This window comes from Leuciscus leuciscus (assembly GCF_965113295.1).
Source record: "Leuciscus leuciscus genome assembly, chromosome: 24".
Taxonomy (NCBI): domain Eukaryota; kingdom Metazoa; phylum Chordata; class Actinopteri; order Cypriniformes; family Leuciscidae; genus Leuciscus; species Leuciscus leuciscus.
Genome location: NC_138723.1, coordinates 14,453,173 through 14,710,854, shown reverse-complemented (window position 1 = coordinate 14,710,854; position 257,682 = coordinate 14,453,173). Strand labels below are relative to the sequence as shown.

At 39.0% G+C, this 257,682-nt stretch overlaps 19 protein-coding genes, 1 long non-coding RNA gene and 3 pseudogenes across 25 annotated transcripts in view; 1 reads left to right on the top strand and 22 right to left on the bottom strand.

Annotated features, from left to right (window-relative positions):
• The window catches only part of cbln17 (cerebellin 17), a 1,997-nt gene extending 202 nt beyond the window's left edge, over positions 1-1,795 (bottom strand). Inside the window, exons 1-5 of the mRNA XM_082157087.1 lie at positions 1,591-1,795; positions 1,423-1,464; positions 1,130-1,192; positions 871-999; positions 1-791 (exon numbers count right to left, since the gene is read on the bottom strand). The exon at positions 1-791 is cut by the window's left edge and continues 202 nt beyond it. Coding sequence (XP_082013213.1) covers positions 508-791; positions 871-999; positions 1,130-1,192; positions 1,423-1,464; positions 1,591-1,762 — 690 coding nt within the window. The 5' untranslated portion in view covers positions 1,763-1,795 and the 3' untranslated portion in view covers positions 1-507. The remainder of the gene's footprint in view (positions 792-870; positions 1,000-1,129; positions 1,193-1,422; positions 1,465-1,590) is intronic.
• Positions 1,796-32,182: 30,387 nt separating this feature from the next.
• LOC309488896 (uncharacterized protein) lies at positions 32,183-205,810 on the bottom strand. The gene is made up of 9 exons (XM_082157314.1): positions 202,533-205,810; positions 199,789-199,847; positions 193,768-193,856; positions 186,578-186,884; positions 180,334-182,743; positions 37,881-37,939; positions 37,135-37,188; positions 35,972-36,090; positions 32,183-33,966 (listed from the first exon to the last, which is right to left on the bottom strand). Exons 1-9 carry the CDS (start codon positions 205,044-205,046, stop codon positions 33,737-33,739), a joined length of 5,841 nt encoding a protein of 1,946 aa, XP_082013440.1. The 5' UTR covers positions 205,047-205,810; the 3' UTR covers positions 32,183-33,736.
• pcdh1g32 (protocadherin 1 gamma 32) lies at positions 37,949-42,059 on the bottom strand. The gene has a single exon (XM_082158184.1). The coding sequence runs from the start codon at positions 41,696-41,698 to the stop codon at positions 39,239-39,241; it is 2,460 nt and encodes an 819-aa protein (XP_082014310.1). The 5' UTR covers positions 41,699-42,059; the 3' UTR covers positions 37,949-39,238.
• Positions 42,180-44,840, bottom strand: pcdh1g31 (protocadherin 1 gamma 31). Its single transcript, XM_082158194.1, is given in 2 exon segments — positions 42,180-42,358; positions 42,361-44,840. Coding segments are annotated over 2 exon segments (2,196 nt in total). The 5' UTR covers positions 44,522-44,840; the 3' UTR covers positions 42,180-42,323.
• LOC309489417 (protocadherin gamma-C5-like) lies at positions 46,255-50,355 on the bottom strand (annotated as a pseudogene). Its single transcript has one exon. The product of its transcript is annotated as a protocadherin gamma-C5-like (transcript).
• Positions 50,487-54,599, bottom strand: LOC309489414 (protocadherin gamma-C5-like; annotated as a pseudogene). The gene has a single exon. The product of its transcript is annotated as a protocadherin gamma-C5-like (transcript).
• Positions 61,777-65,509, bottom strand: LOC309489415 (protocadherin gamma-C5-like; annotated as a pseudogene). Its single transcript has one exon. The product of its transcript is annotated as a protocadherin gamma-C5-like (transcript).
• LOC309489419 (protocadherin gamma-C5-like) lies at positions 65,641-68,792 on the bottom strand. Its single transcript, XM_082158195.1, is given in 2 exon segments — positions 65,641-65,806; positions 65,809-68,792. Coding segments are annotated over 2 exon segments (2,187 nt in total). The 5' UTR covers positions 67,961-68,792; the 3' UTR covers positions 65,641-65,771.
• LOC309488842 (protocadherin gamma-C5-like) lies at positions 68,862-71,390 on the bottom strand (the record flags this gene model as incomplete). Its single annotated transcript, XM_082157258.1, has 1 exon — positions 68,862-71,390. One exon carries the CDS (start codon positions 71,388-71,390, stop codon positions 68,895-68,897), a length of 2,496 nt encoding a protein of 831 aa, XP_082013384.1. The 3' UTR covers positions 68,862-68,894.
• LOC309489406 (protocadherin gamma-C5-like) lies at positions 76,217-78,677 on the bottom strand (the record flags this gene model as incomplete). Its single annotated transcript, XM_082158183.1, has 1 exon — positions 76,217-78,677. Exon 1 carries the CDS (start codon positions 78,674-78,676, stop codon positions 76,217-76,219), a length of 2,460 nt encoding a protein of 819 aa, XP_082014309.1. The 5' UTR covers position 78,677.
• Positions 79,882-82,642, bottom strand: LOC309489409 (protocadherin gamma-C5-like). Its single transcript, XM_082158186.1, has one exon. The coding sequence runs from the start codon at positions 82,323-82,325 to the stop codon at positions 79,884-79,886; it is 2,442 nt and encodes an 813-aa protein (XP_082014312.1). The 5' UTR covers positions 82,326-82,642; the 3' UTR covers positions 79,882-79,883.
• Positions 84,155-171,905, bottom strand: LOC309489405 (protocadherin beta-7-like). 3 transcript variants are annotated; one of them, XM_082158180.1, is made up of 2 exons: positions 157,984-160,670; positions 84,155-84,452 (listed from the first exon to the last, which is right to left on the bottom strand). In XM_082158180.1, the coding sequence occupies exons 1-2, from the start codon at positions 160,393-160,395 to the stop codon at positions 84,369-84,371; spliced, it is 2,496 nt and encodes an 831-aa protein (XP_082014306.1). In that variant the 5' UTR covers positions 160,396-160,670; the 3' UTR covers positions 84,155-84,368. The 3 variants fall into 3 exon arrangements, with proteins under 3 accessions (XP_082014306.1, XP_082014307.1, XP_082014308.1); XM_082158181.1 differs by lacking the exon at positions 84,155-84,452 and adding an exon at positions 152,257-152,396 and having other exon boundaries at positions 157,984-160,669; XM_082158182.1 differs by lacking the exons at positions 84,155-84,452; positions 157,984-160,670 and adding exons at positions 152,264-152,396; positions 169,252-171,905.
• Positions 89,676-94,642, bottom strand: pcdh1g18 (protocadherin 1 gamma 18). Its single transcript, XM_082158185.1, has one exon. The coding sequence runs from the start codon at positions 93,510-93,512 to the stop codon at positions 91,065-91,067; it is 2,448 nt and encodes an 815-aa protein (XP_082014311.1). The 5' UTR covers positions 93,513-94,642; the 3' UTR covers positions 89,676-91,064.
• LOC309489412 (protocadherin gamma-A11-like) lies at positions 94,651-98,130 on the bottom strand. The gene has a single exon (XM_082158189.1). It carries the CDS (start codon positions 97,612-97,614, stop codon positions 95,215-95,217), a length of 2,400 nt encoding a protein of 799 aa, XP_082014315.1. The 5' UTR covers positions 97,615-98,130; the 3' UTR covers positions 94,651-95,214.
• Positions 108,753-119,830, bottom strand: LOC309488841 (uncharacterized protein). The gene is made up of 3 exons (XM_082157257.1): positions 116,465-119,830; positions 116,269-116,272; positions 108,753-111,776 (listed from the first exon to the last, which is right to left on the bottom strand). The coding sequence occupies exons 1-3, from the start codon at positions 118,916-118,918 to the stop codon at positions 109,324-109,326; spliced, it is 4,911 nt and encodes a 1,636-aa protein (XP_082013383.1). The 5' UTR covers positions 118,919-119,830; the 3' UTR covers positions 108,753-109,323.
• Positions 112,861-116,457, bottom strand: LOC309489410 (protocadherin gamma-A8-like). Its single transcript, XM_082158187.1, has one exon. It carries the CDS (start codon positions 115,869-115,871, stop codon positions 113,433-113,435), a length of 2,439 nt encoding a protein of 812 aa, XP_082014313.1. The 5' UTR covers positions 115,872-116,457; the 3' UTR covers positions 112,861-113,432.
• Positions 136,252-138,879, bottom strand: LOC309488840 (protocadherin gamma-A3-like; the record flags this gene model as incomplete). The annotated part of the gene is made up of 1 exon (XM_082157256.1): positions 136,252-138,879. Exon 1 carries the CDS (start codon positions 137,887-137,889, stop codon positions 136,252-136,254), a length of 1,638 nt encoding a protein of 545 aa, XP_082013382.1. The 5' UTR covers positions 137,890-138,879.
• Positions 148,392-151,801, bottom strand: pcdh1gb2 (protocadherin 1 gamma b 2; the record flags this gene model as incomplete). The annotated part of the gene is made up of 1 exon (XM_082158179.1): positions 148,392-151,801. One exon carries the CDS (start codon positions 151,799-151,801, stop codon positions 149,258-149,260), a length of 2,544 nt encoding a protein of 847 aa, XP_082014305.1. The 3' UTR covers positions 148,392-149,257.
• Positions 160,649-172,327, top strand: LOC309489427. Its single transcript, XR_014202412.1, has 2 exons — positions 160,649-160,753; positions 171,997-172,327. It is a non-coding gene; the product is annotated as an uncharacterized lncRNA (long non-coding RNA).
• Positions 205,811-220,177: 14,367 nt separating the features above from the next.
• LOC309489413 (protocadherin alpha-2-like) lies at positions 220,178-223,411 on the bottom strand (the record flags this gene model as incomplete). Its single annotated transcript, XM_082158190.1, has 1 exon — positions 220,178-223,411. Exon 1 carries the CDS (start codon positions 222,551-222,553, stop codon positions 220,178-220,180), a length of 2,376 nt encoding a protein of 791 aa, XP_082014316.1. The 5' UTR covers positions 222,554-223,411.
• A 9,796-nt stretch (positions 223,412-233,207) lies between these two features.
• On the bottom strand, positions 233,208-237,690 carry LOC309489411 (protocadherin alpha-2-like). Its single transcript, XM_082158188.1, has one exon. The coding sequence runs from the start codon at positions 236,422-236,424 to the stop codon at positions 234,010-234,012; it is 2,415 nt and encodes an 804-aa protein (XP_082014314.1). The 5' UTR covers positions 236,425-237,690; the 3' UTR covers positions 233,208-234,009.
• A 3,411-nt stretch (positions 237,691-241,101) lies between these two features.
• On the bottom strand, positions 241,102-248,779 carry LOC309488895 (uncharacterized protein). Its single transcript, XM_082157313.1, has 2 exons — positions 246,308-248,779; positions 241,102-245,287 (listed from the first exon to the last, which is right to left on the bottom strand). Exons 1-2 carry the CDS (start codon positions 248,669-248,671, stop codon positions 242,885-242,887), a joined length of 4,767 nt encoding a protein of 1,588 aa, XP_082013439.1. The 5' UTR covers positions 248,672-248,779; the 3' UTR covers positions 241,102-242,884.
• Positions 248,780-248,833: 54 nt separating this feature from the next.
• The window catches only part of LOC309488894 (protocadherin Fat 4-like), a gene marked incomplete at both ends in the record, with an annotated part of 15,620 nt that continues 6,771 nt past the window's right edge, over positions 248,834-257,682 (bottom strand). The window contains 6 exons of the mRNA XM_082157312.1: positions 248,834-248,857; positions 249,518-250,995; positions 251,599-251,812; positions 252,710-254,690; positions 254,880-255,007; positions 256,476-257,682. The exon at positions 256,476-257,682 is cut by the window's right edge and continues 1,088 nt beyond it. Coding sequence (XP_082013438.1) covers positions 248,834-248,857; positions 249,518-250,995; positions 251,599-251,812; positions 252,710-254,690; positions 254,880-255,007; positions 256,476-257,682 — 5,032 coding nt within the window. The remainder of the gene's footprint in view (positions 248,858-249,517; positions 250,996-251,598; positions 251,813-252,709; positions 254,691-254,879; positions 255,008-256,475) is intronic.

Genomic DNA, 257,682 nt, shown 5'->3' with positions numbered 1-257,682 from the left:
CAAGCATAAGTAATCATAGACAGCACATTCTCATATAACCTGTTGTATTTGTGCACTGCAGTATTATACTATATTATTATTTGTACTAAAACATTACATGATTTATTTACTGTTTTAGCAGTTCTACAACACAACAATACTGTTATTTAATAATACAAATCATATTGATATATTTATAAAGAGTATAATAATAATATTAAATAATTATTATTATATTTTTAAGCAGATACAGAGGTTTTTAGGCATGTAAAATTTAGTTAATACAAACAAAAGCATGCAAAATCATTATAGTTACTGACTTTTCCATGGTACAGTATCAGATTAATACAGCATGAGTGTAATTGTGAATTTTCTGAGCGCAATCAGTTAAGATTGTAGTTATATAATTGAACATTCAAAACGAATGTAGAAAGAGCACAGATAAGTGAATTTGTGTTTTGTTAGAGAATGAACATCCAGAAGACCAATAAAAGCGTCCATGTTTTTTCAGTGTTCAGTGGTCGATCACTATAATGGGTAAATGAGGAATCCACTGAAAGTGCTGAGGTTATCTGGACTGTCATAGATGGTGTAACCTGGGAGGAGCTTCATGCAAACTACATCACCCACTTCCAGCTGCAGGACAGCTCCATTTGATGCATATCGGTGCTGATTGTGTTGAAGATATTGACCCACTGACACAATTTTCTGCCCATTTTTATATAAACTTGCACCCGTTGACTGTCTGTTTTGAATACCACATATAGTGTATCTGAAGTAGTAGACTCCTTTAACTGGTGCCGTGAAGAGACCTGCCGTTGACAAAACCGTCAGATCAAATGTAAAATGGATCTGATGAAAAGGAAAGACATTGGCTATAACTTAAAGTACCTGTTGTTGGGTTGTAGTTGTTACCAATATTTGTGAAGACGTTGTTGAATGCCAATGTGATCTCAGTAGTCTGGGGACCTAAATGGCCACGGATCCCCAAGTCAGCTGAAAATGCCACTTTAGGTTGTTCTGTGGACAGAAAATAATTTCAAGCCCAAATTAAAAAAAAACGCGTTCAGAGTTATATTTACTGTGCATTAAATGCTGACCGTAAATACCTTAAATGTTTAAATAAAAAAGGGACATTTTATTAGTTTACCTGCATTTTCTCTCTTTAATTCTTCCAGCTGGGTTTCACTGACCTTCATGCGCTCATTCAGCCCTAAGATTATTCAAATCATTAATTCTAGCTGAAAATATTTATATATAATATTATTTAAAGGAGCATAGGATGCATTTCCTTCGTGAAATAAAGCTCTGCATTACTTTTTCCTCCCACATCGGAACATATCAAGCTTCCTTATAAGGCATTTTAATTTTAATTTTCACCGATTTTGTTAAATTATTCCATTTTGAAAACTGGGCGGCATCTAAATACACTTTTGAGTATACCTGCATTCTCTTTCTTCAGCTCCAGTATTTGTTCTGCCATTTCTATAAAACAGTATAAGTCTATTTATTTAAATGACTTATTTAATGTTGCTTTGTATAGTGTTTTTTGAATCCGTTATTTTAAAGACAAATATTTAAAGGGTGACAGAAAAAGCAACGACTACTAACTTGAATTGTCGTTCATCGCCATATCCAACTTGACTCTGAGCTCCACCATCATGTCTCTTACATCTCTCACCTCAGTCCAGATGTTTGGCTGGTTGTTTTCTTCTTCCACATCAGTTTGTCCATCAGTGAGTGACAGACAGCACAGCATCAGCAGAGCAATACTCACCTTCATCCTGGTAGTCAGAGACAGAAACTCTTGGGTTTATGAAAATAACACATATAGCTTTTGGACTTTGAGGTAGTTAATCATTACAATGTATTATTGCCATAGATATTTCGCAATCAATTAAATTGCAGAAAGTAACAGGAAGGGTAAAGTTCTATTTCTCAAAAGGTTTTTGAGTTTGTAACTGCATGGCTAAAAAGCATATAGAATAATTTCTCTAAATCTACAAAAAGAACAATCTAAATAAATATAATATTTCTCTTTTCCTTTTTGTTTCCTTCCTATTTAAATTTCATAAAAAGTGTGCATAAGACTGACATGTCTTGAATATGAAGGAAGTTTTATGCATGTTTATGAAAACTGTCATTAAGTGTCATTTGCTCAATTATGACATTTCTTATGCAAATATGACATTGTTTGAGATGTCTTTGTTATGACAACTTGACATAAACCAATACATCATGACCTGTCAGTGTATTTGTCATGACAACTTGACATAAACCAATACATCATAAACTGCCATAAATGTGTCATAAACATGACATAGCAGATTAATTATCAAACTTAAGAAACTACTTAGCTTTATGGGTTAACATTACATTAAACTGTCATGTGGTTGGTTTTGACATTGGATGTCATGAGGCCATTATAACTGTGTCATGAATATATTTCTGACCACTTTTTTCCCCCAGTATTCCAGTATTAGTTATAAAATAATTTGACAGTATTAACACTTAGTGACATTTTAATGACAAATTAATTTTGTACCACTGGAAAAAAAATTGGTCAGAAATATAATGTAATGTTAACCCAAAAGCTAAGTAGTTTAGTTTGATGATTAATCTGCTATGTCATGTTAATGACATATTTATGACAGGTTATGATGTATTGGTTTATGTCAAGTTGTCATAAAGACATCTCAAACAATGTCATCTTTGCATTAAAAATGACATAATTTAGTGAATGACACTTAATGACAATTGTCATTAACTTGCATAAAACCTCCTTCATATTCATGACATGTGTTGTGAAGGTGTCATGTCAGTCTTATGCGTGTACACCCCTTCAAGTAAAGTGTTACCAAAAAGGTAGACCTTTTGTAAATCGCTTTTCAGAATTGAACTGTATATGCATAGTAAAACTGAAAGCATATCCCTCTCCAGCTCATTTCTCTCACAACCCAATTGTATTTCCATAAGTTTTGCTGTAATTTTGGCACCACAGAGAAGCAGAGCGAGCAAAAAAACTCTAAAGTTTATGTAAATAACACACAGTATATATATATATATATATATATATATATATATATATATATATATATATATATATATATATATATATATATGAAGAGTTCAGATGCAAAAGCCTCTAAATGCCAATTGAAATTTTCTTATAGAATGATCATTTTTATCAAGCTTGTACATTTAAGTTCAGTAATTTCACTTAAATGATAATTAATAGATAATCTTCATTGCCATTTAAGTGAAATTATTGATTTTAAGTATACGAGCTTGATAAAAATTATCATTCTATAAGAAAATTTCAAATGGCATTTAGAGGCTTTTGCATCTGAACTCTTCATATATATATATATATATATATATATATATATATATATATATATATATATATATATATATTTTTTTTTTTTTTTATTATTCTGAATGTTAATCATTAGCCTACTATTCAATATTGACAAACGTGTTTCTCATCTGTATCAATACAAATGAAGAGTTCATTTGCATTGCCATTTAAGTGAAATTATTCAACATAAATATACAAGCTTGATAAAAATTATCATTCTAGAAGTAAATTTCAGATGGCACTTTTTGCATCTGAACTCTTCAAATACAGAATTTGTAAGTCTAGAAGTTCTGTTTGTTTCTTGAGTTTCTGTCTGGATAAATTCAAATAAATTATGAAATTATTTTAAGTAAAACAATGATATAGTGTAACATGAGAAGCAGATAGAATCACAGTCATTATACAATGAAAATAAAATGTAAAGGGGTGGTATAATGCCCTTTTCACAAGATGTAAATATAAGTCTGGCACCTCAGAGCACCAGAGCGAGACTGATTTTCAGAGAGACAAAAAAACTCTAAACTTATTATGTAAATAAGTCTGTGATGTCCCCAGAGTGTGTATGTGAAGTTTTAGCTCAAAATACCCAACAGCTTTTTTTTATATAGCATGTTAAAATCGTTTTTGTGTCTGTCCCTTTAAATGCAAATGAGCTGCTGCTCGCGTTACAGAGGGCGGAGCTTCAAGAGCTCATGTCCATAGCAGCTTCGATTACCTTACACAGACATGCACTGAATTTCAAAAACTTTGTTCAGACCAGAGTCAGAAATATATATATATTCTGTAGTCCCTATCAACCGTTTTTTGTAGTCATTAAAAAGCAATTTCTTTAAAAGAAAACATCTCCCTTTGCTTTGAACTTTGAGTGTTGTAACTTTGCAGATGTTGTTTATGATCAAACAGCAACATTACACACTAACTAAAGTTAGAAAAGTAAAATCATAATCAACCACCCCTTTAAAACGACCCTGCAGTGAGCAGAAACAATCTGGTTTAATGTCACTAGATGTCGCCCTTTTACTACAAATGATAGTCAGCCTGTACTCTTGGGAGCTTGGGATTGGCAGAAGACGATGTATCAGATGCTCTTAACACTTATCTTGTATTTAATTATGGATATTATTTGTTTGAGTTACACGTGTGCTACTAGGGATTCAACACAATAATTTTTTTTTATGAAAAAGAATTGTGTTAAATAACAACTTGCTATTAACTTGGAATGTAAACTAGATGCCTTAATGCAAACTGTATTTTAAAATATAATATTACTATTATATTTTAAATTATATGAAACATATCTTAATATAAAATATTAATTTAAAACCTTTAGTTATACACTTCATGTGAAATAAATAATTTTAAGAAAGAAAGAAAGAAAGAAAGTAAGAAAGACATTTTAATTTATATTTCAGGGTTAAAGTACCTCAGTAAAATTAAAGGGTGAGTTCACCCAAAAATAAATAAATTCTGTCATTTTTACTCACCCACATGTCGTTCCAAAATTCGTAAGACTTTCGTTCATCTTCGGAACACAAATTATCTTTTTAATCAAATCCGTGTTTTTTTATATCTTTCCATTTATATATTTGTGGTAAATGGAAGCGCAAGCATGTTCGCTTAACGTGCAAGAACCAATGAGGTTTATTCTCATTTTACGCAGCACGTTTGAGCTTCAGCACGAACCAATGTGGTTTGTTCTCGCACGTCAAGCAGGTTCACTGATCAATGTTTATATGTGAATAAAAGCCTAAATAAATCTGTTCATATAAAGTGATCAAGTCTCTTCAGAAAATGTGGACTAAACCACTCAACTCATATGGATTAGTTTTACAATCTTTTTACAAGTGGAAGTTGCGTAGCTGTCAACTGAGGGTCAAAAAGCTCTCAGATTTCATCAAAAAGATTTTAATTTGTGTTCCGAAGATGATCGAAAGACTTACTGGTTTGGAAGGACATGAGGGTGAGTAATGACATAATTTTTATTTTTGGGTGAACTATCCCTTTAAGCTCCAAAAGTCATTAAAACACTAATTCTGCAGAGAGGTTTTAGTTGCAGGCCATTTCATGAAAATGGGAATAGCTCTAGGCCACCCTTGCCTGTTTAGCTATTTTCAGTTCTGTCAAATGTAAATAAAAAGAGTTTGCCTAATGCTGTGCCAGTGTCATCATAGTGCTGCAGTCAAGTGCACTTTTTTGCCTGCCGGATGCCCGTGAGACTCAAGCACAGCTCTTTAAAATGCAGCGAGTGTTGCCATGACTGGACTGCAGCAAAATACTCGAAAACTCTTTATGTTTCTTCATTATGTGTCCCATTTTATCAGCCAATTGTGCAAAAACCTGTTCTTCATGGGCCCAAGAGCTCAGGTTTATTTCTCTGGAATGGAAAGGACTGCTTTTTTGTTTGTTTACCTTTTTTAAATTAGAAAAATAACTTCATCATATTCTTTCTACTTAAACCACTTGCAGCATCCGGAAAGACAGTAGAGAGAGAGAGAGAGAGAGAGAGAGAGAGAGAGAGAGAGAGAGAGAGAGAGAGAGAGAGAGAGAGAGAGAGAGAAATAAGAGGTGATTGTAAGCATAAACAGGTTCTGAGGGGAAAGACAAATAATAATTCCACAACCTCTGGATTTCCAATGAAATTCTTTTGATGTGTTCCTCTAACGGTTAGATTCTGTGATAACCCTGATCATTTTGGTCACTATAATCATGAAATGAAATTTTCATGCCATTTCATCTCTAGTTATCATGCACTATAAAATCAACTATAATTGTGTTTTTACAGTATAATATGCAAAGTACAATTTTCTATCATTTTTTTTTAAAATCTCTGATTCTGTTCATTTCTCTGAAATTTAAGGGTGACATACATATGCCTACAAAAAATATTTTAGGTCTAAAACAGTTTGGATAGTTGTTAATATGAGAGTTATGAGACATTATTTAAGAGATTTAAGTACTGTATTACATGAGTAGCTCTCGTCCACTTTCATTTTTAAAAAGTAGCTCTCAAATGAAAAAAGGTTGGAGACCCCTGAACCTGATCAAAACCAAACTGGCAGATATTATTGAAGCTTTAACCTTCTGTTAAATCACAAAGTAGCAATGCCCCTTTTTTTATATATATAAAGAAAGATTTACCATTGGTTTCACAGATGTGATTATATATGTAAATAATTACTGAAACAAACATTTAAGTTACATTTATAGAACAAAAATTGACAACATATTAGGGTGGCATCTAAAAGTACACAAATTTGGGTAACACTTTATTTTACAGTGTCCTTGTTACATGTTGCATGTACTTACTATAGTAATAACAGTAAATTATGCATAACTACATGCGACTAACCCTCAACCAAACCCTAGTCCTACCCTAACCCTATAGTAAGTACATGTATTTGCTTAATATTACTCAGTACTTAAATATATAATTACACTGTGTATGATACCTTAAAATAACGTGTAACCCAAATTTGTTTCCAGGACTTTAGGATACTGATCATAGAAAATGATCGGATACTCCATATTCAGTATGGCTGTCTAATCTTGTGAAAAGTTTGGAAAACTTTCTGCTTGATATTTGTAATTGTAATGTTACAGACTTTAGTACCATGTTTTAAAGATGTTGGGTTTAAGATATTCTTCATGTTGTTAGGTGAATGAAAAATAATAAAATAATTGTATTTATTATTATTATTATTATTAGGAGGAGAAGAAGATAATGTGATCATATCAAAGTTGTATCGATATAAAGAGCAAAGTCATTTGGGAAGGCTAGTAGTTATTATTGAAAGATTTTATATAGGAATGGAACATAAATATATTGGAATAAATAAATACATGTGACGGGGTTGCATTTTTTTGTGTGAATATTTCATTAACTTAATTTATATTTTGCGCTGTTTTTAACACAAAAAACTAAAATTCTATTCAAAATAAAATATCCACTTGTAGTTACACAACTCAAACAGCAGATGTGCGCAAGTGAGCCACTCTGAAACCCCTCCTCCTGGGCGGATCTCCCCGGTTAGACCCTCCCGCTTCCCGTCAGACATCCTCCCATTTCCTCCCCCTTCTCCAGGCCCACCCGACCATCTGCCACAGGCCCGACATTTCCTGCGCTCCAGCTGCCAGCCCCGAGTTTATTCTCTTCCTGCTTTTCTGCAGCTAACAGGATGAACGGATCCCATTCATCCATCGCCCCCCTCCCTCCTTTTTCCCTTTATTCAATCTCCCGGGAAACAAGTAACTTTGAGGCAAAAGAGAATGGGGCATAAACACGCATGCTGTTCTCGCGCCAAGCGTAAAGGTATTGTTTGAGGTTTAAAGTTTAAAGAGACACAATGCAAACACTTTTGACTCATGGAAAACAGAGTTTTTTCTAACTACAACAACAACATGACAAATGATAAACTCTATCTATCTATCTATCTATCTATCTATCTATCTATCTATCTATCTATCTATCTATCTATCTATCTATCTATCTATCTTCTTTTATGTTATTTATTTATTTAAGAGAGAAAGTTTGGTTATTTGAGAGTTAACACAAGATGGATCAGGTTTTCTTCACATTATGTTGAAATTCCAGGTCAGTCCCACCCCCTCACTTTTGGCATTCAGAGTAAGTCCACTGCTCAATGCCTTTTAAGGGAAGAAAAGAGTCAGAGAGAAACTTGAGCAGAGACAGAACTAATAATGTTACACATTAACTCTGTGTGGATGAAAACACAGAAGTGAATGTAACAAGATAATGTGGCACTTTCGTGTCATCATACAAATGGAACGTCCATGTTATCTGCTGTTACGTGTCCTTGAGAAAGACAAAAGTGAAAAACTGTCCCTTTTGTGCACATACACTGCTTTACATTCTTTTCTTGTTTTGAGTGTACATGTGATGATTATTATAGAGTCTGCTGATGTCTGGAATTATCATGTGGTTCTAGTTTATACCACTGAGTGTTGAAATTCAATTAGTTTGGGATTTTTCTTGTTTGTCTTTCCCTCCACCTTTTTAGCAGTCAGTAGGGGGAGCTATTGAACTATGGATGAGGTTCTGTTTGTGTCACCCCCCCAGGAAAGTTTCAGCAATTTCACAGATGTTTTATAACTTAAAACTCTTATCATCCATGTTAATAATATACCACAGTACTTGCATCAAGTGAGAGATATTTTATTCTAAATCATTCATTATTCTGTCCAACCCCTCCCCCCATTTGAATCATGCTTAGTCACTCACTAACAGGCACACTGACACATATTTGGCTTGGAAGAATGAAAGAAGGGAGGTTAAGGGGGGTTCTAAAAAGGACAGACATGTTGACTACCAAGGCACTTTGTACAGCAGTTGTGGATTAGTAAATTCAGCCATCTGTCTCATTCTCTCTTTCAACTGTTTTGTGTGTGTGTATCAAAAACAGAAAAAGAGCCCATGTATCTCTCACTTTCTGTTATATCAAAAAAAAGAAAAAGAAAAAAGACTACCAAATCAGATTTTCTAAAAAAAGAAAAGAAAAAAGAAACATTATAACAATGATAATATTATTAAAAGTTTGGGGTCGGAAATATTTTTGAAAGAAGTCTCTTATGCTCACCAAGGCTGCCTTTGTTTAATCGAAAACAGTACAGTAAACAGTAATATTGTGAAATATTATTACAATTTAAAATAACTGATTTATATTTGATTTTTTTTTTTTTTTTTATGTAGCGAAATTTATTTCTGTGATGGCAAAACTGATTTTTTAGCAGCCATTACTCCAGTTTACAGTGTCACACAATCCCTCAGAAATCATTTAATATGCAAAGTCTCTTTTTCTTATATATATATATATATATATATATATATATATATATATATATATATATATATATATATATTTTTTTTTTATTTTTTTTATTTTTTTTATTCATGTGGGTAAATGAGAGAGAAAACCCATTGCCTATGACCTCATTCGGTCCATAGACCTTACAGAGAGAGAGAGAGATTACAGAGCATGATAATCATAAGCATTGCATTTTATTTTTAAAAATAATTGCTGTCTTGTTCCTCACAGGACATGCATTCCAGTGGTCTCCCATTCATTCTCTCTCTCTCTCTCTCTCTCTCTCTCTCTCTCTCTCTCTCTCTCTCTCTCTCTCTCTCTCTCTCTCTCTCTCTCTCTCTCTCTCTCTGTGTGTGTGTGTGTGAGAGAGAAAAAGAGATAGAGTGGTGGGGTCCCCCTTAGTAAGAATGCCAATGGATGCAGCTGCTTGTTTGACCCCTGTAGTGTCAGGTTATTCCTGGAACAGCTGTCAGATTGTGTCTGGGTGAGTGTGGGTGAATTGTCAAAAGGAAACTACTGGAATAGATTAAAAAGTGCTGGTCTTTTGTGCTTTTATGCAAAGTAGCGTTTTGCTTTTGGTAAACAAGCCATGTGTAGGCCTCGCCACATGTCTTAAATGGATAGTTCGTCATCGTGAGGAGGAAGGAAAAATCATTTCCTCCAAATGCTGTTCCAAAACTGTATGACTTAGTTTTATTTCTGTGGAATACAAAGGAGATATTTTTGGAAATGTCTTCCGTTTTCTTTTTCTTTTTTTTATCCATACTATGTTATTTGGGTCTCCAACGTTCTTCAAAATATCTTCTTTTGTGTATCTTAATTTTTTTGTGAACTATACCTTTAAAAAATATTCAAAATATGGATGTGGCTAGTACTTACATCTAGTGTTGTGAGTTGGACTAAACAAAACCTAACCATTTTGGTCTCATGTAAATCAGCCTCCATTTGTTATCCATCAGGCTTCGAATACGTTTTTGCATTCAGGGTCACATATTTTGAAAATTTGCAAATAAAAGACAGTATTTGCATTCACAATGGTGCGCCCAGCTGTGTTAGAAGAGGTTTAGGCCAGTACGTGATTTTGTTCATTATCGTACGTTCTGTGTAAAACATTTTACTGTGTAAAAATGTGGCCTTTTATATGACTAGTAACATTGTTTGGCTTGAAATAAATAATTTTAAAAATAGGACTCTGAATATCTGAGAGTACACCACAATCTGCTCTTTCATTCCTTTGCAGTTTTATTGTAAGGACAGTTGGGGGCACTCCAACATCATAGTATGCCTATGGCTGATAAAGGTGTGTGTTTGTCTTGTGTCTCTTGTTTTTCAGTAAAGACCTTGGAAAAAGAGTCCTGCTGTTTAGAGACTGTAAACCCTCTTATCAGTGTAGGCCACTGCCATGTGGGATGTGGGAGGATGGGAGCAAGATTAGGACAACCATACTGGGATTGATGGAAGTGTTTTGGGTACGAGGTGAAGGCTACTTGTTTAGTTTATCGGCTTAGGCCCAAAAGAAAGAAACCACATATCTCAAAGCTTCTTAGAGCAAGTTGCAACTCAAACTGGCAAAGACTGATTGTGTGTGAGAGGAGAGAGCAGGAAAGGGGGGGAAAAAGCATGAAAGCATCTAATCCACTTATTCTGCTGGAGATGTGGGACTACACTGGTAATCTGGGACTCTGTATGAGAGCTTTGTCTGAGCGTGAAGAACAAGAGGGTCTCATGTTTCTCTGCTGAGGCACTGGAATGTCCTTTATGTAATACTGCATGTCCTTTTTATCTCTCTTTGCTTCCATTCAGTTCCCTCATAGAAAGTGTGTGTACACTTAAACCACATTTAAACTGCCATTCAGTAGATAACAGAAATACAAACTAAGTGACACGTAAACAGAGTGATACTTTGTTCTTGTTTTTTATAAACTTTAAAAAATATATATTTAAAGCCTGCTGGTCTCAAAGTTTTACTTGTTTATCTATTTATTTATTTATTCTAATAAAACGCCTGTTATGCTCAAGTTCATGCAGGTGAAAGTTTATCACATTAAAACAATAATAACATTAATAATATAAGTGAACTGTTTTTCTTGACATGAAAAAAAAATTCAACTTTCTGTCTGATGCAATGGCATTCTTGAAATACTTTTTGAGCCTATTTTATTTGATATTAAGATATTAACTAATGCATGCATGTTTGTGTATGTTTAATAACAGTTTTGCACACAAACTACACAGCCTTTCTGCTACTGCAGTCCACATTTTTCTTCCAGCTCTGCGTTCTAAAGCCCTGTGAGTGTTTATCTGAGTGACTGAGCACATCTGTTTCTAATCAAGCCGTCGTACCCCACATTCCTGTGAGAGAGTTATGACTTCTAGTCTCCCACACTTTCATAAACAAAAAATGGCATGCAACCTGACTTTGTATGATGAATTCAAGTTGCTTATAATTTAACCCGAAGAATGTTTCCTTTGTTTTTTATTTTTTTCATTGTTCAGGATGTTTTGTAATGCATGAAAATCCTTGGGTGAACTTTTTCCCGGTTGATGAGTCAGAGTTTTTCCTTCCTCCTCACGATTACTGGCCAGTTGAGAAAGCAGAAAAGAGAAGGAGAAAGAGAAGTTCTGTTGACTAACCTGTGTTGTTGTTGGTTTTTAAGCGTTTAACATTATAGACCATTTATGTGTAGTTTCCTGTCTTGACCAGTAGAGGTTAGTGTTGTTTTGTGAAGCATTTTTAAGCGATTATTATAGTGTGTGTGCGCATGTGTGTTAGTAGGTTAGCTGTAGTAATGCGGTGTGTCCTGTAGTAGTCACTATTGCTGGGAAAATTTGCACTAGGAGCTGTGTCATTGTGAATGAAGATTTCCACGATTTTAGCCAGATGGTGCTCTTGTTGCTTGATGTTAAAACGGAATCAGTCAGGTTTAAAGCATCTAACCGGTTCAGATATCAGATATTATTTTCCTTCCTTTCAGAAGTTAAGTAGACACATGGTGGATGCTGTTTAACACGATTTGTTTTGTTCTTCTTTGTTTACTTTTGGTTTATACAAATACTTAAGGCTAGATTCCTCGACTTGAAACACAATTCAATTATCTTAATTGTAAGATATAGGCTATTTTCAACTTTTTTATACGTTTACAAGATTCAATAATCATTATTATTTGTTTAAATTTTTTTTTACTCAGTTTAATGTAATTTAAGTTGAAATGAATTAAACATCCAAGTTGATTGTACTTCAATTTAAGGCAGCATTTTTTTTTCAATGTATTTGTGCTTATCATGGAGCCTCATTCTTGAATCTGGGGAATATGCCCACTAGATGGGGTATAGGACCTATACTGTAAGAAAGTGCCGATGTCATGTGGAAGAGACCATCAGAGAAATGCAGTGGGGGAGTTTTGCATGAAAGTGTGTCAGTAGGGGAATTATGTCAGTGTAGAACAGCCATAGAAAGTGAGCTTGAGAGAAAAGGTGAGAGGGAGTGCTTGCTTCAAATTTGATTGTGATTTGTAAAGGAGGGCGGGAACATTGTTTGTCCTGTTTCCAGGTTATGAGGCCAAAGCATAAATCTATTGCTATTTAAGTCATGGCTTTAAGCACATGGGATATGCATGTACTATAATAATTGTATGTGTATGGCTCCATAAAAGCTTTTAAATATTAATCATTTTGGTGAAGATTTCTTCTCTAATTCATTGAGGAAGATTTGTGTAACCTATTTATGATCAAAAGCTAGATCACTGTGACTCTGTGAGGGTTTATTGTTGTCTGTTCTGAAACATTCATAATCCTGTGACTGTGGTTCTATAGGGATTTACATTTTATTGTATATGTTGAACTATAATGTTGTTTATTGTTATTATATATAATTGTCCTAACATTGTCCGGGACCTAGCATACACATGACACATTATAAACTTCTAACTTCTATAAACTTCTATAACTCAATGTTAGGCTGCATAGATTAGGTCAGCTGGAACTGGGAACACTCCCCATAAATCCTGATATACTCGTTACATCATAAGAAGAATGGTGTCTATCCTAATATTAGTCTCTCTGTTTATCCCGAGGTTTACTGTAGTCTGCCGGATCCAGGCCGTATCCAGATCTGATTAAGGACCTGTGCCTGGACACACACACACACACACACACACACACACACACACACACACACACACACACACACACACACACACACACACACACACACACACACAGACACACACACACACACACACACACACACACACACACACACACACACACACACACACACACACACACACACACACACACACACACACACACACACACACACACACACTCACACACTCCAGATCTGATGAAGGACCTGAAAAAAAAGACTACACGCCTGCGCACATTCAAACGTGCATACCTGACTAAACACGTAATACACATGTGCACGCCGTCAGCGTTTTCACAGGTTTGCGTTTTTAAAGCTTGCGCAGATACATATAAATAAAAAATAAAAAAATCTTTTTTTTTTTTTTCTTCAAGGCTTGCACCTTGGAACCTATTTCAGGTTTGCATTCTCGAGCCACCAGGCACTGTTGTTGTGCGAATGAGCGGGCCGGAGCGCGTTAAGGGTCTTCTATTAGAACGGTATCGTGTAAGCGGCCCCTAAGTTAATAACTAATGATCTTTGCAACGGAAGTGAATCAATCAAAACTAACTTTAGCTGGACAATAATCTCTGTTACTTTAATTTCCTATTATCACTGTAAAGCTGCTTTGAAACAGTCCATATTGTTAAAAGCGCTATATAAATGAAGGTGACTTGACTATATATTGTTTTTACAATGGACTATCTATATACATTTATTCATTTAGCTGACGCTTTTATACAAAGCGACTTACAATTGCTATATATGTCAGAGGTCGCACGCCTCTGGAGCAACTAGGGGTTAAGTGTCTTGCTCAGGGACACATTGGTGTCTCACAGTGGATTCGAACCCGGGTCTTTCACACCAAAGGCATGTGTCTTATCCATTGCGCCACCACAATATATATACAGTATAGTATATAGTATAGTATAGTATAGTATAGTATAGTATAGTATAGTATAGTATAGTATAGTATAGTATAGTATAGTATAGTATAGTATAGTATAGTATAGTATAGTAGCCTATAGTATGGATGAAGGCCATCAGGTAAAGGAGGATAGGGATGTGCCATCTGTTTTCATTACAGTATTAGAGTAGCTTTTAGTCTCCTTGCAGTCACATGATCACTAATCATCATGTTTGTGTTTGTGGTTTCCCTAAGATATCTGGATGGCAGACATGATGGGGTGAATGGGCCTGATGAGCCAGATTGAAGTCTTTATCAGATTACAGACCCTATTAAACGATCTGCACAGCAGCAGTGCCGGATGCAGCATTAGCTGTGATCGTATCTCAGTCTTGTGAGAGGTCAGTGTATTAGTGTCACGGTTCACAGATTCATTGTTTCCTTCTTGTCTCGTGCATCTGTTGTTGTGTGTGTGTGTGTGGGCGTGACCGGATCGTTACCACTGATCAGCAGCACAGCTGATCGTCAGTAGCAGCACCAGCTGAAGCTCATCAACTCATCCTTAAATACTCACTGGTTTCTTCTCTCCACTGTCAGATCGTTGTTGTATTTCCTGTGATGTGTTGTGTCCTCTGCTCCTGTGTTGGCGTTCCTGTTCCGTGCCTTGGTGTCGTGAGTTGGTGTTCCTGTTCCGTGCCTTGGTGTCGTGAGTTGGTGTTCCTGGTTGATGTCTCCATTGTTCTTCGTTCCTCGTCTGGATTCACCATCTTCATCAGCGCACTCCACCACTCACCACCTGCTTTCTGTGTTTGGCCATCGAGGTCCCTGCGCCACTCATCATCACCTGACTCAAGTCTTATGTACTTTACATTTTATAATAAAGAGCTGTTTGATTACACTCGCACTTGCTTCCTCACCTTCTGTCGTGATAGAACGATCTGACCTTCAATGGAAGCAGTGAGTGGTTCGCCGATTTCCCTGGAGGCGTTCTTCAACAGCAGCATTCATCGGATGAATTCCCAGGAGGAGAGTTTGAACGACACGGGCTGTGCAGTTCAGACTCTCGTGGCGCAGGTGTCCGAGCTCACCCAGCAATTCCAACTTCTGCGAGCTCCCACTGCGCCACCCGCACCGCCCGTTCCCCCCACACCACCTGAGACCCTCTTCCAGTCAGAACCCCACCTACCAGTTCCTAAATCGTACTCCGGAGATCCAAGTTATTGCAGAGCTTTTCTGACACAATGCTCCATGCATTTTTTACTTCAACCAAGAACCTTCTGTACAGAGCGAACAAAGATCGCTTTTGTTCTGATCCTGCTGACTGGGAGAGCGGCGTTATGGGGAACGGCGGTGTGGGAGAACCAAGACCCCTGCTGTGACTCGTTCCAGGCACTCTCCGCTGAGATGAGGCGAGTATTCGACCGTGCCGTTGCCGGGAGAGAGGCCGCTAGAATACTCGCCGACCTTCATCAAGGGGAGAGATCAGTGTCAGACTATTCCATCGAGTTCCGTACCTTAGCGGCAGAGTGTCACTGGAACGAGGAGGCGCAGTGGGACATGTTCCTGCATGGGCTGGCTGACCGCGTCCAGAAGGAGATCTACGCCCTGGACCTCCCTACGACGCTCAATGGACTCATCGAGCTGGCTCTAAGAGTAGATGCACGGCTGTCCAGAGTCGAGCGACGCATCTCTCATAGTCGAGTCCCTGGAGAAGCTGAGAGCCAGCGGTTCAGTGGCGGGGACGCGGTCAGCCCTACCTACGATCACGAGCCCATGCAGGTGGGGCGAGCTCGGCTTTCCCGGGAGGAGAGGGAAAGGCGGAGATCCCAGGGGCTCTGTCTCTACTGCGGCACGGCAGGCCATTATTTAAACACCTGCCCAGTGAAGGGACCTAACCCGAAGAGGCTACTGTCGGGTGGGATCTCCGCAGAGAAGCTCTCGTCTACATCTACACTCCTCCCGGTAAGACTGAGATGGTCAACACATTCACACGACTGTCAAGCACTACTGGACTCAGGGGCTGAGGGTAATTTCATGGACTACACTTTCGCGCACAGGTTCCAAGTCCCTATCAAACCACTCACCCACAGGATTTCCGTCCACGCCCTCAACGGTCAAGAACTCCCCACCATTTCATTCACCACTGGACCGGTCACTCTTGTTACATCTGGCAACCACACTGAAACCCTCTCATTCTACATCATGGACTCCCCCCTTGCACCTGTGGTTCTCGGTCACCCCTGGCTTATCCGGCATAACCCCAAAGTGGACTGGCTCCAGAGGTCTATTGTGGCGTGGAGCAATAAGTGTCATGAGTCCTGTTTAGTGTCTGCCTGTCCGTCTGTTTCTGTTTCTGTGTTTCAGGAGGAGGCAGTGGATTTGTCTAACGTGCCCGCGGAGTACCATGACCTGAAGGAGGTGTTCAGTAAGTCTCGGGCTGCTTCTCTTCCTCCGCATCGTCCCTATGACTGTGCTATAGATTTACTGCCAGGTAAGTCTCCGCCTAAAGGCAAGTTATATTCGCTTTCTGCTCCAGAAAGGGAGGCTATGGAGAAATATATTTCTGATTCTCTGGCAACGAAGTTCATCCGCCCTTCCTCTTCTCCAGCGGGGGCGGGGTTCTTTTTTGTGGGGAAGAAGGATGGTTCTCTGCGACCTTGTATTGATTACCGAGGGCTGAACAGCATCACGGTAAAGAATACGTATCCTTTGCCGTTGATGTCTTCAGCCTTCGAGAGGTTGCAGGGAGCGTCTATCTTCACTAAATTGGACTTGCGTAATGCTTATCATTTGGTCCGCATCAGGAAGGGGGATGAGTGGAAGACTGCTTTTAACACCCCCAGGGGGCACTTTGAATACTTGGTCATGCCTTTCGGTTTGTCCAACTCCCCAGCAGTCTTCCAGGCACTCGTTAACGACGTGCTGCGAGATATGGTCGACCAGTTCATATATGTCTACCTGGATGACATATTGATTTTTTCATCTTCTCTCCAGGAACACGTGCAGCACGTCCGACGAGTGCTTCAGAGGTTGCTAGAGAATGGGCTTTTTGTCAAGGCGGAGAAATGTTCGTTTCATGCACAGTCTGTTCCTTTCCTAGGGTACATTGTGTCGACTGAGGGAATACGCATGGATCCTGAGAAGATTAGGGCTGTGGTGGAATGGCCAAGTCCAGATTCCCGTAAGGCCCTACAGAGGTTTCTGGGGTTCGCCAATTTCTACCGGCGGTTTATTCGCAACTTCAGCCAACTAGCCTCACCTCTGACTGCCTTGACCTCCCCCAGAACTACGTTCAGGTGGTCAGACGCAGCCGAGGCTGCGTTTACCAAACTGAAAGGCCGCTTTGTTTCAGCCCCCATCCTCATTGCCCCTGATACATCACGTCAGTTCGTGGTGGAGGTCGATGCGTCAGAGGTGGGGGTAGGTGCAGTGATTTCCCAGCGTTCTCCCACAGACGACAGAATGCATCCGTGCGCGTTTTTGTCTCATCGTTTGTCCCCTGCCGAACGCAATTATGACATTGGTAACAGAGAATTGTTGGCAGTCAAGTTAGCGTTGGAGGAATGGCGCCACTGGTTAGAAGGGTCGGGGGTACCTTTTATCGTCTGGACAGACCACAAGAATCTGGAATACATTAAAACCGCCAAAAGATTGAACTCCAGGCAGGCTCGGTGGGCACTTTTTTTCGGACGTTTTGATTTTACACTCTCGTACCGCCCGGGTTCTAAAAACATCAAACCCGATTCTTTATCGCGCATTTTTGACCGTTCCGAACGCCTGTCTACTCCCGAGTGCATTTTACCCGAGAATCTATTTGTCTCCACACTCGTATGGGAGGTCGAATCGAAGGTCAAGAAGGCCTTAGAAGGGGTAACGCCTCCGGCCGGTTGCCCATCGAACCGCTTATTTGTACCGGAGGGATTACGGTCCGACGTTATTCAGTGGGGGCATTGTTCCAACGTGGCTTGTCATCCAGGAGTTAGTCGTACCAAGTTTTTGGTCAAGCAACGATTCTGGTGGCCACTCATGGCTCGTGATGTTCACAGTTTTGTTTTGGCTTGCTCAGTTTGTGCCACTGGTAAGACTTCCAATCGATCCCCAGATGGGTTACTTCAACCGCTGCCTGTCCCTTCGAGACCCTGGTCCCACATTTCGCTAGATTTTGTCACCGCCCTCCCACCCTCCCAGGGTAACACGGTAGTTTTGACCGTGGTGGACCGGTTCTCGAAGGCGGCACATTTCATTCCCTTGCCCAAATTACCCTCAGCCAAGGAGACAGCGTTGACCGTCGTTAATCACGTCTTTCGCTTACATGGCCTCCCGACAGACGTGGTTTCCGACAGAGGACCCCAATTTGTGTCCAAATTTTGGCAAGAGTTTTGTAAACTATTGGGGGCGACTGTCAGTCTGTCCTCTGGGTTTCATCCCCAGAGCAATGGTCAAACTGAGAGAGCCAACCAAGATTTGGAGAGAACCTTGCGATGTCTGGTCTCCAAGAATCCTTCCTCATGGAGCCAGCAATTGTCTATGGTGGAGTACGCACACAATACGTTGCCAGTGTCATCCACGGGCCTATCTCCGTTTGAGTGTAGTGTAGGTTACCAGCCACCAATTTTTCCTAGTCTGGAGTCCGAAGTCGCGGTCCCCTCCGCTCACGCCTTCGTCCAGAGGTGTCATCGCACTTGGACTAGAGCCCGTGAGACTCTACTCCAGGTGGGAGCGCGCACCAAGGCCAAAGCCGATCGCCACCGGTCTAAGCCTCCCGTATACGTCGTTGGTCAAAAAGTGTGGCTTTCTACCAAGAACATTCCTCTCCGCTCCGTCTCTAATAAACTTGCTCCTAAATTTATCGGCCCGTTCACTGTCACCAAGATCATTAGTCCGGTGGCAGTCCGCCTCAACCTCCCTCCAGTGTACAGGAGGATTCATCCCGTGTTCCATGTATCCAAAATCAAACCCGTGTTTTATTCTCGCATTAATCCGCCAGCCCCGGTTCCCCCACCGCCGCGACTCGTAGAAGGAGAACCCACATATTCGGTTAATCGTATTCTGGACTCAAGGCGGAGGGGACGCGGAGTCCAGTACTGGGTGGACTGGGAGGGATACGGTCCGGAGGAGAGAAGTTGGGTACCTGCCAGAGACATCCTGGATCACTCCCTTATCGATGATTACAATCGACAGGTAAAGGAGTCTGGGAACGCCAGGAGGCGTTCCTAGGAGGGGGGGTACTGTCACGGTTCACAGATTCATTGTTTCCTTCTTGTCTCGTGCATCTGTTGTTGTGTGTGTGTGTGTGGGCGTGACCGGATCGTTACCACTGATCAGCAGCACAGCTGATCGTCAGTAGCAGCACCAGCTGAAGCTCATCAACTCATCCTTAAATACTCACTGGTTTCTTCTCTCCACTGTCAGATCGTTGTTGTATTTCCTGTGATGTGTTGTGTCCTCTGCTCCTGTGTTGGCGTTCCTGTTCCGTGCCTTGGTGTCGTGAGTTGGTGTTCCTGTTCCGTGCCTTGGTGTCGTGAGTTGGTGTTCCTGGTTGATGTCTCCATTGTTCTTCGTTCCTCGTCTGGATTCACCATCTTCATCAGCGCACTCCACCACTCACCACCTGCTTTCTGTGTTTGGCCATCGAGGTCCCTGCGCCACTCATCATCACCTGACTCAAGTCTTATGTACTTTACATTTTATAATAAAGAGCTGTTTGATTACACTCGCACTTGCTTCCTCACCTTCTGTCGTGATAATTAGAGACTTCGGTAACACTTTACAATAAGGTCTCATTTGTTAACATTAGTTAATTCATTAACCAATATGAACTAACAACAAGCAATATATTCTTACAGCAATTTTTAACCTTTATTAATGTTACTTAATAAAAAAAAATGTCATGTTCAGTGAATTCATTAATATTAACAGATAGAACTGTTGATCTTAAAAATGTATGATTAAATGCAGAGATTAACATGAATTTAGATAATACATTCTTGAAGTATTTTTCAGTGGTAGTTCATGTTAACTATAGCTATATCTAACTTATGTTAACAAATGAAACCTTTCTGAAAAGTGTTACTGAGATTTCTTCAAATTGAAACAGCTTTAAATTAAAAATGATTATAATAATTAATAATAATAATAATAATAATAGTAGTAGTAGTAGTAGCAATTTTCAGTGCATACACTCTTAGTATTTAATCGAGTTAGGGGAGATTTTGTTCAAAAACCACATATTGACCCGGTTTCACAGACAGAGTTTAGATTAAGACAGAATAAGGCTTTAGTTCAATTAGGGCATTTAAGTAGCTTTTATAAACGTGCCGTAGGAAGAAGAAAAAAAACATTACTGATGTGCATTTTGAGACAAAACAATGGCACTGACAAATTTTAAGATAAGCCAGTGCAATTTGCTTTCAGTTCAAACAGTTCAAACATGCATATTAGTCTGGGACTAGGTTTAAGTCTTGTCTGTGAAACAAGGGGATTGATATATATAGATAACATATAGTCTCTCCATAGATATTCATTTAAAATGTTTGGCAGTGTTCCTGTGCTTTCTTTATCAGCCAGCATTTGTGGACGCTGGCTTGTTTTGCACAAACAAAGTGCTATTCTTGGGTTAAATAGATGTCATCTTAGGCAGGATCTGAATCTTAACCCCTTTTCTATGAGAGAGCGTGCGTTTTGCTGCAATAATGGTCACATTAAAGCTACAGGCTAATTACTAATGTATTCCTAACTGCATCCTCCTCCTGGACACACTTCCCTTCTCTCACAAAATCCGGATGCCTTTCTGTCTCTTTGTATCAGAGAACAAAGGCTGAGCGTGTGCCACTGTAAAGAGCCTGGCCTGCTGTGCTCTGTGTTGGCATAGAGCCTGTGTGTGTGTGTATGTGTGTTCCTGGTAAGAAAATGTCCCCACAAAAAGATGGCAATATCCAAAATCCTTGTCCTTGTGGGGACACTTTTTGGTCCACTTGAGGAAAACATCTAGAGGATTGAATTTACAGTTTGTACAGTATAAAAATCATCATGCCTATGGGATGTTCCCATAAAACATGAAAACCCAACACGGAAAACAAACAAATGTCCCCATAAGGTAAAACATTACTGGTACTGCAACACATTCTCACCCCAAATCGTCACTTTTTCGTCACTTTCAACCATGCTTCAATATCCGACGCACAAAGCACCCTTTAGCGTCCATATGTGACGCTTCGGTTATGGGTAGGTTTAGGTATGTGGTAGGGTTATGCGTCTCATATGGACGCTAAAGGGTGCTTTGTGTGTCGGATATTGAAGCATGGTCGAAAGTGACGAAAAAGTGACGTTTTGGACTAGGGGATATTTGGTCGCTGTGATATAGTGAATACCAGCACACACAAACACCATCATAATAGCATTGTGTTCACACAAGTACTCAATTCAACATTTTGCATTTTACATTTTACTCCAGTACTGAGCTGAAGAGTAACACTTTAGAGTTTAATCTCAAACTTCAATATATTGTTCCCATATTTAGTATTGTGTTTAAAATGTCTCTTTAACTTTGTGACCTAATTTTATATGTCTATCTTCAGGGCAGAGTGATTTAAGTTTTATTCCCCAGGTATCCAGGCATTATACCAGGGCGTTTGTGCAAAATTCAATTAGTGTTTTGCTTTTTTTCTGCTCGCGCCCTAACACACTGTTCCTCACAGGGACGGAGTGTAAATGGAACTTGAACGCAGTCAGATCCCAGAATAGAAACTCTAGAGGCGACTCAGACTAGTTTACAGACATTATATTTACTCTCTTCTCCTTCTGCGATATAGATAGGGTACATAGTGCCATAGGCAAGTCAGTTTCACTAAAGAACAGCGGATAGAGGTACAGAGAGAATTAATGTTCGGGATCGCAGTGTCTTTGTCCTGGATCACTCAGACTGTGTTTAGGAACAGATGGACCATTAGTGCACTCTGGCTTTACATCTGCACACATCAAACCTGGACTAAATATAGTCAGGGGATTGAAGGTGACGTCACATATCTCTTATATGACCAGTGTGACCTTTAAAATCGGCATGAGACCACACGCATGTGCACTGTCACCATAAACACATACAGGCAAGCCTTATGCAGATACATTTTTAATGGCTTATTGAAACTGCAATACTGCCATGCACCACTAGTTGGCAGCACTAGTGATCACTTTTTTTATTCTCCCCTCCACCTCTTTTTCCTTTTGTTCTTTGATTCTATTCTATTCTCTCCTCTCCTCATCTGACATGTTTTTTCATCTGTAGCCCTTTTTCCTTTTCTCACGCTTTGTCTCCTTAACTGACGTCTCTGTATTTTCTTTTCTTTTTTTTTGTTATACTGTAATATTTTTTTTTTATGATTTTAATGTTTGATGCTGTTATGTGACTGTTGTTCTCCACATATATCTGACCTAAATCAGACATCTGCTCCATCAGCTTTGGCTGCGTGACAGATTCTCGTCACACATACAGCCAGCAAACTGTTCACCTTGGCAGTCAGGCGAGTCACTGCGGTTTTCCTTTCGAATGTCTCCACTGAACACTGTGTTATAGCTTTAATGGCATCAGCCGGGCTGTCAATCATCGTCTCTTTTACCCTACCTAACCACCCCACCATCCAATTCACACATGGACCCGTAGGATGGCATATCAAGGGTTAAAGACACCAACCCCACCCTTTCAGAATCTCACTGTGACCTATATAATCCAAAATGGCTGCTATAGAGCTTCATATATGAAAATGTATCTCACCCCTCCCTTTCTTGTTTTCCATCCTCCTTCTCTTTCTCTTCTTATTCTCTTTCTGCATTCATTCATTTCTGGGATTTGACTTGAAATCATTTTAATGTGCTTTACATGTCCTTTCATATTTTCAAGTGGTCAAGAACAGGTTTTTTTTTTCAGTGTAGCTGAAGGGTGAGCGTTTTGCAGGGTGAGCGTTTTGATTTAAATGGATATATGAGGATGCTGTCAGCTGATCCGAAGTCCCGTGGTCTCCGTCAGGAGCATGGTGTTAACAGCAGGCGCATTCGCTTAATGTGGGTGTGTGGTTCTGGACTGGTGTGTGATGATCAGTGTGTCTCACCGTGTGTTTCTCTGCAGGGATGAGCTCCGTTAATCCTTCGTCTCTGAGCTTAACACAGATCAGATCGGCAGCTTGGGTTATTTGTTTCTTTTTCTGGCACGTGCCGTAGGAAGTTCACCTCACAATGGCACAAATGTGTGTCAGGGAGTTTTTAGCATCTTAACTCCCCCTGTCAACCTCCATCGTTTGAACGAATGTTGTATTTATTTATGAAGTGGTTGTGTTTGCTTTGTGTTTGCATGAAAGTCACTGGACAAATGTCATTTTATTCCTTATGAAACTTAAGTCAATCTCAGTCTAACAACTAGAAAGTAAGCCTCATTGCTGTCATTTTTTTTATACTTTTTTTTTTATTGGTAATATAAGATTATCTCATATTAGTTTTACAGCAAACTTCAAGAGTTGAGTGACTTCTGAGAAATGGTTAGTTATGGCTGTGCTTTGACAATAATGATGTATTTTATTAAAACATGAGAGGAAGATGAACTTATGACTGTTGGCATCTTAAGATATTTATTTATTTTCATATAGTTAATGTCTCATTTCTTTTTTTTCTTTTTTTTGCTACTGGTGGTAAAGCTGCAAACTCTTCAGCAGAACTGAACAGTGTAGGTATGGCATGTCAGATCAATGTGATAATATTTGAATTTGTTGTAGCTTAGAAATGGGTCAATCAGATTATTTGGTCTTCACAGGTTCAAAGAGACTGACATGTCAACTTAAAGTACTTTGTTAGCTAGTTCTGTGATCCTAAAATATGACATAAATGTAGATGATTGATTCTCAATGAAATCATATTGGTACAAACCCCATTTTCAGACAATGGAATCCCTTCTATTTGCTTCAGGTTGGCTTATAGCTGTTGAATATTAAGATTTTATATTTGAATGGCTACCAAAAAAAGGTAGCCATTTTTCTTTTTCTTTTTTTCATTTAGCACCCCCTTAGAAAACAAAACGGTAATTACATGCTTGAGGTCACAGCCAGATCAGACTGTCTCCCTTAAACTGCCGGCCCACTGCTTCAGTCATCACTTCAAAGTATTATTCTGCCTGAGGGCACAGACAGCCAATCAGCTTTGAGAACTAGATGTAGCTGCTAGCTGATTGGAAGAGGTTTGTGGGAGTCTCCAGGTAAAACTCTTTGCTCACCCTTGTGAAAAAAATAAAAACATCCCTATCACTGTTGTTTTCCCCTCTTGTTGAAGTCAGCAACATAGACAATTTAACTAGATAGATAGATAGATACATAGGTACATATATAGTTACATAGATAGGTACATAGATAGTTACATAGATAGATAGATACATAGATAGATAGATACATACATATTATTTAATCTTTTCTGATAAGCATAGAAAGTCTGGTCGTCTAAGTGACGTCTTCATCCCTGTTAAATTACAGTCACCCTCATTAGCCCTTATGAGAGCAATCTCAAACATACGCTGCAGATTACATGGCTGTGTGTAAAACGTGTACAGTGTGGAATCACACTTCCATGGCTGTTTAGAGCAGAACCAGAGAGAGAGAGGCGTCTTATCTCCTCACCCTGCCCTTCATCTGTCAGTCTGTCACAACTCAATTAGCTTCAGGCTAACCCCACAAAATGGCTTCCGTCACCTCGTCACCACCTCATGTTCACATTCGAATATGGAGAAATGGATGGGATAACAGTGGTAGAACGACTACAAAAATACTTACCAGGTGCTTTTTTCAGGTCTGCTAAAGATGTTTAGCCTGTGAGCAAAACCCTTGTGAAAAGAAGTACACTTTAGTATAATTTTTAAAACGGGTACATATAAAAAAAATAAATAAAAAAAACGCTTTAAAATAATATTAACATGTAGGCTACTCTCTTTAAGTAGACCGTTCTATCATCATAATTAATGCATTATCTGCAAGTACATTTAAAAAAATATTCTTTTAAGATTTAAAGTACACTATGGGTACAACATATAAATGTTATTGCATTATATATCAAACCCTGTGGCATTTAGAAAGAAAGTTAGCACATTCAAGCATAATATTTTACTGAAATATTAACATTTTATGTTCAAAATTAAGTCAGAGTATTTGGACACTGGTTAGCAAACGTTTATGTGATGAACTACACCTGTGGTTACTCTGCTATAGGACAACATCTTAAATTAACTATGAGACCAGTTGGGTAGTTGCAGAAATAGTTATAAATATGATGTTATATGATTCATAAGTATAGTGCAAGTGTCCAGATACTTTTGGGGCAAGTGTATTGAGGCTGAAAATGAATCACTGGTTATGTGGGCAGCGGATTTCCAATAATAGGTGACATTATACGGTTTCTGTTTGATGTTTGTTGTGTAAGTATTCACCACCTTACTTCCTACACATAATTCAAGTAAATCTCTCCAGGAAAAAAGAAACACCCACTTTCTGCTTATTGAATGTGAAGGAGGTGTGTGGTTTGGTGTGTGAATCTGGGGCAGTTGTCCTGGTCATAGGCAGTGCTGATGTGATTGGTATGATGGTGGGGTGGGCCGCTGTGTGAAGTCACATCCTCATGAAGCCTTCAGGCCGTGTGTATCTGAATGATCATCTGTATCTGTTACGATACTTCTGTCTGACCCAGATGTATGTATTAGACCGACTCGCTGACTGACAGAACTAGATTACACTATATTGTCTCTCCCTTTTTCTATGCCAGCATGTATCGACTGTGACATCAGACCAGTCAGTGGCTCGACCCACTATCAGATGGCAGGGGGGGGGCATAATCAGGCTAAAAAAAAAAAAAAAAAAATTGTGGAGGGTGGTCCTGCACAAACAACAACACATTTGACCGACTGAACGGTCATCTGCCTCTTAAGCCCTTCCCACACTCGCCCCCTCACACTCTCACAGCTGTTTATGCCACCATTATAAAAAAAACACTATAGCACACATATCCAAAACAGCCAGAGAATTAAACACTAGATAGCATTTAGATAACACATTTAACTGAAAAGGAACAATTGGGGAAAAAATTTGCACTTGCATTCGTGTTATACATGATGCAGATAAAAATAACATGCGGTCTTATTGCAAACCATTTCCTTCCACTGTTCACCCTACAAAATGTCGTCATCCCTTCTTTGTCCGTTGCCATAGTTACCTTGCTCCTTGTTCATGATGAGGTTCCTCTCCCCCATCCTGTGTGCATGTGTGTGTGTGGTTGTGTGTTCTTGCTGCAGGCATCTCTCCATGTGTGCTATCATACATACTTTGATACCTGCCAGAAAGACGAACAAAAGAATGAAAATAAAAGCATGCAAGGAACCAGGCGGGATTGATTCATAAGGAATGCGAACGGAAGGACTAAAAGGGGGATGGGGGAGGATGACAGTAATCTTCTTACATTGATGCCACTCTGTGTTCTGCTTTAAACATGATATAGTTTTGGCACGAAGCTAAAAGAAAAGACGATACTCTGAACGGATGATAGACTCAGTGGGTTGCGTACAATTATTTTCAGTACATTTCCTACTCCACTGACCTGCGAAATGCTCACAGCTGCTGCTCAGGTGGGTTAAGGTCGGGCTGTAAGCCTGCGGTATAGAGAAATGCAGACTGGCATGTAGGTTTAGGGATGCGAGGTTGCTATGGATACGGCCACGGTGGATGGAAGTGGGGGGACAGACTGGTTTTATGAACCCACGCTCTGCGGAGCCTCTGCGGTCTATGAATATTATATAGGACAAGGACTCACTCCACTGACGAGAATCTATAAATACAGTCAGCCTTTGAAAGAAACGATGTATAGCAGAAAAAGGAAGGTGTTTGGCAGTAGGGAGAGAAAAAAAAAAAGATGGTGGGGGTTTAGTGGGAAAAGCTGACGTCATGTTGCATCCCTTTGGTAAGCGTTAAGTGGGGCAATGAAGCATTGCTTTTCTTAGAAGACTTCATAAATCTTTCACACTTGCAATCTGCTGCAGGGCCTAAAGCAAGGAATGGATTGTTTTTTTGAGGGTTCTTGTTATTTTAGTTACAATATTGGGGATTTTGGGGGGATTTTCTATGTGGTTGTGTTTGACTCTATTTTTCTCAAGAATTAACACTTTGGATTTGATTTATTTGTCACTATCATGTTTGCTTTTACATTACACATACATGCACAAAGCTGAGATGAAGAGAAAGACAATCACACCGTCTGCCTCCTTTTAGGGTCTCAAAATGTCGTTTTTGGATGCTCAAAATCCCTGTGTTGGTGGGAGGGCTCGGCTGACGGCCTTGTTTCCATGACAACAGCAGCTGCAGAGGGTTTTTTGTGGCTGTCGACTCTATATTCAGTGTGTCTGAGCAGGGTGGAGGGGAGGAGGAAAGGAATGGAGGGGTGGGGTGCGGGCAGTGATGGGAATAACGGCGTTATAAATAAACGGCGTTACTAACGGCGTTATTTTTTTCAGTAACGAGTAATCTAACTAATTACTGCTTCCTCCATTACAACGCCGTTACCGTTACTGTCAATAAAAATGCGGCGTTACTATAATTGAGCTCACTGAAGCGGTTTTCATCCGAGTAGGCTCTCTCTCAGCCATAGGAGCTGCAATGTTTTTTCTCTGGTGTGTGAGTGTTTATGAGGCGCGGGACTCGACAAAAGCGAGGCGAATGCCGCGAGCGTGCTCGACAGTGCGCGAGAGAGACCGAGTGTGTCCGAGAACGCGCTCGACAGTGCGCGAGAGAGACCGAGTGTGTCCGAGAACGCGCTCGACAGTGCGCGACAGAGACCGAATGTGTCCGAGCATAAATACTTTATTTATAAATAAATTACACATATCAGCATTTGAATAATCTCTGTAGCATATTGGTATCATATGCAATGTTTTAATTAGTTTATATAACATAAACTCCAAAATAACCTGCAGGGAACGTTCAAACATATTTGTTTGACGGTTGTGAGCACGTGCGGCAAACACGACTAGAATTTGGCTAAAATAACCTCTGATGATGACGTTCTCTGTAGATTATGAAAATAAACCCCCAAAAGATTATATTGTATTATTATTATTTATGTTGATACATTGTTCAGTATTATATTGAAAACACTTTTTGTTAAACTTACTATTGTGAGGAAGAAAATACTTCAAGTAGGCTATAGGCTACAGAATGTCTACCAGTTGTTAAGGTGTGTGAGTTTTATCATTTTAATTATATGCACTAGTGTAGGCCTATGTGTATGTATATTTTTATTAGGCTACTATTTATTTATTTTTGGTACATTTCTTAAGAAGCATAATTTATTTTTAGACTTAATTGTTGGCCAGTTGTGGTCTGTGCAATAAATATTAAAAGTTCTAAACCATCTATTGTTTTATTGTTGCACTATAGTAATGATAATATTTTAATATTTAAGTTAATAGGTGTCTCTCACATTGTCCCACAGCAACATTAAAATAGTGTAGATTAGTGTACAATGTTTTATGATAATAAGATGTTCTATTTAGTGTCAATTTCATTCATTTAACATTTCATATTGGGGGTATCCAAGAAATTTCTTATATTTAAACTTTTTTTTTTTTTTAAGTAACGCAATAGTTACTTTCCCTGGTAATTAGTTACTTTTGTAATGATGTAATTCAGTTACTAACGCAGTTACTTTTTGTGAGAAGTAACTAGTAACTATAACTAATTACTTTTTTTAAGTAACTTGCCCAACACTGGGTGCGGGTGCTCGTTCGCCTGGCAGATGGAGTTCTTTTATTCCTTGCTTGCGTTTTCTCACTGAATGACTTCAGTGCTGTCTCACAAAGCAAAGAGAAGTGTCCAGAAACACCTAACCCATCCGGTTTTGTGAGCAAATTAGTGCACGAAAAAGCCAGTTCTTTTGTGGAATGCGTTAGAGCCATCTGACAGTGATGAGGAAGATGGTTTTGATGTGTGCATGATTTGGAAGAACCAACCTGCTGGGTATGAAGGACGTTACTGGTCAGCTGACATTTTACCAGATAATTGTCTGCAGTGTTTTAAGAGGAAATGACCTTTCCCTGATGGAATGACCAGTGGCACTGTGTAATGGCAGCTGAAAAGACCATCTGCCCTGCTAGTGTGTAGCGATGCTTCTGTTCGTGTGGGGCATTTACTGGCAATCCACGTGGTCTGGGCTCTGATCAATGACCTTGTTTATGCTGGTTAACAGGCAGCTCTGATTGAACCGCCTAAACAGAGCCATTCAGTGTTGCTAGATAGTACAATCAGAGATGAGAGAGTTTTTTTATTGTCATGTGATATAATTTTATTTTTGTGATGTAAAATGAAAAGCAAGTTAAAATAGGTATAATATTTCTGTAATTATTTTGGGGTCAGTGAGATTAAAAAACATTTTTATTTTTATTTGAATTATCCTCTGGTTTCACAGATGAGGCTTAAGCCAAGTCCCAGACTAACACATTTGAGCTGTTTTAAATGAAAGCAACTTGCACTGACATATCTTAAAATATGTCAGTGCCATTTTTTTGTCTTATAAGATAAACACCACATTTATTGGGCATATTTATAACAGCTACTTAAATGTCCTATTTGAACCAAGGCCTAATCCTAGCTTAATCAAAGCCCTGTCTGTCAAACCAGGCCTTATACTTTTATTCAACAAGGATGCATTAAGTTGATCAAATTTATATTTATTGTAGGTTTTTATGTTTACATTATGTTTATAGCAGACTTTAATAAATGCTGTTCTTTTGAACTTTCTATTCATCAAAGAATCATGAAAAGCCAAATGTATCACTGTTTCCACAAATATATTAAGCATCACCACTGTTTTCAAAATTGATAGTAATAACACATTTCTTGAGCATCGAATCAGCATATTAAAATGATTTCTGAAGGATCATGTGACACTGAAGACTGGAGTAATGATGCTGAAAATTCAGCTTTGCCATCTCAGGAATAAATTAAATATTATAATATATTAAAAATTAATCATATTTCACAGTATTACTGTTTTTACTGTATTTTCAAACATTTTGAGAAATATATATATATATATATATATATATATACATACATAAATATACACGCATACATACACATATGTATGTTTATTTATTTATTTATTAAATTAAGTTTTCTGTGTAGAATATATTTGCTCTGTGACCGCAGCAGTGATTGGTCTTTCATGCTGCACTGAGTGTGATGTTGTGGACTTTGCTGATTGGCTGCATAATCTCCGTGGCAGAGAGGAAATGGAGAGTTTAGCTCTGAAGAAGCAGCTGCTGTCTTGGAGAGTTGCCCGTCTGAAGCAGTGCGTTAATGCTTTCATGTCCCAATACAGCGTCTTAGACAGATCATATAGGGACAGCTTCCTATATCTATAATGCCTTCAATTGGATAGCACATAAAATGATGCTAGATAGACTGTACTTAGAACTTAGTTATAGGAAGTCATATAAATGACCTCTAATCCAGCCATAGTCTCTCTTCCCTGCAGCGTTTTCAAGCTTCTTTTTTTGCAGTGGTCATTTCATTTGAGGTTCAAATTGTGTCCTCTGATGCAACATAAAAAAATATTTTTAAAGAGAACCCACATAATTATTTTGTGTATTTCACAGTTGGACACTTCAGTATGAGGTCAGGGTTTTGTATCGTTTGCTGTGTGTATGGATGCTGTATTGTGCACATTTCACCTGACTGATTCTGATTCTGCTGTTTCTCAGAATATTGGAGTCCTTGTCTCATCACCAAGGCAACCGCTGCAGTTGTGCGAGGTATCGGCCATTTTGTGGGGGAGAGGAAACTGCTTTGCTGAGAGCAGGTCTGCTTTAATAAAATGGAGGTTTAAGCCTTTAAAGTAACTCATCTAATTTGACCATGTTCTCGGCTGTGCTCGATACAATCTATAATGTGATTGTGTAAGTGAATCCAAGAACACATGACCTTCAGTTTAAAATGCTCTATGGACTGCAGTCAGCTTTTCTAGTTACATCAATACAATCACTTTAACATAGAAACTAACAGGTTTGTAAGTGACGGACACTTTGTCTTTGCCCATGACATTTCGATGCTGTTATATAATAGCTGGTGAGTCAGTGAATACATGTCTGTGATTTCTGAAGCTGACAATGAGAGCGGTAATTCTTCCCACAATTAATTTAGACAAAACAGCAATTAAACTAAATGTCCCCTGAACGTACGAATAGCAGATTGGGTTAATGGTTTTTAAAGTAATTACATATTTCAAATGTTTTGTGCTTGAGCAGGTGTTTTGGATCTTGCATAAGCTTCAGAATATATCAAGCTGTTTGATTCATCTTTTGTTTATCCAATTTTCTGGACTTTTTCCAGCGATTCCTTCGTAGTATACGGGCACGGTGAGGAGTCGTGTTTCTCTGCCATTTGGAGTGCCTCCGCACACGTATGTCTCTGCTATATATGGATACACGAGAACAGAGCTGATGTCCTACTTCGGAAATCTCTGCAGAGCTCGCTCCTCCTGACGCCAGCAATCTTATTCTTCTTTCTGAACTGAATCAATAATGATACTTAAATTGGGTCATGTGCATTGAAGTTGCAGATATGAACATTTGGAATTCTTTTTGGCCATCAGTGAGGCACATCCTGGGAAAATGGGGTCGGTAATGTTTTAAAAATGTTTTAGAAAGAAATCTCAAAAAGCAAGGCTGCATTTATTTTATAAAAACACAATAAAAAACAGTTATAGAGTGAAATATTATTAGAATGTAAAAAAGCATTTATTTGATATAGAAATCTTTTGTAACATTATAAAAGTCAACTTTTGATCAATTTAAAGCATCCTTGCTGAATAAAAGTATTAATTTCTTTCAAAAACTCTTACCGACCCCAAACTTTTGAACTCTATACCTTGTTTACATGTCCACAGACCAAGAAACTTAAAAAATACAGCTCAGCCATGACTGTGAGTTCTGACAAAATTTTATTTCAAATGTAAGTGTTCCAATAATAAAGTAAAACATAAATCAACAGCGATATAAATATTAGCTTGTAAAATAAAAAGGGTAACATGAGGTGCTAAGCATTTCTTAAAAGGAATCACAGTCAAATACAGAAAGGTAGCCAAGCAGCAGACAGACATTTATATATATAGATAAGATATTCATAGTCAAACAGACAGGATTGGCATTCCAGTATCATTACCGACTGATTGGAATTACAAGCACAGAAAGGTACAGTCAGATGTGGGGAGGGGAGGTACTCTAATGACAGTAAGTATCGTCTGTTATCTTTCAAGGTGATTGGAGAAAAGGAAAGAAAGTGTAATCGAAGGGGAAAAACACAAAAATATGCACATAGTCCACAAGCCTTAAGCTACGATTGCGTGTCTTCAGAAGTTTCGTAGTATGTACAGTTTGGTTAGTCAATGATCTTGAACACTACACTGGATCTTTTTTTCTTTTCTTTTTTTTTTCTATCGTCTTTTTCGTTGCTTTTTTAAAAAATACTGAAACATTCCTGTAACAGCCAGCCCTTGTGGCTCTAATGTTTGTACAGACAGGTTACACATTTTATATACACTGTGGTGGTGGTGGTTGGTGCAGAATCCTTCCATCTAAGATCCATTCAAGTACAGTGTTGCGCTGAAGTTAGTCATTAGTCTTTCCACATATTCATTGTTTTCTTTCATTTTGGTTGACTTCATGTTTTCCACCGACTCAAACTCTTAGCACATTCACTTTGACACCAATCAATCTCTGATCTTGACCTTACAAAGGCTGAGATTATCTTTTCTGATCTTTAAAAAACACTGTTTACATTACTTGCAATTCCAAAGGATTTTTATATACCACGCTAACCGGAAATAATAGCAAAGAATAGTCAAACGGTGTTAACCTAACATTCAGCTCTGCTTAACTGGCTATTAATGAGAAGACTGAATCTATTTTTAAATACCATGCCAACAGTCCAGTGTCTCACCATCTGGTTTTAGACAAATATGAATGTATTCTCTTACTCCGAAAACAACATCCTCTTTGCACTGCATAGTTCAGCTCAAAACTAATTTCAGTCAAGGTAAGAGTTGTGGCACATTATGTTAAAAAGCCTAACAGCGTTTCATTTTGTAACCACAAGAAGCATCTACTTTGCTTTGAAAAGAACACAAAAAAGCCTAAAACATGACATTTGAGGGGGAAAAAAATAAGAGAAGAAATGCATGTTTTCTTCTTGTTTTAGTAATGCTATTTACAGGACAGAGTTTTCTGTCGAAGAACGAGCTTCAGGAATCTGAACACATCTCCTTTCGTTCAGTCATTTTTCAGTGACAGGAAATGCTCGATTTTTTTGCGGGGTTATTGAGTAATATATTGTAAAAAAAAGAAAACCTCACAGACATAAACACTGAATCTTAATCTTTTGATTCTTTGACCAAACCTGTGGACACGTTTTGTGAGGAGAGATGCTCAGATCCCGGCAACATATTTCTGCAGCTCTGATAGTGCTTCCACGTGTGCCTTACTTCTTGTCTTTCTTGGTGGGCTTCTTCTTGCTGGCGGGCGTCTGAGCTGCTTTGGGGACCTCGGCGGGGGGCAGGGCCTGAGGAGGGGGAAGGGCCTGCTGGGGTACCTGTTGCTGAGGGTTGGCCGTGAGGGTGGCGGTACTGCCCGGGATGTACACGTTCTGGCGGTACTCTGGGCCGTACTGTAGATTGTAGCGAGGGCCGAGAGTTGCAGTGGCTTCACTTGCTTCTGAGAGCAACGGTAGGGTGAGAAAGATAGAAAAATGGCAAGAAGAAATAGGAGGAGGTATAGAAGAACAGGAGAGAGAGAGATGGGAAAGGTTAGAGATGGGTTGGTTCAGCACAGAGCTCATAATTCAGTCACTCAGGAACCGCATTGCAGCTCCTTCAATGACCTGCTTCTGCCTGCCCATCCCCCATGCATTATGAATGCCGTAACATCGACATGCATCTCATACTCAGCAACACTCTTACAGGGACAGAATACATGTGTACTGTATATACAAGAATAGAACGCACTATTTTCACAGTTCTTGTGAAATGCATTGCAAAGGGAAGTGGCATTGTCCTCTAATGGCAGTGAGGCAGGTCTGCCTTTGTTTTCACGCAATAAATCTGATTCCCACCCCCCAAATTCACAACAAGTCAAAGCTTTGGTCAGTTTAACATGGACCCACCCTTGTGAAAAAACAAGTGCACTTAATGGTCTTGAATGTGCATTTGTAGTGTACTCTTAAAGGTGTATATATATGTATATATATATATATATATATATATATATATATATAAAACTTGCAGATAATATCAATGAAATTAAAGGCCACTTAAATGTACTTAGAGATTAAACGTTAATGTTTCTTAACACACTTAGTATGCTTTAAAAAAGTCCACTTTGCAATAATGTCAAATTAAACTTACATTTTAATACATACATTGCGCTTTAAAGAAGGACACTTATTTTGTGTTGACAAACATACTAAAGCACACGTGAAGTATTTGATTATAATTGTAACGCTATTGTGCTTTTCGAACATACTTTAACTTTAAATTTGATATATTTTATAATGTGTAAATGCAAATGTTTCAATGGAAATGGCACTTTAAGTGTATTGTAGTTTACCATCAATGCTTGTCATTACATTCAACAGTACACTTTAACCATATTTCAAAGACAATAGAAGTAATTACAAAATTACATATAATGTTGTACTTAATTCTTAAGTGGGACAAAAAAGGAACTCTAAAATTCAGCTAATTGCATTTAATATAAATTATAATATATTTTCATTTCATTGCCATTTACAATCCAATTAAGTGTCCGAAAACACTGCATTCAGTTCGTACTTAAGTAAATTCTTTTTGAAAGTACAGTGAACTGTTATTGTGTTACTAAATATACATTTATCTCTAAATAAACGTACAAAGTACATTTACATGGCCTTACAAGTTTAATTTAATCAGACTAAAACAATTAGTCTTTTAAATATCTTGAATTTTTTTTATTCTGACTAAAATCATACCAGCCCAGTGTGAATTTGAACTAACAGATCTAGATAATGTGATTGTATAGCTCGGCTTCATCTAGCATGTATATATGTGAACATACTCTTGAGATTCAGTTTCTTAGAAAGACTGCATTCATCTTGGCTAGAGAAGAACATCAGCACATTGTTGTTGTGTTGACTGCAGCTGCTGAAAGGGAGAAAGTCTCCTTTGTCTCTTTACACTCAATTAGTTTGACTCTATAACAGTCAATAAATTGTGAAATCCATTGTACCCTAGAAGTTGCACTCTCTCTCTCTCTCTCTCTCTCTTTCTCTCTCTCTCTCTCTCTCTCTCTCTCTCTCTCTCTCTCTCTCTCTCTCTCTTTCCTTACATCACCCATTTACTAACGCTCTTCAGAATCTGATCTAGAGGACTGGTGGATCAAACACAGTATGTGTATAGGCTTTCCTCCTTTACAGACCAGCATATGTTGTGTTTTGGATGCCGGTGGGCTGATTTGCCCCCGGCGGGTTGCTTAATTAGCTTAACCAGCAAGATTAAAATGAAAATTTAGCTTGTAAAGCTGATCAGCCAGAAGGACATTTTAGTTTTGCTGACTCAAAAGTTAAATTGCATATAAGTGAAATATAGTAAAGGCTAAATGTGCTTTCTCCCCATGTTCTTATTCGCTCTCTTTCTGATGCAGTTTTCTAAGAGAAGGAGTTATAAGCGAGATTGAGATTCACCGTTCGCTGCCGCCATCAGAGCCTGGAGCTGTTCAGCTTCGGTAGGGGGGTTGGGCCACGGTCCTGTTCCCGCTATCACACCAGCGCCGGCACCTGCCTCGTCAGGACGCACTCCAGCCCTACACAAGAGAGAACGGGGTTAGTGACTCGACATGTGCTCACACACATTCATGGTGCTTTTTTCTCACATTTTATCTCTCGCACACACATATGAGAACAGCAGCCACCAAGTTTGCTAGCATAAATGTACCCGGTTCATTAGCTGAGACAGCCATTTTGTGTGACAGGGCAGGACAGTGCAGTTCAGTCAGAAAATGGAGGCTAAAGTCGACAGAGCCGGGGTAAGCATGATGTCAACAGACAGATGAGCTGATCAGAATACAGTTTTTTGTCTGTTTACACCATGTGGCATGACAGCACATACACTTTGCCCTTTGATTAAATCACAACAAAGCTTTATTTAAAGGGATAGTTCACCCCGAAATTAAACTTTTCTCATTTACTCAACCTCATGTTTTTCCAAACCTGTAGGACTTTCTTTTTCTTTTGTGAAACTCAGTGGAATTCAATGAGGTCCAGTGTTTGAAATATCTTGTTTAAGGTCATACAGGCTTGGAACGACATGAGGGTGAGTAAATGATGACAGATTTTTCATTTTTGGGTGAACTATACCTTTAAGTATATTTCTTATTATTACAGGCTGCTCAGTTTCAAAATGTCACATGAATAAAAAGCAGTTTTTTTTTTTTTACTCTCTCTACCCACACAAACAGAGAGCGTGGTCTGTACATGAGGACAGAAATATTTCTCTACTCTTTAGGGACATACTTCACAGACTTGGCTCTACAAAGCCAAAATAAACCAAATTGGAACAAACAAGTTTACTAAGCACAGGTAAACACAGTGCGACGACAACCCGCAGAGCAAGATGCAACGAACAGCTATCAGCGATACACATACATCCAAAAGCCTTATCCTTGAATGAACCGAACTGCATGTAATTTGCGTTTACATATATATATGTGTTGGAACAGACTGGACAGCATGTCGCTGGAAGCTGCAGGACACATAATCTGAACGACCTAAACACAGCACTAGAAGGCCACACACCAGGTGAAGCCAAACGCTACCACACACTAGCCTTCTCTTCGCCTTCACTCTACCTGGACTTCTCGTATGGAGTCCATCTCTGCTGCAGGGTGTGGAACCTGTGTTGACTGAAAGATAAGCACAGGAGCATGCAGCTGTCACTCAATCGCCCCACGTCCAGTGAGGACGAGACTGATCAGAGCACATGGATGGGTGTTCCCTTGAAGTTAAAACCTTGTATACGGTACTATAAAGACGTTGTCTCTCACAGGTAGTTGGTTAGCCTTTGTATGTTTTAATCTGATGATTGCTGTCATAAATAATAAATTTGGTGTTTTTGCAATTTTTTTTCATCATGATTTCTTTTGCAGGGTTTTATTTTTACAGGATTTTCTACACAGGATTCTTTTGCAGGGTTTCCTTTGCAGGATTTCGTTACAGGATTATGGAACAGTGGTGACTTGTCATTGGGATTCATAATATTAATAATGGCAATAATGACAGTATTTTGGACTAAATGTAGAGATGAAAACAAAAATCTTTTTGGTTCTAATCTACATGTTTTTGTCTATGAGTATTATCTCCTTAACTCTTCTTGCTGACCAACTTCAGAAGATAGCGACCACTGAAAGTCTGCATGGGCACTCAAATGTTTACGGGTTATCCCTGATTTTGTTCTGTTATTATGCTCTGTTATCTCATTCCAATCAGACAGATTAAATTAAAATTATTACTAAAAATAGAGGGTAATACCACATGGATAATCTCAAATGTTATTTATAGGTTTTTGCGAGACAAGTAAATTGAATCCAACACTCACCCGCTTGGTCCGGGCCTCTGGTTTGGAGGAAATCGCCAATCAGAGTTAGGTGGCTTTTGCTGAAAATAAGGAGAAAAGATTTTTGTCAAAATCTTGTTTTGCACAGAGATTCATATGCACTAGTTGTATGTTCTGGAGAGCAGGTCCCTCCATCCCGTCATAGGAGGTTGTAGTTCTGAAACACAAATTTGTATTATTGACATCAAAGTACACTTTGAAACACATCCTCTGTTTCTAGTCAGGACTGTTTGAAACTGCACCTTCGCCAGAACATGAAAAAAATTTAGGGCAGTAGTGAGAAACAGAGCAACAAAGAAGAACATAGGGTTGGAAATAGGTTGAGGGAGAGTGTGTGTGAATAATTGAAACTTCGATCATGTCGCCGTCACGCATGAGTGCGTGTGCATGAGGAAAATACACACAAGTCTGTATTAAACAAAATATGAGCTCACCTGTGGGTGGATTGTGGATAAATCCCCCCCACCATATTTCATCATTTTGCCTTTCATTTCCTTTGTATCCCTCACAATTATGCTGCATGTCCCCACACCGGGTTGAGCCATTATATTGCAAGAGGCTATTCAAGGCATGTGCAATGTCACAATGATCCTCTAAACTCTAGTGCAGAATTCACAAAAGACAGGCTGCTGTTTTGGACTGCATAGCATGCATACAGCTTTATCCAACTGCTTCTATTACTAAATTATAATGATTACAAAAGTCAGCTTCACCTCACGGCAGAACATTTGACTATTTTTTAATCATAACTCTTCTCAGATTCATATTGTTGAATTATCCGCTGTGTCATTGGGCCTGGAAATAGCTCTGAACATGGCCTGATTATTAATACACTTGGCATTACAGAGTGCTTTGTCCAAAAAGTGAGTCATAGAGACTGAAGCCTGCGTCAGTAATATATGGACATATACTGTACAGCATGATTTTCATGTTTCCACAAACACATGACGCGTATAAGTCAAATTAGTCAAAGACAACAGTAAAAACATTTATAATTTTACAAAAGATTTCTATTTCAAATAAATGCAGTTCTTTGGAACTTTAAATTGTCAAAGAATCTAAAAAAAAAAAAAAAATCTAAAATATTTCTTGAGCCCCAAATCAGCCTATTAGACTGATTTCTAAAGGATCATGTGACACTGAAGACTTGAGTAATGATGCTGAAAATTCAGCTTTGCCATCACAGGACTGAATTAAATTTGAACATATTAAAATAGAAAACAAATATTAAAAATTACTCTGCATTTACTATTTACGAGTAAAATAGAGTAGTATTGGTGAGCATAAGAGATTTCTTTCAAATACATTTAAAAATCTTACCAACCTCAAACTTTTAAATGCTAGTGTATAATATTTCTGGAAACTCTCACCTTCATGAGTGAGTGAGTGAAGAGTCTTTTTGACAGTCGCATGCTTAGAGCGCTCTGTGGCGCCTTAACAAACACAAAGTCACTTCTGCTGGAGATGGTGGAGAAACCAGGTGCATATGTGTGTTTGTGGAAATCCCGAGAGGCTCCCACGACCTCCATGTATCTAACAGGACCGTCAGTATTTAGCTGCAGGTGGAGGTCATTGTGTTGGTGCTCGCGAGGTGTGTGCTTGAAACCAAGTTTTTGCATGAGGCACATAATGTAGCCGCGGTGGCCAAGCCAGCGCACTGCTAAAACAATGATAGCCAGGAATGAGACCGCAATAATGAAGGATAAAGTGATTATAAGATACAAAGTGAGGTCAGGCCCAGTTGGTCTTTTGGAGTTAGAGCTCATGCGTTCAGAAGAGGTGTCTGAGGCTTTTTCAGCCAGGGTGATGTTAACCACCACACTAGCAGAGAGAGAAGACCTGCCGTTATCTTTTACAATCACAGTGAGACTAAAGACCGATTTGTTGTCCTCTGCTGTAAGTTTACGGGCTGTGCGCAGCTCTCCGGTGTGTGCACCTATGTGAAACATTTCAGCATCAAGGCCTGAGATTCTGTAGAATAACCAGGCATTGTGGCCACTATCACCATCCACAAATGTGATGCGATTGACTAGGTATCCGATACCGAGTGTGCTAGGTACTAAAAACTGCAGTGTCCCATCAGATGGGGGTTCAGGGTATATAAGGACAGGAGGGTGATCATTCTGATCTTTAATAAACACATGCACTGTGGTGTTGGAGCTTTGACCTGGAGATCCTCTATCAAGAACCCGCACCACGAATTGAAACGCATTCAGTTGCTCATAGTCAAACTTTCTCATAGCATATATCTGCCCACTATCTGGGTTAATATACACATATGAAGACACGGACATACCAAGAGCCTCGCTCTCCAGAATCGAGAAAGAAACTGTAGAATTCTCCCCCACATCTGGGTCAGATGCAGACACGGACAGAAGGGGAGCATTTGGGGCATTGTTTTCGGCTATGTCTACTGAGTAAGAAGGCTGTGAAAAGACTGGGGGGTTATCATTAACATCTGAAAGACGTAACACAAAAGATTCCTGCGAGGAACGAGGCGGGGAACCAGAGTCTGTGGCAATCACAGTGATGGTGTATTCAGCCAAAGCCTCTCTGTCCAGCTGGCCATCGGTCATTAAAGTGAAAAGCCCCTTATATGGCGAACTCATCTTGAAAGGCAACCCATAAGGGATGTGCACACTCACTTCGCCATTTTCCCCTGTGTCTTCATCTCTGACTTTGATGAGGGCTATGACAGTGCCTGAACTCACATCTTCAGAGATTACAGGGGAAACCACATTAATGGCGATAGCAGGGGTGTTGTCATTCACGTCAATAATCTCGATTTTGATGTTGCACGAGCCCTCCATGGGAGGTATTCCTTTGTCCCTAGCAAGAATAGTGACGTCATACACGTTAGCGAGCTCGTGATCGACTAGTCCTGTAACTCTTATCTCGCCAGTCACAGAATCAACGCTAAACAGTTTCAAAACGTTATCAGGGGTGTATTTATCGAACATGTAAGATATTTCACCATTTTGACCATGATCGGCATCAGAGGCATTAAGAGTTGCAACTAACGATCTATGAGGTGAATTTTCTGAAAGCGTGACTCTTTTTGTAGGATTATGAAAGTGTGGCGCATTGTCATTGACATCTAAAATATTTATAAAAATGGCACTATTTCCAGACTTTTCTGCACTTCCACCATCAACTGCAGTTAAAACTAAGCTAAATTCACTTGTCTTTTCCCTGTCAAGAGGCTTGTTTAAGACTAAAATTGGGATTTTACTTCCGTCACTTTTAGTTTCTACTTTTAGGATAAAACAATCGTTTTGACTAAGAAAATAAGCGCGCAAAGAATTCAAACCCACATCAGGGTCATGCGCACTTTCTAAGCGGAACATTGTGCCGGGCGCAGCCGCTTCTGAAACTTCCAACGAATTGTCTCGGCTTTGGAAAAGTGGCGCGTTGTCGTTAACATCCACAATTTCTATCGTAACGCTGTGCATCTCCAAAGGATTTTGAAGAGAAATCTGGATCCGAATGTGACAATGTAAACTTCCTCCGCACAAACTTTCTCTGTCCATTGTTTGCTTGACTACCAAAGCTCCAGATGTCAGGTCTACGTCAACATATTTATCATTAGATTCCGAAATTATTCGCATCTCCCTTAGAAGTATCACTTGAACGTCCATTCCCAAATCTTTAGTCAAGTGTCCAACAACAGTTCCTGGTTTCGATTCCTCCGCTGTGGAATATAAAAGTTCCGAAGCGTACGTTCCAAAACACAAAGCGTTAAGAACAATCCAAACTGCAGCCCAGTCAAAAGCTCTCTGAAAACGCTCTTTACTCTCCATTTTTAAATTGGTATTTTAACTAGCAGCTATTGATTCCTTCGAGATAAAATTTTTAGCATTTCCTAGATGCGTTTATCTTAGACGTTTTAGAAACGTTTTGTTTTGTATCCATCTCCACCATTGGTTGTAAGTTTCTGAAACAACAATACAGCTCTTGCGAGCAACAAGTGTGGGGGTCTTGGAAAAGAGTGAAAAGGGGCGGGGTTAAAATCGTGCTTTTCTATTGGAGGAAAGTTACTTCGCTCAGACAAAAGCAAGCAGGGTGCTGTCCAAGGTGCTGAAAGCTCGCAACTATCACTGTTACGTAATATACTGAAAGTATAAACATTAACTTGTTTAAATTACATTGTTTGACTTGAAACGAGTGTGTCTCACCTGTTGACTCTCGAACGTCCACGCGCTGTCTGGTAATGACGCATCAAGCACGTTTAGCGTGTCTGTAAAGTTTGTGGTGCTGCTGGGCTTAACGAGGGTGAGATCACTGAATTCTGACATTGGAGAAAGATAGGAGCCAAAGGACTGACTCTGAGACATCATGTCTCCTCCCAGAACCTCCACATACTTAATGGGCCCGTCAGTGTTCAGCTGGATCTGCAGGTTTCTGTTGGGGTTCTTGTATCCAGAATCAGTGCGCATGATACAGCAGCTTGAGCCGCCTCTACTGCCTCGCGCACATTTCACCAGTAAGATGAAAAATGTCACCAAAGACAACAAAGACACAGCGGCTAAAGAGATGATCAGGTATAAAGTAATTTTTCCACTTTTTTTGCTAGGCTCTACGTTTTTCTTATAATAGTCTGAGATGGGCTCGTGAAATCCGTCTTCTATCAGTATATCCACCGTAACCGTAGTGGAAAGCTCCGGGCTTCCATTATCTTTTATCTCTATCATCAGTCTCTGAGAGGAGTCATCCTGCTCTGAAACAGCGCGTTTAGTCCTCACCTCTCCCGTATGTAAATTCACACTGAACAGTGACGCGTCTGTGGCCTCCGCGAGCCTGTAGAAGAGCCAGGCGTTATGACCCGAGTCCGCGTCCACTGCTGTTACCTTAGTAACGAGATGTCCTGCTTTAGCAGAACGGGGCATCCTCTGATGAGGGACAGACCCCATGGATGTGGACGGGTAAATGACAGCAGGAGCATTGTCGTTCTGGTCCAAAATAAAAACATACACTGTGGCGTTGCTGCTCAGAGACGGAGAGCCATGATCTTTAGCCTGAACGATGACCTCAAACACTTTTATTTTTTCGAAGTCAAACGAATGCATACTAAATATGCTTCCATTGTCAGAGTTTATGTACAAATACGACGATATTGGGGTATCCCAAGCTTTAGGGTTCTCAATAGAGTATGATATTTTGCCATTTACGCCGACATCAACGTCTCGGGCGGATACTGACCAGATAATAGAGCCTGGAGTGTTATTCTCTCTTATGTACACATGATACACGCTATCAGAGAACTTAGGGGAATTGTCGTTAACATCGAGAATTTTAACTGGAATTATTGTTTTGCTACTTAATGGCGGCGAGCCTGAGTCAAATGCAGTGATTTCCACGTTATACTCCGGGAACGTTTCGCGGTCTAAAACACCGTTTGTGACCAACGAATATTCATTTGAGAAAGAAGGTTTTAAAATAAATGGAAGGCCAGACTGTGTCTGTAGTCTGACTTTTCCATTGTCACCAGAGTCGATGTCCCGTGCGCTTATTAACGCTACAACTGTCCCGCTTGGCGCGTCCTCGCGCAAAGGACTCGGTTTAGACGTAAGCAATATCTGCGGTGGATTGTCATTAATATCCGAGACTTCTATTTTTACCGTGCAATGGCCCTCCATTTCGGGGACACCTCTGTCTCTGGCACGTATCTCAATGTTGTACATAGGAGTGGTTTCATAATCCAACTCCCCGTTTAGAAACATTTCCCCGGTTTTCTCATCGATGTGAAACAACGAGCGCAACGCATCAGACATGTGCTCCCCTAAGGAATATTTGATCTCTCCATTTGGGCCTTCGTCCAAGTCTTTTGCCTCAACTTTTAGAAATGTCGTACCTTGTTTACTGTTTTCAGCTATAGCTACTTTGTAAACATTTTTCTCAAATACGGGGTTGTTGTCGTTGTTATCCAGCACGGTGACATTAATTTGTGACGTTCCAGATCTAACTGGGTTCCCTCCGTCTATAGCAGTTAACATCAGCTGATGCATCGGTTTCTTCTCGCGATCCAGATGTTTCTCCAGTACTAATTCTGGTACCTTTCGACCATCACCAAGATCTTTTATTTTTAAACTGAAACATTCGTCTTTACTCAAAGTATACGATTTCAAAGAGTTACTGCCTACATCTGGGTCTACTGCGCTCTCCAACGGAAAGCGCATACCAGGAACAGTCGATTCTGCTATTTTTAAAACGCTGTCAGTTGACTGAAAATGCGGGTAATTGTCATTAATATCCTGTATTTCGACTTCCACTCTATAAAGTTGTAAAGGGTCCTCGATAACTATTTGAAGAGGCAACAGACAATTTGCGTTTTCTCCACAAAGGATCTCTCTGTCGATTCTCTCGTTAACCACTATCTCTCCTCTGCGTGAATCCAAGCTAAAATACTGCTTACCTGATTCAGAGGCTATTCGCAATTTACGGTCATACAGCTCAGATATTTTCAAACCTAAATCTTTTGCAATATTTCCAACAACAGCGCCCACATTTAATTCCTCTGGAATTGAGTAGCGAGTCTGTCCTTCTGTCGTACTCCACAAAAGAAGAAAGAGAAAAAAGAAGAGCAAATAATGCCTCCACCATCTGAATGCCATCCTCTTTGTCATTTTGATTTAAAATCCAGACAATTCACCGTGCTGATAAAAAACTAGGGATCCCAATACACGATGACAATTTAGCTTGTCCATTTTGCCTCAAAAATATTTTAAAATCCATTTTTAATCGGAGCGATTAGAGCATCCCTCGCCTCCGCTTGCACTGCACGTTGTGATGTCAGTGGGGGAAGGAGTAGATCTCTTTGTGCAATTCTGCATGTGATTGGAGTAGGCATAAGTCGCAATAACCAATAGCAAGAGAACGGCTTCTTAAAGGCACAGCATCAGCACCTGCTGTTAAACTCACAAAAAAGAACTTTGCAATGGAAGAGTAATGTTCTCAATTCTCAATAAAAAAATGACAAATTATATATTTCTATATTCATTATTTCAAGCTAAATCCTTTGATATTATCATTATTATTATTACTATTATGCAATAATGTTCAGATGTCAGTACAATATTTTATATCCAAAGGACGTTTATCATAAAAATAAATCAGGAACCACAGTGGGTATTTCATGCAGCTGTTAAAGTAACATTTGTAGAACAATTATGGACTTTAATGTAACAATATCGGAACGTTTTGAAAAATTTATATTTTAATAAATTTTTACATTTTAATTTATAAAGTTTAAAATTTATAAAGTAAAACATTTTAAGTTATAAAAATCTTAACGAGATTTTCACTCTTGTGCCTTGTCGTTTCCTCACTGGGAAGTGCTCATACACAAACCAGATTACCTCTGTACTTCTCGTTGGTTTCATCTGGATTACATAATTAATTTCACATTTCAAGCTTTCTATAGATATAATTCTTATCGTGACTGAGGCACATAAACTAAGTTTCGGTTCATTTTTGTGACACGCACCAGAAAGGAGACAGAAACAGCAGAAAGCGCATCCTGTTTGCTTGTTTGTTTAGTTTCCTTTACTTTACAAAAGCATAGCGATTTGTTGTTGTGATGAGTGTATACAAATAAAAGAAGATCCTTTACAGTTTCTAATTTACCTTGCTCTTGTATGACCAAAAACTACAGGGTATTTTAAGTTCTTTCCACTGTTATGAGAAAGAAAGAAAATCCCAGCTCGTTTGCGAATGCCAGAATTAAAACCCGATTTTAGAACAATGCATAGCGCCATAGTGTTTAAGACCAAAATTGGGATTTTACTTCCGTCACTTTTAGTTTTTACTTTTAGGATAAAACAATCGTTTTGACTAAGAAAATAAGCGCGCAGTGAATTCACACCCACACCAGGGTAATTAGTATTTTCCCTAGCAGCTATATTAGATTCCTTCGACATTTTAATTTATGCATTTATCTTAGATGCGTTTATCTTAGACGTTTTAGAAACGTTTTGTTTTGTATCCATCTCCACCTTTGGTTGTAAGTTTGTAAAATAGCAATACAGCTCTTGCGAGCAACAAGTGTGGGGGTCTTGGAAAATAGTCAAAAGAGGCGGGATTAAATCGTGATTTTCTATTGGAGGAAAGTTACTTCTCTCAGAGAAAAGCACACGTGGTGCTATCCAAGGTTCTGAAAGCAGCGCAACTGTTACATAATATACTTAATGTAAACATTAACTTGTTTATATGACATTGTTTGACTTGAAACGAGTGTGTCTCACCTGTTGGCTCTCGAAAGTCCACGCGCTGTCTGGTAATGACGCATCAAGCACGTTTAGCGTGTCTGTAAAGTTTGTGGTGCTGCTGGGCTTAACGAGGGTGAGATCACTGAATTCTGACATTGGAGAGAGATAGGAGCCAAAGGACTGACTCTGAGACATCATGTCTCCTCCCAGAACCTCCACATACTTAATGGGCCCGTCAGTGTTGAGCTGGATCTGCAGGTTTCTGTTGGGGTTCTTGTATCCAGAATCAGTTCGCCTGATACAGCAGCTTGAGCCTCCGCTACTGCCTCGCGCACATTTCACCAGCAAGATGAAAAACGTCATCAGACACAACAAAGACACAGCGGCTAAAGAGATGATCAGATATAAAGTTATTTTACCGCTTTTCTTCCTGGGCTCGACTGTTTTCTCTCTATAGTCTGAAATTGGCTCATGAAACCCGTCCTCTATCAGTATATCCACTGTGACTGTGGTGGACTGGATCGGTTCTCCATTATCCTTTATCTCTATCATCAGTCTCTGAGAGGAGTCATCCTGCTCTGAAACAGCGCGTTTAGTCCTCACCTCTCCCGTATGTAAATTCACACTGAACAGTGACGCGTCTGTGGCCTCCGCGAGCCTGTAGAAGAGCCAGGCGTTATGACCCGAGTCCGCGTCCACTGCTGTTACCTTAGTAACGAGATGTCCTGCTTTAGCAGAACGGGGCATCCTCTGATGAGGGACAGACCCCATGGATGTGGACGGGTAAATGACAGCAGGAGCGTTATCGTTCCGGTCCGAAATAAACACATGAACAGTGGCGTTGCTGCTCAGAGATGGAGAGCCATGATCTTTAGCCTGAACTAGAACACTGAACAATTTTACCTTTTCATAATCAAAGGTGCTCATGCAGTAAATGGTTCCATTCTCAGAGTTGATATAAAAATAAGATGACGCTGGAACGTGATTAGAACTTGAATCCAGGATTGAATACGTAAGTAGAGCGTTTTTATCCTGGTCAATATCAGATGCAGACACAGAAAACAATGAAGTGCCTGCAAGATTGTTTTCGTTAATGTAAACGTTATATGAGGTCTGTGAGAATACTGGAGGGTTGTCATTTACATCAAGCACTTTAATATTTATAGTCTTCACAGTTTTTAATGGTGGGACACCAGAGTCTATGGCCAGTATTTCTACACTATACTCTGAATGAACCTCACGGTCAAGAAATGAGTCAGTTATCAAAGAATAATAATTATGGGAAGGTTTCAATTTAAATGGAACATTCGGGGAGACAATTAGCTCGACTTTGCCATTATTACCGGAGTCCAAATCTTTGACGGTAATCAGAGCCACCACAGTTCCCACCGTTGCATTTTCAGGCACAGGGCTCGGTATAGATGTCAGTATAATCTCTGGAGGATTGTCATTCTCATCTATGATATCTATCTGAACCGATGACTGTCCCTCGAGCTCTGGATTCCCATTGTCTTTAGCACAGACATCGAACGTGTACGTTTTTTTAGTCTCGTAATCTAATTTTCCAATGACTGTTATTTCACCGGTTTCAGCGTTCACAGTAAACGCATTTCTTACAAGTTCAGGCGTGTGCGCACCGAATGAATACTGTATCTCACCATTAGGACCTTCATCCAAATCGGTTGCTTTTATTTTGATCACACTTGAGCCAACAACGGCGCTTTCTAGAACAGATGCTTTGTATGCAGCAACTTCAAATTTTGGTTCGTTGTCGTTTATATCTTGAACAATTATTTGCAGTAAAGATGTGCCAGATTTCACGGGATTACCACCATCCAGAGCTGTTAATATTAGCTGGTGAACGGCCTGTTTCTCTCTATCTAAAGGTTTTTCAACCACAAGTTCTGGTACTATTCTTCCATCTTTTATAGTTTTAACATTAAGACGGAAAAAATTGTTATTGCTTAGTGAGTAAGACTTTAAGCTATTGCTGCCAACATCGAGGTCCTCGGCACTTTCAAGGGTAAATCGTGTGCCTGGAGCAATCAGTTCAGATATTTTTAATGTGGCATCTTTAGTATGAAAGTTTGGTGCATTGTCATTAATGTCTTGTATTTCTATCTCTACGTTATGCATCTGTAATGGATTCTCAATGACGATCTGCAGTGGCATCAGGCAACTGGCGCTTTGTCCACAGAGCGTTTCTCTGTCTATTCTGCCATTAACTACCAGATCACCCTTCCCGGAATCCACATTGAAATACTGTCTATTTGATTCGGATGCTATCCGTAACTTACGCTCCGCGATATCTGAGATGTCAAAACCAAGATCCTTCGCGATATTCCCAACGGTAGATCCTTCCTTTAACTCTTCAGGTATTGTGTAGCGAATCTGAGCTCCAACTGTATTCCACAATAGAGAGAAAGCAAACAGCCAAAGCGCTGCCCATCTCCACCCTCTGATCCTCCTGTGCCTCATTTCTCTGTTGCGCTTGATATTCCCATCAACAAATCTTGATCTTATATCCATAGAAAATCAGAATGCTGTTCTCCATTTTCAAAAAAAATACGTCTATTCAACGCATCCTCGTTGTGGTGATCAGCCTCATAAAGCGTTCATGTTTCCTCTCGCTCTACAGCTACAGCTCTCATCATTGTACTCCTCCTCTGGCTGGGGGAGGGAGTAGATCCCTTTGTATGGTCTGAAGCACGATTGGTACAGAGCTCAACGCTCACTCGTCCAATAGATGCTCTGCTGTTTCTTAAAAGCTTAACCAGCCCATTGTAGTGTGTTACGGCATCTAGCGGAGAACTGTGAGCTAGAACGTGCAATACAGATAGTATTATTCTAGTTTCTGAGCTACTTAGAGAGGCAAATGTTTCTGTACGCAAAACGACTTTTAAATGACAGCGTATGATCATTGAGCATATAGGGGAGATGAGCAAGTGTAACTGGTTTGTTCTTAAAATTCAGTATAAAACAATTCAAGTAATTTAATGTGCGATTTAAGCCTTTTTGCATATTTTATTTAGGATTTTGCATTTTCAATTTCTATGATGAGCAAATTGTCCCAATAAACTTTATTTTTTTAATTTTTTTTTTGTTGTTGCAACAATGCCTTCTAAAACTTTAGAGCAGGAATAGACTAGGTAGTAGGTCCTGGTGTGCCGCTGTCCTGCAGAGTTTAGCTCCAACCCTAAAAAATAAATAAAACTCATTGGTCTGAAGCCTTAGTGATGTCCTGAAGACATTGATTAGTTTGTTTCAGGTGTGTTTGATTAGGGTTGGAGCTAAACTCTGCAGGACAGCGGCACTTCAGGACTGACTTTGCCTGTCGCTGCTGTAGAGTCGCAGCGTTACGGGAGCTGTCCAGTCCAAAGTGCTGATCGCAGTCTGAAAACGTTTATCTCCAGGAGTTTCGACATTACATCAAATATTGTGCGAAAAGGTGGCTAAATATAGAATTTGCACGTCAGTAAAATTCATTAAACGTTTTTGAATTCAGAAAAAAAACTTTAATGATAGCGTTGCTGAGTCATGGTTTTAGAAATATTGATGCTAAACTGTTTAAAATTAAATCCATTTTATTTCACTGCACGCAAAGTGGATCGGCACAAGACGTTTACAACTATTATAATGAAACATGTACATATATCGTTTTAAATGCGAATTCCCGTTATTGGTAAGCTCTATCAAACGAATAAACGTCTTAACCCCCCGGTTTCACAGACGGCTTAAGCCTAGTACCAGACTAAAATGAATGTTTGAGCTGCTTTAACTAAAAGAAACTTGCACTGACATGTCAATGTCATTGTTTTGTCTCAAGATGCCCCCCATTTTTTTTTTTTTTTTTTTTTTTTTTTCTAATGCACGTTACAAAATCTACTTAAATGCCCCAATTGGACAAATGCCTAATCCTGGCTTAATCTAAGCCTTGTCCGTGAAACCGGGCAAACATGTCCAAGTTTTCTCTACGATTCCTCACATTTTTTAATTTTTTTTACAAAAAATAAAACTACAGAAATTCTAGCTAATGCTTACTTCTGTCCGAAATAGAGACGCTCAGATAAACAAGAGATCTCTGAGCCAAGCCAAGCCAAGCCAAGCCAACCCCCACCCGTCACACACACACATGTATCAAAAATGTGCACCATCACACTTTTAAAGGTGCAATATGTGAAATTATATTTATGCATCGTTTCAAAGAATACAATTATGACACAATTCTATATGGATGCTGAGTTAAGTATTCTGCGTCTCACCTGTTGGCTCTCGAACGTCCACGCGCTGTCTGGTAATGACGCATCAAGCACGTTTAGCGTGTCTGTAAAGTTTGTGGTGCTGCTGGGCTTAACGAGGGTGAGATCACTGAATTCTGACATTGGAGAGAGATAGGAGCCAAAGGACTGACTCTGAGACATCATGTCTCCTCCCAGAACCTCCACATACTTAATGGGCCCGTCAGTGTTGAGCTGGATCTGCAGGTTTCTGTTGGGGTTCTTGTATCCAGAATCAGTTCGCCTGATACAGCAGCTTGAGCCGCCTCTACTGCCTCGCGCACATTTCACCAGCAAGATGAAAAACGTCATCAGACACAACAAAGACACAGCGGCTAAAGAGATGATCAGATATAAAGTAATTTTGCCGCTTTTCTTGTTTGGCTCTATAGATTTCTCTCTATAGTCTGAGATTGGCTCATGAAACCCGTCCTCTATCAGTATATCCACTGTGACTGTGGTGGACTGGATCGGTTCTCCATTATCCTTTATCTCTATCATCAGTCTCTGAGAGGAGTCATCCTGCTCTGAAACAGCGCGTTTAGTCCTCACCTCTCCCGTATGTAAATTCACACTGAACAGTGACGCGTCCGTGGCCTCCGCGAGCCTGTAGAAGAGCCAGGCGTTATGACCCGAGTCCGCGTCCACTGCTGTTACCTTAGTAACGAGATGTCCTGCTTTAGCAGAACGGGGCATCCTCTGATGAGGGACAGACCCCATGGATGTGGACGGGTAAATGACAGCAGGAGCGTTATCGTTCCGGTCCAGAATAAACACATGAACAGTGGCGTTGCTGCTCAGAGATGGAGAGCCATGATCTTTAGCTTGAACTACAATGCTGATTAGTTTCATTTTCTCATAATCAAATGAGCTCATGCTGTAAATAGTTCCGTTCTCAGAATTGATATAAAAATAAGATGATGCTGGAATCTGATTTGAATTTAAATCCAAAATCGAGTAAGCGAGTATAGCGTTTTTATTTTGGTCAATATCAAACGCAGACACAGAAAACAATGAAACACCTGCCAGATTATTTTCGTTAATGTAAACATTATATGATGATTGTGAGAATACTGGAGGGTTGTCATTTACATCAAGCACTTTAATATGTATAGTCTTCACAGTTTTTAATGGTGGAACACCAGAGTCTATGGCCAGTATTTCTACATTATATTCAGAATGAAACTCACGATCTAAGAAAGAATCCGTTATCAGTGAATAATGGCTATCAAAAGTTGGTTTTAATTTAAATGGAACATCCGCAGAGACAATCAGCTCAACTTTGCCATTATTACCGGAGTCCAAATCTTTGACGGTAATCAGAGCCACCACAGTTCCCACCGTTGCATTTTCAGGCACAGGGCTCGGTAAAGATGTCAGTATAATCTCTGGAGGGTTATCATTCTCATCTATGATATCTATCTGAACCGATGATTGTCCCTCGAGCTGTGGATATCCTTTGTCTTTAGCACAGACATCAAATGTATATGATTTGGTAGTCTCGTAATCTAGATTTCCAGCTACAGTTATTTCACCGGTTTCAGCGTTCACAGTAAACGCATTTCTTATAAGTTCAGGCGTGTGCGCACCGAATGAATACTGTATCTCACCATTAGGACCTTCATCCAAATCTGTTGCTTTTATTTTGATCACACTTGAACCAACAACGGCGCTTTCTAGAACAGATGCTTTATATGCAGCAACTTCAAACTTAGGTTCGTTGTCATTAAAATCCTGAACAATTATTTGCAGTAAAGATGTGCCAGATTTTACCGGATTACCACCATCCAGAGCTGTTAATATTAGCTTGTGAACTGCTTGTTTCTCTCTATCTAATGATTTATCAAGCACTAGCTCTGGTATTTGCCTTCCGTTTTTAAGTGTCTTTAAATTTAACCGGAAGAAGTTGTTATTGCTCAGAGAATAAGTCTTTAAGCTATTGCTGCCAACATCGAGGTCCTCGGCACTTTCCAGGGTAAATCGTGCGCCGGGAGAAGTCAGTTCAGAAATGTTTAATACGCCATCTTTATTGTGGAAGTTTGGTGCATTATCATTTATATCTTGTATTTCGATCTCTACCCTGTGCATCTGTAATGGATTCTCAATAACGATCTGCAGTGGCATCAGACAACTGGCGCTTTGTCCACAGAGCGTTTCTCTGTCTATTCTGCCATTAACTACCAGATCACCCTTGCCCGAATCCACATTGAAATACTGTCTATTTGATTCAGATGCTATCCGCAACTTACGCTCCGCGATATCTGAGATGTCAAACCCAAGATCCTTCGCGATATTCCCAACGATAGATCCTTCCTTTAACTCTTCAGGTATTGTGTAGCGAATCTGAGCTCCAACTGTATTCCACAATAGAGACAAACTGAACAGCCAAAGCGCTGCCCATTTCCACCCTCTGATCCTCCTGTGCCTCATTTCTCTGTTGCGATTGATATTCCCATCAATAAATCTTGATCTTATATCCATAGACAATCCGAATGCTGTTCTCCATTTTCAAATAATTACGTCTATTCAACGCATCCTCGTTGTGGTGATCAGCCTCATAAAGCGTTCATGTTTCCTCTCGCTCTACAGCTCTCATCATTGTACTCCTCCTCTGGCTGGGGGAGGGAGTAGATCCTTTTGTATAGTCTGAAGCACGATTGGTACAGAGCTCAACGCTCACTCGTCCAATAGATGCTCTGCTGTTTCTTAAAGGCATAACCAGCCCTCTGTGGTGCTACGGCATCTAGTGGATAACTGTGAGCTAAAATATGCAATGCAGCTTATCTCAGACTTATTTCGCAGCTAGATGGGCAAATGTTGTTGTACGCAAAAAACAAAAAACTAACAAGATGAGCATAACAGAGAAGAGCAAGAGCAATTTAGTTGTTCTTAAAATTAAGTGCTAAAGAATTATTACAGCAAATGTTATTTATTTATTTATTTATTTATTTATTTATGTTTTTGTTTGTTTGTAATAAATGATGCAACAATAGCTACGTTTACATGGACACAATCGGAATGAAATCAATCCGATTGATGAATCCGAACAAGGTGTTTACATGAATGATAAATAAAGTAATCGGGTTGATGTGCGCGTTTATATGTCACAAGTTTCAAATCGGATCTGATGTTTTGACATGCGCACACTGCACGAATATACAGAGTTTCCCGCTTTTCGCGCATAATTATTCTCCTCTATTGGTTCTTTACGTAATATTAATTCGTCTCTGGTCATAATTTAGAGCATATTAGCCGTTTTGTCGTGCTGCTTATTGATCACGCAGTAAAAATGCCCCTCCCCGCGGCCAAAACCAGACGTCTGTGGATGAGAATCCAAAACAAGGACTGGTGGGACGTTGTCCTGCTTCACTTCACAGACGCGCGAGTGAAATGAGAATTTTAGAATGACGGGAAACTTATTTATATGACACTTTATTAAACAGGAAGAACAGCTCGTTCCGCGCGTCATACGTCATTACGCTAGTTAACGTCACTGCACATGCGCAGTCCTTTTAGTTTCGGTTTTCAATCCGATCAAGTGTTTACATGTTCTCTCGATCGGATTACAAAAGGGATAAACCACCCCTTTCAATCCGATCGAAATTTCATTCGGATCGAGCTCAATCGGATCAGTTAGGGTGTTTACATGAAGGTTTTTTAGTCCGATTGAGCCGTCAATCCGATTATAAGTGTCCATGTAAACGCAGCTAATGTCTTCCAAACCAGCATGGGCGGCGCTAGGGAGGGGCTAGTAGGTGTTTCAGCACCCCCAAGAAAGGCCAAAGCACCCTGATAGCACCCCCAAAAATAATGTCTGGAAGCAATTATATTCAGGCTGTATATGGAAGCCCTGAAACGCATGGTGAAGAAAAAAGAAAAAGAAAACTTATCTTGGTTGGCCGGGTTTCCCGATAACGATGTGTCTTAGCTCTTAAGAGCGCTCTCTACGTGCAAGGTTACGAGCGCTCGCAGCAATTCCACGATTCCACAATTCCACATGAACGCGCGAGAACGCGTTTTACGTGCTACTTAAGAGTCGCTGTCCATTCGCGAAGTGCTGAAATAACCTTATATGGAATCGTATTCTGAACGTTTAGCCTTAATTATTAGGTTTAACCTAATAATCGTCATCTGTGGATTAGCAATCAAGACAAGTCTAGTCTACATTCAGGGGGAGATAGCCTACTGACAAAATGTAAAAAAACAAACAAGAAAAGATACCTTTCAAAAAAGATGAAATTAATGTAGGCCTAATTTTAGAGGAGATTTTTGCAAACTAACTGCAACCAGGGGTGTTCAAAGATCAGGGAAGGTGGTCTGCAAGAAATGCCCAATACATGGCTGGTTTTCGTTGACGTCAGCAAGTCATTGACAGATTTTTTTTTTTATTCATCCATATTTTGCCCAGTCTTTGAAGCATATTTCCCACATTACTTCGTTCTTTTATGATTTTTTTTGTTCATTCATTTAATTTTCTTCCCTTTTTTATTATTTAATTTATACATTCATTTAAACAAAAAACAAGTACAAAAAAGTGTAAAAAAGTACAATCAAAACCTTATTTGTACTCACTTTGCAGTGTAATCTGTTAAATCTAGATAGAAGTGTAATCTGCCGGTTGTCCTGCAGGTGACCTCATAAATCTGGGCCCGGTTTCCCAAAGCGTTCTTATCTCTAAGTAGTTCTTAACCTATTCCTTAACCTCTCTCTTAACCTTATGGGACGGTTCCCGAAACGTTCGTACGCTAAGTATATCTTTTGTAAGTCACACTTTCGTAAGGTTGGTCTGGACCACTCTTAGCTTTACCTTATCACTGTTGCAGGTCTATGAATATAATTCTGAAGTTTTAATACACCCAGACAGTATTAAATTAGGCCAATTCAAGTGTTTTCATGCAAAGAATAAAATTGTCAATACACTGATTGTTGTTAGATGATTTTTTATTATATTATTATACAATATTATTAATTTAATTAAAACGCTCTTTTAAAGGCCAGTGAAAGCATAGGCTACTGTCAGTTAAGTCCTATTCGGACGCTAATATTGTTTCTCATGGGCTCGTCCGGTATTTTAAACATTTACAGGGGTAAGTCGGTGATTTTAGTGCCGTCCGAATCCATAATATCAGTGTTTTTCTCACCCAACCCGCGTAAAAATCCCTGGCCAAATTAGTACCTTCTGTTTTTTGACAAACAGGTCGTGTGGTAATTTAATTGCCGTCTGAATCCACATCTCTGAGTTTACAAGAGATTCAAAATTCAAAAAAGGTTTAAATCCTTTTTGATCACTGCCGAGCACCGTACGGAAGATGTAAACTTTTATTACTGAAATGCTGGAAAGTATTTACAAGAACAATATTTCATCGCAGCTCCACCTCAGCGAACAAAAATGGGAAAGAGAAGAAGGCACGTAAATTTTTTTAAAAGGTTATTGTGGCAGCAATATATGTTATAATTTTAAAATATGTAGGCTAGGCTATTATAGGCTATTATAGTTTGGATTATTTTTTATAATATCTAATAATCATAATAAATTGCAATTTCAACTATTTCTGAAGTGCTTCATTTATAAAGATCACCGCTTTCTCACATAAACAGCCCCTGCACGAGAGAATAATTGATTCTCGAGCCATCGATATCAAACAATTCAGCACCATCGCCACGGACAGCGCCGGGTAACGTCGCACGTAAGAAGGTATATCTTAAGCAGCTTCCTAAGGTATGGTTCGGGGAACACACTTAGGAACATAAACAACTTTGGTAAGATAAATCTTTCGAGCTTTCTTAGCGCGCTAAGAGTGAGCGTTATCGGGAAACCGGGCCATGATATTAAGATCAGTCGTACGGTCGTTTTTACGAACTTCTTAAGCTTACGATGCTTTTGGGAAACGCAGCCCTTGTCATTTCGAGACATTAAGTCGTTATTTCAACATAATATCTCGTTATTTCGACATAATTGGTTGTTATTTCGACACAATAAGTCGTTATTTCGACATCATATCTGTTATTTCGACATAATATCACGTTATTTCGACATAATAAGGGGACATTCTGCATTAAGCCACATTAAGCGTTCTTATAATGGTTTTCTATGGGAGGAAAATGCTTAACGTGTAAACACGTTGCGTTCTGGGCTCATCTGATTATTTGTTCATAGTGTAGCCTAGTTTATTATGATTTTAGTATCATAATGATTAATAAATGCACGCACAATTATCCTAAAGGTTGCAGATATGTTTTAGATGCACAAACAAATGCATTTCAACTTATTTTTTGCAAATTCAGAATTAAATGAATGTGCAGCAATTTGTACAAATAGAGAGTCTGTTGGCCTAGTGTTGTAGTCATTAAATAAGCGCATTTAGTTTCATATTTGTTAAAATATTGTGTTTTTTTTTTTCATCTATGTTGATTATGAAAAGTGAACAGCATGAGTAAGATAGGATGCAATATATCGGGAGACATGGAGTGGATCAGACATTTTGACCACTTCATTAAGTTTTGTTCTGTAGAAAACCTTTCTTTAAAGTGAATTTCATTTTGTATAAATTGTATCTTATTTTTAATAAATTTGTAATCAACCAATTGGCTGGATTTAATAAATAAGAAGCAAATATAGCAGACAATATAATCATGACATGGAGGCGCGGGCGCGATTGCATTGCACGTGAACTGGAGTGCATCTCATCATAAATTAACTGAAACTCAGCATATGCCTCACAGACGTGAGAAATATATCTATAGAAAGCTTGAAATGTCTTTAAACAAAACAATTCAAAACGAAATGAAATAGGCTACTCTGTGATTATGTAATCCATTTTGTGCATTTTCTCTCTATAGGCGCGTGCACTACACTGACACAGAAAACACTAGTTTATAAATAAAAATCAATGCACATCACCAGATTTACAAATGTACATCTTGCTTGTTCCACGCACACATATTATGTCGAAATAACGAGATATTATGTTGAAATAACATTATTAATAATAATAAATCCTTAAGAATATTTGATTGGATGCTGAATGTTGTGCTTGTTCAATTTAATAAAATTAAAACTTTAATTGTGATAATTAAAATAATTGAATGTTAAATAATGAGTGGCCAAGTTTTGCTCATTATATATATATATATATATATATATATATATATATATATATATATATATATAATGCACATATATACACAAACCAGCACGCATAAAGTAGCACCTAAAACTGTGCAGCATTTAATCGTTACGGGAGCTGTCCAGTCCAAAGTGCTGAACACACAGTTCAAAACCTTCGCCATTATCTTCGAGAGTTTGTTTCGATATCATAAATATGGTATGAACTGTGCCTTGGCGATACACACACTCAAAAAAATGCTGGGTTGTTTCTGTAAACAAATTGTTGGGTTGATTGTGCTGGGTCAAAAAGTTGAGTTGTTTGGGGTACTGTAAACACATTATTGGGTTGCGTATGCTGGGTCAAATGAGTTGTAAGGGGGTCATTCACAAATGAGCCGCTGGTTGGGTTATTTTAACCCAGCAACTGGTTACCTTTTTCATTCTTTGCGGAACTTTCTGGATTCTTCTTCACTTCTGACTCGAGGAGCACACCACTCGACTCGGAGCAGGCAGTGTTTTATGGTAAGTTAATATGAATGTTTACCTATATTTTTAATTTGGTTGTGGTGGTAGCAGCAAGCTAATTTCACTGTTCAACATACAGTCTTTGATATGGAAGTGTGAGGGGTAACGTATTTATTCTGTGAAACATTAATTAGCCACAGCTAGCCGGTTAGAATTTTTGACAAAAAAAGTCTGCATCGTTAAATCCTTAGTTGAAATTAAACCAGCTATATCAGCAGCCTTTTTGAAAATTTAAATTCTAAATTCATCATGTAGCCTAATTATCGTAGGCCTATTCATTGTGGACGTTGCGTATTTAAAAGTGAGAAAAGCGTTTTGTATGAAATCCCTACGCGCAGTTTCCCTCACAGGGCTCGCACGTAAAATCAGCGGGAAATGAGTCTAATGTAGGCTACGTTAGGCTAGCTAGTGAGTGGTGAGTGAAAAGTCTGCTGGCGTAGTTTTAGAAATACTCGTCTGAAGAAGTGACTGAGGTAAGTTCCAGCACAGTCTGCGTGTGTCTTCTGTAATGTCTTGAACCACCGTTTCTGCCAAAAAAAAAAAGGCTTTCAAGAGCTTGATATAGCCTTTTTTTTAAAAGTAAATGTATGACTTTCAATCTTTATAAACATCGACTGAGGAAAGGAGAAATAAATGGACAGGCGCCAGTTTTGAGAAGAAAAGTATACCCGTAGTTGAACGAATGATCGCCAATATTTAAAACTTAAAAAATTGTAAACTTACATGATAGCCTACCCTACCACCATGCATGTCATCTTTCATTTTATTGTGTGCAAGTTAACATCTAAACGAGGCGATCATCAGCGCTGCCAGTCAGGAGATTAAGCAGCTTTGTGGGTTTGTGAGTTTTAATGTTAAAGACACTATATCAACATTACAGTAATATTTTACTTTTAATAATAATGTTTTATTTTAATGCCTTAATGTTGATAATATTTGTCCAAATTACTCTTTTATTACTATTACTATAATTCAGTTTGCAAATACTACACATTTTGTTTGTTTTTCACATTTGGTCATTTGGTAATGTTTGCAATAATTTTAATTGCATATTCAATAATAAATTGATACTTCCACAAAAAAAGCTTAACTTGCATGTCAGTTTTATAGCAAAACTCTAAGTGATTGTCCGGGAAGCAGACACACTCTGTCAGTTTAAATCTAGAAAAACGCAACTCTTTTACCTGGCATTCATATAGAACATTATACATTTCTATTATTCAAATCAGTTAAATGATTATTAGGCTGCATAGGCCAGCCGGAACCGGGGACACTTTCCTATAACACCTGATGTACTCATTATTTAATAAGAAAAATGGCCTATGCTAATGTGTGTCTTTCTGTTCATTCTAAAGTTTACTGAACTCAGCCGGATCCAGGCCGTATCCAGATCAGAAGGTGGACCTGCGCCTGGACCCATCCATGACGCATCCCTGAAGGGCCAGCCTTATCAGCCCTGTGAAGGCCTCATCGACACGACTGATCCTCAACAAATTCATCTCCATACCGGTGTGATGACTCCAACTTCCAACCAGATGGAACTGGATAAATATTCTGAATGTTCGGATCCAATCTGACCTCTGACCTGTAACGCTGCCTGGATCATAATCATACACTGTTCGCTCGTTGGCCAGAGGAGAACTGAGCGACTGAGACTGGGTTCTCCCAAGGTTTTTTCCTCCATTCTGTCACTGATGGAGTTTTGGTTCCTTGCCACTGTTGCCTTGGCTTTTGGCTTGCTTAGTTGGGGACATTTATATTATTAAAATATTCAACAATATTATTGATTTGCCTTAAGGTGGACGATGACGCAATTTTCTTCTAGAAACAAACTTTGTTGTATTATATTCATGTTACAGTATCACTGTGAAGCTGCTTTGATACAATCTGTATTGTAAAAAGCGCTATATAAATAAAGATGACTTGACTTGTGTAATCAACAGGTGAGGACCAACATGGTTGAATATTTACAAAATGAGATGACCGGTGAATTGCTGCACATTCTGTGCCTCAGGGATGAAATGAGGGGGACATGTCAGACCTTTGACATTGATTAACATTTGTATTTGATAAAGAAAAGTATTAAAGAAATGTATAAAATAAAAAATGAGATTGAAATCATACAGTGGCCTCTCTGGTTTATTGTATTACAGAGATAATAATTATTTTACATTCATAATATAACAAATATTTGTTAATGGTTCTAATTTTATTAAGGCAATGCAACAAAAAATAACCCAGCACATGAGTAAGACTTAACCCAGCAAGAGGGCTAATTTCACCCACTGGTTGAGTCAAATGAATGACCCAGAAATATGGGTTAAATGGTAAAACCCAGCACTTGGGTCAAACCAACCCAGCGCGTGTTCTGTCCAATAGTGACCCAGCGGCGTGGTTAAGGTTGGGTTATTTTTTAACCCAGCAGTTTTTAGAGTGCAGTCTTACAATGACGGGCATCAGCGCTTTATATTTCCATAAAGAGAAACGCGTCAGGCATTAATAGATCAAGATTACCATTTACCAGTACCATTATGAGACATGCACACATATCGTTTTAAAATGTGATTTAATTTTTCCGACTGTCCCGTTTTATCAAACTTATAAATGTCTTAAAAATTATTTGTTTTCCTCTAAGTTTTATTTAAATAAAAAAAAAAAAAAAAAAAAAAATTATTTAAAAAAATCACCATTTTTCTTTTAAAATTCTAGCTGATGCTGACCTCTGTCCAAAATGGTTATGCTCAATTAAACCAGGTAGCGATATTTGTCCTAACCGCCCTGCCGCGGCCGCTGTCACACACACACACCGCGCGCGTTTTCATGTTTTATGGGGACTTTTCATGGACATGTTTAAAAAAAACTGTACAAAGTGTATATGTTACCCTGGACCACAAAACCAGTCGCATGGGTCACAATTTTGAAATTGAGATTTATACATAATATGAAAGCTGAATAAATAAGCTTTCCATTGATGTATGGTTTGTAAGGATATGACAATATTTGGCCGAGATACAACTATTTGAACATCTGGAATCTGAGGGTGCAAACAAATCTAAACATTGAGAAAATTGCGTTTTAAAGTTGTCCATTTATGTTCGCGATTGTGCTGCATTCACTCACAAAAATAAATGTTTTATATATTTATGGTAGGAAATTTACAAAATATCTTCATGGAACATGATCTTTACTTAGTATCCTAATGATTTTTGGCATACAAGAAAAATCGATAATTTTGTCCCATACAATGTATTGTTGGCTATTGCCACAAATTTACCCGTGTGACTTATGACTGGTTTTGTGATCCAGGGTCACATATTATATCCCCTTACACTAACCCAAACCCATCACAGAAACATTTTTACATTAAACATTTTTTATCAAATAAAAAACATCACTTATAAATTATAAGCTGTTTTCCTCATAGGGATCAAAAAATTTCTCCACAAGGATTTCGGATATTGCCATCTTTGTGGAGACATGTTGCCCCCATAATGTAGGGTTTACCAGACGGCACGCACCCACCCACATACACAATCAAGCATGTGCACCATCTTGTGTGTATCTTAAATTGTGTTTATGCACTGTTTAGAAGATTAAAATAATCACATAAAAATATAAATTTATGCTGAGGTAATTAATTATTCTGCGTCTCACCTGTTGGCTCTCGAAAGTCCACGCGCTGTCTGGTAAAGACGCATCAAGCACGTTTAGCGTGTCTGTAAAGTTTGTGGTGCTGCTGGGCTTAACGAGGGTGAGATCACTGAATTCTGACATTGGAGAGAGATAGGAGCCAAAGGACTGACTCTGAGACATCATGTCTCCTCCCAGAACCTCCACATACTTAATGGGCCCGTCAGTGTTGAGCTGGATCTGCAGGTTTCTGTTGGGGTTCTTGTATCCAGAATCAGTTCGCCTGATACAGCAGCTTGAGCCGCCTCTACTGCCTCGCGCACATTTCACCAGTAAGATGAAAAATGTCATCAGACACAACAAGGACACAGAAGCCAACGAGATGATCAGATATAAAGTTATTTTACCGCTTTTCTTCCTGGGCTCGACTGTTTTCTCTCTATAGTCTGAAATTGGCTCATGAAACCCGTCTTCTATCAGTATATCCACTGTGACTGTGGTGGACTGGATCGGTTCTCCATTATCCTTTATCTCTATCATCAGTCTCTGAGAGGAGTCATCCTGCTCTGAAACAGCGCGTTTAGTCCTCACCTCTCCCGTATGTAAATTCACACTGAACAGTGACGCGTCCGTGGCCTCCGCGAGCCTGTAGAAGAGCCAGGCGTTATGACCCGAGTCCGCGTCCACTGCTGTTACCTTAGTAACGAGATGTCCTGCTTTAGCAGAACGGGGCATCCTCTGATGAGGGACAGACCCCATGGATGTGGACGGGTAAATGACAGCAGGAGCGTTATCGTTCCGATCCAAAATAAACACATGAACAGTGGCGTTGCTGCTCAGAGATGGAGAGCCATGATCTTTAGCTTGAACTACAATGCTGATTAGTTTCATTTTCTCATAATCAAATGAGCTCATGCTGTAAATAGTTCCGTTCTCAGAATTAATATAAAAATAAGATGATGCTGGAACGTGATTTGAACTTAAATCCAAAATTGAATAAGTGAGTAGAGCGTTCTTTTCTCGGTCAATATCAGACGCAGACACAGAAAACAATGAAACACCTGCCAGATTATTTTCGTTTATGTAAACGTTATATGAAGACTGTGAGAATACTGGAGAGTTGTCATTCACGTCAATTACTTTAATATTTATAGTCTTCACAGTTTTTAAGGGTGGTACACCAGAGTCTATGGCCAGTATTTCTACATCATATTCAGAATGAACCTCGCGGTCTAATAATGAATCCGTTATCAACGAATAGTGGTTATCGAAAGAGGGTTTCAATTTAAATGGAACACCCGGATAGGTAATAAGCTCAACTTTGCCATTATTACCGGAGTCCAAATCTTTGACGGCAATCAGAGCCACCACAGTTCCCACCGTTGCATTTTCAGGTACAGGGCTCGGTGAAGATGTCAGTATAATCTCTGGGGGGTTGTCATTCTCATCTATGATATCTATCTGAACCGATGACTGTCCCTCGAGCTCTGGATTCCCATTGTCTTTAGCACAGACATCAAACGTGTACGTTTTTTTAGTCTCGTAATCTAATTTTCCAATGACTGTTATTTCACCGGTTTCAGCGTTCACAGTAAAAGCATTTTTTACAAGTTCAGGCGTGTGCGCACCGAATGAATACTGTATCTCACCATTAGGACCTTCATCCAAATCGGTTGCTTTTATTTTGATCACACTTGAGCCAACAACGGCGCTTTCTAGAACAGATGCTTTGTATGCAGCAACTTCAAATTTTGGTTCGTTGTCGTTTATATCTTGAACAATTATTTGCAGTAAAGATGTGCCAGATTTCACGGGATTACCACCATCCAGAGCTGTTAATATTAGCTGGTGAACGGCCTGTTTCTCTCTATCTAAAGGTTTTTCAACCACAAGTTCTGGTACTATTCTTCCATCTTTTATAGTTTTAACATTAAGACGGAAATAATTGTTATTGCTTAGTGAGTAAGACTTTAAGCTATTGCTGCCAACATCGAGGTCCTCGGCACTTTCAAGGGTAAATCGTGTGCCTGGAGCAATCAGTTCAGATATTTTTAATGTGGCATCTTTAGTATGAAAGTTTGGTGCATTGTCATTAATGTCTTGTATTTCTATTTCAACTTTATGTAACTGTAATGGATTCTCAATGACGATCTGCAGTGGCATCAGGCAACTGGCGCTTTGTCCACAGAGCGTTTCTCTGTCTATTCTGCCATTAACTACCAGATCACCCTTCCCGGAATCCACATTGAAATACTGTCTATTTGATTCAGATGCTATCCGTAACTTACGCTCCGCGATATCTGAGATGTCAAACCCAAGATCCTTCGCGATATTCCCAACGATAGATCCTTCCTTTAACTCTTCAGGTATTGTGTAGCGAATCTGAGCTCCAACTGTATTCCACAATAGAGAGAAAGCGAACAGCCAAAGCGCTGCCCATTTCCACCCTCTGATCCTCCTGTGCCTCATTTCTCTGTTGCGATTGATATTCCCATCAATAAATCTTGATCTTATATCCATAGACAATCAGAATGCTGTTCTCCATTTGCAAAAAAATTACGTATATTCAACGCATCCTCGTTGTGGTGATCAGCCTCATAAAGCGTTCATGTTTCCTCTCGCTCTACAGCTCTCATCATTGTACTCCTCCTCTGGCTGGGGGAGGGAGTAGATCCCTTTGTATGGTCTGAAGCACGATTGGTACAGAGCTCAACGCTCACTCGTCCAATAGATGCTCTGCTGTTTCTTAAAGGCATAACCAGCCCTCTGTGGTGCTACGGCATCTAGTGGATAGTTGTGCTCGAAATATGCAATGCAGCTTATCTCAGACTCATTTCGTAGCTATATGGGTAAATGTTGTGTTACGCAAAACATCGTTAAGTAACAGGGTCAGCATTTGAGCATAACAGAGAAGAGCAAGAGCAATTTTGTTGTTCTTAAAATTAAGTGTTAAATAATTATTACAGCAAATTTTATTTATTCATGGTTTGATTTTTGTTTATTTATTTGTAATAAATGATGCAACAATGTCTTCCAAATCAGCACGCATAAAGTAGCACCTAAAACTGTGCTTCGTCATATCGTCACGGGAGCTGTCCAGTCCAAAGTGCTGAACACACAGTCCAAAACCGTCGGTAATACCTCCAAGAGTTTGCTTCGATATCCATATACCGAATTGTGCCTGAGAAGCGATACACAACAGTCTTACAATGACGGGCATCAGCGCCCTGAACTACTCAACAAATATATCCCCATAAAACGCGAGCATTAATATATCAAGGCTATGCATTTACCAGTACCATTATGAGACATGCACACATATCGTTTTGATTTCGTGGCTTAATATTTCAAATTGTTCCTCTACGTTTTCTCTCAATACTAAAAAAAAAATCCCAACAGAAATTCTACCTCTGTCCAAAATGATTATGCTTAAACCATAGCGATCTTTGTGCCAACCGCCCCACTGCGGCCGCCGTCACACACACACACACACACACACACACACACACACACACACACACACACACACACACACACACACACACACACACACACACACACACACACACACACACACACACACACACACACACACACACACACACACACACACACACACACACACACACACACACACACACACACGCGTATTTTCCTGTTTCATGGGAACTTTTCATAGACATGTTTTTTTTTAATACTGTACAAACTGTATATTATGCCCTCAAAATGTAGGGTTTACCAGACCACCCACACACACAATCAAGCATGTGCACCATCATGTGTCTAACTTAAATTGTGTTTATGCACTGTTTAGAAGAATAAAATAATCACATAAAAATATCTATTTATGCTGAGGTAATTAGTTATTCTGCGTCTCACCTGTTGGCTCTCGAACGTCCACGCGCTGTCTGGTAAAGACGCATCAAGCACGTTTAGCGTGTCTGTAAAGTTTGTGGTGCTGCTGGGCTTAACGAGGGTGAGATCACTGAATTCTGACATTGGAGAGAGATAGGAGCCAAAGGACTGACTCTGAGACATCATGTCTCCTCCCAGAACCTCCACATACTTAATGGGCCCGTCAGTGTTGAGCTGGATCTGCAGGTTTCTGTTGGGGTTCTTGTATCCAGAATCAGTTCGCCTGATACAGCAGCTTGAGCCGCCTCTACTGCCTCGCGCACATTTCACCAGCAATATGAAAAACGTCATCAGACACAACAAGGACACGGAAGCCAAAGAGATGATCAGATATAAAGTTATTTTACCCGTTTTCTTGTTGGGCTCGATCGTTTTTTCACGATAGTCTGAGATGGGCTCATGAAACCCGTCCTCTATCAGTATATCCACTGTTACTGTGGTGGACTGGATCGGTTCTCCATTATCCTTTATCTCTATCATCAGTCTCTGAGAGGAGTCATCCTGCTCTGAAACAGCGCGTTTAGTCCTCACCTCTCCCGTATGTAAATTCACACTGAACAGTGACGCGTCCGTGGCCTCCGCGAGCCTGTAGAAGAGCCAGGCGTTATGACCCGAGTCCGCGTCCACTGCTGTTACCTTAGTAACGAGATGTCCTGCTTTAGCAGAACGGGGCATCCTCTGATGAGGGACAGACCCCATGGATGTGGACGGGTAAATGACAGCAGGTGAATTATCGTTATGGTCCAAAATGAACACATGCACAGTGGCGTTACTGCTCAGAGATGGAGAGCCATGATCTTTAGCTTGAACTATAACACTAAACAATTTTGTTTTCTCATAATCAAATGAGCTCATGCTGTAGATAGTTCCGTTCTCAGAGTTGATATAAAAATAAGATGATGCTGGAATCTGATTTGAGCTTAAATCTAGAATTGAGTAACTCAGTATTGCGTTCTTATCTTGGTCAATATCAGACGCAGATACAGAAAACAATGAAGCACCTGGTGGGCTATTTTCCTTTATATACACTGTGTACGAGGTCTGTGAGAATACTGGATGGTTGTCATTCACATCAAGTATTTTTACATTTAAAGTTTTCCTAGATTTTAAAGATGGTACACCAGAGTCTGTTGCTTCTAATTCTATGTCATATTCTGCATTAGTTTCACGGTCCAAGAGTGAGTCAGTTACCAAAGAATAATGATTGTCAAATGCTGGTTTTAGTTTAAAAGGAAAACGAGCGGAGATGGTAAGATTTACTTTTCCGTTATTACCCGAATCTAAGTCTTTTACGTTGATTAAAGCTACAACTGTACCAACTGATGCATTCTCTGACACTGGGCTAGGTAAAGATGTCAAAATGATTTCGGGAATATTATCATTCTCATCAATGATGTGCAGCCTCACTGAAGAACGGCCCTCCTGTTCTGGGCTCCCTTTGTCTTTAGCGCAGACATCAAATGTGTATAATTTTGTTAATTCGTAATCTAGTTTTCCAATCACTGTAATATCTCCTGTTTCAACATTGATACTGAAAATGTTTCTCACGTGATCTGGTGTATGTGCACCGAAAAAATACTGTATTTTGCCGTTAAGACCTTCATCTAAGTCAGTGGCTTTTACAGTTAAGACGCTTGAACCAAATGTCGTACTCTCCTGGACAGACGCTTTATATTGCGATTGTTCAAATTTTGGCTCATTGTCATTAATATCTTGAACGATTACGTGTATCATAATAGTTCCAGATTTGACAGGATCGCCACCGTCTAATGCTGTTAAAATGAGCTTATGTACAGACTGTTTCTCTCGGTCAAGTGGTTTATCAATTATTAACTCTGGTACTTTCTTACCATCTTCCAGTGTTTTCACATTTAAACGAAAAAAAGCGTTATTACTCAAAGAATAAGATTTGAGACTATTGCTACCGACATCTAAATCCTCGGCACTTTCAAATGGAAATTTTGCGCCCACAGCTACTGATTCAGCTATTTTCAAAACGTCTTCCTTTGTATGAAAATTCGGTGCATTATCATTTATATCTTGTATCTCTATATTCACACGATATAACTGCAATGGATTTTCTATAACCAGTTGTAACGGCATCAGACAACTGGCGCTTTGTCCACAGAGCGCCTCTCTGTCTATTCTACCATTGACTATCAGCTCACCATTCCTTGTATCCACACTAAAATATTGCGTACTAGAATCAGAGGCTATCCGTAACTTACGATTAGCGATGTCTGAAATGTCCAGACCAACGTCCTTTGCAATGTTTCCAACAACAGACCCTTCCTTTAGTTCCTCTGGTATAGTGTAGCGAATTTGAGCTCCAATTGTATTCCATAATAGAGAGAAAACAAACAGCCAACGCGCTGCCTGTTTCCACACTCGGATGCCTCTCATTTCCACGGTGCTTTGAACCTTTCCATCAATTAGTGCTTCGCATATATCCAGAAAAAAACGTAGTTTTTCTTCTTTTATTAAGATCGCAAATCCATTTCGATCGAGGGGTCGGCTTAGTAGTGATCAGCGTCATAACCGCGAGTGCATTCTCCTTCAGCTCATATCACTCATTGTAGCCCTTTCCTGCTAAGGGAGGGAGTAGATCCCTTTGTGTAGTCTCGCACCTTATTGGCGCTGAGCTCAATGCGCTGCTGTCCAATAGAGGACAGAGTCTCTCTTAAAGGCGTACATGCTACTTTTCCCCCCCTGGAAATCATGTTAACTGTGAATTGTTACAAAATGAAAACACCTATAAAGGTTTACTTGCATTTATACGAATGGACAAAATATTGTCTTAACATAAAAATTGCATTTGTTACCATTTTACATGTAATGTTCACACTAGAAGCAAATTTTACTCCTTATATAGAAAGTGTCTTCTTGCATTCAACCACAAAATGATGCTGTGAAAAAAAAAGAAGAAATTGAATAAAAAGAAATCAAGCTAAATAAAGCTAATTTCAATCGAGTGTTATCTCAAAATTAACTAGCTGCAGTCATATAAGTCAATAAGAATCTCAAAACAACCCGTTAAAATGTATTGTATTTGGGCAAACTATCAACGTTATGATCGTGTCGCTGTCCACAGCTGCGGTTCTGAAATGTGCTCAATGAATTGTTCTCAGAACCCTTTAATCCACACAAAGCATACGCGCTTAAAATACGCAGTATTTCAACAGAATAGGCGTATAATTCTCTCTCTCTCTCTCTCTCTCTCTCTCTCCCTCTCTCTCTCTCTCTCTCTCTCTCTCTCTCTCTCTCTCTCTCTCTATATATATATATATATAATGAACTCGCAAAACACACAATGTGATTTTTAGAGATATATTTGGTTTTAGATACAAATGACAGCTCTGAATGTAGCAAAAGTTTTTTTTTTTCTCACCTGTTGACTCTCGAACGTCCACGCGCTGTCTGGTAATGACGCATCAAGCACGTTTAGCGTGTCTGTAAAGTTTGTGGTGCTGCTGGGCTTAACGAGGGTGAGATCACTGAATTCTGACATTGGAGAGAGATAGGAGCCAAAGGACTGACTCTGAGACATCATGTCTCCTCCCAGAACCTCCACATACTTAATGGGCCCGTCAGTGTTGAGCTGGATCTGCAGGTTTCTGTTGGGGTTCTTGTATCCAGAATCAGTTCGCCTGATACAGCAGCTTGAGCCGCCTCTACTGCCTCGCGCACATTTCACCAGCAAGATGAAAAAAGTCACCAAAGACAACAAAGACACAGCGGCTAAAGAGATGATCAGGTATAAAGTTATTTTGCCGCTTTTCTTGTTGGGCTCGACTGTTTTCTCTCTATAGTCTGAAATTGGCTCATGAAACCCGTCCTCTATCAGTATATCCACTGTGACTGTGGTGGACTGGATCGGTTCTCCATTATCCTTTATCTCTATCATCAGTCTCTGAGAGGAGTCATCCTGCTCTGAAACGGCGCGTTTAGTCCTCACCTCTCCCGTATGCAAATTCACACTGAACAGTGACGCGTCCGTGGCCTCCGCGAGCCTGTAGAAGAGCCAGGCGTTATGACCCGAGTCCGCGTCCACTGCTGTTACCTTAGTAACGAGATGTCCTGCTTTAGCAGAACGGGGCATCCTCTGATGAGGGACAGACCCCATGGACATGGACGGGTAAATGACAGCAGGAGCGTTATCGTTCCGGTCCAGAATAAACACATGAACAGTGGCGTTGCTGCTCAGAGATGGAGAGCCATGATCTTTAGCCTGAACTACGATACTGATTAGTTTCATTTTCTCATAATCAAATGAGCTCATGCTGTAAATAGTTCCGTTCTCAGAATTGATATAAAAATAAGATGATGCTGGCACTTGGCTTGAACTTAAATCCAAAACTGAATAAGTGAGTAAAGCGTTTTTATCTTGGTCATTGTCAGATGCAGATACAGAAAACAATGAAACACCTGCTAAATTATTTTCCTGTATATAAACATTATATGAGGTCTGCGAGAATACCGGATGGTTGTCATTCACGTCAAGTACTTTAACATTTACAGCCTTTAACGTCTTTAAGGGTGGCACACCAGAGTCGGTCGCAACTATTTCTATGTTATATTCTGCAATTACCTCACGATCTAAAGATGAGTCTGTTACCAGTGAATAATGATTGTCAAAGGACGGTTTCAAGGTAAATGGAACCCCGGGAGATATATTAACGTTTACTCTGCCATTAACATCAGAATCTAAATCATTTACGTTAATTAAAGCTACAACTGTTCCGACAGAGGCATTTTCAGGCACAGGGCTGGGTGATGATGTTAAAATAATCTCTGGAGGGTTATCATTTTCATCAATTATGTCTATTTGAACCGACGAATGACCTACTAGTTCTGGATTCCCTTTGTCTTTAGCACTCACGTCAAATCTGTAGGATTTAGCAGATTCGTAGTCAATATTTCCTGTAACTGTAATTTCCCCTGTGTCCGTTTTCAAAGAAAAACATTTTCTCACAGGTTCGGGTGTATGTACACCTAAAAAATATTGTATCTCGCCATTGTCACCTTCGTCTAAATCCGTGGCTTTTATAGTTAACACAGTCGAACCAACGGGAGCACCTTCTCGTATGGATGCTTTGTATGCTGGCAAGTCAAATTTTGGAGCATTGTCATTACTATCCAAAACATTGATCTGTATTAAAGTAGTCCCAGATTTGGCAGGCTCGCCGCCATCTACAGCAGTTAAAATTAGTTTGTAGACAGATTGTTTCTCTCTATCCAGTGGTTTATCAACAACAAGCTCTGGTACTTTCCTACCATCCCCAAGCGTTTTCACATTTAATCGGAAACATTCATTATTGCTTAGCGAATATGATTTCAAACTATTCCTCCCTACATCCAAATCCTCTGCACTCTCAAGCGGAAATCGATCTCCCGGGGAGATGGATTCAGCTATTTCCAAAATACCGTCTGATGTGTGGAAAATCGGTGCGTTATCATTTATATCTTGTATTTCTATCTCGAATCTATGCAGTTGTAACGGATTTTCTATAATAACCTGTAATGGCAAAATGCAGCTAGCGCTTTGAGGACACAGACTTTCTCTGTTAATTCTGCTGTTCACGACCAACTCACCCTTTTCTGAATCAACGCTGAAATACTGTCTGCTGCTCTCAGAAGCTATCCGTAAATTGCGATTTGCAATAGCTGAGACATCAAGACCAAGATCTTTAGCGATATTTCCAATGACTGACCCCTCATGTAGTTCTTCTGGTATAGTATAGCGAGTCAGAGCTCCGACTGTATTCCACAAAAGAGAGACACCGAGTAGCCAAAGCGCTGCCCATTTCGATTCTCCATTCCTCCCGCGTCTCATTTTCACGATATATTTTCCCATTCCGTTAACATATTCCTCTATTATGAACAATTTAACCAAGAAAAGATCTCCATTTTGTGGTAATACAATCCACTGAAGGTGTCCGTTTTGTTGTAATCGGCTTCATAGCAGCATGTGAAGCTACCTCTCTCTGTCTTCAGCTCTCTTCATTGTTCTGCTGCTCTGACTGGGGGACATAGTAGATCACTTTGTACGTTCTGTTACGTGATTGGTGCAGAGCTCTCTCATGTCTCGCTGTCTCCCCCCTTAACTGTCACCGTCCTACCAGTGGGACGTTTGCTATTATATATTTAAAACAATTATATCATAGTCTAAACCTAAAGTAATATTGAAAAACTATATCACTTGAAAGCTTACAAACTCAAATTTTCATAGATGGGGTCTGATTTTCAATGCAAATGAAATTACAGAGGAAAAGTTATTATTTTGCATGAATCATTTCATAAGGAGACGTCTGAAATAGCGATGCACATTAAAAACAAATCATGAAAGATTGGTGGAAACCTCACTTTGTTTGTTCAGGTCTGAAAATGTTTTTAAATATTAAGAAAAAAAACTTTAGATTTTTCGTTCTCAGGTAGAAAAATGTATAAACGGCTTGGAATTTCAATTTCTACATGTGGGCGGGAATGAAACGCCCCTTTCCTCTGATTTGTCAGCCGAAGATCAAACTATTCCGTCATAAATTCTTCCTCGGTTCTTGACAAAAAATAAATAAAAATAAAATAAATAAAATAAATAAAACGAAAAAGGAGCTGTTTTCTCATTTTTCTACTCTCAATATTAAATCAAAAAACGAATGAACGAAACGTACACGGACCAGGTCATCTAGTGGAACTGTTTGGTACTGCGCCCAAACAAAATCTACTGAAAGCAATTTTTTTTGAGATATCAACCTACAATTTGGAACACAACTTGTTCAGATTTTTGCCTTTGGTTTTCTTGCAGTTTAAGAGTCAAACTATGTTTTGTAATATGTATATATGAAATATATTTTTACACTTTTCTCATAAGATTACATACTTTTTACACATTCTCATAAGATTAAACTTCTATAACTTTCTATAATTTTACTTTCAAATGTTTTTCACTTCTACGGTAATCTGCCAAGTGTCTTCTTTAAAGAAGCGACCAAACTTAAGTAATAAATATTAATTTTGACTTCAATAGAAACACACAATTTAGATGTATAAATCTATCTTCTACATCGTTCTCAGACTTATGCTTCTTTTAAGCTATTTTTAAGAACTGATGATGGGATAGATAGATAGATAGATAGATAGATAGATAGATAGATAGATAGATAGATAGATAGATAGATAGATAGATAGAATGCATACATGTACATAGATGTGAGTAACATAATGAATGTCGCTGTCCAGGTGCTGAAACATAATAGTTTCTGTCTTTGTCGCCTCCATTCTCTTAAAAACACACACTAATTTCATCATATTATAGCAAAACATTGGCATCTGCACACGTTCCACTCAAAAATATAATAAACACGTTAGGACCTGAATTGACCCAAACAACAGACAGTACTGTCAATGCTAACATTTGCAATACAGATTATGTTTTTATACTTTCTGTCTCACCTGTTGACTCTCAAACGTCCACGCGCTGTCTGGTAATGACGCATCAAGCACGTTTAGCGTGTCTGTAAAGTTTGTGGTGCTGCTGGGCTTAACGAGGGTGAGATCACTGAATTCTGACATTGGAGAGAGATAGGAGCCAAAGGACTGACTCTGAGACATCATGTCTCCTCCCAGAACCTCCACATACTTAATGGGCCCGTCAGTGTTGAGCTGGATCTGCAGGTTTCTGTTGGGGTTCTTGTATCCAGAATCAGTTCGCCTGATACAGCAGCTTGAATTTCCGATGCTACTTCTAACGCACTTCACAATCAACGTGAACAATGACAACACAGATAAAATTGACACGGTGCCCAAAGAGATGATCAAATATAAAGTGATTTTGCCGCTTTTCTTGTTGGGCTCGATCGTTTTTTCACGATAGTCTGAGATGGGTTCATGAACACCGTCCTCTATCAGTATATCCACTGTGACTGTGGTGGACTGGATCGGTTCTCCATTATCCTTTATCTCTATCATCAGTCTCTGAGAGGAGTCATCCTGCTCTGAAACAGCGCGTTTAGTCCTCACCTCTCCCGTATGTAAATTCACACTGAACAGTGACGCGTCCGTGGCCTCCGCGAGCCTGTAGAAGAGCCAGGCGTTATGACCAGAGTCCGCGTCCACTGCTGTTACCTTAGTAACGAGATGTCCTGCTTTAGCAGAACGGGGCATCCTCTGATGAGGGACAGACCCCATAGATGTGGACGGGTAAATGACAGCAGGAGCGTTATCGTTCCGATCCAGAATAAACACATGAACTGTGGTGTTACTGCTTAGAGATGGAAAGCCATTGTCTTTAGCGAGCACGATCATATGAAAGACCTTCATTTTCTCATAGTCAAAAGTGTGCATGCTAAATATACTACCATTTTCTGAGTTTATGTATACATATGAAGAGACAGGTACGTCTCGAGTATTAGTGTCGAGAACCGAATAGACAATTTTGGCATTTTCTCCCGTATCTAAATCTGATGCTGTCACTGATGCTAAAATTGATCCCGGGGCGCTGTTTTCTTTCATGTAAACCGAGTACACGCGTTCAGAGAAAACAGGAGGATTATCATTGACATCTAATATATTTACTGTAATGAGTTTGCTAGATACCAGTGGAGGTGATCCAGAGTCTGACGCTTTAAGCTCAATATCATATCTAGGAAACTTTTCTCGATCTAACTGTGAATCTGTCACTAGTGCATATTGGTTTAAAAATGTTGGCTTTAATTTAAAAGGGGTGCCTGGTGGCATGCTAAGTGTTACGTTTCCGTTTACGCCTGAATCCAAATCTTTAACATTTATTAACGCTACCATAGTCCCAGCGGGCGCATCTTCTCGCACAGGTTTGGGTGAGGAGGTGATGGTGATCTCAGGTGCATTATCATTTATATCTAAAACATTCACCTGGACTCTACAATGTCCCTCCATGATAGGCGCTCCTTTGTCTCTGGCGCGTATGTCAAATTTATATGTGGTGCTCATTTCATAGTCAAGAATCTTAGATATAGTTAATTCGCCTGAATCCGAGTCAATGGAAAATGAATGCTTTATTGTTTCTGGAGTGACAGATCCTAACGAATACTCGATTTCACTATTTACTCCATCGTCTAAGTCAAATGCTTTTACTATCTGAATGATCGTACCTGGAGCAGAGTTCTCGATCACTTTAATTTCATATAAATCTTGATCAAAAACAGGCGCATTGTCATTCGCATCCAACACTCTAACAGTAATATGAGTGGTGCCTGATCTTGCTGGATCACCTCCATCAATTCCAGTCAAAATCAGATGGTGTATGGACTGTTTTTCTCTATCAAGTGCTTTTTGTAAAACGATTTCAGGAACTTTTGTTCCGTCTTTGTCATTTTTAACATTTAAGACAAAATATTCATTTTTATTTAACGCATACGTGTGCAAAGAATTTGACCCAACATCCGCGTCTTGCGCAGGCTCTAAATGAAATCTCGCTCCGGTTAGCGTGGCCTCTGATACATCAATATTTTTTGTGTCTGAAAGGAAACTCGGAGAATTGTCGTTTATATCTTGGATATCAACTTCGACACGATAAAACTGGAGTGGATCCTCGATTATGACTTGTAATGGTAACACACAGCTCGCGCTTTGTCCGCACAGGGTTTCTCTGTCTATTACTTCATTGACAAGCAGCTCGCCATTCCGCAAATTCAGACTGAAATATTGCTTACCAGACTCAGATGTTATCCGTAATTTACGATTAGATATTTCAGATACATCCAAACCGAGATCTTTTGCTACATTTCCAACAATGGATCCCTCCTTCAGTTCCTCCGGTATTGTATAACGAAGCTGTGCGTCTGTCTCGCTCCACAAAACAGCGAAACACAACAGCCACAGCGCCTGCCAGAACAAAATTCTCCTTTGTATTTGAGTCCTCATTTCCAAACACGATAAATGATCGTTGATACCAGTATCCTGACATACATCTTACGCGTGTAAGCCGTCACAAAAATATTGTGACATTTTAAAATGTATACAACTCCAAGTTATATTCCGCTGTTAAATAAATTGCAGCGAGTGCAGTGCATTTTGTCTCAGGTCTCTGCGTAATGGTTTCCAGCATTATGTCAGAGGGAGGGAGTAGATCCCTTTGTGCAGTGCAGCCTCACTATTGGACAAGGGCTCACCAGTCACAACACGAATCAGTCTTAAAGAGGCAGAGCAAAGCCACGCGCAACACCCATACAGACAATATACAGTTCATGTTTAGCTCACTTTACATGGAAACGACGATCCCCACCCCCATTTACTCGTTTTTAAAAACGGGATACATTTTGAATAATACATTACAATTGCAGTTTTCTAGTACTCTTTAAGGAGATGCTGCAGAAAAACACATGGACGCTCAAATATGAATAGGAATATCGCTTTAAAGTATTACTCTATAACCACAATTTCCATAATCCAAAACAAACAAACAAATAAACTCATAAATAACATTGTTTTTGCATCAAAACTATTACTAGTTTTGATGAAAACAAAGTGCTATTTATTGTGGATTTCTAAAATGGTTAGAATAACCTGTGTCTGTACATGATCAAATCAATAACGCCATATATATATACTGTATATATATATATATATATATATATATATATATATATACACACACACAGAAAATGTATACAAATATACAAAATTTCACGCGCTCACCTGTTGGCTCTCGAACGTCCACGCGCTGTCTGGTAAAGACGCATCAAGCACGTTTAGCGTGTCTGTAAAGTTTGTGGTGCTGCTGGGCTTAACGAGGGTGAGATCACTGAATTCTGACATTGGAGAGAGATAGGAGCCAAAGGACTGACTCTGAGACATCATGTCTCCTCCCAGAACCTCCACATACTTAATGGGCCCGTCAGTGTTGAGCTGGATCTGCAGGTTTCTGTTGGGGTTCTTGTATCCAGAATCAGTTCGCCTGATACAGCAGCTTGAACTTCCGATGCTACTTCTAACGCACTTCACAATCAACGTGAACAATGACAACACAGATAAAATTGACACGGTGCCCAAAGAGATGATCAAATATAAAGTGATTTTGCCGCTTTTCTTGTTGGGCTCGATCGTTTTTTCACGATAGTCTGAGATGGGTTCATGAACACCGTCCTCTATCAGTATATCCACTGTGACTGTTGTGGACTGGATCGGTTCTCCATTATCCTTTATCTCTATCATCAGTCTCTGAGAGGAGTCATCCTGCTCTGAAACAGCGCGTTTAGTCCTCACCTCTCCCGTATGTAAATTCACACTGAACAGTGACGCGTCCGTGGCCTCCGCGAGCCTGTAGAAGAGCCAGGCGTTATGACCCGAGTCCGCGTCCACTGCTGTTACCTTAGTAACGAGATGTCCTGCTTTAGCAGAACGGGACATCCTCTGATGAGGGACAGACCCCATGGATGTGGACGGGTAAATGACAGCAGGAGCGTTATCGTTCCGGTCCAGAATAAACACATGAACTGTGGCGTTACTGCTCAGAGATGGAGAGCCATGATCTTTAGCGAGCACGATCATATTAAAGACCTTCATTTTCTCATAGTCAAAAGAGTGCATGCTAAATATACTACCATTTTCTGAGTTGATGTATACATATGAAGAGACAGGTACGTCTCGAGTATTAGTGTCGAGAACCGAATAGACAATTTTGGCATTTTCTCCCGTATCTAAATCTGATGCTGTCACTGATGCTAAAATTGATCCCGGGGCGCTGTTTTCTTTCATGTAAACCGAGTACACGCGTTCAGAGAAAACAGGAGGATTATCATTGACATCTAATATATTTACTGTAATGAGTTTGCTAGATACCAGTGGAGGTGATCCAGAGTCTGACGCTTTAAGCTCAATATCATATCTAGGAAACTTTTCTCGATCTAACTGTGAATCTGTCACTAGTGCGTAATGGTTTAAAAATGTTGGCTTTAATTTAAAAGGGGTGCCTGGTGACATGCTAAGTGTTACGTTTTCGTTTACGCCTGAATCCAAATCTTTAACATTTATTAACGCAACCATAGTCCCAGCGGGCACATCTTCTCGCACAGGTTTGGGTGAGGAGGTGATGGTGATCTCAGGTGCATTATCATTCACATCTAAAACATTCACCTGGACTGAACAATGTCCCTCCATTGCAAGTGACCCTTTGTCTCTTGCGCGTATGTCAATTTTATATGAGGTGCTGATTTCATAATCAAGATTTTTGGAAATGACTAATTCGCCTGTCACAGGATTAATAGCAAACACATTTTGAATTATTTCAGGTGTATGTGCCGCAAAGGAATACTCAACCTCACCGTTTATACCATCATCCAAGTCAATAGCTTTTACTGTAAGTATCATTGTACCCGCGACTGTGCTCTCCATTACTTTAACCTCATATAAGTCGTGTTCAAATATTGGAGCATTATCATTTGCGTCAAGAATTTTTACAGTAATCTGGGTGGTACCTGACCTCGCTGGATCACCTCCATCAATACCTGTCAAAATTAGATGGTGCACAGAATTTTTTTCTCTATCCACAAATTTCTCTAAGACTATTTCTGGAACTTTTGTTCCGTCTTTTTCGTTTTTTATGTGCATAACAAAATGTTCATTTTTATTAAGCGCATACGTGCGCAAGGAGTTCGTTCCAACGTCAGGATCTTGAGCAGGTTCCAAACGAAACCTCGCTCCAGTTAGCGTTGACTCTGGTACCTCAATTGTGTTTATTTCCGACAAGAATATTGGAGAGTTGTCGTTAATATCTTGAATGTCCACCTCGACACGATAAAACTGGAGTGGATCCTCGATTATGACTTGTAATGGTAACACACAGCTCGCGCTTTGTCCGCACAGGGTTTCTCTGTCTATTACTTCATTAACAAGCAGCTCGCCATTCCGCAAATTCAGACTGAAATATTGCTTACCAGACTCAGATGTTATCCGTAATTTACGATTAGATATTTCAGATACATCCAAACCGAGATCTTTAGCTACATTTCCAACAATGGATCCCTCCTTCAGCTCCTCCGGTATTGTATAACGAAGCTGTGCGTCTGTCTCGCTCCACAAAACAGCGAAACACAACAGCCACAGCGCCTGCCAGAACAAAATTCTCCTTTGTATTTGAGTCCTCATTTCCAAACACGATAAATTATCGTTGATACCAGTATCCTGACATACATCTTACGCGTGTAAGCCGTCACAAAAATAATGTGACATTTTAAAATGTATAGAAAAGGTTATATTCCGCTCTTAAATAAATTGCAGCGAGTGCAGTGCATTTTGTCTCAGGTCTGTGCGTAATGGTTTTCAGCATTATGTCAGAGGGAGGGAGTAGATCCCTTTGTGCAGTGCAGTCCCACTATTGGACAAGGGCTCACCAGTCACAACACGAATCAATCTTAAAGAGGCAGAGCAAAGCCACGCGCAACACACATACAGACAATATACAGTTCATGTTTAACTCACTTTAAATTGAAACGTCGATTATGTTTCCAATTAGTTGTTTCAAACGCAATTACAGATAATTAGAATATTTAGAAATAAAGTGCAGAACATAAATCTGTATTTAAAAAAAGAACAATGTGCATTTACTTTTAAATTGTAATTAGATATAGGTTTAGCAGGCAGAATGATGATACATGAGTCAATGTGTTATCAAGGGAAGTGAATGTAAACTTTAAGTTGTCATAGCACAAATTATAAAATAATTTGCCCCACTACTGGGTAAGATGCCCTCCAATGGTCAATTGGGACTTCTGTGAACATTTCAAAAATGTAGTTAGCATTAATGTACCTGCAATTCCCTGATAAAAAAAACACCAAATTTATATTTAACATAAGTGGTCACTATTTTCCAGAGACACAACATTAGTTTAATTAACCTCAAAACTGTTTTTAAAATCTCACAAATGTGGATATATCCGATGAAATGACATAACCAAAAAGAGCGTAGCCATTTAAACGTGTTGATATGAGATGTTGTGCCATCTATGGCCAAGAGAAAAAAAATGTGTGATGTGGGTCATCTTGCCCAATGGGGCCATCTTACCCTACTATAGATGCTGCTGAAAACGTCGGTGCTCAAACATGTAACACACGTACGCACAAGTATGAGAGCAGAGATCATTTTGAAAGTAAAACCCATAATCATAACAAACACTGTATTTTCATCAGAGCTATTAAAACTACAAAGCACCAGTAATCTAGTTTTGATGCAAATACACTGTTACTTTGTGATTATAAAAGTGGTTAGAATAATTATTTTCACATAATGAATAACGCTATACAATATAAATATTCATACATATAGCATAATATTCAAAATATAATTTAAACAATTTCACGCGCTCACCTGTTGGCTCTCGAACGTCCACGCGCTGTCTGGTAATGACGCATCAAGCACGTTTAGCGTGTCTGTAAAGTTTGTGGTGCTGCTGGGCTTAACGAGGGTGAGATCACTGAATTCTGACATTGGAGAGAGATAGGAGCCAAAGGACTGACTCTGAGACATCATGTCTCCTCCCAGAACCTCCACATACTTAATGGGCCCGTCAGTGTTGAGCTGGATCTGCAGGTTTCTGTTGGGGTTCTTGTATCCAGAATCAGTTCGCCTGATACAGCAGCTTGAGCCGCCTCTACTGCCTCGCGCACATTTCACCAGTAAGATGAAAAATGTCATCAGACACAACAAGGACACAGAAGCCAACGAGATGATCAGATATAAAGTTATTTTACCACTTTTCTTCCTGGGCTCGACTGTTTTCTCTCTATAGTCTGAAATTGGCTCATGAAACCCGTCCTCTATCAGTATATCCACTGTGACTGTGGTGGACTGGATCGGTTCTCCATTATCCTTTATCTCTATCATCAGTCTCTGAGAGGAGTCATCCTGCTCTGAAACGGCGCGTTTAGTCCTCACCTCTCCCGTATGTAAATTCACACTGAACAGTGACGCGTCCGTGGCCTCCGCGAGCCTGTAGAAGAGCCAGGCGTTATGACCCGAGTCCGCGTCCACTGCTGTCACCTTAGTAACGAGATGTCCTGCTTTAGCAGAACGGGGCATCCTCTGATGAGGGACAGACCCCATGGATGTGGACGGGTAAATGACAGCAGGAGCGTTATCGTTCCGGTCCGAAATAAACACATGAACAGTGGCGTTGCTGCTCAGAGATGGAGAGCCATGATCTTTAGCCTGAACGAGGATCTGAAACACTTTGATTTTCTCGTAGTCAAATGACTGCATGCTAAATATGCTGCCGTTTTCTGAGTTTATGTAGATATAAGAAGATGCAGGCACGTCTTGAACTTTAGAGTCCAAAACAGAGTAGGAGATTTTAGCATTTTCGCCCAAGTCTGGGTCATTGGCGGAGACTGAGCACAATATTGAGTCATGAGCGCTGTTTTCTTTCGCGTAAACCGTATAAGACTTCTCAGAAAACATTGGAGGGTTGTCATTTACGTCTGAAATACCGATTGTGACTGCTTTCCCACTAGATAGTGGTGGCGAACCTGCATCAACAGCGTTTAATTCAATTTTATATTCAGAGTAAGTTTCTCTATCTAGAGGACCGTTAGTAACTAGTGCGTAATGATTGGAAACTGTAGGGCTCAATCTAAACGGTGTCCCAGGAGCCAACGTAAGTTTCACTTTCCCGTTATCTCCTAAATCTGCATCTTTTGTACTAATTAATGAAACGACTGTGCCATTTGGGGAATTCTCAGGAATTGGACTTGAGAGTGAAGTTATAATTATGTCAGGTGCGTTGTCATTTACGTCATTAACCTTTATCTTTACACGGCAGTGACCCTCCATTTGAGGATTTCCTTTGTCCTTTGCAACTATATCAAATGTATGTAAGCTTGCTTTTTCATGGTCCAAATGTTCTTTAAGTGTTATGGCACCCGATTGTTGGTTAATATTAAACAATGCTGTATCTGATGTTTGGTCTGCAAAAAAATACTCAATCTCTCCATTTGAGCCATCATCCAGATCGATAGCCTTTACTCTTAAAATTTCTTTATTGCTTGATTCGTTTTCATCAACAACAGTCTCATAGAAAGGCTTTTCAAATTCAGGAGCATTGTCATTAATATCTAAAACTACAACAGTGATCTCACATGTGCCCGTGCGCACTGGATTCCCTCCGTCAGCTGCCGTTAATATTAGTTTATGAACAGCCTGTTTTTCTCGGTCAAGAGGTTGCTTGAGTACTAGTTCTGGAATTTTGACAGCATCTTGAGTTTTCACGTTTAAAACAAAATTATCATTTATACTCAGACTGTATGATTTTAAAGAATTGGACTGTACATCTGAGTCAATAGCGCTCTCTAAGAGGAATTTTGCTCCTGAATTAATAGATTCTGGAATGTTCAGTATACGCTCATTGGATTTAAAATTGGGCGTGTTGTCATTAATATCTTGTACTTCAATCTCAACTCGATGCATCTGAAGAGGATTTTCTAAAACGGCTTGAAGAGGCAAAACACACGGGACATTGTATCCACATAAACCCTCTCTATCAATTCTCTCATTCACTATAAGATCACCCTTTTCCACAACCAAAGCGAAATACTGCTTACCAGTCTCAGATGCTATTTGTAGTTTACGATCTATAATCTTAGACTCATCCAAACCTAGATCTTTAGCGATATTTCCGACCACAGATCCTTCTCTTAGCTCTTCTGGAATTGTGTATCGAATCTGCGCCTCTATTGTACTCCAAGGAAGAATAAAGACACAGCACCACCAAATTCTCCTCAAAAACAAAAGAGATTCCATCATCTCCTGCTCCAAGCTTTTGACGATTTATCCAAGTTTTCTCAAGGTTTCAAAATATTTGCAACAGTTACATAATCCCAAACAATATATTGATGGCATATTCCTTTTTAGTGTAAGAGGTCCTTTTGATAAAAACGAGTAATTCATGCGTTCTCTGTGCTCAAGCTCAGAAAGATGCCACAGCCGTGGGAGGGAGTGGATCTCTTTGTCCAAGTCTGCACCTCATTGGTCGACTGTGCATTTATCTTGAACCAATCCAGTCATTTAAATATCTTAAAGGGGTAGTACGAGTGAGGAACAGGCAAAGTGAGTCAGAGGAGAGAAACAAGAATCTAGAAGCAAGAAATTAAAGTATAATATGAAATAATTATAATAATAATACTATGAAATAATTATTATAATAATATGCTATAACAATAAATATTAATAACAATAATAATAACAATTAAACTAATAATGTGCTATTTTTATTCATGCTATTTTTATTAGTGTTATTGTTGTTATTTTTTATCAGTATTATTATCCTCTATTGTGTGTGTGTGTGTGTGTGTGTGCGTTGTATCCACTTTATTTAAATATAGCTTCAGTTATCTTAAACAGAAAGAATATGAACGTGTGCCGTCATGTGGCGACAGAGAGAAGCACAGCCGTACATGTCTATCGTTTGAGCGGTGCGTGCATTGCAGTGTGTGTGGAAGTTATTGCTGGAGGCGCGTAAGAATTTTACATTGTAACCAGATCAATTATCAGACGTATTTACATTTCAGTTATAATTATCGCCTTTAAAAACAATGAAATTATATATATATTCCATGATCCTCTTGCAACAAAGGACTCAACCAAGAGCAGGGGGAGACAGCAAGCAGCCAGAGTGAAGAGAGCGTTTCAGCACCACGCGGGTGGACAGCGCCACACAGGCGGCCTGTTCCAGCAGCTACACTCATGTGTTCAGAAGGAAGGAATATATATTCCCATGCGTTCCATCTCGGTCAATCCAGACTGTTTGTCTTTTTATCTTCGCGAACATACTTACATGCCACAGCAGGAATAGTTCTTAAAAGTATCTTAACGTCGTTCAGAAGCAGTAGAAAACATTGAGACTTATTTTCCCCAGGAAAAATTCACAGAAACGTCTTGCGCAAGCCACTCACTTACCTGGATATGTGCATTTGAAAATCTTCTTTTCCTTTTTTCTACCTTGCGTAACAGCATCAAGTTACAGAAACATTGATCGTCTATTAATACCTTGTCTTGTGCACTGACAGTAGCGGACTTTGTACTATGAGAGTTGTTATTGTGTTTCTATGAGTGTGTGGAATCAAAATGGCAATACACATCTGCCTAACCTATGGAGCAAATAGATTTGGGTACAGTGGGGTTAAAAGCGTCCTTAAGGAATATTTTTTCTCTTATCATTGTGTATGACAATCAAAATGTTGCTTTTTTTAAATGGAGCAATATAATTCAAAATACAGTAAATGTAATTGCAGCTAGAGGGTTCTTTTACCTAACATTCTGAATAAAGGCCCCCCATCCCAGTGCAGTCTATAATGATGTTGAGGCAATAGTGATGAACCAAAAATTGTCACTATATATATATATATATATATATATATATATATATATATATATATACATATATATGCAAGTACTAAGTATTTGAGTATAGATTAATATAACAACTTATTTTTCAATATAATTACATTGAGAGTTAAAAATCATAAATATTCATATCATAATATAATCATAATATTTTGTCTCAAAATCATTTAATCATTACTTCAGGGATTTTTATTATCTACATAAAGTTTTTAATATCATGTTAGGTCCAATACCCTCAATTTCTTTTTATTTGCATATGATGACCTAATGCATCAGGACCCTTTCTCAGTGCATATAGTCACACAGGTGTTGTTGTTTAGAGCTTAGAGAGAGAGAGAAAAGCGCATTGAGACCCACTGTACCCTACATCTGAAAAAAACATATACTCCTCCAATTTCATCTTGAAAATATTTAATTAGAAGAAATAGTTTGCTCTAGTAAATATTATACACTCAATTTTAGAGGCAAGTGTCTTTTTGTTATTGTTAAACACATTTTTAATATACAGAAAAGGAAATTTGCTCTTACCTTTGTTGGTGAAAGCCAGGTAAAGAGGTGGAATGTGCCAGACAAAACGAGGAGAGAAAAAAGATAAACACAAGGTTAGAATTGTAATAACAATTTATTCATCTGTGTTTGTATTCATCTGAAATTTACTATTGCAACGTTTTATCATTTTATGATGCGGTGCGGTTTATGTATATCATTTCTACATAAATTGTGATGAACAGCAATTAGTTAGTAGCTACCTCCAGTTTTACCATCTCCACTGATAAAGGAGCAGATCATGAGCAGTATGCAATCAAAACAACTACCACACTCAATTATTTTACCAAAAGTAATTGAGCAGTACAAATTTAAGAAAACATGTTAACTGATAATAACACTAACAGTGGTATACACTTCTATTAAGCACAAGAGGGAGCATGGGAGAGACCGAAGGGGGGGTTGGACAAGACCATCCCCCACAAACACATGGACAGGCTCCCACCCCTATAAGGAGGAAATGGAATGGTCTGACTCAGTCTGTTGTCATAGAAATGCATGTTGTCAAGGGAGTAGTATATGTGTCAAAGGAAAAATACAGTGTATGGACATGCATATATGTAGGTGGAGTGGGTTGCGTTTAAGCTGTCCGAGCAAACAGATAAAGGATACAAAATAAGAAGGATTTGTTTAAAGCACTGCATATAAATATTTATATTACACATGTAAAGACCTGAAAATATGTGCACACTAAATTCTGACAATTTCTGCAAAGAAATTTGCTATATAATTTGAAGCTTTTTGACAGCATCAGTGTTTGCATCCAGCTCTGGTAGAGGTTTGAGGAGGCAGAAGCAGGACAAAGACTCTCACTGCAGAGAGAAAAGGCCCCTCCTTCCCCCTGGCTGAGAGTCAGCATTCTCACAAACACCACCACAGATCTCATCTGCTGTCTGAGCTTTTCTCACATTGATAATAAGGTTCTAATTTGGAGTAAAATTCACTATAATACATTTTCACTGATCACTGTATGTAGATAAATGTTGGTAATGTTAAGACACCACTTTAGTGTAAGGGAAAATTATTATGCTATCTCACTCTTATTGCTTGGGATTTTATGCATATGTAAGTGTCAATAATTAAATGTAAATTATATATATATATATATATATATATATATATATATATATATATATAATATTTACATTTAATCATTGACATTGACTGTAAAACACTGATTTAGAGGCAGAAGCAGGACAAAGACTATTGACCAAATCAGTCTTTTACAGTTTTCTGTAACTATAAACAGGGAATCAAACGTTTTTGGCGTACTGTAAACATCAGAGAAGGGGATTTTTTCTTTATGAGTATAAATGTGATATTTATGAATACTGGGCAGTGGACCTAGTAATGCTTCTGCTGACACAGATTTGATACTGAATGATGTTTCAGATATCTGGCTGCACTCGCACTGCAGAGAAGCCACTCCCAGCATATATGAGAGTTTAACCCACACCTAGACCTTCAGCAGCTCTAATACTAATAACACAATAAAAATAATTATATGGTGTTCGTCATTAATCTGAATGTGAATTAAGAAGGGGGATTTAAAATCCAGATGTGTCAAATACACAAAGGTATTGACAGCAAAGAAGAAAGCAGAAGAAAATAGACTATTCACTAATTTACTTCTCCATAGTAACTTTTTGGGTATGCATGCATTGAATGCATAGAAAGGGTTTTGTAATTCCTTATACACAGAGAATGTGAGGCGAGGGTGTCAATTTAATGCACAAAAGCTTACTGTGCAGGGTTTCTATTCAGCACTGGAGTAAAGAGAGACTCATTTAACAGAGAGTGAAAGAAAATCAAAGCAGTAAAACTCTATTCCATTCTAAACACTGTATCACTGTAAAAGTACTTTGAGTATTTGTTGTCTGTATTTTAACACTTTATTCAACTTAGTGAGATTATGAAGCTAGCAAATACATTGACTGACCTAATTTACAATCTTCTCACAACAAAGTTTGCATGAAAAGCCAATCAGAATGGATGTTCATGATCTATCAGGCTATCATAAATTTAAAAAAATCAAGTTGATTATTGAAAAGCATGCCTGCATCTGATAAACCGTTCTATGGACAAATTAGTAACATTTTTGATATTGTATTTCAGTTGATATAGCATAATTATGGTAAAAAAAATACACAGATTTTGCATCAAGCGATACCTTCAAGAAAACATTCAAAATGATTTTTGCATTGCCACAATCCTAAACATAATAATGCAGAAATAACAAAACATCATATTTGCAGTATTACAAATCCCTGATATACTGAGCCATAAAGGAAGCTCTACCTGAGATCACTTGGAAAGTGAAAAGTATAAAAAGGAGCAAACGTTGAAGCAATATTTATGGCAAATCCACCATAAAGCAAATCCACCATAAAGCCTGGGCAAATGTACCATATAATTGTCTGACAAAACCACATCGGAGTGTAACAAAATACAAAGCAAAAAAGAAAAGAAACACCTGTGTATTACATTGAAATTGCACTGTACGTATGTATTGCTATAAATTTAAAAATCATGATATTCATGACTTTAATAGAGTAGCAGAAATCTTACTCTCTGTGTGTGGGTGGAAACGAGTTATATGCACCAACATTGTGATGTGTTTGTGAAACTGAACAAGAAGTCCAATTTCTCAAAACGATATATCAACATCTGCTAACATATAAGGTTTTAAAATGGATAACTTACTTTCTTTTTGAGAAAAAACACAAACAAACAAACACACATAACTAAGGAGAGTATAGTGCTTAAAGCTTTAAACTCCTGCAGCAATGAGCGATTATGAGAGAGAGTCTCACCTCTAAAGTCAGATCATCAACCTCCTGCTCCTTCTTTTCTCTCTGAACTGTCCCCAAACGACTCTGGCTCACCAGTGTGTTCTGACTGTAGGGCCTGACAAACTTCACGTCACTCATCCTTGAATCAGTGGTCCCGCACATTTCATAATTATACACATGCTGTAATGTGCCGTCTGTGTACACTGGAGGGTAATATGGAATTACAGGTAGATTTGCCCCTGATTTAAAAAATAACTTATTCTGCCTCCATCTGTAGATTTTCACTGAGATTATTGAAATAATCGAGACTATGAAGAGCAGGGAGACCACAGCAAGAGCCAAGACTAAATAAAAAGTCAGGTTGTCGTTATATTGTTTTTCATGCGTAAAGTCTGTGAACTCTGACAGCACTTCAGGAAAGCTGTCAGCCACAGCCACGTTAATGGAGACCACAGCTGAGCGAGAGGGCTGTCCGTTATCCTCCACAACAACAGTGAGTTTCTGTTTGACAGGATCTTTATCAGTCACTTGTCGCACAGTTCTTATTTCTCCATTCTGTAAACCCACTTCAAACAGCGCTCTGTCTGTAGCTTTCTGTAGTTTATAGGAGAGCCAGGCATTCTGTCCAGAGTCCACATCAACAGCCACCACTTTAGTGACGAGATATCCAACATCTACAGCACGAGGCACAATCTCAGCCACCACTGAACCGCCAGTCTGTACTGGATACAGAACCTGAGGAGCGTTGTCATTCTGATCTTGGATGATGATGTTTACAGTCACATTGTTTGATAAAGGGGGAGAGCCCCCGTCTTGAGCTTTGACTTGTATTTTGAACAATTTCAGCTGTTCATAATCAAAAGATTTTTCTGCATAGATTACTCCAGTTTCTGAATTTATAGAAATGTAAGATGCCAGAGGTGCTCCGTTCAAATCTCCATCGATAAGAAAATATGAAACCTTTGCATTTGGCCCCCAGTCCATGTCTTCTGCTTTGACAGTCAGAATAGTTGTAGATGGCGGGTTATTTTCAGCAATAAAGGCATTATATGATTCCTGTTTAAACTGAGGCGCATGATCATTTACATCAGATATCTTAAGGTTCAAAATCTCTTTACTAAAAAGAGGTGGGTTTCCCCCATCTACAGCAGTTATAGTAATATTGAACTCTGCTGTCTGTTCCCTGTCTAGTTCTGAGTCTGTCACCAGATTGTAATAATTAGTTAATGAGGACATGATTTTAAAAGGAGAGTTCAGATCAATAGAACATGTAATCTTACTGTTGTCACCTGCATCCAAATCCTGTACATTTATCATTGCTATAACAGTTCCAGGTGCTGCGTCTTCAGATACTGTGCTGGAAAAAGACATTATTGTAATTTTGGGCGTGTTATCATTTATGTCAATGACGTCAATAATTATCTCACTCGAGTCAGTCAAACCTCCTTGATCTTTAGCTTTGACTTTAACTGTAAACTGCTTGTGTTTTTCATAATCTATATCACCTATGACTTTAACCTCACCAGAATCCGCATCAATGGAGAACAAAGCTTTTACCGCAGATGTCGCGTGCTCAAAATAGTACTGGATGCCGTGACTAGACTCATCAGCATCGGTTGCACTGACTTTTGTTACGATTGTGCTTTTAGGAGCATTTTCAACAACTGATGTTTTATAAGACGACTGGCTAAATACAGGCGCATTGTCATTTCCATCGAGAACAATAATATTAATCTGTACAGTTGCAGACCTCTGTGGTTTTCCACCATCAATAGCCGTCAGTATTAAGTTATGATGCTTTTTCTTTTCTCTATCTAGGGGAGAATAAAGAACCATCTCGACGTTTTTATTCCCACCAGCACCATTCTGAACATTAAGCTTAAAATGATCGGTGGGTTGAAGAGTATATTTCTGTAGCGTGTTCACTCCCACGTCTGGGTCTATTGCGCTCTCTAAAGGAAATCGCGCACCCAGTACCGCTAATTCGCTGATTTCTTGTTCAATTTTAGATTTCGGAAAGACGGGGCTGTTGTCATTGATGTCCTGTACGTCAACTGTAACGCGATAAAGCTCCATCGGATTATCAAAAATGACATCAAAACTGACACTACATGCTGATATCTCTCCACATAGCTCTTCTCTGTCAATTTTATTCTTAACAACCAGATGCCCGTTCTCCTTGTCCAGTCCAATGTACTCACTGCTGTCCGCGGTGAAAACACGCGCTTTTCCTGAAATCAGTCTCTTCGGCTCAAGCCCAAGGTCCGAGGCAATATTTCCAACAAACGAGCCCACTGGCATTTCCTCAGGTATAGAATAACGAATCTGTCCGGTCACACGAGAGGAAAATAAAGCCAACGCGCATACTGTATAGAAGAATAGCGACCCATGTAACCAGCCTTTTCCTCTCGACTCCATTTTTCATCAACAAAGATCGAGCAGAAGCATCCAAGACAATATGATAGATTATATGTTTCCAACTAAATGCACCTTTCTCTGGCTTGAAGAGCCTGGAGACAAAGCTGAAAGCGGTTTTTCGGTCTTGTTTTGTAGCATTCACAGTTATCTGTTGACGATGTTTAAATTAAGCCTTTGCTTTGGGTTGAAGGGAATGATAAAAACACTTTATAGGTTGAACAGCGGCCCTTAGAGTCCAAATATAGTACTACGGAATAGTCACTTTCTCGAAAAACCAACACCATCAAGGACTGAAACTAGAAAAAGTGTTAAATATCCGATATATAAGGTTATGCACTGTGTAATGTTATACATACCACAAAAAAGAACATGCCTCTGTTAAAAGAGCAAAGAGTGAGAGGGCAGAGATGATTGTGACAAATGCTTCACAAATCTGAGAACCTCAATCTACAAGAGAGCATTGTATTACTGGGTTGTAACATGTTTAGTTTAACCTATTATTAAAAGGATTTTCCCAGCAAAATGAAATCTGTATATATATAAAGTTTCTTTCATGGAACACAAAATATATTCTGAAGAACATTGGGAGACAAACAACATTGGACCACATTGGCTTCCATTGTATGGACTTAAAAACACTAAGGCATTTCTCAAAATATATTATGTTCCACAGAAGAAAGGGTGAGTATATGATGAGAATTTTCATTTCGGAGTGGACTATCCTTTCAATTCATTGGTTAAATTGATGAGAAACATCAGACTCCTGAAGTGACAGCAGCTGTTGTAACACTGTGTAAAAATATGAAAAACGTATTGTACTCCTACTACTACTATACTAATAATAACTTTGAGGTACAAAATCAACATTTCACTTCTGGTTTATTATTTGGTTTGTGATCAAGTTAATTCATGGTAGATAAGAGAACATATATCATCTAATTCAGCAGATTATCTTGTCTAATATGAAATATAACATATTTTCCAAACATTTATCTAAACAATAAATTAATAAATATAAATATGTTTATTTAATATCATGGAAACATTAATATATTTCCTATTGACTTACTGGACTAACAAAAACTGTACAAAGCGGCACAGTGTACACCGACTTTGAGCACAATTGTGAAAGTGACTAACACGCACAAACTGTCTGTTATTTATTATTATCATATTTATGCACTTGTTGCATATTGATTTTATTTTATTTTTTTATGCCAAAGATAAGTACAAGTCATAGATGTATACCCTTTCTTCAAAACAACTTTAAGCTGTAGTGGATAAATGTGCTGACATTATATCATAGTCTAAGTTACAGACATAAAAGCAAAAAGTATTACAACACTCCCTGGGCTCTTGTTAATTGAATCTTAAGGAGTTCATTTTAAAACATCAAACAAGGTCTCACCTCTAAAGTCAGATCATCAACCTCCTGCTCCTTCTTTTCTCTCTGAACTGTCCCCAAACGACTCTGGCTCACCAGTGTGTTCTGACTGTAGGGCCTGACAAACTTCACGTCACTCATCCTTGAATCAGTGGTCCCGCACATTTCATAATTATACACATGCTGTAATGTGCCGTCTGCGTAGACTGGAGGGTAATATGGAATTACAGGTAGATTTGCCCCTGATTTAAAAAATAACTTATTCTGCCTCCATCTGTAGATTTTCACTGAGATGATTGAAATAATCGAGACTATGAAGAGCAGGGAGACCACAGCAAGAGCCAAGACTAAATAAAAAGTCAGGTTGTCGTTATATTGTTTTTCATGCGTAAAGTCTGTGAACTCTGACAGCACTTCAGGAAAGCTGTCAGCCACAGCCACGTTAATGGAGACCACAGCTGAGCGAGAGGGCTGTCCGTTATCCTCCACAACAACAGTGAGTTTCTGTTTGACAGCATCTTTATCAGTCACTTGTCGCACAGTTCTTATTTCTCCATTCTGTAAACCCACTTCAAACAGCGCTCTGTCTGTAGCTTTCTGTAGTTTATAGGAGAGCCAGGCATTCTGTCCAGAGTCCACATCAACAGCCACCACTTTAGTGACGAGATATCCAACATCTGCAGCACGAGGCACAATCTCAGCCACCACTGAACCGCCAGTCTGTACTGGATACAGAACCTGAGGAGCGTTGTCATTCTGATCTTGGATGATGATGTTTACAGTCACATTGTTTGATAAAGGGGGAGAGCCCCCGTCTTGAGCTTTGACTTGCATTTTGAATGATTTCAGCTGTTCATAATCAAAAGATTTTTCTGCATAGATTACTCCAGTTTCTGAATTTATAGAAATGTAAGATGCCAGAGGTGCTCCGTTCAAATCTCCATCAATAAGAAAATATGAAACCTTTGCATTTGGCCCCCAGTCCATGTCTTCTGCTTTGACAGTCAGAATAGTTGTAGATGGCGGGTTATTTTCAGCAATAAAGGCATTATATAATTCCTGTTTAAACTGAGGCGCATGATCATTTACATCAGATATCTTAAGGTTCAAAATCTCTTTGCTTGAAAGAGGTGGGTTTCCCCCATCTACAGCAGTTATAGTAATATTGAACTCTGCTGTCTGTTCTCTGTCTAGTTCTGAGTCTGTCACCAGATTGTAATAATTAGTTAATGAGGACATGATTTTAAATGGAGAGTTCAGATCAATAGAACATGCAATCTTACTGTTGTCACCTGAATCCAGATCATGTACATTTATCATTGCTATAACAGTTCCAGGTGCTGCGTCTTCAGATACTGTGCTGGAAAAAGACATTATTGTAATTTTGGGCGTGTTATCGTTTATGTCAATGACGTCAATAATTATCTCACTCGAGTCTGTCAAACCTCCGTGATCTTTAGCTTTGACTTTGATTTTAAACTGCTTGTGTTTTTCATAATCTATATCACCTATGACTTTAACCTCACCAGAATCCGCATCAATGGAGAACAAAGCTTTTACCGCAGATGTCGCGTGCTCAAAATAGTACTGGATGCCGTGACTAGACTCATCAGCATCGGTAGCACTGACTTTTGTTACGATTGTGCGTTTAGGAGCATTTTCAACAACTGATGTTTTATAAGAAGACTGGCTAAACACAGGCGCATTGTCATTGACATCGAGAACAATGATATTAATCTGTACAGTTGCAGACCTTTGTGGTTTCCCACCATCAAAAGCCGTCAGAATTAAGTTATGATGCTTTTTCTTTTCTCTATCTAGGGGAGAATGAAGAACCATCTCGACGTTTTTACTGCCATCCTCACTAGTCAGAATGTGTAGCTTAAAATGATCGGTGGGTTGAAGAGTATATTTCTGTAGCGTGTTCACTCCCACGTCTGGATCTATTGCGCTCTCTAAAGGAAATCGCGCACCCAGTACCGCTAATTCGCTGATTTCTTGTTCAATTTTAGATTTCGGAAAGACGGGGCTGTTGTCATTGATGTCCTGTATGTCAACTGTAACGCGATAAAGCTCCATCGGATTATCAAAAATGACATCAAAACTGACACTACATGCTGATATCTCTCCACATAGCTCTTCTCTGTCAATTTTATTCTTAACAACCAGATGCCCGTTCTCCTTGTCCAGTCCAATGTACTCACTGCTGTCCGCGGTGAAAACACGCGCTTTTCCTGAAATCAGTCTCTTCGGCTCAAGCCCAAGGTCCGAGGCAATATTTCCAACAAACGAGCCCACTGGCATTTCCTCAGGTATAGAATAACGAATCTGTCCGGTCACACGAGAGGAAAATAAAGCCAACGCGCATACTGTATAGAAGAATAGCGACCCATGTAACCAGCCTTTTCCTCCCGACTCCATTTTTGAACAAAGATCGAGCAGAAGCATCCAAAAAAGCAAAATGTACGGTCAGTATATGTTTACAGCAAATTCCGTCTTCGTTCGGGTTAAAGAATCCGGAGACCAATTTGAACTCGATTTGGTGGTCTGCTATGTATTATCCGATGTTAGTTGTTGATGATATCTGAATTATGCCTCTGCTTTGGGTTTTGTTAAACGGAGGGATACAAGCACACACCAAAAAGACTACAGAGGTTGAACAGCGGCACTTAGAGTCCTAGATGCAGCACTACATAATTGTCTCTTCATCAAAAATACAATCAAGGACTTAAAAGAGTTAAAAAGCATATATTAAGTTATGTGCTCTGTTGTGTAACATGGCTCAAAGTAAAACATTTAAAATAAATAAAACAAGTTGTTGTCCTCTGTTAAGGGACTGAGAGGGTTGTGACAAATGCTTCACAGGTTGGAGAACCTAAAAAATCCCAGAGACTGGGAGAGCAATTCGTGTTTAACCAATTGTAACTTATGTACAAGGGTGAAATCCTTATACATGACCATGACGTTCCTAAGGTGACAGTGGAAGTTGTAAGGCTTTGTGTAAAAATAATAATACAATAAAATAAAGTATTTAGGTAAGAAAATCAACTTTTCACTTTTGGTTTACAATTTGATTGGTGATCATATTAAATGCCAAAATGCATATCATCTGATTCAGCATTCCTCTTTCATTTATGTAACATCTACTTTAAAAAAAATCACCTATACATGTTTAAAAAAAAATGCTCGAGGAGACGGGAAGGGCTGTAACATGACATTCTACATTTAATTCTACTGGGCTCAAAAACACAGCACAAAATGAGATGGTGTACCAATACATATAAAATCTGCTAGCAAATGATAGTAGAGCTTTCCTCAGAACTAACTTTACTTAGGCACTTTTTAAAATCGTTTTGGTTCCACTTTATTTCAATAGTCCACTTTAGACATTCTACTAAGTAACTATTCAACTACATGTCAACTAACTCTCATTAGAGTATTAGTAGACTGTAGTAGACTGTCAGTATGACTGTGATGTTATGGTTATGGTTATGGTTAGGTGTTAGGGTTCGGGTTAGTAGAATAAGTTGACTTGTAGTTGCCAAGTTACTGGGGGACCAACAACAGACAGTCTACTAATATACTCTAATGACAGTTATTTGACATGTAGTTGCAAAGTTACTTATAGTTAGTAGAATGTCTAAAGTGGACTATCAAAATAAAGTGTTACCATTATTTTTAACTGACTGGTCTTAAAGCCATTATTTATTGGTTCATATTTTTATAAGAAACTTTCACTTTATGAAATATTTTCAATGAAAAGTGTGTTTGTGCAATATTTCTTTTAAAGTAAATGTCACTTGCTTTGATATTATGTTATATTATGCAAATACAGTACATTTAGAATTATAGCTTAAATGTCCAAATACATTTTGGGGCCACTGTATAAGTGATACAATTGACACAACTGTGAGAGTGAAAAGCACATGCAAACTTAATATCAATGTAATATATTTTTAAATATTTATTAAATTATTTTTACTCCAATTCCGTGTAATTAAATTAGGTACAACTTTCAACTTTAATTTGAAATACATAAACTTGGGGAACTTACTGTATGTCCAAGTTTGATACACAAAGCACAATACAAATACTGTTTTATAGTATATATTATTTTTATTATTTTTATTTTTATTCAGATGAGATGATTTTAAAAAAGCAAACAAGGTCTCACCTCTAAAGTCAGATCATCAACCTCCTGCTCCTTCTTTTCTCTCTGAACTGTCCCCAAACGACTCTGGCTCACCAGTGTGTTCTGACTGTAGGGCCTGACAAACTTCATGTCACTCATCCTTGAATCAGTGGTCCCGCACATTTCATAATTATACACATGCTGTAATGTGCCGTCTGCGTAGACTGGAGGGTAATATGGAATTACAGGTAGATTTGCCCCTGATTTAAAAAATAACTTATTCTGCCTCCATCTGTAGATTTTCACTGAAATAATTGAAATAATCGAGACTATGAAGAGCAGGGAGACCACAGCAAGAGCCAAGACTAAATAAAAAGTCAGATTGTCATTATATTGTTTTTCATGCGTAAAATCAGTGAACTCTGACAGCACTTCAGGAAAGCTGTCAGCCACAGCCACGTTAATGGAGACCACAGCTGAGCGAGAGGGCTGTCCGTTATCCTCCACAACAACAGTGAGTTTCTGTTTGACAGCATCTTTATCAGTCACTTGTCGCACAGTTCTTATTTCTCCATTCTGTAAACCCACTTCAAACAGCGCTCTGTCTGTAGCTTTCTGTAGTTTATAGGAGAGCCAGGCATTCTGTCCAGAGTCCACATCAACAGCCACCACTTTAGTGACGAGATATCCAACATCTGCAGCACGAGGCACAATCTCAGCCACCACTGAACCGCCAGTCTGTACTGGATACAGAACCTGAGGAGCGTTGTCATTCTGATCTTGAATAGTAATTTTCACTGTCACGTTACTACTGAGTGGAGGAGAGCCTCCATCTTGTGCTTTTACCCGGAAGTGGAAATGTTTCAGTGTCTCATAGTCAAAAGAGCGCATAGCTGTAATCACTCCGCTGTCAGGTTGCACTGACACATATGATGAGACAGAGACTCCATTAACAGTGCTGTCTTCTAGAATATAAGAAACACGAGCATTCTGATTCCAATCAGCATCACTGGCTTTAACTGAAAATATAGAGACACCAGGTGTGTTATTCTCCACCACACAGGCCTCATAGTTAGTTTTCTCAAAGACAGGAGCATTGTCATTCACATCTGATATCTGTAGAGACAGAGAGGCGCTGCTAGAGAGCACAGGCACCCCCTGATCAGAGCATGTGACACTGATATTGTATTCAGCATCTTTTTCTCTGTCCAGCTGCTGCTCTATACGCAGACTGATGAAATTGCTGGATGATGATGTCAGAGCAAATGGAATATTGTCATTTATGATACAGTGAATCTGGCCATTAACACCTGAGTCTGCATCATCTACTTTCATCATAGCAACAACTGTGCTTGGTGTGGAGTCCTCAGACACTGAGTTTGACATGGAGAGTAAGTTTATCACTGGTTTGTTATCATTAATGTCCAGCACATCAATAATCAGCTTACAGGAATCAGAAAGCCCCCCTTGATCTTTAGCCTGGATATCAATCTGGTAGTGACTTGCCTTTTCAAAGTCGATTAGGCCATTTAAAGTAACTTCGCCACTATGCTGATCAATAATAAACATGTTTCGCACAATATCTTCTGTGCTTGCAATATAATACGTCACCTGACCATTAGATCCTTCGTCTGCGTCAGTAGCACTGACTGTGGTCAGTTTAGTCCCTTTCGCTGCATTTTCAGTCAATGTAGCTTTATATACTTTTTGCGTAAATATGGGAGAATTATCATTAGCATCAAGAACAGTAACATCTATTTGAACAGTTCCAGACAACTGCGGATCACCGCCGTCAATGGCGGTTAATAATAACGTAACCACTCCTTTCTTTTCTCTATCAAGAGGTCTTTGCAAAATCATTTCGACGTTTTTATCACCACCTGGTTGACTGAGCAGTTCAAGGACAAAATGATCAGTTGGTTTAAGAGAATAGCTTTGAAGACCATTAACTCCTACATCCGCATCCACAGCTCTCTCTAACATGAATCTCGCGCCCGTTACAGCCGATTCGCTGATTTCAAACTGAATTCGCTTTTTCTGGAAAGTGGGTGGATTATCGTTTATATCCGTGATTTCAACCGTAATAGTGTATAATTCCATCGGGTTTTCTAAAATCAGCTGAAGGTGCAAAGCACACGGAGTCGTTTTCACACAAAGAGACTCGCGATCCATTTTCTCTTTGATGAGCAGCAAGCCAGTGTCTTTATTGAGGCCAATGTATTCAGTACTGTCCCCTGTATATATGCGCGCTTTTCCTAACCTCAATCTGTGTAAATCCAAGCCCAAATCCTGCACGATATTTCCAACAGTGGAACCTTTAGCCATTTCTTCTGGAATGGAGTAACTGACCTGTCCGCGTGCCGAATGAAGCAGGATGAAGGCAAACAATACCGAGTACCACATCACGACACCAGACATTTCCTCGGTAGCGCCAACAAACCATAAAAACGATCTTAACGATTTACAAATGGTGTGTTCTAATGAAATAATGTTAAATACAAATCCTATGAATTGGACAAAGTAAAGGATGTCGCGTTTTGTTTCAAGACACTCGAATAAACGATCTAAAAGCTTTCCCCTTTTCTTCTCTCACTGAAAATGGGGCTGGGTTTAAAATTCAAACAGTTACTGTGTTACATTGACAAACAGCGGCCCTGTGAGTCTAAACCAAGCACTACAAATAAAATCAGCAAAACTATAGCAGACAAGGGTTTTTGAAAATGTTAATAAAAAATAAATAAAAATTGTTAATAAAAAAATCAAGAATACTGGAAGAAATGATGTTGAAAAATGTAGATTTTCTGGAGAAATTATTGGATTTAGCAGATGGAAGGACAACATTTAACCGTTTACTGTCTAATTTAAATAACTGGCATGACTATGTCGCTGTCCAAGATGTGGTGCTGAAAGTAGACTAAATTAACATTTAGTGAGACAACAAATAATAATAATGATATATATATATATATATATATATATATATATATATATATACATATATACTGTTAATATTGATTTAAGTATGTCTGAAATAATTTCCATTCATTATTCTGTACACTATGACCAGGTTTGATTTGTAACTTAGTATAAAGCATTTTTCTTACCGATGTCGAAAATTCACCTTCCAAATCATTATTTTTCTTGATAGTATGCTGCATCGTCTCAGTGAAACTCGGGTCCACCACTAAAACACTCTGTCCACCGAGTGTAGAAAACTTACAGTCACTCTTCCTCGAGTCAGTCGTCATGCACACTTCATAATTATACCCGTGCGGCAGAGTTCCAGTGACTCCTGTGTCTGCGTAATGCGGTGGGTAGTACGGAATAACAGGCAGATTGGACTGAAAGAGGAAGCGAGATTGTCTCCATCTGTAGATCTTTACTGATATTATCACAACCACACAAGTGATAAATAGGAAAGAAACAGCAGCCAGCGCGAGAACTAAATAAAAAGTCAGGTTGTCGTTATATTGTTTTTCATGCGTAAAGTCTGTGAACTCTGACAGCACTTCAGGAAAGCTGTCAGCCACAGCCACGTTAATGGAGACCACAGCTGAGCGAGAGGGCTGTCCGTTATCCTCCACAACAACAGTGAGTTTCTGTTTGACAGCATCTTTATCAGTCACTTGTCGCACAGTTCTTATTTCTCCATTCTGTAAACCCACTTCAAACAGCGCTCTGTCTGTAGCTTTCTGTAGTTTATAGGAGAGCCAGGCATTCTGTCCAGAGTCCACATCAACAGCCACCACTTTAGTGACGAGATATCCAACATCTGCAGCACGAGGCACAATCTCAGCCACCACTGAACCGCCAGTCTGTACTGGATACAGAACCTGAGGAGCGTTGTCATTCTGATCTTGAATAGTAATTTTCACTGTCACGTTACTACTGAGTGGAGGAGAGCCTCCATCTTGTGCTTTTACCCGGAAGTGGAAATGTTTCAGTGTCTCATAGTCAAAAGAGCGCATAGCTGTAATCACTCCGCTGTCAGGTTGCACTGACACATATGATGAGACAGAGACTCCATTAACAGTGCTGTCTTCTAGAATATAAGAAACACGAGCATTCTGATTCCAATCAGCATCACTGGCTTTAACTGAAAATATAGAGACACCAGGTGTGTTATTCTCCACCACACAGGCCTCATAGTTAGTTTTCTCAAAGACAGGAGCATTGTCATTCACATCTGATATCTGTAGAGACAGAGAGGCGCTGCTAGAGAGCACAGGCACCCCCTGATCAGAGCATGTGACACTGATATTGTATTCAGCATCTTTTTCTCTGTCCAGCTGCTGCTCTATACGCAGACTGATGAAATTGCTGGATGATGATGTCAGAGCAAATGGAATATTGTCATTTATGATACAGTGAATCTGGCCATTAACACCCGAGTCTGCATCATCTACTTTCATCATAGCAACAACTGTGCCTGGTGTGGAGTCCTCAGACACTGAGTTTGACATAGAGAGTAAGTTTATCAATGGTTTGTTATCATTAATGTCCAGCACATCAATAATCAACTTACAGGAATCAGAAAGCCCCCCTTGATCTTTAGCCTGGATATCAAGCTCATAATGATTTGCTTTTTCAAAGTCGACTAGGTCATTTAAAGTAACTTCGCCACTATGCTGATCAATATAAAACATGTTTCGCGCAATATCTTCTCTGCTTGCAATGTAGTACGTCACCTGACCATTAGATCCTTCGTCTGCGTCAGTAGCACTGACTGTGGTCAGTTTAGTCCCTTTCGCTGCATTTTCAGTCAATGTTGCTTTATATTCCTTTTGCGTAAAGACAGGAGTGTTATCATTAGCATCAAGTACAGTAACATGTATTTGAACAGTTCCAGACAACTGCGGATCACCGCCGTCAATGGCGGTTAGTAATAACATAACCACTCTCTCCTTTTCTCTATCAAGTGGTCTTTGCAAAATCATTTCGACGTTTTTATCTCCACTTGCTTTTAGTTGTTGTTCAAGTACAAAATGATCAGTTGGTTTAAGAGAATAGCTTTGAAGACCATTAACTCCTACATCCGCATCCACGGCTCTCTCTAACATGAATCTCGCGCCCGGTACAGCCGATTCGCTGATTTCAAACTGAATTCGCCTTTTCTCGAAAGAGGGAGGATTATCGTTTATATCAGTGATTTCAACCGTAATAGTGTATAATTCCATCGGGTTTTCCAAAATCAGCTGAAGGTGCAAAGCACACGGAGTCGTTTTCACAAAGAGACTCGCGATCCATTTTCTCTTTGATGAGCAGTAAGCCAGTGTCTTTATTGAGGCCAATGTATTCAGTACTGTCCCCTGTATATATGCGCGCTTTTCCTAACCTCAATCTGTGTAAATCCAAGCCCAAATCCTGCGCGATATTTCCCACAGTGGAACCTTTAGCCATTTCTTCTGGAATGGAGTAACTGACCTGTCCGCGTGCCGAATGAAGCAGGATGAAGGCAAACAATACCGAGTACCACATCACGACACCAGACATTTCCTCGGTAGCGCCAACAAACCATAAAAACGATCTTAACGATTTCCAAATGTTGCGTCTAATGGAAGAATGTCAAATGCAAATCCTATAAATCGGACAAAGTAAATGGTGCCGCATTTGTTTCAAGACACTCGGAAATAATAAACGATCTAAAAGCTTTCCCCTTTTCCCCTCTCACTGAAAATGGGGCTGGGTTTAAAATACACACAGTTACTGTTTTACATTGACAAACAGCGGCCCTGTGAGTCTAAACCAAGCACTACAAATAAAATCGTAGCAAAACTATAGCAGGCAAGAGTTCTTAAAAACGTTTATGAAAAAAAAAAAAAAATAATCAAGAATATGTGTAGTAATGATGTTAAAAAATATAGATTTTCTGGAGAAATGTTTGGATTTAGCTGATGGAAGGAAAATATTTCACCGTTACTGTCTAATTTAAAAATGAATGGCATGACTATATGTCGCTGTCCACGACGTGGTGCTGAAATTAGCCTAAATTATTATTGTTTTAAATAAATGCTTGATATAATTTTTATTAATTCTCATGTACACTGTGATTTTGTTTGTTTTGAAATTGAGTATAAAAAATAGTCTTACCAGTGTCGAATTTTCACTTTCCAAATCGTTATTTTTCTTGATTGTATGTTGCATTGTCTCAGTGAAACTCGGGTCCACCACTAAAACACTCTGTCCACCGAGTGTAGAAAACTTACAGTCACTTTTCCTCGAGTCAGTCGTCATGCACACTTCATAATTATACCCGTGCGGCAGAGTTCCAGTGACTCCTGTGTCTGCGTAATGCGGTGGATAGTACGGGATAACAGGCAGATTGGACTCAAAGAGGAAGCGAGATTGTCTCCATCTGTATATCTTTACTGATATTATCACAACCACACAAGTGATAAATAGGAAAGAAACAGTGGCCAGTGCGAGAACTAAATAAAAAGTCAGGTTGTCGTTATATTGTTTTTCATGCGTAAAGTCTGTGAACTCTGACAGCACTTCAGGAAAGCTGTCAGCCACAGCCACGTTAATGGAGACCACAGCTGAGCGAGAGGGCTGTCCGTTATCCTCCACAACAACAGTGAGTTTCTGTTTGACAGCATCTTTATCAGTCACTTGTCGCACAGTTCTTATTTCTCCATTCTGTAAACCCACTTCAAACAGCGCTCTGTCTGTAGCTTTCTGTAGTTTATAGGAGAGCCAGGCATTCTGTCCAGAGTCCACATCAACAGCCACCACTTTAGTGACGAGATATCCAACATCTGCAGCACGAGGCACAATCTCAGCCACCACTGAACCGCCAGTCTGTACTGGATACAGAACCTGAGGAGCGTTGTCATTCTGATCTTGAATAGTAATTTTCACTGTCACGTTACTACTGAGTGGAGGAGAGCCTCCATCTTGTGCTTTTACCCGGAAGTAGAAATGTTTCAGTGTCTCATAGTCAAAAGAGCGCATAGCTGTAATCACTCCGCTGTCAGGTTGCACTGACACATATGATGAGACAGAGACTCCATTAACAGTGCTGTATTCTAGAATATAAGAAACACGAGCATTCTGATTCCAATCAGCGTCACTGGCTTTAACTGAAAATATAGAGAGACCAGGTGTGTTATTCTCCACCACACAGGCCTCATAGTTAGTTTTCTCAAAGACAGGAGCATTGTCATTCACATCTGATATCTGCACACGGAGAGAGACACTGCTGGAGAGTGCGGGAACTCCCTCATCAGTACATATTACACTGATATTATACTCAGATTCTCTCTCTCTGTCCAGTTCCTGCTCTGTTTGCACGCTGAAGAAACTGCTAGACTGAGAAGTAATAGCAAAAGGAATATCCTCACTTATGAAACACTGAACCTGGCCATTTACACCTGAATCAAGATCATCAACATTTAGCATTGCAACAACAGTACCAGACTTGGACCCTTCAGATATGGAATTGGAATTAGACACGATATTAACACTAGGTGAATTATCATTAATATCCAACACATCAATGATTACTTTACATGCGTTAGTGAGTCCTCCTTGATCTTTTGCCTGAATATTAAGCTCATAATGGTTCACTTTCTCATAATCAACTAGACTATTTAACATGACTTCACCAGTTTTTTCGTTAACAAGAAACATGTCGGCCACATTACTGTCCATTGTGTCAGATATGTAATACGTCACTACACCATTAGATCCTTCGTCTGCATCAGACGCGCTCACGACTGTTAATATAGTATCCTTTAGTGCGTTTTCTGTAATGGTGGTTTTATATTCTTTTTGTGTAAACACAGGAGAATTATCGTTAATATCTAACACAGTAATGTGTATCTGTACAGTGCCAGATAGCACTGGATCGCCTCCATCAAAGGCTTCTAACAACAAAGTAAACGAGCTTTGCGTTTCTCTATCAAGTGGTCTTTGTAAAATCATCTCGACATTTTTACTACCATCTGCTTGATTGTGAAATTGAAGACGGAATTTATCAGTCGGGTTCAGAGAGTAACTCTGAAGACCATGTGTTCCTACATCCGGATCGAAAGCTCTACCGAGCATAAACCCAGCACCAGCCACCGCCGATTCGCTGATCTCAAATCTAAAGTCCTTTTTCTGAAAACTGGGAGCGTTATCATTTATATCTGTGATTTCAATTGTAATCGTGTAAAATTCCATCGGGTTGTCTAAAATCATTTGAAGATGCAAAGCACACGGAGTTGTTTTTGCACAAAGGGACTCGCGATCCATTTTCTCTCTGATAAGCAGCAACCCCGTGTTTCTGTTCAGTTCGATGTATTCCGTGCTGTCTCTCGTATATATTCGCGCTTTCCCTGATTTCAGTCGTTGTAAATCCAAGCCCAAATCCTGCGCAATGTTTCCCACCATCGATCCTTTTGCCATTTCTTCTGGAATGGAGTAACTGACCTGTCCTCGCGCTATGTGAATCAGAATACTCAAAAACAGCACCGAGTGCTGTATCATTGCATCACGCATTGTCTCAACTGCACAGATGGTTAAAACAATACAACAATCGATCAGTGTATCCTTTAAATATATATCTAAAATACCACGTACATTCGCTTGGGTTATCCGTGTACACGACAATGGGTGTTGTAGAAAAACCGCGCAAGAGAATAATTTCTGAGGTGGTGGCTTCTCATCCTTTCTTTCTGATATGTTGTGATGCTGGGGTGGATATGTAAAATACAGTTTCTCCACAGTTTGTCGACGAACAGCGGCCCTCTGAGTGTAAATTGGGAATTGCATTTCAAATTGATTATTTTCTAGGCGCATATCACAGTGCATAAAAACTGTTTTTGAAAACCCCAGCTGATTAAACAAAGCAAATACATATGTTGGAAGTAGAAAAGAAAATATGAAGAATAAATCAATATGGAACCAACGATGAGATTAACAAAATTATAATACTTGGAGGTACAGTACATAATTAGTAAGACCAAAGTCCTCTATTCAGCAGCCTTGAACTTTTCCAAAGAGGCGCTGTTCAGCGAAAGCGGTGCTGAAAGTTGTCAAATTTCCCTTTCGTTTTCATGAAATAATTCCTGATCATTTATTTGAACAAACTTTAACAAATGCGGCATAGCCCACAATACCACGCTGCTGGGAAGTTTCATCATCAAGTAATTTTTGTTTCTGATTTAGCGCGATGCAATAGCCTCAGTGACGCCTTTGTTCATCACTTAAACAGTGTGACCTAATTCGTCCTCAAACCACCTGTCAAGCACACTTACAAATGATACAAAATGAGCTGAGTTTCATTCTAACAAACATATGAATATAACAGCACCCATGGCAGTTATACAGCCTTACGCCTGTCTATTGTCTGATACGATTTCTGATTATTTCAGTCAGACCTGGCAATAAGCAACACAGCGAGAAACAAACACCGATTCCAAATTTTTCAACACCTGGAAACTTTTCTAAGTGCAAGATGCAGGTATTAGAATTAAGAAGACAAAATATGATTGTTTATTAAGAAAAAAAGAAAAGAAGAAAAGAAAAAAAGAAAAACCTTGACATTGAGATCACTTGCTCGTGTTTGCACCAGGACAAAGCATGACAGAGAAAGTGTATTTTGTTTTACTTTACACAATAACAAGGTGGTTCTCTGAATATAATGACTTAAAAATGTTAATCGTATTAACGTACTTGTGTATGATGTGATGTGTCTGCAGGAATAGACAAACCGGAGGGCAAAAGGAAATATTCAGTTCGGTGTTTACTACAGTGTACGGGTGGGATATAATGCAGAAATTGTATTGACTCAGTGATAAATATTTAACTTATATTTTGTTTATTCATTTCAGAAAAAAATTAATTTCCATAGCTAACGCACCACCAGTTACTCGTGAGTTCTCTGAGTAAGTCTATATTGTCGGTCAACTTAAAAAAAAAAAAAAACGAAACACACACACACACACACACACACACACACACACACACACACACACACACACACACACACACACACACACACACATATATATATATAGCTTCTAGCCGTTATATTAGTTGTATTTTCAGTTTAAACGAACAAACAACTAGTAGTCTAACCATAATTTTCTTACCGATTCTGTAGACCCGAGACCGTCGATGGAGTTATTTTTCTTGATTGTATGCTGCATCGTCTCAGTGAAACTCGGGTCCACCACTAACACACTCTGTCCACCGAGTGTAGAAAACTTACAGTCACTCTTCCTCGAGTCAGTCGTCATGCAAACTTCATAATTATACCCGTGCGGCAGAGTTCCAGTGACTCCTGTGTCTGCGTAATGGGGTGGATAGTACGGAATAACAGGCAGATTGGACTGATAGAGGAAGCGAGATTGTCTCCATCTGCAGATCTTTACTGATATTATCACAACCACACAAGTGATAAATAGGAAAGAAACAGCGGCCAGTGCGAGAACTAAATAAAAAGTCAGGTTGTCGTTATATTGTTTTTCATGCGTAAAGTCTGTGAACTCTGACAGCACTTCAGGAAAGCTGTCAGCCACAGCCACGTTAATGGAGACCACAGCTGAGCGAGAGGGCTGTCCGTTATCCTCCACAACAACAGTGAGTTTCTGTTTAACAGCATCTTTATCAGTCACTTGTCGCACAGTTCTTATTTCTCCATTCTGTAAACCCACTTCAAACAGCGCTCTGTCTGTAGCTTTCTGTAGTTTATAGGAGAGCCAGGCATTCTGTCCAGAGTCCACATCAACAGCCACCACTTTAGTGACGAGATATCCAACATCTGCAGCACGAGGCACAATCTCAGCCACCACTGAACCGCCAGTCTGTACTGGATACAGAACCTGAGGAGCGTTGTCATTCTGATCTTGAATAATAATTTTCACAGTAACGTTACTACTGAGTGGAGGAGAGCCTCCATCTTGCGCTTTTACCCGGAAGTGGAAATGTTTCAGTGTCTCATAGTCAAAAGAGCGCATAGCTGTAATCACTCCGCTGTCAGGTTGCACTGACACATATGATGAGACAGAGACTCCATTAACAGTGCTGTCTTCTAGAATATAAGAAACACGAGCATTCTGATTCCAGTCAGCGTCACTGGCTTTAACTGAAAATATAGAGACACCAGGTGTGTTATTCTCCACCACACAGGCCTCATAGTTAGTTTTCTCAAAGACAGGAGCATTGTCATTCACATCTGATATCTGCACACGGAGAGAGACACTGCTGGAGAGTGCGGGAACTCCCTCATCAGTACATATTACACTGATATTATACTCAGATTCTCTCTCTCTGTCCAGTTCCTGCTCTGTTTGCACGCTGAAGAAACTGCTAGACTGAGAAGTAATAGCAAAAGGAATATCCTCACTTATGAAACACTGAACCTGGCCATTTACACCCGAATCAAGATCATCAACATTTAGCATTGCAACAACAGTACCAGACTTGGACCCTTCAGTTACTGAATGGGAACTTGACAGGATTTGAATACTAGGTGAATTATCATTAATATCCAACACATCAATAATTACTTTGCATGCGTTAGAAAGTCCTCCTTGATCTTTTGCCTGAATATTAAGCTCATAATGGCTCACTTTTTCATAATCAACTAGACCATTTAATATTAGTTCACCAGTTTTTGCGTTAACAAGAAACATGTCGGCCACATTACTGGCCATTGTGTCAGATATGTAATACGTCACTACACTATTAGATCCTTCGTCTGCATCAGACGCGCTCACGACTGTTAATATAGTATCCTTTAGTGCGTTTTCTGTAATGGTGGTTTTATATACCCTTTGTGCAAACACAGGAGCATTATCATTAATATCTAACACAGTAATGTGTATCTGTACAGTGCCAGAGAGCACTGGATCGCCTCCATCAAAGGCTTCTAACAACAAAGTAAATGAGCGTTGCGTTTCTCTATCAAGTGGTCTTTGTAAAATCATCTCGACATTTTTACTACCATCTTCCTGGCTGTGCAATTCAAGCCGGAATTTATCAGTCGGTTTCAGAGAGTAACTCTGAAGACCATTTGTTCCTACATCCGGATCGAAAGCTCCCCCGAGCATAAACCCAGCACCAGCCACCGCCGATTCGCTGATCTCAAATCTAAAGTCCTTTTTCTGAAAACTGGGAGCGTTATCATTTATATCTGCGATTTCGATTGTAATCGTGTATAATTCCATGGGGTTGTCTAAAATCATTTGAAGATGCAAAGCACACGGAGTTGTTTTTGCACAAAGGGACTCGCGATCCATTTTCTCTCGGATAACCAGCAATCCCGTGTTTCTGTTCAGTTCGATGTATTCCGTGTTGTCTCTTGCAAACAGTCGCGCTTTTCCTGACTTTAAACGTTGCAAATCCAAGCCCAAATCCTGCGCAATGTTTCCCACCATCGATCCTTTTGCCATTTCTTCTGGAATGGAGTAACTGACCTGTCCTCGCGCTATGTGAATCAGAAGCGTCAAAAACAGCACCGAGTGCTGTATCATTGCATCAGGCATTGTCTCAACTGCACAGATGTTTAAAAAAATACAACAAGATCCGTATCCTTTAAATACAGGAAATTCCAAATGCAGACATTAACTCCGTACACGACGACGAAAGATGAATAGAAGCATCGTGTAGGAAAAATATTCGAGGTTGAAGCTATACTGCTTTTTTTTTTTTCTCCGTGGTATTGTGTGATGCTGGGGGTGGGTCTGTGAAATACTGTTTCTCCGCTGTTTGTCGACGAACAGCGGCCCTCTGAGTGTAAATAAAGAACAGCATATCAAAATTAGAACTTTACACCTAAGAAGCATTTTCTCAACGAATATTATTTTCTAGGCCTATATCACACTGCAAATATCATACGCAGAATGCCATACTTTGTTCCAGGACCTTTTGTTGATTAAATAAAAAGATATATATTTTGTAGGTTGGATGTGCAAATGATCACTTGCAGTATAATTTGTATGTAACAGTCGGAATTTGAGCAAAATTATAATGCTGGCACTAATCACAACATAATAAAAAAGACCATAGTCCTCTTTAACGTTAGCCCTTCATCTAACGAGGCGCTGTTCAGCACAAGTGGTGCTGAACTGTGTCAAAGTTCCCTTGCGTTTTTCTTTTCTCGATAAATCACTTGAACAAATCTGAACATGTTGTCTATATAGGCCTACATCAAAAATAACACGCTGTTAGTAATTTTTTTGTTATTTATTCTATTTACCACAATATATCATTTCAGTCACTTCTTTGTCCACGACCAAAACATTCTAAAGAATGAGTGGTTTGGGCTACATAGAATACCATAGGGTCACTCTCTTCTAGCATACATTTAGCTAAGAATCATACAAAAATTCCAACAATGTACAGGGATAAATTGCATGATCCCAATAAAACTGAGTCTAATCTCTATGTTCCACAAAGTTAACATATGTACAGCCACACTTCCTCAAATCAGTTGTCATGCACACCAAAACAATTATGAACGAGTTTTCCAGTTCCTTGTCAAACAAGCAGATGGATATAACAGCTCCTACGGCAGTTATGAATATAACAGCACCAAAAGGCTATTCTTTGATAGTCTAAAAAAATTGTAGCTTGTTAGTAAGCAACATGGCAAGCAATAAACAAAAAGAGCATTGTTTCCAACGTGTGAAAACTTACAATTATGAGATACTGTCATAGAATTAGAGAAAACCAACGGAGTATCATGGCTATTCATAACTATTGTAATGTATGTTTTTACAAATTTGTAGAAAATTTATAAAAATCTCATTTGTACGTTTTGTATCTGTTCATGTTCAGGTTAAGGGGTGCAGGTTATGTTAGCATGACGATGGTGAGAATGTAAGTTTTGTTTTATGTTTATACCATAGATGGAACAAGTTAGTTCTCGTGTAAATATTAATGCTATATGCACTTATAAGGTGAGCATGTTGTGATTATACAGAATATATTCAGAGATATAGTATTTTCATAGACAATGCGGATTAGTATATAATATTCAGTTCTATAGTCAATGCAGGTATTTGAGAGATTCAGTTACTGATAACTGATTTCACTTACATTCAGGTTATTAATTCAGACACCTTGCACTTTCTTTAAGTGTTCTTAGCCTATATATTTGTTTATGGTATACTTGGTTAGCCTTGTATTACTTTTTCAGTTAGAATAAAAATAACAATAATGGTCTAACCAAAATTTTCTTACCGATTCTGTAGACCCGAGACCGTCGATGGAGTTATTTTTCTTGATTGTATGCTGCATCGTTTTAGTGAAACTCGGGTCCACCACTAAAACACTTTGTCCACCGAGTGTAGAAAACGTACAGTCACTCTTCCTCGAGTCAGTCGTCATGCACACTTCATAATTATACCCGTGCGGCAGAGTTCCAGTGACTCCTGTGTCTGCGTAATGCGGTGGATAGTACGGAATAACAGGCAGATTGGACTGATAGAGGAAGCGAGATTGTCTCCATCTGTAGATCTTTACTGATATTATCACAACCACACAAGTGATAAATAGGAAAGAAACGGCGGCCAGTGCGAGAACTAAATAAAAAGTCAGGTTGTCGTTATATTGTTTTTCATGCGTAAAGTCTGTGAACTCTGACAGCACTTCAGGAAAGCTGTCAGCCACAGCCACGTTAATGGAGACCACAGCTGAGCGAGAGGGCTGTCCATTATCCTCCACAACAACAGTGAGTTTCTGTTTGACAGCATCTTTATCAGTCACTTGTCGCACAGTTCTTATTTCTCCATTCTGTAAACCCACTTCAAACAGCGCTCTGTCTGTAGCTTTCTGTAGTTTATAGGAGAGCCAGGCATTCTGTCCAGAGTCCACATCAACAGCCACCACTTTAGTGACGAGATATCCAACATCTGCAGCACGAGGCACAATCTCAGCCACCACTGAACCGCCAGTCTGTACTGGATACAGAACCTGAGGAGCGTTGTCATTCTGATCTTGAATAGTAATTTTCACAGTCACGTTACTACTGAGTGGAGGAGAGCCTCCATCTTGCGCTTTTACCCGGAAGTGGAAATGTTTCAGTGTCTCATAGTCAAAAGAGCGCATAGCTGTAATCACTCCGCTGTCAGGTTGCACTGACACATATGATGAGACAGAGACTCCATTAACAGTGCTGTCTTCTAGAATATAAGAAACACGAGCATTCTGATTCCAATCAGCGTCACTGGCTTTAACTGAAAATATAGAGACACCAGGTGTGTTATTCTCCACCACACAGGCCTCATAGTTAGTTTTCTCAAAGACAGGAGCATTGTCATTCACATCTGATATCTGCACACGGAGAGAGACACTGCTGGAGAGCGCGGGAACTCCCTCATCAGTACATATTACACTGATATTATACTCAGATTCTCTCTCTCTGTCCAGTTCCTGCTCTGTTTGCAAGCTAACGAAACTGCTAGACTGAGAAGTAATAGCAAAAGGAATATCCTCACTAATGAAACACTGAACCTGGCCATTTACACCCGAATCAAGATCATCAACATTTAGCATTGCAACAACAGTACCAGACTTGGACCCTTCAGTTACTGAATGTGAACTTGACAGGATTTGAATACTAGGTGAATTATCATTAATATCCAACACATCAATAATTACTTTGCATGCGTTAGAAAGTCCTCCTTGATCTTTTGCCTGAATATTAAGCTCATAATGGCTCACTTTTTCATAATCAACTAGACCATTTAATATTAGTTCACCAGTTTTTGCGTTAACAAGAAACATGTCGGCCACATTACTGTCCATTGTGTCAGATATGTAATACGTCACTACACTATTAGATCCTTCGTCTGCATCAGACGCGCTCACGACTGTTAATATAGTATCCTTTAGTGCGTTTTCTGTAATGGTGGTTTTATATTCTTTTTGTGTAAACACAGGAGAATTATCGTTAATATCTAACACAGTAATGTGTATCTGTACAGTGCCAGATAGCACTGGATCGCCTCCATCAAAGGCTTCTAACAACAAAGTAAATGAGCTTTGAGTTTCTCTATCAAGTGGTCTTTGTAAAATCATCTCGACATTTTTACTACCATCTGCTTGATTGTGAAATTGAAGACGGAATTTATCAGTCGGTTTCAGAGAGTAACTCTGAAGACCATTTGTTCCTACATCCGGATCGAAAGCTCTACCGAGCATAAACCCAGCACCAGCCACCGCCGATTCGCTGATCTCAAATCTAAAGTCCTTTTTCTGAAAACTGGGAGCGTTATCATTTATATCTGTGATTTCGATTGTAATCGTGTATAATTCCATCGGGTTGTCTAAAATCATTTGAAGATGCAAAGCACACGGAGTTGTTTTTGCACAAAGAGACTCGCGATCCATTTTCTCTCTGATAAGCAGCAACCCCGTGTTTCTGTTCAGTTCGATGTATTCCGTGTTGTCTCTTGCAAACAGTCGCGCTTTTCCTGACTTTAAACGTTGCAAATCCAAGCCCAAATCCTGCGCAATGTTTCCCACCATCGATCCTTTTGCCATTTCTTCTGGAATGGAGTAACTGACCTGTCCTCGCGCTATGTGAATCAGAAGCGTCAAAAACAGCACCGAGTGCTGTATCATTGCATCAGGCATTGTCTCAACTGCACAGATGTTTTAAAAAATACAACAATAGATCCGTATCCTTTAAATACAGGAAATTCCAAATGCAGACATTAGCTCCGTACACGACGACGAAAGATGGATAGAAGCATCGTGTAGGAAAAATATTCGAGGTTGCAGCTATAGCAGCTATACTGCTTTTTTTTTTTTTCTCCGTGGTATTGTGTGATGCTGGGGGTGGGTCTGTGAAATACTGTTTCTCCGCTGTTTGTCGACGAACAGCGGCCCTCTGAGTGTAAATAAAGAACTGCATATCAAAATTAGAACTTTACACCTATGAAGCATTTTCTCAACGAATATTATTTTCTAGGCCTATATCACACTGCAAATATCATACGCAGAATGCCATACTTTGTTCCAGGACCTTTTGTTGATTAAATAAAAAGATATATATTTTGTAGGTTGGATGTGCAAATGATCACTTGCAGTATAATTTGTATGTAACAGTCGGAATTTGAGCAAAATTATAATGCTGGCACTAATCACAACATAATAAAAAAGACCATAGTCCTCTTTAACGTTAGCCCTTCATCTAACGAGGCGCTGTTCAGCACAAGTGGTGCTGAACTGTGTCAAAGTTCCCTTGCGTTTTTCTTTTCTCGATAAATCACTTGAACAAATCTGAACATGTTGTCTATATAGACCTACATCAAAAATAACACGCTGTTAGTAATTTTTTTGTTACTTATTCTATTTACCACAATATATCATTTCAGTCACTTCTTTGTCCACGACCAAAACATTCTAAAGAATGAGTGGTTTGGGCTACATAGAATACCATAGGGTCACTCTCTTCTAGCATACATTTAGCTAAGAATCATACAAAAATTCCAACAATGTACAGGGATAAATTGCATGATCCCAATAAAACTGAGTCTAATCTCTATGTTCCACAAAGTTAACATACGTATAGCCACACTTCCTCAAATTAGTTGTCATGCACACCAAAACAATTATGAACGAGTTTTCCAGTTCCTTGTCAAACAAGCAGATGAATATAACAGCACCTATGGCAGTTATGAATATAACAGCACCAAAAGGCTATTGTTTGATAGTCTCAAAAAATTATAGCTTGTTAGTAAGCAACATGGCAAGCAATTAAACAAAAAGAGCATTGTTTCCAACGTGTGAAAACTTACAATTATGAGATACTGTCATAGAATTAGAGAAAACCAACAGAGTATCATGGCTATCCATAACTATTGTATGTTATTACAAATTTGTAGAAAATTCATATAAATCCCATTCGTACGTTTTGTATCTGTTCATGTTCAGGTTAAGGGGTGCAGGTTATGTTAGCATGACGATGGTGAGAATGTAAGTTTTGTTTTATTTTTATACTATAGATGGAACAAGTTAGTGCTCGTGTAAATATTAATGCTATGCACTTGTAAGGTGAGCATGTTGTGATTATACAGTATATATTCAGACATATGGTATTTTCATAATAGACAATGCGGATTATGGGTCATATTCAGTTCCATAGTCAATAGTATGCAAGAATTTGACAGATGCAGTTTCTGATTACTGATTTCACTTACATTCAGGTTATTATTTCAGACACCTTGCACTTTATGTAAGTGTTCTTAGCCTATTTATTTGTTTATGGTATACTTGATTATCCTTGTATTACTTTTTCAGTTAACATAAACATAACAATAATGGTCTAACCAAAACTTTCTTACCGATTCTGTAGACCCGAGACCGTCGATGGAGTTATTTTTCTTGATTGTATGCTGCATCGTCTCAGTGAAACTCGGGTCCACCACTAAAACACTCTGTCCACCGAGTGTAGAAAACTTACAGTCACTCTTCCTCGAGTCAGTCGTCATGCACACTTCATAATTATACCCGTGCGGCAGAGTTCCAGTGACTCCTGTGTCTGCGTAATGCGGTGGATAGTACGGAATAACAGGCAGATTGGACTGAAAGAGGAAGCGAGATTGTCTCCATCTGTAGATCTTTACTGATATTATGACAACCACACAAGTGATAAATAGGAAAGAAACAGCAGCCAGCGCGAGAACTAAATAAAAAGTCAAGTTGTCGTTATATTGTTTTTCATGCGTGAAGTCTGTGAACTCTGACAGCACTTCAGGAAAGCTGTCAGCCACAGCCACGTTAATGGAGACCACAGCTGAGCGAGAGGGCTGTCCATTATCCTCCACAACAACAGTGAGTTTCTGTTTGACAGCATCTTTATCAGTCACTTGTCGCACAGTTCTTATTTCTCCATTCTGTAAACCCACTTCAAACAGCGCTCTGTCTGTAGCTTTCTGTAGTTTATAGGAGAGCCAGGCATTCTGTCCAGAGTCCACATCAACAGCCACCACTTTAGTGACGAGATATCCAACATCTGCAGCACGAGGCACAATCTCAGCCACCACTGAACCGCCAGTCTGTACTGGATACAGAACCTGAGGAGCGTTGTCATTCTGATCTTGAATAGTAATTTTCACAGTAACGTTACTACTGAGTGGAGGAGAGCCTCCATCTTGCGCTTTTACCCGGAAGTGGAAATGTTTCAGTGTCTCATAGTCAAAAGAGCGCATAGCTGTAATCACTCCGCTGTCAGGTTGCACTGACACATATGATGAGACAGAGACTCCATTAACAGTGCTGTCTTCTAGAATATAAGAAACACGAGCATTCTGATTCCAATCAGCATCACTGGCTTTAACTGAAAATATAGAGAGACCAGGTGTGTTATTCTCCACCACACAGGCCTCATAGTTAGTTTTCTCAAAGACAGGAGCATTGTCATTCACATCTGATATCTGCACACGGAGAGAGACACTGCTGGAGAGCGCGGGAACTCCCTCATCAGTACATATTACACTGATATTATACTCAGATTCTCTCTCTCTGTCCAGTTCCTGCTCTGTTTGCAAGCTGAAGAAACTGCTGGATGACGCAATAGCAAAAGGAATATTGTCATTTATATGGCAATGAACCTGACCATTCAATCCGGAGTCAAGATCATTTACGTTTAACATTGCCACAACAATGCCAAGTCTAGACTCCTCGGATATCGAATTTGACATAGATACGATGCTTATCATTGGTTTGTTATCATTCATATCTGAGAGATCAATTATAACTTTACATGAATCAGACAGTCCTCCTTGGTCGCGTGCTTGAATGTTTATTTGATAACGACTTGCTTTCTCAAAGTCAGCTGAGCCTTTTAAGGATATTTCCCCGCTTCGTGCGTCAACCATGAATAAATCATTTACATCTCCACTGCCTGACATGTAGTACGTTATAATCGCATTCGAACCTTCATCTGCATCAGAAGCGCTGACGGACGTGATAACAGTGTCTTTAGGTGTATTTTCAGCAAGAGTGGCTTTGTACACCCTATGATTGAACACAGGGGGATTGTCGTTAATATCTAGCACTGTTACATGTATCCGCACAGTACTGGTCAACTGAGGCTCTCCTCCATCCATTGCTGTTAACAGCAAAGATAACTGCTTTTTGTTTTCACGGTCTAGAGCCTTTTGTAGCACCATCTCCATGTTTCTGTCGCCATCCGTTTGACTTTGCAAACTTAATACAAAATTATCTGTCGGTTTAAGTGAATAGCTTAGATGACAATTAGATCCAACATCCAGATCAATCGCGTTTTCCAACATGAATCTGGCTCCGGTTACAGCTGACTCGCTTATTTCAAATGTAATCTCACCTTTTGGAAAACTCGGAGCGTTATCATTTATGTCGGTAATTTCCACCGTGACATCGTACCATTCCATTGGATTTTCCAAAATCAGCTGAAGATGTAAAGCGCAAGGAGTCGTTTTAGCACAAAGAGCCTCGCGGTCTATTTTTTCCTCGGTGAGAAGTATCCCCCTCTCATTATTCAATCCGACGAATTCGGTGTTGTCTCCAGCAAATATGCGTGCTTTCCCTGACTTCAGTCTTTTTAAATCCAAACCCAAACCCTGGGAAATATTTCCGACGATAGACCCTTTTGCCATTTCTTCTGGAATGGAGTAGCTGATCTGCCCTCTCACCGAGTATTGACACATAATCATAAAAAACGCCGCAGCCTGCCACATTACAGAGCTAGCCATTTCCCCCCTTTGTTCTGCAGATCCTGAAGATCGGTTAGTTTAAATAGAAAATAAAGACGTTATGTGAAAGTAAGAACTAGCATAAAATCTACTGTACGACGAGGATATCTATTTACAGAACATCCGACAAAATAATTGTTTCGAGTCATCAAGCTTTCGTTCGCTGTTCTCTGACATCACTGAATTTTGAGGGTATAGGTCTGAGAAATATAGAGCGACTGCGCTGCGTTGATCAACAGCGGCCCTATGAGCCTTATCTTTGAATTGCATTCATTTGTTTCTGATAAATCACAGAAGACCAGGACACAAGTGATTTGTCAAAATAAAAATGTAATTAAATTATTATTATCATTAATAATCATAATATTAATAATAACTTGTTGTGAAATTATTTGACTGAACTAAAAAGGAGAAAAAAAAGGAAAAGAAAAATATTACTGCATTTGGCGCTGTCCAGTGGTGCTGAAACCTGTCCGTGCGGTGCCATCTTAAACGAAGCACTTTTGCAGTGTCTTTGATATTAGCCATCAAATACACCATTAGAGGACAAACAATTTATAAGAAAAAAACATTTAAAAAGGGATTTATCTTACCAATTCCGAAAGATTGTTTTCTTCTATAAAGTTCTTTTCTTGTATTGCGCGCTGCATTGTCTCAGTGAAACTCGGGTCCACCACTAAAACACTCTGTCCACCGAGTGTAGAAAACTTACAGTCACTCTTCCTCGAGTCAGTCGTCATGCACACTTCATAATTATACCCGTGCGGCAGAGTTCCAGTGACTCCTGTGTCTGCGTAATGGGGTGGATAGTAGGGAATAACAGGCAGATTGGACTGAAAGAGGAAGCGAGATTGTCTCCATCTGTAGATCTTTACTGATATTATCACAACCACACAAGTGATAAATCGGAAAGAAACAGCAGCCAGCGCGAGAACTAAGTAAAACGTCAGGTTGTCGTTATATTGTTTTTCATGCGTAAAGTCTGTGAACTCTGACAACACTTCAGGAAAGCTGTCAGCCACAGCCACGTTAATGGAGACCACAGCTGAGCGAGAGGGCTGTCCGTTATCCTCCACAACAACAGTGAGCTTCTGTTTGACAGCATCTTTATCAGTCACTTGTCGCACAGTTCTTATTTCTCCATTCTGTAAACCCACTTCAAACAGCGCTCTGTCTGTAGCTTTCTGTAGTTTATAGGAGAGCCAGGCATTCTGTCCAGAGTCCACATCAACAGCCACCACTTTAGTGACGAGATATCCAACATCTGCAGCACGAGGCACAATCTCAGCCACCACTGAACCGCCAGTCTGTACTGGATACAGAACCTGAGGAGCGTTGTCATTCTGATCTCGGATTATAATGTCCAAAGTCACATTAGTGCTGAGGGGTGGAGAGCCTCCATCTTGTGCTTTCACACAGACACTAACCCTTTTCATTTGCTCATAGTCAAAACCGCGCAGCGCGTGGACCACTCCACTGTCAGCATTTACTGATATAAAAGAGGAAACAGGGGATCCACCCACTGTAGTTTCATCTAGAAGATACGATATACGAGCGTTCTGGTTCCAGTCATCATCTTGAGCACTCAGAGTGAATATGGACAAACCAGGTGAATTATTTTCAGGAACAAATGCAGTGTAAACAGTCTTATGAAATCTGGGCGGATTGTCATTAACATCTGATACTTTCAGATTTAAAGTTTTCTGACTGGAAAGCGCAGGAGACCCTGAATCTGTAGCTGTGATTGTGATATTATATTCTGCCACACGTTCACGATCTAAAGCAGCATCAGTAACTAAAGTGTAATAATTCCGCAGTGAAGACTGAAGTTTGAATGGTGTGTTTCTATCAATTGTACAGTCAACGTGTCCATTGTCTCCTGCATCTAGATCTTTGACACTGAAAATAGCGATAGTGGTTCCAACAGTTGCGTCTTCAGTAATCGGGCTTGAAAATGACATAATACTGATAGCTGGTGCATTATCATTTACATCAATTAAATCAACTATGACTTTAGCTGAGTTTCCTAAACCGCCTTGGTCTTTTGCTTCGATATCAATTTCGTATTTTTTTGCTTTTTCGTAGTCAATAAGCCCAGTTAGTGTTATAACACCTGTTTTTTCATCGATTTTAAAAATGTCATTTATGTTCCCTTTAAAATTAGCAAAACTGTATAAAATCAAACTATTTGCACCACTGTCTGCATCACTAGCATTAACAATTGTAATATAGGTTCCTTTAGGTGAATTTTCTTTTACTGTTGCTCTGTAAACTGACTGGTTGAACACTGGCGCGTTGTCATTTGCATCTAGTACAGTGACTTCTATTTTCATATTACCAGATCTTTGAGGATTTCCTCCGTCGACCGCTGTGAGAATGAGAGATAGTCGTGGATGTTGCTCTCTGTCTAGAGGTTTCTGCAGCACCATTTCAGCATATTTGACTCCATCGGGGCGCGAGTGTTCTTTAAGAATAAATTTATCATTAGGTGACATAGTATAATGTTGTAGTGCGTTTAGACCTACATCAGGATCATCTGCGCCTCCCAGTAAAAAAAGAGCTCCAGGTGCGGCCGATTCACTTATTTCAAGATTAATTTCATCCTTAGCAAATGTTGGTGAGTGATCGTTTACATCCAATATTTCCACCGTAACATGATGCAGCTCCATTGGATTATCAAGTATTATTTCAAATGTGAAGCTGCACGGAGTGGTTTCAGCGCAAAGCTGCTCTCGGTCAATTCGCTCCTTCACAACCAAAATCCCTTTGTCTGTTTTCAGCTCTACGTATTCAGTGCTGTCGCCAGACACGATACGAGCCCGACCCGAGCACAGTCTTTGAGCATCCAGACCAAGATCATGAGCTATATTCCCGATAAGAGATCCTTTCTTCATTTCCTCTGGAACTGAGTAACGAATCTGTGCGTTTATGTTTGAGATCAAGCAAACGGCCATGATGAATAAAACCCTCCATAGGAAAACACCATCCAATAGCTGTCCTCGCGATTGGAAACAATGAATCCTTCTACAAACCGTAATCACAAACATTTTACATTAAGTATTCAGATTACAATCTGAAGATGGTGTTCTACATTCGAAATATCCACGGATTAATCCAGTTAGATCGCTGTTTGTCAGTGACTGTGTCCCTTCATCGACTCTCTTTAGTCTCCTCCACAATCTCCTAACCATCATCAGCACAGCTCTACCAATCACAGGAGATCACCTACATGCTTTTCTACAAATCAACAGCGGCCCTTAGAGTTGAGAACGAGAAACGACACTAATGAAAGCACTGAAATATCTCAGAACTAGAATTGCATTCCGTCCTTTGATCGAAACAAAAAATAGAACAGGATAAAATATCCCAACAGAACGATGTAATCAAACAACCTTTAAACTCTCTCATAATAAATGTTAATATTGTTTTACGTTTAGAAGTAAAAAAATATAAACAATTACTATTCTTATTACATGTGAGATAACCTCCTTTACAGATAGAATCTTATGAATGGCGCATTTATTATTATCATTTTTTTATTTATTAAATAATGCTGTATAATCAGCTTCTGTTCGTTAACACTGGCTAATGCACCAGAACTAACAGTGAACAATACAACATTTGATAATCTAGGTCAGATTTGTTTAACACATAAATGATGGTTTAATGCAAATTAATTTTCGGTCAAAACACGTTAAAAAAACATTGATTCATACAACCTGAGAATACGTTACAATGTTAGAAATGTATAGTATATGCAAAAATGAATAATTAACTATATAAATAAATGTTGTAAAAATGCAATTTATTTATAGTTCATGGTTGCTAATGCATTAATGTTAACGAATTAAACCTTATGGTAAAGTGTTACAGATAATGTAACAGGCTTTTTTTCTGTATTACTAGCCACAATTTACTGTCTGTTATTACATTATTTCAGTCTTTTAAAGAACAGCCGATCTTACCATTTCTTGCAATTCTGGATCTTCTAAGAAGTTGCTTTCTTTCATTGCGCGCTGCATCGTCTCAGTGAAACTCGGGTCAACCACTAACACATTCTGACCACCGAGTGTAGAAAACTTACAGTCACTCTTCCTCGAGTCAGTCGTCATGCACACTTCATAATTATACCCGTGCGGCAGAGTTCCAGTGACTCCTGTGTCTGCGTAATGCGGTGGATAGTACGGAATAACAGGCAGATTGGACTGAAAGAGGAAGCGAGATTGTCTCCATCTGTAGATCTTTACTGATATTATCACAACCACACAAGTGATAAAGAGGAAAGAAACAGCGGCCAGTGCGAGAACTAAATAAAAAGTCAGGTTGTCGTTATATTGTTTTTCATGCGTAAAGTCAGTGAACTCTGACAGCACTTCAGGAAAGCTGTCAGCCACAGCCACGTTAATGGAGACCACAGCTGAGCGAGAGGGCTGTCCGTTATCCTCCACAACAACAGTGAGTTTCTGTTTGACAGCATCTTTATCAGTCGCTTGTCGCACAGTTCTTATTTCTCCATTCTGTAAACCCACTTCAAACAGCGCCCTGTCTGTAGATTTCTGTAGTTTATAGGAGAGCCAGGCATTCTGTCCAGAGTCCACATCAACAGCCACCACTTTAGTGACGAGATATCCAACATCTGCAGCACGAGGCACAATCTCAGCCACCACTGAACCGCCAGTCTGTACTGGATACAGAACCTGAGGAGCGTTGTCATTCTGATCTTGGATTATAATGTCCAAAGTCACATTAGTGCTGAGGGGTGGAGAGCCTCCATCTTGTGCTTTCACACAGACACGAACACTTTTCATTTGCTCATAGTCAAAACCGCGCAGCGCGTGTACCACTCCACTGTCAGCATTTACTGATATAAAAGAGGAAACAGGGGATCCACCCACTGTAGTTTCATCTAGAAGATACGAAATACGAGCGTTCTGGTTCCAGTCATCATCTTGAGCACTCAGAGTGAATATGGATAAACCAGGTGAATTATTTTCAGTAACATATGCAGTGTAAATACTCTTTTGAAACCTGGGCGGATTATCATTAACATCTGATACTTTCAGATTTAAAGTTTTCTGACTGGAAAGTGCAGGAGACCCTGAATCTGTAGCTGTGATTGTGATATTATATTCTGCCACACGTTCACGATCTAAAGCAGCATCAGTCACTAAAGTGTAATAATTCCGCAGCGAGGATTGTAATTTAAATGGAATATTTTGATTAATTGTACAGTCAACGTGTCCATTGTCTCCTGCATCTAGATCTTTGACACTGAAAATAGCGATAGTGGTTCCAACAGTTGCGTCTTCTGTCACTGGACTTGAAAATGACATAACACTGACAACTGGTGCATTATCATTAACATCAATTAAATCAACTATGACTTTGGCTGCGTTTCCTAAACCACCCTGATCTTTAGCTTCTATGCTAATTTCGTATTTCTTAGCTTTTTCATAGTCAAGCATTCCAGTTAGAGTGATAATACCTGTTTTTTCATCTATTTCAAAAACGTTATTTATGTTCCCTTTCAAATTAGCAAAACTGTATGAAATCAAACTATACATTCCACTATCTGCATCACTTGCATTAACAGTTGTAATATAAGTTCCTTTGGGGGAATTTTCTTCAATTGTTGCTCTGTAAACTGACTGGTTAAAGACAGGCGCGTTATCATTTGCATCTAGTACATTCACCTCTATTTTTATTTTCCCAGATCTTTGAGGGTTTCCTCCGTCGACCGCTGTGAGAATGAGAGACAGTCGCGGATGCTGCTCTCTGTCTAGAGGTTTCTGAAGAACCATTTCAGCATATTTGACTCCATCGGGCCGCGTATGTTGTTTCAGAATAAAATAATCATTAGGTGACATCATATAATTTTGGAGGGCATTTACACCTACATCAGGATCATCTGCGCTTCCCAGTAAGAAACGAGCCCCATGTGTGGCCGATTCGCTTATTTCAAGGTTAATTTCCTCTTTAGAAAATGTTGGCGAGTGATCGTTTACATCCAATATTTCTACCGTAACATGATGTAGCTCCATTGGATTATCAAGTATTATTTCAAATGTGAAGCTGCACGGAGTGGTTTCAGCGCAAAGCTGCTCTCGGTCAATTCGCTCCTTCACAACCAAAATCCCTTTGTCTGTTTTCAGCTCTACGTATTCAGTGCTGTCGCCAGACACGATACGAGCCCGACCCGAGCGCAGTCTTTGAACATCCAGACCAAGATCATGAGCTATATTCCCGATAAGAGATCCTTTCTTCATTTCCTCTGGAACTGAGTAACGAATTTGTGCGTTTGTGTTTGAGATCAAGCAAACGGCCATGATGAATAAAACCCTCCATAGGAAAACACCATCCAATAGCTGTCCTCGCGATTGGAAACAATGAATCCTTCTACAAACTGTTATCACAAACATTTTTATATTTTAAGTATTCAGATTACAATCTGAAGATGGTGTTCTACATTCGAAATATCCACGGATTAATCCAGTTAGGTCGCTGTTAGTCAGTGACTGTGTCCCTCCATAGACTCTCTTTAGTCTCCTCCACAATCTCCTAACCAGCATCAGCACAGCTCTACCAATCACAGGAGATCACCTACATGCTTTTTCTACAAATCAACAGCGGCACTTAGAGTTGAGAACGAGAAACGACAATAATAAAAGCACTGAAATATCTCAGAACTAGAATTGCATTCTGTCCTTTGATCTTAACAAAAATAGAACAGGATAAAATATCCCAAAAATAACTATATAATCAAACAACCTTCCAACTCTCTCATAATACATTTTAATATTGTTTTACGTTTAGTAGTAAAGAGATGTATAATCAATATTCTCAGTAACGTGAGATAACCTCCTTTACAGATAGAACCTTATGGATGGCGCATTTAAAAAACATTTTTTTTTAAAGATAATACTGTACAATCAGCTTCCGTTCGTTAACACTGGCTAATGCACTAGTTATGAACTAGCAGTGAACAAAACAACATTTGTTAATCTAGGTCAGATTTGATTAACAAATATATTATTGTTTATTGCAAATTAATTTTCGGTCAAAACGCGTTAACAAACATTGATTCATAAAACCTGAGAATATGTTACAATGTTAGAAATGTAAAGTATATATAAAAATGAGTAATTAACTATACAAATAAATGTTGTAAAAATGCTATTTATATTTAGGTCATTGTTGCTAATGCATGAATTAATGTTAACGAATTAAACATTATGGTAAAGTGTTACAGATAATGTAACAGGCTTTTTTATTACTAGCCACAATTTACTGCATGTTATTACATTATTTCAGTCTTTTAAAGAACAGCCTATCTTACCATTTCTTGCAATTCTGGATCTTCTAAGAAGTTGTTTTCTTTCATTGCGCGCTGCATCGTCTCAGTGAAACTTGGGTCCACCACTAAAACACTCTGTCCACCGAGTGTAGAAAACTTACAGTCACTCTTCCTCGAGTCAGTCGTCATGCACACTTCATAATTATACCCGTGCGGCAGAGTTCCAGTGACTCCTGTGTCTGCGTAATGCGGTGGATAGTACGGAATAACAGGCAGATTGGACTGAAAGAGGAAGCGAGATTGTCTCCATCTGTAGATCTTTACTGATATTATCACAACCACACAAGTGATAAATAGGAAAGAAACAGCGGCCAGTGCGAGAACTAAATAAAAAGTCAGGTTGTCGTTATATTGTTTTTCATGCGTAAAGTCTGTGAACTCTGACAGCACTTCAGGAAAGCTGTCAGCCACAGCCACGTTAATGGAGACCACAGCTGAGCGAGAGGGCTGTCCGTTATCCTCCACAACAACAGTGAGTTTCTGTTTGACAGCATCTTTATCAGTCACTTGTCGCACAGTTCTTATTTCTCCATTCTGTAAACCCACTTCAAACAGCGCTCTGTCTGTAGCTTTCTGTAGTTTATAGGAGAGCCAGGCATTCTGTCCGGAGTCCACATCAACAGCCACCACTTTAGTGACGAGATATCCAACATCTGCAGCACGAGGCACAATCTCAGCCACCACTGAACCGCCAGTCTGTACTGGATACAGAACCTGAGGAGCGTTGTCATTCTGATCTTGGATTATAATGTCCAAAGTCACATTAGTGCTGAGGGGTGGAGAGCCTCCATCTTGTGCTTTCACACAGACACTAACCCTTTTCATTTGCTCATAGTCAAAACCGCGCAGCGCGTGTACCACTCCACTGTCAGCATTTACTGATATAAAAGAGGAAACAGGGGATCCACCCACTGTAGTTTCATCTAGAAGATACGAAATACGAGCGTTCTGGTTCCAGTCATCATCTTGAGCACTCAGAGTGAATATGGACAAACCAGGTGAATTATTTTCAGGAACAAATGCAGTGTAAACAGACTTATGAAACCTGGGTGGATTGTCATTAACATCTGATACTTTCAGATTTAAAGTTTTCTGACTGGAAAGCGCAGGAGACCCTGAATCTGTAGCTGTGATTGTGATATTATATTCTGCCACACGTTCACGATCTAAAGCAGCATCAGTAACTAAAGTGTAATAATTCCGCAGTGAAGACTGAAGTTTGAATGGTGTGTTTCTATCAATTGTACAGTCAACGTGTCCATTGTCTCCTGCATCTAGATCTTTGACACTGACAATAGCGATAGTGGTTCCAACAGTTGCGTCTTCAGTAACCGGGCTTGAAAATGACATAATACTGATAGCTGGTGCATTATCATTTACATCAATTAAATCAACTATGACTTTAGCCGAGTTTCCTAAACCACCCTGATCTTTGGCCTCGATGCCAATTTCATATTTCTTTGCCTTTTCATAATCAAGTATCCCTATTAGTGTTATAACACCGGTTTTCTCATCGATTTTAAAAATGTCTTTTATGTTACCTTTTAAATTAGCAAAACTGTATGAAATCAAACTATACATTCCACTATCTGCATCACTTGCATTAACAGTCGTAATATAAGTTTCTTTACGCGCATTTTCCTCTATAGTTGCCCTATAAACTGACTGGTTAAATTCAGGTGCGTTGTCGTTTACATCTAATAGACTGACTTCTATTTTCATATTACCAGATCTTTGAGGATTTCCTCCGTCGACCGCTGTGAGAATGAGAGATAGTCGTGGATGCTGCTCTCTGTCTAGAGGTTTCTGAAGCACCATTTCAGCATATTTGACTCCATCGGGGCGCGAGTGTTCTTTAAGATTAAAATAACTATTAGGTGACATAGTATAATGTTGTAGTGCGTTTAGACCCACATCAGGATCATCTGCGCTTCCAAGTAAAAAACGAGATCCAGGCGCGGCCGATTCACTTATTTCAAGATTAATTGCATCCTTAGCAAATGTTGGAGAGTGATCGTTTACATCCAATATTTCTACCGTAACATGATGCAGCTCCATTGGATTATCAAGTATTATTTCAAATGTGAAGCTGCACGGAGTGGTTTCAGCGCAAAGCTGCTCTCGGTCAATTCGCTCCTTCACAACCAAAATCCCTTTGTCTGTTTTCAGCTCTACGTATTCAGTGCTGTCGCCAGACACGATACGAGCCCGACCCGAGCGCAGTCTTTGAACATCCAGACCAAGATCATGAGCTATATTCCCGATAAGAGATCCTTTCTTCATTTCCTCTGGAACTGAGTAACGAATCTGTGCGTTTGTGTTTGAGATCAAGCAAACGGCCATGATGAATAAAACCCTCCATAGGAAAACACCATCCAATTGCTGTCCTCGCGATAGGAAACAATGAATCCTTCTACAAACTGTTATCACAAACATTTTTATATTTTAAGTATTCAGATTACAATCTGAAGATGGTGTTCTACATTCGAAATATCCACGGATTAATCCAGTTAGGTCGCTGTTAGTCAGTGACTGTGTCCCTTCATCGACTCTCTTTAGTCTCCCTCCACAATCTCCTAACCAGCATCAGCACAGCTCTACCAATCACAGGAGATCACCTACATGCTTTTTCTACAAATCAACAGCGGCACTTAGAGTTGAGAACGAGAAACGACAATAATAAAAGCACTGAAATATCTCAGAACTAGAATTGCATTCCGTCCTTTGATCGAAACAAAAATAGAACAGGATAAAATATCCCAAAATAACTATATAATCAAACAACCTTCCAACTCTCTCATAATACATTTTGATATTGTTTTACGTTTAGTAGTAAAGAGATTATAATCAATATTATTAACCTCCTTTACAGATAGAACCTTATGAATGGCGCATTTTTTTTTTTTTTTTTATATAATACTGTACAAACAGCTTCCGTTCGTTAACACTGGCTAATGCACTAGTTATGAACTAGCAGTGAACAAAACAACATTTGTTAATCTAGGTCAGATTTGATTAACAAATATATTATTGTCTATTGCAAATAAATTTTCGGTCAAAACACGTTAACAAACATTGATTCATAAAACCTGAGAATATGTTACAATGTTAGAAATGTAAAGTATAAAAATGAGTAATTAACTATACAAATAAATGTTGTAAAAATGCTATTTATATTTAGTTCATTGTTGCTAATGCATTAACTAATGTTAACGAAACCTTATGGTAAAGTGTTACAGATAATGTAACAGGTTTTTTTTATTACTAGCCACAATTTACTGCAAGTTATTACATTATTTCAGTCTTTTAAAGAACAGCCGATCTTACCATTTCTTGCAATTCTGGATCTTCTAAGAAGTTGTTTTCTTTCATTGCGCGCTGCATCGTCTCAGTGAAACTCGGGTCCACCACTAACACACTCTGTCCACCGAGTGTAGAAAACTTACAGTCACTCTTCCTCGAGTCAGTCGTCATGCACACTTCATAATTATACCCGTGCGGCAGAGTTCCAGTGACTCCTGTGTCTGCGTAATGCGGTGGATAGTACGGAATAACAGGCAGATTGGACTGATAGAGGAAGCGAGATTGTCTCCATCTGTATATCTTTACTGATATTATCACAAACACACAAGTGATAAATAGGAAAGAAACAGCGGCCAGTGCGAGAACTAAATAAAAAGTCAGGTTGTCGTTATATTGTTTTTCGTGCGTAAAGTCTGTGAACTCTGACAGCACTTCAGGAAAGCTGTCAGCCACAGCCACGTTAATGGAGACCACAGCTGAGCGAGAGGGCTGTCCGTTATCCTCCACAACAACAGTGAGTTTCTGTTTGACAGCATCTTTATCAGTCACTTGTCGCACAGTTCTTATTTCTCCATTCTGTAAACCCACTTCAAAGAGCGCTCTGTCTGTAGCTTTCTGTAGTTTATAGGAGAGCCAGGCATTCTGTCCAGAGTCCACATCAACAGCCACCACTTTAGTGACGAGATATCCAACATCTGCAGCACGAGGCACAATCTCAGCCACCACTGAACCGCCAGTCTGTACTGGATACAGAACCTGAGGAGCGTTGTCATTCTGATCTTGGATTATAATGTCCAAAGTCACATTAGTGCTGAGGGGTGGAGAGCCTCCATCTTGTGCTTTCACACAGACACTAACCCTTTTCATTTGTGTCACAGGCCGGGGTGGGCCAATCAGGCTGCACCCACCCCTGGAACCCCTCTTTCACCCTTGGGGAGTCGGACAGAGGCCAAGCAAGACAACAACAGACAGAGTAATCAAAAAGGTATATTTTATTTATGAATTAGGAGGTTAAAAGTCTTAAAAAGTAGAGGTCCGGTGAGTAGGATTTCTTCGGTTCCCAGGCCAGAAGGGGAGACTAAAGGGGTTCGTGGAATTGCCGTCAGGTAAGTGTATGGTACGTATGTCTCGGAAGGAGGAAGAGAAAGGGGGGGGGGTTTACGGCCAGGAGCGTGGGTCTTCTGACCGAGGTCTTTCACCGCCCACCAGACGGCGGCGGCTTTCCCTTCCGTCTTTCCCAAAGGCGGACAAACGCACAGGGCAGGCGAAAGGATGACCAACTGGATTCTTTTACTGTGGAACAGCCAATGGCAGTTTCTCACAGTCTTCCTCAGAGGCGGGCTTACACACAGAGCTGATAAGAGGAGTTAATTCTGCAAAGCAGACAGGTGAGCATTCATGTAAATCTTCGTGGTTCACATAAGACAGGGGACTTACAACTGGAGTCTTTCACTGCAAAGCAGCCGATGAACAGTTTCTCACAGTCTTCCTCAGAGGCGGGCTTACACACAGAGCTGGTGAGAGGAGTTAATTCTGCAAAGCAGACAGGTGAGCATTCATGTAAATCTTCGTGGTTCACATAAGACAAGGGACTTACAACTGGAGTCTTTCACTGCAAAGCAGCCGATGAACAGTTTCTCACAGTCTTCCTCAGAGGCGGGCTTACACACAGAGCTGGTGAGAGGAGTTAATTCTGCAAAGCAGACAGGTGAGCATTCATGTAAATCTTCGTGGTTCACATAAGACAAGGGACTTACAACTGGAGTCTTTCACTGCAAAGCAGCCGATGAACAGTTTCTCACAGTCTTCCTCAGAGGCGGGCTTACACACAGAGCTGGTGAGAGGAGTTAATTCTGCAAAGCAGACAGGTGAGCATTCATGTAAATCTTCGTGGTTCACATAAGACAAGGGACTTGCAACTGGAGTCTTTCACTGCAAAGCAGCCGATGAACAGTTTCTCACAGTCTTCCTCAGAGGCGGGCTTACACACAGAGCTGGTGAGAGGAGTTAATTCTGCAAAGCAGACAGGTGAGCATTCATGTAAATCTTCGTGGTTCACATAAGACAAGGGACTTACAACTGGAGTCTTTCACTGCAAAGCAGCCGATGAACAGTTTCTCACAGTCAATGATTCAGTATTTCACAACGTTTTTCTTCTCTGTAAGATATATCATAGTTAACTTCTTCACACAATCACAGTATTGTAATGCAGGTCAGTAGATAGGCTCCAGCAGATTTAAGTGTATAAATTCACACAACGAGACCGTGCATCACATCACTTCATCACTGCAAGTCATCACTCCAAAGGAAAATACAAAGCTTAAGGCTGTCGCCCATTTCCTAATCCGCATTTACAGCAACCATCTTCATATGTGACAAGTCAGCGATCGAATCTTGTACTCACAGTTCTCATCAAGTTTTCCTTATTCCAGCGTCTTCCCTCTTTCCACGAACGTACCTGAATCAACACCTGCCCTTGAATGACCGTGCCCGCAACCCATTCACTCTCATCACAGCTCAGCCCCGGACTCAGCTCCCAACATTACTGTAAGCACTGCACAAGCACCACCCCAAAAACACCACGTCCTCCCTCTCCCTTTACCTCTCCTTTTATGCTCCTCTTAGACAACGTGTCTCGCTCTCAGCCTTCGCTCACCTCGGGCCCAGCTGCCGGTGATCTCGGATAATTAATTCCTGTTTACGGGGCGCTTACGCTGGTTCAGGCTGTGTAGGTGTTTCACTGTTTAGGTTCCGGGGGAGTCGCGGCAAATTTTAGTTCCGCTTTACAGGGGACTGATGTATTTAGTCACCCCGTGACATACCCCCCCACCAATCCGTTCTAGTCCCTAGAACGCTATAGTTCGATCCATTCTCCATACCGCCCCGGAGGCTGGCCCCGATTGTCCCGTCGGGACCGTCTTGGGGGCGAGGGGATTTCGGCTGGCTCTTGCTCAAGAACCGGTCCCCTTGGGACCACTGCCCATCCTACCGGTGGAGCTTGGGGGGCTCCTGCTTCGGCGGGGGTGGCTGTGTCTACCGGTCTCGGGTAGTTGGGGCAAGGGCGGATCAGGTTCCGATGCAATACCCTCTCTGGGCCGTCTTCTCCTTCAGGACGGAGGACATACACAGGCTGGTCAGGTCTCGGTTGCCGCTGGACCACATATGGTTGAGGTTCCCATCGGTCGCTCAATTTCCCCTTCCCCTGACGCCGGTTGTCCTTGACCAGTACCCGCTCTCCTTGCAGCAGGGGCATTCTCCGGGCTGTCCGATCGTAGAGCCGTTCGTTCTTCAATGCTGCGCGGTCAATTCGGGCCGAGACCTGCTCGTAAGCCAGGTGGAGACGCTGATGGTGGTTGCTCACCCAGTCAGTCAGGTTAGCTCCCGTCTCGGTGGGGCTGGTTCCCAGTAGTAAGTCCGTAGGCAGCCGTACATGTCGTCCAAACATAAAGTATGTTGGGGCGTACCCCGTGGTGCTATGTACACTATTATTATAGGCCTGGACTACAGCCGGGAGATGTGTCATCCAGTTACTCTGCTGTTCTGCCTCCAACGTTCCGAGCAGGCCCAACAGTGTCTGATTGAAGCGCTCGCAGCCTCCATTCCCCTGGGGGTGATAGGGTGTGGTGCGGGTCTTCTTGCAACCGTATAACTGGCACAGCTCCCTGATGACTCGGGACTCGAAATTAGGGCCCTGGTCTGAATGTAATATTTCTGGACACCCGAAGGGCTGGAACACATGTCTCCACAGGGCGGTTGCAGTGGTGGTAGCGGTTTGGTCTCTGGTCGGGACGGCCCATGCATATTTAGTGAAGAGATCGGTCACTACAAGGATGTTCTGGATAAAGTCAGCCGGTCGCCCCAGTGTCAAGTAATCCATCGCCACCATGTGCAGAGGGGCCTTGGCCCGAATGGAGACCAAGGGTGCTCGTTCCGTCCTCCGAGCCTTAAACAGGGTGCACCGTGGGCACTGCGAAATAAACCGTCCCACGGTCCTCTCCATGCCAGGCCAGTAAAAGTATCTCCGGATCAACGACGTTGTCCTTTCCTGCCCTTGATGTCCCAAATGCGTATGATACGCTCGAAGTAATGCAGGGGCTTGTTCTTCCGGTACCACCACTTGACATACCTCCTCCCCCAACGTTGGATCCTGTACCCGTCGACATACGACCCCCTCCTTAAGGGTAAGCCTCTCCCATTGTCCCAACAGCCGTTTTACCCCTTGGGATTGCCCACGCCGTGCCTCTCTTTCCGGCCAATCCCCCTGCTGTAACCAGTCTCGTACCTGTGCCAGACCCGGGTCCTCCATCTGACGCTCTTTCCACCGTTGGGGGTCCCAACCCCAACTCACGGGAGCCCCTTCCTCCCTAAGGTCCGGGGCCGCTACAATCCCCACCATCAGTCCCTCTTCTGGCGATATAGCCCTGCCAGGAACCGGTCCAGCAGGCTTTCCCTCCGGCAGCCGAGATAGTACGTCAGCGTTCGTATGCTCCTTCCCTGGCCGATACTGAAGCTGGTAATCATAATTGGCTAACTGAGCCACCCATCGCTGTTCGACGGCTCCCAGCTTGGCAGTCTGGAGATGGACCAGCGGGCTGTTATCCGTCACGACCACCACCTTAGCTCCCCAGAGATAGTCCTTGAACTTTTCGCTGACAGCCCACTTCATAGCGAGGAGTTCAAGCTTGAAGGAGCTATAGTTGGCGTCGTTACGTTCGGCAGGATGTAGACTTCGGCTGGCATAAGCAATAACTCGCTCCTCACCTTGTTGCTTCTGGGCGAGCACTGCTCCCAAACCCAAGTTGCTGGCATCCGTGTAGAGCGTAAACGGCTGGGAAAAATTGGCATACGCTAAGATCGGGGCTTGGAGCAGCTCCTGCTTTAGCCTCCGGAAGGCTGATTCGCAGGCGGGATCCCACAGGATGGAGGAGGTCCCACGCCCCCGGGCTCGGCCAGAGCCGGCCAGCAGCTGGTTCAAGGGTTTAGCGATTTTTGCGAAGTCCTTAATGAACCGTCGGTAATACCCCACAAATCCTAGGAAGGACCTTGCTTGTCGCACGGTCCTCGGGGCAGCCCACTCCTGGACAGCCGACACCTTATCAGGATCCACTGCGATCCCAGCTGCACTAACCCGATGCCCCAGAAACTTGACTTCCTTCTGGAGCAACTGACATTTCTCGGGCTGCAACTTCAAACCATATCGTTCCAGGGACCGGAATACCTGCTCCAGATGTTGCAAATGAGACTTAAAGTCAGGAGAATATACTATGACATCATCCAGGTACACGAGTGTGGTATCCATAAGCTGGCCCCCCAAACAGCGTTGCATGAGTCGTTGGAAGGTAGCTGGGGCGTTGCACAGGCCAAACGGCATACGCTCCCATTCAAAGAGGCCGAAGGGAGTAGTAAAGGCCGTCTTCTCCCGATCTTTTTCTTCCATCTGTACCTGCCAGTAACCGCTAGCCAGATCCAAGGTGGAGTACCAGGCAGCCCGGGTAAGGCTAGTCAGAGAGTCTTCAACCCGTGGCAGAGGAAAGGCATCTCGTTTGGTCACTTGATTGAGCTTCCGATAGTCAACACAGAATCGCCATGCTCCGGTCTTCTTTCGGACAAGGACAATGGGTGCCGCCCACGGGCTACTGCTCTCCCGAATGACTCCCTTTTCCAGCATTCCTCGTAGTAGGGTCCGGACTTCCGGGTACAGAGTCGGTGGTACGGGACGGTAGCGCTCCCGGCTTGGGGGAGCATCTCCAGTCGGGATCTGATGCTTTACGATGTCTGTCCGCCCATAATCCTCCTCATGTGCAGAGAATAGATGTTCCCATCTCACCAGAAAGTCTCGAAGCTGTCTTGCTTGTTCTTCCCCCAATCCCTCGCCCTGCAGGGACTCCCCAACAAGGTGGACCGGCAATCCTCCATCTGTCCTGCTCACCGGGATTTCAGTTTGGGCTAAAGCCACCTCCACAACTGTGGGTCCCGCTCGGCTAAACTGAACTTCCCCTTCCTCACGAATTTGTTGAGGGCCAATTACCGTGATCCGGGCCAGGCGTTGGTGTCGATGAAGATCCACTGCATAAGAATTCGTATTACGCAGTCTGACAGCCACCCGGCCCTGATGTACAGAAGCCAAGCCGCGGGCCACCTCCACAGCCTGACAATCGGGATGAGGCTCCACCAAGATCCATTCCTTAGACCCGTGAAGCTGAGCGGGAAGGCGAGCCCAGATGATAGCCTCACTCTGAGCCGGAATGGACAGTACGTATCGACATGCTACTCTCCCCACACTCTCTTGGTCCCGTCGAGCCGCTGCCATACAAACCCGGCGACAGTCCGCCACAACCCGGTCCCATTCTCGTTTTTCCTCCCTTGGGGCCGTCGGTGTAGGTCTCGTTCTGAACAATTCTTCCCAGCACTCAGAAATGACGTTCATCCCCAGCAGGGCACGATGAGCCCCCATACAGGTGTCCCGAACAATCACAACTCCCTTCTGCGGGACCCGAGTCCCCTGGACCTCCAGGTCCGTAACTAGATAGCCCACATAGGGAATATCCAGACCATTAGCCCCCCGTAGAGTTAACCAGGGGACATCCGCGGCAGAAAGATCTTGAACCCCGAATAATTCTCGGGACAGGCTTTCAGAGAATAGCGTCACCTGGGACCCGGTGTCTAGAAGGCATTGGACTTCGGCCCCATTGACTCGAACTGATACCAGAGGACAGCGGCCGACCAAATGATTTTTTTGTCGTTGATGAAAAGGGTCAACTAAGGGGGTCCCGACCACTTGACCCACAGTGGCCGGTGACACTAAAAACCCCCTTGTGACCCTCGACGTGCAGAACACTGCCGGACATAATGGCCTGGGGCACCGCAGCCATTGCAGATAGGACGTCCCTGCTCGTCCCACTGGAAACGGAGCCCCGATGGCCGGGGTGGTCGTTGTTCTGGAAATCGCCCCCCGTCAGAGTATGCTCGCTCCCGTACCGGTGGCGAAGGGCGGTGAGATTCACGGCGAAGTTCTTCTAAAAAGGTTTTCGACAGTTCGGTCATTTGGTCACGGACGTCTCTTCTCAATTCGTCTCGTAAGGCCTGCTTCCAATCTGGTGGAGCAAGAGGTAAGGGACCGTCGGCCGCATTTGTGGCCATGCACTGGGAGGACTCTGGGATATCAGCATGGTCTCGTTCGAGAGCTAATGCCTCCTGGCGAAGCTCATCGAACGTCAAGACAGGGTTGCGGCGTAGTTGGATCCGGAGGCTCTGGCGTATCGGGCCATCTCGCAGCCCCAGCAAGAACTGATCCTTCAATAGAGCCTCCTCTTCACCAAGTCCATGGTCCTGTCTCCCCTTCAACCGAGACAATTGTTCCCGTAACTGCAGGGCAAAGGCACGAATAGTCTGGCGAGGCCCTTGCTTGCAGTTAAAAAATTGTGTGCGGAGAACAGCTGCGGGAGTCGTGTCACCATACTGTCCTGTTAGGAAACCGAGGATGGCCTGGGCGGTGGCTCGAGTGGCTTCCGGTGCTGCTTGCACTTCTCTCCTTGCTTCGCCGTCAAGTGAATTTAAAATGAACTGGGTCTTCTGGGTGGCATTTAACCCTTGCAGGCCTGCTAAGTACTCTACTTGTGTCTTCCATGCCGACAAACTAAGTTCCGACCCTGGCCCTCCATATTTTTGAGCCCATGGAGCTCCCATAAAGATGGGCATAACCTGTGGGCGACCCACCGGTACATCTTCGTCTGCCATTGCTCGGCCTCCGTCTACTCAACCCAAGGTGAATCCTGCCGACTACGCCAAAAGATGTCACAGGCCGGGGTGGGCCAATCAGGCTGCACCCACCCCTGGAACCCCTCTTTCACCCTTGGGGAGTCGGACAGAGGCCAAGCAAGACAACAACAGACAGAGTAATCAAAAAGGTATATTTTATTTATGAATTAGGAGGTTAAAAGTCTTAAAAAGTAGAGGTCCGGTGAGTAGGATTTCTTCGGTTCCCAGGCCAGAAGGGGAGACTAAAGGGGTTCGTGGAATTGCCGTCAGGTAAGTGTATGGTACGTATGTCTCGGAAGGAGGAAGAGAAAGGGGGGGGGTTTACGGCCAGGAGCGTGGGTCTTCTGACCGAGGTCTTTCACCGCCCACCAGACGGCGGCGGCTTTCCCTTCCGTCTTTCCCAAAGGCGGACAAACGCACAGGGCAGGCGAAAGGATGACCAACTGGATTCTTTTACTGTGGAACAGCCAATGGCAGTTTCTCACAGTCTTCCTCAGAGGCGGGCTTACACACAGAGCTGATAAGAGGAGTTAATTCTGCAAAGCAGACAGGTGAGCATTCATGTAAATCTTCGTGGTTCACATAAGACAGGGGACTTACAACTGGAGTCTTTCACTGCAAAGCAGCCGATGAACAGTTTCTCACAGTCTTCCTCAGAGGCGGGCTTACACACAGAGCTGGTGAGAGGAGTTAATTCTGCAAAGCAGACAGGTGAGCATTCATGTAAATCTTCGTGGTTCACATAAGACAAGGGACTTACAACTGGAGTCTTTCACTGCAAAGCAGCCGATGAACAGTTTCTCACAGTCTTCCTCAGAGGCGGGCTTACACACAGAGCTGGTGAGAGGAGTTAATTCTGCAAAGCAGACAGGTGAGCATTCATGTAAATCTTCGTGGTTCACATAAGACAAGGGACTTACAACTGGAGTCTTTCACTGCAAAGCAGCCGATGAACAGTTTCTCACAGTCTTCCTCAGAGGCGGGCTTACACACAGAGCTGGTGAGAGGAGTTAATTCTGCAAAGCAGACAGGTGAGCATTCATGTAAATCTTCGTGGTTCACATAAGACAAGGGACTTGCAACTGGAGTCTTTCACTGCAAAGCAGCCGATGAACAGTTTCTCACAGTCTTCCTCAGAGGCGGGCTTACACACAGAGCTGGTGAGAGGAGTTAATTCTGCAAAGCAGACAGGTGAGCATTCATGTAAATCTTCGTGGTTCACATAAGACAAGGGACTTACAACTGGAGTCTTTCACTGCAAAGCAGCCGATGAACAGTTTCTCACAGTCAATGATTCAGTATTTCACAACGTTTTTCTTCTCTGTAAGATATATCATAGTTAACTTCTTCACACAATCACAGTATTGTAATGCAGGTCAGTAGATAGGCTCCAGCAGATTTAAGTGTATAAATTCACACAACGAGACCGTGCATCACATCACTTCATCACTGCAAGTCATCACTCCAAAGGAAAATACAAAGCTTAAGGCTGTCGCCCATTTCCTAATCCGCATTTACAGCAACCATCTTCATATGTGACAAGTCAGCGATCGAATCTTGTACTCACAGTTCTCATCAAGTTTTCCTTATTCCAGCGTCTTCCCTCTTTCCACGAACGTACCTGAATCAACACCTGCCCTTGAATGACCGTGCCCGCAACCCATTCACTCTCATCACAGCTCAGCCCCGGACTCAGCTCCCAACATTACTGTAAGCACTGCACAAGCACCACCCCAAAAACACCACGTCCTCCCTCTCCCTTTACCTCTCCTTTTATGCTCCTCTTAGACAACGTGTCTCGCTCTCAGCCTTCGCTCACCTCGGGCCCAGCTGCCGGTGATCTCGGATAATTAATTCCTGTTTACGGGGCGCTTACGCTGGTTCAGGCTGTGTAGGTGTTTCACTGTTTAGGTTCCGGGGGAGTCGCGGCAAATTTTAGTTCCGCTTTACAGGGGACTGATGTATTTAGTCACCCCGTGACATTTGCTCATAGTCAAAACCGCGCAGCGCGTGTACCACTCCACTGTCAGCATTTACTGATATAAAAGAGGAAACAGGGGATCCACCCACTGTAGTTTCATCTAGAAGATACGAAATACGAGCGTTCTGGTTCCAGTCATCATCTTGAGCACTCAGAGTGAATATGGATAAACCAGGTGAATTATTTTCAGGAACAAATGCAGTGTAAACAGTCTTATGAAACCTGGGCGGATTGTCATTAACATCTGATACTTTCAGATTTAAAGTTTTCTGACTGGAAAGCGCAGGAGACCCTGAATCTGTAGCTGTGATTGTGATATTATATTCTGCCACACGTTCACGATCTAAAACAGCATCAGTAACTAAAGAGTAATAATTCCGCAGCGAGGATTGTAATTTAAATGGAATATTTTGATTAATTGTACAGTCAACGTGTCCATTGTCTCCTGCATCTAGATCTTTGACACTGAAAATTGCGATAGTGGTTCCAACAGTTGCGTCTTCTGTCACTGGACTTGAAAATGACATAATACTGATAATTGGTGCATTATCATTAACATCAATTAAATCAACTATGACTTTAGCCGAGTTTCCTAAACCACCCTGATCTTTTGCCTCGATGCCAATTTCGTGTTTTTTTGCTCTTTCATAGTCAAACATTCCAGTTAGAGTGATAACACCTGTTTTTCTATCGATTTTAAAAATGTCATTTCTGTTGCTTTTGAAATTAGCGAAACTGTAGGAAATTAAACTATTTGCTTCACTATCTGCATCACTGGCATTTACAGTTGTAATATAAGTACCCTCAGGCGCATTTTCCGCTATTGTTGCTCTGTAAACTGACTGGTTAAAGACAGGTGCGTTGTCATTTATATCTAATAGACTGACTTCTATTTTCATATTACCAGATCTTTGAGGATTTCCTCCGTCGACCGCTGTGAGAATGAGAGACAGTCGTGGATGCTGCTCTCTGTCTAGAGGTTTCTGAAGCACCATTTCAGCATATTTGATTCCATCGGGGCTCGAATGTTCTTTCAGAATAAAATAATCATTAGGTGACATAGTATAATGTTGTAGTGCGTTTAGACCTACATCAGGATCATCTGCGCTTCCAAGTAAAAAAAGAGCTCCTGGCGCGGCTGATTCACTTATTTCAAGACTAATTTCATCGTTAGGAAATGTTGGTGAATGATCGTTTACATCCAATATTTCTACCGTAACATGATGTAGCTCCATTGGATTATCAAGTATTATTTCAAATGTGAAGCTGCACGGAGTGGTTTCAGCGCAAAGCTGCTCTCGGTCAATTCGCTCCTTCACAACCAAAATCCCTTTGTCTGTTTTCAGCTCTACGTATTCAGTGCTGTCGCCAGACACGATACGAGCCCGACCCGAGCGCAGTCTTTGAACATCCAGACCAAGATCATGAGCTATATTCCCGATAAGAGATCCTTTCTTCATTTCCTCTGGAACTGAGTAACGAATCTGTGCGTTTATGTTTGAGATCGAATAAACAGCCATGATGAATAAGACCCTCCATAAGAAAACACGGTCCAATAGCTGTCTTCGCGACTGGTAAAAATGAATTCTTCTACATAATGTAATTACAAACATTTTATACATTATGTATTCAAATTACAAAATGTACTTGATGCTTATCAATTGGGATATCCACGGATTAATCCAGTTAGGTCGCTGTTAGTCAGTGACTGTGTCCCTTCATCGACTCTCTTTAGTCTCCTCCACAATCTCCTAACCAGCATCAGCACAGCTCCACCAATCACAGGAGATCACCTACATGCTTTTCTACAAATCAACAGCGGCACTTAGAGTTGAGAACGAGAAACGACACTAATAAAAGCAATGAAGTGTTTCAGAACAAGGATTCAATTTCGTAATTTGCTCCCAACAAAAATAAAACATAACTATAAACAATCAAATAACGCACCAACGTTCTCGTAAATTATAATCTACTGTACATTGCAGAATGCTTAAATATAAGAAATCAATCATTATTCCGGAGATAGGGAAAATAAGGTAACACTTTTATTTTGATGGTCCCTTTTGAAAAGTCTGTTGACTATAAGTAACTTTGCATCTACATGTCAACTACTCTCATTAGAGTATTAGTAGACTGTCTAATTAAGATCTGCTAACCTTTAATTGTAACGCTCCTCCAACAGACATTTACTGTAATTTCAAATACATTTTAAAGTAAAATTCAATGAAAGCGTGAATTAATGGCAGTGTGACAAATCACCTCTTTTAGAGACAGAACATAGTCTTAATATCAAATAAAGATTGAAAGAACAACATTTATAGAAATTATTAAACTAGTTTAATATTATCAAATGAACTAATATCTTTGGAATTTTTATAAATAACGTATTATGAACAAAACAATATTAACAATGAGCAATAATACATTTATATATTAATACATTCTATAAACATGTTAATTAATGGTAAATGATAAGTAATGCATTAACTTACGTTAACGAACCAAATCTTATTGTATACTAATTTTAAATAGGCCTAGTGCAAATGATTTCTAATATTACAAAGCACTTTTAAGTTTAATATTATTTAAACTTTTTTATATATAACAGGCGATCTTACCATTTCAGGACACTTGTCGGCATCTTCTAAGAAGTTATTTTCTTTCATTGCGCGCTGCATCGTCTCAGTGAAACTCGGATCCACCACTAAAACACTCTGTCCACCGAGTGTAGAAAACTTACAGTCACTCTTCCTCGAGTCAGTCGTCATGCACACTTCATAATTATACCCGTGCGGCAGAGTTCCAGTGACTCCTGTGTCTGCGTAATGCGGTGGATAGTACGGAATAACAGGCAGATTGGACTGAAAGAGGAAGCGAGATTGTCTCCATCTGTAGATCTTTACTGATATTATCACAACCACACAAGTGATAAATAGGAAAGAAACAGCGGCCAGTGCGAGAACTAAATAAAAAGTCAGGTTGTCGTTATATTGTTTTTCATGCGTAAAGTCTGTGAACTCTGACAGCACTTCAGGAAAGCTGTCAGCCACAGCCACGTTAATGGAGACCACAGCTGAGCGAGAGGGCTGTCCGTTATCCTCCACAACAACAGTGAGTTTCTGTTTGACAGCATCTTTATCAGTCACTTGTCGCACAGTTCTTATTTCTCCATTCTGTAAACCCACTTCAAACAGCGCTCTGTCTGTAGCTTTCTGTAGTTTATAGGAGAGCCAGGCATTCTGTCCAGAGTCCACATCAACAGCCACCACTTTAGTGACGAGATATCCAACATCTGCAGCACGAGGCACAATCTCAGCCACCACTGAACCGCCAGTCTGTACTGGATACAGAACCTGAGGAGCGTTGTCATTCTGATCTTGGATTATAATGTCCAAAGTCACATTAGTGCTGAGGGGTGGAGAGCCTCCATCTTGTGCTTTCACACAGACACTAACACTTTTCATTTGCTCATAGTCAAATCCACGCAGCGCGTGTACCACTCCACTGTCAGCATTTACTGATATAAAAGAGGAAACAGGGGATCCACCCACTGTAGTTTCATCTAGAAGATACGAAATACGAGCGTTCTGGTTCCAGTCATCATCTTGAGCACTCAGAGTGAATATGGATAAACCAGGTGAATTATTTTCAGTTACAAATGCAGTGTAAACAGTCTTATGAAACCTGGGTGGATTGTCATTAACATCTGATACTTTCAGATTTAAAGTTTTCTGACTGGAAAGCGCAGGAGACCCTGAATCTGTAGCTGTGATTGTGATGTTATATTCTGCCACACATTCACGATCTAAAGCAGCATCAGTAACTAAAGTGTAATAATTCCGCAATGAAAAGTTTAACTTGAATGGAGTATCAACAGTACAGTCAACGTGTCCATTGTCTCCTGCATCCAAATCTTTGACACTGAAGATCGCGATAGTTGTACCAAGAGGTGCTTCCTCGGACACTGGGTTTGAAAATGACATAACACTAATAAACGGCGCATTATCATTTACATCAATTAAATCAACTATGACTTTGGCAGAGTCTCCCAAACCGCCTTGGTCCTTTGCTTCGATATCAAATTCGTATTTCTTTGCCTTTTCGTAGTCAAGAACTCCATTTAGAGTTATAACACCTGTGCTTTCATTCATCTTAAAAATCTCAGCAATGACTTTCAAATTCCCAAAGCTATAAGAAAACAATCCATTTGCGCCGCTGTCTGCATCACTAGCATTGACGCTGGTTATATATGTCCCCTTAAGTGAATTTTCCGCTATTGTTGCTCTATATACTGATTGGTTGAACACTGGCGCGTTGTCATTTACATCTAGTACATTCACCTCTATTTTCATATTACCAGATCTTTGAGGGTTTCCTCCGTCGACCGCTGTGAGAATGAGAGATAGTCGTGGATGCTGCTCTCTGTCTAGAGGTTTCTGCAGCACCATTTCAGCATATTTGACCCCACTTGGCCGTGCATGTTGTTTTAAAATAAAATTCTCATTCTGTGATATGGCATAATTTTGTATACCATTTCCACCTACATCAGGATCATCTGCGCTTCCCAGTAAGAAACGAGCCCCAGGCGCGGCCGATTCACTTATTTCAAGATAAATTTCATCTTTAGGAAATGTTGGTGAGTGATCATTTACATCCAATATTTCCACCGTAACATGATGCAGCTCCATTGGATTATCAAGTATTATTTCAAATGTGAAGCTGCACGGAGTGGTTTCAGCGCAAAGCTGCTCTCGGTCAATTCGCTCCTTCACAACTAAAATCCCTTTGTCTGTTTTCAGCTCTACGTATTCAGTGCTGTCGCCAGACACGATACGAGCCCGACCCGAGCGCAGTCTTTGAACATCCAGACCAAGATCATGAGCTATATTCCCGATAAGAGATCCTTTCTTCATTTCCTCTGGAACTGAGTAACGAATCTGTGCGTTTGTGTTTGAGATCAAGCAAACGGCAATGATGAATAAAACCTTCCATAAGAAAACACGGTCCGATGGCTGTCTTCGCAATTGGTAACAATAAATCATTTTACATACAGTAATCAAAAACATTTTATACATTTTGTATTCAAATTACAAAATGTATTTGATGCTTATCAATTGGAATATCCACAAAGTAATCCAGCTCGGCTGCTGTTAGTCAGTGACTGTGTCCCATCATGGACTCTCTTTAGTCTCCTCCACAATCTCCTAACCAGCATCAGTGCAGCTCCACCAATCACAGGAGATCACCTACATGCTTTTCTACAAATCAACAGCGGCCCTTAGAGTTGAGAACGAGAAACGACACTAATAAAAGCTATGAAGTGTCTCAGAACATTGATCTCAACAAAGATATATATATATATATATATATATATATATATATATATATATATATATATATATATATATATATATATATATATATATATATATATATATATTATATATTCTTCGGTGATGTATTTTATAGAATATTTTATATCCTATAAAAACTTCCTTTCGTTAACTAATAATGAACAATACAGCATTTTCTCGGGTCATACTGCTTAACCAATATACTATTGTTTATTGTCAATTAATTTTACTGTAAAGTGTTACAGATTCAACACAGTGTAACAAGCTTGCCAACATTTACTGTTTTCAATTTCACTATTATATAGACTTTATTTCAGTATTTTTATTTGCATTTGGTCTTACCATTTTAAGACTCTCAGGATCTTCTACGAAGTTTGTTTCCTTTATTGCGCGCTGCATCGTCTCAGTGAAACTCGGGTCCACCACTAAAACACTCTGTCCACCGAGTGTAGAAAACTTACAGTCACTCTTCCTCGAGTCAGTCGTCATGCACACTTCATAATTATACCCGTGCGGCAGAGTTCCAGTGACTCCTGTGTCTGCGTAATGCGGTGGATAGTACGGAATAACAGGAAGATTGGACTGATAGAGGAAGCGAGATTGTCTCCATCTGTAGATCTTTACTGATATTATCACAACCACACAAGTGATAAAGAGGAAAGAAACAGCGGCCAGTGCGAGAACTAAATAAAAAGTCAGGTTGTCGTTATATTGTTTTTCATGCGTAAAGTCAGTGAACTCTGACAGCACTTCAGGAAAGCTGTCAGCCACAGCCACGTTAATGGAGACCACAGCTGAGCGAGAGGGCTGTCCGTTATCCTCCACAACAACAGTGAGTTTCTGTTTGACAGCATCTTTATCAGTCACTTGTCGCACAGTTCTTATTTCTCCATTCTGTAAACCCACTTCAAAGAGCGCTCTGTCTGTAGCTTTCTGTAGTTTATAGGAGAGCCAGGCATTCTGTCCAGAGTCCACATCAACAGCCACCACTTTAGTGACGAGATATCCAACATCTGCAGCACGAGGCACAATCTCAGCCACCACTGAACCGCCAGTCTGTACTGGATACAGAACCTGAGGAGCGTTGTCATTCTGATCTTGAATATTAATATTTATTGTCACTTCAGAGCTCAAGGGCGGGGATCCTCCGTCTCGAGCTGCCACGTTAAAGGAAAAGGATTTTAACTGTTCAAAATCAAATGATTTCACTGCATGAATAGTTCCAGTAAGTGAATCCACAGACACGAGAGAACTTAGCGGTGCACCACGCATGTCTTCATCCTTCAGGAAGTAGGACAATTGCGCGTTTGGACCCCAGTCAGCATCTTTTGCTTTAACAGTCATTATAGTCAGAGCAGGAGAATTATTTTCACTAACAAATGTTTTATATTCGTCAGAATCGAATATGGGCGGGTTGTCATTGACATCGGATATTTTTACAGTCAATGTTTTGTTTGCGTGTCGCGCTGGACTTCCTTGGTCTGATACCAAGATCGATATGTTATATTCAGCAAAACTTTCTCGATCAAGCATATCATCAGTAATTAAACTGTAATAGTCTGTGAGAGATGACTCAATTTTAAACGGTATGTTTTGATTTATTGAGCAATGAACAAGGCCGTTTTTACCCGAATCTGCGTCCTCTACGTTAATGACGGCTACGGTTGTTCCCACTGGGGAATTTTCAGGAAGGGTGTTTGAGAAGGACATAAGCTGTATGGTGGGAGAGTTGTCATTTTCATCAATTACATCTATGGCCATTTTGCAAGTATCCGACAAATCTCCTTTATCTCTTGCATAAATGTTTAATTGATAGCTATTCTGAGATTCATAATCTAAATTAGCAAGAAGTGTAATCTCACCTGTTTCTGTGTTTATCCCAAAAAGCTCCCTCGCTTCTTTGCTGGCTACAGCGAAGGAATAGGAAACATGACCATTTACACCTTCGTCAGCATCAGAAGCTCTAACAGAACCAATGACCGTACCAGCAGGAGACTCTTCCCTTACTTCAGTTTTAAATACTGACTGTTTACACACCGGGGCATTATCATTAACATCCATGACAGTAATATGAATTCTTGCAGTGCCTGATTTATGAGGTGATCCACCATCAGCTGCTACAAGAACCAATTTAATCTCATCGCGCTCCTCTCGATCTAGTTCTCGCTGTAAAACCATCTCAATGTATTTGTTGCCATCTGTCTGACTATGCACCTCCAGTTTAAAACTATCAGCTGGGTGTAGTTTATAGCTCTGTATACTATTCAGACCGACATCTGTATCTATAGCGCAATCCAAAGGGAAGCGAGCTCCTAAAACTGAATTTTCAGCTATTTTCAAATAAACATTGTCTTTCGGAAATAACGGAGCATTATCGTTTATATCTTGCACCTCAACAGTGACTCGGTGCAGCTGGATAGGGCTTTCAACGATAAGATCAAAACTGAAGCTGCAAGGCGTCGTTTGCTTACAGAGCTCCTCGCGATATTCTTTCTTTAACCACTAGAGTTCCTTTGTCTCTGCTCAGATCGACATACTGTCGTCCGCCCTTTGTTACGACGCGAGCTTTTCCAGATATGAGTCTACTTATCTCTATCCCCAGATCCTTAGCGATGTTGCCTACGAATGATCCCTCTGGCATTTCTTCCGGGATGGAATATCTCACATTGCAATTTACGACGTCCATTCCGCTGAAGCAGAGAATGAAAAACACAATCTGCCATTTTGAATGCGTGGAAACCATCCAAGGAATGTCCGAATTGCTTAATAAGCTGATGAAAGCCATCTGTGCTCAAACGAAATAGTACCAAGCATGAAAAAACACATACAAATCCAAAATCCAAAATAACGGATTCGCGTTATCTTCACCGAAAACCGCTGCATATGTCCAACCTGCAGACGCGTCAGTAAGGGACTGGCAATACAGACTACAGAGAAACACGCTCTCTTCTCACATATTAACCAACAGCGGCACTCGGAGCTTTAAAGTCGCAAATACAAGACCAGTAGCCTTACTGAATCTGTATAAGCCAAACGTAAAACATAAACATCATTATCATCATCATAATACTACTACTACTACTAATAATAATACTAATATGTATCAGCTTCATGTTGATATATATGTGAATTAGTCACAGGTTGTTCAATCAGGCAACAGGATGAAACCTTTTAACATTTCAGCACCATCGGAATGAACAGCACCCGACGAATTAAATCCTGAATAAAATGTTCGACTCTCAGACTCTCATTAAAATGTATAAGTTAACAGAAAGTTATTAAAAATGAAAACGAAAGCGCATAGCTTTCAGAAATACACCCTTTAGTCAAAGACACTACATTTTAACACAATTTATTTGGCTTGGAATATTATTTCTGAATTATATGATCCTTGTTGTTTTTACCAGCAGTGTCCAACTCAAAATAACATAGCGAAAAATCTAGCCAACCAGTTTTATGTGACCTTGATTAAATATATCGATTTTCAAGTTTCAGCATGTTAAGTTGTTAAGGTATAGATATATTTCAGATTCAAGTTTAAACAACATCAACAGGTTGTAACAGGTTGCCTAACCGAATATATTTATGGCCAAACGGCCATAAAGACACAGCAAATTATAGTTATTATTATCATTCCATGCATTTATCACGTCGAGACTGGATTACTGTAATGCACTATATTCTGGTCTCCCTGATCAATGTATTAAGAAATTACAGTATGTCCAAAACTCGGCGGCACGTGTATTAACACACACAACTGTTCAGCAGCATATTTCCCCTGTTCTTTATGAACTTCATTGGCTTCCAGTAACGGCACGTATCGATTTTAAAATCTTGATTTTAACATATAAAGCCATTCATGGGATAGCACCGGAATACCTTTGTGATCTAGTTGCTCCTTACATTCCAAATCGTTCTCTCCGCTCGTCTGACTCTTCTACTCTTCAGCAGCCCACATTCAAATTAAAGTCGATGGGTGGTCGCTCCTTTACGGTTACCGCCCCACGGTTGTGGAATAAACTTCCTCTTTTGATTAAAAATTCCCCAACTTTGGACTGCTTTAAGAGGTCTCTAAAGACCCATCTTTTTAAAAATGCTTATTGTCTTTGAAGTGTATCTTATTTATATTTTTTTTGGTTTGATTTTTCTGTTTTTAATTATTGTTATATTATATAATGTTTACTATACTGTGTAGCGCTTTGGGTTGGAGAAAAGCGCATTACAAATAAAATGCATCATCATCATCATCATCATCATCATCATTATTATTATTATTATTTATGTGTACATTCAGTAATTCCTGCAGTGCTCTTACCATTTCATGTAGTTCAGAATTTTCAAGATTGTTCTTTTCCTGGATTGCGCGCTGCATCGTCTCAGTGAAACTCGGGTCCACCACTAACACACTCTGTCCACCGAGTGTAGAAAACTTACAGTCACTCTTCCTCGAGTCAGTCGTCATGCACACTTCATAATTATACCCGTGCGGCAGAGTTCCAGTGACTCCTGTGTCTGCGTAATGGGGTGGATAGTACGGAATAACAGGCAGATTGGAGTGATAGAGGAAGCGAGATTGTCTCCATCTGTAGATCTTTACTGATATTATCACAACCACACAAGTGATAAATAGGAAAGAAACAGCGGCCAGTGCGAGAACTAAATAAAAAGTCAGATTGTCGTTATATTGTTTTTCATGCGTAAAGTCTGTGAACTCTGACAGCACTTCAGGAAAGCTGTCAGCCACAGCCACGTTAATGGAGACCACAGCTGAGCGAGAGGGCTGTCCGTTATCCTCCACAACAACAGTGAGTTTCTGTTTGACAGCATCTTTATCAGTCACTTGTCGCACAGTTCTTATTTCTCCATTCTGTAAACCCACTTCAAAGAGCGCTCTGTCTGTAGCTTTCTGTAGTTTATAGGAGAGCCAGGCATTCTGTCCAGAGTCCACATCAACAGCCACCACTTTAGTGACGAGATATCCAACATCTGCAGCACGAGGCACAATCTCAGCCACCACTGAACCGCCAGTCTGTACTGGATACAGAACCTGAGGAGCGTTGTCATTCTGATCTTGAATATTAATATTTATTGTCACTTCAGAGCTCAAGGGCGGGGATCCTCCGTCTCGAGCTGTCACGTTAAAGGAAAACGATTTTAACTGTTCAAAATCAAATGATTTCACTGCATGAATAGTTCCAGTAAGTGAATCCACAGACACGAGAGAACTTAGCGGTGCACCACGCATCTCTTCATCCTTCAGGAAGTAGGACAATTGCGCGTTTGGACCCCAGTCAGCATCTTTTGCTTTAACAGTCATTATAGTCAGAGCAGGAGAATTATTTTCACTAACAAATGTTTTATATTCGTCAGAATCGAATATGGGCGGGTTGTCATTGACATCGGATATTTTTACAGTCAATGTTTTGTTTGCGTGTCGCGCTGGACTTCCTTGGTCTGATACCAATATCGAAATGTTATATTCAGCAAAACTTTCTCGATCAAGCATATCATCAGTAATTAAACTATAATAGTCTGTGAGAGATGACTCAATTTTAAACGGTATGTTTTGATTTATTGAGCAATGAACAAGGCCGTTTTTACCCGAATCTGCGTCCTCTACGTTAATGACGGCTACGGTTGTTCCCACTGGGGAATTTTCAGGAAGGGTGTTTGAGAAGGACATAAGCTGTATGGTGGGAGAGTTGTCATTTTCATCAATTACATCTATGACAAATTTGCATGTATCTGACAAACCTCCTTCATCTCTTGCATTAAAGTTTAATTGATAACTATTTTGAGATTCATAATCTAAATGACCAAGAATTGTAATTTCACCTGTATCTGTGTTTATCTCAAAAAGCTCCCTCGCTTCTTTGCTGGCTACTGCGAAGGAATAGGAAACATGACCATTTACACCTTCGTCAGCATCAGAAGCTCTTACAGAACCAATGACTGTATCAGCAGGTGAACTTTCTCTGACTTCAGTTTTGAAAACTGACTGTTTACACACCGGGGCATTATCATTAACATCCAGAACAGTAATATGAATTCTTGCAGTGCCTGATTTTTGAGGTGATCCACCATCAGCTGCTACAAGAACCAATTTAATCTCATCGCGCTTCTCTCGATCTAGTTCTCGCTGTAAAACCATCTCAATGTATTTGTTGCCATCGGTTTGACTATGCACCTCCAGTTTAAAACTATCAGCTGGGTGTAGTTTATAGCTCTGTATACTATTCAGACCGACATCTGAATCTATAGCGCTATCCAAAGGGAAGCGAGCTCCTAAAACGGCATTTTCAGCTATTTTCAGTTTAACATTTTCTTTCGGAAATAACGGAGCATTATCGTTTATATCTTGCACCTCAACAGTGACTCGGTGCAGCTGGATAGGGTTTTCAACGATAAGATCAAAACTGAAGCTGCAAGGCGTCGTTTGCTTACAGAGCTCTTCGCGATCTATCCTTTCTTTAACTACTAGAGTTCCTTTGTCTCTGCTCAGATCGACATACTGTCGTCCGCCCTTTGTTACGACGCGAGCTTTTCCAGATATTAGTCTACTTATCTCTATCCCCAGATCCTTAGCGATATTGCCTACGAATGATCCCTCTGGCATTTCCTCCGGGATGGAATATCTCATATTGCAATTTGCAACGTCCATTCCGTAGAAGCAGAGAATGAAAACAACAACCTGCCATTTTGAATGCGTGGAAACCATCCAAGGAATGTCCGAATTGCTTAATAAACTGAAGAAAGCCATCTACACCGTGTGGTCAAACGAAGTGGTAGCCTACCAAGTATGAAAAACAAATCAAAATCCTAAATCCAAAATGACACATTCACCGAAAACCGCTGCATATGTCCAACCTGCAAACGCGTCAGTAAGGGACTGGCAATACAGACTACAGAGAGAGACGTGCTCTTCTCACATGTTAATCAACAGCGGCACTCAGAGCTTTAAAGTCGCAAATACAAGACCAGTAGCCTCAATGAATCTTTATAAGCCAAACGTAAAACATAAACATTACTATATTAATAATAATAATAATAATAATAATAATAATATGTATCTGCTTCATGTTGATATTACATGTGACTGAGTCACAGACTGTTCAATCAGGCAACTGGATGAAACCGTTGACAATTTCAGCACCACCGTAATGAACAGCACCCGACGAATTAAATCCTTAATAAAATGTTCGACTCTCAGACTCTAATTAAAATGTAAGTTAACAGAAAGTAATCAAAAATGAAAACGAAAGAGCATAGATTTCAGAAATAAACCGTTTAGTCAATGAAAAAGACACTACATTTTAACACAATTTCTTTGGCTAGAAATATTATTTCTGAATTATATTATCCTTGTTGTTTTTATCAGCAGTGTCCAACTCACAATAACATAGCGAAAGATCTAGACAACCAGTTTTATGTGACTTTGATTAAACATATCTGTTTTATAGTTTCATGTTAAATTGTTAAAGTAGATATATTTCAGATTCAAGTTTAAACAACATCAACAGGTTGCAATAGGTTGCGCAAACGAATATATTTATGGCTTAACGGCCATAAAGACCCAGCAAATTATTGTTATTATTATAATTATTATAATAATTATTATTATTATGTGTGCATTCAGTCATTCCTGCAGTGCTCTTACCATTTCATGTAGTTCAGAATTTTCAAGAATGTTCTTTTCCTTGATTGCGCGCTGCATCGTCTCAGTGAAACTCGGGTCCACCACTAAAACACTCTGTCCACCGAGTGTAGAAAACTTACAGTCACTCTTCCTCGAGTCAGTCGTCATGCACACTTCATAATTATACCCGTGCGGCAGAGTTCCAGTGACTCCTGTGTCTGCGTAATGCGGTGGATAGTACGGAATAACAGGCAGATTGGACTGATAGAGGAAGCGAGATTGTCTCCATCTGTATATCTTTACTGATATTATCACAAACACACAAGTGATAAATAGGAAAGAAACAGCGGCCAGTGCGAGAACTAAATAAAAAGTCAGGTTGTCGTTATATTGTTTTTCATGCGTAAAGTCAGTGAACTCTGACAGCACTTCAGGAAAGCTGTCAGCCACAGCCACGTTAATGGAGACCACAGCTGAGCGAGAGGGCTGTCCGTTATCCTCCACAACAACAGTGAGTTTCTGTTTGACAGCATCTTTATCAGTCACTTGTCGCACAGTTCTTATTTCTCCATTCTGTAAACCCACTTCAAAGAGCGCTCTGTCTGTAGCTTTCTGTAGTTTATAGGAGAGCCAGGCATTCTGTCCAGAGTCCACATCAACAGCCACCACTTTAGTGACGAGATATCCAACATCTGCAGCACGAGGCACAATCTCAGCCACCACTGAACCGCCAGTCTGTACTGGATACAGAACCTGAGGAGCGTTGTCATTCTGATCTTGAATATTAATATTTATTGTCACTTCAGAGCTCAAGGGCGGGGATCCTCCGTCTCGAGCTGTCACGTTAAATGAAAACGATTTTAACTGTTCAAAATCAAATGATTTCACTGCATGAATAGTTCCAGTAGGTGAATCCACAGACACGAGAGAACTTAGCGGTGCACCACGCATGTCTTCATCCTTCAGGAAGTAGGACAATTGCGCGTTGGGACCCCAGTCAGCATCTTTTGCTTTAACAGTCACTATAGTCAGACCAGGAGAATTATTTTCACTAACAAATGTTTTATATTCGTCAGAATCGAATATGGGCGGGTTGTCATTGACATCGGATATTTTTACCGTCAGTGTTTTGTTTGCGTGTCGCGCTGGACTTCCTTGGTCTGATACCAAGATCGATATGTTATATTCAGCAAAACTTTCTCGATCAAGCATATCATCAGTAATTAAACTGTAATAGTCTGTGAGTGATGACTCAATTTTAAACGGTATGTTTTGATTAAGTGAGCAATGAACAAGGCCGTTTTTACCCGAATCTGCGTCCTCTACGTTAATGACGGCTACGGTTGTTCCCACTGGGGAATTTTCAGGAAGGGTGTTTGAGAAGGACATAAGCTGTACGGTGGGAGAGTTGTCATTTTCATCAATTACATCTATGACAAATTTGCATGTATCTGCGAGACCTCCTTTATCTTTTGCTTTAATGTTTAACTGATAACTATTTTGAGATTCATAATCTAAATTACTCAGAAGTGTAATCTCACCTGTATCTGTGTTTATCTCAAAAAGCTCCCTCGCTTCTTTGCTGGCAACAGCGAAGGAATAGGAAACATGACCATTTACACCTTCGTCAGCATCAGAAGCTCTAACAGAACCAATAACAGTACCAGCAGGTGACTCTTCCCTTACTTCAGTTTTAAATACTGACTGTTTACACACCGGGGCATTATCATTAACATCCAGAACAGTAATATGAATTCTTGCAGTGCCTGATTTTTGAGGTGATCCACCATCAGCTGCTACAAGAACCAATGTAATCTCATCGCGCTCCTCTCGATCTAGTTCTCGCTGTAAAACCATCTCAATGTATTTGTTGCCATCGGTCTGACTATGCACCTCCAGTTTAAAACTGTCAGCTGGGTGTAGTTTATAGCTCTGTATACTATTCAGACCGACATCTGAATCTATAGCGCTATCCAAAGGGAACCTAGTTCCAGAAATCGCATTTTCGCTTATTTCCAGGTTAACATTTTCTTTCGGAAATAACGGAGCATTATCGTTTATATCTTGCACCTCAACAGTGACTCGGTGCAGCTGGATAGGGTTTTCAACGATAAGATCAAAACTGAAGCTGCAAGGCGTTGTTTGCTTACAGAGCTCTTCGCGATCTATCCTTTCTTTAACTACTAGAGTTCCTTTGTCTCTGCTCAGATCGACATACTGTCGTCCGCCCTTTGTTACGACGCGAGCTTTTCCAGATATGAGTCTACTTATCTCTATCCCCAGATCCTTAGCGATGTTGCCTACGAATGATCCCTCTGGCATTTCCTCCGGGATGGAATATCTCACATTGCAATTTACGACGTCCATTCCGCTGAAGCAGAGAATGAAAAACACAACCTGCCATTTTGAATGCGTAAAAACCATCCAAATACCGTCTGAAATGCTTAATAAGCAGCAGAAAGCCATCTTGATAAACTGTGTGGTCAAACAAAGTGGAATCAAACACGAAAAAAACATTACATTCTTAAATCCAAAATAACGCATTCATGTTCTTTCCGTCGAAAAAAAGCTGCATATGTCCAACCGAGCCAGTAAGGGACTGGCAATACTGACTATACAGAGAAACACTCTCTCATCTCACTTGAATCAACAGCGGCACTCAGAGCTTTAAAGTCGCAAATACAAGACCAGTAGCCTCACGCGGCTGCAACCAAATGTAAAACATAAACATCACTATAATAATAATAATAATTATTATTATTATTATTATTATATGTATCTGATTCATGTTGATATGTGACTGGGTCACAGGCTGTTCAATCAGTAACCAACATAACACAGTAACAGGCAGCTGGATGAAACCGTTGACCATTTCAGCACCATCGGAATGAACAGCACCCGACGAATTAAATACAGCATAAAATCTTCCACTCTCAGACTCTCATTGAAATGAAAGGTAGAACAAAAACTGGAATAGTGTCAACAGGTTGTGCCCGGTTGTACAAGTGAATATGTTTATGGTCAATTGTTAAAATAGATATCCAAGCTTTTCAGTCTCTATTAGACACATAATAATGTAGAATCATCCATCATAAGCATGCATCTCAGTTAATTTACAGTAAAAAATTGTTTTTCTTACCTATAGATGAAAATCCAGTATTGGTTCATAGAGGATAGCATGAAAGACAAAAATGAGATTAAACAAGTTAGGGCAGTTTAAATTAAACCTTCAAACCATTAAAGCTGGGGGAAAACAACCTACAATTTAGGGTTAAACCAAATCAATAGTAGGCCTTATCATACTTTTACTCTTTTTTTATTTTAAGCATAGAGGTATGTTATTATATATTATTATTTATGTTATTATGCAATATAATTATAATTTTTTATTTTTTTTATTTTTATTGTTATAAAGAAAGTGAGTAAATTGAGTAAAGTGACAAAAACTTTTAATTTGTCTTGGAATTGTAACTTTATTTGACAATTACTTGTTTGTGTGACATCCACAGTACAATAAGGTATACATTTTTTCAGACACTTTCTTACAATTAACATGAATTTACAGATGAATTAATACACATGTGTAGTTTGAAATCGTTAAATAAACATGACAGAAAACCTCAAATGACTATAACTCCGAGATAGAATAATGTTGACTGCACTGTAAAAAGTGGACATGTGCTTTAAGGAGACATGTGCATGTGGATGTTGCTTTAAGGAGGTATTACCTGATTCTACCTACAAATTCTATTTTGGTTGTTGTAACCTACTTCAATCTGTTTAACGTAACATAAAACAAGGGAATGCTGTTTTAACTTAATTGAGTTACATTGACCCAAAATACAATTCCCATTAAAGCTCAGGATGGATACATTTGACACATGCGAATCTGTTTCTTGCTGATCTGCGAATTTTGCTTCAATGAAAATTTGTGATTATATTAAACACATTAAGTTGCATCAAAGTGAAAATCACAACTGAGAGCGCTACTCTTCAGCACAATGGTAACCACAAAATGCAATAACAGAAACTCCTCTAAATGTCCAACATTGAACCTTAACACATCTTTCCCTTTACTGAAAAACACATAAAATAACACTTAATCCCTAAATTTACTCTCCTAATGCAGTCCCTTGCCAAGCATGCTGGGAACTACATATCCACTGCCCAGGGCGGCATTTCTCAAAAGCACCATGAGCTAAATTGTCATTGGTGGCAAAGGCTCTACGATCTACTTAGGCTTACTATGATTTTGAGAAATGCATCCCTGGGCAGTGGATATGTTGTTCCCAGCATGCTTTGCAAGGGACTGCATTTGCAGAGTAAATTTAGGTATTAAGTTTTATTGTATGTGTTTTTCAATAAAGGGAAAATATGTTGGTAGATTATATTAATGTTCAGTTAAGTTGGACATTTAGAGTTGTTTCTGCTACTGAATTGTGTGGTTACCATTGTGCTTAGGCTGTGTGTACTCAGAGTTCTATGCTCAGTCAGATACCTGTCTTTACTAAGTGGTTCATTATATACATTGTGCTTAATGATGAACAACACTGTTAATCCAACTAAACTGATTTATTTTTAATAAACTAATTTAAGTTGTGTGTAGAAATGTCTTCAATTAAATTAAATAAGGGTATTTTTTTTGTGTGTGTGTATTTACATAAAGGTGGAAAATTACTTTCATCACATTAAACAACAACAACAACAACAAAAAAAATTATATCAAACTTATTAAGTAATTTTACCTAGCTGGAGAAATTAGGTTATATCTACTGAAAGTTATGCTTCAGTAAAATCTTGTTTTTCAGGTTGGTTGAATTCCATTATAATCAGTTATCTTCAATCATTTATTTCATTTCAACAAAACCAGTTATTATAGACCACATGAAGTACATCTTTTAAGTTGAACCGACTAAACATTTTTTTTTCAGTGAGTATAGCTGACACCACAGATCAGAACTTTGTACAATCTCATAAATGCTTTTAAAGAACTCAAACCAGGAAAATGAAGAGGTAGTGACCTTCATACTCACACACACTCTAACAAAAAATAAAAATAAAATAAAAATAAAGAAATGAAAATGTGAAGTCAAAACTAATCAAATTATTTATTTACCAGAGTGGGGTAGCTTAGTCCTTCACCATTGGTGTTACTACATGTGTCTGTTGCTTTTGTGTCACACAAAGTTTGAGAGAAAGGGACAGTGTTTTCATTATACGATGTCACAAACTTGAAGTCACTTGTGCGCGAGCCTGTGGTTAGATACGCGTCATAATTGTAAGAGCTGCGGAGAGTTCCTGCTCCATCCACCTCTGCATAGTTGGGAGGCAGATAGGCGCTGGGAACAGCAACTGCTCCATCAAACAACAGTCTGGGCTTTCTCCTGTGACAAAACTTCACTGCCAAGATCAGTATGATGAACGTCAGGAAGAAGGTGCACACGGAGACTAATGCAATGATCAAGTATGACGTTACTTTAGAGTTACTGTCCTCATAAGTCATATCTTTAAGTTCAGGAACTTCAGAAAGGTTGTCAGAAATCAGTAAATTCACAGCACAGGTTGTAGACAGAGACGGCTGACCGTTATCCTTCACTGAAATAACAAGGTTCTGCTTCATATTGTCAGATTCAGAAATGTCTCGTTGTGTTTTGATCTCTCCACTATGAAGACCAATGGAGAAAAGTCCCGGATCAGTAGATTTCAAGATCTGATAGGACAGCCATGCGTTCTGTCCAGAGTCAGCATCTACAGCGATCACCTTGGAGACCAGAGAGCCTGAGAGAGTCGCTTTAGGGACCATTTCAGTCATTAAAGACTTTCCATCTGGAACAGGGTATAATATCTGTGGAGAGTTATCATTCTCATCTGTTATGAAGACTTTCACAGTCACGTTACTGCTGAGTGGAGGAGAACCATTGTCTCTGGCAACAACTTTGACACTGAAGTTTCTGAACTGCTCATAGTCAAATGATCTTACAGCATGAATCACCCCTGTATCTCCATTAACAGACAGAAATGAGGACACTGGGACCCCATTGACTTCACAGGGTACCAGAGAGTACAGTACAGTCCCGTTCTGTCTCCAGTCTGGGTCATTTGCACTGACAGAACAAACAGAAGTGCCTGGTTTGTTATTTTCACTTACATAAGCACTGTATGTCTGCTGCTCAAATACAGGAGGATTGTCATTCACATCTGAGACAAATAAATGAATTGTCATGGATGTGGATAATGGTGGAGATCCTCCATCTGTGGCTGTGATGGTAATGTTGTAATCAGATTCTTTCTCTCGGTCTAGAGCTTTTGTAGTTACTAGAGAGAAATAGTTTTTAACAGATGGGTTCAGTTTGAAAGGAACATTTTGCTGAACAGAGCAACGAATCTGCCGGTTTTCTCCTGAGTCTTTGTCTTGAACATTAATGATTCCCACTTCAGTACCTGGATCAGAGTTTTCAGGTATCGGGTTATTCAAAGATTTAAGGATGATTCTAGGTGGATTATCATTAATATCAGTTATATCTATAATAACTTTAGCAGTTGATGCCAATCCAAAGGCATCTTGGGCATGAATTCCCATTTCATACTTTTTGTCTTTTTCATAATCAATTTCTCCATTCACCACAATTTGCCCTGTTGTCTTATCAATAGAAAACAATTTTGCAGCTTTATCTGAAATTCTGCTGAATTCATACGTCACTTCCCCGTTTGGACCTTCATCAGCATCAGTGGCGCTCACTCTGATTATTTCTGTTCCCGAAGGAGTATTTTCAGCCAGAGTGACCTTATAAACAGGCTGACTAAATACTGGGACATTATCATTGGCATCTAGAACAGTGATGTGTATGACAGCAGTGCCAGATCTCTGCGGTGAACCACCATCAGTGGCTGTGAGGATCATATCTATCTCCTTCTGCTGTTCACGATCCAGCTCCTTTTCCAACACGAGTTCTGCATATTTCACTCCATCTGCACTATCATGAATATCCAAAACAAAATGTGCGTTTCTCTCCAGTGAATAGCCATTGACCGCGTTATGACCAATATCTGAGTCATGAGCCTCATGCAAACGGAATCGCTGGCCTTTGTCTGCTGATTCGGTGATTTCAAAGTTAAAACGGTCACTTGGAAAGCGTGGCGCATTGTCATTTATATCTTCAATATTCAGAATTATTCGGTGCACTTCAAGAGGGTTTTCCAGGACGAGCTCATAACTGAGAATGCAGGGAATTTGAGATCCACAAAGCTCTTCTCGGTCTATTGCCTCTGACACGATTAAATCACCAGTATTCAGATTAATATCACAATACCGTTTGCTGCTGTCCTCCGTTTCTATCCGAGCATTACGAGCAGATAATTGTTTCACATCCATCCTGAGATCCTTGGCTATATTTCCAATCACATTCTGGCGCTTCGTTTCTTCCGGAATATTGTAGCTCAGATCTGCACAGACGATTTTCAGAGGAAACAGAAGGAGAGCCACGAAAAATGTAAACAAACGACCTGAAAATAATCTGTATTCCATGTTTGAAGGTTTGATGTCGCACCTGCACAACAGTAAATTATTCTTTGACGGATGATATTTGAATAATATCAGCGTCGACGGACTGTTACTCCATTTTGTGAGGCGTTTATTCTTCCAGACAGAGCTCATACGGCATACATTAAGTGTGGGAGGAGAGACGCATCAGTCTGCACTCTTGGTGAATAGCGACACTGCGAGTATTTTTCTGTTCATTGCATCTTTCATGTATTTATTAAAAAGACAACAGTGAATAACCAAGCGAAGTCATGTTTTTCATCGCGTAATTTAGTAAAAAAAGTCAATTATATACATCAAAATATATTGGAAAGGAACTAAAAACGTCACGCATTCGGAGATAAACCAAAGACAGTGCTGTCGCTGTTCATGCGTGTGGTGCTGAAACCTGATGACCTCAAATACATTGGACAAGAAATTACTGTAACTTTGAAATCATATTAAATAAAGGAGTAAGCTCGTTTTAAAAGAAAATGGAGGCTTAACCTTTTATTCACCGCTTCAAACTAATTTAGTAAGACTTAAAGTAGATGTATATTGTACTATCAGCCTCAAAGTGAAAATTCAAACACTTTAGACCATCTACCTTAAAACTTACTAAAAAACTAAGTTTGGGTTTTAGACTAAAACAACAAATCAATATCGTAACAAACTGTCAAATATGACAGAGATCAAATACACAACTTTATCAGAAATTGCCATATTATATTTTCTAAACTCGTTTGAAGACCGCTATACCCATTAACACAATATAACAGGGGGGAAAATATATGCATGGACATTTCTCAAAAAACGGACTTTTGTATCTGTGTCCATAATTGATGAATGCAGCGCTCAAGTACTGTTAAATGTGTGTATAAAGTATACATTAATAAGATAAAAAAATAAAAAAATCGCGACCTAAATAATCTGGACCATTAAAATTGTTTCCATTATAGCACTGGCAAAAGCATTTGATAAGATAATTTGAAATGCCGCAAAAGAAGAAAGATGATAGTACTTTTATACATATGTAATGCAGCGTCAGGTTCTAATAAATTATCACTCAAGTCCTTTCTTTAAATTGGAACCCCCTTAGTGAAATAAGTGATATTATTAATTCTAATATCATTTAAAATGTATAATCAGCGGAGACACCACGAAATGCAAAATAAAAAGGAGTCCAGAGGAGTTAAGCCTCTCTTACCTCATCTTCAATTCCTGTAACATCTAGTGTTATCATGCTCGAGCCAAACTGAATATTGTCTTCCTTTTTTACAGTCCCAGCAAAAGGAAGTGTGTTTTCATTATACGATGTCACAAACTTGAAGTCACTTGTGCGCGAGCCTGTGGTTAGATACGCGTCATAATTGTAAGAGCTGCGGAGAGTTCCTGCTCCATCCACCTCTGCATAGTTGGGAGGCAGATAGGCGCTGGGAACAGCAACTGCTCCATCAAACAACAGTCTGGGCTTTCTCCTGTGACAAAACTTCACTGCCAAGATCAGTATGATGAACGTCAGGAAGAAGGTGCACACGGAGACTAATGCAATGATCAAGTATGACGTTACTTTAGAGTTACTGTCCTCATAAGTCATATCTTTAAGTTCAGGAACTTCAGAAAGGTTGTCAGAAATCAGTAAATTCACAGCACAGGTTGTAGACAGAGATGGCTGACCGTTATCCTTCACTGAAATAACAAGGTTCTGCTTCATATTGTCAGATTCAGAAATGTCTCGTTGTGTTTTGATCTCTCCACTATGGAGACCAATGGAGAAAAGTCCCGGATCAGTAGATTTCAAGATCTGATAGGACAGCCATGCGTTCTGTCCAGAGTCAGCATCTACAGCGATCACCTTGGAGACCAGAGACCCTGAGAGACTCGCTTTAGGGACCATTTCAGTCATTAAAGACTTTCCATCTGGAACAGGGTATAATATCTGTGGAGAGTTATCATTCTCATCTGTTATGAAGACTTTCACAGTCACGTTACTGCTGAGTGGAGGAGAACCATTGTCTCTGGCAACAACTTTGACACTGAAGTTTCTGAACTGCTCATAGTCAAATGATCTTACAGCATGAATCACCCCTGTATCTCCATTAACAGACAGAAATGAGGGCACTGGGACCCCATTGACTTCACTGGGTACCAGAGAGTACAGTACAGTCCCGTTCTGTCTCCAGTCTGGGTCATTTGCACTGACAGAACAAACAGAAGTGCCTGGTTTGTTATTTTCACTTATATAAGCACTGTATGTCTGCTGCTCAAATACAGGAGGATTGTCATTCACATCTGAGACAAATAAATGAATTGTCATGGATGTGGATAATGGTGGAGATCCTCCATCTGTGGCTGTGATGGTAATGTTGTAATCAGATTCTTTCTCTCGGTCTAGAGCTTTTGTAGTTACTAGAGAGAAATAGTTTTTAACAGATGGGTTCAGTTTGAAAGGAACATTTTGCTGAACAGAGCAACGAATCTGCCGGTTTTCTCCTGAGTCTTTGTCTTGAACATTAATGATTCCCACTTCAGCACCTGGATCAGAGTTTTCAGGTATCGGGTTATTCAAAGACTTAAGGATGATTCTAGGTGGATTATCATTAATATCAGTTACATCTATGATAACTTTAGCAGTTGATGCCAGTCCAGAGGCATCTTTGGACTGAATTGTCATTTCATAGTTTTTTTCATCTTCATAATCAATTTCTCCAATCACCACAATTTGTCCTGTTGTTTTATCAATAGAAAATAATTCTACAGCTTTATCTGAAATTCTGCTGAATTCATACGTCACTTCCCCGTTTTGACCTTCATCAGCATCAGTGGCGCTCACTCTGATTATTTCTGTTCCTGAAGGAGTATTTTCAGCCAGAGTGACCTTATAAACAGGCTGACTAAATACTGGGACATTATCATTGGCATCTAGAACAGTGATGTGTATGACAGCAGTGCCAGATCTCTGCGGTGAACCACCATCAGTGGCTGTGAGGATCATATCTATCTCCTTCTGCTGTTCACGATCCAGCTCCTTTTCCAACACGAGTTCTGCGTATTTCCCTCCATCTGCACTATCATGAACATTCAAAACAAAATGCGTGTTTCTCTCCAGTGAATATCCATTGACCGCGTTATGTCCGATATCCTTGTCATGCGCTTCATCCAAACGGAATCGCTGGCCTTTGTCTGCTGATTCGGTGATTTCAAAATTAATACGCTCATTTTGAAATCGTGGCGCGTTGTCATTTATATCCTGAATGTGCAGAATTATTCGGTGCACTTCAAGAGGGATTTCCAGGACGAGCTCATAACTGAGAATGCAGGACATTCGAGAACCACAAATTCCCTCTCGGTCTATTGTCTCTGCCACGATTAAATCACCAGTATTCAGATTAATATCACAATACCGTTTGCTGCTGTCCTCCGTGTCTATCCGAGCTTTACGAGCAGATAATTGTTTCACATCCATCCTGAGATCCTTGGCTATATTTCCAATCACATACTGGCGCTTCGTTTCTTCTGGAATATTGTAGTTCAGATCTGCACAGACGAGTTTCAGAGGAAACAGAAGGAGAGCAACGATCCACGCAAAGAAAGGAACTGCAAATAATTTGTATTCCATTTTTGAAGATTTGATGTTGCACCTGTCCAACAGTAAATAATCTTTTGACGGATGATATTCAAATAATTATCTCAGTGTCGGAGGACGGTCACTCCATTTTGTGCGGCGTTTGATTCAATCTTCAATTTTCTACCAGACAGAGCTTTTACTGCATACATTACGTGTGGGAGGAGAGACGCATCAGTCTGCACTCTTGGTGAATAGCGACACTGTGAGTATTTTTCTGTTCATTGCATCTTTCACGTATTTAACGAAAAGACGACAGTGAATAACCAAGTGAAGTCTTATTTGTCAACGCGTATTTTTCTAAAATAATCATTTACATACATCTACTACGTATTGGAAAGGAACTATAACTGTCACGCATTCAGAGATGAACAACTGACAAGTACTGTCGCTGTCCACACATATGGTGCTGAAACTTGATTACGTCAAAGATTTTGGACAAGAAACTACTTACGTAGCTTTGAAATCATATTAAATATACGAGTAAATCCGATCGTAAAAGAAAGGGAGGCTTATCCTTTTATTCGCCGCCTCAAACTAGCCTAATATAGTAAGACGTAGATGTAGATTGAATCAGCGTGAAAGTTAAATATTTAAAATAAATTAGGCCATCTACGTTAAAGCTTAAGAATATATATATATATATATATATATATGTTTGGTATTTAGACTAAAACAACAACACAATATCGTAACAAACTGTTAAATATTGCAGAAATTAAATACACAACTTTACTAGCAAATGCCATTTTACTATTTTTTTGAAGACCGCTATACCTATTAACAAAATATTAGGGGAGACCGGGGACAGTTGCAACACTTTTTGCATTTTCTCTCAGTTACTCGGAGACTTTTTGGACTAGACCAACCAAATTTGTATATATTAAACTTGCATATGTGTGCTAATTACCCATACCATTTAAAGATGATTATATATGATATATCGTTCACAGTATTTATTTGAATGGAAGAAGTCAGATGTTGCAACTGACCCCAACCCAGGGGACAGTTGCAACACAAACCACAGGGACGGTTGCAACATGTTAAAAATACCTTAAATTTCATTAATTAACTTAAGCTTTTTGTCTCAATGAGCATAGAATTCTGAAAATATTAACTGTTTTAGGCCTACTATAATATTATTTATTTCAATAATATTATTGTAGCCTATTATTTATTTATTTAGTCATATCAAATAACAGAATTGAGTTTTGTTTGTTCATGTGTAGAACATAGGCCTACATAGATTCAGTGTGTAGGTGTTACAGATGCTATTCAATCTCTCCATATTTCAGTGTCAGACAGGAAGAATTTAACAATTTGCAATGCAACAAACTTTTATTAAACATGCAATTTATAACATGTTGCCACCGTCCCCAACCCTATCAGCCATGACAGAACATCATATGCCTGCTAGACACACTGACTTTGACACATGCTAACCATGTCACTTAGAAGTCAACAAAACAGTAATTCAAACGAAGTAAGTTTTGATTAATTCATACAAAATTTCAGGACAGTATGACAAAAATATATCTCATGAAAATGTTTTACTTTCATACCTCCAAAACAAGTTTTGTTCAATAAATGCAGCAGCAGATGTTGAATATGTCTACTGTCTTCTTGGTGGGTGGAGGGTCTAACTGTGCATGTGCAGTATGAGTGACATCAATCTAGCTTGTTTCTGATTGGAGAAAAATGACATGTTGCAACCATCCCCTGTTGCAACTGTCCCCGGTCTCCCCCTATAGTAAAAAATAAAAATAAAATAATAATAATAATAATAATATATACAGAGAAATTCCTCAAAATGTTTGTGTCCAGAATTGATTAATGCAGCGTTCAAGTACAAGGTTTGTAGGAATACATTTATGAGATCAGAAATTCGCCACATAATGTGGACTATTTAAATTGTTTTCATTAGCAGTGGCAAAATCATTTGATATGAAATGCGGTAAAAGAATAAAGATTATAGTACATTTATACGTAGTACAGCGTTAGCTTCTAATAAATTACCACACAAGTGTTTTGTTTTTGTTTGTTTTAAAAAAAAAAATGGAACCCCCTTAATAAAGTCAGTGGTATTATTTATGCTAAAATCATTTAAAAATGTATAATAAGCGGAGACACCATGAAATGCAAAAATAAAAAGGAGTCCAGAGGAGTTAAGCCTCTCTTACCTCATCACCAATTCCTGTAACATCTAGTGTTATCATGCTCGAGCCAAACTGAATATTGTCTTCATTTTTTAGAGTCCCACCAGCAGGAAGCGTGTTTTCATTATACGATCTCACAAACTTGAAGTCACTTGTGCGCGAGCCTGTGGTTAGATACGCGTCATAATTGTAAGAGCTGCGGAGAGTTCCTGCTCCATCCACCTCTGCATAGTTGGGAGGCAGATAGGCGCTGGGAACAGCAACTGCTCCATCAAACAACAGTCTGGGCTTTCTCCTGTGACAAAACTTCACTGCCAAGATCAGTATGATGAACGTCAGGAAGAAGGTGCACACGGAGACTAATGCAATGATCAAGTATGACGTTACTTTAGAGTTGTTGTCCTCATAAGTCATATCTTTAAGTTCAGGAACTTCAGACAGGTTGTCAGAAATCAGTAAATTCACAGCACAGGTTGTAGACAGAGACGGCTGCCCATTATCCTTCACTGAAATAACAAGGTTCTGCTTCATATTGTCAGATTCAGAAATGTCACGTTGTGTTTTGATCTCTCCACTATGGAGACCAATGGAGAAAAGTCCCGGATCAGTAGATTTCAAGATCTGATAGGACAGCCATGCGTTCTGTCCAGAGTCAGCATCTACAGCGATCACCTTGGAGACCAGAGACCCTGAGAGACTCGCTTTAGGGACCATTTCAGTCATTAAAGACTTTCCATCTGGAACAGGGTATAATATCTGTGGAGAGTTATCATTCTCATCTGTTATGAAGACTTTCACAGTCACGTTACTGCTGAGTGGAGGAGAACCATTGTCTCTGGCAACAACTTTGACACTGAAGTTTCTGAACTGCTCATAGTCAAATGATCTTACAGCATGAATCACCCCTGTATCTCCATTAACAGACAGAAATGAGGACACTGGGACCCCATTGACTTCACTGGGTACCAGAGAGTACAGTACAGTCCCGTTCTGTCTCCAGTCTGGGTCATTTGCACTGACAGAACAAACAGAAGTGCCTGGTTTGTTATTTTCACTTATATAAGCACTGTATGTCTGCTGCTCAAATACAGGAGGATTGTCATTCACATCTGAGACAAATAAATGAATTGTCATGGATGTGGATAATGGTGGAGATCCTCCATCTGTGGCTGTGATGGTAATGTTGTAATCAGATTCTTTCTCTCGGTCTAGAGCTTTTGTAGTTACTAGAGAGAAATAGTTTTTAACAGATGGGTTCAGTTTGAAAGGAACATTTTGCTGAACAGAACAACGAATCTGTCGGTTTTCTCCTGAGTCTTTGTCTTGGACATTAATGATTCCCACTTCAGTACCTGGATCAGAGTTTTCAGGTATCGGGTTATTCAAAGACTTAAGGATGATTCTAGGTGGATTATCATTAACGTCAGTTATATCTATGATAACTTTAGCAGTTGATGCCAATCCAAAGGCATCTTGGGCATGAATTCCCATTTCATACTTTTTGTCTTTTTCATAATCAATTTCTCCAGTCACCACAATTTGTCCTGTTGTCTTATCAATAGAAAATAATTTTGCAATTTTGTCTGATATTCTGCTGAATTCATACATCACTTCCCCGTTTGGACCTTCATCAGCATCAGTGGCGCTCACTCTGATTATTTCTGTTCCTGAAGGAGTATTTTCAGCCAGAGTGACCTTATAAACAGGCTGACTAAATACTGGGACATTATCATTGGCATCTAGAACAGTGATGTGTATGACAGCAGTGCCAGATCTCTGCGGTGAACCACCATCAGTGGCTGTGAGGATCATATCTATCTCCTTCTGCTGTTCACGATCCAGCTCCTTTTCCAACACGAGTTCTGCATATTTCCCTCCATCCGCAGTATCATGTAGGGTCAAGATGAAATTTTTATTTTTCTCCAGTGAATAGCTATTAATAGCATTTTGACCGATATCCGTGTCATGAGCCTCATGCAAACGAAATCGCTGGCCTTTAACTGCTGATTCTCTGATTTCAAAGTTAAAACGGTCACTTGGAAATTGTGGTGCGTTGTCATTTATATCTTCAATATTCAGGATTATTCGGTGCACTTCAAGAGGGTTTTCCAGGACGAGCTCATAACTGAGAATGCAGGGAATTTGAGATCCACAAAGCTCCTCTCGGTCTATTGTCTCTGCCACGATCAAATCACCTGTATTCAAATTAATATCACAATACCGTTTGCTGCTGTCCTCCGTTTCTATCCGAGCTTTACGAGCAGATAATTGTTTCACATCCATCCTGAGATCCTTGGCTATATTTCCAATCACATTCTGGCGCTTCGTTTCTTCTGGAATATTGTAGCTCAGATCTGTACAGACGATTTTCAGAGGAAACAGAAGGAGAGCCACGAAAAACGCAAAGAAAGGGACTGAGAATAATTTGTATTCCATTGTTGATGTTGAATCTGCCCAACAGTAATTAATCTTTGAAGGATTATATTCCAATAATACTAACGGCATCGACGGATTGTTATTCCATTTGGTGAGGCGTTTATGCTACCAGACAGAGCTCATACTGCATACATTACGTGTGGGAGGAGAGACGTATCAGTCTGCACTCTTGGTGAATAGCGACTCTGTGCGTATATTTCTGCTCATTGCATTTTGCTTGTGTTCTATTAAAAGACGACATGCAGGAATGAGCCAAATAAAGTCTAACATTTTTCAAAGCCCGTTGCTGTGCAATATTTATTCACTTAAACGAATTATACTGTAAAAGCTGAAAAACGGAGACTCTTTTCGAGGTAAAGCACAACAGTCAGTGATGGCGCTGTCCAGGCATGTGGTTCTGAAACAGGATGACCTCATAGACAGATATGATGAAAAAATTGTGACGAAACCCTACATTTATATTAAGTGAGTAAATTCGTTGTACTAAGAAAGTCTTTTTCACCAGTTCAAACTTATTTTTATATATTAAATTTTAAATGTTGTGCATTGTTTTTATTATTCTTATTCTTATTCTTATTATTCTTTTTTATTTTTTATTTTTTTTATTTTTTTATTTTTTTTATTACTTGAACAAAAATTACAGAACAGGAGCAAATAAAACAAACAAACAAAACCAAAAATGCCAGGGTTAAGGATACAAAAATATAAAATACAAGAAAGTGATTAAAAACAAAACTGAATAATAGACCAAACAAACAATAAAAGGCTTTGTTGTTTCACAAAATCTTAAATGTATTCAGCTTTTTTGTTTGTACAGTCCTTAATGGAAACCATATAATTTATTTCAATACCACAGAAATAAGATGTTTCTGATTACTAAATTTACAAGACTTAACAATATACCTTCATTTTCCAGACTCTTTTCATATATAAAAAAAAAAAAATGTTTGAATAACAAAAGAAAGTTGCATTCCAATTTGTCATTAATACATTTAGAAACTTCCTACCATAACCTCTTTGTATTGACAGTGCCAAAAAATATGACATACAGTTTTAGCAAAAAACAAAAAGAATACTTTTTTGTTCAATGTCTTTGTTAAACTTGGATAGAAAATTGTTAGCGGGGTACATTTATTGCAATTTCTTAAATTAAATTTCATTGACCTTATTTGTAGTAATATATTTATTAGGTAACAGCCAGACCTTACTCCAATTAATAGTTCCAATAAACCTTGACCAATTAGGAAATTATGTGGTTTACTCACTACTTCTTTTTGAAAAAGGGAATGTATAGCCTTATTATTATTTTTGCTTGTCGAAAAACAAACTTTACCACAGAACGCATCAGCTAGATGAAATAAAGACACATGTTTAGAGTATGAAATACCTCTACATAAAGAGACAACACCCGAAGAAATAGCACCAATTACAGAGGCAAATTCTTTAGGGGAAATGGGGATGTTGAAGCATGAAAAGAATTCATATTCCACACAGAATTAGTGTTTTTTTTAAAAAAATATTTCAACCAGTTAATTTAAAATAGTGTTATTTATAATAGATTTCAAAACATAGAAAAAATTTAATCAAGCCCACCATTTTTATATGGATGAACAATTACAGATTTTCTAATATAATGTATACGGTTTTTCCACAAAAAAGTTCAGCATTTTTTTGCTCAATTATCTTATTTATTTTAATATCTGTATGTGTCAAGTAGCAACATAAGCCTAGAAATACCTTCAGCCTTAGACAGCAGAACACAACGTTTGAGAAACAAGTACCTCTGTAACCAAATATTAAATCTGTTCTTTACTTTTTTTAATCACAGGGTCAAAATTTTGTGAGATTATCTCCATGCTCATTTTTAGTAATAACCATACCCAAATAAGTTGGATCATCATTTACAGGAATATTACAAATTGTTCTGGCATGGCAACTTTTTAAAGCAAACACTTCACATTTTAGTAAATTAAGGCAGAGACCTAAGGCACTGGAAAAAAATTAAATGAACTTGACAGCTGACTGAATTTGATCAACATTTTTCAAGAAAAGAGCAGTGTCATCAGCCAACTGACTTATCAGGACACTTCTCTCTTCAACTTGAATTCCTTTTATCTTGCATGATTTAATGAGCAAAACGCCTGAGCAACAATGAGAAAGAGGTAATCGGAAATTGGGCAACCTTGCCTAACTCCTCTTTCCAGATAAAATCTTTGTGTAGTGCCATTATTTAATTTCACAGAACTATTTCCACCTGCATAAAGAGTTTTCATGGCATTACAGAAATAAGCTCCAAACCCAAAGTGTTCTAAACAGTAAAAAAAATAAACGGATGCTCAACAGAATCAAAGGCTTTAAAAAAAGCTTTAAAAAAAGTATAAAGCTATTATCTTTTATAAGGTCAGAATAATCAATAAGATAAAACAAAAGTCTGATATTATTAAATATACATCTGTTTCTCATAAACCCAGATTGATTTTCGTCAATAATGGAATCTAATACTAATTTGAACCTTTGGGTAAAGACATGAGCAAATATTTTATAGTCATTATTCAACAGACTAATGGGTCTCCAATTATCAATTAGCAACAAATCTTTCTTGGACTTAGGAATCAAACAAATTACACCTTGCGTCATAGTTGTAGGAAGTTGTGAGCACTTTAAGCTTTTAGAGTATACTTCAAAAAGAAATGGGGCAAGAATCTCAGAAAACTGCTTATAGAACTCCGTAGTAATTCCATCGTTACCAGGTGATTTATTACATTTTAAACGTTCAATAGCTTGCTTAATTTCCGTAATAGTTATTGGGAAATCACATAACTTTTGGTCCTTTTCAGTAATTGTTTTTACATTCTTAAAATGTTTACAAAAAATATGTCATATTATGCTCACTGATTTTAGAAGTGTATAAATTAAATTATGGCAAAAGCTAGAAATTATGTCAACATTTTCTGTAATAGATCCATTAATATTCATTTTAGAAACATAATTTAGTTTAGCCCTTGACTTTTCAAGTTTAAAAACATAAGCAGACATCTGCTCTCCATGCTCTAACCACTTTTGCCTTGATCGAATAAAGGCTCCTTGTTCTCGCATTCTGTACATATTATCAAGCTCATTTTGCAGCTCTGTTAGACGCAATCTCTGTCCTTCTAATAGGTCCACTGTGGGAATGGCTAAGATTTCACTAACAACTTTCTCTTCCATAAGACATTGTGATTGAACTAATGTGCTTCTAAACTTCCTCAAATATTTTCCGATTTCAAATTTTAATAATTCCCAATTATGACTAAACAAACCTTCCTTTTTGGCTTGAATCCAATAATAATTAATGAGTTTTTCCAATTCCTGTTTAACAGCACTTAATTTAAGCAAAGAACTATTCATTTTCCAGTATGAATGATACAATTTGTGTTTGGAGAAATATTCATTTTGATTAATAAGGCCTTATGGTCAGTTAACGGTGTTGCCATAACATTAACAAAAATATTGCTCCAATCAAAATGGTGAGAGACAAGCCAAAAATCAATCCTAGAACGTCTAGAGCCATCCTTGTTACTCCAAGTATACACAATATCATCTTAATTGTTCTCTCTCCATATGTCAATCAGATCAAATCTGTCCATAAACAATTTTAGATTAATTTATATTTTTATATTTAATATTTAAATTTGAAGGTAGTCTATTTATTCATTTAAAACAACATTGAAATCACCCCCTATTGTTAAATAAGAATCAGGCTATTTGGATAACCAATGTGTAAGCCTTTCCTCCAACAAACATAATAACTGGTCACTATCAGATTTACAATTATATCCATAAATTTTAACTACTATAAAAAATACACTAAAACTTTTTAAAATTAAGCATATAAAGTGGTCATTTTTATCACAGTCCAAATGCAAAACCTCACCACCATTATTTTTCAGGCAAGAAACCCCTGCTGAGTGTTCTGTTCCATGAGACAGCCAACTATCACTACCCAATTGTGATCTCCAAAAATTAACATCAGAGGCAATAGAGTGAGATTCTTGAAAAAAAAGAATTTGAATTTGAAAAATAAGTCATTATTAAACCGCTTAGTAAACAAAAACAAAGCCTTACGCTTAATGTTTTCTCTTAAACCCCTGGCATTCAAAGAAATAATAGAAAATGACATAAACAACTAACTCTGAATCAACAAAACAGAAGAAAAAAAAACCCTGGATAAACAGCAAGCCTTATGAAAATGAGTCCAGAGTAGTTAATCCTCTCTTACCTCATCTTCAATTCCAGTAACATCTAGTGTAATCATGCTCGAGCCAAACTGAGTATTGTGTTCCAGAGTACCACCAGCAGGAAGTGTGTTTTCATTATACGATGTCACAAACTTGAAGTCACTTGTGCGCGAGCCTGTGGTTAGATACGCGTCATAATTGTAAGAGCTGCGGAGAGTTCCTGCTCCATCCACCTCTGCATAGTTGGGAGGCAGATAGGCGCTGGGAACAGCAACTGCTCCATCAAACAACAGTCTGGGCTTTCTCCTGTGACAAAACTTCACTGCCAAGATCAGTATGATGAACGTCAGGAAGAAGGTGCACACGGAGACTAATGCAATGATCAAGTATGACGTTACTTTAGAGTCACTGTCCTCATAAGTCATATCTTTAAGTTCAGGAACTTCAGAAAGGTTGTCAGAAATCAGTAAATTCACAGCACAGGTTGTAGACAGAGACGGCTGACCATTATCCTTCACTGAAATAACAAGGTTCTGTTTCATACTGTCAGATTCAGAAATGTCTCGTTGTGTTTTGATCTCTCCACTATGGAGACCAATGGAGAAAAGTCCCGGATCAGTAGATTTCAAGATCTGATAGGACAGCCATGCGTTCTGTCCAGAGTCAGCATCTACAGCGATCACCTTGGAGACCAGAGAGCCTGAGAGAGTCGCTTTAGGGACCATTTCAGTCATTAAAGACTTTCCATCTGGAACAGGGTATAATATCTGTGGAGAGTTATCATTCTCATCTGTTATGAAGACTTTCACAGTCACGTTACTGCTGAGTGGAGGAGAACCATTGTCTCTGGCAACAACTTTGACACTGAAGTTTCTGAACTGCTCATAGTCAAATGATCTTACAGCATGAATCACCCCTGTATCTCCATTAACAGACAGAAATGAGGATACTGGGACCCCATTGACTTCACTGGGTACCAGAGAGTACAGTACAGTCCCGTTCTGTCTCCAGTCTGGGTCATTTGCACTGACAGAACAAACAGAAGTGCCTGGTTTGTTATTTTCACTTACATAAGCACTGTATGTCTGCTGCTCAAATACAGGAGGATTGTCATTCACATCTGAGACAAATAAATGAATTGTCATGGATGTGGATAATGGTGGAGATCCTCCATCTGTGGCTGTGATGGTAATGTTGTAATCAGATTCTTTCTCTCGGTCTAGAGCTTTTGTAGTTACTAGAGAGAAATAGTTTTTAACAGATGGGTTCAGTTTGAAAGGAACATTTTGCTGAACAGAGCAACGAATCTGCCGGTTTTCTCCTGAGTCTTTGTCTTGAACATTAATGATTCCCACTTCAGTACCTGGATCAGAGTTTTCAGGTATCGGGTTATTCAAGGATTTAAGGATGATTCTAGGTGGATTATCATTAATATCAGTTATATCTATGATAACTTTAGCAGTTGATGCCAATCCAGATGCATCTTGAGCATGAATTCCCATTTCATAGTTTCTTTCACTTTCATAATCAATCTCTCCAGTAACTACAATTTGTCCTGTTGTCTTATCAATAGAAAATAATTTTGCATTCTTATCTGACAATCTGCTGAATTCATATGTCACTTCCCCGTTTTGACCCTCATCAGCATCAGTGGCGCTCACTCTGATTATTTCTGTTCCTGAAGGAGTATTTTCAGCAAGAGTGACCTTATAAACAGGCTGACTAAATACTGGGACATTATCATTGGCATCTAGAACAGTGATGTGTATGACAGCAGTGCCAGATCTCTGCGGTGAACCACCATCAGTGGCTGTGAGGATCATATCTATCTCCTTCTGCTGTTCACGATCCAGCTCCTTTTCCAACACGAGTTCTGCATATTTCCCTCCATCTGCAGTATCATGAACATTCAAAATAAAATGCTTATTTCTCTCCAGTGAATATCCATTGACCGCGTTATGCCCAATATCTGAGTCATGAGCCTCATGCAAACGAAATCGTTGGCCTTTAATTGCTGATTCAGTGATTTCAAAGTTAAAACGGTCATTTGGAAATTGTGGCGCGTTATCATTTATATCCTGAATTTGCAGAATTATTCGGTGAACTTCAAGGGGGTTTTCCAGGACGAGCTCATAACTGAGAATGCAGGACATTCGAGAACCACAAAGCTCTTCTCGGTCTATTGTCTCTGCCACGATTAAATCACCAGTATTCAAATTAATATCACAATACCGTTTGCTGCTGTCCTCCGTGTCTATCCGAGCTTTACGAGCAGATAATTGTTTTACATCCATCCTGAGATCCTTGGCTATATTTCCAATCACATACTGGCGCTTCGTTTCTTCTGGAATATTATAGCTCAAATCTGCACAGATGGTTTTCAGGGGAAACAGAAGGAGAGCCACGAAACACTTAAACAAAGGACCTGAAGAAAGTATGTATCCCATTTTTGAAGATTTGATGTTGCACCTATCCAACAGTAAATAATCTTTGAAGGATGGTATTGTAATAATTAAATCGGCGTCGACGGACGGTTACTCCATTTTGTGAGGCGTTTATTCTACCAGACAGAGCTCATACTGCATACATTAAGTGTGGGAGGAGAGACGTATCAGTCTGCACTCTTGGTGAATAGCGACACTGTGAGTATTTTTCTGTTAATTGCATCTTTCATCTATTTCTTAAAAAGACAACAGTGAATAAGCAAGTGAAGACTGATCTTTGTCAACGGGTTTATTTGTAAAATAATCATTTGCATCTATATATTTTGGAAAGGAACTAAAAAGGTCACGCATTCGGAGATAAACAACAGACAATGCTGACGCTGTCCATGCTTGTGGTGCTGAAACCTGATGACCTTAAAGATAATGGACAATAAATTGCTTACGTAACTTTGAAATCATATTTAAAAAACGCGAAAATTATTTTTAAAAGAAAAGGGCTTATCATTTTGCTAGCCGCTTCAAACAAACTCAGAAGTACTGTACTATGAGACTCATAGTGAAATGTTGAAACACATTTAGACCATCTACGTTTTTTTAGAGTAAAGGAACGTTTTTAGAGTAGAACAATAACACAATATAGTAAAAAAATATAAAAATAAATAAATAAAAAAAATCTGGGAGAGATCAAATACACAACTTTACTAGCCAATGCCTAGACTTTTGTTTTTGTGTACAAAAATGTATGAATGCAGCGTTCAAGTACTATAAAAGGTGTGTAGGAAGTATATACATTTATGAGATAAAAAAATTCTTGAGCCAAATAATCTTGACCATTTCATTTGTTTTCATTATAGCAGTGGCAAAAGCATTTGCTAGATAAGATCATATGAAATGCTGTAAAAGAAGAAAGATGGTACTTTCATACTTATGTAATACAGCTTGAGCTTTTAATATATTAGCACCCTATTCTTTCTTTAAATTGGAGCCACCTTAATGAAGTAAGTGATATTATTAATGCTAATAACATTTTAAAATGTATAATCAGCGGAGACACCACGAAATGCAAAAATAAAAGGAGTGCAGAGTAGTTAATCCTCTCTTACCTCATCTTCAATTCCTGTAACATCTAGTGTTATCATGCTCGAGCCAAACTGAATATTGTCTTCATTTTTTAGAGTCCCACCAAAAGGAAGTGTGTTTTCATTATACGATGTCACAAACTTGAAGTCACTTGTGCGCGAGCCTGTGGTTAGATACGCGTCATAATTGTAAGAGCTGCGGAGAGTTCCTGCTCCATCCACCTCTGCATAGTTGGGAGGCAGATAGGCGCTGGGAACAGCAACTGCTCCATCAAACAACAGTCTGGGCTTTCTCCTGTGACAAAACTTCACTGCCAAGATCAGTATGATGAACGTCAGGAAGAAGGTGCACACGGAGACTAATGCAATGATCAAGTATGACGTTACTTTAGAGTTACTGTCCTCATAAGTCATATCTTTAAGTTCAGGAACTTCAGAAAGGTTGTCAGAAATCAGTAAATTCACAGCACAGGTTGTAGACAGAGACGGCTGACCGTTATCCTTCACTGAAATTACAAGGTTCTGCTTCATATTGTCAGATTCAGAAATGTCTCGTTGTGTTTTGATCTCTCCACTATGGAGACCAATGGAGAAAAGTCCCGGATCAGTAGATTTCAAGATCTGATAGGACAGCCATGCGTTCTGTCCAGAGTCAGCATCTACAGCGATCACCTTGGAGACCAGAGAGCCTGAGAGAGTCGCTTTAGGGACCATTTCAGTCATTAAAGACTTTCCATCTGGAACAGGGTATAATATCTGTGGAGAGTTATCATTCTCATCTGTTATGAAGACTTTCACAGTCACGTTACTGCTGAGTGGAGGAGAACCATTGTCTCTGGCAACAACTTTGACACTGAAGTTTCTGAACTGCTCATAGTCAAATGATCTTACAGCATGAATCACCCCTGTATCTCCATTAACAGATAGAAATGAGGACACTGGGACCCCATTGACTTCACTGGGTACCAGAGAGTACAGTACAGTCCCATTCTGTCTCCAGTCTGGGTCATTTGCACTGACAGAACAAACAGAAGTGCCTGGTTTGTTATTTTCACTTATATAAGCACTGTATGTCTGCAGCTCAAATACAGGAGGATTGTCATTCACATCTGAGACAAATAAATGAATTGTCATGGATGTGGATAATGGTGGAGATCCTCCATCTGTGGCTGTGATGGTAATGTTGTAATCAGATTCTTTCTCTCGGTCTAGAGCTTTTGTAGTTACTAGAGAGAAATAGTTTTTAACAGATGGGTTCAGTTTGAAAGGAACATTTTGCTGAACAGAGCAACGAATCTGTCGGTTTTCTCCTGAGTCTTTGTCTTGAACATTAATGATTCCCACTTCAGTACCTGGATCAGAGTTTTCAGGTATCGGGTTATTCAAAGACTTAAGGATGATTCTAGGTGGATTATCATTAATATCAGTTATATCTATGATAACTTTAGTAGTTGATGCTAATCCAGATGCGTCTTTGGCCTGAATTCCAACTTCAAAGTTCCTTTCATTTTCATAATCAATTTCTCCAATCACCACAATTTGTCCTGTTAATTTATCAATAGAAAACAATTTTGCAGTTTTATCTGAAATTCTGCTGAAGTCATACATCACTTCCCCGTTTGGACCTTCATCAGCATCAGTGGCGCTCACTCTGATTATTTCTGTTCCTGAAGGAGTATTTTCAGCAAGAGTGACCTTATAAACAGGCTGACTAAATACTGGGACATTATCATTGGCATCTAGAACAGTGATGTGTATGACAGCAGTGCCAGATCTCTGCGGTGAACCACCATCAGTGGCTGTGAGGATCATATCTATCTCCTTCTGCTGTTCACGATCCAGCTCCTTTTCCAACACGAGTTCTGCATATTTCCCTCCATCTGCACTATCATGAACATTCAAAACAAAATGTTTGTTTCTCTCCAGTGAGTAGCTATTGACCGCGTTATGACCAATATCTGAGTCATGCGCTTCATCCAAACGGAATCGCTGGCCTTTAACTGCTGATTCTCTAATTTCAAAATTAATACGCTCATTTGGAAATTGTGGCACGTTGTCATTTATATCCTGAATTTGCAAAATTATTCGGTGCACTTCAAGAGGGTTTTCCAGGACGAGCTCATAACTGAGAATGCAGGACATTCGAGAACCACAAAGCTCTTCTCGGTCTATTGTCTCTGCCACGATTAAATCACCAGTATTCAAATTAATATCACAATACCGTTTGCTGCTGTCCTCCGTGTCTATCCGAGCTTTACGAGAAAGTAATTGTTTCACTTCCATCCTGAGATCCTTAGCTATATTTCCAATCACATACTGGCGCTTCGTTTCTTCCGGAATACTGTAGCTCAGATCTGCACAGACGATTGTCAGAGGAAACAGAAGGAGAGCAACGAAAAACGCAAAGAAAGGAACTGAAAATAATCTGTATTCCATTTTTGAAGGTTTGATGTTGCACCTGCCCAAAACTAATACATTTTTGACGGATGATATTCTAATAATTCTCTCGGCGTCGACGGACTGTTACTCCATTTTGTGAGGCGTTTATTCTACCAGACAGAGCTCATACTGCATACATTAAGTGTGGGAGGAGAGACTCATCAGTCTGCACTCTTGGTGAATAGCGACACTGTGAGCATTTTTCTGTTAATTGCATCTTTCATGTATGAAATGTCAACAGGGATCAACCAAGTGGAATCGTAGTGTTTTTCATAGCGTAATTTTGTAAAATAATCATTTACATAAATATATAGGCAACATATTGGAAATTAACTAAAAAAAAAAGGTTTCGCATTCAGAGGGAAAAGTAAACAGAGCGTTGTCGCTGTCCAGGCTCGGGGTGCTGAAACGGTTTTGTTTTTTTATTATTAATTTTTTTTATTCACCGCTTCAACCAAACTTAGTTCTGTAGTAGGTTTAAACGCACGTGTGTAGGATACACTGTACTATTGGCCTCACAATGATAAATGTTCAAACACTTTCAAACCATCTACGCTAAAACTTACCAAATAACTAAGCTTGGTTTTTAAACTAAAACAAAAAAGAAAAGAAAGCAACAAAACTTAAATCTAGCAGAGACCAAATACACAAGTTTACTTGCCAATGCCATGTTATTTTTTTTCTAATCAAAACAGACCGCAATTCACATTAATAAAATATAATAGGAAAAAAAAAATTATACAGATAATTTTCTTTAAAAACAGACCTTTTTTCGGAACTGATGAATGCAGCCTTCAAATATTGGTAAAGGCCGTGCAGGAAGTATATACATTTATGAGATCAGAAATTCGCGACCTACATGATTTAAAGTATTTAAAAATAGCCTTCATCATTAAAAGAAGAAAGACGATAGTAGTTAGAGATGATAGGAGTTTTATATGTAATACAGCGTGAGGTCTAATATGTTTCCCAAAATACTTTTACATTTTTAAACAGGAACCGCCCTAATAAAGTATGTGATGATAATGCAAATACCAATAAAAAATTTCAGCGGAGACAACATAAAATACAAAAATAAAAAAGGGTCGAAAAGAGTGAAGCTGCTCTTACCTCATCTTCAATTCCTGTAACATCTAGTGTTATCATGCTCGAGCCAAACTGAATGTTGTCTTCCTTTTTTAGAGTCCCTCCAGCAGGAAGTGTGTTTTCATTATACGATGTCACAAACTTGAAGTCACTTGTGCGCGAGCCTGTGGTTAGATACGCGTCATAATTGTAAGAGCTGCGGAGAGTTCCTGCTCCATCCACCTCTGCATAGTTGGGAGGCAGATAGGCGCTGGGAACAGCAACTGCTCCATCAAACAACAGTCTGGGCTTTCTCCTGTGACAAAACTTCACTGCCAAGATCAGTATGATGAACGTCAGGAAGAAGGTGCACACGGAGACTAATGCAATGATCAAGTATGACGTTACTTTAGAGTTACTGTCCTCATAAGTCATATCTTTAAGTTCAGGAACTTCAGAAAGGTTGTCAGAAATCAGTAAATTCACAGCACAGGTTGTAGACAGAGACGGCTGACCATTATCCTTCACTGAAATAACAAGGTTCTGCTTCATATTGTCAGATTCAGAAATGTCTCGTTGTGTTTTGATCTCTCCACTATGGAGACCAATGGAGAAAAGTCCTGGATCGGTAGATTTCAAGATCTGATAGGACAGCCATGCGTTCTGTCCAGAGTCAGCATCTACAGCGATCACCTTGGAGACCAGAGAGCCTGAGAGAGTCGCTTTAGGGACCATTTCAGTCATTAAAGACTTTCCATCTGGAACAGGGTATAATATCTGTGGAGAGTTATCATTCTCATCTGTTATGAAGACTTTCACAGTCACGTTACTGCTGAGTGGAGGAGAACCATTGTCTCTGGCAACAACTTTGACACTGAAGTTTCTGAACTGCTCATAGTCAAATGATCTTACAGCATGAATCACCCCTGTATCTCCATTAACAGATAGAAATGAGGACACTGGGACCCCATTGACTTCACTGGGTACCAGAGAGTACAGTACAGTCCCGTTCTGTCTCCAGTCTGGGTCATTTGCACTGACAGAACAAACAGAAGTGCCTGGTTTGTTATTTTCACTTATATAAGCACTGTATGTCTGCAGCTCAAATACAGGAGGATTGTCATTCACATCTGAGACAAATAAATGAATTGTCATGGATGTGGATAATGGTGGAGATCCTCCATCTGTGGCTGTGATGGTAATGTTGTAATCAGATTCTTTCTCTCGGTCTAGAGCTTTTGTAGTCACTAGAGAGAAATAGTTTTTAACAGATGGGTTCAGTTTGAAAGGAACATTTTGCTGAACAGAGCAACGAATCTGTCGGTTTTCTCCTGAGTCTTTGTCTTGAACATTAATGATCCCCACTTCAGTACCTGGATCAGAGTTTTCAGGTATCGGGTTATTCAAAGATTTAAGGATGATTCTAGGTGGATTATCATTAACATCAGTTATATCTATGATAACTTTGGCAGTCGATGACAACCCAAATGTGTCTTGGGCATGAATTCCTATTTCAAAGTCTTTTTCATTTTCATAATCAATTTCTCCAATCACCACAAGTTGTCCTGTTGTTTTATCAATAGAAAATATTTTTACAGCTTTATCTGAAATTCTACTGAAGTCATACGTCACTTCCCCGTTTGGACCTTCATCAGCATCAGTGGCGCTCACTCTGATTATTTCTATTCCTGAAGGAGTATTTTCAGCAAGAGTGACCTTATAAACAGGCTGACTAAATACTGGGACATTATCATTGGCATCTAGAACAGTGATGTGTATGACAGCAGTGCCAGATCTCTGCGGTGAACCACCATCAGTGGCTGTGAGGATCATATCTATCTCCTTCTGCTGTTCACGATCCAGCTCCTTTTCCAACACGAGTTCTGCGTATTTCCCTCCATCTGCACTATCATGAACATTCAAAACAAAATGTTTGTTTCTCTCCAGTGAATAGCCATTGACCGCGTTATGTCCAATATCTGAGTCATGAGCCTCATGCAAACGGAATCGCTGGCCTTTAACTGCTGATTCTCTAATTTCAAAATGAATACGCTCATTTGGAAATCGTGGCGCATTGTCATTTATATCCTGAATGTGCAGAATTATTCGGTGCACTTCAAGAGGGTTTTCCAGGACGAGCTCATAACTGAGAATGCAGGACATTCGAGAACCACAAAGCTCTTCTCGGTCTATTGTCTCTGCCACGATTAAATCACCAGTATTCAAATTAATATCACAATACCGTTTGCTGCTGTCCTCCGTGTCTATCCGAGCTTTACGAGCAGATAATTGTTTCACATCCATCCTGAGATCCTTGGCTATATTTCCAATCACATACTGGCGCTTCGTTTCTTCTGGAATATTGTAGCTCAGATCTGCACAGACGAGTTTCAGAGGAAACAGAAGGAGAGCAACGAAAAACGCAAAGAGAGGGACTGAAAATAGTCCGCATCCCATTTTTGAAGGTTTGATGTTGCACCTGCCCAAGGGCAAATTAATCTTTTGACGGATGTTATTCCAAAAATTCTATCGTCATCGACGGACTGTTACTCCATTTTGTGAGGCGTTTATTCTACCAGACATAGCTCATACTGCATACATTAAGTGTGGGAGGAGAGACGCATCAGTCTGCACTCTTGGTGAATAGCGACACTGTGAGTATTTTTCTGTTCATTGCATCTTTCATGTGTTTATTGTAAAGACAACAGTGAATAACCAAGTGAAATCTTATTTTTGTCTAAGCGTTTTTTGTTTTTGTTTTGTTTTTTGTAAAATAATAATTTACATACATCTATATATATTGGAAAGGAACTAAAAATGTCAGGCATTCAGAGATGAAGTACAACAGACAGCGATGTCGCTGTCCGTGCATGTCGTGCTGAAACCTGATGACCTCAAAGACATTGGACAAGAAAGCACTTACTTAGCTTTGAAATCATATTTAATAAACGTTCTTTTTTTTCTAATCTGTTTAACTGTTTGAATTCCCCCCCCCCCCCTTTGGTCTGCTATTGAATGGTTTAGTCCAGAGTACTGTTGCTGCTCGTTCACTGCTAAACGCTTGAGCCTAAGGTACTGTTGCTTTATTGTGAGATGCCCCAGTCTACAACTCAATTTTGCTATTGTACAGGTAGGCTACCCTGTTTATTTATTTTATTTATTTTTTTTATTTTATTTATATATATTTTTTGCTTTACCAATTAAGCCGTTATCCTCCTGATTGTTGTTTTTTCTTTATAACTTGGGAACGGTAGGGAGGTGGGCGCCATTTAATTTTGTGATCCCCTGTTTTCCCCTGGTTTGTGGCTAGATAGGGAGTGAGCGTACATAGACTAAACTTTTGTTTGTTATTTTGGCATTGCCCCCTCCTGCATTCTTTGTTATGGAGGGGGAGTTTCCCTCCTAAGTTGTACGGTTTATTCAAAAGAAACCTTGCTATACTTTGTGAGCCTTTAACAAAACTGTTAAAAAAGGACCTTGTTGTTTTGCTGTGGAAGGGCCCATGTGAATGTTCTCCTTAATCTTGTTGTGTTCTGCAAAAAATCCCTAGACACTATGACGTAACAGTGCCCAGAATTGATGAATGCAGCGTTCAAGTACTGTAAAAGGTCTGTAGGAAGAGTATACATTTGTGAGATCAGAAATTCGCGACCTACATGGTCCATTTCAATTGTTTTCATCAGCAGCGGCAAAAGCATAAATAGATCAAATAATATGAAATTCGGTAAATTAAGAATGATGATACTGTAGCTTTTTGAGCTATCAAAAATACACGGGGGCAGGACTGCAGCGTGAGAACAACAAAAGTAGTTTTTTATTAAACTTATCAGAAAACGCACATCTTCCAACCCCCCAAACTCTCTCTTGAACTCCTTCTTAAAGGGGACGTGTCAAATATGCATGCTGTCGGTGATGTGTGAATTATGTAGATCAGTGATGTGTGAACTTGTATCTGCCCCTAAAATAGTACTTTTATACAAATGTAATACAGCGTTTTATTAATGCTAATAACATTTAAAAATATATAATCAGCGGAGACACCACGAAATGCATAATAACAATAAAAATGAGTCCAGAGGAGTTAATCATCTCTTACCTCATCTTCAATTCCAGTAACATCTAGTGTTATCATGCTCGAGCCAAACTGAGTATTGTGTTCCAGAGTACCACCAGCAGGAAGCGTGTTTTCATTATACGATCTCACAAACTTGAAGTCACTTGTGCGCGAGCCTGTGGTTAGATACGCGTCATAATTGTAAGAGCTGCGGAGAGTTCCTGCTCCATCCACCTCTGCATAGTTGGGAGGCAGATAGGCGCTGGGAACAGCAACTGCTCCATCAAACAACAGTCTGGGCTTTCTCCTGTGACAAAACTTCACTGCCAAGATCAGTATGATGAACGTCAGGAAGAAGGTGCACACGGAAACTAATGCAATGATCAAATATGACGTTAATTTAGAGTTACTGTCCTCATAAGTCATATCTTTAAGTTCAGGAACTTCAGAAAGGTTGTCAGAAATGAGAATATTCACAGCACATGTTGTAGACAGAGATTGCTGACCGTTATCCTTCACTGAAATAACAAGGTTCTGCTTCATACTGTCAGATTCAGAAATGTCTCGTTGTGTTTTGATCTCTCCACTATGGAGACCAATGGAGAAAAGTCCCGGATCAGTAGATTTCAAGATCTGATAGGACAGCCATGCGTTCTGTCCAGAGTCAGCATCTACAGCGATCACCTTGGAGACCAGAGAGCCTGAGAGAGTCGCTTTAGGGACCATTTCAGTCATTAAAGACTTTCCATCTGGAACAGGGTATAATATCTGTGGAGAGTTATCATTCTCATCTGTTATGAAGACTTTCACAGTCACGTTACTGCTGAGTGGAGGAGAACCATTGTCTCTGGCAACAACTTTGACACTGAAGTTTCTGAACTGCTCATAGTCAAATGATCTTACAGCATGAATCACCCCTGTATCTCCATTAACAGACAGAAATGAGGACACTGGGACCCCATTGACTTCACTGGGTACCAGAGAGTACAGTACAGTCCCGTTCTGTCTCCAGTCTGGGTCATTTGCACTGACAGAACAAACAGAAGTGCCTGGTTTGTTATTTTCACTTATATAAACAGCATAATCCTGTAACTCAAATGTAGGGGGGTTGTCATTGATGTCTGAAACTTGTATGTTCAGAGTTATATTGGAGAATAAGGGGGGTGTACCTCCGTCCTTTGCTGTTATTGTCACATTGTAATTTTCGAATTGTTCTCGATCAAGCGAACTAGTTGTTGTGATAATGAAATAAGACTTGATGTACGTCTGTAGTTGAAATGGCAGACTCGTCGAAATGGAACAAGTAACCAGGCTATTCTCACCTGAATCCTGGTCCTTTACATTTATCACTGCGATCTCTGAACCAGGTGGGATGTTTTCTGGGATTTGGTTTTTTAGAGACTTTACAGATATAACCGGCGCGTTGTCATTGACATCATCTATTTCAATAACAACTTTACAGTGGCCTGTCTGACCTCCACCATCCTCCGCCTGCACTTCCATTTCGAACGAGGAGGCCTTCTCGTGGTCCAACTGTCCAGTAACAGATATTTCTCCATAATTTTCGTCAATTTGAAACAATTCTTTTGTGTTGTCGGATAGGTGATTGATATAATACGTTATTTGCCCATTTGCACCCTCATCCAAATCGGTTGCAGTAATTTTGATTACAGACGTTCCGAGTGCTGAACTTTCAGATAAACGAGTCTTGTACAAAGGCTGCGAAAACACTGGTGCATTATCATTCACGTCTATCACGAGCACTTCAATAACAACAGTTCCAGATTTAGGAGGATTTCCCCCATCGACCGCTGATAAAACCAAGGAATGCTCCCCTTTTGTCTCTCTATCCAGGCTGTTTTTCAAAACAATGTCCACATGCCTGTCTTTATTTGATTTTGTATCAAGAACAAAATGTTTGTTTTGACTGAGAATATACGTCTGAACTGAATTAATTCCAACATCCAAATCCCGTGCGCGAGCTATTTGTAATTTGCTTCCCGTCGGTGCCGCTTCGCTTATCTCAAGTTTAATTGAATCTTTGGGGAAAATAGGAGGGTTGTCATTGATGTCCTGGACCTCCAAAACAACGTTATGAAGCTCTAAAGGATTTTCAAGAATAAATTCAAAGTGCATGAGACAGGGGGAGGTTGTACCGCAAAGCATCTCTCGGTCGATTCGTTCCGAAACAAAAAGATTTCCAGAATCTAGGTCTACATCACAGTATCTTCTCTCCCCTTGATAATCCAGACGGGCTTTGCGAAACCTCAAGCGATTAGAATCCAAATTAAGCTCCTTACTTAGACTTCCAATAACATATTTTGTCTTTGTTTCCTCCGGCACAGAATAACGAACATCAGCAGTGGTAACGCAGAAGAGAAGCGACGTTATCCATAATCGCCATTTGGCCCAACACAATTTAAACGTTTTCGCCATGTTTTCTTGTATGTATTAAAGTAAAAACGTTGTTTCGAAATCTTCCTCACAAACAGCTGATTTGCGTGGATAGCACTGCTATTTCGACAAATGACTGTTGTTAACAGAATAGAAAAATACCCGCACCAAATGGGTGTGTTCTTATGCCCCCAAAAAGCAGAGTTAATCAACAGCGACACTGTGTGGTTCAGTTGAGTTTAGGTAAACAGCTTGTGAGGTTACATGTGTGGTGTGCAGACGCCTCATATTTACAGAGATGTGTCTGATAATGTGGGTTGAAATTACATTATCACATGGCATATCAAATATAACCATAAAGTCAATTAATATTGACTAATAAATAAGTGATTCCTTCAAAACCCTCAATACAAACAAAATATTTTAAACAAAATAGTTTTTTTTTTCTTTCTCACACTGCAGATAAACCAACAGAAGCGTAGTATTATGACATAAAGTATTTAAAAGGGTTTATATTTTAAATACATACTCAAATTTTTGTGAGCATTTATACTGGTCATATATATATATATATATATATATATATATATATATATATATATATATATATATATATATATATATATATATATATATATATATATATATATACTGTATATATATTTTTAATTTTTTAGAACTACATCAATATACATTATTGGTGTTGTTTATACCAGCTACACATGCCACTAACGGACACATGTATTTCAGCACCATGGACAGCTACTCCGTAGTCGCCGGACAAAACTGTTGGAATGTGCTATTACGTGCGTAGGATGACATTTTATTTAAAAATGTATTCAGTACACAGCAATGAAATGTTAATCAAATATAAAATATTGCACATTAGATCAGACAATGACTGGTAAAAAGCTATTCTGTTGGACTGCACACATTCGGTCTCCTTCGTAACAGTCAGCACACATCTGACGTTCATTAAATGATCCGAGTCCAATGCCTCGCCTTTGTGTTTTATGTGTAACACGAGCAAACAAGAAAGAATAAGTCAGAATTTTTCTGAAGCATCGTGATCAGAAAGATGACAGTTCCAAAGCACACACTATTTACCCTTCACCAAGTCTGCCTAATTGAATTGTTTTTCAAAGTATTCTCGTTCCAGTATTATAAAACATTTAAAACAGTTTTGGAATTCTCTTCAAATAATTTGTGAAATTTCAGGTCCATCTATTCTTAATAGCCTGAAAGTCTTAAAATAGAAAGCTCAAGACAAGTTACCATATGGCCTGCCACTGTAACATAAGCTTATCTTTGGCAACCAGATTTATGATTGGGTCAGCACTTCGGATGTTTAAGATAAAAATCCATATGTGGACATGTTATTTTTAGTGCAGAAAATAAAGAAAATATTTAATAGAGAATATTGTATAAATAATGCTATTACTGACAATATAGATAGGTAAAATCAAAACCACAGAAAAACCTTAAATACTTATGAAAGAAAACTTTATTTGTGATTTATAAACAAAACACATTACCAGATTTCATAAAGAAATATAAAATAATAAACACCATTACACTGATGAGCAGGTGTACAAAAATTTTGTCCAACATATTTGCACCGTCAAAGTCAAAAGCATAGTGCCACTTAGGCACTGGATGAATTTATATATAATTACTACACACAAGCAGAATACATAGACCCTTTTTATTTCTCTTTTATAATTTTTTGACATTTTTGTATATATATTTTTTTTGTTTTTGTTTTTCCAGAAGGAAGAGGCTTATATCATAGGGATGTATGAACTTGTTCACAATACAGTGTTATTGATTTCAAAGCCTAGCACAAAACGAAGGATTGATCCTTTCAAGTTGCAAAAATCATAAGGTTGTAAAGAAAAGCAATTTAGACCATAACACTACAGCATTACATATATCTAGAATGTTAATGTTAACGTTGATTGCCACAGAGCCGACATCAGTTCTGTGTTTTCTTTGTACACTCTATGCATGTATGTAATCAGTTTATGTTTGAGTATGTCTGAGTGACTGACTTATGTCTACATACTTAAGCAGAGACGATACACATCTCCAGTTCCATCGTAAATGAGAAAAAAATAATTATGAAAAACATATCTGTTCATTTATATCTATATATATAATTTTTGTTTTAATTGCGTTTAACATGCAAAACAGTCACTTGGTGATCTGACAGCACTGAACCAGCACTGTGTGTGTGTGTGTGTGTGTGTGTGTGTGTGTGTGTGTGTGTGTGTGTGTGTGTGTGTGTGTGTGTGTGTGTGTGTGTGTGTGTGTGTGTGTGTGTGTGTGTGAGCGCTTTGTGATGATATGGTCTCATAGCAGCACAAACATCTCTCCTTTACTGAACAGTACCTCTACAGACTTAGAAGGGAAAGAAAAGAAAGATGTGATCTCACTGAATGTTAAAAAAAAATCCCATTATTTACAACAACTATGTCATGAAGCTATGTCTTACCATTGATTATATACAGTAGAAAAAAAATCTGTACTGTCCACCACTGTGGTCTTTTCAGTCCAATCTCCACTCACCCTCTATCATTGCCCTATAAAGCACCGTACGCCAGAGCTAAACATCTCCACAATAAGCATGGCTGCATAGTCCATGATGGTTCCACTGCTGTGAGAGCATAAACACTGGAGTGTATTGAGTTTGTGTGTGTGCATGTAGGGGCCAGTACATGTGCTTATGTTTCCAGCAGAAGGAGTGAAAATGATATTGGCAATTTCACAGGCTTGATTTTTCTGCTCTTTTTTGTCACACTGTACAATACGAGCCACCAGGGGGCAGTACTGACATGGGGCCAGCACAGCACACCAGATAAAGGGAGGTTGGCAAAATGAGATATGCAAAAGTTACAAGCAGTAGGTGAGGGCAAGAAGCTGGACTAAGACATTAAGCTGGCAGGAAGTGGGATGACGTCTATCAAACATTCAAAACAGCAGCAAAGGAAGTAGGTGTGTTTGAAAAGAAGCAACAAGCATCCATTCTACTATTTTACAGACTTTTGAGAGGCTGTTGTGCTTCAGTCCTGTTGTGGGTTTAGCTGTACAGCGAGATGGAGAGCCTGTTCAGGGTGTGTATGTATTAGAGAGCAAGAATCTCTTTAGCTGTATGCACGTAATTTTTCTGTGCATGATTTTGGACTATATAAGATGAGATTTACTTGCTCTTATAAAATTTTCTGAGATTTCAGCGTTAGTTTAGGAGCAGGAAAGAAGCTTTTTTTTCTGAGTGTAAAGCAAGTGTCTTGGATTTTGCTGCTACATTCCCATCTCTGCAGAGGTTTACTTTAGATCGGCTCTAGAAATCAGACACTGGTCTTTCTGATAATTGCAGTTAGATTTGTGTCTTTTTTGTGTGTCTTTTACAAAGTTTTGTTTCCAGCAGATCAAGGCGTGAGACGGGGCCAGGGGAGGTTGTTTCTTCCCCATTTGAAGTTGAGAGAGGAAGGCAGGGATGGAGTCAGAGAAAACTCTTGGTATTACAGGAGTTAATATCCAGTTTAACTGGACATTTGTTTGATCCGGGACTTCCCTTGATGTGGTTGAAAATGTCATTCACAAGGTGCGAGCGGACTTGGTTTGCATTTTGCAGACTGGAGTGCTTTCTTGGACATTGCTGATACATTTCTGCACAATAGAGTAGAGTTAGAAAAATAGCCAATCAGAGTCATGGAAATATGTTTACAGGGTTAATTTGCGATTTTTATGTTCACTTGAATTGGTAGGTATGGTATATAGAAGGATCTTTCTCTCTTTACATTTTCAGTATTTTTGGTTTCCTCTTTCTGTCAGCGTTTGCTACAAACACAAGTTGATCGCTGTAATATTGTAGTAAGATGTTCTTCATTACTCTTCGCCATCATCTTTCCCTTTATCCTTCTTGTCCTTCTTTTCCTTCTTCTTCTTTTTCTTCTTCTTGGACTCCTCTTTCTTTCCGAAGGTGATGAACTCGCCCTTCTCATCAACAGCACCTGGGTCCTGCCGGATGGAGATGATGGCAGGGGAGCCGGGAATGATGAAGGCTTCAGGAGGAATCTCTCCCGGCTTCAGGGCTTGTGGAGGGCCATAGCCGGGGCCCGCACCGTAGCGGAAGCTCCAGCTGTTACTGTTGATTCCAGCTCCAACAGGAGGGGACAGCTGTCCCTCTCCCTCCCCATCTGAGTGAGAAAAATTACAAGGATTAGATTTTATCATCATCACTTTAAAAAAAATCTGGTTCAAAACAAAAAATAAACTGACCCAATTACTAATTACTATTATCTAACACCTAACTCATAGTTTCTCCAGGGATACTACACATGTAATTCAAGCCTTATTAGTAGCTTTCACTGAAGAAATCCTAAAAATGTCTAGTTGTAATTGTTGTGTATATATATATATATATATATATATATACATATATATATATATAGAGAGAGAGAGAGAGAGAGAGAGAGAGAGAGAGAGAGAGAGAGAGAGAGAGAGAGAGAGAGAGAGAGATGGGGAGACAGAAATGTCAGGGTGATGTCTTGATATTACAACAAACAAACCAACAAAAAATCATCATTGAAAGAATACAATTCTTGAAATGAAAACCTTAAGAAGTTTGGCAAAAAAAAAAAAAAAAAAAAAAGTTGCATAAAGTAACGAGAAACTGTGATTACAATTTTTAAAATAATTGACGCAATTAACTCAGCTTTCGTTTTTTTTACATTTTTTTTTATCAACTGACAGCCCTTAAAAACAGCTTCATTGCTTATTAATATTTTCAACATTTTTGTCATGTTGTGCAACCAACAAAGCTGAAACCATACTGGAAAAAAAAAAAGGAAATGATGTCATAGAGAGACCTGTTTACTGTCTGTCTGTAAATAAATCGATAAATAAAATGTTATTACTTTTTACTTGATGGTTACACCGCATGACAAGAATCATTACATTTTCATTACATTTCAAAATGTTATTACTTTTTACTTGATGGTTACACCGCATGACAAGAATCATTACATTTTCATTACATTTCAAAATGTTATTACTTTTTACTTGATGGTTACACCGCATGACAAGAATCATTACATTTTCATTACATTTTCATTAAATGTTGTTTACTATTGTTTTCAAAACTATATCAAACAAACATAAAACACAAAGACAGCACTTCTAATAATAACAATTTTTTCTTTCTTTCTGGAGACGAATGGCAAAAACAATCTGCATCAAATGCATGATTGGAGAAGCATGTTTTCTTTGCTTTATTTAACACTGATCTAAACCTACAAGTAATGCGCGCACACAAACACACACACACAAAGACAGCATCACTCTTGAGTGCACTTTCATACAATGTTCATGTTTGAAAGTGTACTACCCCAACAGGGACAGAGAGCTGAGTACAGAGTGAGAGACTTATGTACTACTTTCCCTACAGAAGCAGGGCTCTTTGCCACACCAGTTACTCTATGACCTACTTTCATTTCTGTGTTTTATTTAGATCTCACCATGGCCCTGAAATGCAATTCTGTTTGTTTTTTTGATCTGTACGTTTATGACAGTACCGCACGGCTTATTTCAATAAATGCAAACCCTAGCAGGGATTATCCATTTTGATATTCTTTCCTCAGCTTAAATGAATCTGCATGGGTGGATTGTGCATCTATGTGTGTGTGCAACAACTTACTAGACTAAATTAGGAATCCTTCTCGCGCTCAGTTTCAGGCACGTCTAAATTTAGACACTTCAAATACAGCCATTAATATGGAAACTGCTCTTTTTTTCTATGGCTACTGAACCAATATGTGTAACTGTTCAAAATCTTGACCATGCTGAAAATATACCACCTCTGCATCAATGCAGAACACTCATGGCACGCAGATGGTGCAGCGAAGAGTCAATGAGAGAGCGTTCACATGCACACTGTATGCCGCCCCCTGGGCTTGACGGATCACATTTGGCTGAGAAGGTCAGAAATTGTGGTTTAGAGTGGTAGCATTTACTTGCAGAGTGGTCAGATCTCTAGTGAGAGAGTAACTCATGTGTTCATGTGTTAGTCACACCTCACTCCATCTCCCTGTGGCTTTCATTATGGCAGTAATATCAGTGCATGTGTGTGTCTGCTTGTTAAGTTTAATGTCAGAGCAGGTCAACTGAGCAGACTAGTTCTCGTCCTCATGAGACCAAAGGGAAGATAAGCACAGTGAAGCTTTAAGCAACAGTTTAAAACAAACTTTCATTGCATTTCTCTCTTTGGTGTAAAGGTCAATGACAAATAAGTGTTCCCGATTTAAAGGAAAAAAAGTTTAAAAACACATTTTGCCAAGTTTTTAGAAATGTATTCTTTTTGTTTTCAAATGTTTTTATACTGTAAACATAAAAGTAATAAAAAGTAAAGTTCTTTTCTGCATTTTGTACTTGTTGGTTACACCACATGCCTTTGATTCTGCAAACATTTTTGAACTATTAATAAGCAGCGAATCAATTTTCTTAATTGAATCCATTTTTTTTTTTTTTTTTTTTTTTATCCTAAGAATTAATAAACGATTTTGCCAAATTACTTCAGCGTTTATTTTCAAGAATTGTATTTATTTAATAGTTTATATTATTATTATTATTGGCTGTCTATTATTATTGGCTATCTGGCACTCTAAATTTATGCTAAATTAATTTTATTCCAGAAATTAAAAACATTATTTTTATAGATTGTGGATTTTCAAACTGTCTGTAAAAACTGCCCCAGATTAGGTTGTTCTTATGAGGGATACAAATCTCCAACATTCACTGCTAAAAAAATCATGTAATTCCATTTGAGCTTGATTTTTGGTAAAATGTCAATAATATGATGACACACACAATCGTCTGACCATTTATAAAGCCACAATACACAACTTTGACAACACACTGCTTAATAACTTTTTTTTTCTTTTTCTTTTTTTCTCTAATAAGTAGTAGGACCTACTATAATATATATATATATATATATATATGAGGATATATATCATGTGACACGGAATACTGGATTAATGGAATGAAAATTCAGCTTTGCATCGCAGAAATAAATTATATTTTAAAGTATATTAAAATAGAAAACTGTTATTTTAAATTGTAATAATATTTCACAATATTACTGTTTTTTCCCCCAGTATTTTTGATCAAATAAATGCAGGCTTGATGAGCATAAGAGACTTCTTTCAAAAACATAAAAAAAAATAGTAAGGTTTAACATTGTAATGCATCAGAGCAGCCAGATAAATGTGTGCATTTAAAGACAAATATGTGATCTAATATGCATTCACGTGTTGGATGTGCTTTCCTACATTCTAAAAAATAATGTTTTCATAATTTTATTTTATTTTTTTTTGAGTTATCTTTGAGTGAATTCTTCAACCAGCAAGCTACATTGATTAGAGGAACTTAATAATTTGTATAAACACACATGTTTAAGTTGATTCCTCAAAAAAATGAAGTCGCTCCAACTTCCAGAGTTGTAACCCTGGGACCAATTAATCTCATCTATTTCAGTTCAAATCAACAGCTATCATAGCACATGCTAACATAACTTATTTAACATGTATATTTAATGAACAAGCAAGGTATTACTCGTCACTGGCATTAGTGCAATCATTGCTTATAGAGTCAATGTTTACCTTTATGTATCTACTCTTCAGCACAATGGTAACCACAAAAACTCTTTTAAATGTCAAACATAACAGCATTTAACACTAACAGCTCTTTCTCTTCACTAAAAACAAATAAATTAACACTCAATTTCAACATTTATTCTCCTTATCCAGTCCTATGCAAAGCATGCTGGGAACTAGAACTCCACTGCCTAATTTCCTAAGTTATCAAGACAATTTCATTAAGTTACTACAACCTAATAAAAAAAATTAAAATAATAATTAACACAGATATTTGAGTTTAAATTACAGACAATATTAAGTTGATGTAATGATCAACATTATTATATCAACAGAACTCTCCTAAATAATTTTCACAACTTAAAAGGTTTAATTAAAACAATAAATAAGAATTGTTTTTATCTTGCAACCATACATGTATTTAAGTTGTGGTAGCAAGAATTACATTTAGAGTGTATAATATTTCTTCCTCTCTTTTTCTCTACCTTCCACTCCTCTCCCCTTCCACACCTTGCTCGTTCTTCCATTTTGAGTACGGCTGGTTGCCATGGAAACCTCCTCCCCCATCCCCGCTCGCCCACTCCCAGCTGCTCCTGCTGCAGTATCTAAGATTCATTGTTGTTGCCTGGCAACAAGTCACACAGTGTTTCCTAGCAACAGGACCACCGGAGGGGTCTGCCAATCCTGAACCTCTGTGCATCTCCAACCCCCACATCCCCCCTTCTCTTTCAGCATCACTCTATTCTATCATCTCTTTCCTTCCTCTATTACTCGTCGTCTCTCTGCATCCCACATGCTTTATCTTTTAAATGACTCTCGGTATAGCAACCTCAAATATCTTAAATCAAATTAATCTGTGTCTCATTTTCCTGCTTGGCCTCTTTTCTGTTCCTCCTGTTCCTATGACCTCAACTGTGTTATAATTTACAAGCACTAAACCAGCCCTTACACAACACACCTGCACTGGTTCAGTAACACAACATTAGCCTGCTTATAATCACAACACCCAATTTTAACTAGACTGGTTTTCATAAGTCTATCAGATTTACAGTGTTCATACTTCAAACCTCTCTGCAGCCTGCTAGTAAAGAATCAATGTGTTTCTCTTTCTCCTCTCCTCCTTTCTCTTTCTCTCTCGAGTCGAGTGTGCCTCTCTCGATCTGTCCCACTTACTCTATCCATTTCTTCCCACTGTCTGCTGTCATTCCAGTCCGGCTCTGCTCTATCAGCCTGTCAATATCTCCACCATCCACCCCCCAGGAGACCAGCCACTCTTCCTTCATTCCTCTAATGGCACATTAGATTGATCGTCCTCTGTCTATCTGGCTGATCTTTGAGGAGAAGCATATCTCAGTAATGCAAATTCAATAACAGACTTCATGCATCACAATATTTAGATACTTTGGTACTGAACTTCAGTAGAGTAGATGAAAGATGCCATCCAAGGCACATCATGCTCTTACTCAAAATAAACACATTTGGTTTATTGTGTCAACTAATGATTATGTTGCCTAATTATGTGTTAGGCATTTGAGGGACGCAGCACTAAATTACAAATGAAATCCTGTCAGAGGAGGACTTGCCTTGATACATCTGTATTTGTTAAAGGGAATCTATTATACCTTATACCTTATCTACCTTAAGTCTTATTTTTTTTATATATATATTTTTGGAGTACTAGAATAATGTTTTCGTGCTTGAATGTTCAAAAAACACCTTGTTTTTCACACATTTTACATTATTGCAGCACCTCTCTTCCCGGTCTGTCTGTAACGCTCTGGGGTGCGTTTCCCGTACAACGACGTAACTCGCTGCTTAACTACCATAGTACGATGCATAGTTGAAAAAATTAGCTAGTCACGCTCAAAACAGCATTGTCGCTAATTGGTCGTTCAACCACATTGATTAATGATGTCACGCACGAGGTGGAGTAATAACTACTTTTAATTAATCTGTTTGAGATCGAATTAACGCTAGATGTTTTGCTATAAATTACGGACATGGCATCTGAGGACTATTTCTCATTTTTTCGCAGTTATTTTGCTTTATTTCCAGATTCAATCATAGGCTCGTACTTACATACTAGAGCACATTCGCACTGTTCAAAAACGGTGATTTAAATCTCTTGACAAACTAAAAGACGTAAATTACATTTGTATGTATTCTAAATAAAAGATATAGATTGTACTGAATGTTAGCTTGTTTATTTTGATTACGATAAGGATTTATTGAGTCCACATGTAATACAAACAAGAAACTCTGCTTCTAACCACAGGTCGAGATCTGTCGTACCACCACACAACTTTGCGAATCTGTTTGCAAATGTTTGTCGGAACTATGGTTTCAGGAAACACAGACTCATTGAACTATGCTGATAACGACAGAACTTGCGAACATAGTTGGCTAACGATGCTTTTGGGAAACGCACCCCTGTTTAGCTCCTGTCTCTATGAAGCTCCTCCTTCTGAAAAGCACATTGTGCTCTGATTGGTCGGCTGGATCAGTGTGTTGTGATTGGTCAACTGCTTCAAAAGTGTTTCAGAAATGTTACGCCCCTTACCATTACTCTGAGTTTCAACACACTAAAGCAACTCAACCAGGCCTCACCCCCCTTTTTTTTTAATGCCTTGAGCGGGAATTATTTAAATGAGGAATATTGTGATGTGTTTGTTCCTGGAAGAAAACTCAAGACTACAATCATGGTATTTCAGGGAGTCCAGAAACAGTGCTTACTGGAATAGAGAATAACTCTTTGAAGTGGACTTTGTGCATTGTAAAAGCATAATAGGAACACTTTAATAAAAATAAACTTTTGAAAAAGTAAAGTAGAATATGATAGTATATATATATCTTAGAGAATGACGCACTACTGAACCACAGCAAGTAATTGTCTGGATTGCTAGTAACAGGAAGTCTGAAATAATTAATGGTAAAGCTCAAGCCAGACTTGCAGACTTGTTCCCTGTCATTTTAGATCTTGGGAACAGTATTGCAATAGAGAGTGACAATGGAAAGAACACTCTGTACATGGATTGGAGATCTTTTAGGTCATGCAAAACAGTAAAAGAGCAGAGAAAGAGCTGACATTTTTGGATGAATGAGTCTAACCTGCTTTAAACAGGTTGTTTTAAACATGCATGAATCCATGTCAGTTTGAATCAGCTTCAATTTGGGTCAAAAGTTTTGGCCGGCCCTGATTCATTTCTAAGATTCATTACAAGAAATCCAGAATTGCCATATGCATTAGGTTTGTTCATTTAAACAGATGTAATAGGTTGATAAACATGATAATTTAGCTAGAAAGAAAATTACCAGATTAGCAAGAGCATGAAGTTTTGCGAGAAGATGATGGAGTCGTCGGTTTCGGATGATTAAGATTTAATTACATTCACTTAGCAATGCAGACGTCTTTAAGATGTGACCTCACCTGCTGCGCTGGAGACCGTGGGCCAGTTCTGGACCAGCATGCCTTGTGCTCCCTGCATCACAGCTGAAGCCTCCTCCATATGCACAGAGCTAAAAACAAAACCAGTTGACGTCATTAGTCATGAAATTTCAAACATCCAGTAATTCTTTGGGCTTCTATTAAAAAAAAGGAAACTGCTCAATAAAACTGATGTTAAATATATCTCACATTAAAATGCAGCTTTGCTTTTGGGCTGTGAAAGTAAATGAGATGTGCAACGGGGACAGATGTGTTAGCGTGTATTTTTCTGAGCTTTGGTCTGAAGGTGCGTGTGATGGTGAAAGTACATGTGACAGTGTGTGCTAGACTATCTGTGATCTAATGTGTCTGTGCGTGAGGTGATGTGTGTGTGGTGTGCAAGTTGTCTCGGTGGTTGTCATGATGCTTTAACTCCTTCAGACATGTTCACTGGAAAGCACATTGACAGAGTGTCTATATAGGCCGACATAATACACAGATACACAGAAATACACAATCCCCTGGTTTCTCAGACAAGGCTTAAGCCTAGTCCCAGACTAAATTGCATGTTTTAACTGTAAGCAACTTGCACTGGCATATCTTAAAATATGTCAATGCCATTGTTTTGTCTCAAGATGCACACCAGTAGTATATATATATATATATATATATATATATATATATATATATATATATATATAATAATATATATATTATAATAATAATATATATTATGTTTATAAAAGCTTCTTAAATGTCCTAATTAAACTAAGGCCTAATACTGTCTTAATCTAAGCCCTGTCTGTGAAACCAGGGCAATATGATACAAAAATGACCTCTTAAGAAGTTTTACTTGAAGAGCAAACATCACATAAGATATTATGTTTGTATCATGATTATAACAGTAACATTGCGTAATATTATTACAATTTAGAATAACTGTTTTCTATTTTAATATATTTTAAAATGTAATTTATTCCTGTGATGTTAAAGCTGAATTTTCAGCATCATTACTCCAGTCTTCAGTGTCACATGATCGTTCAGAAATCATACTAATATGATGATCTGATGCTCAATAAAAAAATCTTATTAATATCAATGTTGAAAACAGTTGTGCTGCTTAATATTTTTGTGGAAATATTATAAATGTTACTGTCACTAACATTTGTTTTGATCAATTTAATGCATATTGCTGAACAAGTCAATTAAAGTAAATTTCTTAAAAATAATAAAAATAAATCCTGACCCCAATCTTTTGAATAGTAAGTATACAATATTTTGATTTGGAATATTTGGCATATACAAAACTGTTTGTGATTATGCTTAAAACGTGACAAAATCTGCCAAATGTCAAAATAAGCATGTATTAAATAAACAATAAGTCTTAATATATTATTAAGTGTTGTTATAAATAAATGTATCTTGTTTCAAGAAACTGAAAATTGGACAAATATAAATGTTATGAACATTTTTGCAGTCCAGAAATGATAAAGAAATAATGAAGAAATGTAGAAAGAAAGAGGATATAAAGGAAAAGCGTTCATCAGAGAGAGAAAAAAGCGGATTGCGTAGAAAATTTATTACATTTTCAACATCTCCCTTCTCTCACAAGGGCCCATTTCATAATCTGATTTCCCCTAATACATTGTTGGGTTTCTTTACCATCTTTATCTTCCCTCCATTCCTCTCTTCATTTCTCATTCTCGGTCTGTCAGCAGGCCATGCATAACATAAGCCTGGGAACTTGTGGTAGACAGCAGAAGATGTACTATGTACTTAAAATTTCAACAAATCCCGCGATGCACCCTAGAGCTACGAGCATGCATTACATTAAAGGGACTTTTCATTACCTATATACACTTTTCAAGGATGGCCTTTTGCTTTTAGCACGGCTCTGTGTGTTTGTCACCATGGAAACCACGATCAGACAAGCACCCACATAAAGAGCAGATCTGTGAATAGTGCCACAGCACTCCTATACATCCATTATGAATGTACAGACATGAGGAGCAGAAAGGAAGTGGGTATAGCAGGGCATCTGCAATGCAGCACAGGGTGTGCCCAGCCGCTACAGCTTCCATAACTCTGATCCAGTGTGTGTGTGTTAGCATGATGGATCCTTCTAATTCCCTTAAAGCTGAAATGCACCCTGTGCCATGAGGCAGAGTGAATCAGTAACTTTTCTAGCCTTAGGAGAGGCTTGTCGATTGAGGGGTGTGGATTTAAAGCCACTGGAGAGGAAGCTTGGATAGTGGAGTAAGTCTAAATGAAGAGAAAGCATGACAGAGAGTTCCAATTCTGGAATTAACCATCACAGTTATTGGCTTATTGAGGGTCAAAGGGAAGTTATGAATAAATAATGTAAATCTACAATATAATAATAATAATAATAATAATAATAATAATAATAATGTGACATACTGAATTTACAGAAACCTTTAAACATCCTCTCCTGAAATTAAGCTACAAGTAATGGTTTAAATTGAAATAATGAATGTAATTAAAGATATGCAATATACATAACTGTTTAAAAGTTTTGGGTTGGTGATTGTTTTTAATGTTTTTTTTTAAAATAAGTCTCTGATGCTCATCAAGACTTCATTTATTTGTCCAAAATACTGTAAAAACAGTATCATTGTGAAATAATATTACAGTTTTAAAATAACTGTTTTCTATTTTTAATATATTTAATTTATTCCTGTGATGGCAAAGCTGAATTTTCAATATCATTACTCCAGTCTTCAGTGTCACATGATCCTTCAGATATCATTATAATATGCTGATCTGCTGCTCAAGAAACATTTCTTTATTATTATCAATGTTGAAAACATTTTGGAACTATTGTGATTTTTTTTTCCCAGGATTATTTGATGAATAGAAACAGCAGTCATTTGGAATTTTTTTATTAAAATGTTTGTAACAATGTAAATGTTTACAAGTCACTTTTAAATACTAATTTATTGCATCCTCACTGAATAAAAGTATGAATTCCTTTTAAAAAGTACATGCTTATTTCTCCTATTCTTACATTTAGGTTACATTACCTTCACTTTCCTCTATAATGCTTACTTTATCTTTAAAAACACTATTAATTTAATAATACTGTAATATGTACTTATAATAATCTTTAGCAAATCTCAAATTGAATATTCCCTTTTAATTCTGTACATTATAATGTTGTGATACCTAAATTCACTAAATTCACATTTAAAATGATTGATTTTAATTCTTAGTGTTTTATTTATAATTAATTTAGACAAAACAGTATGGGATTTTACTATCTTCCATTTATCAGTTATTGACCACTAATTGGCTTATCTGCCCGAATATTAATGTTGGTGCATGTCTAAATGTAATTTATAAGTTTTTAATGTTGTACTATATTTAAATTGTGCTCAAAGTGGCTAACACAGTTTCTACACCAGATGTGACAGTCTTAACATCGCAACAGCTAGAAATTGTCCACATTGGACGCGTCAAAGCACCCGTTGCAAATCCATTTGTCCTTTTAGCCGAAGTAGCGTGAACGCTTGAAGTATGTCAGAAATAGAACGGGGCAACAGTTTACCGTTAGGAATTAGTTGTGTAATGCTGTGCCGCACCGCATCCAGTGTAGACAGCATCACTGATTATAATGGGTTTGCTTTTGTCGCGTCGCATCGCACTGCTCGCCTCTGGTGTCAATACGGTGTCATCTATTTTTTTCCCCTGTGTGTACTGTCTCCTGTGCCCCTTTTTGCACCAGCCTTCAGTCACAGACAAGCACATAAAACACACACAGACTAAACCATCCCTGGAGATGAGCCCACAGGGTAGCACAACATTATCACATAAAACAGACAGCCCTTCACCCTTTGGAAACTGTATATGTGTGATGGTAGAGGAGGGGGCCTTGTTGTCTCCAGATGTAAGTGTGTGCGGGTATGTGTGAAGAGTTAGGGAGAGAATAAATATTTAGCATTTTAGAGATGACTCATTTTGTCAGTATTTGTGCACTGAAATGCTCCCCCTGAGATTCAAATTGCCTGCTTATCGGGCGTGGGTAAGCTCACACAATCAGCTCATCTGCTAGCTTGTCCTTTATGCTTGGTTGTGAAGGACTGTGCATCTGCTGTGGAGAATGCTGATGACCTACATACTCAAGATCAGACTGCAGAGCCACTATGCCAGGGAAAGGCCCTTAGCAAATGCTTCAAAGCTTGTGTTTGTGCGTGATAAAGGCAGACAGAGCACAGTTGGTCCACAGAGGAAAAGGCAAGAGGTCAGGAAGAAGTCAGAGAGCTCCTGGTGGTCATGATTCTGGTGGCTCTCTATAGCCATCAGCAAACATCAACACTGACAATCTTTTTGTGCTTTACTAATATGCTCCCTGTCCTCTGTAATTCTTCATTCCATCTTATTTTGTTAAACTCTATCAACAGCAAACTTAAACGGACACAAACTATTATGGCTATAATTCGGTTGTAGAATGTAATCTAAGGTTACGATTACATGACAATAATGTGATAAGAACGGTTTTCCTTCTATTTTTATTTATTTTATTTTTTAAGTTTTGCACACAGACGACAACGTGTCAAAACGATCCCGTTCACATGGATCCGGAAAGATTACAAAAATTGCTGCATTATGTTGCCAGGTCAGTAGTTGGCAATGTCAATTTGTAAATAAACACTACGCATCTATAATAGACTGAACACATAATATATATATAGGGGGAAATATATTGGTAAAAGTAAGTTTAAATAAGTTTATTACAAAAAGGTAAAAAAAAATTGTTGTGCATTAGGTTTTATGTACTGACAATAAACAAAACTTTTTCAACATTTATTAAGCTTGGTTAATGTTGCCTTCTACATTTTAGAAATTTTACATTGGCAAATAACTTAATAAAATACTTTAGGTTTTAAATATTTTTAGCTTTAATTTAAACTAACTCAAAAAAGAAAATTGAAATTATAAAAATAAAAGCTCATTCAAAATATAAATACTATAATATTATTTAAAGAATATTAAAACAACACTGATATTAATTACCATTAGTTATTACAAGTATTACAAGAGAACATCAATCAATTAACAATAGCATATTTATGAATTCGGTTACATTTTATGGAAACACTTTATTTTATAGTGTCCTTGTTACATATCTTACATGTACTTACCACAGTAATAACAGTAAATTATGCATAACTACATGCAATTAACCCTCAACCAAACCTTAATCCTACCCTATCCATATAGTTAATTATTATTACTCGGTACTTAAATGTATAATTACACTGTAACAATGACACCTTAAAATAAAATGTAACCCAATTTATTTTAAGGTGACATAGTTACATTGTACTTACTCAAACAAGTACTGAGTAATATTAATTGACTATATGTATTTACTATAGAGTTACGGTTAAGGTTTGGTTTAGTTACTTGTAATTATGGATAATTTACTGTTATTACTATAGCAAGTACATGTAGTAACGTGTAACTACATCGCCTTGAACAACATTTTTACCATAAATTAAAGAATAAAACATTCATCTAGATTATTAAATGCTGTAAAAATTATTTTCATTGTTAGTTCATGGTACCCAAAGCATTAATTACTGTTATAAATCTAAAATCTATTTAATCTTAAGGTTTAATGAAAAATTCAACAGATGTTTTGTGTAATATGTATAATATTTTGAGGATGCTTTTTAGCTTCTGCTCTCCCTTCAATTAGATTAAGTTCAAACAAGATGGTTTCCTGCATAATGTCATTGTCAGAATTGGATTATTGTGGGTCAGGAAATAAGGAAATTAGAATTGGACATGATTCACAGTGCTTTTACACTTTTACTCAGCAACCAAACCGTGGTCTAAAGGTCTTTTCTCATAAATTGAGAAAATAGTTACTACTATATAGTACAGAATAAAACCTAATATTCAATTATTATTTAGCTACAGAGAATGAGGTGTGTTCCATTTCGGGTTCAGAGAGGACTGTAACTCTTTCAGGACATTATTAACAGCAAAAGTGCTTACCTCTGCACTCCTGCCCTCAGTGACGCAGAGTAACGCCAGTCAGCATTTGGCCCTTTGGGCTGGAGGAGAGAAAGAGAGAGATAGATGAAGAGAGATAGAGGGAAAGAAGGGGTGGAAGGACAGAAAAGGGTTAGATACATTCTCATCAATAAATCATGGTGCTCTGTGTGTGTGTTTCTACCTTGCATTTTAATATGAACCACAGCTAAAGGAGACCAGGGACGATTATTGGCACTACGCCATGGCCCATGACTCACTTGTATAATCTTGTGAGTGTGGAGAGAGTGCTTCATAATAAAGCATATGAAGGACACTTGACATTCACCTAATAACATACACAACCCCATTGTTGGGATGCACGATATTCTTTAATGGCCAATATTAATGATTTTTAACTTATCGATATTGGCCGATATTGGATATTTCATTTTGCAATGCATGATCATTTTTGCATTTAGAGAGTCTTTGCCATCATCTAAAAGCTCATTCAAAGTTGATATTTAATCATTTAGTAACACTGTTAAATATAATCTTGAATGAATATCTGTCTTTCATACGTCAAATTGTTATGTTATGCCTAAATTCACTTTACAGCTTTTAAATCTATAGATTTTTACTTTTTACAAATTATTATAGGATTTAAATATCGGTCATAACACTGACATATTTATTTGGCATCCACCAAATATTGTGCATCCCTAGCCATTACCACACATTTTTAAATGACCCCACAACTTCTGCTCAAAACCAAGGCCCTACTTTTTTTTTTCTTCTCCCAACATCCATCCCATTCCCCATGGTACAGGAATGATATCATCCTGGGATACCAGCTGACCCCATGTAATATGATACTAGAGCATTTTCTGCCCTCAACAAGAGCAACTCAATCTGAGCACTGGTCAGAAGATGACCATTTACCTTGTAACCAAATACAAAGCCTAAAACACAAAATGGTCATCTGTTTCTCCAGCAATCCACAGTAAATGAATGAATTGGTCTTACACAGAGGGAGAGCACAAGCACGTAGTTGCCATTTATATTTGCCCTAGTAAAATCCTAAAAAAAAAAAAAAAAAAAAAAACCTGGGTCGTAGAATATGCGATGGGATGAGGCATTAGAGAATGGCCCAGATAATTTGAGTAAATAACATTCTTTAATCAGGTGAATTCAGAGGGGGGAGAGAGTGCGTGCAAAGAGACTCTGCCTCGCTCTCACAATGTAATTTGCAGGGCTTGAGAATCAAAGGCTGGAGGTTAATTTCATTGCCTGCTCTCTTATCTCTGACAGACGGCCTCTGCTCCTAAATCCTCTGCAGTGTCAAATGAGCTGCAGTGTCTGTGCTGCCTCTCACCAACACATGTGAGGATCTGGCGCTGTCAAGAGCATCACTCCATAAACTCTAGCTATTCTTGTGTTGCAGACATTTTTAGACTATTTTTTTTTTTTTGTCTTCCTTTATATCTTTTTTTAAACCATCTGCAACATCCCCTCCCATGAGCCAGAGATCAAGGCCACACAGCCTTTGGATCATGTTCTGGCTAATTAAAACACATTTCACGAATCCATGGCTGACAGAGTGAACATGAATTCACGCCAATTACACTGACAAAAACACATCAATTGAATATCTATGACAGCAAATGCATTGCACAGGCATAAAATTCAGTTTATCTGCATAAACTGTAAGGGTTTTATGTTTGGTTTGCAAAATTGTAACATCAGACTTTTTCTCTCAAAACTCCGTTATTTAACTTTTGACACAGTTGAAATTCAAAATTAAAACACAATCTTGGAGTAAAGACACAGTGACATGAACTGGAGTGGCAATGGGAGGAAGGAAATAATGCTGAAAATGTGATGACATCCTTAAACGTGGGAGAAAATGCCTGAATCATCATAAATGCAGTGTGCTGCTCTAGAAATTCTTGATGTTTGACACTAATGCAGGGTGAAGCAAAGCACTGTAAAGCTGCACTAGATAACCACACAGTACAACAGGAAATGACAAGGTCAAAAGCTTCTGACACATGGACACAGAGCTTCATTGCAGCTTCTGGTTGGACTTAATTGCTTTTTACACTAAAACATATTACACATACTGGAAAGCAGAGTTGGGGTATACTGAGCTAACGTTTAGTTCCCTGCATGATGCATCACATATGATTATATTTTATTAAAATAGTTCTTATTAGCTTCTTATGCATATATATATATATATATATATATATATATATAAAAAAATTTACTTTATTTTTTTGCTATATTTTATGTTATGTTTCTGTCATCATAATTTTATCCAGAATTTCTGGCAGAGTTTTCTAATTTGTTCTGTTGTGTTTTTTATATAAATGTTGTTACTGTAAATTTGACAGGCTTCTTTTTTTTTTTTTTACAAAACCAGTCACATGGGTACATTTTTTCGAAATTGAGATTTATACATCACCTGAAAGCTGAATAAATAAGCTGTCCATTGATGTATTGTTTGTTAAGATAAGACAATATTTGGTCAAGAAAATCGGAACATTGAGAACATCAATGTTTTATATATTTACGGTAGGAAATTTACAAAATATCTTCATGGAACATGTTCTTTACTTAATACCCTAATGATTTTTGGCATAAAAGAAAAATCAATAAGTTTGACCCATACAATGTATTGTTGGCTATTGCCACAAATATACCCGTGCGACTTGTGACTGGTTTTGTGATCCACAGTCACATATATACTTTGTGATAGGACACACCTGCATTGCTGCATCTGGCATACTAAGCCTGCGAACAAATCCGCTCCCTCCTGTAAAAAAGCGCTCGGAGCCCCAGGTGCCACTGATGGGTCTGCCTGTGTTGTAGAACATGAAGGTGTCACTGCCCGACGTGGCAGTCAGACAGGTCTTGTAGCAATAGGTCTTGGTCAGAGAGCCATTACCCCGGACCTCAATATAATGAGGCTCAACCTTGAGGTCTCTTCGGAGCACCACGTTGTTATTGGGTTGAGCACCACCACCACCACCGCCGCCTCCTCCACCGCCCCCTCCCGAGCCACCTTCTGCTTGGGCCTTCTGGGACACGCAGCATGGCGAACAGGATCCGGGCTGGGTGCAGTATGCATGGCAGCGCACAATGGCCAGCACAACAACCGTCACCAAAAACACAAAGGTTGTGGCACTCAAGGCCACGATGAGGTACAGTGTCACTTTAGAAAACAAGAGAGCGCTGTGAGGGCGGATGATTCGTTTGGGGTCAGGCATGACTTTGGGTGGCACCTCCATGACAGCGACGTTAATCGTAGCGGTGGATGACAGAGGTGGTTCGCCATGGTCCCTTACTAGTACAGTTAGACCAAAAGAGGTGGAGTTGTCTTCAAGGACGCGCCTCGTTGTACGAATTTCTCCTGTGTGTTCATGCACTTTAAATAGATCCAAATCGCTGGCCTGGTCCAGCAGATAGATGACCCACGCATTCTGTCCTGCATCTGCATCATAGGCCACCACTTTTGAGATCAATGTACCTGGCTCTGCATTTTTCAGCACCGTCTCTGTTGAGCGCGTGCCGTTGGCTGGGGGATTCACAATCTCAGGCGGGTGGTCGTTTTGATCCATTATGTAGATGTAGACAGTGGCTACACGACTGAGTGGTGGGATACCACCATCCTGAGCTTTAACCTGGAAGTGAAACTCCCGTAATGACTCATAGTCAAAGGAGCGAAGGGCATAGGCAACACCAGTGTCCGCTTTAACCGACACATAGGAGGTGACCAGGATCCCGTGATTGTTGTCGTTTAGGACCGTGTAGGTGATACGAGCGTTTTCGTTGACATCTGAGTCCTGAGCCTTGATGGTGCAGAGCGAGGCTCCAGGTGCATTATTCTCCATGACGTACACAGTGTAGGAGGTCTGGTCAAAGCGTGGAGGGTTGTCGTTCACATCAGCGACATCCACCTGAATGGTCTTCTGAGACGAAAGTGGAGGGTTGCCGCCATCTGTAGCGCTGAGGGTGACATTATAGGCTGCTGTGTTCTCACGGTCAAGAAAGGCTGAGGTTACCAAGGTATAGTAATTTCTAAATGACTTGATTTTGAAAGGAAGACCAGATGGAATTTCAAGGGTGACCTGTTTGTTAGGGCCAGAGTCCCGGTCCGTCACGCTGATCAGGGCCACCACGGTGTCTGCACGGGCATCTTCACGCACTGGACTGGACAATGATGAGAGCACAATCTCTGGAACATTGTCATTGACATCTACAACATCCACCACCACTTTGCAATGGGCTGCCACTGGAGCTGGGCCTTTGTCCATGGCCTGGATGTACATTTCATACGTATTGGTGTCCTCGTAGTCCACATTGCTCTTGACTCTGATTTCTCCAGTGTTGGTGTCCATGCTGAACATCTGCCTGACCCTGTCTGAGGTGTAACTGCTGAATGAATAAAGCACCTCCCCATTTGTTCCTTCATCTTGGTCTGTGGCATTCAGTTTGATAACCAAAGTGTCTTTGGGCGAATTTTCAAGCAATTTGACTTTATATACTGAGCTGTCAAAAACGGGATTGTTGTCATTCGAATCTAAGACGCGAACGTTAATTTTTGCGGTACCTGTTCGTGCTGGTGTGCCACCGTCGGTCGCTGTCAGGATTAACTGATGGTAAGGTGAGAGCTCGCGATCCAAGGGCTTTTTGAGAACGAGCTCGATGTGCTTAGAATTCAATGATGGCTTGTTGGAATCGAGAGCAAAATGCTCGTTTGGGCTGAGCCGGTACAATCGAACCGAATTGGTTCCAATGTCCGGATCTTGCGCGTGTTCGATCGGAAAACGAGAGCCCGGCAAAGCCGATTCTGTGATTTCCAATTGATACTCGTCTCTGGGGAACTGCGGCGTATTATCATTCACGTCTGTAATCTCCACCTCGACATTATGGTCTTCAGATGGGTTTTCAAGAAGAACCTCAAGATTCAAAACACACGCGGTGCTCGAGTCACACAATGTCTCTCTGTCAATTCTCTCGTTTACCAATAATTTTCCATTCTTATGGTCCACGTACCTTCTGCCGCTGTCAGAGGTTACCTTAATTTTTCGGGTGGAGAGCTTTCGAATATCCAAACCCAAATCCTGTGCAATATCACCTACAATCGTTCCACTATCCGATTCCTCTGGCACGGAATATCGTATTTGTCCGAGAGCAAGGCCACAAAATAATAAAAATAGCAAAAAAGAAAGAGGCACTTTTTTGTCTAGGCAATCACATATCCCTGCAACAGCCATCGCAAGATCATAGGATCCGCAGACGGATTAAAAACAGCACTCCGCCTTGTCAGTTTGCAATATCTTGCCTCCCACTTCAGCATTAAAGGTTTTTCATGTATGTGCACAATGGCCTAATTGTCAATTCCATTCTAGAAGCGCACGGATACTTCTCAGATGCGTCCATGTTTCCTTTGTCCGCGCTTATCCTTTTTTTTCCCTCTGCGCGCCGCTGACGGGTGTGTTTCCTTGCCACTGGTGCTGCATATTTCGCCGTGCGCGCTCTCTCTCTCTCTCTCTCTCTCTCTCCCTCCGCTTCAAGCCACCCCTCCCATTCTACTCCTTTTCCTCCTCTTCCTCATGGCTCAGTTCGATGGTGTTGGTGCGGCACACAGGGGGAGGGGCTGCCTACTCAAATATAATGCATTCTGATATTCGAGACCTTGTAAGAAAATATAACAGCTTGATGGAAGCCGCCACAAAGCAAAATATAGCCAATGCATTGCCATCAAACTAGCCTATCAGGTTTATGGTAATTTGAAGAGGAAAAAAGCTACACGTACTTGGAAAATATTAATATCGTTTCCTTAACTAGGACAGTGCGTTCATCACTTTAAGGGAGTCGGATGAGGAAAAACACTCAAAATGAAATGCGTTCGAAGTGGTTTTCTGTAAGAGATTGGATTCATGCTGTGAGTTCTACTTAATATGAGTGGCCATGATACTTTCCTGTAATAAAATATATTAAAAACGGAAAATGGTGTAAGTGTTTAAAATCTAAAGCAGCAGTAAAAAGCTAAAATAAAAAGCAACTGGGTACCTATAGACATATATGAAAATGGTGTAAGTGTTTAAAATCTAAAGCAGCAGTAAAAAGCTAAAATAAAAAGCAACTGGGTACCTATAGACATATATGAAAGAAAATTATATTTAAATGATAGAAAATATATATTTAAAAAGTTTTTTACACGGTAAAAATGGGTACATTTATCATATAAAATATACTGTTAAATATCGTAAAAATGCCCAATTTGATTACCACCACCTCGATACAGTAACTGATACTTTGTTGCAATATTTAACAGTATACATACATTTTATATGATACATTTACCCATTTTTACCGTGTAAAAACTTTTTAAATATATATTTTTATTATTATTTAAATATATATATATATATATATATATATATATCATTTAAATATAATTGAATTTAAATATAACTATGGTAAATTTACCATATATATTTATTTTTACTGTTAAATATTGTAAAAATGCCAAATTTGATCACCACCACCTCGATACAGTAACTGATACTTTGTTGCAATATTTAACAGTAAAAAATAAATATTATAGTAAATTTACCCTATTTTTACCGTGTTAATAATCCTTAGGTTGCTGTCAAATAAATAGCCTGACAATCTCGCGCACTGTCATGACAGGCTGCGACTTCTCAAAATGATCATCGTTGTCAGCGCTCCCAAAGAACGGCAATCCAAATCATTATTACCAAGCGGCTCAATTGTTTCACAAAAATGTTGCTAATGTTTTGGGAAAATACAAAATACCTTTATTCTATATTGATCACATAACTTCTATATCCATCATAAAAAGCTATAATTATCATTGCCCCAGAATGCGTTTTTTCTTTCCGCCTCCCTCTCCCCGTCTGTGGCTTTGACTTCAGACAGACCAGGTCATTCGGGCGTGCGCGCCTAGGGCGCGATCTCTGTGCATCCGTCAAAATGCGCCACAGTGAGGGAGCGTGTCACTCTGAAACCGATGACATAAACTAAACCAGGGCAGACTGTCAGCGTAAACCCGTCGCATAGGGTCGCCTCATGTCATCACCAAATAAAGCAATAGAAAACAATCTTCATTCAGATGAGAATTCGTTTAATTTTGAAATAAAAATAATAATCAAATACTTTTATTATGTATCAGATTATTATTGTTGTTTTAACGTTAGACATTTTGTGCAGTATACTTAAAGAATAAAATGGGTCATTCATATGTCAAAGTTCACAATTTTAACTCTAACCATACTTTTTTCAGTATGGGGTCACTGGAACACAGAACAGCAAGTGGTAATCACATGTCTTTATTTGTTTTCTGCCAGAAACAACAGGATGAATAGGCAGTATGTGAAACACTAGGCAGTGTTTATGCATTGTTTTTATAATGTAATTGTTTTGCTCTTTTTGGAAAGTACTTGTGAGTGATACCACATGTTTGGCAGCACAAAACGCTCTGTAAGCCACTGGGTCAGCTCCCCACATGTTTACTTTTGTTCTGACTTTCAGATATCTACAATCCAGATTTAGTTTCTGGCCCCACCTGCTGTCTCTCCTGAACACACACACACACAGTGCACATACATGTTTATTGACATTTAATTGTCAATAAAGATGACCCAGACGTATTTACAAACCGATTACATTATTTTTAATTGTATTATGAAACTGAAATTTGAATTTTGCACATGCATGAATGTACAAAATACAGACTTAATACAAGCAGTTGCAAGTATCATTGCTTTCACTCTCTCCTCTTCCATCTCTTCTTTCCTCCCTGTTCTTCTTTGTCCCCTTTTTCTGTATATCACTACTGGGTTCAACATAGTTGAAAAAAAAAGAAAAAAAAAGTTATATATATATATATATATATATATTGTATGATGAAAGCAGTCTAATATTAAAAATCAAGTATTTTAACGATGGAATTGACTGCTTTGGTCCATGTTCTTCTAGATCTATTAACTCTAGATCTCTGCTTCATCAAACCTACAGGAAATTTAAAGGCACAACCAGGCCTCATCCTGCATGCATGCACTTTCACTGTCAGTGTGCAATAATAAGACTGTCTTGACATTTGCAGAAGTGAGTTGTAGCCTTGGGGAACTGAGTGTGTTAAGTTGTGAATGATAGAGAAAAAGGGATGAGTATAATACTGCCAATTGACATCCCCAAAAACAAGGCTCCTATTTAAGAATAACAGTCAAATTCTCATACATTGCTACACTAAGTGTTGTATATTTGTGATAGGCTAATCACACTGGGGAGCATCAGACTAGTTGCACTAGGGAGACTGATTAAGATGTAAATGGCTCAAAACAGGATCATTTAAAAAAAAAAATTATTATTAGTGAAATATAGAGCCAAATTTTCTCCCTTTATCCTTAATTGATAACATTTAGCTGGCTATAATGTATAAAGAGAATCGAGAAAATAAATGGATTAAAAAATCAACAAATGATCTTACGTCACTTATATATATATAAAACTAGACTTCTGTCATTTGTGGTCACAAAGACAAGCTAAACAGTTGAAAATTGAAAGATATTATACTGCGTTGAGCTTTGACTTGTGAACTTTGACCTTTGACATGGCAGAGACCCATTTACAAGTGGTACTCCTCCTCCCCTGACCCTACTTACATAAGTGTGCCATATTTTAAAAGAGATGCACCCATCTGAGAGACACCGCACAGACAGCCTGCACCAACAGTGCCCTCAGCAAGGGCATCCAGAGTCACACCACTCACCGCAGTGTGCACTAAAAAAAATCTCTCTTTCTCATGTTCTCTCCATCTCTCTTTCCCACTCTCTTTGCATGCATGCCGTCTTCTCTCATTCTTTCTCTCTACTCTGCCAGTTGTGGCCTATATTTGGTGTTGATGATGTAGGTCATAGAACCGAATGGTAAAATTAGAGTGAATGGTAGATATATTGGCTATGAACCAACTCCCAGAATGGACAACATAGTCTCAAGTTTCACAGGCCCAGATGTCGGTCTATATATAAACATACTATTTTACTAATTAAGAAGCAACACTTTATAAGACATTAAGATTCTTTTTCAGAGAACATACAAATTATGTAAATGTAAAAATACAGTAAAAACCGTACTATTGCGAAATATTTTTATAATTTAAAATAAGTGTTTTCTATTTTAATATATTTTCAAATGTAATTTATTGCTGTGTCGGCAAAGCTGAATTTTCAGCATCATTACTCCAGTCTTCAGTGTTACATGATCATTCTATGAATCATTCTAATAAGCTGATTTGCTGCTTAAGAAATATTTCTTATTATCAATGTTAAAAACATTTGTGCTGCTTATAGTTTTCTAGAAACAGTTTTTTAGGATTATTTGATGAATAGAAAGTTCAAAAGAACAGAATATATTTGACATAGAAATCTTTCATTACATTATACACAGGGCTTGACATTGTAACACAGTTACAATTTACTACTAGCCACTTTGGCAGGTTGAATTTTATATAGGCCTAATATACATTTACAATTGTAGTCTTTTAAAGGTCCCATTGCATGGATTATTTTATTATTTTAGAATGTTTCCTGGGGTGGCCTTATAATGTTAGTATGTTTTTTAGATCAAAAGTTGTTATAATTTAGAAATAAAAGGCATATTTCCTAGCATGATTTTAGCCTCTGATTTGAACGCTCTGTTTGAAGGGGTGTGTCTGCTGTGAGACTTCAGTGTAAACGCCCACTGCTGTGATTGGCTGACATGCTCGCATATGAAATATCTCGCATTACATGTGGAACTCTCTCAAAAACTTTTACTATTACAGCTATTATAAGTTTTTACTACTACAGCTATCGAGATTAACGAATCGTGATACGTTTTTTAAGTATTTAGATCTATTCCCGTCACATAAAAGGTTGCAGTGATGAGCATTGAGCAGATGACAGCTTGTTGATCGCGTGAATGAAGATCTTATCATTGCAACGCAGTTTCTGCACTCTCACTAATGATTTCACCAATGCAAACATGAGGTAAGTACAGTAAGAGCTTCGTTGTGCAGTGTAACAGCGTCATTGATTTCATAACGAGTTTTGGCAAGTGTCCAGATGAACTCGCGCTGTGTGATTGACAGCTTGGGCGATTGGAAAGGGATTGTTCTTTGATCGCTTTCTGTATATATTAATCACAGTTCAAGTAAGATTATTTTCATCCTACTAAGAGAAACGACGTGAAGTTGATCGTTTAGTCATTGGCTTGATTTACTGATGCATAAACAGTATTGAACGACTTTGAGAGGAAGATTATCTGTCTGAACTTGTACAATTACACATCAGAAATTCACATAACCCACTGGTTCTTCAGAGGCTCGGATGAAGGAACTAAAAAAATACTTTTGTGTTCATTTGTACATCCAAACACTGAGCAACTGCCATGCTTCGCTCGTTTGCAAGCCATGATGTCTCTCGAGGAAAAAACAATATTGCGCTCGCGCAGCTCATTTTCTCATGGGCGGGCCAAATTATTTTTGCGGGCAAAGAAGAGAAAGGGGAGGTAACATTTCCCCTTATGACGACATAAGGGGAATATTTCTAGATTCGCCCGTCTGAGCTTTCATTTTCTCAAAAATACCCAGGGCTTGGTTTACACCCATCAAAACGTCTAGCCACTGGGGGACAATAGGCAGGCTAAGGAAACTCATATTAAGGTTAAAAAACCTCATAAAGTGAAATTTTCATGCAATGGGACCTTTAAAAAGGCATCTAAAACAATAAACTATGTGCAAACTAAAACAATCTAGTGTTGTCAAAAATTTAGATTTTTCGATACATATCGATACTGAAATATCTGAAACTCTTCCGCGGGATACACGATACCAGCTGCGCGTTCTCGCTCTCTAATCGCTCCGATAGCGAGTTGACACACAAACCCACGTCCCTTTACCCACTCGTTTCATGAGCTACGGATGAGTATTGTTGGTGTTACAGGGCTTGAATTTCGGCATGGGATTGCGCGGTTTGAGCATCATTTTACTAATTCCCGCAGATTTTGTGCACACACCCAAAGTGCGCGCACATAAAGACAAATATATTGGCTATCGGCCTAAAGTGACAGCAGCCTAATTTACCGGCTGCCAAATTATGAGATAATATTACAAATATCTATATAATGTCAAAATGTCAAAATTGTGGCCAGTGAAAATGCTAAGTGGCTAGTAACTTTGGAAAACCACTAGTAGCCACAGTGTCTGGTGTTAAAAAGTTAATGTCAAGGCCTGATTATACATGTCTTAACTGTCACATTGCTGATTTTCTTTCTTTTTTTATTATTATACTGACCCCGCACTGGTAGTGGGTATTTAATATAAGTCTGTTTTTCTTACTGCACTTGTAGATTTTCCAGCTTATATACTGACATTTTAAGAATAAACAGGTCAAGTAAAACAATCTGCTGTAGAGTGAGACAGAATACACTTGAGATACATCGAAACAAGTCTTAGTATTTTATTCGCTGTCTTTTAGTAAATGAATCTTGTAAATTGTAAAGTAAATTAATCTTGTTTAAAGGATTTGTTTTAGATATTTAATTGAAAAACAAGTAAGATAAAAACTTTTTTTTTTGCAGTGCCCTGTTTTGTTAATGATAAACAACCTTCTTGGTTACTGTTTGTTTGCTTAATCAGTGTTGCAAAAGACACTTGCAAAATTCCTAGACATTAGTTCCTGAAATTATTTCATGACGCAGAGAGTATATGTGAGAAGACAGAGAGAGGGATTTTTTTTTTTTTAAAAGGACTGCACGTCCTCAAAGAAATTAGAGGCAAAACATTATGGGAGCAGAAGGCATGTTGTGTGTAACACAAAGTGACAGTAAAAAATATAGAGAAAGAGAAACACCCTGTCTGAAAGGATTGGGCACAGAGGATGCTTGAAAAGGATGTTGTAAGACCCCTACTGGCTGAGGTTGGAAATAAATGCTTTATAGTAAGGATCCCACACAGCTCTGCAACCAACAGAGGGCACTAGCAAGCCATCCAGAGACCCCCCCCCCCCTCTCCATCTCTCTCTCTCTCTCTCTCTCTCTCTCAGCATTCTGTTCAGCTTGACTCATTCTGCCACCTGCAGCCCTCTGCAGAGATGACCCACCCATCCTCTCACTGATGCACTGCAGGGAATCATCGACTGTTCTTTCTACTGCCAGACCCAGCAACCCGAGAGAGGCAACTGAACAGAATAGATATGCAAACTAGCATAAGCAAATAAATGATGACATAAACCAATAATATATGTTATAGCACTATAATTGCTCCTAAAATGCTTTGCTGAATGCATTAGCATTTCATTTGTACAATAATGACAACCTAATGGATCACTGCAAAGTGATCATTTTTATATTCAGCGAAAGCGAATCTGCAGAGATGATAACCTTGTAAACAAGAAATTATGCAGATCCACATCTAATTTGAGCTTTAGGGAATTTAGAGAACCCGCAGGACCTGCGGAAACAAATGGGCAATTTGTGAAAACCAAGAAAGGGACATTTGTCATTCATGGCAATCTGTTTATTGTGCTCTGAACCTCCATTTCAGGGTAAAAATGCATCCATCCAGAGGGACAGAAATCCCAGTGTGACCTTAACAAAAGGCTCAGGTCATTCTGTCTGATAGAAACACAAGCCAGCAGACACACAATTTATGTCTTGCAGTGCACAGACAACAGCTTAGCAGTTTACAGTCAGTTCACAATAAATAACACTGAAGTAATGATAGTGTTTGTATTTACCCACAGTCTGTACTATGACTCATAGTATGTCACAATGCTTAAGCATTGACTCAATTCCATGATTATGCCAAGCTTATATTCTAATGAATAACATACACAAGCACAAACAGACTTATCCACTTTCTTGGGTAAACCTCATAGCATTACACTCTGCAAATAGACTTGAAGTTTGCCCATATTAACCACAAATGTCATAACTGAAACATGATCCTTGTGCGCAAGACAATGCAGGAGGCATTTATGCACACAGACTGAGGAGAAAAAAGAGGTGAGATTCCATTAAACCTTGATTTGCATGTGTATATGTCGGGACTTGGGTAGAATACATATGGAGCCTGATAAAAATGTTTATATATATATATATATATATATATATATATATATATATATATATATATATACAGTACAGGCCAAAAGTTTGGACACATTACTATTTTTAATGTTTTTAAAATAAGTTTCTTCTGCTCATCAAGCCTGCATTTATTTGATCAAAAATACAGAAAAAAAATGTAATATATTACAATTTAAAAGAATTTGTTTTCAATTTATTATACTTTAAATTATCATTTATTTCTGTGATGGCAAAGCTGCATTTTCAGGATCATTACTCCAGTCTTCAGTGTCACATGTGACATCCAGTCTATCACATGATCCTTTAGAAATCATTCTAATATTCTGATTTATTATGAGTGTTGGAAACAGTTCTGCTGCCTATATTTGATGAATAAAAGGTTAAAAAGAACTGCATTTATTCAAAATAAAAATATATTTTCTAATAATATAAATCTTCTTTACTATCACTTTTTATCAATTTAACACATCCTTGCTGAATAAAAGTATTGATTTATTCAGTAGTGTATATTGTTGTTACAAAAGATTTCTATTTTTAAAACATTTGCTTCTTTTTTTTTTTCTTTTTTTTTTTTATTCATTAAAATATCCTAAAAAAAAAAGTATCACAGGTTATAAAAAAATATTAAGCAGCAGAACTGTTTCCAACTTTGATAATGATAATGATTTCTAAAGGATCATGTGATAGACTGGAGTAATGATCCTGAAAATTCAGCTTTGCATCACAGAAATAAATGATAATTTAAAGTATAATAAATTGAAAACCAATTATTTTAAATTGTAATAATATATCACAATATTAAAAAAAAAAATCTGTATTTTTGATCAAATAAATGCAGGCTTGATGAGCAGAAGAAACTTCTTTCAAAAACATTAAAAATAGTAATGTGACTTCAGATGCAAAAGCCTCTAAATCTGTCTAAAGTTTTTGTTAAATATTAACATTTTTATCAGGCTCCTATGTATAGGTTTCTACCCAAGTACCGACATTTCTGAATGGGCTGAGGCTGGGATTTAGTGAGTTTGAAGTGAAAGTATTTGATGAACGTATGCTATGTGCGGAGAGCATTCACTCAATATTATTATCTCATTTTTGACAGAGGTGGCTTTTAGAGGCTTTTGCATCGGATATATAACACTAATATATCTCTGTCCTCTGTCTGCAGTTTAATGTCATTAAAATGTACAATATATTTGCCTTAGAGTCAACTGTTTAATTTTTTTGATAATATAATAAAACATGCCAAATTGTGCAGACAATTTTTGGCCAGGCCATCATACAAAGTAATTATGAACACATGCGAAAACAATAGAGAACCAATGAAATATTAATAACTGATTATGTTGTAGTCAGTGTTTTTCTGTGAGCTTTTTGCTTTTGTATTTTTTAAGAGTAAAATAAAACCTTTAAATAAAGCCATTTTTGCCAAATAATTTTGTCAGATAGAAAATACCTTAACCAAGTTTAGTGTTTTAAAATATTAAAGAAATATATACAATATCTTCCTCATATTTTTGATGTTTAATTGAACTATCCCCTTCCAGACCACTTTTGGCCACTAATATGACAAATTACAATAAACTGCAGCCTGAATGTCACGTTTATCGGAATAATGTGTCATAATAAATTAACAATTTAATAGCACTCTCATGTGAAAACTCACAGGGGTGGAAAGTAAAATGTCATGGTGCCACTAAAGAATTCATTCCATCTCTCATGTTCAGAAGAGGGATCAGTGGAATGAGACTTTCAAACAACAAGAACCAAAATATAGTTAGAGATGAATACCACGTAGACCAAACTAATGTCATTAAAGTAACAAACTTGTGAATTATTTAAACAAATATAAACATAATAAATAAATCAAATAAAAACACTGTAAGCACAGCAGCATGAAATGGGTTGCACATAGAGGGAAAGAGAGGATCAGTTTCTTTAAACAGCATAAATACTGCTGTGTCTTTTTCTCATAGAGTCTGCAGCATGTCCCACTCATTATGCATTGAGTGGAGGGAGCTTGAGAGAATTTGATATAATGCAGGTGGGACTGCAGCACTCCAGCAGCCCAGAGACCCACAGACTTCTAATCCATCTATCTCCCTCAACCAGCCGGGCAAAGCAGAACCCAGTACTGACCCAATTGCACAGAAATTTACATGGGCCCTGATCCCTGTCCTCTCTCAAGGACTAAGGGAAAAAAAAGACTCAAGAGGCATGACTAACTATGAGACGAAGGAACATGGAGCATATGTCTGAGACCAACCAACTCACATTAAACATACATATTTACATTTATGCATGTAGCAGACACTTTTATCCATATTGTATCATTGAACATGCACAAAAAAAGTGCAGAAAGTGTAAAAATAAAGCAATTGGTGACTTAACATGCAAAACTCAGTAACAAAACTAAAGTTATACAAAAACTCTTAAATAAATCACCAACTCAATTCTGTATTCTAAGCAGTAGGTTAGTGAAGCTTATTAAACATCATTTAAATTCTCTTTGAAGACTAGGGAGTAGCTGTCGCAACCTGCTTGAAACTGCAGTTTAATGTAATTAAAGAGTTATAATTAAAACAGATGTCTTTAATTAATTAATAATCAAATCATTAAATATTGAGTGCAATATGAGAGCAGTACTAAGCTCTTAGTGTGCCTGTGTATCAGTGAGGTGGTGCTGTCCATCACTGATGGTGCTGAAACACTACATACAAGCTTTGCAGTCAGAGTTGTGGTAATAAATGAAACAGGAAAACTCTAATCATATAAATGTGATAGAAAGAATGGTAAGAACTTGCTAAAAACAAAATGACTGCTATTTTCAAATCAGGTAAATTGATATAATTTACTTTAAGTAAACTGAATGTAGCAGGAATTGTTATGCAAGTTGCAACATCTGTGCATGAATCACATATTCAGCATAATTTTAAGTAGCGGGCCAAAAATAAATGAAGAAAACTGAATGATGTTTTGCTTCACTTCTATATTTTTCTAGTAACTAAATAAGAGCAAAAAACAAAACAAAGAAAAGCATGTGTATAGTGAATAGGCCATAAGCCAAGTGAAAATTCAGCTACTTCGTAAACCAAGGTCTTAAATAATGCTCACCTTCCCAGTGGTAGGAAGAGTTTGGGTTTGTGTAAAAGTATCTTCTCCATGAATGCTGACCAGTTCAGCTTCTGCAGGCGGAAATGGTGAAGGGAAAACCACCATGTCGCTCTTCATTGTGTCTGAGCTAAAACACACATCATATTGTTGTGTAGATTTGGAGTAGGACCAGCTTCCGTCAGGATGGGTGCTGATCACTGGAGCGCTGTACCTGCTGAAACTGCCGTCTGTCCTGTAGCATTTAGCTGCTATCAAACCCACGAGACTTAGTAAAAAGATGACTGATACTGAGACGATAGCTATGAGCAGATACACATTCAGATCTGAAAAACTCTCCTCTTTAACAGGAACTTCTCTGAATGATGTCTTTATGTCATCCAGACTCTCAACTACCACAACATCCATGGACATAGTCGCTGAGAGTGATGGATCTCCATTATCAGACACTGTAATAATAAGTGGGTGAGTTTTTAAGTCATTGTCACTCATTCGTCTCTTAGTCTTTATTTCTCCAGTGCTGCTTCCAATGCGGAAGAGATTCGTTCCTTTGGGTTCACTTATATGATAAGACAGAAGTGCGTTATATCCAGAGTCAGCATCAACAGCTCTGATCTTGGCTACAAAGTATCCCGCTTCAGCAGAGTAGGGAATGTTCTCAGTATTAACTGATCCAGGATCAGAATAAGGAGGTAAAATAACTGGACTGTTGTCATTCTCATCCAGAATAAACACATTTACAGTCACATTACTGCTCAGAGGAGGAGCACCAGCATCTATGGCCTGAACATGGAAACTAAGGGTTTTCTGTTCTTCAAAATTGAAAGACTGTAGGTTATACAACTGGCCTGTCAATGAGTTAACACTAACATAATGTATGCTTGTTGCTTTGTTATCCACAATAGAGTAAGAAATCTCAGCATTTTCATTTGAATCTCTGTCAACTGCTGACACTGTGTGAATAAGGGTTCCTGGTGGCATGTTTTCTTTTACATAGACACTAATGCTTTTTCCATTAAATTGCGGAGGATTGTCATTCACATCTGAAACATCAACATAAACCACACTAGTGCTGGAAAGAGGTGGGGTTCCCTCATCCACTGCTATTAGGGTAACATTATACTTGGAGATTTTTTCCCTGTCAAGCTGGCCTTCTAAAACAACAGAGTAATAATTTTTGTAGGAAGACTCAAGTTTGAAAGGTAAATTTCCTTGCAGCTTACAACTGACTTTCCCATTCATTCCACCGTCCTTGTCTGAAACTGTGACCAGAGCCACAGCAGTGCCAATTTTTGCATCTTCCCTTAATGAAGACAGCAGGGATGTTATTACTATTTCTGGTGCATTATCATTTACATCTATGACTTCGATTAGTACTTTACAATTAACCGTCATTGGGGAAAGACCCTTATCATGGGCCTCTACTCTAAGTTCATAAAAAGCTTTGTCCTCAAAATCAATATTTCCTTTTACTTCAATCTCCCCAGAATCAGGACTGATTGAAAAAACATCAAGATTTTTTTCCTGACCATGACTGCTAAACAAATATGTTACTTCCCCATTTGGACCTTCATCCATGTCAGTAGCATTGAGTTTGATTATCTTAGTTCCTCGTGGTGTGTTCTCTGTTACACTGACTTTATAAAGAGGATTGCTAAACACTGGAGCATTATCATTTGTATCTAAAATGTTAACTATAATTTGTAATGTCCCGGATCTTGACGGTTTCCCTCCATCGGAAGCGGTCAAGACTAGTCGAATTACAGGTTCTCTCTCTCTGTCTAAAGCTTTTCGAAGGATTAACTCTGCAGACATGCCATGTTCACCACCCGGGTGCACTTCTAATGAGAAATGTTCATTAGGACTCAGTTTATAGCTTTTAACAGAGAAAGGTCCAACATCTTCATCCAATGCACTGATCAAGGAAAATGTAGCTCCTGGCTGCACTGACTCAGAGATATTCAAAACTTGAGTTTCAACAGGGAATGTAGGAGAATTGTCATTCACATCATTAACATTAACTATCACTCGGCTCAGACTAAGAGGGTGGTTGACTATCGCTTCAAAATTCAAGGAGCAGGATGGAGTATTAGGACATAGCTGCTCACGATCAATTCTTTCAGCAACATACAAGACGCCAGATTTCAGATTCACATCGAAATACCTCGTCCTCGTGCCGAATACAAGTTGAAACGCCCGTGATTCCAAATCTTGGACGTTTAAATGCATGTCCTTTACCACATTCCCGACGACAGTTCCGATATTTACTTCCTCTGACACGGAGTAGACAATCTGACCATCCGCAGGCACTGAAACAAGCATCACGAGCCAGAGGAAAATTAAATGCGGGAACGTAAAGTCCATTCTGTCTGCCATCCTTCCGTGTGAGTCGCCAACGTGATCAAAACACTACACCGGTGATCAAAACTCTAAACACCCAGAATAAAGAATGACACATACGGAAACATGCACGCGAAAAGCATCGAGATTGTGACGCCCGGTTACAGCACGTCACTCAGTCAAATTGTAGGCGGCGTTCAGAGGCTATATGGAAATTATTAAAGTTTCGCGGTCTGCAGTGACACCACGCGGATTACGTGCGGTTATGTGTGACGAAACCACACAAATATTATAGGCTACAGCACCGCAAAACAAAATATCACCTAGAGTAAATTAAGTTACCACAGGAAAAGCTTTGTTTGTCTATTAAAAGTCTATATAAAATAGGCTACACACCAAAACACAGCACAACTTAAAACGCGCGTGCGTTCAAAATGCAGTAATATAAATCAGTATAAAATGCATTATTTTATTTGAATACATTGGTACAAACCGTTAATTATAGAGCTTTTTCCCCCCCCCTCAATAGTCTCGTATTACAAATGAACTTATGTAGGCCTACCATTTGAAATTCACCTAATTCTGTTATAAGATGGTCGTAAATCATTTGCTAAAATATGACAAAAATAAATGAATAAAATACAAAATCGAAAAAGTATATTTGTTCTTGACATTTTAACGCTGAAAATTAGTGACATTAATTCAGAATCAGATAGCCTATGAAACTGTATTGTAAACATACTAGCATGAAGCTATGAGCAGAAGAAGAAAAAAAATCTGCTAAAAAATGATAGATTTTCATTACAACTGGCTATTTTATGGCCATTTATCTTTCTGTTTACTTAAACAGAACACTTGTTTTCAGATTTACTTTCACAGTCCTTCATGCAGACTCTGAAATATGTGACAGCCTTCCAACAATGCACATTTCCAACAACAAGCCTCTTTTTACTTTCCCTGGAACAAACTACATGACCTGAAAAGAACGATAGACACAAGGAGATGCTCTCAGAACAGCACAAATAATAATTATTAAGAAATTATAACATGGCAAATGTAGTGCTTGTTTGCGGCTGATATTTTATCCCTTGCACGACAACCTACAATCTGATCAGCAGTGACAAGACTAAATGGATGTTATGTACATCTTGGTACCAACATAAAGATATATCCTATTAGAAAAATGGAACTGGAATGCCAATGTAACACTGGAGTAAACAATTCTGAAAACAATCAGTGTATATGTGTGTACTCTTGAACACAACTGCCCATTCACAACTTTCCTTAGCGTGATATGTGACCATGGACCACAAAACCAGTCACATGGGTAGGGCCTAAATGTTCTGAAATTGAGATTTATACATCATCTGAAAGAAAATCAGGAATCTGAGGGTGCAAAAAAAATGTAAACATTGAGAAAATCGCCATTAAAGTTGTCCATTTATGTTTGCGATTGTGCTGCATTCACTCACAAAAATAAATGTTTTATATATTTACGGTAGGAAATTTACAAAATATCTTCATGGAACATGATCTTTACTTAATATCCTAATGATTTTTGGGATAAAAGAAAAATCTATAATTTTGACCCGTACAATGTATTGTTGGCTATTGCCACAAATATACCCGTGCTACTTGTGACTGGTTTTGTGATCCAGGGTCACATATGTGAAAATGAACAACTCCACGTACTTAAACCATGTTTCAAAATCACACATTCACTCACATAGTAAAACTAATCCAAACTGCTACCAAGAGTCTGTTCAGTATGATACTATTTTCAAACTGTAAGATATAAGTTTTATCTTACCTTGCCAGTGCTTGGAAGAGTTTGAGTCCTATTAAAAGTGTCTCCTTCATTAATGCTGATTAGCTCTGCATCTGGCAATGGAAACGTCGAGGGGAAAACGACTACATCACTCTTTATTGTGTCTGAACTAAAACACACGTCATACTGTTGAGTAGATTTAGAGAAGGACCAGCTTCCGTCTGGATGGGTGCTGATCACTGGAGCGCTGTACCTGCTGAAACTGCCGTCTGTCCTGTAGCATTTAGCTGCTATCAAACCCACGAGACTCAGTAAAAAGATGACTGATACTGAGACGATAGCGATGAGCAGATACACATTCAGATCTGAAAAACTCTCCTCTTTAACAGGAACTTCTCTGAATGATGTCTTTATGTCATCCAGACTCTCAACAACCACAACATCCATGGACATAGTCGCTGAGAGTGATGGCTCTCCATTATCAGACACTGTAATAATAAGTGGGTGAGTTTTTAAGTCATTGTCACTCATTCGTCTCTTAGTCTTTATTTCTCCAGTGCTGCTTCCAATGCGGAAGAGATTCGTTCCTTTGGGTTCACTTATATGATAAGACAGAAGAGCGTTATATCCAGAGTCAGCATCAACAGCTCTGATCTTGGCTACAAAGTATCCCGCTTCAGCAGAGTAGGGAATGTTCTCAGTATTAACTGATCCAGGATCAGAATAAGGCGGTAAAATAACTGGACTGTTGTCATTCTCATCCAGAATAAACACATTTACAGTCACATTACTGCTCAGAGGAGGAACACCAGAGTCTGTTGCCATCACTTCAAATTGAAATCTTTTTGTTTCTTCGTGATTAAATGATTGTAAACTGAATATTTCTCCACTCAAAGAGTTTATATTGATCTGTGTTGTTACAGGAACACTGGAGCTGGAACTGTCTAACAGTGAATATGAAAGTTCTGCGTTCTCACCAGTGTCTGAATCATCAGCTGTCACTTTTGTCACGAGACCTCCAGCTTGACCATTCTCACTTAGAAAAGCGTTAATAACGGGTGCTGGGAAATGTGGGGCATTGTCATTAACATCAGAGATATGTACAGTTATAACAGTGCTGCTGGAAAGAGCCGGAGTTCCTTCATCTGAAGCTGTAATTGTGATGTTATACTGAGAAACACTCTCTCTGTCCAGAGGTCCGTCTACCACTAGAGAATAATGATTGTTATATGACGTCTCCAGTTTGAAAGGAAACAAGCCTTTCAGCGCACAGTGAACAATGCCATTCTTACCTCCATCTTTATCAGACACTGTGACTAAAGCAACTGCAGTTCCCGACTTTATGTCTTCTTTCACATTTTCCAAAAGAGGAGTCACAATTATCTCTGGTGCATTGTCATTTTCATCCATAACTTCTATTAAAACTTTACATTGGGTGCTCTTTGGTGGACTGCCTTTATCTCTTGCCTGAATTCGCAATTCAATTGCAGCATTTATCTCATGGTCTATTTGACCCTTTACAACAATATCCCCGCTTTCAGGAACCACAGTGAATAGACTTTGCTTTTTTATGTTTCCATGTTCAGCTATGGAATAAATAATGTCACTGTTGGTGCCCTCATCCAAATCAGTAGCAGTCAAAGAGATGATTTTTGAACCAACAGAAACATTTTCTCTCACCTTGATCTTGTACAATGGTTTGCTGAAGATAGGCCAGTTGTCATTTATATCCAGTACATTCACTATTACACTTAATGTGCCTGTCTTTGCAGGCTTTCCCCCATCAACAGCTGTCAATACAAGAGGAATAACCGCTTGCTTTTCACGATCTAAAGGTTTTTGGAGCACTAATTCAGCAGACACACTCTGCTCTTCAGTTTGCACGTCAACAGAAAAGTGTTCATTCTTCATCAGTTTGTAGTCTTTCAGTGCATTAATGCCAATGTCGTTATCTTCAGCTACAGGAAGATGAAATCTAGCTCCCGGAACAACATCCTCGGTAATGTTTATCATTACAACGCTGTCCACAAAATATGGAGCATTATCGTTAACATCCAGAACATTAATTTCAATTCGATAAAGACTATGAGGATTTTGAACAATAGCCTCCAAATTAAGAGCACATTCCTGATTAGCGAAGCATAATTCCTCCCGGTCAATTCTTTCATTCACGAACAACGCTCCCGTTTTCAAATTCACGTCAAAATATTTTCTGTTGGATCCGGATACAAGCTGCAAGATACGAGATTCCAGCTCCTGAACACTGATCTTGAGATCTTTTGCTATATTTCCGACAACAGTTCCCTTGTTTACTTCCTCCGACACCGAATAGATAATCTTGCCGAATGAAAATTGCCATAAACCAAAATGAAGAGCTGTTATGACCCAAAAATATCTTAAGATTTCCATCGTTGTTCCTTCAAAGCTTCAAAGATGAATCATCTTCTTTTTTTTTTTTAAACGTATGTGTGTCTTGTTGCTGACAGGCTCTTCGTCTCGGAAGCATGTAGGCTACTGTGTAATACCTTTCATTTGCTCATGGCAATAATAGGCGGTTTCTCTTCCACTATAGGGGAGGAGCCTCATTTTAATATGAGAAGTGCTTCAAATTCATGGTCTACAACGACATCGCGCGTTTTAACTGCATGCTGAATGGGGATATTTTATTTAGAGTGCAATATTCCACACTTCAAATCTATAATGTTTAAAAAAAAACGAATTATAGTGAATTGCAAAGTATGAATGTAAATAAAAAGACACATTTTGGGTAAAGATCTGCAGCACTCGCTATAATAAGTAAATTATGATCATAGGAGGAAGCTGATTAAATAAAATATATTTACATCTAACCAAGATTACCAAAATGTACGGAAAGAAAAGCGAGGATATGGTGTTCTTTGTCCATGGTGCTGAAGACCCCCCTCAAAAAAGAATCGAAGTACCCTTAAGTTTATAAATGTTTAATATAAACAGCATAATAACTTGATTATAAGATGCATACTATGATTTATTGTTATTATTATTATTATCAGTCGTCATCGTCTTTTATTGTCTTTATTAATTATAAATCGCATGTTCTTGAATTTTATTTAGCATCGGTATTTGTACTTGACTTTTTGTTGTCATTGGAAAAATAGCAACGAGGAAATTGTTATTCAGTTCAGCGAAATCAAAGAAAAGATGCGATAATTTTTGCAAATATCAACACAACTTAAGTAACAACAACAAAAATATTTCAAACTCCACAAATTTTACACAACTAGGGTTCCAAAGTCTTCTTACCTTCTCGGTGTTAGGAAGAGTTTGGGTGCGCGTAAAAGTGTCTTCTCCACTATTAATGCTGATCAACTCCGCGTCTGCTGGTGGAAACGGCGAGGGGAAAACGACTACATCACTCTTTATTGTGTCTGAACTAAAACACACGTCATACTGTTGAGTAGATTTAGAGAAGGACCAGCTTCCGTCTGGATGGGTGCTGATCACTGGAGCGCTGTACCTGCTGAAACTGCCGTCTGTCCTGTAGCATTTAGCTGCTATCAAACCCACGAGACTCAGTAAAAAGATGACTGATACTGAGACGATAGCGATGAGCAGATACACATTCAGATCTGAAAAACTCTCCTCTTTAACAGGAACTTCTCTGAATGATGTCTTTATGTCATCCAGACTCTCAACAACCACAACATCCATGGACATAGTCGCTGAGAGTGATGGCTCTCCATTATCAGACACTGTAATAATAAGTGGGTGAGTTTTTAAGTCATTGTCACTCATTCGTCTCTTAGTCTTTATTTCTCCAGTGCTGCTTCCAATGCGGAAGAGATTCGTTCCTTTGGGTTCACTTATATGATAAGACAGAAGAGCGTTAAATCCAGAGTCAGCATCAACAGCTCTGATCTTGGCTACAAAGTATCCCGCTTCAGCAGAGTAGGGAATGTTCTCAGTATTAACTGATCCAGGATCAGAATAAGGCGGTAAAATAACTGGACTGTTGTCATTCTCATCCAGAATAAACACATTTACAGTCACATTACTGCTCAGAGGAGGAACACCAGAGTCTGTTGCCATCAGTTTAAATTGAAATCTTTTTGTTTCTTCGTGATTAAATGATTGTAAACTGAATATTTCTCCACTCAAAGAGTTTATATTGATCAGTGTTGATACAGGAACACTGGAGCTGGAACTGTCTAACAGTGAATATGAAAGTTCTGCGTTCTCACCAGTGTCTGAATCATCAGCTGTCACTTTTGTCACGAGACCTCCAGCTTGACCATTCTCACTTAGAAAAGCGTTAATAACGGGTGCTGGGAAATGTGGGGCATTGTCATTAACATCAGAGATATGTACAGTTATAACAGTGCTGCTGGAAAGAGCCGGAGTTCCTTCATCTGAAGCTGTAATTGTGATATTATACTGAGAAACACTCTCTCTGTCCAGAGGTCCGTCTACCACTAGAGAATAATGATTGTTATATGACGTCTCCAGTTTGAAAGGAAACGAGCCTTTCAGCGCACAGTGAACAATGCCATTCTTACCTCCATCTTTATCAGACACTGTGACTAAAGCAACAGCAGTTCCTGACTTTATGTCTTCTTTCACCGTTTTTAGAAGTGGAGTCACTGTTATCTCTGGTGCATTATCATTTTCATCCATAACTTCTATTAAAACTTTACAATGTGTGCTCCTTGGTGGGCTGCCTTTATCTCTTGCTTGAACTCGCAATTCAATAGCAGGATTTTCCTCGTAATCAATTTGCCCTTTTACAACAATATCTCCTGTCTCAGGGATAATGGTAAAAGTTTCTTGTTTCTTTCCGTGACCAGCAAATGAGTACACAATTTCACGATTCATTCCTTCATCCAAGTCAGAGGCAAACACAGATAAAACTTTAGTACCAGCAGCAAAATTTTCTTTTAGTTTGACTTTGTAAAGAGGTTGACTGAACACTGGGTTATTATCATTAGCATCCATGACGTTTATAATAATATTTAAAGTCCCTGATTTAGGTGGTTTTCCTCCATCTGTCCCCGTGAGAACTAACTTAATAGTCGCTTGCTTCTCTCGATCTAAAGCCTTGCTCAGCACTAACTCTGCAGACACACTCTGGTCTTCACTCAGTGTATCGAGACTGAAATGTTCATTCGGACTCAGTTTGTACTCTTTCAGTGAATTACTGCCAACATCAGAGTCCTCGGACACAGGGAGAGGAAATCTCTCGCCAGAATTGGCTGTTTCAGTTATATTTATAGTAAACACTTTAACAGGAAAATGTGGCGCATTGTCGTTTATATCCAAGATTTTAATCTCCACCCTGTAAAGATGATGAGGATTTTCAGCGAGGGCCTCTATATTCAAAGAGCATTTCTGGTTCGACATACATATCTCCTCACGGTCAATCCTTTCATTAACAAACAGCACGCCAGTTTTCAGATTTACGTCAAAATACTTCTTATTTGATCCAGTCACGATCTCAAACATGCGAGATTCCAGGTCGTAAACATTTATGTTCAGGTCTTTCGCTATATTGCCAACAACTGTTCCCTTATTTACCTCTTCCGGTACGGAATAGACGATCTGAGCAAACGCACAATCCAGAAAAGAAAGGAAAATTATAAATCCACAATCGAAATATCCCGTAAATGCCATGATGGAGAGTCACAGCTGGCGTAACGAAAGTAAAAACAAAAAATAAAAGCACGAGAATCTTCTTTGCATTCAGACAACACGAGACGGAACAGAAACCATCATCATGTCTCAACGACAGATACACTATAACACTAAGATTCTGAGAGAGGCTTCAGAATAAATCCTTTAAACCTTTAACTGACGGTCTGCAGTGACACCATGTGCTGAAACTATGCCATAACAGGACTAATACATAACCAAAACAGCTGAAGGAACAACAAAATGCTTGGAGACAACAACAAAAGATAGTGATTTTCAAAGTAATTCAGCAATAAAAAGCACCGCAATATACATATTAGTGACAGACTGCTTATTAAATAACCCACTTGTTAATGCTGCTGATTAGCTAATAAGACTGCAAACAAAGTAAAAAAAAAAAAAAAAAATGTCCAAAGAAGGGGGGTGGGGCGGGTGTTAACGCTGGCTAAAAATTATTCTCCACGGGGCAGGTTATGAGAGAACACTGCTTTGCAAAAGAAAATAATGATCCTCTAGGGGAGCTGCACAGAGACAGTAAAGAGGTCAAATCAGGTATATCATGAAAATAAAATGGTCGGAATGCTGTATTGACCCATTGGCATAGGGTCGGAATTATTATTATTATGAATATTATTATTTCGTTTCTTTTTCGCAATTTAATTTTCACATTTCCTGTCACGTACGTCTGTTTAACTTTGTTACTTTTGCTTGACATCGCTTTTCTGTTTTGTAAACTATATCGATTATTAGGCTACATTATTTTTAAATATTAACTGTTTTGATACTTGAAAACAGCAACAAAAAAACAAACAAAAAAAAAAAAAGTAAAAGAAAAAAAAACCCCACCCAGGCAGGACAAGATTAATCATAGTAAGTTAGTAAAACTGCAGATTAAACGTATTCATAATTGATCACAACAACTTTAAAATCAAGTGAAACAACCACGTTGTGAAACCCAAACCAACATTTATGACAACCATAAGAAATAATTGCGAACAGCTGAGAACAATAATTAAGATGTAAATATTTTTACACTAATTTTCAATGATCTTCTTACCTTTCCAGTGGTAGGAAGAGTTTGTGTGCGCGTAAAAGTTTCTTCTCCACTATTAATGCTGATCAACTCCGCGTCTGCTGGTGGAAACGGCGAGGGGAAAACGACTACATCACTCTTTATTGTGTCTGAACTAAAACACACGTCATACTGTTGAGTAGATTTAGAGAAGGACCAGCTTCCGTCTGGATGGGTGCTGATCACTGGAGCGCTGTACCTGCTGAAACTGCCGTCTGTCCTGTAGCATTTAGCTGCTATCAAACCCACGAGACTCAGTAAAAAGATGACTGATACTGAGACGATAGCGATGAGCAGATACACATTCAGATCTGAAAAACTCTCCTCTTTAACAGGAACTTCTCTGAATGATGTCTTTATGTCATCCAGACTCTCAACAACCACAACATCCATGGACATAGTCGCTGAGAGTGATGGCTCTCCATTATCAGACACTGTAATAATAAGTGGGTGAGTTTTTAAGTCATTGTCACTCATTCGTCTCTTAGTCTTTATTTCTCCAGTGCTGCTTCCAATGCGGAAGAGATTCGTTCCTTTGGGTTCACTTATATGATAAGACAGAAGAGCGTTATATCCAGAGTCAGCATCAACAGCTCTGATCTTGGCTACAAAGTATCCCGCTTCAGCAGAGTAGGGAATGTTCTCAGTATTAACTGATCCAGGATCAGAATAAGGCGGTAAAATAACTGGACTGTTGTCATTCTCATCCAGAATAAACACATTTACAGTCACATTACTGCTCAGAGGAGGAACACCAGAGTCTGTTGCCATCACTTCAAACTGAAATCTTTTTGTTTCTTCGTGATTAAATGATTGTAAACTGAATATTTCTCCACTCAAAGAGTTTATATTGATCAGTGTTGTTACAGGAACACTGGAGCTGGAACTGTCTAACAGTGAATATGAAAGTTCTGCGTTCTCACCAGTGTCTGAATCATCAGCTGTCACTTTTGTCACGAGACCTCCAGCTTGACCATTCTCACTTAGAAAAGCATTAATAACGGGTGCTGGGAAATGTGGGGCATTGTCATTAACATCAGAGATATGTACAGTTATAACAGTGCTGCTGGAAAGAGCTGGAGTTCCTTCATCTGAAGCTGTAATTGTGATGTTATACTGAGAAACACTCTCTCTGTCCAGAGGTCCGTCTACCACTAGAGAATAATGATTGTTATATGACGTCTCCAGTTTGAAAGGAAACGAGCCTTTCAGCGCACAGTGAACAATGCCATTCTTACCTCCATCTTTATCAGACACTGTGACTAAAGCAACAGCAGTTCCTGACTTTGTGTCTTCTTTCACATTTTCCAAAAGAGGAGTCACAATTATCTCTGGTGCATTATCATTTTCATCTAGAACTTCTATTAAAACTTTACATTGTGTACTCTTTTGCGAATGGCCTTTATCTCTTGCACGAATTCGCAATTCAATTGCAGGATTCTCTTCGAAGTTTATACGCCCTTTTACAACAATATCTCCTGTCTCAGGGATAATGGTAAAAGTGTCTTGCTTCTTACCATGATCTGCAAACGAGTACACAATTTCACTGTTTATTCCTTCATCCAAGTCAGAGGCAATCACAGATAAAACTTTAGTACCAGCAGCAACATTTTCTTTTAGTTTAACTTTGTAAAGAGGTTGACTGAACACTGGGTTATTATCATTAATATCCATAACGTTTATAATAATATTTAAAGTCCCTGATTTAGGTGGTTTTCCTCCATCTGTCCCGGTGAGAACTAACTTAATAGTCGCTTGCTTCTCTCGATCTAAAGCCTTGCTCAGCACTAACTCTGCAGACACACTCTGGTCTTCACTCAGTGTATCGAGACTGAAATGTTCATTCGGACTCAGTTTGTACTCTTTCAGTGAATTACTGCCAACATCAGAGTCCTCGGACACAGGGAGAGGAAATCTCTCTCCAGGGCTTGCGTTTTCTGTAATATTTAATGCAAATACTTTAACAGGAAAATGTGGCGCATTGTCGTTTATATCCAAGATTTTAATCTCCACCCTGTAAAGATGATGAGGATTTTTAGCGAGGGCCTCTATATTCAAAGAGCATTTCTGGTTCGACATACATATCTCCTCACGGTCAATCCTTTCATTAACAAACAGCACGCCAGTTTTCAGATTTACGTCAAAATACTTCTTATTTGATCCAGTCACGATCTCAAACATGCGAGATTCCAGGTCGTAAACATTAATGTTCAGGTCTTTCGCTATATTGCCAACAACTGTTCCCTTATTTACCTCTTCCGGTACGGAATAGACGATCTGAGCAAACGCACAATCCAGCAAAGAAATGAAAAATATAAATCCACACTCGAAATATCCCATAAATGCCATGATGGAGATTCACAAATATCTTGAAGATATCTAAAAATGATAAAGGCGAGAGAAGCCAATATTTCTTCTTTGCATTAGGAAGCACGAGACGGAACAGAAACCATCATCATGTCTCAACGACGGATACACTATAACACCAAGATTCTGAGAGAGGCTTCAGAATAAATCCTTTAAACCTTTAACTGACGGTCTGCAGTGACACCATGTGCTGACATTATGCCATTACATATGTTATATTTCCAAATCCACTGAAGCAACACATGACGCAGTTGAGATGAAATGACACCAGTAAATACAAATCATAGTTACCAAACACTAAAAAACAAGACTATGATACATCGTAAATTCTAATAATTTTAAATGGCCAAAAAAAAACAGAGAAGCACATATTCAAATTCATCAGAAATGTAACATTTTCACGCTAGAACTCATATTAGTCTGCTGCTGTCCATGGTACTGATCGATGCAGTCGCAGCACACTAACACCAGTTGGATATGATATTAAACCAGTCGGCCACAAATACAAAAAAAACACACAAGTATATACATATTTCAAAATGTCAATTAATTTATTGTTAAATGGGTATTAATTCCGTTAGTACAGTTGATGTGATTATATACTAAACATCACAAACTGCGCGTGAAATCCTATCCAGTGACGTGAGTCGCAAGTCGGTAAAGGGTAAATTTGATAGCAATTAGTCAGGGGCGATTCTAGGATTTCAATATTAGGGGGGGCTGAGCCTCCAATGAGGATATGATTTTTAAAAAAAACTTTTTTACAAATAATAATAAATTGCTGACACTTGGGTAGGAATGAACAATACAGCATGTTCTATCAAGTCAATCCCTGAATATTGAATTCATTTCTAATCATTTTAAATAACCAGCTAAAATTCATAACAAATTTTAGCAATTTTATTTCACTGAATTATAAAGTATAGGAAGAGTAGGAAAAGTCACAAAGTCTCATGCCATTTAGATTAAAGGAATTTCATTTTCTTTTTTTCTTTTTTTTTCTTTTTTTAAAGCCAAGATTTTACTTGATTTGCTCCCGCATCATATGTAAACTCAAAAAACTACACAGATGCAGATATCATAATCTATTAATAAATGCAAACACTTTGTCTTCTGCTTCTGACGCTCTGCACCGATGAAGATTGAAGAACACGCTGAATAACGCTGACTAAAATACGGGGATGAGCCAAAGCCTGCCGCCGGTTTCATTTGGGTTTTAAAGGGGACTGAGGCGATAACGAATTAGTGTACAGATTACGGAGTTAATCGGAAGTTTTTAGAGGGGCAGGGCGGAAATTTAGGGAGACTAAAGAACTGTACTTTCTGAAACTGCAATCTGTCCTGTAGCATTTAGAATAGATGCTATCAAACCCACGAGATCAATTTACGCATCAATTTAAGTTTTTAGTTTTCAGATACAAATATCTGAATGGCATTTTTGTTGACTTTTTAAGATTTATAAGATACTTCATTACCAAAATAAGGAGCAGTGTGTCTCTGAAACGTTTCACACAAATTGCAGCGTGTAATTTAATTGCAGTGAATTTATTTACAGATAAGTCAGCAGTAGCTTACCTTTCCAGTGGTAGGAAGAGTTTGGGTGCGCGTAAAAGTTTCTTCTCCACTATTAATGCTGATCAACTCCGCGTCTGCTGGTGGAAACGGCGAGGGGAAAACGACTACATCACTCTTTATTGTGTCTGAACTAAAACACACGTCATACTGTTGAGTAGATTTAGAGAAGGACCAGCTTCCGTCAGGATGGGTGCTGATCACTGGAGCGCTGTACCTGCTGAAACTGCCGTCTGTCCTGTAGCATTTAGCTGCTATCAAACCCACGAGACTCAGTAAAAAGATGACTGATACTGAGACGATAGCGATGAGCAGATACACATTCAGATCTGAAAAACTCTCCTCTTTAACAGGAACTTCTCTGAATGATGTCTTTATGTCATCCAGACTCTCAACAACCACAACATCCATGGACATAGTCGCTGAGAGTGATGGCTCTCCATTATCAGACACTGTAATAAGAAGTGGGTGAGTTTTTAAGTCATTGTCACTCATTCGTCTCTTAGTCTTTATTTCTCCAGTGCTGCTTCCAATGCGGAAGAGATTCGTTCCTTTGGGTTCACTTATATGATAAGACAGAAGTGCGTTATATCCAGAGTCAGCATCAACAGCTCTGATCTTGGCTACAAAGTATCCCGCTTCAGCAGAGTAGGGAATGTTCTCAGTATTAACTGATCCAGGATCAGAATAAGGCGGTAAAATAACTGGACTGTTGTCATTCTCATCCAGAATAAACACATTTACAGTCACATTACTGCTCAGAGGAGGAACACCAGAGTCTGTTGCCATCACTTCAAACTGAAATCGTTTTGTTTCTTCATGATTAAATGATTGCAAACTGAATATTTCTCCACTCAAAGAGTTTATATTGATCAGTGTTGTTACAGGAACACTGGAGCTGGAACTGTCTAACAGTGAATATGAAAGTTCTGCGTTCTCACCAGTGTCTGAATCATCAGCTGTCACTTTTGTCACGAGACCTCCAGCTTGACCATTCTCACTTAGAAAAGCGTTAATAACGGGTGCTGGGAAATGTGGGGCATTGTCATTAACATCAGAGATATGTACAGTTATAACAGTGATGCTGGAAAGAGCCGGAGTTCCTTCATCTGAAGCTGTAATTGTGATGTTATACTGAGAAACACTCTCTCTGTCCAGAGGTCCGTCTACCACTAGAGAATAATGATTGTTATATGACGTCTCCAGTTTGAAAGGAAACGAGCCTTTCAGCGCACAGTGAACAATGCCATTCTTACCTCCATCTTTATCAGACACTGTGACTAAAGCAACAGCAGTTCCCGGTTTTGCGTCCTCTTTCACACTCTCCAACAGAGGAGTCGTAACTATTTTTGGCACATTGTCATTCTCATCTACAACTTCTATTAAAACTTTACAGTGTGCACTTTTTGGAGGGCTGCCTTTATCTCTCGCCTGAACACGGAGTTCAATTGCAGAATCTACCTCGTAATCAATTTGTCCTTGAACAACAATTTCCCCAGAGTTAGAATTAATGCTAAACAGTTTCATTTCTTCGGTATTTCCATGAAATGAATATTGAATTTCACTATTGATGCCCTCATCCAAATCAGTGGCAGAAACAGAAATTAATTTGGTTCCAATTGGTGTGTTTTCTTTTACTTTAACTTTGTATAAAGGTTTACTGAAAATAGGCTTATTATCGTTTATATCCATGACGTCAACAACAATACTCAAGGTTCCAGATTTAGGAGGTTTTCCTCCGTCAACAGCGGTTAATATTAAGTGAATAACGGCTTGTTTCTCTCGGTCTAAAGCTTTCTGTAGTACTAACTCAGCAGATATACTCTTTTGCCCGCTATGAACATCCAAAGAAAAATATTCATTTGAACTGAGTTTGTAATCTTTCAGAGAATTACTTCCGACATCTGAATCTTTAGCATTTGGAAGAGGAAATCTGTCCCCCTCGTTTGCATTCTCTGTAACATTGACAACACACATGCTGTCAATAAAAAACGGAGCATTGTCGTTGACATCCACAATTATAATTTCAAGCCGATAAAGTCTGTGAGGATTCTGAGCAAGAGCCTCTAAATTCAATGTACATTTCTGATTAGAGCCACACAACTCCTCACGATCAATCCTGTCTTTTACAAACAGCGACCCCGTTTTCATATTTACATCAAAATACTTTGCATTTAATCCAGGCATAATCTGAAACATGCGTGATTCTAGTTCCTGAGCGCTGATCTTGAGGTCTTTTGCAATATTCCCGATCACGGTTCCTTTATTTACCTCCTCGGAGACGGAATAGACAATCTGGCAAAGCGAAGATTTCCATAACAGAAAAAAAAAGATCCAGAAGCCATAATATCCTGTGAAATCCATGATCGTGCAAGAAAATGTCCTGCTATTTAAAGCGATTGAAACAACTAAATAAACCTCTCTCGATACAATCCGAAATCACGACGCAGAAGCTACTCTAAGCCTTGGTTATTTGCACCCTTTCAGCGCATATTCTGTTGCTGTAAAGGAGGAGCTCAGATGACTCTCAAAGTTGTGGTCTGCAGTGCCACCATGTGTTGTAACAGTGATGAAACAATGAGATGTTACTTCATACAGGATTATATAAAACAAAGAGTGAACTAAACGAAAACATTTCTTCATAAATTCAAATCGAAATCATCATATCAACACAATCATTACGAAACAGAAAAAGTTTTATTTTGTATTACAGCAAATACAAATATCTAGAAGGAATATATAAAGTCATTATCGCTGTCCGTGGTACTGAATTTATTTAGCTTTTTAAATACAAAATAGGCCACAGTTAAACCATATATTTTTTTTTATTTTTTTTTTTTATTTTTTTACAAAAATACAAACAGCAGTTTGTATGATAAGGTCATTGTTCCAGTACTGTATTGTCAGAGTCACGATATAATGAACTAATTTGCAAAAATAAAATGCATCATCTTAACAACAAGTGATACATTTAAATAATATTTTCCAAATTGACAAAGCTGTCCAGTATGTTACGTATTATCTTGAGTATCGGGTTTGGATACGCGTAATAAAATAAAAAACTAAATAAAAACGATATTTACTGTTTTATTATTATTTTCATAGACATTTAAAAATGGAATATAAACTATAATTATAGTTTATAAAATCAAAACGTTCAACTTATCGTTTCTAAAAAAAAAAAAAAAAATTACAAGTCAAGCAGTGATTGCAAATGCACAAGCACGTTGTAATGTCTTACCTTTCCAGTGGTAGGAAGAGTTTGGGTGCGCGTAAAAGTTTCTTCTCCACTATTAATGCTGATCAACTCCGCGTCTGCTGGTGGAAACGGCGAGGGGTAAACGACTACATCACTCTTTATTGTGTCTGAACTAAAACACACGTCATACTGTTGAGTAGATTTAGAGAAGGACCAGCTTCCGTCAGGATGGGTGCTGATCACTGGAGCGCTGTACCTGCTGAAACTGCCGTCTGTCCTGTAGCATTTAGCTGCTATCAAACCCACGAGACTCAGTAAAAAGATGACTGATACTGAGACGATAGCGATGAGCAGATACACATTCAGATCTGAAAAACTCTCCTCTTTAACAGGAACTTCTCTGAATGATGTCTTTATGTCATCCAGACTCTCAACAACCACAACATCCATGGACATAGTCGCTGAGAGTGATGGCTCTCCATTATCAGACACTGTAATAATAAGTGGGTGAGTTTTTAAGTCATTGTCACTCATTCGTCTCTTAGTCTTTATTTCTCCAGTGCTGCTTCCAATGCGGAAGAGATTCGTTCCTTTGGGTTCACTTATATGATAAGACAGAAGAGCGTTATATCCAGAGTCAGCATCAACAGCTCTGATCTTGGCTACAAAGTATCCCGCTTCAGCAGAGTAGGGAATGTTCTCAGTATTAACTGATCCAGGATCAGAATAAGGCGGTAAAATAACTGGACTGTTGTCATTCTCATCCAGAATAAACACATTTACAGTCACATTACTGCTCAGAGGAGGAACACCAGTGTCTGTTGCCATCACTTCAAACTGAAATCGTTTTGTTTCTTCATGATTAAATGATTGCAAACTGAATATTTCTCCACTCAAAGAGTTTATATTGATCAGTGTTGTTAAAGGAACACTGGAGCTGGAACTGTCTAACAGTGAATATGAAAGTTCTGCGTTCTCACCAGTGTCTGAATCATCAGCTGTCACTTTTGTCACGAGACCTCCAGCTTGACCATTCTCACTTAGAAAAGCGTTAATAACGGGTGCTGGGAAATGTGGGGCATTGTCATTAACATCAGAGATATGTACAGTTATAACAGTGCTGCTGGAAAGAGCCGGAGTTCCTTCATCTGAAGCTGTAATTGTGATGTTATACTGAGAAACACTCTCTCTGTCCAGAGGTCCGTCTACCACTAGAGAATAATGATTGTTATATGACGTCTCCAGTTTGAAAGGAAACGAGCCTTTCAGCGCACAGTGAACAATGCCATTCTTACCTCCATCTTTATCAGACACTGTGACTAAAGCAACAGCAGTTCCTGACTTTGTGTCTTCTTTCACATTTTCCAAAAGAGGAGTCACAATTATCTCTGGTGCATTATCATTTTCATCTAGAACTTCTATTAAAACTTTACAATGTGTGCTCCTTGGTGTACTGCCTTTATCTCTTGCCTGAACTCGTAACTCAATAGCAGGATTCTCCTCGTAATTAATTTTCCCTTTTACAACAATATCTCCTGTCTCAGGGATAATGGTAAATAGATCTTTATTTTTTCCATGACCAACAAACGAGTACACAATTTCACGGTTTATTCCTTCATCCAAATCAGTGGCAAAGACAGATAAAACTTTAGTTCCAGCAGCAACATTTTCTTTTAGTTTGACTTTGTAAAGAGGTTGACTGAACACTGGGTTATTATCATTAACATCCATGACGTTTATAATAATATTTAAAGTCCCTGATTTAGGTGGTTTTCCTCCATCTGTCCCCGTGAGAACTAACTTAATAGTCGCTTGCTTCTCTCGATCTAAAGCCTTGCTCAGCACTAACTCTGCAGACACACTCTGGTCTTCACTCAGTGTATCGAGACTGAAATGTTCATTCGGACTCAGTTTGTACTCTTTCAGTGAATTACTGCCAACATCAGAGTCCTCGGACACAGGGAGAGGAAATCTCTCGCCAGGATTGGCTGTTTCAGTTATATTTATAGTAAACACTTTAACAGGAAAATGTGGCGCATTGTCGTTTATATCCAAGATCTTAATCTCCACCCTGTAAAGATGATGAGGATTTTTAGCGAGGGCCTCTATATTCAAAGAGCATTTTTGGTTCGACATACATATCTCCTCACGGTCAATCCTTTCATTAACAAACAGCACGCCAGTTTTCAGATTTACGTCAAAATACTTCTTATTTGATCCAGTCACGATCTCAAACATGCGAGATTCCAGGTCGTAAACATTTATGTTCAGGTCTTTCGCTATATTGCCAACAACTGTTCCCTTATTTACCTCTTCCGGTACGGAATAGACGATCTGAGCAAACGCACAATCCAGCAAAGAAAGGAAAATTATAAATCCACACTCGAAATATCCCGTAAATGCCATGATGGTGATTCACAATGGGGTAATGACAGTAAAAACTAAAAAATAAACGCACGAGAATCTTATTTGCATTCAGACAGCACGAGACGGAACAGAAACCATCATCATGTCTCAACGACAGATACACTATAACACCAAGATTCTGAGAGAGGCTTCATAATAAATCCTTTAAACCTTTAACTGACGGTCTGCAGTGACACCATGTGCTGAAACTATGCCATAACAGGACAAATAACCGAAACATCTGAAGGGACAACAAAATGCTTGGAGACAGACAACAGCAGCCATTTTCAAAGTAATCCAACAATGAAAAGCACCACTGTATACCCTGGTGAAAAAAAAGAAAAGAAAAAAAAGTAAAAGTATACTTGCAGCCAGACTAATTATCAGTATACTTCAAGTGTGTTAATGATTAGTTAACTTGAAGTGTGCTATTTTGAAACAACTAATTTTGTACTAAGTACATTTTAGTTGTAATTAAATTGTAGTAAAGCATAACTTTAAGTGCATTTAGTGTATATTTGTGTACTAAATTGGACCAACTTCAAGTATAGTATACTTTAAGTATGTGCCTGTTTAGGACAAATTAAATGCTTGATTAGTGATATTAAAGTGAACTTTATTTGTGTTACAAGTACATTACAAATTCATTACGAGTGTATTCGAAACATACAAGCAATATACCATAAGTGTAATTATATATATTATGTTTATTTTTTATTATTATTATTATTATTTTATATTTGTTTGGCGTTTTCGCCTTTTATTAGGATAGGACAGTAGCTAGACAGTAAGAGAGATGGGAGAGCGAGAGAAGGGACGGGATCAGGAAATGTCCACAAGCCGGGACTCGACTTTGGGTCTCCCCGAAGCACATGTCAGTGCACTTGCCCACGAGGCTATCGTGGTGTGATATATCTGAGTAAAAAGTATAGGCTCATTAATATACCTTTGGCTTATTCCAAATACTATACATTGAATACTTCACTGTAAAAAAAAAATACATCCCCAAGTCAAAAATTTCTAGTGACTGATAACATCAAAATTTTTCAATTTTCTCATTGAGCCAATGTTAACAGACTATTGCAACAAGAATTGCACTTGGGCCAATTAAAAAATTTAGATGTGACCAGTCACTAGAAAATTTTGACTTGGAGAGGTTAGAATTTTTTTACAGTGTTTGTATTCAATAACAAATGTACATTATTAGACAAATAAAACGTAGCTATGAAGTACCTTGTACAAAATACTATTGTATACTATAATGTATTTTTAAAGTATACTTTCAATGCATTGTTACAATGATGATTTCCAGCACACAGTTAAAATATACCTAAAATATATTTTTTTATAAAGTGCAAGTAAAATTTTAAAAATAAACAGAATTTTCACTTCAAAGATATTTTTCGAAAATATATTTTTCGAAAATATACTAAAGTACAATTATTTTAAAGCGTGTTAAAAGTTGTATTGTGAAAAAGCATGAAGCTAATTTACTTTTAATATATTTAAAGAGAGTACAATTTTTTTAGTAGCCTATATTTGCAATGTACTATTGAAAAAGGGAATATATTTCAAATACAATAAAGTATCCTTTTTTTCACTAGGGTAATATATATATATATATATATATATATATATATATATATATATATATATATATATATATAATTCCGTTGTTAATGCTGCTGATAAGACTGCAAATAAACAGAAAAAAACTTTTAAAAAAAAGACTCTGGCTAAACATTTTCTCCTCGGGTCAGGTTATGACAGAGGAAAACTGCAAAGCAACAAAAATAATGATCGTCTTGGGGAGCTGCACAGAGACATATTGAAGAGGTCAGGGCTGCGTTTCCCAAAAGCATCGTAAGCCTAAGAAGTTCGTAAAAACGATCGTACGACTGATCTTAATATCATGGGCCCGGTTTCCCAAAGCGTTCTTATCTCTAAGTAGTTCTTAACCTATTCCTTAACCTCTCTCTTAACCTTATGGGACGGTTCCCGAAACGTTCGTACGCTAAGTATATCTTTTGTAAGTCACACTTTCGTAAGGTTGGTCTGGACCACTCTTAGCTTTACCTTATCACTGTTGCAGGTCTATATGAAAATAATTCTGAAGTTTGAATACACCCAGACAGTGTTCAGTTAGGCTAATTCAAGTGTTTTCATGCAAAGAATAAAATTGTCATTACACTGATTATTATTTTTTAATTATATTATTATACAATATTATTAATTTAATTAAAACGCTCTTTTAAAGGCCAGTGAAAGCAAAGGCTACTGTCAGTTAAGTTCTATTCGGACGCTAATATTGTTTCTCATGGGCTCGTCCGGTATTTTAAACATTTACAGGGGTAAGTCGGTGATTTTAGTGCCGTCCGAATCCATAATATCAGTGTTTTTCTCACCCAACCCGCGTAAAAATCCCTGGCCAAATTAGTACCTACTGTTTTTTGACAAACAGGTCGTGTGGTAATTTAATTGCCGTCTGAATCCACATCTCTGCATTTTCAAGAAGAGATTCAAAATTCACTGTTTAAATCCTTTTTGATCACTGCCGAGCACCGTACGTTACGTACACTTTTATTACTGAAATGCTTGAAAGTATTTCCAAGAACAATATTTCATCGCAGCTCCACCTCAGCGAACAAAAATGGGAAAGAGAAGAAAGCACAAATTTAAATGGTTATTATGGCAGCAATATATGATGCAATTTTAAAATATGTAGGCTAGGCTATTATAGGCTATTATAGTTTGGATTATTTTTTATAATATCCAATAATCATAATAAATGCAATTTCAACTATTTCTGAAGTGCTTCTCTAATAAAGAACACCACTTTCTCACATAAACAGCCCCTGCACGAGAGAATAATTGATTCTCGAGTCATCGATATCAGCAGATTCAGCACCATCGCCACGGACAGCGCCGGGTAACGTCGCACGTAAGAAGGGATATCTTAAGCAGCTTTCTAAGGTATAGTTCGGGGAACACACTTAGGAACATAAACAAATTTGGTAAGATATATCTTTCGAGTCTTCTTAGCACGCTAAGAGTGAGCGTTATCGGGAAACCGGGCCCTGGTCTGTTTCCCAAAAGCATCGTAACTTAAGTAGCACTTGAAAATCTTCGTAGAACTACGAGTGCTCTGGAGTAATCGTAAATCCCCAAGTGCATCGTAAGAAGACAGATTTATGAGGTCACCTGCAGGACAACCAGCAGATTACACTTTTATCTAGATTTAACAGATTACACTGCAAAGTGAGTAGGCCTACAAATATAAGGTTTTGATTGTACTTTTTTATTGTACACTTTATTGTAGCCTACTTGTTTTTTGTTTAAATGAATGTATAAATTAAATAATAAAAAAGGGAAGAAAAAATACACATCTAAATTAAATGAATGAACAAAAAAAAAATCATAAAAGAACGAAGTAATGTGGGAAATATGCTTCAAAGATTGGGCAAAAAAAAAAAATCTGTCAATGACTTGCTGACTTTTGCACGAAAACCAGCCATGTATTGGGCATTTCTTGCAGACCACCTTTGAACACCCCGGGTTGCAGTTAGTTTGCAATGTCCACCCAGATGTTTTGTTTTTCCTTATTTGTATGGTGTCCTTTAAATCTGTTAAAAATAACATCTTTGTTTCGCTCTATCTCCTCTAAAATTAGGCCTACATTAATTTAATCTTTTTTGAAAGGTATCTTTTTGTTTGTTTTTTTGTTCATACATTTTGTCAGTAGGCTATCTCCGCCTGAATGTAGACTAGACTTGTCTTGATTGCTAATCCACAGATGACGATTATTAGGTTAAACCTAATAATTAAGGCTAAACGTTCAGAATACGATTCCATATAAGGTTATATTTCAGCACTTCGCGAATGGACAGCGACTCTTAAGTAGCACGTAAAACGCGTTCTCGCGCGTTCATCTTAAGAGCATTTTTGGGAAACGCTCGTGGAATTGCTGCGAGCGTTCGTAACCTTGCACGTAGAGAGCGCTCTTATAAGAGCTAAGATACATCGTTACCCCGAAACAACGACGTAACTCGCTGCTTAACTACCATAGTACGATGCATCGTTGGAGAAATCAACTAGCTAGTCACGACTGTTTCCCGAAACCGTATGTCGCAAAGTATCGTTCAACCACGTTGGTTTATGACGTCTCGCACGTGGTGGACTAATAACTTATTTTAATTAATCTGTTTGAGATCGAATAGCTAGATTGTGTCATATAAGTTACAGACATGGCATCTGAAGACCATTTCAAATTTTTCTCAGTTATTTTGCTTTATTACCAGACTCAATATTTGGCTCGTTCTTACATAGTAGAGCACGTTCGCACATGCGCAGTCTTCAAAAACGGTGCTTTAAATCTCTTGACAAACTAAAAGACGTAAATTACATTTGTATGTATTCTAAATAAATAACACAGGTTGTACTGAATGTCAGCTTGCTTATTTTGCTAAAGATAAGGATTTATTCAGTCTACATCTCATGTAAACTAGAAACTATGCTTCTAACCACAACTCGAGAGCTGTCGTTCCAACCACACAAGTTTGCGATGCTGTTTGCGAGCGTTCGTTGGAACGATGGTTTCGGGAAACACCAAACTATGCTGATAACGACGGAACTTGCGACCATAGTTGGCTAACGATGCTTTCGGGAAACGCACCCCAGGGGTGCGTTTCCCGTACAACTATATAGCTCGCTGCTTAACTACCATAGTACGATGCATCGTTGGAGAAATCAACTAGCTAGTCACGACTGTTTCCCGAAACCGTCCGTCGCAAAGTATCGTTCAACCACGTTGGTTTATGACGTCTCGCACGTGGTGGACTAATAACTTATTTTAATTAATCTGTTTGAGATCGAATTAACGCTAGATTTTGTCATAAGTTACAGACATGGCATCTGAAGACCATTTCTAATTTTTCTCAGTTATTTTGCTTTATTACCAGACTCAATATTTGGCTCGTTACATAGTAGAGCACGTTCGCACATGCGCAGTCTTCAAAAACGGTGCTTTAAATCTCTTGACAAACTAAAAGACATAAATTACATTTGTATGTATTCTAAATAAATAACACGGGTTGTACTGAATGTCAGCTTGCTTATTTTGCTAAAGATAAGGATTTATTCAGTCTACATCTAATGTAAACTAGAAACTATGCTTCTAACGACAGCTCGAGAGCTGTCGTTCCAACCACACAAGTTTGCGATGCTGTTTGCGAACGTTCGTTTGAACGATGGTTTCGGGAAACACCAAATCGTTGAACTATGCTGATAACGACGGAACTTGCGACCATAGTTGGCTAACGATGCTTTCGGGAAACGCACCCCTGGGGTGCGTTTCCCGTACAACTATATAGCTCGCTGCTTAACTACCTTAGTACGATGCATCGTTGGAGAAATCAACTAGCTAGTCACGACTGTTTCCCGAAACCGTCTGTCGCAAAGTATCGTTCAACCACGTTGGTTTATGACGTCTCGCACGTGGTGGACTAATAACTTATTTTAATTAATCTGTTTGAGATCGAATTAACGCTAGATTTTGTCATATAAGTTACAGACATGGCATCTGAAGACCATTTCTAATTTTTCTCAGTTATTTTGCTTTATTACCAGACTCAATATTTGGCTCGTTCTTACATAGTAGAGCACGTTCGCACATGCGCAGTCTTCAAAAACGGTGCTTTAAATCTCTTGACAAACTAAAAGACATAAATTACATTTGTATGTATTCTAAATAAATAACACGGGTTGTACTGAATGTCAGCTTGCTTATTTTGCTAAAGATAAGGATTTATTCAGTCTACATCTAATGTAAACTAGAAACTATACTTCTAACGACAGCTCGAGAGCTGTCGCTCCAACCACACAAGTTTGCGATGCTGTTTGCGAACGTTCGTTTGAACGATGGTTTCGGGAAACACCAAATCGTTGAACTATGCTGATAACGACGGAACTTGCGACCATAGTTGGCTAACGATGCTTTCGGGAAACGCACCCCTGAGCAGTTACTATCACGGAAAATAATACGGTTGGAATGTTGTAGCCTATTGACCAATCTGCATTTAGGTCCGGACTTGTATTATTATTATTATTATTATTATTAATATTATTTCGTTTCTTTTATTTTATTTTAATTGCATAAATCCTGTAACGTACGTCTCTAATTTTGTTACATTTGCTTGACACAGCTTTTCTGTTTTGTAAACTATATAGATATTATATTATTTGTATACAAACTAATTAGTATAATACATGGCAAAAAAACAAAACAAAAAAAACGCTTAATCGTGTTAGTAAAACTGCAGAATAAAGGAATTCATAAGTTATCAAGACAACTTCGTAAATTTTAAACAAGTGAAACAACCACGTTGTGAAAACCAAAGCAACAGTTGTGATAACCATAGCAATAATTGAAAACAGCTGATAACAATAATTAAGATGAAAATATTTAAACACAAATTTTCAGTGATCTTCTTACCTTTCCAGTGGTAGGAAGAGTTTGTGTGCGCGTAAAAGTTTCCTCTCCACTATTAATGCTGATCAACTCCGCGTCTGCTGGTGGAAACGGCGAGGGGTAAACGACTACATCACTCTTTATTGTGTCTGAACTAAAACACACGTCATACTGTTGAGTAGATTTAGAGAAGGACCAGCTTCCGTCTGGATGGGTGCTGATCACTGGAGCGCTGTACCTGCTGAAACTGCCGTCTGTCCTGTAGCATTTAGCTGCTATCAAACCCACGAGACTCAGTAAAAAGATGACTGATACTGAGACGATAGCGATGAGCAGATACACATTCAGATCTGAAAAACTCTCCTCTTTAACAGGAACTTCTCTGAATGATGTCTTTATGTCATCCAGACTCTCAACAACCACAACATCCATGGACATAGTCGCTGAGAGTGATGGCTCTCCATTATCAGACACTGTAATAATAAGTGGGTGAGTTTTTAAGTCATTGTCACTCATTCGTCTCTTAGTCTTTATTTCTCCAGTGCTGCTTCCAATGCGGAAGAGATTCGTTCCTTTGGGTTCACTTATATGATAAGACAGAAGAGCGTTATATCCAGAGTCAGCATCAACAGCTCTGATCTTGGCTACAAAGTATCCCGCTTCAGCAGAGTAGGGAATGTTCTCAGTATTAACTGATCCAGGATCAGAATAAGGCGGTAAAATAACTGGACTGTTGTCATTCTCATCCAGAATAAACACATTTACAGTCACATTACTGCTCAGAGGAGGAACACCAGAGTCTGTTGCCATCACTTCAAACTGAAATCTTTTTGTTTCTTCGTGATTAAATGATTGTAAACTGAATATTTCTCCACTCAAAGAGTTTATATTGATCAGTGTTGATACAGGAACACTGGAGCTGGAACTGTCTAACAGTGAATATGAAAGTTCTGCGTTCTCACCAGTGTCTGAATCATCAGCTGTCACTTTTGTCACGAGACCCCCAGCTTGACCATTCTCACTTAGAAAAGCGTTAATAACGGGTGCTGGGAAATGTGGGGCATTGTCATTAACATCAGAGATATGTACAGTTATAACAGTGCTGCTGGAAAGAGCCGGAGTTCCTTCATCTGAAGCTGTAATTGTGATGTTATACTGAGAAACACTCTCTCTGTCCAGAGGTCCGTCTACCACTAGAGAATAATGATTGTTATATGACGTCTCCAGTTTGAAAGGAATCGAGCCTTGCAGCGCACAGTGAACAATGCCATTCTTACCTCCATCTTTATCAGACACTGTGACTAAAGCAACAGCAGTTCCTGACTTAGTGTCTTCTTTCACAGTTTTCAGAAGTGGAGTCACTGTTATCTCTGGTGCATTATCATTTTCATCCATAACTTCTATTAAAACTTTACATTGTGTGCTCTTTGGTGGGCTGCCTTTATCTCTTGCCTGAACGCGTAACTCAATTGCAGGATTCTCCTCGTAATTAATTTGCTTTTTTACAACAATATCTCCTGTCTCGGGGATAATGGAAAACAGGTCTTGCTTCTTTCCATGACCAACAAACGAGTACACAATTTCACGGTTTATTCCTTCATCCAAATCAGTGGCAAAGACAGATAAAACTTTAGTTCCAGCAGCAACATTTTCTTTTAGTTTGACTTTGTAAAGAGGTTGACTGAACACTGGGTTATTGTCATTAACATCCATGACGTTTATAATAATATTTAAAGTCCCTGATTTAGGTGGTTTTCCTCCATCTGTCCCCGTGAGAACTAACTTAATAGTCGCTTGCTTCTCTCGATCTAAAGCCTTGCTCAGCACTAACTCTGCAGACACACTCTGGTCTTCACTCAGTGTATCGAGACTGAAATGTTCATTCGGACTCAGTTTGTACTCTTTCAGTGAATTACTGCCAACATCAGAGTCCTCGGACACAGGGAGAGGAAATCTCTCTCCAGGGCTTGCGTTTTCACTAATATTCACAGTAAACACTTTAACAGGAAAATGTGGCGCATTGTCGTTTATATCCAATATCTTAATCTCCACCCTGTAAAGATGATGAGGATTTTCAGCGAGGGCCTCTATATTCAAAGAGCATTTCTGGTTCGACATACATATCTCCTCACGGTCAATCCTTTCATTAACAAACAGCACGCCAGTTTTCAGATTTACGTCAAAATACTTCTTATTTGATCCAGTCACGATCTCAAACATGCGAGATTCCAGGTCGTAAACATTTATGTTCAGGTCTTTCGCTATATTGCCAACAACTGTTCCCTTATTTACCTCTTCCGGTACGGAATAGACGATCTGAGCAAACGCAGAATCCAGCAAAGAAAGGAAAAATATAAATCCACAATCGAAATATCCCGTAAATGCCATGATGGAGAGTCACAGCTGGCGTAATGAAAGTAAAAACAAAAAATAAACGCTCGAGAATCTTCTTAGCATTCAGACAACACGAGACGGAACAGGAACCATCATCATGTCTCAACGACAGATACACTATAACACCAAGATTCTGAGAGAGGTTTCAGAATAAATCCTTTAAACCTTTAACTGACGGTCTGCAGTGACACCATGTGCTGAAACTATGCCATAACAGGAATAATACATAACCAAAACAGCTGAAGGAACAACAAAATGCTTGGAGACAACAACAAAGATAGTGATTTTCAAAGTAATTCAACAATAAAAAGCACCGCAAAATAAATATTAGTGACAGATTACTTATTATATAATTCACTTGTTAATGCTGCTAATTAGCTAATAAGACTGCAAGCAAATTGGGGGGAAAAAGTCAAAAGGGGGAAAAAAGAAGCTGGCTAACAATATTCTCCACGGGGCAGGTTATGAGAGAACACTGTGCAGCTCCCCAAAAGTATCATTATTTTTGTTGCATAGCAGAGACATATTGAAGAGTTCAAAGCAGTTACTATATCATGACAAATAAAATGGTTGGAATGCTGAACTGACCAATCGGTATTTAGGATCGGAATTAATAGCATTATTATTGTTATTATTATTATTATTTCGTTTCTATTTCGCATTTTAATTTCACATTTTCTGCCTGTTTAACTTTGTTACTATTGCTTGACGTTGATTTTCTGTTTTGTAAACTATATCGATTATTACATTATTTTAAATATGCTCTAATTGTTTTGATACTTGAAAACGACAACAACAACAAAAACATCCCGCATGCATGACAAGATTATTCATAGTATGTTGGTAAAACTGTAGATTAAATGTATTCATAATTTATCACAACAACTTTAAAATCAAGTGAAACAACCACGTTGTGAAAACCAAACCAACATTTGCGACAACCATAATAAATAATTGCGAACTGCCAACGCTATCTAATTAAGATGTAAATATAAAAACACGAATTTTCAATGATCTTCTTACCTTTCCAGTGGTAGGAAGAGTTTGGGTGCGCGTAAAAGTTTCCTCTCCACTATTAATGCTGATCAACTCCGCGTCTGCTGGTGGAAACGGCGAGGGGAAAACGACTACATCACTCTTTATTGTGTCTGAACTAAAACACACGTCATACTGTTGAGTAGATTTAGAGAAGGACCAGCTTCCGTCTGGATGGGTGCTGATCACTGGATCGCTGTACCTGCTGAAACTGCCGTCTGTCCTGTAGCATTTAGCTGCTATCAAACCCACGAGACTCAGTAAAAAGATGACTGATACTGAGACGATAGCGATGAGCAGATACACATTCACATCTGAAAAACTCTCCTCTTTAACAGGAACTTCTCTGAATGATGTCTTTATGTCATCCAGACTCTCAACAACCACAACATCCATGGACATAGTCGCTGAGAGTGATGGCTCTCCATTATCAGACACTGTAATAATAAGTGGGTGAGTTTTTAAGTCATTGTCACTCATTCGTCTCTTAGTCTTTATTTCTCCAGTGCTGCTTCCAATGCGGAAGAGATTCGTTCCTTTGGGTTCACTTATATGATAAGACAGAAGAGCGTTATATCCAGAGTCAGCATCAACAGCTCTGATCTTGGCTACAAAGTATCCCGCTTCAGCAGAGTAGGGAATGTTCTCAGTATTAACTGATCCAGGATCAGAATAAGGCGGTAAAATAACTGGACTGTTGTCATTCTCATCCAGAATAAACACATTTACAGTCACATTACTGTTCAGAGGAGGAACACCAGAGTCTGTTGCCATCACTTCAAACTGAAATCTTTTTGTTTCTTCGTGATTAAATGATTGTAAACTGAATATTTCTCCACTCAAAGAGTTTATATTGATCAGTGTTGTTACAGGAACACTGGAGCTGGAACTGTCTAACAGTGAATATGAAAGTTCTGCGTTCTCACCAGTGTCTGAATCATCAGCTGTCACTTTTGTCACGAGACCTCCAGCTTGACCATTCTCACTTAGAAAAGCGTTAATAACGGGTGCTGGGAAATGTGGGGCATTGTCATTAACATCAGAGATATGTACAGTTATAACAGTGCTGCTGGAAAGAGCCGGAGTTCCTTCATCTGAAGCTGTAATTGTGATGTTATACTGAGAAACACTCTCTCTGTCCAGAGGTCCGTCTACCACTAGAGAATAATGATTGTTATATGACGTCTCCAGTTTGAAAGGAAACGAGCCTTTCAGCGCACAGTGAACAATGCCATTCTTACCTCCATCTTTATCAGACACTGTGACTAAAGCAACAGCAGTTCCCGGTTTTGCGTCCTCTTTCACACTTTCCAACAGAGGAGTCGTAACTATCTCTGGTGCATTATCATTCTCATCCACAACTTCTATTAAAACTTTACAGTGTGCACTTTTTGGAGGGCTGCCTTTATCTCTCGCCTGAACACGGAGTTCAATTGCAGAATCTACCTCGAAATCAATTTGTCCTTGAACAACAATTTCCCCAGAGTTAGAATTAATGCCAAACAGATTCAATTCATCGGTATTTCCATGAAATGAATACTGAATTTCACTATTGATGCCCTCATCCAAATCACTGGCAGAAACAGAAATTATTTTGGTTCCAATTGGTGTGTTTTCTTTTACTTTAACTTTATATAAAGCTTTACTGAAAACAGGCTGATTATCGTTTATATCCATGACGTCAACAACAATACTCAAGGTTCCAGATTTAGGAGGTTTTCCTCCGTCAACAGCGGTTAATATTAAGTGAATAACGGCTTGTTTCTCTCGGTCTAAAGCTTTCTGTAGAACTAACTCAGCAGATATACTCTTTTGCCCGCTATGAACATCTAAAGAAAAATATTCATTTGAATTGAGTTTGTAATCTTTCATAGAATTACTGCCGACATCTGAATCTTTTGCAATTGGAAGAGGAAATCGTTCCCCCTCATTTGTAAACTCTGTAACATTGACAACATACATGCTGTCGGGGAAAAAAGGAGTATTGTCGTTCACATCCATAATCATAATTTCAAGCCGATAAAGTCTGTGAGGATTCTGAGCAAGAGCCTCTAAATGCAATGTACATTTCTGATTAGAGCCACACAACTCCTCACGATCAATCCTGTCTTTGACAAACAGCGACCCCGTTTTCATATTTACATCAAAATACTTTGCATTTGATCCAGGCATAATCTGAAACATGCGTGATTCTAGTTCCTGAGCGCTGATCTTGAGGTCTTTTGCAATATTCCCGATCACGGTTCCTTTATTTACCTCCTCGGAGATGGAATAGACAATCTGGCCAAGCGAAGATTTCCATAAAGACAGAAATAAAATGATCCAGAAGCCAAAATATTCGGTGACATCCATGATTGTGCAGTCAATGTCTTGCGAATTTTTTTTATATAAAAACGATTAAAACAACTAAACAGACCTCTCTCGATCCAATCCGAAATCACGACGCAGAAGCTACTATAAGCCTTGGTTATGTGCACCCTATCAACGCATATTCTGTTGCTGTAAAGGAGGAGCTCAGATGACTCTCAAAGTTGTGGTCTGCAGTGCCACCATGTGTTGTAACAGTGATGAAACTGAAATATTACTTCATAGATTTTGTTATTAACAAAGAGTGAACTAAAGTTATCTGTAATTCAAATTTAAACATTCATATCTACGCAATCATTACGAAATAGAAAAAAAAAACGTTGTGTTGTGTATTCAGGTAAATACAAATATTGAGAAGGAATACACGTCATTGCCGCTGTCCGTGGTAGTGAAGTTATTTTGCTCTTTAAAATACAACATAGGCTACATTTAAAACTTAAATAAAAACAATACAAACAGTTTGTATGATAAGGTCATTATTCCAGTACTGTATTTCCATAGTCACGAGATAATTAAATAATTTGCAAAACTAAAATGTATCTTAATTTATAACAAGTGAGACATTTAAATATTATTTCCAGTTTGTCAAAGCAGTCCAGTATATGTATTATCTTAAGTACATTTAGGATACTATATAGGATGCGCGTAATAAAATAGAAAATGAAATAATACGATATTTCCTTTTTATATTATTCCCATAGACATGTAAACTGGAAAATGAACTGTAATGAGAGTTTATAAAATCCAAACATTCAACTTAATCGTTTCCAAAAATGTAATTGTGCAAGTCAAGCAGTGATTGCAATACACAAGCAAGTTGCAATGTCTTACCTTCTCTGAGTTAGGAAGAGTTTGGGTACGCGTAAAAGTTTCCTCTCCACTATTAATGCTGATCAACTCCGCGTCTGCTGGTGGAAACGGCGAGGGGAAAACGACTACATCACTCTTTATTGTGTCTGAACTAAAACACACGTCATACTGTTGAGTAGATTTAGAGAAGGACCAGCTTCCGTCTGGATGGGTGCTGATCACTGGAGCGCTGTACCTGCTGAAACTGCCGTCTGTCCTGTAGCATTTAGCTGCTATCAAACCCACGAGACTCAGTAAAAAGATGACTGATACTGAGACGATAGCGATGAGCAGATACACATTCAGATCTGAAAAACTCTCCTCTTTAACAGGAACTTCTCTGAATGATGTCTTTATGTCATCCAGACTCTCAACAACAACCACAACATCCATGGACATAGTCGCTGAGAGTGATGGCTCTCCATTATCAGACACTGTAATAATAAGTGGGTGAGTTTTTAAGTCATTGTCACTCATTCGTCTCTTAGTCTTTATTTCTCCAGTGCTGCTTCCAATGCGGAAGAGATTCGTTCCTTTGGGTTCACTTATATGATAAGACAGAAGAGCGTTATATCCAGAGTCAGCATCAACAGCTCTGATCTTGGCTACAAAGTATCCCGCTTCAGCAGAGTAGGGAATGTTCTCAGTATTAACTGATCCAGGATCAGAATAAGGCGGTAAAATAACTGGACTGTTGTCATTCTCATCCAGAATAAACACATTTACAGTCACATTACTGCTCAGAGGAGGAACACCAGAGTCTGTTGCCATCACTTCAAACTGAAATCTTTTTGTTTCTTCGTGATTAAATGATTGCAAACTGAATATTTCTCCACTCAAAGAGTTTATATTGATCAGTGTTGTTACAGGAACACTGGAGCTGGAACTGTCTAACAGTGAATATGAAAGTTCTGCGTTCTCACCAGTGTCTGAATCATCAGCTGTCACTTTTGTCACGAGACCTCCAGCTTGACCATTCTCTCTTAGAAAAGCGTTATTAACGGGTGCTGGGAAATGTGGGGCATTGTCATTAACATCAGAGATATGTACAGTTATAACAGTGCTGCTGGAAAGAGCCGGAGTTCCTTCATCTGAAGCTGTAATTGTGATGTTATACTGAGAAACACTCTCTCTGTCCAGAGGTCCGTCTACCACTAGAGAATAATGATTGTTATATGACGTCTCCAGTTTGAAAGGAAACGAGCCTTTCAGCGCACAGTGAACAATGCCATTCTTACCTCCATCTTTATCAGACACTGTGACTAAAGCAACAGCAGTTCCCGGTTTTGCGTCCTCTTTCACACTTTCCAACAGAGGAGTCGTAACTATATGTGGCACATTGTCATTCTCATCCACGACTTCTATTAAAACTTTACAGTGTGCACTTTTTGGAGGACTGCCTTTATCTCTCGCCTGAACACGGAGTTCAATTGCAGAATCTACCTCGTAATCAATTTGACCTTTAACAACAATTTCCCCAGAGTTAGAATTAATGCTAAATCGGTTCAGTTCATCGGTATTTCCATGAAATGAATATTGAATTTCACTATTGATCCCCTCATCCAAATCAGTGGCAGAAACAGAAATTATTTGGGTTCCAATTGGTGTGTTTTCTTTTACTTTAACTTTATATAAAGGTTTACTGAAAATAGGCTGATTATCGTTTATGTCCATGACGTCAACAACAATACTCAAGGTTCCAGATTTAGGAGGTTTTCCTCCGTCAACAGCGGTTAATATTAAGTGAATAACGGCTTGTTTCTCTCGGTCTAAAGCTTTCTGAAGAACTAACTCAGCAGATATAATGTTTTGCCCGCTATGAACATCTAAAGAAAAATATTCATTTGAACTGAGTTTGTAATCTTTCATAGAATTACTGCCGACATCTGAATCTTTTGCAATTGGAAGAGGAAATCTTTCCCCCTCATTTGCAATCTCTGTAACATTCACAACATACATGCTGTCAGGAAAAAACGGAGCATTGTCGTTCACATCCATAATCATAATTTCAAGCCGATAAAGTCTGTGCGGATTCTGAGCAAGAGCCTCTAAATGAAATGTACATTTCTGATTAGAGCCACACAACTCCTCACGATCAATCCTGTCTTTGACAAACAGCGACCCCGTTTTCATATTTACATCAAAATACTTTGCATTTGATCCAGGCATAATCTGAAAGATGCGTGATTCTAGTTCCTGAGCGCTGATCTTGAGGTCTTTTGCAATATTCCCGATCACGGTTCCTTTATTAACCTCCTCGGAGATGGAATAGACAATCTGGCCAAGCGAAGATTTCCATAACAGAAATAAAACGATCCAGAAGCCATAATATCCTGTGAAATCCATGATCGTGCAAGAAAATGTCCTGCTATTTAAAGCGATTAAAACAACTAAATAAACCTCTCTCGATACAATCCGAAATCACGACGCAGAAGCTACTATAAGCCTTGGTTATTTGCACCCTTTCAGCGCATATTCTGTTGCTGTAAAGGAGGAGCTCAGATGACTCTCAAAGTTGTGGTCTGCAGTGCCACCACGTGTTATAACAGTGATGAAACAATGAGATGTTACTTCATAAACTTTCCTATAAAACAAAGAGCAAACTAAACGTATCTGCGTCTTCGTGAATTCAAAACTAAACATATCTACGCAATCATTGCGAAATAGTAATAAAAAAATGTTGTGTTGTGTATTCCAGCAAATACAAATATTTAGAAGGAATATACAACGCCAGTACCGCTGTCCGTGGTACTGAAGTTGTTCTTTAAATACAAAATAGGCTACAGTTAAACCATAAATAAAAACAATAAAAACAGTTTGTATGAAAAGGTCCTTATTCCAGTACTGTATTTCCAAAGTCACGAGAAAATTAACTAATTTGCAAAACTAAAATGTATTAACAAGTGAGAAATTTAAATAGTATTTCCAATTTTTCCAAAGCAGTCCAGTATATGTATTATCCTGAGTACATATTGGATGGATGCGCATAATAAAATAGAAAATTAAATCAAAACGATATTTCCTTTTTTATATTATTCCTATAGACATCTAAACTGGAAAATGAACTGTGATGAGGGTTTATAAAATCCAAACCTTCAGCTTAATCGTTTCTAAAAATGTAATTTCGCAAGTCAAGCAGTGATTGCAATACACAAGCAAGTTGCAATGTCTTACCTTCTCTGAGTTAGGAAGAGTTTGGGTGCGCGTAAAAGTTTCCTCTCCACTATTAATGCTGATCAACTCCGCGTCTGCTGGTGGAAACGGCGAGGGGAAAACGACTACATCACTCTTTATTGTGTCTGAACTAAAACACACGTCATACTGTTGAGTAGATTTAGAGAAGGACCAGCTTCCGTCTGGATGGGTGCTGATCACTGGAGCGCTGTACCTGCTGAAACTGCCGTCTGTCCTGTAGCATTTAGCTGCTATCAAACCCACGAGACTCAGTAAAAAGATGACTGATACTGAGACGATAGCGATGAGCAGATACACATTCAGATCTGAAAAACTCTCCTCTTTAACAGGAACTTCTCTGAATGATGTCTTTATGTCATCCAGACTCTCAACAACCACAACATCCATGGACATAGTCGCTGAGAGTGATGGCTCTCCATTATCAGACACTGTAATAATAAGTGGGTGATTTTTTAAGTCATTGTCACTCATTCGTCTCTTAGTCTTTATTTCTCCAGTGCTGCTTCCAATGCGGAAGAGATTCGTTCCTTTGGGTTCACTTATATGATAAGACAGAAGAGCGTTATATCCAGAGTCAGCATCAACAGCTCTGATCTTGGCTACAAAGTATCCCGCTTCAGCAGAGTAGGGAATGTTCTCAGTATTAACTGTTCCAGGGTCAGAATAAGGCGGTAAAATAACCGGACGGTTGTCATTCTCATCAGTTATAAAAACATTTACTGTCAAGCTGCTGCTTAGTGATGGAAGACCCGAATCTGTCGCCTGAATTTCAAACTGAAATGATTTAAGGTCTTCGTAGTTAAATGACTGTTTACTGTATAAGTCTCCACTCTCACTATTTATGTCAATCATAGATATCAATGGAATCACAGTTTTGTCTCTGCTAATTAAAGTATAGGAAATATGAGCGTTCGTGTTGATATCTGGATCCTGCGCGGTCACTGTCGTTATAATGGCACCTGCTGGGCTGTTTTCCTTTAGAAACACGCTCATCACAGCTTCTGGGAAGCGTGGCGCATTGTCATTCACATCAGATATTTGAACTGTGATAATACTTGTACTAGAGAGTGAAGGGGTCCCTTCATCTGAAGCTATTATTGTGATATTAAAATGGGCAATTTCTTCTCTGTCCAGTGCTCCATCTACAACTAAAGAGTAGTAGTTTTTATAAGAGGACTCGATCTTAAACGGCACCTGACCTACAATACTGCAGTGCACTATTCCATTTTTACCTCCGTCTTTATCAGAGATTGTAATAAGAGCCACAGCTGTTCCGACTTTTGAGTCCTCTTTAATAGTACTGGCCAAAGAAGTCACCATCAGCTCGGGCGGATTGTCATTCACATCAACAACTTCAACTAACACCTTACACTGTGAACTCTTAGGAGGCTGGCCTTTGTCTTTAGCCTCCACCCTCAACTCAACAGCAGCATTTTCTTCATAATCAATATTACCTTTAACTATTATAAGTCCGCTATCTGGATCAATTGAAAACAGATCTGACGCTTTGCTACTGCCTTGCTTGATAATAGAAAATGTTATATCACTATTTATTCCCTCATCTAAATCAGAGGCGGAGAGGGAGATGATTTGGGACCCCAGAGCAATATTTTCGTTCACTTTCACTTTGTAAAGAGATTTGCTGAAAACTGGAGAGTTGTCGTTAAAATCCAAAACATTGACTATTATCTCTAATGTTCCAGACATCGCAGGTTTACCTCCATCAACAGCAGTCAGTGTTAGATGAACGACAGGCTGTTTTTCTCGATCTAAAGCTTTAATCAGCACCAGTTCGACAGTAACACTCTGTTCTACGTTCTGCACATCCAGAGAAAAGTGTTCGTTGGGACTAAGCTTGTAGGATTTAACCGCATTGTTGCCAGAATCCGGATCTTCAGCCAAAGGAAGAGAAAATTTCTCTCCAAGAGAGGAGACTTCTGTTATGTTCAGTACCTGACTGCTAATCGGAAACGATGGCGCATTATCGTTGATGTCAATTATATGTATTTCTATTCTATATAGACTCAGTGGATTATGAGCCATCGCTTCTAAAAGCATCGTGCATTTCTCATCAGCAGAGCAAAGCGATTCTCGATCAATTCGATTATTCACATACAGAGTCCCAGTCTTTACATTCACCCCAAAATACCTTTTGTTGGTTCCATATACAATCTGAAACATACGAGGTTCCAGTTCCAGCACATTGATGTGAAGATCTTTTGCTAAATTTCCGACAATGGTTCCCACATTCACTTCCTCTGAGACTGAATAGGCAATCTGACCGGAGGAAAAAGTCCAACAATAAGACAGCAGAATCGCAGTCCATATAGATCCAACATATAGATTCATCTCTGCTCAAAATCACAATTCAAAATCTAAAAGAAACAAACAAATATTTAAGAAAAGCAAATGAGACCAGCTGAATTGTGGCTCACTACACAACCGCAGACGACAATGCTGATATGAGGTGGTTTAAGAATGGTGCTTTGGAAGGAGGAGATATACAAATACGCGAGTATTTATGGTGATCTAAATTTTCACGGTTAACAGCGACTCCAGGTGGTTTCTAATGGAATCGCAGTGCATTATTAAAGTTTCTCCAGGAATAGCTTCACATTTAAGGAAATAAAAGCTCTGTAATGTGTGATTTAGATTTTTAAAACTCACTTCCACGACAAAACACAACAGAGAGGAAAGGAAGGGTTTGCGGGATTATATTATCTTAAATATCAGATGAACTGTTTAAGCACATTCCACAATAAATACCCATTTCAATTCCACAATTAATAACCATCACATAATCTAGTGAAGATGTTTTTCAAAAATAAATGCACATTCGTAAAGAGGAAAGACTTAACTTAGTAGGTTCGTGTTTAAATATTTAACAAAACAAACTGTGATGACAAAAAATGGCAGTTATAAAAGGGATGTTACACTCAATAAGCGCAGCTGTTGCTGTCCAGTTCTGAAATTCTGCTTTAGGAAATCTGATACTTTGAAAAGACAAACACGAAATGATAACCATCACCATCATTGTGAATATGTTTTTGTAAAGGTTTTGTAAATAAGTCCTAAATTTAGGTTGCAAACTATACAATTTAAAAATATATATATATAAAACAGCTAACATTAAAATTTTGCTTGACCTCTTGAGGTTGACGGTCTACATTTTCAGAAAGAACATTTTTTCTATTTGATGAAATTTTTAATGAAAGTTAAAGGCGCTTTTTGTACATAATTAATGGAAAATTTAAATAATAATAAAACAATCCTCCATCATTGTTGGCAAAAGGTTAGCACATGATAATATTTAAATATGCAGTAGTAAAATGCAACGTGGATTATCAGGATTCCAGAAACTGTTAAACAAGTGGCTCTGAATGTTGAAATATCTTCAAAGGTAATAAAAAGTCAACAATGAGCTTTTACCACAAATAAGTAGAGATATAGCTATATCTTTTCTTTCCAATGGAAGAAAGTGTATGTGTGCACATATTTTTTCTCCTACCATTTGATCAACAATAACATAAAATACGTCGTCAAGTCAAGTCATCTTCATTTATATAGCGCTTTTAACAATGTAGATTGTTCCAAAGCGGCTTTACAGTGATAGAGTAATGGACACATAATTAAAATTCCAGAACAAATGTAATGAGAACTAAACAATTTCTTCAAGCTTGATTATTTTTTTATTTTTTTTTTCAAATAAATAATAGTATGTAAGGAGAAATCACCAGTGTCTTACCTTCTCTGAGTTGGGAAGAGTTTGTGTGCGCGTAAAAGTGTCTTCACTATTAATGCTGATCAACTCCGCGTCTGCTGGTGGAAACGGCGAGGGGAAAACGACTACATCACTCTTTATTGTGTCTGAACTAAAACACACGTCATACTGTTGAGTAGATTTAGAGAAGGACCAGCTTCCGTCTGGATGGGTGCTGATCACTGGAGCGCTGTACCTGCTGAAACTGCCGTCTGTCCTGTAGCATTTAGCTGCTATCAAACCCACGAGACTCAGTAAAAAGATGACTGATACTGAGACGATAGCGATGAGCAGATACACATTCAGATCTGAAAAACTCTCCTCTTTAACCGGAACTTCTCTGAATGATGTCTTTATGTCGTCCAGACTCTCAACAACCACAACATCCATGGACAAAGTCGCTGAGAGTGATGGCTCTCCATTATCAGACACTGTAATAATAAGTGGGTGAGTTTTTAAGTCATTGTCACTCATTCGTCTCTTAGTCTTTATTTCTCCAGTGCTGCTTCCAATGCGGAAGAGATTCGTTCCTTTGGGTTCACTTATATGATAAGACAGAAGAGCGTTATATCCAGAGTCAGCATCAACAGCTCTGATCTTGGCTACAAAGTATCCCGCTTCAGCAGAGTAGGGAATGTTCTCAGTATTAACTGATCCAGGATCAGAATAAGGCGGTAAAATAACTGGACTGTTGTCATTCTCATCTAGAATAAACACATTTACAGTCACATTACTGCTCAGAGGAGGAACACCAGAGTCTGTTGCCATCACTTCAAACTGAAATCGTTTTGTTTCTTCGTGATTAAATGATTGCAAACTGAAAATATCTCCACTCAAAGAGTTTATATTGATCAGTGTTGTTACAGGAACACTGGAGCTGGAACTGTCTAACAGTGAATATGAAAGTTCTGCGTTCTCACCAGTGTCTGAATCATCAGCTGTCACTTTTGTCACGAGACCTCCAGCTTGACCATTCTCACTTAGAAAAGCGTTAATAACGGGTGCTGGGAAATGTGGGGCATTGTCATTAACATCAGAGATATGTACAGTTATAACAGTGCTGCTGGAAAGAGCCGGAGTTCCTTCATCTGAAGCTGTAATTGTGATGTTATACTGAGAAACACTCTCTCTGTCCAGAGGTCCGTCTACCACTAGAGAATAATGATTGTTATATGACGTCTCCAGTTTGAAA

What these genes read in the sequence shown, in the direction of transcription:
- pcdh1g32 (XM_082158184.1), bottom strand. Translation starts at nt 41,698, where the DNA reads ATGGAGAGTAAAGAGCGTTTTCAGAGAGCTTTTGACTGGGCTGCAGTT.
- LOC309489409 (XM_082158186.1), bottom strand. Translation starts at nt 82,325, where the DNA reads ATGATGGAATCTCTTTTGTTTTTGAGGAGAATTTGGTGGTGCTGTGTC.
- pcdh1g18 (XM_082158185.1), bottom strand. Translation starts at nt 93,512, where the DNA reads ATGCTTCTGCTCGATCTTTGTTCAAAAATGGAGTCGGGAGGAAAAGGC.
- LOC309489412 (XM_082158189.1), bottom strand. Translation starts at nt 97,614, where the DNA reads ATGTCTGGTGTCGTGATGTGGTACTCGGTATTGTTTGCCTTCATCCTG.
- LOC309489410 (XM_082158187.1), bottom strand. Translation starts at nt 115,871, where the DNA reads ATGGCTAGCTCTGTAATGTGGCAGGCTGCGGCGTTTTTTATGATTATG.
- LOC309488841 (XM_082157257.1), bottom strand. Translation starts at nt 118,918, where the DNA reads ATGTTTGTGATTACGGTTTGTAGAAGGATTCATTGTTTCCAATCGCGA.
- LOC309489405 (XM_082158180.1), bottom strand. Translation starts at nt 160,395, where the DNA reads ATGGAATACAAATTATTTGCAGTTCCTTTCTTTGCGTGGATCGTTGCT. An exon ending in TTACAGGAATTGAAGATGAG is followed by an intron (nt 84,453 to 157,983) that starts GTAAGAGAGGCT and finishes TCACCAACAAAG; the next exon opens with GTAAGAGCAAATTTCCTTTT.
- LOC309488896 (XM_082157314.1), bottom strand. Translation starts at nt 205,046, where the DNA reads ATGGCTGTTGCAGGGATATGTGATTGCCTAGACAAAAAAGTGCCTCTT. An exon ending in CACGGTCTCCAGCGCAGCAG is followed by an intron (nt 186,885 to 193,767) that starts GTGAGGTCACAT and finishes TTTCTCACTCAG; the next exon opens with ATGGGGAGGGAGAGGGACAG. An exon ending in TTACTGGAATTGAAGATGAG is followed by an intron (nt 37,940 to 180,333) that starts GTAAGAGATGAT and finishes CCTTATTTTCAG; the next exon opens with CAAAAGCCACCTAACTCTGA.
- LOC309489411 (XM_082158188.1), bottom strand. Translation starts at nt 236,424, where the DNA reads ATGGCATTTACGGGATATTTCGAGTGTGGATTTATAATTTTCCTTTCT.
- LOC309488895 (XM_082157313.1), bottom strand. Translation starts at nt 248,671, where the DNA reads ATGGATGTCACCGAATATTTTGGCTTCTGGATCATTTTATTTCTGTCT. An exon ending in CTCTTCCTACCACTGGAAAG is followed by an intron (nt 245,288 to 246,307) that starts GTAAGAAGATCA and finishes CGCCAGCTGTGA; the next exon opens with CTCTCCATCATGGCATTTAC.